General features: G+C 44.1%; 7 protein-coding genes, 1 long non-coding RNA gene, 1 other non-coding gene and 4 pseudogenes across 21 annotated transcripts; 5 read left to right on the top strand and 8 right to left on the bottom strand.

The window, feature by feature from the left end:
* Positions 1-7748: 7748 nt before the first annotated feature.
* On the bottom strand, positions 7749-8713 carry LOC135557283 (hydroxycarboxylic acid receptor 2-like; annotated as a pseudogene).
* Positions 8714-10573: 1860 nt separating this feature from the next.
* Positions 10574-11400, bottom strand: LOC135557282 (12-(S)-hydroxy-5,8,10,14-eicosatetraenoic acid receptor-like; annotated as a pseudogene).
* A 13280-nt stretch (positions 11401-24680) lies between these two features.
* LOC135557194 (uncharacterized) lies at positions 24681-25756 on the top strand. Its single transcript, XR_010458190.1, has 4 exons — positions 24681-24741; positions 24822-24907; positions 25018-25122; positions 25684-25756. It is a non-coding gene; the product is annotated as an uncharacterized LOC135557194 (long non-coding RNA).
* A 5547-nt stretch (positions 25757-31303) lies between these two features.
* Positions 31304-33145, bottom strand: ttll2 (tubulin tyrosine ligase-like family, member 2). Its single transcript, XM_064990469.1, has one exon. The coding sequence runs from the start codon at positions 33143-33145 to the stop codon at positions 31304-31306; it is 1842 nt and encodes a 613-aa protein (XP_064846541.1).
* A 1243-nt stretch (positions 33146-34388) lies between these two features.
* LOC135557280 (protein unc-93 homolog A-like) lies at positions 34389-35508 on the bottom strand (annotated as a pseudogene).
* Positions 35509-37227: 1719 nt separating this feature from the next.
* LOC135557278 (protein unc-93 homolog A-like) lies at positions 37228-38068 on the bottom strand (annotated as a pseudogene).
* LOC135557192 (protein unc-93 homolog A-like) lies at positions 37555-48459 on the bottom strand. The gene is made up of 8 exons (XM_064990397.1): positions 48335-48459; positions 47865-48046; positions 39874-40103; positions 39528-39653; positions 39202-39413; positions 38987-39122; positions 38755-38886; positions 37555-38639 (listed from the first exon to the last, which is right to left on the bottom strand). The coding sequence occupies exons 1-8, from the start codon at positions 48407-48409 to the stop codon at positions 38344-38346; spliced, it is 1389 nt and encodes a 462-aa protein (XP_064846469.1). The 5' UTR covers positions 48410-48459; the 3' UTR covers positions 37555-38343.
* A 453-nt stretch (positions 48460-48912) lies between these two features.
* On the bottom strand, positions 48913-56015 carry LOC135557577 (protein unc-93 homolog A-like). The gene is made up of 8 exons (XM_064990988.1): positions 55809-56015; positions 55512-55693; positions 51089-51318; positions 50759-50881; positions 50452-50663; positions 50188-50323; positions 49870-50001; positions 48913-49777 (listed from the first exon to the last, which is right to left on the bottom strand). Exons 1-8 carry the CDS (start codon positions 55896-55898, stop codon positions 49500-49502), a joined length of 1383 nt encoding a protein of 460 aa, XP_064847060.1. The 5' UTR covers positions 55899-56015; the 3' UTR covers positions 48913-49499.
* A 26933-nt stretch (positions 56016-82948) lies between these two features.
* On the top strand, positions 82949-210512 carry LOC135557576 (afadin-like). Of its 13 annotated transcripts, none has more exons than XM_064990975.1 (34): positions 82949-83282; positions 143737-143932; positions 144511-144620; positions 145953-146107; positions 146295-146455; positions 149379-149536; positions 150399-150486; positions 150723-150881; positions 152918-152962; positions 153734-153828; positions 153953-154206; positions 158451-158520; positions 161866-161957; positions 163112-163173; positions 164880-165085; positions 167432-167452; positions 170210-170355; positions 171765-171859; positions 172191-172456; positions 174217-174360; positions 174780-174978; positions 175294-175397; positions 178260-178340; positions 191214-191279; positions 191426-191499; positions 192659-192777; positions 193393-193593; positions 196813-196904; positions 197482-197670; positions 197833-198990; positions 201925-202059; positions 203892-204417; positions 208407-208491; positions 208679-210512. In XM_064990975.1, exons 1-34 carry the CDS (start codon positions 83181-83183, stop codon positions 208833-208835), a joined length of 5811 nt encoding a protein of 1936 aa, XP_064847047.1. In that variant the 5' UTR covers positions 82949-83180; the 3' UTR covers positions 208836-210512. The 13 variants fall into 13 exon arrangements, with proteins under 13 accessions (XP_064847047.1, XP_064847053.1, XP_064847051.1 ...); XM_064990981.1 differs by having other exon boundaries at positions 144508-144620; positions 203892-203988; XM_064990979.1 differs by having other exon boundaries at positions 144508-144620; positions 203892-204192.
* A 1098-nt stretch (positions 210513-211610) lies between these two features.
* Positions 211611-221956, bottom strand: tdrd15 (tudor domain containing 15). Its single transcript, XM_064990468.1, has 5 exons — positions 220984-221956; positions 220692-220755; positions 216964-218582; positions 212168-212373; positions 211611-211670 (listed from the first exon to the last, which is right to left on the bottom strand). Exons 1-5 carry the CDS (start codon positions 221954-221956, stop codon positions 211611-211613), a joined length of 2922 nt encoding a protein of 973 aa, XP_064846540.1.
* On the top strand, positions 215043-215125 carry trnal-cag (transfer RNA leucine (anticodon CAG)). The gene has a single exon. It is a non-coding gene; the product is annotated as a tRNA-Leu (tRNA).
* A 19989-nt stretch (positions 221957-241945) lies between the features above and the next one.
* Positions 241946-248274, top strand: rfx6 (regulatory factor X, 6). Its single transcript, XM_064990396.1, has 19 exons — positions 241946-242144; positions 242595-242748; positions 242901-243024; positions 243174-243235; positions 243334-243411; positions 243500-243527; positions 243706-243813; positions 243941-244018; positions 244098-244211; positions 244312-244361; positions 244513-244672; positions 245060-245201; positions 245292-245401; positions 245485-245602; positions 246229-246351; positions 246524-246733; positions 246925-247443; positions 247673-247885; positions 248052-248274. The coding sequence occupies exons 1-19, from the start codon at positions 241946-241948 to the stop codon at positions 248222-248224; spliced, it is 2763 nt and encodes a 920-aa protein (XP_064846468.1). The 3' UTR covers positions 248225-248274.
* Positions 248275-274693: 26419 nt separating this feature from the next.
* On the top strand, positions 274694-278951 carry vgll2a (vestigial-like family member 2a). The gene is made up of 4 exons (XM_064990395.1): positions 274694-274837; positions 276566-276861; positions 277556-278034; positions 278652-278951. The coding sequence occupies exons 1-4, from the start codon at positions 274751-274753 to the stop codon at positions 278690-278692; spliced, it is 903 nt and encodes a 300-aa protein (XP_064846467.1). The 5' UTR covers positions 274694-274750; the 3' UTR covers positions 278693-278951.
* Positions 278952-286746: the final 7795 nt, after the last annotated feature.

The following is a 286746-nucleotide window of genomic DNA, read 5'->3' as shown; positions in this document are numbered from 1 at the left end:
ATACTATTAGTTGTCGGTATTGTATTTCACATTCGGCCTACTCTCCCTCTCTCTCTCTGGCAAACCTGTTCTTCCTCGATGAGGCTTCATTTTGGGTACACGTCACCTCGGCGGGAAGTGGGAACGACGTTACATGGCTGGATGACAGATAGATACATCAATATTTTTGACTGCATCTGCATGTTTAAAAAAAACTATTGTTGTTGGCCAATAGCCAATGTCAGATAGCCTACCTTATTTGGCCATCTTAGAAGAATTAATATCAGAAAAAAACTTCTGAAACTTTTACCGCCGAAAGTGCCATTGTTTGGCGCCATACTACACGATTCAATTCAACCGCTACTCATTAAATGTGCTATACAGTTCTTGACTATATGCATCTAGAGACAATATATGCCTAGCCCTCCATAGCCATTAGCCTACATTTCTCACTCTACATTACTATTGTATGCGACCTTTTCAACGAATGAGTAATTTGTTCATTTAATGGTAGGCTAAACAAAACAACTCATATTTTCTCTCCTTGGAGGTTGATGTTTACAGTAACAGTAACCACTGGCGACAGATAAAACATGAATGTTGCTTACTCTTGGGAGAGACACGCTAAAGCGAAGGGAACTATGTCTTTTTATTTGATTTAAAGAAAAAGGTACGTTTTTACCCTACTATAATAAAAATGAATTGCTGTTTCATGGAATGTATACTTTTCTACTAATAATCTCTTCAAGACAACTCAACATTTTTTTTTAAGTTAGAAACGTACTTTGCTTTTTTGTTGTTGATAAAGATCTATCTATAATGCACATATAATGTCGGATATTGTGCAAAACCTCACATGTGAGCTATTCAAGTAAAACATTTCGGGTAATGTGGGGTAAATATCCCCCCTGGATTCACCTGGTCAGTCTGGGTCATGGAAAGAGCAGGTGTTCCTAATATTTAGTTCACTCCGTGTATAAAATGTTTGTAGCTGTAACTTAATTCGATTTATATCACATTTTCTAAATGAAAAAAAAACATTAGCTCAACTTAAATCAATATCCATTTGTTAGAATGACTTAAAAAATGTAGAGTAAGTTATCCCATATTACCCTATTACAACCTTCCCTACATTTCTCTTTCCAACTTGCAGAGACCAGACATTACTCAAAAACATGCCATTGTTAACAGCAGGTGATAATCAAGAGTATTTCATGAAGCATCTCTGAATGTAATAATGTCAGCTGAAATCCCCATGGACAACAATAGCCTGAGAACATGGTCATCAGGTGGATCGTTTGAGCCAGAGGCAGACCTGGGCCAGGTACAACGACAGGAGCCACATAACACTGGAACACATGACATGGATAACCAGAGGACCCACCTGAACCCTCATGCAGCTGAGCTCGGCTCTAGTCCCCTGTCTCCATCCCATTCACTGAGCCATGATGCTGTTCTTATAGAAAACCCACAGGAGGATGCCTCATCATTACAAACTACACGGCAACTAATGCTACAGAGAGCTCTCCAACAGGTCAGTAGTGTATTTATACCATACAGCGTAGCCTACTATTGTAGACATATTTGTTTCAAGTTTCAGTCTGAATTGCTTTTACTCACTGATTTGATGCATGCACTCTTGCTTACCAGTAGGTGGCAGTAACATACCAATTTGCAGTTGTGTTCAAAACTACTTGAATTGAGGGTATTTTACCCACTTAAACCCATTTTACTTGCTGCACTCTAGTTGAAGCAGCATTATTGATCAATGTGTACATGTAGCACAGCAACCTTCATTCACATTGGCACTCTCATGTGAACTGCTTCCCTGCGCTGTTGGCTATCATTTTAATATAGCACTAATCATACAAATAATCACACACATGCACTGTCAATGCTGCTGTACTATTCAACTGTTCAACCAAGATCACTATTTACTTTATTAACCTACTTATAAATAACAGTCATATTTGACAGCACATTAATTTATATTTTAGTCATTTAGCAGACGCTCTTATACAGAGCGACTTACAGGAGCAATTAAGGTTAAGTGCCTTGCTCAAGTGCACAAGTGCACATCAACAGAGTTTTCACCTCTTCGGCTCAGGGATTCGAACCAGCAACTTTTCAGTTACTGGTCCAACCCTCTTAAACGCTAGGCTACCTGCCACCCTCATCATTTATACTGTATATCCTATGTGTACATATTCTACCACAACCAGTTGTATTACTATTTATAAACTGGGTGGTTCGAGCCCTGAATGCTGATTGGCTGACAGCCGTGGTATATCAGACTGTATAACACGGGTATCACAAAACATTTATTTTTACTGCTCTAATTACGTTGGTAACCAGTTTATAACAGCAATAAGGCACCTTGGAGGTTTGTGGTAGGCTTCCTGCCACCCTCATCATTTATACTGTATATCCTATGTGTACATATTCTACCACAACCAGTTGTATTACTATTTATAAACTGGGTGGTTCGAGCCCTGAATGCTGATTGGCTGACAGCCGTGGTATATCAGACATATACCACGGGTATTTTTACTGCTCTAATTACATTGGTAATGAGTTTTTAATAGCAATAAGGCACCTCGTGCTGTATCCTGTGCATGTGATGATTAAACGTTAATTTATGTTGTGGTATAACATAGTGATGGTGAAGCTGTCAACAGACCCTGCTGTGTGTTGAGTGTTGTCTATGTCTGCATCGGTGCAGGGCCCAGGGCAACAGGAGCAGCTAATTCAACAGCAGGTGGAGCAGCTACACAGAATTGTACAGGAGCAGAGCAGACTCCTCTCCCTCATGGGGCCAGGTGGGTACTGACTGACTGAGCTCAACGTAAAACAACCACCATCAAATAGCAAATGCAAATTCATTCAGTGGAAAGGCATGAAATATGTTAACAAAGTAGTATTTTGTTAGAAAGTGCAAAGTTAATTTAGTCCATTTAACTGTATTTGATGATCTTGAAAATAGATTTAGTCCAAAGGGACTTTCCAAAGTGTCGATAGTTTAGAGATTAACATTTGTTTTTGAGGTTACTAGGAAGATCATGTCAGCTCCAAGGCAGTGATTGCTTAAGATTTGTCCAGTACACAGAGGCAATAACACAATGCTCTGTTGGGTAATTTAAGAAACTACATGGAATTTCATCTTGTAGCAGCACTAATCTGTTCAGGCTAAACAGGTTTTTCTGAACTAATGAACAGCCACAGGTGTGTATAAGGACCATCACATAAACTCCAGTGATAAATCAGAGACATGTATAAAGCACATAAAGCTGCTATCCATTCATGTCCACTTACATTTACTTTCTTCAAAAAGCTCTTTACACAAAAGACACAATGAGGTTAAAGTGCAATGTACCATGACATTTAGCTGCGTTTTCACTTTACCTTTGTTTTCACCCTGAAAAAGCCAGTGGGAAATGACTTATAAGCCTAGTGCAGTCAAAAACAGGATTTTCCTGTGTTTTATATATATTTCCACACTATGAGGTTGGAATAGTACTGTGAAATTGTGCAAATTATGATATAATGCCCTTTTAGTGTAAGAGCTGTTTGAAAATCATTTCAGCCTGTTTTGGTGTGATGGAGTGTTAGCCTGCCTGGTGACAAACCTCTCTACCAATAACAGCTAGTTTTCAATTTTCCACTCCCCACTCTATATGCTTCAATATGAGGTCCTAAACCTAGCATGAAAGTGCATCCTTGTAGCTGTGTGGGCTAATATTGTCAGAATGTTTGTCTTGGGGTAAGTTGGGTGTGTTTTTATCCCAGGCGTAATGTAAGGCATTATTACTGGGATATGAGGTAACAACAGGGCCTGGCCTATGTTAATAGTGTCAATAAAGGTACAAAGTGTTGAGGGCATAGATTTAGTTGTTAAGCCTGTGTTAAAACATTCTTAAAATATTTAAAATACAAAAAAAGCGATTGTGATTGTGTTAAATTGTGTTTGGGGAAATAAAGATAGACATGGTTTTAAAACGGTAGTGGTAACATTTCATTCAGTACAGAAGTTTGAAGGTGGCTTAACTTATTCCAAAATACCACTTTTTTTTGGACAAGCAATGTTTTCAAAACTAATGATTACATGAATTCTGATTATTTTCAGGGATACACAACATCCTGAAATATACAGTGGGGCAAAAAAGTATTTAGTTAGCCACCAATTGTGCAAGTTCTCCCACTTAAAAAGATGAGAGAGGCCTGTAATTTTCATCATAGGTACATTTCAACCATGACAGACAAAATGTGGGGGAAAAATCCAGAAAATCACACTGTAGGATTTTTAAAGAATTTATTTGCAAATGATGGTGGAAAATAAGTATTTTGGTCAATAACAAAAGTTTATCTCAATACTTTGTTATATACCCTTTGTTGGCAATGACAGAGGTCAAACGTTTTCTGTAAGTCTTCACAAGGTTATCACACACTGTTGCTGGTATTTTGGCCCATTCCTCCATGCAGATCTCCTCTAGAGCAGTGATGTTTTGGGGCTGTTGCTGGGCAACACGGACTTTCAACTCCCTGCAAAGATTTTTTATGGGTTGAGATCTGGAGACTGGCTAGGCCACTCCAGGACCTTGAAATGCTTCTTACGAAGCCACTCCTTCGTTGCCCGGGCGGTGTGTTTGGGACCATTGTCATGCTGAAAGACCCAGCCACGTTTCATCTTCAATGCTCTTGCTGATGGAAGGAGGTTTTCACTCAAAATCTCACGATACATGGCCCCATTTATTCTTTCCTTTACACGGATCAGTCGTCCTGGTCTCTTTGCAGAAAAACAGCCCCAAAGCATGATGTTTCCACCCCCATGCTTCACAGTAGGTATTCTTTGGATGCAACTCAGAATTTTTTGTCCTCCAAACACGACAAGTTGAGTTTTTACCAAAAAGTTATATTTCATCTGACCATATCACATTCTCCCAATTTTCTTCTGGATCATCCAAATGCTCTCTAGCAAACTTCAGACGGGCCTGGACATGTACTGGCTTAAGCAGGGGGACACGTCTGGCACTGCAGGATTTGAGTCCCTGGCGGCGTAGTGTGTTACTGATGGTAGGCTTTGTTACTTTGGTCCCAGCTCTCTGCAGGTCATTCACTAGGTTCCCCCGTGTGGTTCTGGGATTTTTGCTCACCGTTCTTGTGATGATTTTGACCCCACGGGTTGAGATCTTGCGTGGAGCCCCAGATCGAGGGAGATTATCAGTGGTCTTGTACGTCTTCCATTTCCTAATAATTGCTCCCACAGTTGATTTCTTCAAACCAAGCTGCTTACCTATTGCAGATTCAGTCTTCCCAGCCTGGTGCAGGTCTACAATTTTGTTTCTGGTGTCCTTGGTCTTGGCCATAGTGGAGTTTGGAGTGTGACTGTTTGAGGTTGTGGACAGGTGTCTTTTATACAAGTTCAAACAGGTGCCCATAATACAGGTAACGAGTGGAGGACAGAGGAGCCCCTTAAAGAAGAAGTTACAGGTCTGTGAGAGCCAGTGACTCTATCACCAAAGTTACAATCCAAAAACATACTGTTACATATTGCACAGAAAGCTACCATTAGTCCACTGCTATCACACATTTTCCAACTCTAGGGACATAGACCTTCTAAAAAATCATTATTAAACATCATCATCAGCCCAAGTAAGTCCGACTGACCAGGAATACGACTTTCCCGAAGTGGGTCCTTTGTCTGAACCACCGAGGGCATTTGAACTGATTCCAGAGGCTGACCCAAAACAACGCCACCGGAGAAGAGGAAGACGGAGTGGTCTTCTGGTCAGACTTCGGAGGCACGCACACCAACCACCGCTGCTATAACTTCCGCGAGGCATACAAGGCCCTCCTTTCGGCAAATCTGACCACGGCTCCATTTTGCTCCTCCCTTCCTTTAGGCAGAGTCTCAAAGACGATGTACCCATGCTAAGGGCTATTCAACGCTGGTCGGACCAATCGGAATCCACGCTTCAGGATTGTTTTGATCACGCGGACTGGGACATGTTCCTGGTAGCCTCAGAGGGTAATATCGACGTATACGCTGATTCTGTGAGTGAGTTTATAAGGAAGTGTAAGACAAACTAAACACCTTTGCCCGCTTTGAGGATAATACAGTGCCACCAACGCAGCCCGCTACCAAGGACTGTGGGCTCTCCTTCTCCATGGCCGACGTGAGTAAGACATTTAAATGTTAAAAAACTCGGCAAGGCTGCCCGTCCAGACGGCATCCCTAGCCGCATCCTCAGAGCATGCTCAGACCAGCTGGCTGGTGTGTTTACGGACATATTCAATCTCTCCCATATCCCAGTCTGCTGTTCCCACATGCTTCAAGATGGTCACCATTGTTTCTGTACCCAATAAGGCATAGGTATCTGAACTAAATGACTATCGCCCCGTAGCACTCACTTCTGTCATCGTTAAGTGCTTTGAGAGACTAGTCAAGGATCATATCCCCTCCACCTTACCTGTCACCCTAGACCCACTTCAATTTGCTTACTGCCCCAATAGGTCCACAGACAATGCAATCGCCCTCACACTGCACACTGCCCAATCCCATCTGGACAAAAGGAATACCTATGTAAGAATGCTGTTCCCACAAGGGTGTGCTCAGCCCCCTCCTGTACTCCCTGTACACCCATGTCTGTGTGGCCATGCACGCCTCCATCTCATTCATCAAGTTTGCAGAAGATACAACAGTAGTGGGTTGATTACCAACAACAACGAGACAGCCTACAGGGAGGAGGTGAGGGTGTCAGGAAAACAACCTCTCACTCAACGTCAAAAAAAAGAAGAGATGATTGTGGACTTCAGGAAACAGCAGGGTAGCACCCCCCTACTGACGGGACAGCAGTGGAGAAGGTGGAAAGTTTTAAGTTCCTCGGCATACACATCACGGACAAACTGAAATGGTCCACCCACACAGACAGTGTAGTGTTGCGCCTTTTCAACCTCACGAGGCTGAAGACATTTGGCTTGTCACCTAAAACCCTCACAGACTTTTACAGATGCGAGAGCATCCTGTCGAGCTGTATCACCGCCTTGTACGGCAACTGCTCTGCCCACAAAGGCTCTCCAGAGGGTGGTGCGGTCTGCACAACACATCACAGAGGGAAAAGTTTTTGCCCTCCAAGACACCTACAGCACCTGATGTCACAGGAAAGCAAAAAAAATCATCAAGGACAACAACCGCCCAAGCCACTGCCTGTTCACCCCGCTACCATCCAGAAGGCGAGGTCAGTACAGGTGCATCAAAGCTGGGACCTCGAGACTGAAAAACAGCTTATATCTCAAGGACATCAGACTGTTAAATAGCCATCACTAACACAGAGAGGTTGCTGCCTACTTACAGACTTGAAATCATTGGCCACTTTAATAAATGGATCACTAGTCACTTTAATAATGCCACTTTAATAATGTTTACATATCTTGCTTCACTCATCTCATATGTATATACTGCATTTTATACCATCTTGCCTATGTCGCTCATCTATATATTAATATATTCTTATTCCATTCCTTTACTTAGATTTGTGTGTATAAGGTAGTGGTTGTGGAATTGTTACAAGATTACTTGTTAGATATTACTGCACTGTCGGAACGTGAAGCACAAGCAATAACATCTGTCAACCATGTGTATGTGACCATTACAATTTTATTGATTTTATTTAAGAGAAACGGTTCAAAATTAACGTTAAGCATACCTGTCTGTACAGATTTTTTGCAATCATGTGTAATTGACTATACAGTACTGTAGATCTGGAATAAAATCACAGTTTGTCCCGCAGTGGGGGAGAGGTCAACTTTTGTTCATCTGTGACTGTGGAACCATTGGATCTTCTATAGCTCAATAGGTAGGGACAGCTATTTGTCATGTACACATCTGTAAACCCTGAGTAGCAGAAACAGTACACCAGTTGGTCCAGCAAACAGTCAATGTAGGATAAAACCATGAGACCGTCATAGATCTGAACCGCAATGGTCTCAGCATTGTGTTGATCCTTGATTCTGACAATCAATAGCTCTATCCGAGCTATGATACAAGGCAGGAAACACACAGAGAAGACCAGCACAACTGAGGTGACCAGAAACACTGCTCGATGCAGCTTGGCCTTATTCCCCAACGTCTTCTTTTTGAGTGTGTTGACATTGTGGGCCGTGCAATAGACCAACACAAAGAAAGGGATGAGAATCTGGGTGAAAAACACAACCTCTCTCAAAGTGTCAGTGACGTCCTCGACCGATGTCATTTTACGCCCATAATTGTTACAGCACTCAAAGGTCTTCAGCATGGTTGGGATATTCAGCGGGAGCAGCAGTAGCCAGACGATGACAGAGATATGAGGAGACTTTTTAAAGTCTTGGCAAAGTTATTTTTCCCAGGATGAACCACATTGAAGTAACAATCAATGGAGAGCACAGTCAACAAGGCGATGCTGGCCCTTCGGTTCAAAATCTACATGAAGAACATGGCTTTACAAACCAGCTTGTTCTCACTTAGGCTTAGTCCATGCTGGAAGTGATAGGCTTTGGCTGGCAAGCATATCACCAGCAGAAGATCTGCCACCACAATATTAAAGAGGAAGATGTAGAGGACTGACAGGTTGAGAGGTAAGGCCAGAGTGAATTCCACCATCATCACTTTGGAGAAGACTTTGTATATCATCCGATTCCCCACGTTGCAGTGATCCACCTCAGTGTTTGAGGATGTGTTCTGAAGATGGACGGCATCCATTGTACTTCAGCCAGAATTACAGAACTCTGCAAAGACCAGCCTATTATTCTCCTTTTGAATAAAGATACATAATGTTTCTCTTTCTGTGTCCGCCACAAGAGCATGAATAAAAATGTAAGGAATCTATGTGCAAACTCTTGGTTTTGTCTCATATTCACAGGAACAGAAAAGCAGGCGGTGAGGCTTGAGGGCTTATCTATACGAACAGAAGTGTGCATGAATCTTTATCTTGGGTTGATCTAAAAACAATGTTGACATGGCAAGCCTCATAACGACCATAGACATTGTGACAGGCTGGCCGATACCTTGTCATCTAAAAGGCATAAAAGAGGAACTGAGAAAAAAAGTTTTTTAAAAACTGCAGACTAACAAATGAAACACACATGGCTGGTGGCTAAGACAAATGTCTCTTCCACACAGTCAGGAAACACACCTTGTTAAGAAAATACAGGAGCTGATTACACGTTGAAGGCCGCTGTGCTGATAAGCCCCTCCCACCAATTAGGCAATACAATGAGCAATGCACTACAACAGGACATGTTTGGAGATGATAGAAGCGCAGGTTATGGATTAAATAAATCAATGCAGAAAAAAAACACTGCATCACAATAATTTATAGTTTATAATGGCAATAAATACTTTGAATCCATATATTTAACAATAGTCATTTAGTCCATAGTGAAGGTTCTCATTCACACATAGTTTCTAAGGAAACGTGATTATCCGATGAAATGACCAATGTAGATATTAAATAAAAATAGCAGATGTCAATGCCCTGCCTTAAACTGTCAAGGAACGTAACCTAAAGATTTAATTTAAGTGCATTTACTTAGAGTTAAAGGCACCGGGCCAAGTTACTCAAAATACAATTTTGTGAGATGTTGTGAGTTACCTATTCCACAGTCAAAAGCAATACAAGCAAGAATCTATTTTTATTCATAATTGTTTATTAAATTATCTTTATTTACATTATTGAAGAATTGTTTTGTAACATGCAATGTTTTCCAGTTATATTTAGTGAAAGGCCTTGACAATGAATGTTTTTTAATTATATTTTACATAAAGAAAAATTGCTGTGTTGACTAGAGGAGCTCTTGGGCGAGGCTTCCTTGTAACAACAAGACCTAGTATTTTCCTCGGTCTCTTAGGAATTTAACCTTTTAAATCCTCCACCTAAAGTCCCTCTCTGTTTCTCATCGGCAGGACTGCTGTTATCCCCCTCTCTCTCTGCCCAGTGGCTGGGCCTGATGCCTGCTCTGCCTGCTGGAGTGGATACCTCTGGTCTCTCTGCCAATCCACAGAGGTCCAATCCGAGATCAAATGTTTACGCTTCACCTCCCTCAGGAGATGGATGGCTGCCTAAGATGGGTCCTGTTCTGACACATTCCCTCCATGGTAAGAAGTATGGATGACCACGTCGTGGTCTGTTTTTGTTGTAACTACTGCAGTATATGGTATGATAACAGAAGCTCATAAAATATTTTGATCAACTTCCAATAATAAAATCATAAAGGAGTGAAGAAATAATACTCTCACACTATATAAAAAAGTATAAGCATTGGCCTCATCAAGAGTAGTAGTAGTATTGTAGTAACAAATAAATAAACATAACTTACAAGGAATATTTATTTGATTCAGACAATTAGCAACAACAGAGTCATTATGAGTGGTTTAACTTGATGACATTACTGGTTAAAGAAACCAGATGACGACATATGACGATAACAGAAGCAAGTAGTGAATCATAGTCTGGTTTAGCAAACTAACATGAATGTTTCATGATGAGAACAAACAGTCTTAATGCAGTCATAAAACAGTAATTCATTTCCTATTTTTTATATTTTATAAGTATTTAACCTACTATGCTGCGTTACATTGTTGCTGCGTTTTTGGATTTGAGTTGTTTCCTGCCGAGTATGTGCTTTCACCTATTTTTAGACAGGGGCAATAAGTTGTCAGGTCAAGGCTTTTGAACTTAGTGCTGCTTAAGCAGTACACAATTGGGTCCACTAGACAATCCATGTAGGATCAAACCACGAGACCGTCAAAGACGGCTATATCTTCTGCTCTGGGTAAATTCTCAACTCTCACAATCAACAGAACCATTGTAGCTATGGTACAAGGCAGGAAATAGAAAGAGAAGACCAAGACAACTGAGGTGACCAAAAACACTGCTCGACACAGCTTGGTTCTATCCCCTGCTTCTTTTTGAGTGTGTTGACATTGTGGACCGTGCAGTAGACCAACACAAAGAAAGGGAGGAGAATCTGGGCGAAAAAAACACAACCTCTCTCAAAGTGTCAGTAACGTCCTCAACCGATGTTATTTTACGCCCATAACTGTTACAGGACTCAAAGGTCTTCAACATGGCTGGGATATTCAGCGGGAGCAGCAGTAGCCAGATGATGACAGAGATATGAGGAGACTTTTTAAAGACCTTAAGGAAGTTATTTTTCCCAGGATGAACTACATTGAAGTAAGGATCAACTGAAATCCCAGTCAGGAAGGCAATACTGGCACCTCAGTTCAGAAACAGCATGAACCACATGGCTTTGCAAGTTCCACCCTCTGTACTCCGCCAGTCCCCTTTATGTTGTTGCTGTTAGATTTCCAGAACTTCATTTTGAGTATAAAAGATAAAGCACTGAGAGGTTGAGCGGTAGAGCCAGGAAGAATTCCACAATCATCACAGAGGGGTAGAAATAACACAGTGGTAGATTCTCTATTGTGCAGTTCTTACTCGGCTGATCGTCATCAGCCGTACATTTTACTTTTATTTAAATGACACCGAAAAAAGAAAAAGAAATACAAAAACAAACTTTAAAGCTACATACAGTGCAAAAAGCAACTATACATTGACAAGATCTCACAAACTAAAGGTGGAAAAAAGGCTGCCTAAGTATGATCCCCAATCAGAGACAACAATAGACAGCTGCCTCTGATTGGGAACCATACCCGGCCAACAAAGAAATAGAAAAACTAGAATGCCCACCCAAATCACACCCCTACCTAACCAAATAGAGAAATAAAAAGGCTCTAAGGTCAGGGCGTGACAGTACTCCCCCCAAAGGTGCGGACACCAGCCGCAAAACTTGACTCGATGGGGGAGGGTCCGGGTGGGCATCTAGCCTCGGTGGCGGCTCCGGTTCGGGACACAGACCCCGCTCCGCTCGCTGATTCCTCCGCTTCCGTGGAACCAGACCGTGGATCGTCGCCGGAAGCTCCGAACCATGGATTGTTGCCGGAGGAACCGGACCGTAGATCGTCGCCGAGGACTCTGGACCGTAGATTGTCGCCGGAGGAACCAGACCGTGGATCGTTGCCGGATGCACCGGACGTGGATCATTGCGGGATGCTCCGGACGTGGATCGTCGCCGGAGGCTCCGGACCGTGGATCGTCCCCGGGGACTGCGGACCGTAGATCATTGCCGGGGACTCCTGACCGTAGATCGTCGTCATGGACTCCGGACCGTAGATCGTCGCCGGAGTCTCCGGACCGTAGATTGTCACCAGAGGCTCCGGACTGGGAACCCTCGCAGGAGGCTCTGGGCTGGGAATCCCCGCTGGAGGCTCTAGGTTGCAGACTGTCGCTAAAGGCTCTGAACCGCAGACCGTTGCTGGAGGCTCTGAACTGCAGACCGTCGCTGGAGACTCTGGACTGCAGACCGTCGCTGGAGACTCTGGACCGCAGACCGTCGCTGGAGGTTCCGGATGGGGATCGTCGCCGGAGGCTCTGGACCGTGGATTGTCGCAGGGGACTGCGGACCGTAGATTGTCGCTGGGGACTCCGGACCGTAGATTGTCGCCGGAGACTCCGGACCGTAGATCGTCACCAAAGGTTCTGGACTGGGAACCCTCGCAGGATGCTCTGGGCTGGGAACCCCCGCTGTAGACTCAGGACTGCAGACCATCACTGGAGGCTCTGGACCGCCAACCGTCATTGGAGGCTCTGGACTGCAGACCGTCGCTGGAGACTCTGGACTGCAGACCTTCTCTGGAGGTTCCGATCGGGGACCGTCGCTGGAGACTCTGGACCTCAGACTGTCGCTGGAGGCTCCGGACTACAGACCGTCACTGGAGACTCAGGACTGCAGACCGTCACTGGAGGCTCTGGACTGCAGACCGTCGCTGTAGACTCTAGACCGTAGACCGTCGCTGGAGGCTCTGGACCGCCGACCGTCATTGGAGGCTCTGGACTGCAGACCGCCCCTGGAGACTCTGGACTGCAGACTGCCGCTGGAGACTCAGGACTGCAGACCGTCGCTGGAGGCTCTGGACCGCAGACCGTCACTGGAGGCTCTGGACCGCAGACCGTCGCTGGAGGCTCTGGACCGCCGACCGTCATTGGAGGCTCTGGACCGCCGACCGTCGCTGGAGACTCTGGACCACAGACCGTCGCTGGAGGCTCCGGACTGCCGACCATCGCTAGAGGCTCCGGACTGCCGACCATAGCTGGAGACTCAGGACTGCAGACCGTCGCTGGAGACTCAGGACTGCAGACCGTCGCTCGAGACTTCGGGCCATGGATCGTCACTGAAGGCTCCGGGCCATGGATCATCACTGGAGGCTCCGTCCATGGATCATCACTGGAGGCTCCGGCCATGGATCATCACTGGAGGCTTCGGGCCATGGATCATCACTGGAGGCTTCGTGCGTGGAGCAGGCACAGGACGTACCAGGCTGGAGACACATAACTGGATACCGGGTGCATGGAGCTGGCACAGGATATACTGGACCGTGGAGGCACACTGGAGGTAGAGCGTAGAGATGGCACAACCCGTCCTGGCTGGATGCTCACTTTAGCCCGGCAAGTGAAGGGCGCTGGCACAGGACGCACTGGGCTGTGAAGACGCACTGGAGACACGGTGCGTAGAACCGGCACACATTGTACTGGAACGGTGACACACACCTCAGGGCGAGTGTGTGGAGGAGACACAGGACGTACCGGACTGGGGAGCCGCACTAGAGGCCAGATGCGTAAAAATGGTGCATATGACACAGGACTGGTGTCACGCTCCTCAGCATGCCCGCTCTGCAGCGCTCTCAATGCCAACACCTCTCTCCGGAATCTTTCGTTGAGTTCCCCACTCGACTCCCTGACTGGCTCTGGTTCACCCCTCGATCCCGCCGACCACTCCGTGTGCCATCCACCCCAAAATATGTTTGGGGCTGCCTCTCGGGCTTCTGCCGTGGTTGCGAACCCCGGAGGCGTCGTTGATGCTCCTTCGCTGCCTCCGCCTGCTTCCATGGCAGGGTCTTGTCCCCTGCCATAACCTCCTCCCATGTCCATGATGTCCTCCACTCCCTTTTCTCCCGGGCCCAGGATCCCTGCTCCTCCTGGCCACGCTGCTTGGTCCTTTGGTGGTGGGATCTTCTGTCACGATCGTTTAGAGATGGATTGGACCAAGGTGCAGCGAGGTAGGCGAACATCTTACTTTTATTAAAAATTAACACCGAAAAACAACAAAATACAAAACGAACGAAAAGTTCTGCGGGCTACATAGCAACTATACAAAATCAAGATCCCACAAACTAAGGTGGGACAAAGGCTGCCTAAGTATGATCCCCAATCAGAGACAATGATAGACAGCTGCATCTGATTGGGAACCATACCAGGCCAACATAGAAAATACAACATAGATTGCCCACCCTAGTCACACCCCGACCTAACCAAATAGAGAATAAAAAGGCTCTCTATGGTCAGGGCGTGACACCTCCAAAGTACTCAACTCCAAAGATTTCTTTACTTTACATGAAAAGCAGGTCTGTTTGACGGTAGCCAAGCAAGCTCCTAATTATTGTGTAGACTTGGATGAAACTGAAGGACTGTACTTCAGTCTGGAAGTAATTCATCCCAACACACACGCAGCAGAGCATGTGTATAAATAGATGAATAGATAAGCAGCTGTTCCCACGAGAGATTGAGGACATATTGCAAAACATTGCATAAACTCACAAATTTAAAAAACTAACATACTGTTGAAGTCGGAAGTTAACATACACTTAGGTTGGATTCATTAAAACTTGTTTTTCAACCACTCTATAACGGCCGTTGTTGGTGGAAGAAGGTGAGGACCAAGGTGCAGCGTGGGATGTGTCCATATTTATTAAATTAACATGGAAATAACAAAAATAACAAAGAGAACGACTGAAAACAGTTTTGGCTGAACAGAAACAGAAAACAGAAAATAATCACCCACGAAACACAATAGAAAACAGGTTCTCTAAATATGGTTCTCAATCAGGGACAACAATTGACAGCTGCCTCTGATTGAGAACCATACCAGGCCAAACACAGAAATAGCAAATCATATGAAAACTAACATAGACAACCCACCCAACTCACGCCCTGACCATACTAAAACAAAGACATAACAAAAGAACTAAGGTCAGAACGTGACACACTCCACAAATTTCTTGTCGGTTAGGACATCTGCTTTGTGCATGACTCAACAATTGTTTACAGGCAGATTATTCCACTTATAATTCACTGTATCACAATTCCATGGTGTCAGAAGTTTACATACACTAAATTGACTGTGCCTTCAAACAGCTTGGAAAATTACAGAAAATGATGTCATGGCTTTAGAAGCTTCTGATAGGCTAATTGACATAATTTGAGTCAATTGGAGGTGTACCTGTGGATGTATTTCAAGGCCTACCTTCAAACTCAGTGCCTCTTTACTTGACATCATGGGAAAATCAAACGAAATCAGCCAAGACCTCAGAAAAAATATTGTAGACCTCCACAAGTTTGGTTCATCCTTGGGAGCAATTTCCAAACGCCTGAAGGTACCACATTCATCTGTACAAACGAGTCCTATATCGACATAACCTGAAAGGCCTCTCAGCAAGGAAGAAGCCACTGCTCCAAAACCACCATAAAAAAAGCCAGACTACGGTTTACAACTGCACATGGGGACAAGGATTGTACTTTTTGGAGAAATGTCCTCTGGTCTGATGAAACAAAAATATAACTATTTGGCCATAATGACCATTGTTTGTTTGGAGGAAAAAGGGGGAGGCTTGCAAGCTGAAGAACACCATCCCAACTGTGAAGCACAGGGGTGGTAGCATCATGTTGTGGGGGTGCTTTGCTGCAGGAGGGACTGGTGCACTTCACAAAATAGATGGCATCATGAAGAGGAAAATTATGTGGGTATATTGATGGGTCTTCCAGTGGACAATGACCCCAAGCAGACTTCCAAAGTTGTGGAAAAATGGCTTAAGGATAGCAAAGTCAAGGTATTGGAGTGGCCATCACAAAGCCCTGACCTCAATCCTATATAAAATGTGTTGGCAGAACTGAAAAAGCGTGTGCGAGCAAGGCAGCCTACAAACCTGACTAAGTTCCACCAGCTCTGTCAGGAGAAATGGGCCAAAATTCACCCAACGTATTGTGAGAAGCTTGTGGAAGGCTACCCAAAACTTTTGACCCAAGTTAAACAATTTAACGGCAATGCTACCAAATACTAATTGATGTATGTAAGCGTCTGACCCACTGGGAATGTGATGAAAGAAATAAAGCTGAAATAAATTATCCTCTGTCACGACTTCCGCCGAAGTCGTCTCCTCTCCTTGTTCGGGCGGCGTTCGGCGGTCGACGTCACCAGCTTTCTTGCCATCGCCGCTCCTTTTTTCATGTATCCATTTGTTTTGTCTTGTTCCCTTCACACCTGGTTTTCATTCCCCATTCAATCCATATGTATTTATTCCTCTGTTCCCCATCATGTCTTTGTGTAAGATTGTTTGTGTTTTGGAATTGTGGATATTGTTCCGCGCATTACTTTTTGTCTATGTTCCGTGTTTGGGCACATTTTATGTTACTTTGTGCTGCCATTTTGGACAGGAAAAAAAGTGTGCCTGTTCAATACACTCTGCTCTCCTGCACCTGACTTCGCCTCCAATACACACTCCTAACATTCTCTCTACTATTATTCTGACATTTCACATTGTTAAAATAAAGTGGTGATCCTAATTGACATAAGACAGGGAAATTTTACTAGGATTAAATGTCAGGAATTGTGAAAAACTGAGTTTAAATGTATTTAGCTAAGGTGTATGTAAACTTCAGACTTTAACTGTATCTGTGTATGAGAAGTGGCCTTTTTTCTATGCTACATACATATCCTTCTAACTCCCTGTGGAATTCCTATATGGAGTAAGTACATTAAGTGCAGGGACATGCTTCTAGTTGCACAACACCTCCAATGTAGTTGAGGTTGTCATAAATAACATGTTTGATTGATTAAACACACAGAGAGCTGAAATGTAAAGCTACAGGCAAATTTTAGCTGGAAGTCATAGAATATCTCAGAGAAGCTGGGAATGATAAAAATGCTACAAAAGAGCTGTGATATTTTCAAGAAGCAGATTGTATTCTAGGGAGTTGGATATATTTACTAGCAGAAAAAACAGTGCATTTTGTTTTTACCACATTTCCCCTATAAAAATATACACTACCGTTCAAAGTTTGAGATCACTTAGAAATGTCCTTGTTTTTGAAAGAAAATCACATTTTCTGTCCATTAAAATAACATCAAATGGATCAGAAATACAGTGTCGACATTGTTAATGTTGTAAATGACTATTGTAGCTGGAAATGGCAGATATTTTATGGATTATCTACATAGGCGTACAGAGGCCCATTATCAGCAACCATCAATCCTGTGTTCCAATGGCACGTTAGAAAACCCTTTTGCAATTATGTTAGCACAGCTGAAAAATGTTGTTCTGATTAAGAAAGCAATAAAACTGGCCTTCTTTAGACGAGTTGAGTATCTAGAGCATCAGCATTTGTGGGTTTGATAACAGGCTCAAAATGGCCAGAAACAAATAAATTTCTTCAGACACAAAGAACTTTCTTCTAAAACTCGTCAGTCTATCCTTATTCTGGGCGGCAGGGTAGCCTAGTGGTTAGAGCATTGGACTAGTAACCAGAAGGTTGCAAGTTCAAATCCCCGAGCTGACACGGTACAAATCTGTCGTTCTGCCCCTGAACAGGCAGGTAACCCACTGTTCCTAGGCCGTCATTGAAAATAAGAATTTGTTGCCTAGTTAACTGACTTGCCAGGTTAAAAAAGAAAATCTGCGAAATGAAGTCTATTCCATGTGAGAAATTGCCAAGAAACTGAAGATCTCATACAACGCTGTGTACTACTCCCTTCACAGAACAGCGCAAATGGGCTCTAACCAGAATAGAAAGAGGAGTGGGAGGCCCCGGTGCACAACTGAGCAAGAGTACAAGCACATTAGAGTGTCTAGTTTGAGAAACAGACGCCTCAACTGGCAGCTTCATTAAATAGTACCCGCAAAACACCAATGTCAATAGTGAAGAGGCGACTCTGGGATGCTGGCCTTCTATGCAGAGATCCTCTGTCCAGTGTTCATTTACCCATCTTAATAATTTATTTTTATTGGCAAGTCTGAGATATGTATTTTTCTTTGCAACTCTGCCTAGGAGGCCAGCATCCCGGAGGCGCCTCTTCACTGTTGATGTTGAGACTGGGGTTTTGCGGGTACTATTTAATGATGCTGCCAGTTGAGAACTTGTAAGGCGTATGTATTAATTTAATGGACAAAAAATGTGCTTTTCTTTCAAAAACAAGGACATTTCTAACTGACCCCAAACATTTGAGTTGTGAGCTGGAGTTTGGCATACTATTTTTGGCGTGTTATTTTTTTGGTGTGCAACCCACAAACCTTAAACTCATTCTGCAGTGTAGTATTAGGTTCTAATTACCAGAGTAAGAACTTAACAGACACTATGAAAGCTTAAACCAAGTATAGTCTTCCCAAAGGATCGAACATCTGAATTGACAAAAACATATTCACACAAGCACTGATATTTAACCCTTTCTCCTATGCTGAGTCTCCTCCTACACACCTGAACAGCCATTACATCTCTGTTGCTAGACAGAACCTTAGTGATATCTGTTCTTCCTCACTTCATCTGACCTGACCTCTACCCCAAAGTGCTCACTAGTCCCCAAATCACGGCTGTCAGGGTGACTGGTACCAGACTGTGTCTGTCCTCCTCCCATAGGATCCCTGATGGCTAATGATAACATATCCTGACAGAATGTAAATGTTATACATTCCCCTCTCTCCCTCAGTGGGATGAATAAGTACATTTCAAGAAATCAGAACCCAACAGTATCCAGTTCAGATAAGTCTGAGATGACAGACTGATTTTCCAGGGTATTTTCTTTCAAAGCCAAATGAAGGACATTACATATTTCAACCTAAGTGTTTCCGATCATATTGCAAATACATTATCAGTTGCTTTTCGATAGATCGTCATGATTATAGAAAAACAGGAGTAAATGATTAACTTATTTAAAGGAGGGTTTTGTCAAAACTGGATCCAGAGCTGGTTAACAGCAACTAGTCACAGAACTCCAGTATAATTATCACAACCCTTTAAAGTACGGAGGCATTTAGAATTGTTGCTTGGTTCTGTTTCTCTTCATTTTACGCTGTAAAATGTATTCTGTTGAAGACATGAATCCTCATTTACATAACAATTTTATCCAGAAGTCAGTGCTGAACTTTGTCCATCTTTTCTTTTTTATTAATACAGAATTTAAATTGTGTTGTTATGTGATTAATCTTATCATGTGAATTATAGAGAGCATTCTTCCAAATAAAGATGGAAGAGAGCAGAGGAACCTCTCTCCTATCAAAGAGGAAGCTGCAGAGCAGGGGGAAGACAAAGAAGTCTGTACAGTCAGCCCATTTGGGACACGTAGACAGCCACCCAGAAGCCCAGAGGACAGGTACTGTAATGATATTTCTATTCTATTCAACATGTATCACCTTTCAAATCAAATCAACAATCACATTTTATTGGTCACATACACATATTTTACTGTCAGCTAATGATAGTGAAGAATCCACAAGTGAGTTGTGGTCATTTGCTATTCCATACCATTTTTTATATACGTTAACTGACCTGTCACACTATTGAAGACCCATTAGGCCTGCTGTCAAAGAGAGAGAGAAAACATTTCAGGAATTTGTGGAGGAACAGCTGAAAGTTGAAGAATATGCACAGCAAAACAACAAGCAGGTATGGAGTGCATAGAGGATTTGCATATGGCCTACTTTCAGAGTAGTTCATTTCAGAGTATTCATTACACTTTGTAATCATGTCATATAAAATAAGTTATCTACTGTATCTAAGCAGCTGGTCCCTTTTCAGGACAGCAGGGAGGCCAGGAGAGTCACAGAGAGAAGATACTTCCTGAAGAAAGGGAAGGGCGTGTCCAGAATAGAGAGGGGTAAGGACAGTGTGCAGCAGAAGACCTGGCGTAGGGCCTCCCTCTCACTCAGCCAGCAGCCCAGGAAGGTGAGTTGTGGCAGCCAGCAGAGACGCTCATCAGCCCCCTCCCTGCAGCTCAGTGACAGGACCAGACTCAGGGTCAAGCCTTTACTGATCTCCCAGAGGAGCTGCCCTGCTCTTTCTGAGTCCTGGGAAAAGACAACAGGACCTGCCACACGAGAGAGAGACAACAGAGTTAATCAAACGGCCAGACAGGAGAGGACACCAAAGCCCACAGAAAATACTCAAAGCAAGGCCACTGAAAACACTGCATCTAGTGTTGATACTAGAGACAGGAGAGATTTGTTGGGCGTTACAACATCCCATAAACGGCTTGTGAGGTCGCCGAGTTTGACCTCCGTGGAGCTAAGTGATGAGGTGGTGTCACAGAATCATGTGTATGCTGATTTAAGGGACCTTGTCCATAAACAACTTGAGGTGAAGGAGCCACATTTGGCATTGCAGCCTTTTGATAGTACTGCACAACCAAACAACATGGGCCAACCTAAGGTCAAAGCTCAGGCAGTAAATGTTGGCTTCAAGACAGTCAACGACCACATAGTTAGAGTCACTGACAATGGGCCGGTCTCATCAGAGACTGCGGACTGGAAAAATGTCACACACTCCAATTTCACCAATATTTCAAAATCTCAAAGCGGGTCTACAGCAGTGATGTCTCTCCTATCTCTGAGTAGTTCTAACAGTGACGAGGACAACCCTAACTCTCAGTGCCACCAGCAGCCCACCCTCCCGTCTCCCCCACGGCTCGGACACAAGGACCAGAACCTGGACCTGTCCGATGGGGACTACGCCAGCGATGCCCCCAGCGAGGCTGGGGATAGCCTGCCCTCCAGACCTTTTCCCACCCACGGACCCACTCTCCACCACCACCACCCATCTAGCTCCTGCTCCAGCAGTGACAGTGAAACAGAGCTCCGGGACATAAACTGGCAGAAGACAGAACCACGTCCATTATACCCACAGTCTGCAAGGAAAACAAGCACAGAGAGAGCCCTGCCACTGGGGAGCAGCAGCAGCAGGGGGACAGACATAAAGTCAAAACGTCCCTCCTCTGCAGAGCTCAAACCCAGCATGGTCCCTAAAGTAACATCTAGAACTAAAGAGACCGTAAAGAGCAGACATCTCCAGGGGTTCAAGCTGGGTGAGTGTACTGTTTATTTTGGCTAGACTCACCTATGTAATTGAACTGCTATAATGAAGAACACAGACATGAATCATGTAATAATGTGTACCAGTTTACATGCTACATGACATGTTATTCTTTGAAGAGGTCTTCTCTCTACTAACAGTCACTTTAACCTCCTTCAAGCAAATCAGACCGTGTCAAAGCCACACAGCGGAATAAAAGCAGAAGAGAATCATGATTTGTTGGACAAGATGAAAACGGAACAAGAGAGAGCAATGGAACTCCTCAGGTAAAATGTACAGGGACAGTTTGGTTAGTTTTCATAATGTGATGCCCCGGAAAATGTGTCTGTGCCGTATCTGATTGTGATGACGTGCTAGAGACATGAAACACAAACTATGTAAAAAAAACCACTGATGATATATGATCCACGAGATTATAAAGAATTTGAGCACTTCTGGAATTGCAATATCAGACACCTATCATGTTCTTCATCAGAAATGTTGTTTTTTCTTTCATTTCCACTGAAATGTGGGTTTTACACAGAAAGAGAATGGACCAAATAGAGTGCTGTGACAGAGATGGCCACCACAGCAGTTATGGATCCCCATTCACCCATACAGAAGGCCAGGTGTTGAAGAATCAACCGTTTTCTGCTAAACTAGACGTTGGTGATGGTCAGGTAAAGTCATTATGTGACTGATCTTAATAGACCTTAGTAAAACAAATTTGTTCATCAGAATCTCATAAAGCCTTGAGGCCTAAAACAGCCTACTGTATGTGGTATCGATATAACGTCATTTGTGAGGGAGCAATGAATGTCCGTGAGGTGCACATAAGTCGTAGAGCGTCATAGGAGTCAGGTGCATTCTGTCTCAGCGTCTATCAGTTTCCTACTGACCAACATTAACATGGAACAGAGCGATGCATTTCCTGTCTCATAAGGTGTGAATAAGTCAGTGTTACCATTTTATGACAGAATTAAACGCATCCCCTTTGCTTGTCCTGACCTGATGATACCGTTGAAGGATCTTAATTTGATCACTCTTTCGTTGCTGCGAATTTTCCTGCACCGCAGGAAATGCAGATGAGCTTCGTGATTTCCATAAATTCACTGAAAACCCGCTCCAACTCACTGTTATATTGACAGTATTGCACTTTCATGTAGCCTACTTTTGTCCAGCTAATAGCCTAACTACCGATCAAGCAACATTATGGACTAAACATACAAAAAAAATCTAGGATTATTTTTGCAACAACAATACTGGTCAAATTAAGATCCCACTTCTGTAACAGTTTATAACGTACAGCTTTAAACAAACACCCAACAAACACCCAACATCCAAACTGTGAACATGAGTCCTATATCCACCACATTGGTTGGTTTGTCTCACTCTCATCCAGGGTGTGTGTATGTTCATGCGTGGGTGTCTTCATGTCTGTGTGTGTCCGTGTGTGCGTGCATGTGTGTGAACTCAGGATCTCAGGCAGCAGATTCTAGCTCTTCAGGAGCAGTTCTCTAGTCGGGAGTCCCACTGGTCCCAGGCTCATCATCTGCTGCAGAACCAGGTGGAAGCCCTGACCAGAGAGAATGTGGAGCTGCGTGACAAGCTCAGTGCTCCTGAACAAAGCCACCAAGTGGCAGGGAGTAGTCCTGACACAGCCACTGCATCTCACATAGGGGCAGAGAGCGCTGTAAGAAGATATACTGTACCTAAGTAATAACCCATGAGTAACCCATGAACCCTGAGTAATAACCCATTACTAAACCATTCATTTACATTTACATTTAAGTCATTTAGCAGACGCTCTTATCCATACTTTAAGTCAGTTTATACATTAACTTGTAACACTTCTCTTATCTACTAATGACGTCAATACTTTCTGACCTCATCAGTGTTCTGTGTCCAAAAAGGATCAGTCATCAGTGGTATCAAGGTGTCAGTAGAGCATTATCTATCAGTATATAATCCATATGTCCAGGTGTCTGTGGATATTCATAGAGCTACTAGTCAGAGGATAAGGGAGAAGAGATCTTCAAGTTGTTCCAGTCACAGTGGAAACCCAGCCAGAAGGTCAACAGTTGGCAGTTTTCCAGCTGCAAAGTCCAAGGTGCAGGTACTGTATACAGTATAGCTACAGACCATATGAAAGCCATGAGGCTCGGTTTTATCCTAACAGGAAATAGCTTTGGGGCTGTATTTCTAAGAGCTCTAACTGTATATTTGGGCAGAAATCATTTGAGTTTACAGAAACCAACCGACAGCTCCCCTCTGTGCTCATCATATTCCATTGATCAAACAGAGCTGGTTTACTTCCTGCTCAACTGATCTAAGATCAGCCCTTTCTACCTCACTCAGATCTAACTAGAATTGCAAAATTTTGGGAACTTTCAATAAATGGCCTAGTTTTCCAGAAATCCTAGTTGGATGATTCCTGATTTCATCCAACCGGGATTTCAGGGAAAACCAAGGAATTTATTGAAAGTTCACAGAATTTTGCAACACTAGTTGCAACACTAGTCAATTATGAAAGAACAGTATTCCCTGAAGTAACTACACAAATACAGTAGATAGAGGGGCATCATCCAGAATAGTGGATGTTATAATATGTCTATAATATGGATATTTGTTCCTCAGATTCCTGATCAAAGAAAATTGTCACATATGGTTTCTGAACCAGCTCCTTCAGTCGTCCACAGCAGAAGTGCGACTCCTGCATTCAACAAACCACCTGTCCAGAAGAGTGCAGCTTACAGTAAAATGGACACAGTCAGTATGAATCTTATAATCAGTCTGGCAAACAATCAAGTAATGTATTCTGTTTAAAACAAACATAGAAACCTGAAGTTTTTTTTTTTACTATATATTCCATGTGATTCAGATCAACTTGACATTGTATTTTCAGCTCATTTACCATTTTAGAGGTATATGTTGTATTTTATCGCAAGTTTTGTCAGAGATAGACATCTCTGTCTGACTGCAGTCAACTTGTTAGGCTAAATGTAATAAGTATCAAGTATAAAATGTGTTCTGAAGTGGTCTTTAAGCACCCCACTAATAATTTATAGCGATTTACAATGGGCCGTGTCAGATTAGTGACTCTGCCCATTATTAATTATTTATACTGTGTAATGAATATACTCATTGCCAATTCTAAGAAACTTAAGTGTTAAAACCTGATTTTACTTTTCAATAGTTTTTCCTTCTTCATAATGTATGAACACTTTTGAACCAAGGTTCAATAATAGATGGAACAAGCACAGTTAAAATGCAATTTAATCCAAACTGGACAAAAGGTTGTCTTTAAAACTGCATGTGACACGTTCAGGGGTCATCAAGGCCAGCTAAACATATTGCAAATGAAAATGTACAGTAGCCTAATGTCCCTTATTAACAATTTAGACTAACGGATGTTCTTTGTATCTTCCTCATAAGAAGCATGAAATGAGAAGGTTTAGTGTTTATAATTATCATGTGACTTGATTCTTTCTTTAGCCTTATCACAACTATCCTACCAATACTCAAAGCACAAGGGATTGGGGACCTGCCTCCTTAAGTAAGTACTCTAGTCTGTTCTGTGTTTACTATACATTCAATCAATTGATTTGGCAATGATGTTAATTTCATTCACAACAGGCCTTTCATCAAATTCAGTCAGTTTTGAGGACACCCATCACACAAATGACTGTCTCTTAAAGCAGCGTGAGAGCAACAGAGATCAGGTACATATGTCTGTAACATGGTACTCAGACAGCATCAGTCGATTGTAACACACTGCTACATGTAACAAACAACCACTATGAAATAGCCCACTAATTCTCGCTGTCCTCAGGGTTTGGGTCGGTCAGTGGAAAAGGAGACGGAGGCGAAAGGTCGACAGAGCAGGAGCGCCACACCATCGGTCAGCAAATACTCCAGCTCAGAGTCAGAACACAGGGTAATGAAGCCTAGCAGAGGTTCTGATGTGTATAGTAATCAACTAAAGTTCCTGAAATAACCAGTTCTACATAGGTAGATTGTTATTTTGCTCACTTCAAACATTTTAGTAATTTAGCAGACACTTTTATCCAGAGCGACTTAGGGGTTAAGCGCCTTGCTCAAGGGCACTCTTACTACATTTGCACACACTGTACAGTACATAGATTTTTCTGCTGTGTTATTGACTGTACGTTTGTTTATCCCATGTGTAACTCTGTGTTGTAGTTTTTGTCGCACTGCTTTGCTTAATCTTGGCCAGGTAGCAGTTGTACATGAGAACTTGTTCTCAACTGGCCTACCTGGTTAAATAAAAATGACATAAAAAATATAAAAATCGTAAGATTTTTCACCTATTGTAGCCGGCTCAGGATTCGAACCAGCAACCTTCCGGTTACTATCCCAAAACTCTTAACTGCTAAGCTACCTTTTTGGATGGCTGTGTATCTGAGATACTATAGTTCCTTGCCAAGGTCTTGGACCATCTTGGACAGCTTTAACAATCCCTCATTTGTTATTACAGGAACCACGTTTGAATCCAGGAGCGATGAGTGGTAACTCCACCCACACAACACACACGGGTATAAACAATGACGTGTGTGAAGAAATACACTATCCAGATGGTAAGGTAGGAAAATTCCCCTATGTTGTTATTTCTTTGAACAAGTACTTGTATGAAGTATATCATTTTCTGCCCTTTCATTGAAGTTTCATTTCAGCAATTCCAAAGTATCCCACTAACAGAGTTACCACTCATAGTGAAACAATAATAATGCGCCCTACATGCCATGATATTGCTCTGATACACAGATAGAACAACTTCTCACCAATGGCTGGCGTGTATTTACATTCCGCAATGGAACTAGAAAAGAGATCACTGCTGACCAGAAGACCATAACTGTCACATTCTTCAACGGAGATGTCAAACACATACTGGCAGATGGGAAAGTGGTGAGTAATATGTCGTACTGGGGACTATGCCAGTATTTAAACTGTAACTACTGCCTTAAAGCTGGAATCCTTAATTGGTGAAACTGCCATGTGCATTTGGGATATTACAACAAAAAGAAATGACTGCAAACAACAACAAAATCCCCTGGGACATCGCTGCACACGTAATAGAACAGCAGAATATGTCATGCATTGTTTTTTACTGCTTTGCCGGACACTCGTCTTCTTCATTTCAGTAACACAATTTTTAAAATAACAACGGGGGATTTTTATTTTTTATAACTCCATTGTTTCTCTTTGATAGGTGTACTACTATGCTGATGCACAGACAACTCACACCACATACCCAACTGGTTTGGAGGTCCTGCAATTTCCAAACAAGCAGATGGGTAATATTGTTATCAAAGCTCTAATCTGATATACACTACATGGCCAAAGGTATGTGGACAACGCTTCAAATTAGTGTATTCGGCTACTTCAGCCACACCCGTTGCTAACAGGTGTATAAAATCGACCACGCAACCATGCAATCTCCATAGACAAACATTGACAGTAGAATGGCCCCTACTGAAGACCTCATTGATTTTCAATGTGGCACCATCATAGGATGCCACCTTTCCAGCAAGTCAGTTCGTCAAATTTCTGCCCTGCTAGAGCTGCCCAATTAGCTCAGTGGTGAAGCTGTAGGTCACACAAGCTCACAGTCTAGAACACATATGTCAGAGTCAAGGCCCGCGGGCCACATCCGGCCCGCGAGAAGGTTTTTTACGGCCCCTGGGATGATCTTGATTTATTATTAGAACCGGCCCGCAGACCGCAGCAAGCCGGCAGCCCGCAGATCTTTTACACGCACCAATACTACATTTCCCACAATGCAACGGTGACGCACCGAGCAGTAGGCTGCTTCATTTCAATATTTATTGGCACAGCAGTCGTCAGCGTCACAGTAAAATTAACTTTCAGATACCCATCAAAAATGGCAAAACGGAAGGTGGACACTGAGAACCGGGGGTTTCAAACAAGGTGGGAGTCGGAGTATATGTTCACGGAGGTAGCTGGAAAACCTGTGTGTCTTCTGTGTGGAGAAAGTGTGGCGGTACTGAAAGAGTATAATCTGAGACGACATTATGAAACGAAACACGCGGACAAAAACAAGAATATGGACATGGAACAAAGGCTACAAAAGGCAGAGGAATTATATTTTTATATAAAGGAAATTTGTCTTTTGTGTCTGTTGAAAATTAAAGAAAATTAAAGATTACTGACAGAGCCATAAGAAAATATTGCTTTATTTATCTGATCATATTGGAATATATTTGTTAGGTTTTCAGTAGGTTCAATTAGGTTCACTAGACTATATGCGTCATTTAAAAATTTTTCAATGAACATTCGAACAGTCCGGCCCTCGGCTTGTAGCTAAATTTTTTATTTGGCCCTCCGTCCATTTGACTTTGACACCCCTGGTCTAGAAGAAAAAGAAATGCACACCTATTTAGACGAGGTGCTGGCTAGCGGAGTAGAAGACTTGAAAATAAAAGAGAGCCGCACACAGAACAGGACCGCCAAATGTTGAGGCAAGTAGCGCGCAAAAATCATCTGCCTCAGAGCAACATCAGCACGAGAACTGTTCATTGGGAGCTTCGTGAAATGGGTTTCCATGGCCAAGCAGCCGCACACAAGCCTAAGACAGCCATGCGCAATGCCAAGTGTGGGCTGGAATGGTGTAAAGCTGGCCGCCATTGGACTCTGGAGGAATGGAAACACTTTCTCTGGAGTGATGATTTACGCTTAACCATCGGGCAGTCCGACGGACGAATCTGGGTTTGGCGGATGCTAGGAGAACATTACCAGCCAGAATGCATAGTGCCAACTGTAAAGTTTGGTGGAGGAGGAATAATAGTGGGGCTGTAGGAAAATCTTAACGCTACATCATACAATGACATTCTAGACCAGGTATTCCCGAACCAGGGGTACGCGCAATGCCGTCGGGGCTACGCCACATAAAAATGTGATTCACATATTATTTATTTTAATGTTTTTATAATTTTTTTTCTTCTTTTTTTTCTTCAGATTTTCAAACAGTTCATTTATATTTTCCAACGGTGCTATACATTTGGGTGAGTTTTTCCTCTCGTCTGAGTAGTCTCGTTTCACTGCCAAAACTAAAATGAAACCATCTAGTGTTCAGCGAAATAACAACACAATGTCAAATACAGGTAGCCTAGTCAAATAATTAACATCCAATCACATTAATCGTTACTCTCTCGTGGGAATTTCACTAACGGTCCGTAGGTAGCCAAATGTAGCTGCTGCTCATGTTGGTATCTGTACTGATGGCGCAAAAGCCATGACAGGGAGACATTGTGGAGTGGTAACGATGTGCAAGCAGTTGCTCCCTACGCCACTTGGGTTCACTGCAGCTTCAACCGAGAGGGTCTTGCTGCAAAGGGAATGCCTGACAGCTTGAAAGACGTTTTGGACACTACAGTGAAAATTGTTAACTTTGTTAAAGCAAGGCCCCTGAACTCCGGTGTATTTTCTGCACTATGTAATGATATGGGCGGCGACCATGTAACGCTTTTACAACATACAGAAGTGCGCTGGTTATCAAGGGGCAAAGTATTAACACGTTTTTTAAAATTGAGAGACGACCTTAAAGTTTTCTTTACTGCCTGGATTGGGCTGCGCTCAAAGTATCCTGCCTTGGCAAATCGCGCTGTTAAGACACTGATGCCCTTTGCAACCACATACCTATGTGAGAGTGGATTCTCGGCCCTAGCTAGCATGAAAACTAAATACAGGCACAGTCTGTGTGTAGAAAAGTATTTAAGACTGAGACTCTCTAATACAACCCAAAATTGCAGAGTTATGTGCAAGCACACCCTTCTCATTAACCTGTAGTGAGTTATTCACAATCTTCGAAGAACAAATAAGGTTTTATATGTAAGATGGTTAAATAAAGAGCCATATTGATTGGTTATCATTATATTATTATTTGTACCCTGGTCCTATAAGAGCTCTTTGTCACTTCCCACGAGCCGAGTTGTGACAAAACCTCACACTCATTCTTATGTTTAATAAATGTATTGTATAGTGTGTGTGTGTGGCAGGCTTACAATGATAGCAAAAAAACAACATTTGAGAGTGCGCTGACCCCTGGTGCTAGAGGGGGTACGCAGCTGGAGGTTGAATGTTTAAAGAGGTATGGGACTATAAAAAGTTTGGGAACCACTTTTCTAGACGATTCTGTGCTTCCAACTTTGTGGCAACCGTTTGAGGAAGGCCCTTTCCTGTTTCAGCATGACATTGCCCCCGTGCACAAAATGAGGTCCATACAGAAATGGTTTGCCGAGATCAGTGTGGAAGAACTTGACTGGCCTGCACAGAGCCCTGACCTCAACCCCGTCGAACACATTTGAGATTAATTGGAACACCGACTGCCAGCCAGGCCTAATAGCCCAACATCAGTGTCAGACCTCACTAATGCTTGTGTGGCTGAATGGAAGCAAGTCCCTGCAACAATTTTTTTATATTTAAAAAATATATATATATTTAACCTTTATTTAACCAGGTAGGAAAGTTGAGAACAAGTTCTCATTTACAATTGCGACCTGGCCAAGATAAAGCAAAGCAGTTCAACACATACAACGACACAGAGTTACACATGGAGTAAAACAAACATACAGTCAATAATACAGTAGAAACAAGTCTATATACGATGTGAGCAAATGAGGTGAGATAAGGGAGGTAAAGGCAAAAAAAAGGCCATGGTGGCGAAGTAAATACAATATAGCAAGTAAAACACTGGAATGGTAGATTTGAGGTGGAAGAATGTGCAAAGTAGAAATAAAAAATAATGGGGTGCAGAGGAGCAAAATAAATAAAATAAATACAGTAGGGAAAGAGGTAGTTGGTTTGGGCTAAATTATAGGTGGGCTATGTACAGGTGCAGTAATCTGTGAGCTGCTCCAACATCTAGTGGAAAGCCTTCCCAGAAGAGTGGAGGCTGTTATAGGAGCAAAGGGGGGACCAACTCCATATTAATGCCCATGATTTTGGAATGAGATGTTCAACAAGCAGGTGTCCACATACATTTGACCATGTAGTGTATATTTTCAGAGTGACCAGGCATAGACACAAATAACAAAAAATGTATTCATGTTGTCTGTAGAGAAACACCACCCTGATGGAAGGAGGGAGATCGTTTTCCCGGATCAGACGATAAAGTACCTCTATCCTGACGGCAGAGAGGAGAGCATCTTCCCAGATGGAACAGTGGTCAAGCTTTCAGAGTAAGATACACATACAGTACTTAGCTCTATTTTATGTCGGGTAAAAGTCTTAACAACTGCTGCATTCTTATATTTTGTGTGTGTGTGTGTGTGTGTGTGTGTGTGTGTGTGTTCTGAAACTGTAGAAGTGGGGAGAAAACAGTGGAGTTCAACAATGGCCAAAGAGAGATCCATACGTCCCAGTACAAGAGGAGAGAATACCCTGATGGAACATTGAAGACGGTGTATTCTAATGGAAGGCAAGAGACCAAGTTCCCCTCGGGCAGAGTACGCATTAAAGACAAGGATGGCATTATCATAATAGACAAGAAATGAAGAACATATGTTTTGTGTTTTTCAAGCCTTCATACCAAGTTAGCAAAGCTCCATTGTGTTTGACTGTAGCTATTTTCCTGTGGCATATTTGATCATTTTCTAAGTGCTTGAGTGTAAACAGACATTTTTAAATTGTGTATGTTTATTATTCATAAATCATTGTACACTAAATAAGTAATACTAATCAATACAATTTGTGTTGAAACTATTTTGTAGAGATCTTTGAATGTCTATACTGCTCTCTTGAAGGAATATATTTCTTATTTTTGTTGGGAAAACTCATTCTGATTGGCGACTGGCTCTTCAGTGGGTGGAACCCCTGCCCAGGCATGTGAAATCCATAGATTAGGGCCTAATGAATGTATTTAAACTGACTGATTTCCTTATATGTATGTAACTCAGTAAAATCTTTGAAATTGTTGCATGTTGCTTTTCTATTTTTGTTCAGTATAAATACAAAATAGGTTATTTTGAAATTGTGGACAAATGAGTTGCTTTTCCATATAATGTGTGTTTGTACTGTATACTTTAGTGTTTTTACACATTTATGTTTAGGCTGTGCTAATAATAAATTATTCCAAAAGCTTAATTCCAAAAATGTTCAGTTGCTCGTTGCTTGTTTGACAAGTGGCACTCACTAAGTAGAGGAGGGTTAGTAGGTCCCCAAAACAAAGTCCCAAAATCCTTTTTCTCTTTGCATCTATCCAACTCATCTTCCGTCCCTCTCTTCTGTTTGTGGCTACATCCTGATGCTAGCTGGCTGATGAGCTTGTGAACCTCATGGACTGCAGTCTTAACGTTGAGCTTGTCCCACGACGCCTTCAGTGTGACCTCATTAAAAGGAAACGTCAGTATGAAGTCTCCCACACGGAGTGGTGGGGTGCTCTTATCTTGGCTTTTAGGGTCCCATGGGAATTTAGGAGTCTTGTACTTTTGAATGTGAATGGCAGGTAGCTTACAGAAGCCCCCGGCTGGTTGCCTTGAGGCCTGCCACGGGCTAACACGTGTGGACAGGTTTCTGTCATCAAACTCTGACTCTATGTCTGAAACCTCAGACCACTGGATGGCCTCTGTCATCTGTGAGAGCACTGGATGTGTCTTTCTGTTTCCAGTTACAGCTGCAGTCTTTGAATGTGGGATGAGTATTGGATTCAGAGCCGAGCGCTTGGTGTTGCTTATGGAATTCCTTGCAGTGCGGATCTGGTTCATCTCAACTGATGGAAAGTATCTCATACTGTCAGAAAACGTAGAATGTATGCTGTGACTTTTCTTGTTTCCTGGGTGGTGCTCACACATAGACTTGGGGAGCACTGGGGACCGCAGAGACTGGCTGCCTAGATAGCAGGGGCGTTTGTACTTCTGTTTGAGATATCCTCTCTGTCTAACGCTGTCCATGGACTTGTAGTTCATCAGATCAACCAGATCATTGAGAAGTACTTTCTTGACTGTCACGTCTACTTGGCAGTCGATGGTGAGAGCAGGGCTGTAGTTAACCTCTAGTAGCCATGGCTTATATTTGGCATCAATTAGGATGTCAAACCCAAAGAGCTCAACACTGTTGGGACTGGAAGGTACAGAAGGGGCTATGGTGAGCAAAGTTAGTGTGACAATGTTGTTGATCTTTTGCCAGAGGAATAGTTCATTGATACCTTGGCTATGAAGAAAGCAGCGGAATTTACTCATAGTCCACTTACATCCTTGTCCCACTCTCTCTTTGTCTGTTGTGTAGAAGGGGCTAAACTTATTAATGCTCGTGTTGGTCAGGTGAGAATAAAGGTTGTCCAAAGATGTCAAATTGTATTTCTCAGTGGCAAAGCGTACCATTCCCTCCTGATGCATGTAGATGATGAGGGGCTGAAAACTTTTCACACAAACATAGATCCGAAGGTCAAATTTGTACCCTGAGATGAGGAGAGGATTGCTGATGTATCTCTGAACGATCACTGAGGAGTCATACACCAAGTCTCTGATGTCCTCAAAGATAAAGATGCCCCTGCCTCTTGATAGATCCACTGGCTTGCAGATCCAATACCCCGACCTGCCTCCATTCTTCAAACGATGCTTGGTGTACTCTGCCAGAAACCTGGTGTAATCATTGGGGAGGATGAAAGTTGTCGGACTGAAGTTGTAAAGACCCGAGCCGAACGTCCCTCTCATTCTCTTCAGGTTTCTGGCCAGGCAATCCTTGCGGGTGATGCCCACAGTCTTGGGGTGATGGTTGAGTCTCTGCCATGGCAGTATGTTCTCATAGTCTGAGTTGTGGAAGGCTGAGGTGCGCCAGTAGAGGTTCCAGCCTCCCTCCTCCTGCCCCTGCTCATCATACTCCTCCCAGCCTCTCTCCAGCAGCACCTCTCTCACCAGCTCTGGGGCCCCCTTGTGTAGCCGGAACACCAGGGGTGTGGGGCCACACACACCTGCGGCGGCCATACCAGGAAAACAACCTTCAATAAAAAACAACAGTACCATTATACTGATGAGGGTACAAAATGAGTCACAGTTTATTCCTCACTTGGAAGGTAAACTGTTGTTATCAGACCACTCCCTTACAGTCCGAGCAAAGTTATTTATTAGAAATTGCTCTTTGCTTATAACATTTTAATTGAAAACAATCATTGCAATTCAAAATCATTTTGTTCCTATGCAACCAAACCTAGGCTGTAGGCTTCTAGTCTGGGGGCCAGTGTCTGTAACATCCAACTCTTTGTAATCTGTGCTAAATACCAGCCTCTGTAACATTACACTCCTTGTACTCCGTGCTGGGTACCAGTCTCTGTAACATTACACTCCTTGTACTCCGTGCTGGGTACCAGTCTCTGTAACATTACACTCCTTGTACTCCGTGCTGGGTACCAGTCTCTGTAACATTACACTCCTTGTACTCCGTGCTGGGTACCAGTCTATGGAACATTACACTCCTTGTACTCCGTGCTGGGTACCAGTCTCTGTAACATTACACTCCTTGTACTCCGTGCTGGGTACCAGTCTCTATAACATTCCACTCCTACTCCGTGTCATGCGCCAATAGGCGACAATAGCTAAACAGAGTCTGTCAGGGGCAAGCTAGCAGGCTTCACACATGGGCTTTAGAATTCAACATATGATTAATGAACCTCGAGTACCGTCACACATCTCACTGAAATTGTCCAACATCGTATTTACATTCTACCTACCTTGATGAGAGTGCTCTTCTTTTTAAACACAGGCACCTCTCGCCCGGTCCCGAGCTTTCTTCAGTTCTGCGACTGTTATTAAGACCTACACACGGCTGCCGGTCATCCGTGTTGCTAGGAGAACCCACTGCCGCGCGAAAGATAGTGTAGCCTTGTCATGTGGTTCGAGCAGGACAGGTGGAGGTCAGTTTATTTTTAATTTTTAAACCATGTAAAAAGAACCATGTTGACCCCGCTAGCAACATAAGGGACCGCTATACATATAACCTATACTTGACATACTAAAAATGGCATGTTTATTTCTCATAATATTCACAGCGTACATATCTATTTACATGAGAGTTGTATTTCACATGGTCTATTTAATACAGTTAAGATTTGTAGACTTCTACTACAATCTTGTAGTTTCTGTGGTCAGGTCAATGTTATATCCCTCTACGGTTTGGATTTAATTTTCCCCCTCTGTGTAGAATTTTTTCCTCTGTTTGAATTCCACCCCATCATAGAGTACAACTGCAAGTAGAACTCCAGACAGGATGAAGAGCTTGATTTCCAGAGATTACGTTTCTGAGCGCGTACAACACTACAAATCCAACTGACTCCCATAGTCGATAGTTAGCAAATGCTACCTCCTTCTGGTCATAAAAAAGAACTCAATAGAATGCTGAAAAATGGAAAGAAATCTTACATTTTTTGTTCCATCTGAACAGCCGGTAAAGGTTATAACATCGGTAAAGGTTATAACATCGGTAAAGGTTATAACATCGGTGGCTCAGTGAACTATTGACAGGTCAGTAACCTTGTCTGAAAACGGTTAGCTTTCAGAATAAATGCACAGCACAGTTTTTTGTGTGTTTTTTTTTTAGCTCTGAGGGCTAACAGTCTTGAGGCATGTGGGTGACCTGGATTCAATACCTAGTTGGTCACACACTAAAGGTCAGGCAATCATGACGACAGGAAAAGGGTAACTCACCCTTGATTTGTGTCTGCCATACAGCATCTGCATTGCCCCAGAGAGCAGGAAACACAAATAACACAGGCAGCTGGTCTGGGTGAGGCCTCCAGAACAACAGACCCAGGATAAGGGCTGAAGCTGGAAGAGAGTTACACAAATACCATAAGTAGAAGTGGATCATCAAAGTGATTGTTGATATGTTCAAATGTATCATCTGGTGTTTACATTGTCCCCCCTTACCAAATGAAATAATGCTTCTCTTCCAATGTATTGTGACAGCTTCCCAAAAAGTATAGAGAATAGGGAAGTTGTGGCACCAAAGCAAATCATTACATAGCCAACAAAACGTATCCCCAAAGCACATGAGGCATAACTCTAAAATAATTTTTTAAAAGGTACATAATGTGGTCAGATACAGGGTTTTTCTGAACAAAACAAATGTCTTAGTTTTAGTGATTTTAAAATATGTTTTAATTACTATTGTCAGCGTTAAGGAATGTGTTTCAGAAATGTGCGTAGTAACTTACAGTGGTGTAGTCCCCAGTAAGGAAACCCACCTACAGATCAATGTATGAGGTCAAAAGGAGGAGAAGAACTTGTCTCTTATCTTGAAGTTGTTTGAATGTGTCAAGAAAAACAGTACATAAGGGCGCTTTGTTGCCCATAGAGTCCAGTTTATGTTTGCTGTTTATGTTTATCCAGGAATGCAGCCACCAGAATAGCTGCCAGAGGATTAACACCAGCAGAATATACAGTAGATATTTCTGCTGTGATGTTTATATAGCGCGAGAGGAGGGGCTTGTTTCAGTGATTGACATATGATTGATACGGTTACAATGGGGTGAACATAAGGTACAGTTTACGGTTTACATATTTACAGGGCAGCTCACATAGGCAGCAGCCTGACAGAGTGTTCACAGACTTGTCATCAGGTCTGGTGGAGTTTACAATTACTGCACTAGAGCTTCCCAGTACTGGACAGTCCACAGAGCTGAGCTTCACCTTGAGTTACATTCACTGTAAGGAGAGAGAGACAGGTCACGTGTCTGTGAGACACAATAAGAAAGGATATGAAGCTGAATCTCTGTTACGTTCCTTGGTTTCTGTGTTGTTGTGAGTTTGTATGTATGTGTATGTATTTCAGGAAATGGCTTCCTGGATTCCCCCAAGCAGTTGATTGGTCGGCCCCAATCCAGATTGGAACTGACCCTGACCTCTCCTCGGGGGATACAGCTGTCTGCAATTACAGACTCCTTAAATCCAGCTGTATAAAAGCCAGTGTTCCTTTACTCAGAAAATGAGCTTCTGGGTATGCCCCACTATTGTTTGTTGCTTGCTCAGAGATAGCTTATTGGCATGTTCTGTGTTGGTTGTTGCTCAGAGATAGCTTATTGGCATGTTCTGTGTTTGTTGCTTGCTCAGAGATAGCTTATTGGCATGTTCTGTGTTGGTTGTTGCTCAGAGATAGCTTATTGGCATGTTCTGTGTTTGTTGCTTGCTCAGAGATAGCTTATTGGCATGTTCTGTGTTGGTTGTTGCTCAGAGATAGCTTATTGGCATGTTCTGTGTTGGTTGTTGCTCAGAGATAGCTTATTGGCATGTTCTGTGTTGGTTGTTGCTCAGAGATAGCTTATTGGCATGTTCTGTGTTGGTTGTTGCTCAGAGATAGCTTATTGGCATGTTCTGTGTTGGTTGTTGCTCAGAGATAGCTTATTGGCATGTTCTGTGTTGGTTGTTGCTCAGAGATAGCTTATTGGCATGTTCTGTGTTGGTTGTTGCTCAGAGATAGCTTATTGGCATGTTCTGTGTTGGTTGTTGCTCAGAGATAGCTTATTGGCATGTTCTGTGTTGGTTGTTGCTCAGACAGGTTTTGTTAAGTAATTTGTAGCCGCTGCTTCTGAGGTATGTGTGTGTCAATAGGACGTAGTCTTTCTGATTATTGGAATTGTCTACTTATGTTTGTATTATTCTGTTTCACTTGTTTCCAGGGGGGAAGGGGATGGCACCTTGGGAGTGCTTAGGCAAGAGGCATGCGGGCATACATATACCTATAGTATGTACTCTCTCTTTGCACACTAGGTAAGACCTGGGTGGACCATCCCCCTGTATTTTGGTAACTGCGCCAGCTGGTGCTAGTTAGGTAAGTTGTGGGTAAGGTAGAAGGGGCTCTTTAACTTTTTTTTTCTTTGGTTCCGTCCAGGCCCTTTTTCCCAACATTACAGTGTGAAGGAATAAATTCCCTGTTAATGGTAAAATTCTGTCTGTCATCCTTACCCGCACCTACTGTCACATACCTCTTTCACTCCACGGAGAGTTAAGCGTAACAGGATGTTGCGTTCCCCCCTCCAAGAGGCGTGCGTAACAATCTCGTCATGGGAAGTTGATCACTTATCTATTTGTCTGCCGTTTTTATGGTAAGCCATAACATTTATGAACACTGCACAGGTAGTTAAAATGTTTAGATATCTGATATCTTGCCCAAATATATGGGATGACATCAGATTTCCCCATACAGAAGACAACTGGTACAAGAGGAAAAATATCCCAAAGTAGTGATTGACTACATCCTGACTTTGTGTTTTGTCTTCTGCCTACAGGTTGCCTGTAGTGGTGAGATGTTCTGGCAGCAGACCACTGTGGAGATCCTCCCAAACAAATGATCACAGACTGAGATCGGGCTCGCCCTGAAAGAACCTCTCAGTAAGCAGCTGCTCTTTGCAAAACAAAGCTCTTTATTAGATTGAATTGACATACTGTACGCCTGGGCTCACTGAGGGCAAGGTCATCATACCATTCTAGAAAGAAGCTTCCAACTGTGTAGATCACATAGCTGCAACAATAGTCCATTTGCAGCCCAGGGATCGTATAAGGCTTGGTGTGAGAAACCCAGAGGACAGGATAGTGCATGAATAGGCTATGCTGACTGATGCAACTCCCATCCCCTCCTTAGAGTTCAAACTATTCTGAAAAATATAACATTTGGGATTTACTAACAACAGAATATATGTACTTTAAATGCAATCCTATGAATAAAAAAAACAACCTATTTAGTATAGGTTTGTCTCAGTAGTTCCAGATGTACTACTGACTGACCACCTTCAAAGACTCTGACATATGATATAATTGATTATGGGATATTTACCTGCAGGCTCTAGAGACATCCAGTTGTTGTGAACATCAGCAGTAATCCACAAGAAGCACATTTTTCATATTTCTTCCCATTTTCCCCAAACGGTGGATCAGTTAATGATAAAAACACTAGGAATCTATGAAATCCTCTATATCCATACACATTTGAAGATTGATCATTTGGACTGGAACAGACATATACTTAAATATCTGCTCAGTAATAAATAATGGATTTAATGAGTTACCTCAGTACAGTAAGTTCCTTATAAAACTTCATGGATGTTATGAATGGTGTTTCGTGTCATTTGTATTGTAAAAAGAATCTCACACATGCTGATAGCCATGGTGTGGCTAAGTACATTTGACAATGTTTACAACACTTTATCACATTCTGTATCATTATCCTCATTGAGTTCTGTGTTCTTTATCTCCAGTTTCGTATCGATAGTGTTGTCCTCACTTGGTGTAGGGCTAATGTATTCACCATATTCCACTGAAAAACAAAGTGTCACTGAGAGCAGAAGAACTCCCATAAGGATGTATAACTTGGTATTCACACAGAGAAAACGGCTACAAGCAAACGCTATTACATATCCCACAGCCTCCCATAGGCGATAGTTGGCAAATGCTGCCTCCTTCTGGCCATGGAAGAGAACACCATAGAGTGCTGAAAAATATGTAAAGAGAATTTAATCACGCTCAAATAATTCATTGTGCTTTGCTTGTAATGTATTATGTTTCTATGGAAGGATCTGAATGCAAAAATATAGTAGCTAACTCACCATTGGTTTGTGTCTGCCACACAGCGTCTGCCAGGCCCCAGAGGGCAGGAAACACAAAGAACACTGGCAGCTGGTCTGGGTGAGGCCTCCAGAACAACAGACCCAGGATACAGGAAAACTGGGTGGTTGTGGCTGCCAGAGGAAAATTACAGTATGTATATGGCCAGTGATGAGTCTTATAGTATTGATATTGTTCGAGAGCTCTCACTAAAATATATAGCTTGAGTCTTACCCAAAGCGAAAAGAGCTACCCGTCCAGAATATTGTGACAGACGCCCAAACGCGTAGGAAAACAGGGAACTTGTGGCACCAAAGCAAATCATCACATATCCAACAAAATGTAGTCCCAAAGCGCAGGTCACATATTCCTACGAGAAGTCAACAGAATCACTTAGGTACCCTACAGTATCTGTAAGGAATATCGGACTGTTATTAGACGTACTGTACCTTGGTGTACTCCCCATTGAGAAAACCCAACTCCAGACCAATGTAGGCAGTGACTGGGATCAAAAACACCTGACGCCGATCGTTTAGCTGTTTAAACGTGGCCAAGAAAGTGCTGCAGAATGGCTCCTTGTTGCTTCTAAACTCCAGTGTCATATCTCGGTCAATGTTATCCAGAAACACAGCCACTAAGAGCATGGCCAGCACACCTACACCTGCAAAAACCAAGACACAACTTGATTAAAACTGCATTATGAAACACTGTATGTTGGCTTGGCTATCGTAAGTTGTTTAGCTGATGTACTGCTGTCATTGGGAAGTAGGCTCACCAACATAGCAGCCCATCAGAGTGTGCACTAATCTCTCCGGTGGTCTGGTGGAGTTGCTTGGGGCCTCGCTGATGTTGCCACAGCCACCCACTCCACAGAACTGTAGATCACTCTCACTGATGTTGACTGGAGAGAAATACAGTAGTAAACACAATGAAACACAATTTGTAGTGAGAAAAGGCACAACTCACTGACACAGCATTCCAATGCAACATAGAATGTGTGAGTCAATAGTGTAATAGTGTGTCAATATTGTGAATTACACACAAGATGTAGCTTTGTCGATAAGGTATGCCATGCCACGTTTTGCCTCTTTACAGTGGAAATCCATTATTGTCACACTGACCTGAGGTTGAGTCTTGCCCAAAGACAATGGAGGACATTAAATTTCCCCAGACTGCTGAAGACTGGTACAGCAGAAACAAGATCCCGAAGTACTGGTTTATCACATCTTGGATCTTCTTTTTGTCCTTCTCCGCTTGTTTTCTACCATTTATGGTAAGATAGGTGCTTGTAGCTGACCATAAAGGAGATTCCCCAAATCCAAGGATTATTGAAGTAGGGAGCAGGGTTTCCCTAAGAGAGACAAGGCAGCGCAGTATAATACAATACAGTGAGCAATCAGTAGACTAGATAGAGGGGTTGTGTGTCCTATTGGGGTGCATGGGAATTTCAGTTTAGGGTCACGCAATGGACACTAAGGCATTTCAGATGAACCTTTACATAATTTACTATGTTAGTGATGTTTATTTGTAAATAAAAATGTGTTCAAAGTCTGGACACAGTCAAGGGTTTTTCTTTATTTTTACTATTTTCTACATTGTAGAATAATAGTGAAGACATCAAAACTATGAAATAATACACATGGAATCATGTAGTAACCAAAAAATCAAAATGTATTTTAGATTCTTCAAAGTAGCCACCCTTTGCCTTGATGACAGCTTTGCACACTGTTGACATTCTCTCAACCACTTTCATGAGGTAGTCACCTGGAATGCATTTCAATTAACAAGTGTGCCTTGTTAATTTGTGAAATTTCTTTCCTTAATGTGTTTGAGTCAATCAGTAGTGTTGTAACAAGGTAGGGGTGGTATACAGAAGATAGACCTATTTGGTAAGTCCATATTATGGCAAAAACAGCTCAAATAAGCAAAGAGAAAAAACAGTTCATCATTACTTTAGGACATGAAGGCCAGTCAATCCAGAAAATGTCAAGAAGTTTGAAAGTTTCTTCAAGTGCAGATGCAAAAACCATCAAGCGCTATGATGAAACTGGCTCTCATGAGGACCTCCACATGAAAGGAAGACCCAGAGTTACCTCTGCTGCAGAGGATAAGTTCATTAGAGTTACCAGCCTCAGAAATTGCAGCCCAAATAAATGCTTCACAGAGTTCAAGTAACTGACACATCTCAACATCAACTGTTCAGAGAAGACTGTGAATCAGGCTTTTATGGTCGAATTGTTGCAAAGAAACCACTACTAAAGGACCCTAATAATAAGAGACTTGCTTGGGCCAAGAAACAAAAGCAATGGACATTAGACTGGTGGAAATCTGTTGTTTGGTCTGATGAGTCCAAATTTGAGATTTTTGGTTCCCACCTTGAAGCATGGAGGAGAAGGTGTAATGATGTGGGGGTGCTCTCCTGGTGATACTGTGATTATTACTTCCGGCGCCGACAGAGATGGCCGCCTCGCTTCGCGTTACTAGGAAACTATGCAGTTTTTTGTTTTTTTTACGTGTTATTTCTTACATTAGTACCCCAGATCATCTTAGGTTTCATTACATACAGTCAAGAAGAACTACTGAATATAAGAGCAGCGTCAACTCACCATCAGTACGACCAAGAATATGACTTTCGCGAAGCGGATCCTGTGTTCTGCCTTTCACCCAGGACAACGGAATGGATCCCAGCCGGCGACCCAAAAAAACAACTTCGTAAAAGAGGGAAACGAGGCGGTCTTCTGGTCAGACTCCGGAGACGGGCACATCGTGCACCACTCCCTAGCATTATTCTCGCCAATGTCCAGTCTCTTGACAACAAGGTTGATGAAATCCGAGCAAGGGTAGCATTCCAGAGGGACATCAGAGACTGTAACGTTCTTTGCTTCACGGAAACATGGCTCACTGGAGAGATGCTATCGGAGTCGGTGCAGCCAGCTGGTTTCTCCACGCATCGCGCCGACAGAAACAAACATCTTTCTGGTAAGAAGAGGGGCGGGGGCGAATGCCTTATGGCTAATGAGACGTGGTGTGATCACAGAAACATACAGGAACTCAAATCCTTCTGTTCACCTGATTTAGAATTCCTCATGATCAAATGTCGACCGCATTATCTACCAAGAGAATTCTCTTCGATTATAATCACAGCCGTATATATTCCCCCCCAAGCAGACAAACTTTATTTGACTCTTTGCAAACTGGAATCCATACATCCTGAGGCTGCATTCATTGTGGGGATTTTAACAACAAGGCTAATCTGAAAACAAGACTTCATAAATTGTATCAGCATATCGATTGCGCAACCAGGGCTGGCAAAACCTTGGATCATTGTTATTCTAACTTCCGCGACGCATATAAGGCCCTGCCCCGCCCTCCTTTCGGAAAAGCTGACCACGACTCCATTTTGTTGATCCCTGCCTACAGACAGAAACTAAAACAAGAAGCTCCCACGCTGAGGTCTGACCAACACTGGTCCGACCAATCTGATTCCACACTCCAAGACTACTTCCATCACGTGGACTGGGATATGCGTATTGCGTCAGACAACAACATTGACGAATATGCTGATTCGGTGTGCGAGTTCATTAGAAAGTGCGTTGAAGATGTCGTTCCCATAGCAACGATTAAAACATTCCCAAACCAGAAACCGTGGATTGATGGCAGCATTCACGTGAAACTGAAAGCGCGAACCACTGCTTTTAATCAGGGCAAGGTGACTGGAAACATGACCGAATACAAACAGTGCAGCTATTCCCTCCGCAAGGCAATCAAACAAGCTAAGCGTCAGTATAGAGCGGGGCGGCAGGGTAGCCTAGTGGTTAGAGTGTTGGACTAGCAACCGGAAGGTTGCAAGCTCAAACCCCCAAGCTGACAAGGTACAAATCTGTTGTTCTGCCCCTGAACAGGCAGTTAACCCACTGTTCCCAGGCCATCATTGAAAATAAGAATTTGTTCTTAACTGACTTGCCTGGTTAAATAAAGGTAAAATAAAAAAATAAAAAAATAGAGACAAAGTAGAATCTCAATTCAACAGCTCAAACACAAGAGGTATGTGGCAGGTCTACAGTCAACACGGATTACAAAAAGAAAACCAGCCCAGTCACGGACCAGGATGTCTTGCTCCCAGGCAAACTAAATAGCTTTTTTGCCCGCATTGAGGACAATACAGTGCCACTGACACGGCCTGCAACGAAAACATGCGGACTCTCCTTCACTGCAGCCGAGGTGAGTAAAACATTTAAACGTGTTAACCCTCGCAAGGCTGCAGGCCCAGACGGCATCCCCAGCCGCGCCCTCAGAGCATGCGCAGACCAGCTGGCTGGTGTGTTTACGGACATATTCAATCAATCCCTATCTCAGTCTGCTCTTCCCACATGCTTCAATTGGGCCACCATTGTTCCTGTTCCCAAGAAAGCTAAGGTAACTGAGCTAAAAGACTACCGCCCCGTAGCACTCACTTCCGTCATCATGAAGTGCTTTGAGAGACTAGTCAAGGACCATATCACCTCCACCCTACCTGACACCCTAGACCCACTCCAATTTGCTTACCGCCCAAATAGGTCCACAGACGATGCAATCTCAACCACACTGCACACTGCCCTAACCCATCTGGACAAGAGGAATACCTATGTGAGAATGCTGCTCATCGACTACAGCTCGGCATTTAACACCATAGTACCCTCCAAGCTCGTCATCAAGCTCGAGACCCTGGGTCTCAACCCCGCCTTGTGCAACTGGGTACTGGACTTCCTGACGGGCCGCTCCCATGTGGTGAGGGTAGGCAACAACATCTCCACCCCGCTGATCCTCAACACTGGGGCCCCACAAGGGTGCATTCTGAGCCCTCTCCTGTACTCCCTGTTCACCCACGACTGCGTGGCCACGCACGCCTCCAACTCAATCATCAAGTTTGCGGACGACACAACAGTGGTAGGCTTGATTACCAACAACGACGAGACGGCCTACAGGGAGGAGGTGAGGGCCCTCGGAGTGTGGTGTCAGAAAAATAACTTCACACTCAACGTCAACAAAACTAAGGAGATGATTGTGGACTTCAGGAAACAGCAGAGGGAACACCCCCCTATCCACATCGATGGAACAGTAGTGGAGAGGGTAGTAAGTTTTAAGTTCATCGGCATACACATCACAGACAAACTGAATTGGTCCACCCACACAGACAGCATCGTGAAGAAGGCGCAGCGGCGCCTCTTCAACCTCGGGAGGCTGAAGAAATTCGGATTGTCACCAAAAGCACTCACAAACTTCTACAGATGCACAATCAGATTAGGGTGGCCGCGGCCACGCGGTGTGGAGCGTTTGTATGGTCTGTGCTGAGAGGAGAGAACAGGGATAGATAGACACATAGTTGACAGGCTACAGAAGAGGCTACGCTAATGCAAAGGAGATTGGAATGACAAGTGGACTACACGTCTCGAATGTTCAGAAAGTTAAGCTTACGTAGCAAGAATCTTATTGACTAAAATGATTGAAATGATACAGTACTGCTGGAGTAGGCTAGCTGGCAGTGGCTGCGTTGTTGACTTTGTAGGCTAGCTGGCAGTGGCTGCGTTGTTGATACTACACTAATCAAGTCGTTCCGTCGAGTGTAATAGTTTCTACAGTGCTGCTATTCGGGGGCTAGCTGGCTAGCTAGCAGTGTTGATTACGTAACGTTACGTTAAAAGAACGACAATAGCTGGCTAGCTAACCTAGAAAATCGCTCTAGACTACACAATTGTCTTAGATACAAAGACGGCTATGTAGCTAGCTAGCTAGCTACGATCAAACAAATCAAACCGTTGTACTGTAATGAAGTGAAATGAAAATGTGATACTACCTGTGGAGCGAAGCGGAATGTTGACCGGGTTGTTGAAGTTCAATTCGGTAGATGTTAGCTAGCTGTTGGCTAGCTAGCTAGCAGTATCTCCTACGTTAAGGACGACAAATAGCTGGCTAGCTAACCTCGGTAAATTAAGATAATCACTCTAAGTCTACACACTCTAAACTACACAATTATCTTGGATACGAAGACAGCAAAGACAACTATGTAGCTAGCTAACACTACACTAATCGAGTCGTTCAGTTGAGTGTAATAGTTTCTACAGTGCTAGTGGACGTTAGCTAGCTGCTGGGCAGATAGCAGTGTAGACTACGTTAGGACGACGAAATACGATAATTACGCAATTATCTTTGATACAAAGACGGCTATGTAGCTAGCTAAGAAGAAATTGCTAAGATTAGACAAATCAAACCGTTGTACTATAATGAAATGTAATGAAAATGTAATGAAAAGTTATACTACCTGCGGACCGAAGTGTAGATGCGACCGCTCGCTCCAACCCGGAACCGGAAGTTACACCCAAACAAGGGCACTGCGTTCATCCACCTCTGGCCTGCTCGCCTCCCTACCACTGAGGAAGTACAGTTCCCGCTCAGCCCAGTCAAAACTGTTCGCTGCTCTGGCCCCCCAATGGTGGAACAAACTCCCTCACGATGCCAGGACAGCAGAGTCAATCACCACCTTTCGGAGACACCTGAAACCCCACCTCTTCAAGGAATACCTAGGATAGGATAAAGTAATCCTTCTCACCCCCCCCCTTAAATGATTTAGATGCACTATTGTAAAGTGGCTGTTCCACTGATGTCAGAAGGTGAATTCACCAATTTGTAAGTCGCTCTGGTTAAGAGCGTCTGCTAAATGACTTAAATGTAAATGTAAATGAGAGCATCCTGGCGGGCTGTATCACCGCCTGGTACGGCAACTGCTCCGCCCACAACCGTAAGGCTCTCCAGAGGGTAGTGAGGTCTGCACAACGCATCACCGGGGGCAAACTACCTGCCCTCCAGGACACCTACACCACCCGATGTTACAGGAAGGCCATAAAGATCATCAAGGACAACAACCAGCCGAGCCACTGCCTGTTCACCCCGCTACCATCCAGAAGGCGAGGTCAGTACAGGTGCATCAAAGCTGGGACCGAGAGACTGAAAAACAGCTTCTATCTCAAGGCCATCAGACTGTTAAACAGCAACCACTAACATTGAGTGGCTGCTGCCAACACACTGACTCAACTCCAGCCACTTTAATAATGGGAATTGATGGGAAATGATGTAAAATATATCACTAGCCACTTTAAACAATGCTACCTAATATAATGTTTACATACCCTACATTATTAATCTCATATGTATGCGTATATACTGTACTCTATATCATCTACTGCATCTTTATGTAATACATGTATCACTAGCCACTTTAACTATGCCACTTTGTTTACATACTCATCTCATATGTATATACTGTACTCGATACCATCTACTGTATCTTGCCTATGCTGCTCTGTACCATCACTCATTCATATATCTTTATGTACATATTCTTTATCCCCTTACACTTGTGTGTATAAGACAGTAGTTTTGGAATTGTTAGTTAGATTACTTGTTGGTTATTACTGCATTGTCGGAACTAGAAGCACAAGCATTTCGCTACACCTCGCATTAACATCTGCTAACCATGTGTGTATGTGACAAATAAAATTTGATTTGATTTATTTAGAATTCAAGGCACACTGAACCAGCATGGCTACAACAGCATTCTGCAGCGATACACCATCCCATCTGGTTTGCGCTTAGTGGGACTATAATTTGTTTTTCAACAGGACAATGACCCAACACACCTCCAGGCTGTGGAAGGGCTATTTGACCAAGAAGGAGAGTGATGGAGTGCTGCATCAGATGACTGGCCTCCACATTCACCTGACCTCAACCCAATTGAGATGGTTAGGGATGAGTTGGACCGCAAAGTGAAGGAAAAGCACCAAACAAGTGCTCAGCATAGGTGGCAACTCCTTCAAGACTGTTGGAAAAGCATTCCAGGTGAAGCTGGTTGAGAGAATGCCAAGAGTGTGCAAAGCTGTCAACCACGCAAAGGGTGGCTACTTTGAAGAATCTCAAATATATTTTGATTTGTTTAACACTTTTTTCTTACTAAATGATTCCATATGTGTTTTATGTTTTTGATGTATTCACTTTTATTCTACAATGTAGAAAATAGTAAAAATAAAGAGAAACCTTTGAATGAGTAGGTGTTCTAAAACTTTTGACAATGTACTATATGTTTTGTCTGTCACGGCCTTCGAATGAAGTAGACCAAAACGCAGCGTGGTGAGCGTACATATTCCTCTTTATTAGGATGACGCCGTCAAAAACAATAAACCATACAAAAACAACCATGAAGCTTAAGGGCTAAGTGCCACAATCAAAGTTAACTTCCCACACAGAAAGGAGGGAAAAGGGCCGCCCAGGTGGCACAGTGGTCCAAGGCACTGCACCGCAGTGCATCACAGAGTCTCTGGTGGCACAGCCAGCACCGCGATGCAGTGCCCCAGACCACCGTGCCTCCAGAGACCCTGGGCTTGCGCCCAGGCTCTGTCACAGTCAGCCGCGACTGGGAGGTCCGTGGGGCGACGCACAATTGGCCTAGCGTCATCCGGGTTAGGGAGGGCTTGGCCAGTAGGGATACCCTTGCCTCATTGTGCACTGGCGACCCCTGTGGCGGGCCAGCAAGCTAGCGACTCCCGTGGCAGGCCAGCACCTCCAGGTTAGATGCGCTCTGTGTTAAGAAGCAGTGCGGCTTGGTTGGGTTGTGTTTCGGAGGACGCATGGCTTTTGACCTTCATCTCTCCCTAGCCCGTACGGGAGTTGAAGCGATGAGACAAGATAGCAACTACTAACAACTGGGGAGAAAAGGGGGTAAAATTTTAAAAATATTTATAAAAATGTAAAAACATTTTAAAAAGGAGGGAACGGTTCGGGTATGGTTCTCAATCAGGGACAGCACACCCTGACCAAACCTTATAGAGGGTTAGGGCGTGACATTGTCAGTAACCATTTCTCTGTTCAATAAATCCCAGCACTGTCTTTCTAAAGATGACTGCTGAGCTCAGTTGTGTTGTCATGTAACTCTAGTAACGTATCTTGTTATCAGGTTTTATTATAAGCCAAGAGCCTATAATTTTGTAACAAGCTAGGAATGTGTAGGTGTGGACATTTTGTCACAAAGCAAAGCCACGTCATACATAACATAGTATTACATATCTTTCAGTAATAGCTTTACCATCCTGGATAGAAGTTGCCAACTGTGTACACAACATTGCATCCCATCGCAGCAACAATGGTCCACTTGCAGCCCAGGTATTTTATAACCAAGGGGGCAACAAACATGGAGGACAGAATGATGGAGGCAAACTGCACACTTGCTGAGGCCACACCTACTCCTTCTTCAGTGTTCAAACTGCTCTGTAACGTAGTAGTAAAAGACGAGGAACAAAGTCTATTCAGACAGCTTTTATGAACAACAGTCCTGGAAACCCCAGTAATAGTTATGACATTGACTGGGATAGACCTATTTGTTTAAACGTGTAAAGCTTTTACGATGCATTTGAAGACCTTGTCTACATAAGTGAATGTCATAAGCAACAACAAATTAGAGATTCCAACCATTACTAATAAAATAACAGATGTTGCTCAAATAATGATCTGGTTTAGCGTATATGCATGCCTCAGTGTAATTCTACCAATACTTACCTGTAGATTCAGAAGGCTTCCAGTCGCAGTAAACAACAGCAAGAATCCAAAGGACACAACCAGGACATTTTTCATACTTCGGCCCACTTTCTCCGTGGTTATGCTTGTCGATATTCAACAGTGGTTGTGAGTCAGGGGGCAATACAGCAGTTCATGGTGTGCAATCTAATATAAGCTCAGAGTAGCTACACTTTGGCCCCGAAGTACGTCAATTAGTAATTTATGAACTTTAATTGTTCTGTAATGCGCAACTAATTGAATCGTGTAGTTGATGCAATGTTTTAATTGGGTGGTTTTGTAAAACTACTTTTAAATCCGCTCTATGCCCTAATAAAGCAATGTGGTAAGTCAGGCATACGATTAAAATGAGTGTCTTGTCACAGTTTGATGTTCCAAGTGGGGCTTTTCATTGGAGTTGTATTAAAAAAATACCCCTACAATGAATACAGTGATAAATACAGGAGCAGGTATCACTGTAAAAATAGCAGTAGTGAGAGATTCGAGAAGTAATTGTACATTCATTCCCTTTTTGTATTTCCAGACACCAACATAAGCAAAGCACACCATAAGTCTTTCACTGAAAGGTAAATACGTTGTTTTTATTGAACATTTGCTTGTGGTTGAAGAAGCACAGAGCCACCCTGAGTACACACAGAGCCAAAAACAATTATGTAAGGGGAAGTTTCATTATTAGTGATGACCCTGCTGTGCTCCACCACTCGTATTGTTGGCAAAAAGACTTGGGACTACAGAACAATTCGTTATTAAATAGTTTTAACTCCATGGTAGATTCAAGTTTGTTATCTGCTTTATTAGTGACTCAGTACTGTATTCCACTCTCAGTTACAGTTTAGCATAACACAATGTATTTGAATTCAACATAGCAGCCATGACATAAAAAATAACATTACAATGAAGTTTAAATCTGAATTGTACAGGAATTCTGCATAAAAAGTGCAACCAGAGAAAATGAATACACATAATTCAGGGTCAAGATGGTGTGAGAATAATACATTTTATCGAGATCCACAAAACCTCTCATTTTGTCACACTAGAAAAGTCTCCCACTGGGGTTGGCAATGACAGTGGCAGAATGGTGATCTCCAGATCTCTCTCACTGGGTGTCATTCCCTCACATACTGTACATAACAAATCCACGTCTTGTCTACAAGCTGGTCTGATTGAGGATGTGATTTTCCTTTGAGAAGTCTGTGTCGTATACTCCCTCCTCCACTGGAAGAGTAGGATTCTTGCGTTCTTGGTACTCCACCCACAAATAGGTTACCATGGAGAGGATCAGAACTCCCAGGAGGATGTAGAGCTTGATGTCCAAACAGATGAAGGTACTGTAGGCGAAGGCTATAACGAATCCCAGTGATTCCCACATACGGTAGTTAGCGAATGCTGCCTCTTTTTGTCTGGGGAAGAGAACCCCGTACAGTGCTGCAAACAAGAACAAAACCCTTGTTACCTCAGTCCTGGACAAAATGTTTGATGTACCTAACATGTAATACATAAATGATTGCTCAACTCACAGTTGGTTTGTGTCTGCCACACAGCATCTGCTAGGCCCCAGAGGGCAGGAAACACAAAGAACACTGGCAGCTGGTCTGGGTGAGGCCTCCAGAACAACAGAGCCAGGATACAGGAAAAGTTGGTCACCGCAGCTGCAAGAGAGGTGAGTAGTGAGTGAATCTGACTTGACATATGTGTTCTGCGGATGTAGGATCGAAATTATAATCCACATGTCCTGTTGCTGCAGGATTATGTTCCTGCTGTAGCAAACTGGCAGACTAATTAAGATCCACATCTGTATACCAATGAAAATGTCTTTATTGGAAAGCTCTTCTTACCCAAGCAAAACAATGGGGCTCTTCCAGTGTATTCTGCCAACCTCCCAAACATAAAGGAACATAACGAATTTGCGGCTCCAAAACATATCATCGCATAGCCAACAAAATGGATTCCTAATGCACAGGTCACATAGTTCTGCAATGGAAACACACCAAAGGAAAGTCACACGCATTACTCTTAGCCACTCTTACGTTGATTAAGAATTCTTCCATGTTGGATTCCTAGCGGCAGAGTATGAACCATATGTCTTGTCGTCACCTCACCTTTGTGTATTCACCAGAGAGGAAACTCTGTTCAAAGCCACTGTACATGGTCAAAGGGATGAGAATGACGAGTCTCTTGTCCTTCAGGAGTGTAAACGTGGCCAAGAAGGTGCTCCAGAATGGTTCCCTCTTTTCCCTGAACTCCCGGGCCTGATCTCTGTCTATGTTATCCAGAAATACTGCCACTATGATCATGGCCAGCACACCCACCCCTGAAACACAACAGTTACACACACTGAACATAGTCGCAGCAGAACATTTCACTAACATCAACCTACAACACTGAGAAACAATAATACATTCTTACCAATATAGCAGCCGACTAGCGTCCAAACCAATTGTTGTGCTGGTTTTTTGGTCGTGGAGTTTGAATTGATATCAGCACACACACCTGCACCACAATATTGTAGATCTTCCATGGTGATGTTAGCTAGGAGGACATAAAGATATTATGACAGATGGTACCATAGAGGATGGTCGGGCAAGAACAAGTGTCATAAATGTAGACTACACATGATTGACTTTAGCTTACAGTTTGCCTTTAACTTATAAATGTTACTGCTTTCACAAACAAGTAACATTTGTTCTGGGTGCGCATGTATACGTAAGTGTGTGTATGTGTGCACTTCCTTCTTACTTCCATTTGTATCTGAACCGAATATCAACGACGACATGAGGTTTCCCCATACAGCCGAAGACTGGAATATCAGGAAGAATATGCCAAAGTACTTATTGATAACATCCGCTGCCGCCTTGTTTTCGTTAGGGGCCTGCAGGTTGCCGCTGATGGTGAGAAGGGTACACTTGGCAGACCAGAGTGGAGACCCTCCCATACCCAGGATCACAGAGGTGGGGATCAGAGTATACCTGGACGAGGACAGATTGATATGGTTAACATCAGACTGTTTGTAAGCTTAAGTCTCTACTGACAGGCCAGGCCAGGAAGCATAGCAGACCAGGGTAGGATTCATACAATGTGTGTAAACAACTTTGCCAATGGACACCACTCTCATATGATTTGTTTTATGAACTCGCATTAGAGTAATAATCCCAACTGTACTTGGTAATAACAAGTTAATACACAGTCACATTCGCCCTTACTCACACACTCATTACTGATGCCACACGCTTATACCCACATGCACACACCCCCTCACTCCCACGCTGCTTCTAAAATCGATATATTACGACCATTATGCTGTTCATTGATTATTCATTGTCATTACTCATTACCATTAGTATATATCTATTTATCTTGCTACTGGTCACTATTACTCCCGTTTACATGTATATATTACCATTAGTATACTACCATAAGTATATAAATACTGAACAAAAATATAAACACAACATGTAAAGTGTTAGTCCTATGTTTAATGAGTTGAAATAAAAGATTCCATGTGAAATTCATAGATTAGGGCCTAATTTATTTATTTCAATGGACTGATTTGCTTATATGAACTGTAACTCAGTAAAAATCATTGGAAATTTGCTTTTAAGTTTTTGCTCAGTACTAAGAGAAAATTGAAAAACGGCTTCTATCTTAAGGCCATCAGACTGTTAAATAGCTATCACTAACCGGCCTCCACCCATTACCCTGCCCATAACATAGTCAATGTCACTAGCCAGCTACCACCCATTACCCTGCCCATAACATAGTCAATGTCACTAACCAGCTACCACCCAGTTACTCATCCTGCATCTTAGAGGCTGCTGCCCTATGTACATACAGTTGAAGTCGGAAGTTTACATACACTTAGGTTGGAGTCATTAAAAATTGTTTTTAAACCACTCCACAAATTTCTTGTTAGCAAACTATAGTTCTGGCAAGTCGGTTAGGACATGACACAAGTCATTTTTCCAACTATTGTTTACAGACAGATTATTTCTCCACAAGTCTGGTTCATCCTTGGGAGCAATTTCCAAATGCCTGAAGGTACCACGTTCATCTGTACAAATAATAGTACGCAAGAATGAACACCATGGGACTACGCAGCCGGCATACCTCTCAGGAGGGAGACGCGTTCTGTCTCCTAGAGAGGAACGTACTTTGGTGTAAAAGGTGCAAATCAATCCCAGAACAACAGCAAGGGACCTTGTGAAGATGCTGGAGGAAACCGGTACAAAGTATCTATATCCACAGTAAAACGAGGCCGAAATCGACATAACCTGAAAGGCCGCTCAGCAAGGAAGAAGCCACTGCCCCAAAACCGCCATAAAAAAAGCCAGACTACGTTTTGCAACTGCACATGGGGACAAAGATCGCACTTTTTGGAGAAATGTCCTCTGGTCTGATGAAAATAGTTATGTTTGGCCATAATGACCATTGTTTTGTTTGGAGGAAAAAGGTGGAGGCTTGCAAGCCGAAGAACACCATCCCAACAATGAAGCACGGGGGTGGCAGCATCATGTTGTGGGGGTGCTTTGCTGCAGGAGGGACTGGTGCACTTCACAAAATAGATGGCATCATGAGGATGGAAAATTATGTGGATATATATATATTGAACTAACATCTCAAGACATCAGTCAGGAAGTTAAAGCTTGGTCGCAAATTGGTCTTCCAAAGGGACAATGACCCCAAGCATACTTCCATTAAAAATCCTACAATGTGATTTTCTGGATTATTTTTTTTCATTTCGTCTGTCATAGTTGAAGTGTACCTATGATGAAAATTACAGGCCTCTCTCATCTTTTTAAGTGGGAGAACTTGCACAATTGGTGGCTGACTAAATACTTTTTTGCCCCACTGTATATACTGTATTCTAGTCAAGGCCATCCTATTTAACTGTTGCTGTACATATACTATTATATCCACCTATTCTTCAGTTATACTACATATTCTATCCACATATTGTCAATGTCTATACAAACCATCACGTATATATGTATATACATATACAGTATATCACAAAGGTGAGTACACCCCTCACATTTTTGTAAATATTTTGGGCCCAATTTGGACATTTTCACTTAGGGGTATACTCACTTTTGTTGCCCGCGGTTTAGACATTAATGGCTGTGTGTTGAGTTATTTTGAGGGACAGCAAATTTACACTGTTATACAAGCTGTACACTAACACTGCACTTTACATTGTAGCAAAGTGTTATTTCTTCAGTGTTGTCACATGAAAAGATATACTCAAAAATGGGTGTACTCACTTTTGTGATATACTGTATATTGATACTCTGAACTAGTACTAATATTTCCATATTTCTTCATTTCATTCTTTTACTTTTAGATTTGTGTGTGTTGTCTATTGTTAGATATTACTGCACTGTTGGAGCTAGGAACACCATCATTTCACTACACCCACAATAACATCGGCTAAGCATGTGTATGCGACGAATAACACTTGATTTGATATTCCTGCAACCAGTCACTTTTCAGCTCTGTTTACATGTACACTGAGTGTATAAAACATAAGGAACACTTTCCTAATATTGAGTTACACCCCCTTTTGCCCTCAGAAAAGCCTCAAATCGTCAGGGCATGGACTCTACAAGGTATTGAAAGCGTTCCACAGGGATGCCTGCCCATGATGACTCCAATGCTTCCCACAGTTGTGTCAAGTTGGCTGGATGTCCTTCGGGTGGTGGACCATTCTTGATATACACAGGAAACTGTTGAGCATGAAAAACCCAGCAGCGTTGCAGTTCTTGACACACTCAAACCGGTGCAACTGGCACCTACTACCATATCCTGTTCAAAGGTACTTAAATCTTTTGTCTTGCCCATTCACCCTCTGAATGGCACACACACAATCCATGTCTCAATTGTCTCAAGGCTGGTTAAATAAGGATTTTTAAGTCTCCTCTCCTTCATCTACCCCAGGTATTCCCAAACTGGGGTACAGGGTAACATCCAATCACATTAACTGTTACTATCTTGTGGGAATTCCACTAACGGTCCGTAGGTAGCCAAACGTAGCTGCTGCTCATGTTGGTATCTGTACTGATGGCGCAAAAGCCATGACAGGGAGACATAGTGGAGTGGTAACGATGTGCAAGCAGTTGCTCCCGACGCCACTTGGGTTCACTGCCAGATTTCTGGATTGGGCTGCGCTCAAAAGTATCCTGCCTTGGCAAATCACGCTATTAAGACACTGTTACTCTTTGCAACCACGTACCTATGTGAGAGTGGATTCTCGGCGCTCACTAGCATGAAAACTAAATAGAGGCGTGTGTGTGGAGAATTTTTTAAAGATTGAGACTCTCCAAAAAAACTCAACATTGCAGAGTTATGTGCAAGCACACCCTTCTCATTAACCTGTAGTGAGTTATTCACAATCTTCGAAGAACAAATAAGGTTTTATATGTAAGATGGTTAAATAAAGAGCAAAATAAATGATTTATTATTATATTATTATTTGTGCCCTGGTCCTATAAGAGCTCTTTGTCACTTCCCACGAGCCGAGTTGTGACGACAACCTCACACTCATTCTTATGTTTAATAAATGTATCGTATAGTTTGTGTGTGGCAGGCTTACAATGATAGCCAAAAAAACAACATTTGAGAGTGCGCTGACCCTGGTGCTAGAGGGGGTACGCAGCTGGAGGTTGAATGTTTTAAGGGGTATGGGACTATAGTAAGATTGGGAACCACTGAAGTGGATTTAACAAGTGACATCAATAAGGAATCATAGCTTTCACCTGGATTCACCTGGTAAGTCCTAATTTTTTGTACACTCAGTGTATATCTTACTACCAGTCACTTTTTCTGTATAAACGTACCCCTGCATATTGAATAAGGTACTGGCACAGTACTTGCATTCTCATTCTTCTTCAAATTATATTGTACTTCTTGTGTGTTTTTAATTGTATTTTCTATTATCTCTTATTATTATTATTATTATTATAAGCGTATTGTTGGGAAAGAGCTCTCAAGTAAGAATTTCACTATACTGTTTTACACCTGCTGTACCCTGTGCATGTGGCGAATAAACTTTTAAACGTGAAACCAACTTTACTCATTGGGGTACTAGGGAGGTACATGCTTCAATCATGAAGAAGAAAGCTGTAACAGTAAAGGTCTGAAGAGGATTTAGACAGTTTTGCGTTACCATCCTGGATAGAAGTTTCCAATTGAATAGGTCACATAGCAGCCCATGCCGGCAAAAATAGTCCATTTGCAGCCCAGGTTTTTGATGAGAATGGGTGGCAGGAACATGGAGGACAGGATGATGGAGGCATAGATAACACTGAGAGATGTCACCCCCATCCCGTCCTCTGCATTCAGGCTGCTCTGTAACACAGGAAAGAGATCAATTTTCCAGAGCCAGAAATTCAAGTGTTGAATTTCATTGAAGCAATTCGATAGGACCAATCATCCAAGATCTATAGTATGTTGAGTTTCCTACCTGTAAACTCTGAAGTCCTCCGTATGCTGTGAACAGAGATAAAAATCCAATGGATACAACCAGAACATTTTTCATATTTCGGTCTATCATGTCTGAAACTTGGAAAACCTTAGGGTTTAGGCTCTAAATATACTCCAGATTACTGCTTCACCAGATGGTTGTCAGGGATTGTCAAGGCAAGGTGTCATGCTAACCACTGTGGCTGATATAGTTAAGCCGGCTGAGTAAAGGACAAAGTTCATCCCAGTCTATAAAATGTTCGATATGTGGAGTGCTTTGATGACGAGCTCTTATCAATAGGCATTCTTATCAATCATTAAAGGACAATATGGGACGTTTCCTTAGCTCCTCTCTATTTTCACTATTTCCTACACCACTTTATCAGTATCAGTAGTTTAGACCTGTTGGATCAGATATGGCAGACATTAGTAAAGCTTATGACCACTGACTCTTTGTCCTAGCATATTAGCAACTGTGTTTTACTGGTAACAGGTTTGGGGTCAGTTGAAAATTGAACTTCAATGTTTCAATTTAAATCCCAATGTTTGTGATTGAGCCCAACTCCTGGATTTAGGGAGCCCATAATATCTTAATTATTAATTTGTCAACATGTTTTGTTTACTTTGTTCTGTTTCACTCTCAAGCACCCAGTTTAGTTCAGCTGTGTGTGAGGAATGCATTCCACTCAGAAGAGATACTAGGGTGCAAAGGTTTACTGCCTGTTATGCGAAAGGCCTTTTATGGTAAATGACACAGACATTGACTCCTCTTCCTTATAGTTTTTATAACACTGTAGCACGGAATCAAAAGTGTTCTACTTGGAACCACAAAGGGTTCTTCAACGGGTTCTCCTATGGGGACAGTTATCCTATGGGATAACCCTTTTAGGTTCTAGATAGCACGTTTTTTTTCTAAGAGTGGAGATTCAGCTGCGGGCCGTTTATTAATTGAGCTGATGGTCAGGTGGCCAGGACATAATTACAAATCATTTGTAGACAGGAAATTGACAGCAAGAAGCCCAAACAGATATAATATTGAATAAAGCATAATCATTTCAAACCTTGATTACATTTGTATACAATCATGTCTCTCTATTATGCGTGGGAATACTTGGGTACAGATTTCCAAAATTAAAATCACTTGGAGCTGATTTCCTGGTGTTTTTACAGTTTTTTTTAGGTCTAGTCTTTTATGAGGTGGTGCAACTCAATATTAGGAAGGTGTTTCTAATGTTTGTAATACACAGGTGATTACATCTCATTCTCGGACAATTGACTTTTTCTGTTTCATCTCCCCAAAGAAAATGTGTTTTCCCTATCAAATTCGATTGCAGGGTGTTACCTTTTCCCAATGTTAGTGATAAAGTTATCTGTTTGGAGAAAAAACTAAATGATAAAATGTATGGCCACGTTATTTATCAGGATTTCAATCTGATCAGACATTGTGAGGTTTTCACTGTGTGAAAGTACTGTCTTTTGAACACGTATACTTACTATTGTGATATTGTGTCATTCACATGATCGGACTTCTGCACAATAATATTCAGCCTGAGGCTTGGGCATATCATCATGGATCCATCTTCTGTGAAATCAGCTTATCACTTTGATGATATAATCAGATAAGGTTTATGGATTTATACTGAGGAAAAACATTAGTTGGCCGCTCCACCCTACAATAAAGAGACCATTGACCTTTTCTCAGCAACAAAAGAGTGATCTAATTAAGATCCTACATCTGTACCCCTCCCATAACCCAGAGATAGCGAAATAATTCACTGGAAAGTCCTTTAAGACTCATGCCCACTGAGAGAGTTCATTTTAGCCCAGTCTCCTTCCAGGTTGGGGCAGTCCGACACCATAACAGGCTGTGTTGAATCTAGGTGCTTTTTGAAATACTGTAGCGAAACTTGCTATACAAACCATGTTACAATTCCCACCAAATGGGTTAACCCTATTGGCGCGATGCGTAGGGTGTTTGCCTTTCACACTAACTACCTGGGTTCGCTTCACTGCCCTGCCGTTCGCTACAATAGAAAATGACCACTACATTAATTAAAGTACTATTACTGTATGTATACAAGCTGGTAAAGATGACCAACAGAGGGCACTAGACATCACATTAGGCATCCCTTGAAGTCAGTTTTATATCTGAAAAAATCTGTCATATAAAGATGAATGAGAATGATATTGAAAGTTATGTTTAAAATCTAGTCTAGTTATTGCTGTATCACAATATGATCAAAAAGACGAATGACCATTTGCATGCCAGAATTCATAGAATGCGATTATCTTTTCAAATGGATGTTTCTTACAATACCTACAATCAAAATAATAATATAATGTTATTCGTCACATGCTCTTAATACAACTGATGTAGACTTTACTGTAGAATGCTTTCTTACGAGACCTTCCCAATGATGCAGAATTCACAAGAATGGATCTACAGTGCCTTGTGAAAGTATTCAGAACCTTTGACTTTTTCCACATTTTTTAAATATATTTTTTTCCCTCTGCAATCTACACACAATACCCCATAATGACAAAGCAAAAACAGGTTTTTAGAAATGTTGGCAAATTTATACAAAATTAAAAACAAATACCTTACTTACGCATGTATTCAGTCTCTTTGCTATGAGACTTGAAATTGAGCTCCGGTGTATCCTGTTTCCATTGGTCATCCTTGAGATGTTTCTACAACTTGACTGGAGTCCACCTGTGGTAAATTCAATTGATTTGACATGATTTTGAAAGACACACACCTGTCTATATAAGGTCCAAGAGTTGGCAGTGCGTGTCAGAGCAAAAACCAAGCCATGAGGTTGAAGGAATTGTCCGTAGAGCTCCGAGACAGGATTATGTCGAAGCACAGATCTGGGGAAGGGTATCAAAACATTTCTGCAACATTGAAGGTCCCTCTTGGTCAGGGAGGTAACCAAGAACCCGATGGTCACTCTGACAGAGCTCTGGATTTCCTCTGTGGAGATGGGAGAACCTCCCAGAAGGACAACCATCTCTGCAGCACTCCACCAATCAGACTGTTATGGTAGAGTAGCCAGACGGAACCCACTCCTCAGTAAAAGGCACATGACAGCCCACTTGGAGTTTGCCAAAAGGCACCTAAAGACTCAGACTATGAGAAACAAGATTCTCTGGTCTGATGAAACCCTGATTGAACTCTTTGGGCTGAATGCCAAGCATCACGTCTGGAGGAAACCTGGTACCATCCCTACGGTGAAGCATGGTGGTGGCAGCATCATGCTGTCGTGGTGTTTTTCAGCGGGAGGGACTGGGCGACTAGTCGGGATAGAGGCAAAGATGAACAGAGCAAAGTACAGAGAGATCCTTGATGAAACCTGCTCCAGAGCGCTCAGGACCTCAGACTGAGGCAAAGGTTCACCTTCCAATAGGACAATGACCCTAAGCACACAGCCAAGACAACGCATTAGTGGCTTCGGGACAAGTCTCTGAAAGTCCATAAGTGGCCCAGCTAGAGCCCGGACTTGTAACCGATCAAACATCTCTGGAGAGATCTGAAAATAGCTGTCCAACAACAATCCCCATCTAACCTGACAGAGCTTGAGAGGATCTGCAGAGTATTGGGAGAAACTCCCCAAATACAGGTGTGCCAAGCTTGCAGCGTCATACCCAAGAAGACTCAAGGCTGTAATCGCTGCCAAAGGTGCTTCAACAAAGTACTGAGTAAAGGGTCTGAATATTGTATAAATTAGATTTTTTTTTTTTTAATACATTTGCAAACATTTCTAAAAACCTGTTTTTACTTAGTCATTATGGGGTATTGTGTGTAGATTGATGAGGGGAAAACATTTTTTAAATCTATTTTAGAATGAGGCTATAACGTAACAGAGTGTGGAAAAAGTCAAGGGGTCTGAACTTTCCGAAGCCACTGTGTACAGGGAGAACCAGTGTCAGATAAATGTGAAGTGTGCTGTATGCCAGTCTAGAATAATGTCTGATGACAATCACAATGGCCAAGATATTGTAGTTTATTGACTCCTCTCGGGATACTTTCCAGAGTCATCCATTGTCAGTGGTTGTTGGTATCTGATTGGCTATAGAGTTCATTGCTGCATCTTGTCAAAAGCTATTCTGTCAGCAGCCACATGAACTATCCGCCTGACATTGGAATGCCAGGAGGATTTAGTTAATGTGCCTCTCTCTCATACACAGTGTAGTATATCTCCCAGACCAGAAGTGCTGTTAAATTCTGCATTCTCAGAATCCCCAAAAGGCTTTGGTGGAATCATAAATATCTCGCTCTCGCTTTCACTCTCATATGCCTATCCAGCAGGTACAGAACTGAAATCACATTAAGAAGTCTATTCAGACTGAGTTTAGTCTATAGCTCCAGATGCCACCTTAAGCATGGATCTACCACAGACTTCTGTCATGATACTAGAATGAAGTCTGTCCTGTTTGAGTCAAAAGTAGAGATGAGAAGAGGGGAGAGGAGATGAGAAGGGAGGAGAAGAGAGCAGAGGAGATGAGAAAAGAGGAGCCCGACAGGTCTGCTTTAGAAGTATACCTGACCCAGGCCTCTCCCAAGAGTTGCAGCATGGATCGTGGAGCTCAGGCTCTGACTCAGTCTGCTCTGCTGCTCTCTGGCCAGATGTTTTCTGCTCTGCAGTGCAGCCAGCATCCTCTGTCTCCTCTCTTCTCCTCCGTCCTCAGTGGGGGACACATTCTGCAGCACACGCCAGGGGACCCAGGCTCTCCCAGCACAGCCGGGCCTTCCAGCCCAAACAGCCCAGCTAACGTAGCCTCAACCCAAGCAAAGGACCCCCTGACGTAGAGTTACACAGAGGTCATCGCCTCTTAGCACTGTTGTTTCGCCCCCCTCAGAGAGACAGACAGTCTGGAAGGCCGTGTTTATCCACTTCACCACGTGTTTATTGGCTGTCTGAGTGTACCCTGGGGCCTGTCTGTCTTTTCACTGGGTGTTTCATTAAAGTGGCCTAAAACGAATCTGCTACGGAGCTTCCAGCTCATTCCAGTGGAACTCCAGACCAGCCACATACATACCTGTCTGCAATGTAAATGCATTACCTCAGGGGCAGGACATGTGCTACTCATGGCCACCACCAGGGGGCTCGTTTGGGCGGTAAAACTTGAGCCAGCAGTGGCCTGATATACACCATATGATAAAGTGTTAAGGCTATGCCAACTCCTTAGGGAGTTTTCCAAACTCTGTCCTCAGGACCCCAAGGGGTGCACTGCAGGATAAGCCTCAGCTTTACCTCCTGGTTTACAGTAGGTGGTCATAGCAGCCTACAGGCTACAGGCTGGAGACACATGGGATGGATAAGGAACACTGTTTCAGTGAAGCTAGCTTATCTTCAAGCAACTACCTGTCTGTGGGTTATTCTCACTAGCAGAGTCAGGCAAGCTGAGCCTTTGTGGGAAACAGACCCAGTTTACCCCTCTCTCCTACATCTTGTACTCTCCCCAAATCCCCTATGGAATCCCAGACATGCACACACTGGACTGGAGTTCTAATCTCCCTTGGGAAGCTGCAACACTTTTGCCAAACTCAGCAATCTTAGTGACTAGTGTACTCTAAGATCAATACTTCTCACTGGTGGCTCATTGTTATGAAATTGGAGTTTTTAGTAGTCTATGACTGAACGGAACACCCCCTCTTACTGTGACCTCATGTCTCAGGGCTTTGTATTTTCATTCAAACACTTCAGACCTGGTATGAGTCAGTCTATCAATGCACTACTTATTGACTCTCTGTCTGAGTGTTACAAATGCTTGAGCCAAAATAGAAATGTTCGCCTACTGGGATTTCTCTGAATTTTGCTTCACTTATTGAGGTTTTGTAACATCTTATGAGTTATTGGCGATTTCCCCTGGATTACATGGTTAATATGTAATTTCATAAGGATGAGAAGCAGCTAACAATGACAATTGTAGTCACTGTCCTTGTTGTGGTTATGGCATGGTTACTTATGAGTCATTCTAGTATTGTCTTGACATGTTTATATACTGTGGGCCTATATCACTAGGATGTAGGTCACAACCTATCTGACTAAGACTGATGTACTATTGGGGTCTTTCCTGAAGCTCAGCACTATGAATGGAGTAGACTAAGATCACCTATTTTACTCTGACTTAAGGGACATGTCTGAGCTACCAGCGAGTATCAGAGAGGGTGGTCATCCCTGCAGTGCAGTGTGACATGCAACCGGTTGATATACTAACAGACGTTAGTGGATTTAAAAACCTGCATGCTTAGCCTAGCTCCCCCAGCCACCACATGGCCCTACGTTAGGTGTGTGTGTGTGTGTGTGTGTGTGTGAGTGTGAGTGTGAGTGTGTGTGTGTGTGTGTGTGTGTGTGTGTGTGTGTGTGTGTGTGTGTGTGTGTGTGTGTGTGTGTGTGTGTGTGTGTGTGTGTGCGCGTTCGTGCGTGTTTTGCCTGCTGTTGACTGTGACAGGCGTGAGTCACTCTCAGACTTCCATTGTCAACTGTTTGCTGATCTATGGGGCATTTTATGTTGCTGTCCCAGCACAAGGCAGAATGGCAGATAGATGCTGACACCGCCTCAAAATGGCTTTATTTAGCAAAAGCGACATAGAGCCCCTGACGTGTGTGTGCCACACGACAACAGAAATGAGGGAAATCGATAATAAAAGAGAGGGAGGGAGCACACAACATGTAAACAAATAGTCTGTCGAATAGTCTAACATCACTGGCTTTCAGTTAGTTTGTATGTTTCTATATTTGACCCTGGTACCCCTGATGCAGGTCTCCGTAGACTGTGTTTATACTGACCTGCAGCCTACTGATCATTTTTCCACTTTGGACCAATCACATCAGATCTTTTCACATCAGATATTTTTTCAGAGCTGATCTGATTGGTCAAAGACCAAATGATGAAAAACAGAGCATAATTGGGCTGCCTGTTTAAACGCAGACATGGAGACATACCTCTACATGTATTTCCACTATCTTGGGACATCACTAAAGGCTTGGGCTATGATAGATCTGCAACACTCTAACACATGCAAATGGGGTTGTGCTATCGCATCAGAGAATACCCTGCTCACCCTTGAGTGTATAAAACGGTTTTGGCCACCCAACCACTGCCTTTTCCCCCGCTCAGTCAAACTGTGCCAAGAGAGATACAGTGCCATCTTGCAAATCTGTAGACCACCACCACCCCAAGCAAACAGATGAGACACCAACAACGAGGTCTGGTGGAAACTCTCTTAAGCTTTGGCCAATGGACAATCTCGGTCTGAATGCTTGCGGATTCTTGTGCAATGCAGCACTTGAACCCCCCCGGGTGGAACTGTTCATCACTGGTTGTAGTAGAGATGAGGAGAGGCTAGAGACAGCAGTTTGAAGAGAGGGGGAGCATGAGAGGAATGAGGGGGGAAATATGAGCGCCCAAGTAGGGGGTGTCAATGATAGGATTGCCTGGCTAATGCCGGGAAGAATAAGGGACGTCAAGGTTGGCCGTAAAGAGAGAGAGCGAGAGTTCCCTTCTGCAAAACTACCATGAATTATTCAGCTTCTCTTTTGTCTCCTACTCCTCTCCTCAGCGCTCTACTGGAGCGGCCCTGACAAGTTTATTCCAGCTCTGCCTCAGTCTGAGGACTGGGTTGCGTTGCCTGCCCGCCTTCCCAGCTAACAATTGTTGGGAAAGAAAATGTTTTTGTAATGTTACCTGTAATGTTCGAGTGTCCAATTTTCCGTTAGTTAAGGAAACATTCTATCTATGTTAGCAGAAATATTCTGAGGACCTTTTTTAGCATGTTTTGGTGTTAAAGTGAGGAGAGCATTCCCTTAACTAATCTAGAACGTGGTTACAATGTCCTCAGATTATGCAACATTATGTTCTAGATGTGTTTTATGGGACATTGCAAGAACATTGATGTGTAGTCTTTAGGAGACTATTTCCATCAACCAAACATAGACACCATGTTCTCAGAATAGAAGATATTAATGTTCTAGACACATTCCATGAGAACACTCCCGCGTCAAGGTTACTGAGGGTTAGATCTTTTTGTCTGTTGGCAAGGTTAGGGATACTCACCGCACAATGTTTTCAACTTACATATTTGACATACATAATTACATTGTGCATGTTCATTTATACAGTAATTATTATTTGAAATGTCCATACCTGGGATATGAACTCGCAACCTCTCGGTTCAATGCAATCAGATCTTCCTGCTTTGCCACCATGTCTGTGTCAGTTATCAGTTAATGTGACTATTCTCTCATCACTGATTTGATTTGTGGGCTTTCTGTATGCCCTGAAGATATCCTTTATTGGGACGGTGGTTAGGGTGTTTGTCAATGGTGTAGGTGGCCGGGGTTCTAGACCTGCAAGGGGAGGCCCCCTACTCTCATATTCTTAGCAATATAGTACAGTGCCTTGCGAAAGTATTCGGCCCCCTTGAACTTTGCGACCTTTTGCCACATTTCAGGCTTCAAACATAAAGATATAAAACTGTATTTTTTTGTGAAGAATCAACAACAAGTGGGACACAATCATGAAGTGGAACAACATTTATTGGATATTTCAATATATATTAATGTCAACAGTTACAGCACACTTATCTGATCTAATTCAAGTGTGTTTCTCATTGAAAGATGAGAATTGGTAGAATTCTAGATACCTGAGCATCTCAAAGAGTATTTCTGAAATCCACAACACATATTCCATGTAGAACAAAGATGTGCCTGTGATAAGGAATCACATCAGCTCTAGTCATTGCATTTCTATCTGTAACATTCCTAATTTGTTGTCGAAACGTGGCCCAGGTGGTAGTGTTGCTTCTGATAGAAACATACCCAGAACATGGTTGCCATATTCTTAGAATATCTGAAATGTGTATATTTGCAGTAGTATCTGTACTTTATCACAATTGCCATTCAAGCAATGATGATGCCAGTTATTCCAAAACAGTACACAACACAGATTTCCATCTCCAAGTTTTTATGTGGAAAATAGACAAATTGCAAAGGAATCACTTGGGATCAATGTTATTACTTACAGCAATATAGTATAGTAATAAATTCCATTTATGAGTAATGAAGTAATATAACGAGTTATTGTCTTTAAATATTGTAATATTATTATAGTTACTTTTTCAAGTAACTTGCATTACTTTCAGGAGCAAATCTCTACGGGCCTGTTATATAAATGTATATTATTTTTTAAGTCTTGTCTCGGGAAGTTATGCCGTAGGCTAACCCGTTTTCCAATAGGCTATCGTAAAGCCTAAAATCGAAGCAAGATGGCAGCTGTGTTACCCCTCTTAACCTTTTCCTTGGGGAAAAGCTCGAACCCAGACCACCAGCACCAATAATAACCACTGTCTCAATAAGGGATATCTCTAGGGCATGTGCTTATTAGGCCAGTATAGTTAGGCCCCATCCGGAAGAAACCCTAAACCCTCCTCCCATAGACAACCACGTTCTGTCTATGTTTGGTGGGACATTGATAGAATATTCTCCTAACTCACAGAAAACTGGTCACATTAATGTTCTTGCAACGTTCCCATGAAATGTGTCTAGACTATTAACTTCTGCGAACATGATAACCACATTCTGGGTAAGTTCTATTTGATGTTAAGGGAATGGTGCAAAGAATGCTTCTGAGAGACATCACAGGAGCGTTATTATGAACATGTTAGTTCATGACCTAATGAGACTCTTAATGGAATGTTCTCTAAAGTTGTGAGAACATTTGTTGTTAGCTGGGTTCACACCACTTCACACTGCTCAAAATGGCCAGTTACTTAGATTGGCAAATTACAAACCCTGACGCTTCCTTGCAGCAGACGGTGGGAATTGCATGTTCTTCAAAATCTCTTTTATTCCAACGACCTGGAGAAGAAGCACTGTAGCAGCTTCGGAGACTGAGGTATTGTTGTTAAATGGCCCAATGCAGTAAATATCCTATTGTACAACAACTGATGAAACAAATTTAATCAGTGTTATTTCCTGATAATTGATGGTTGAAAATACAATCTACACAGGACCTTCTAAATCAGCAGGTTTACATGGGTAGGAGTTTCGGCTTTCCATGGTGACATCATCATGCGGTAAATTGGCTAACAGACCAATAAAGAGACTTCAAAACCTATCTGCCAATAACAGCTCGTTTTCAGTTTTCTCCTCCCCACTCAGACCACTCCTAGATAGTCCTAACAAAATTCTTTCTTGAGAAATAGTTGTTTGCTAAAAAGCTATTTTTGCCTATTTGAATGAAAATCTATTACAGTAAGGTACAGTTACCCAGAAATTATATATATATATAAAATATAAAAGTGGCTGCATTTGGCTTTTAAGATGCATCCCTTGAAAAGGGGGCCTTGGATATGATTAGGGGCATTAATTATTTTCTGGCCATGTGACCTGACCAGGATCAACACTGGGCTATAGTTATATCCTATGAGAGACGACTCCCAAATATCTACCAATACAACTGTGACTCAGCCCAAAGTCAATATTTTGCCCATGCCAAATGTTACCTGAACGACAGGTCTTACCTGTATCAGGATCACAAAGTCAATAAGGACAGATTTAAGGTGTGTGCATTTCCTATCCACATGAGGTCATTCAGTTGTTGCATTGTGCAAATAATCATTCTCAACATTCTATCATCACCACAAAGGAATGTGCAAGTATCAATGTAAGAATAGGGTTGTGATGAATCAATGAATGAATGAATTGGATTAATCTGCTTCCTCTGTCATTTCTATAGGAGGATGAGACACATTGTCTAGCCTTCTAATTTCTTTCTGCGTTGCAAATTAATTTGTAGCTTGGCATTGCAATGAGACAGCAGATAATGAATTACGCCCACACAACCCTCAGGCCTGTTTGTCAGACAGTATCAGACTGATCTCTTGTCTCTCTCTGTATAGGTAAACATCTGAAATCTGCCGCTCGCTGCAGAGTGCAAGGGGGGATCTAAAAGGCTGGGATGGTTCATTCCTTGGCTGCCGGACAATCCCAGAGAGGAATGCCAGCATTCCCCCTGTACCTAAGGCCTAGATGGGCAGCGCTTTGTGAAGCATGGCATGGTAGGCCGCTGTGTGGGAATCCATCACCAGGCAGTCTACAGCTGTCATTATGAGACTATAAAGCTGTATACCTCTATAATATTTACCTCTGATGTTTAGCTTTCCTCTCTTCACAGTTTGTCTCCTGCATCCTGAAATAAAGGTATTACTGTATGTACAGTGGCTTGCGAAGGTATTCACCCTCCTTGGCATTTTTCCTATTTTGTTGCCTTACAACCTGGAATTAAAATATTTGTTTTGGGGGGGAGGGGTTGTATCATTTGATTTACACAACATGCCAATCACTTGGAAGATGAAAAAAAAGTGAAACAAACAAGAAATAAGAAGGGAAAAAAACAGAAAACTTGAGCGTGTATAACTCTTGGGGTATGTATCTACAAGCTTGGTACATCTAGCCACTGGGATTTTTGCCCATTCTTCAAGGCAAAACTGCTCCAGCTCCTTCAAGTTGGATGAGTTTCGCTGGTGTACAGCAATCTTTAAGTCATACCACAGATACTAGCACCATCCATCATTCCTTCAATTCTGACCAGTTTCCCAGTCCCTGTCAATGGAACACATCCCCACAGCATGATGCTGCCACCACCATGCATGAATGGTGTTCTCTGGGCGATGAGAGGTGTTGGGTTTGCCCCAGACATAGCGTTTTCCTTGATGGCCAAAAAGCTCAATTTTAGTCTCATCTGACCAGAGTACCTTCTTCCATATGTTTGGGGAGTCTCCCATATGCCTTTTGGCGAACACCAAACATGTTTGCTTATTTTTTTATTTAAGCAATGGCTTTTTTCATTTTTTTTTATAAAAAAATGTAAACAAGCATTTTTTTTCATTTCACTTCACCAATTTATTTTGTGTTTGTCCATTACATGAAATTGTAACGTTTGTCGTCGGAAGGAGACCAATGTTCCACCAAGAAATAAACAATACAATGAACGAAAAGCTTCGTCGTGCAAACTACATGCACTCAAACAAAGATCCCACACTGAAGGAAGGCAAAAGGGCTGCCTAAGCATGATCCTCAATCAGAGACAATGAAAGACAGCTGCCTCTGATTGGGAACCACACACAGCCAAACACAAAGAAATAGAGAACATAGAATGCCCACCCCAAATCACACCTTGACCTAACCAAATAGAGAAATAAAACGGCTCTATAAGGTCAGGGCATGACAGAAATCCAAATCAAATTCATTTAAATTACAGGTTGTAATGCAACAAAATAGGAAAAACGCCAAGGGGGATGAATACTTTTGCAAGACACTGTATATGGAAATATCTCTCTGCCCTCCTCCTGCCTCCTCTGCTCTGCCAACCAACCCTGAGCAATCAGACATACTGTTGCTCCCAGCAAAATATGTATTTTTTGTTTGAAACATGAGACACAACTGCTGATACACTGTCAGAGAACTGGGAAAGCTGGGATACAGCACCTGAACAACTGGGAAAGCTGGGATACAGCAACTGAAGAACTGAGAAAGCTGGGATACAGCAACTGAAGAACTGAGAAAGCTGGGATATAGCAACTGAAGAACTGAGAAAGCTGGGATACAGCAACTGAAGAACTGGGAAAGCTGGGAGACAGCAAACCCAATGGTACAGTTACAGTGCCTTCGGTAATTATTCAGACCCCTTGACTTTTTTCACATTTTGCTAGGTTACAGCCTTATTCTAAAATTGATCTACACACAATACCCCATAACGACAAAGCAAAAACAGGTTTTTAGAAATGTTAGCTAATTTATAATAAGTAGACTGAAATATTACATTTACATCGGTATTCAGACCCTTTACTCAGCACTTTGTTGAACCACCTTTGGCGGCAATTACAGCCTCGAGTCTTCTTGGGTATGACTCTACAAGCTTGGCACACCTGTATTTGTGGAGTTCCTCCCATTATCCTCTGCAGATCCTCTCAAGCTCTGTCAGGTTGGATGGGGATTGTTGCTGCACAGCTATTTTCAGGTCTCTCCAGCGATGTTCGATCAGGTTTAAGTCTGGGCTCTGGCTTTAAGTCATTCCGCTACCCAAGAATAGTAAAGCCCCCTTTACTGGGTTTACTGTTACCAACCCTTAGTAAACTTCTGAAAAAAATAGTGTTTGACCAGATACAATGCTACTTTACAGTAAATAAATTGACAACAGAATTTCAGCATGCTTATAGGGAAGGACACTCAACAAGCACCGCACTTACACAGATGACTGATGAATGGCTGAGAGAAATTGATGATAAAATGATTGTGGGTGCTGTCTTGTTAGACTTCAGTGCAGCTTTTGACATTATTGATCATAGTCTGCTGCTAGAAAAACTTGTGTGTGATGGCTTTACATCCCCTGTTATAATGTGGATAAAGAGTTACTTATCTAACAGAACACAGAGGGTGTTATTTAATGGAAGCCTCTCAGATATAATCCAGTTAGAGTCAGGAATTCCCCAGGGTAGCTGTTTAGGCCCCTTGCTTTTTTCAATTTTTTACTAAAGACATGCCACTGACTTTGAGTAAAGCCAGAGTGTCTATGTATGCAGATGACTCAACACTATACACGTCAGCTACAACAGCGACTGAAATGACTGCAACACGCAACAAAAAGCTGCAGTTAGTTTCAGAGTGGGTGGCAAGGAATAAGTTAGCCCTAAATATTTCTCAAACTAAAAGCGTTGTATTTGGAACAAAACACTCACTAAACCCTACACCTCAACTAAATCATGTAATAAATAATGTGGAAATTGAGCAATTTGAGATGACTAAACTGCTTGGAGTAACCCTAGTCTGTAAACTGTCATGGTCAAAACATATTGATGCAGTAGTAGCTATGATGGGGAGAAGTCTGTCTATAATAAAGCGATGCTCTGCCTTCTTAACAACACTATCAACAAGGCAGGTCCTACAGGCCATAGTTTTGTCGCACCTTGACTACTGTTCAGTTGTGTGGTCAGGTGCCACGAAAAAATGACTTTTGCAAAAGGAAAATTGCAATTGGCTCAGAACAGGGCAGCACGGCTAGCCCTTGGATGTACACAGAGAGCTAAAATTAATAATATGCATGTTAATCACTCTTGGGTGAAAGTGGAGGAGAGATTGACTTCATCACTACTTGAATTTATGAGCGGTATTGACATGTTTAATACACCGAACTGTCTATCTAAACTACTGGCACACAGCTCGGACAGCCATGCATAACCCACAAGACATGTCACAAGAGGTCTCTTCACAGTCCCCAAGTCCAGAACAGACTATGGGAGGCACACAGTACTACATAGAGCCATGACGACATGGAACTCTATTCCACATCAAGTAACTGACGCAAGCAGTAAAATGAGATTTTAAAGACAGATTAAAAAAAACACCTTATGGTACAGTGGGGACTGTGAAGCAACACAAACATTGGCACAGACACGTGCATATACACACGCACACACACAATAATAATAATACATACACATAGATTTAGTACTGTAGATATGTGGTAGTGGTGGAGTAGGGGCCTGAGGGCACACAGTGTGTTGTGAAATCTGTGAATGTATTGTAATGTTTTAAAAATTGTATAAACTGTCTTAATTTTGCTGGACCCCAGGAAGATGGGGATCCATAATAAAAAAAAAAAAACACGTTTCATATATGCCTTACATAAGATTTTACACTGAGAATAAGGAGTGTCCCTATAAATCACAGTGCTTAGTGTGATAATAGCTTTTGTTCTGATCATGTCAGTGGGCTATGGTTGCTATTTGATTATCTCTGGGGCCGAATGAGGTGCAGCTTCCTCCATTTGAAGCCAGTACCACGGAAACAGCGTTTTGTGGCAGTGACGCTTCTCAGGGAGGAGAGGCAGGTGGGCACTGGCTACCCATAGCCCACCACTTCTGTCTCCATTTAATCAGCATGGAGAAAGGAGGTCTTAAAAGAATACACTTCCCCCTGAAGTCGTCCTGTGGGTCAGTGAGAGAGCCGCCTGACGCATTGCCTGCCTGTAAAACCACACTAATATCAAGCCCAGCTGTGAGGGAGGAGGGTTATGAGGAGCCAAGCGTCTGCAATTTGTCGAGGTTAGGAGAGCACTGCTCCCCTTCAGAGCCCATTTGCTTGCTAGCTTAAGGGAGGATGCATAGTTTTACTGCTGTAGTGTGTTCAATCATTGAGTGAGTGGGAAAGGTATTCAAATTAAGTCTTACTGCCCAATAGAAATGGGCTAGGACCTTATGGGAGAAATGGTGTGAGAAGAAAGTCTCACAAGCTGTGCTTTATTTGGATAATAAACCATGTTGTACACCAAAGAGGTGGGGGGTTACTAATTGTCTCTTTAGTGGGGCAGTGAACAACATTAAGCAATATGAGAGCCTATAATAACAAATGAACCAAGCAGAAATGCGAAGGTGAAGACATATTAAACATCTATTTGTCCTTATTATAACCCTCCACTATTTCATGAAGAATTCATCACTCCCACTCTGTACTAGTGGTTGAGACTTGCACTTACCTACCGTTCAACGCCTTGTCTGCTACAGCCAGGCCTCTTAGAAAAATGGAATGATTTATCACATTAGTGTTTGAGGCTGTGACTGTGACTCTCCCCACATTTCACCTCTGCATCCTGACTGAGTCACTGGTTTAAGAAACCAGGCAGCTGTTCTGTTTGGAGATCCTGCCAGGTCTGTTTTACATAATAACAGCATACGCTCTCTCAGGTCCGTCAGTGGAAAAGAACCAACTGGAGATATTTAACCTTTTATTGTGGTGTGTTAAATCAGGATCATAGAGTGATTCTTGGTAAGTCTTAAACAAATCTACGTTGAAACAAAAGTATACACCTCATACACATGGTTAAGGGTTTAAAAAAAATAAGACACCTGTACCGTGTCAGATACAGAGTTGAAATGTATTCAATTTTTAGTTTGCATCCCAATATTACACTTTATATACAGTACCAGTCAAAAGTTTGGACACACTTTCTCATTCAAAAGTTTTCCTTTCTTTTTTACAATTTCTACATTGTAGAATAATAGTGGAGACATCAAAACTATAAAATAACACATATGGCATCATGTAAAAAGCAAAAAAGTGTTAAACAAATAAAAAATAGATTTGAGATTCTTCAACGGAGCCACCCTTTGCCTTGATGACAGCTTTGCACACTCTTGGTATTCTCTCAACCAGCTTCATGAGGTAGTCACCTGTAATGCATTTCAATTAACAGGTGTGCCTTGTTAAAAGTTAATTTGTGGAATTTCTTTCCTTCTTAATGCGTTTGAGCCAATCAGTTGTGTTGTGACAAGGAAAGGGTGATATACAGAAGATAGTCCTATTTGGTAAAATACCAAGTCCATATTATGGAAAAAACAGCTAAAATAAGTAAAGAAGAACGACAGTCCATCATTACATTAAGACATGCAGATCAGTCAATACAAAAACTTTGAAAGTTTCTCCAAGTGCAGTCGCAAAAACCATCAAGCGCTTTGATGAAACTGGCTCTCATGAGGATCGCCACAGGAAAGGAAGACCCAGAGTTATCTCTGCTGCAGAGGACATGTTCATTAGAGTTACCAGCCTCAGATATTGTTGGCCAAATAAACGCATCCCAGACACATCTCAACATCAACTGTTCAGAGGAGACTGCATGAATCAGGCCTTCATGGTCAAATTGCTGCAAAGAAACCACTACTTAAGGACACCAATAACAAGAAGAGACTTGTTTGGGTCAAGAAACACGAGCAATGGACATTAGACTGGTGGAATTCTGTTGTTTGGTCTGTTGAGTCCAAATTTGCGATTTTTGGTTCCAACCGGCGTGTCTTTGTGAAATTCAGAGTAGGTGAATGGATGATCTCCGCATGTGTCGTTCCCACCGTGAAGCATGGAGGAGGAGGTGTGATGGTGTGCGGGTGCTTTTCTGGTGACATTGTCTGTGATTTATTTAGAATTCAAGGCACCGTTAACCAGCGTGGCTACCACAGCATTCTGCAGCGATACGCCATCCTATCTGGTTTGGCTTAGTGGGACTATCATTTGTTTTTCAACAGGACAACACTTTTTTTGGTTACTACATGATTCCAAATGTGTTATTTCATAGTTGTAATGTCTTCACTGTAATTCTACAATGTAGAAAATATTAAAAATAAAGAAAAACATTTGAATGAGTAGGTGTGTCCAAACCTTTGACTGGTACTGTACATCACAGAAGACGGAAATTTAAAACTGTTTGACATAGTAACACCGGATTTTTGTCTGCTTTAAAAAATAATCTTTATTAATGACAAAATTATGAAAAGTATTAATACAGGAAAGGGCTACAAGACAAAGTCTTACCAACTTTAGAACAGCCAATCCCTGAAAGTCCTTTCAGTCCACATGAGAAATATTACAGTTTACTACAGAATACTACAGTACTATAGAATTCTGTAGTAAACTGTAGTATACTGTAGAATACCATACTACACACTGTAGTATTCCTCAATCATGTGTATTACTTACTATAAATTGCTGTAGTATACCGTAGAATACTATAATAAATATTACAGTATTATCCACACAAAACACTACAGTCTGCAAAAACACCATATATTTTGTTATTGAAGAGAGCAAAAACGTATAACTATGTGTTCAGACGCTAGTACTATCTACAGGTTATGGAAAACTTGCTCTTTTAGTATTTCCCCAGTAGGTTTCCTGAAGGAGAAAGCCTCCGCTTCTAAGTGAAAGAAAATAAAACTAAACTCTAGAGTAAATACTACAGTCATGTATGCAAAAACACGACAGTAAGTATTGCAGTATACTACAGCCTGCAAAAACACTACAGTAAATCCTTCAGTATTGTACAGTCCGCAAAAACACTACATTAAATACTACAGTATACTAAAATCCACAAAAACACTACATTAATTACTATAGTATATACTACAATTTTTTACTACAGTATTTATACTATAGTTAACTGTAAATGCTACTGTATATTACATTATACTACAGTGAATACTACAGTAAAGTCAGCAAAAACACTACAGTGAATAATATAGTATATTATAATTATACCATAGTATTTTTTTATGTGGGAGTGGTCTGACATTGACTTTTATATCCTGCTTGATATCATTTAGGGATAATTATTTGTACATTTTCTCATACTGTAATAATAGGTAATTGCCTTCTTTGCCTTGTCCAGTTGTTATTGTTTCCCATCACATGTTTTAAATTGATTTCATAGAGCTAAACAGCTCACATTCTGCTAATGATCATTGGGAGCACTAATCCCCTCCATTTGCAATTTGTGGGGAGTATAAGAAGTTAAAGTCAGATAAGGCTTTACTATACTGAACAAAAACAATTACACAACATGCAACAATTTCTTACATTTTACTAAGTTAAAGTTCATATGAGGAAACTGGTAAATTGAAATAAATTAATTAGGCCCTTATCTATGGATTTCACATAACTGGGAGTACAGATATGCATCTGTTGGTCATAGATACTTTAAAAAGGGTAGGGGCGTGGATCAGTATCTGGTGTGACCACCATTTGCCCCATGCAGTGTGACAAATCTCCTTCACATAGAGTGGATCAGGCTGTTGATTGTGGCCTGTGGAATGTTGTCCCACTCCTCTTAAATGGCTGTGCGAAGTTACCGGTTATTGGCGGGAACTGGAACATGCTGTCGTACACATCTATCCAGAGCATCCCAAACATGCTCAATGGGTGACATGTCTGCTGAGTATGCAGGCCATGGAAGAACTGGGATATTTTCAGCTTCCAGGAATTGTGTATAGATCCTTCCAACATGAGGCCGTGCATTATCATGTTGAAACATGAGGTGATGGCAGCGGATGAATGGCACGACAATGGGCCCCAGGACTTCATCACGGTATCTCTGTGCATTCAAATGGCCATCTATAAAATGCAATTGTATTTGTTGTCCGTAGCTAATGCTTGCACATGCCATAATTCCACTGCCATCATGGGCAGCACTCATTTCACAACATTGACATCAGCTAACCACTCACCCACATGACGCCATACACGTGGTCTGCAGTTGTGAGGCCAGTTAGACATACTGCCAAATTCTCAATAACGACATTAGAGGAGGTTTATGGTAGAGAAATTAACATTAAAGTCTCTGGCAACAGCTCAGGTGGACATTCCTCCGTTCAGCATGGCAATTGCACTCACTCTCAAAACATGAGACATTTATTGCATTGTGTTCTGTGACAAAACTGCACATTTTAAAGTGGCCTTTTATTGTCCCAAGCACAAGGTGCACCTGTGTAATGATCATGATGTTTCACATCTTGGTGCACCCATCCCATTAGCGGGATCATTTTCGTCAACATTGCAGAGCGCCAAATTCAAATTAAATTACTAAAAATATTTCATTTTCATTAAATCACAAGTGCAATATAGAAAAACACAGCTTAGCTTGTTGTTAATTCCCCTGGCGTGTCAGATTTCAAAAAAGATTTACAGCAAAAGCTATCCAAGCGTTTATGTTAGGACATCTCTCTCAGCAGACAAAACATTACAAACAGCTAATAGCAAGTTAGATTGGTCACGAAAGTCAGAAAAGCAATAAAATGAATCGCTTACCTTTGATGATGATCTTTGGATGTTTGCACTCCCAGTTACACAATAAATGTTCCTTTTGTTCGATAAAGATTATTTTTATATCCAAAATACCTCCATTTGGTTGGCGCGTTTTGTTCAGAAATCCACAGGCTCGAGCAGTCACGACGGGGCAGACGAAAATCACATATAGTATCCGTAAAGTTCATAGAAACATGTCAAAGTTTTTTTACAATCAATCCTCAGGTTGTTTTTACAATGAATAATCAATAATATTTCAACCAGACCGTGGCTTTTTCAATAGGAGAGAGAGAGAGAAAATGTCTGCTCCAAGTATGCAAAACTCTGCTGGCACCCAGCCATCCACTGACTCGATGTGATCGTTCTCGCTCATTTTTCAAAATAAAAGCCTGAAACTATGTCTAAAGACTGTTCACACCATGTGGAAGCCATATAGAAAGGAATCTGGTTGATATCCCTTTAAATGGAGGGAAGGCATGCAATGGAAGAGAGGTTTCAGGAAAAACAGCACTTCCTGGTTGGATTTTCCTCAGGTTTTCATATGCAATATCAGTTCTGTTATACTCACAGACAATATTTTGACCGTTTTGGAAACTTTAGAGTGTTTTCTATCCTAATCTGACAATTATATGCATATTCTAGATTCTGGGCCTGAGAAATAGGCAGTGTCATTTGGGTACTTTTTTCATCCAAACATCAAAATACTGCCCCCTACACTCAAGAGGTTAATCAGCTTTTTGATATGCCACACCTGTCAGGTGGATGGATTATCTTGGCAAAGGAGATATGCTCACTAACAGGGAAACAAATTTGTGCTCGAAAGTTTCTGGGATCTTTTATTTCAGTTTATGAAACATGGGACCAACACTTTACGTTTATTGCATTTATATTTTTGTTCAGGATACATGAAGTGACAAAGTCCCATTCCTCACATCTCTGGTCTTAACTGTACTGTACCTCCTATCTAATATCGGGCATACTGGATAGTAATGTCGCTTCCAGATGACTGCCCTCCCTTACTCTACAAATGGAACAGGATGCGTTAAACCACATGTGATACTCAGTCCCTCTGCTCCTCCTCTTGTAAAGAATGTGAAATGTGTGGGTAGCACTGGCAGACACTGAGGTGAAAACAGCTCACTGCTAATGAGTCTCTTTGGGTTTCTGTACTATCGCTTACAGATGGTAAGGGTAGCTCAGCAAGACAAAACAAAGATGTTTCACTTAGTTTCTTGTTTTGTTTCCCATTTTAGAGTTATTGTGTGTGTGTGTGTGTGTGTGTGTGTGTGTGTGTGTGTGTGTGTGTGTGTGTGTGTGTGTGTGTGTGTGTGTGTGTGTGTGTGTGTGTGTGTGTGTGTGTGTGTGTGTGTGTGTAGACTCCATGTTCCCTATGACCTCTCCTTGTGAGTTATGGGATCACATAGCTGTTTCAATGTCATTTTATGCAATGTAATGAATTCCATTCTTCCTCTCCCATGTAAGAGTGATGTTTAGTACACTGAACAGGAACAGAGACATTGTTCTCAGCCTTTATCAGATAGTTAGCTACTTCAAAACAAACAGTACATATGTCATATTGACCAAAAACAGAGGACCCAAAATGTAATTTATCATTCAGAAGTATGAATGTGTCTTTCTAAAATGTTCTAAGATTTTATCTTACTTGTTCTGGCAAATTTGATGTAAAGAAGTGACATTTTATTTTAATTATGTGAATGTGTCTAAATACCATATAAAATACCATTGAATTTTAGGTAAGGGGTTAATTGTAACAAATGTTACAGTTGACCCCCAATTCAAATCTGAGTCAAATCTGTATAATCTGAGTAATCTGAGTCTAATTGGACTCTAATCTGAGTAATCTAAATCTAATCTGAGTCTAATCATTAATCTGAGTCTTATGAAGAAATACAACAATAATTATTGTCATCAACTATACCGGTCAAAGGACCTCTTCGTGCTGATAAACATGATATACAGTATACTGAACAAAAATATAATCGCAACATGCAACCATTTCAAATATTTTACTCAGGGTCTCGTCACGGTATCTCTAGTACATGGGGAATGTTCTGCAGGTCAATAATAAAAATAAAAAACAGAATATTTATTTGGCCTGAACAAAACAAAAGTGTAAATAAAACCCAAAATAATGACTGGATTCAAGATCAACTTTCTTGGCATGTAAATACATTAACTAAGCATTAACACATTGAACACGTTTCTAAGTTATTTCTAATTTGAGTTATTTAGTTGTTACTTTGGGCCCGTATTACTTTCTTCCAATTGTCCCTTAGTCACTACTCTAGGTTTATGTTTCTGCTCACAAAAACACTAACTACTGCGGAGGACAACATTTCCATTAATGAATTCTCTGTGGAAGCTAATTTGTAAAGCTCTCATAACAAATTGCTGGGGGGTTATGGTCATATGACGTCACCATGGAAATACAGATGAAAGAGTGTAGCCTCAATCTGCTATTCTAAAGGCCATATGCAAAAGCTGGCTGTGGGAATTACTGTCCTGAGGACCTTGAAGGAGATTTTATCTCAATATTATAAAGCTCAGTTATTGTACCAGCAGTAATGTCACTGAGATGTTCTGGTTGTGTCAGAGGGAGGCTGCAAAACACCCCCGCTGACATAGAAAATTAATAACCAAATAATCCGTTTTACCAATCACTTTACCATTTTAGATTCTGATTGAATCTGTCATATTCAAATGATTTAATCTGAAACAATAGTACTGTGTGATGCTGTGTATCTATCTACACAATGGAGCAGGAACCAAACTGTATAGCAAGATTGCCTCTCATTGGTTGCCTTCCCTACTGGACCAATAGGAGTAATGAAGCCTGTGACGGCTTCATCAATATGTACCGTCTTATCTATCTTTATTAGCAGTTTGACTTCAGCATGGATTCATTCATTGTGGTCCTTGATTGATATCAAATTGTCCAGTGTGGTGCCAAGGAGACAATCTTTATGTGGCAGTTGTGGAGACAGATCTTCCTTTCTCTGGGCTCAAAGCTTCCTTTAAGGGCAAGGCTAGCTTCCTGCAACATGAACCTGGCTTTAAATGTGGTGAGTCTTTCAGAGCACAAGCCTCATCTCTTAAACATTATAAATTATTTTAGGTTTCACTTTTGAAATATCAATTCTTGGGCATGTCATTTAGTAAAAGTATGAACCAAAACGCAGGCTATAATCAACAGCTGTTGATGATAAACCTACAGTAAATTCAGAAGGACTGAATACTGTATGTGCGGAAGTATATGCTAAACTGAATCAGTTTTGTCTGACACAGAACAGGAGTTAAAACCACAGCAGGAAACCATATTACCAGATAACTCATTCTCTTCCTGTCTGGGTTGATACTATTTCTACCTCAGTGGCCACAGAATACAGCACAGCGTGTTAATGCTACTGTATAGTGTTTCAACATCATTTAAAAGATGACAGTGGGAATAGGTACACCTAGAACATAAGTATTTTGATGTTTTAAAGAGCTTCTATGTTGTTGTACCTTGAAATAGTGGTATAAAGAGTTGCTTCAACGCAAGTTTTTTTCTCCAAACTCCTCTCCTCGCTCCGTGTTTCTCACCAGTTTTTAAAACTTATTTCAATGATTTGTATTTCTCAAGGACCATGACATAATTACCTGACTCCTCCGCACAACACTTGCACCATGGCAACCATAACAAACTCCAATTGCATACCCACACTTACAGCAGGTTTATGAGGAAGTGTGGTTGACTGGAATACTCTGTATAATTACACTGGAGTTATTTTTTCATTGCTTAGTTGTGTACTTTATACATTTTCTTCTGCAAAACGACAACTCATAGGCATATATTGACCCGACTGACCTGTACCTTGCTCGAATGTTAGGCATACATATGTTTTTATGTACTTACATGTACAGTGACAGCATTTCGCTACACTCGCATTAACATCTGCTAACCATGTGTATGTGACAAATAAAATTTGATTTGATTTGAAATACCACTCTGTTCCTGAGACCTATAGGGCATCAGTTGCCCTGGTGACACAGAGGTAAGTACAGAGGCAGAGATTTATAGAGCCTTGTCAACAGTCACCATTTGAATCATCAAACTCCAAACTCCAAACCAAACTCTGCCAGAGCAAATGTTTATACAGCTTTGTCTGGCTGGACACTTTGCCTGGAGCCAATCCAACTGAGCCTCTTTGGTGTATAACAGGATTGATGGCACAGGGTTGAGTGAGAGTTCCCAAAGGACACTGACACTGTAAATGCCGTTATATTGATGGTTCTGCAGCTGATGAATATATTGGCCACTCCAAGGTGGGCTCCCGAGTGGCGCAAAGGTCAAAACCACTGCATAAGGGGCGTCAGGTAGCCTAGTGGTTAAAGCGTTGGGCTAGTAACCGAAAGGTTGCTGGATTGAATCCCCGAGCTAACAAGGCAAAAATCTCTCCTACCCCTGAACAGAACAGTTAACTCACTGTCCCCCGTCATTGTAAATAAGATTTTTTTCTTAACTGACTTGCCTAGTTAAGTAAAAGTTCAATTGAAATGTAACAAAAAAACAATCTCGGTACTAGAGTTGTCACTACAGACCCTGGTTTGATTCCAGGCTGTATCACAACAGCCATGATTGGGAGTCCCATAGGGTGGTGCACAATTGGCCCAGCATCGTCCAGGTTAGGGTTTGGCCGGGGTAGGCCATCATTGTGAATAAGAATTTGTTCTTAACTGACTTTCCTAGTTAAATAAAGGTTACATTAAAATACAGTAAAAAAAAAGGTCACACCTTGATTGTCACCTTCCTCTTGACTCTGACTCTCAGTGTACATTTGTCTTCTAGTCATCGTATGTACAGTTGAACTCGAATAAAGTCAAGACAGCCTCGCTTGAACCTTGAGTGTGTTTGTTTGCTAGGCTGTTCTCAAATGTGAAATTCAGCATGACTGTGAGAGTTTCCTTCTCCGGAGATGCAATTCATTTTACACTGTGCTTTCAAATAACAAAAATCTTGCCACTGTTACATTTTTCCAAGACATCTGCACTACCTTTGGGAACATGGAGGAGTCACAACTCAATCAGCAAAATATGTCTCTTGTCGTGATGACACCTAATTTAGCCACTGTTCAGTACCATGGTGACATAGATAAACATGTTCTTTGCCTTTGTCAATTTCAGGTTAGCTATTCGTTTGAAGATATTTTGCAGACATAACATGTCCTTTTCATCTACCGTAATAGCGGCAGTATAATTTTCCAAGTTTCCCACCACAAATGTATCCCTCTGTTGGCCAGTCCAAGAGTTACATTTCCCTTTCCTTCTAAACAGGAAACATCTGCAGTGGTGTGAAATGTGGACGTTAGGGATAAGTCGGATTCAACTCCATTATGATATGAACTGTCTCCCCTGATACAGAAATAAAAAGGTGGGAGGTGAAATCATACCTCTGCAAACAGAGCAATGCTAACAAAAGCAATCGTCATCCTAGTCAAATGGCACGAAGCAAAAACAGGTAAAAACAGAAATGGATAGAGATGGACCAAACCAAAATCATCTTCATTCACAATACATGTTCAACAAAATGTTGCTGAGTGATCTTGTCTTTATTTACTATGTTGTGTCTGATGGAATGATTGGTGCAAAGACTGCAATCAGATTTTCTCTGAGTAACAATAACAAACTATCTTAGTAGACAGAAAATATCCAGTTATCCTGATTTCTACACTATCCCCTGGCCCTGGTATAAGAATCCTTTGTCTTTATGCTCTGTAGGAGCATAAAGAATCTACTCAGCCATATAGTGCCCAGTCCCGTATGCCCATATAGCACGCAGGCAGCAACGTAGTGACGTAATGTAGTGACGCAATTGGGCTTATATTGCGCCAGTGGCCACAGTAGCCCTGCCTGCCTCATTGACTTGACTGCTGCACAGGACTGCACAGCTGCGCTCGTCAGGTCTAACGTGATGCTGTCAGACTGTGCGTGGCCCTTCCATCTTTGCATGAGCACAGGAGACGAAAGCTACGCAAAATAGGCCACACAGACACAGCCATATGAGCCAATGCTCTGTTCAGCCCTGTTTTTATGATCCCATACAACACAACATTCTTCTGTCTGACTGACAATTACAGCACACACTATTGCAAGAGGTTGTTGTTTTATATGCTGACAATTCCAAAGCATTTAGTCTTGAGTCAGAATCCAAATCTGTCGGTAGCAGTAAAATTAGTATAAATAATGAGGCGATCACCGTTTGGCCCTTCAGTTAGTGGCATGCCTATATCATGTCACAGTGAGTTTTTCTGAGATCCAAAACAAACCTATGTCTCATTGGGTGTGGTTACAGGATGATGACATTGCCATGGCAGTATGACAATCAACATTTACATTTAGCAGACGCTCTTATCAAGAGCAACTTACAGTAGTGAGTGCATAAAATGTCATTTGTACTGGTCCCCCATGGGAATTTAACCCACAACCCTAGTGCCATGCCCTACCAACTGAGCCACACAGGACTAATCAACACCTGCTGACTCAGATCTGTTTTGGGGACAAGGAGAGAAACAGATAACATGCATAGGCCTACTGTCATGAAATATTAGATAACATACAGGTAACTGACAAACTAAATGAAACACTTGAGTAAATATGGGATACAAAGTATGTTGAAAGCAGGTGTTTCCACACAGGTGTGGTTCTTGAGTTAATTAAGCAATTAACATCCCATCATTGCTTAGGGTCATGTATCAAAATGCCCAGAAGCCCATTATTTTGGCTACCGTGACTAGTAGAAAACATCTCAGTGATTTTGAAAGAGGGGTCTTAAAAGAGCATATGGGGTTTAAAGTGTGTGTGTGTCACCAGATCTCAACCCAATTGAACACTAAAGGGAGATTCTGGACTGGCGCCTGAGACAGCGTTTTCCACCAGCATCAACAAAACACCAAATGATGGAATTTCTCATGGAAGAACAGTGTCACATCCCACCAATAGAGTTCCAGAAACGTATACAATCTATGCCAAGGTGCATTGAAGCTGTTCTGGTGGCTCAATGCCCTATTAAGACAGTTACCTGTGGCATTATAATTAGATGACAATTGATATGAATATGTAATAGCTTAATTATTATTTATTGAACTGTGGTTTATTTATTTAACCTTTATTTAACTAGACAAGTCAGTTAAGAACATTAAGAACAAGTTCTTATTTACAATAACGGCCTAGGAACAGTGGGTTAACTGCCTTTTTCTGGGGCAGAACGACATATTTTTACCTTGTCAGCTCAGGGATTCAATCTAGCAACCTTTCAATTATTGGCCCAACGCTCTAACCACGAGGCTACCTGCCGTCCATTGACAACGTTTTTATTTTTTTGTATCTATGTCTTGTAGTAACTGGAAACTCAAATGGAAGCTGGACTGGAGTCGAAATAGTTAAGCGGGGACAGGAACAAATCACTATTGTGCTCGTGCACGGCGAATTGTAAGGATGTGAACGCGCACCAAGGTAGTCCCATTTGGTTCCCGGGGAGAGAGAACGGAGTGTGATAAACGAGAGAGAGGGACGCGGAAAGAGCAGGAGCGGTCCAGCGATCGGTGACAGCTTTTCACTCGAACCGTATAGAGACCAAATAATTGCTGCATTTGTCTTTTTTTGGTGAAGTTGTCGGATCAGAGGCTTTTTGTAGGGACAAGGGGATCTTTCTTCTGTATAGAGAGTATCATTCGGGATTCAGAATGTCGGGGAGCAGGGAGGAGGAGCGGCGGAAACTAGCTGACATCATTAACCACTGGAACGCCAACCGGCTCGACCTGTTCGAGATCAGCCAACCCACAGAGGTGAGTTCGTGGACCTTCCCCGAGTACAGGCCGCACCAGTCGGAAAAGAGACGATAATTCCCCAGTGCAGTGGGAACTAGCTGAGGGAAACGCGTCTGATGAATTATTAAACTGGCAACCAAACACGTTTGTTAACAAATACCTGTAGAGTACTGTTGAAATACAAAAATGAGTCTCAACAAAGTACCAAACCCACACCTTAGTTAATCGCAAACCAAACTCGAGAGCTAACCAACCTGTCAACCAGATAGCTAGCTTAATGTTTGAACGTTAGCTAGCTAGAAAGACGTCTCGAACCGGGTTTTCTTGCGTCAGTGGGTGGTGCACTAAAAGCAGCACGCTCGAGTTGTGGCGAGTGCATGCAATGCACGACGAGCTGCAACACAATTTGTCCAACAGATCGCGTAAACTTGCTACAATCATGTCAGCCACACTTAACTGTACTATTAGATCGCTAACGTTACCTAGCTAGCTAACAGTAGCATCTAAACAGACGCAATCCGACCGGCGTTAGTTAGCTAGCTGGAAAACACAGACTCCGTAGCTAGTTACAGACAATTCAGTTTTGTATTTGTGCAGTTATTTTGCTTGTTTTAGCTACATTCATTCAAATTATAGTTATACCTACACGTGAAACACGCACATAGATACCAACCCCGTCATATCGCTATATTTCCGTCTAAGCCTTCCTTATTTCACCACCGTGATGAGGGCTATCGGTAGCCGGCATCAAACTAAAACCACAGAAACCTAGAAAGATAAAACAACGGCGATTTGCTGGCTAGCTAGCTTAGATATCAGCTAACGTTATCAATGGTTGAGATGACGACCAAGCCATTTTGTATGCCACCAGGTCGTTTGGTAGGTCCAATAAACACTTTTCTACTATATACGAAATATGTGTTTACTAAGATAATGTCTAGTGTTTAGGCAATACTATTACTGTAGTGGGCAAAGTAAAATAGTGATTATGGCTTATCCTACTACTACATCTCTCGATATCACCAGATGGTTAGGCTAAATCCGTTTTAAAATGGTCTAAATACAGACCATCGATGATGGTTTGCTACCAATCTCTGTTCTAATCAAACTACTAAAATTAAACTTGGGTCTCATGCAGATATTTCTGCATCCAACTTGCACGTGGTTTTTGTCTGATGGGGTATTAGGTCTAGCTAAGATTTGGTGGACTGTGTGTGTGTGCTGTTTGCCACCCGTAGTCAAGTGTTTTTACGCGCGCAGGTATAAGCCAGCCACCCTCACCTCTGAGTTGCAAGTCAAAAGCATTGGGGGTAACCGGGGACCCCTCTCATCCGATGAATTAGCTTTGGACAGCAGGACCGCTTCAGGCCTATGGCTGACGTAACTAACTTGCTGCGGTGTTCTGGGAATCCTGCAGTCCTGAGTCAGTATGCCCCCTCTTATTTCTAGGTGCATTATTTTTGCATTTGCTTGAGCAAAATGTATTTAGTGTTGGTTTCATTATCATGTCTCACATGTAACATACACACTCCTCCCCCTTTAGTCATTGCTCCCCACACCCACAAGTTCAACCATAATGCATGACAATTTTCTGACAATTTAGAATTTTGTTTATTGCTTATGAGCTTGCCAACAAAATGTCAGGGATGTTGTCAGTTTTCGTTACCATAATGGAGGCCTTCTGAAAATGTTGTCATTTTTAGCCATGTGTGACAAGAGCTCCTTAAATCAAGATTTTTTTTGTTGTTGTATTGTTAATGACATCGTTTTATAGCATGACCCCGTGGCTGGTTATTTTAAAGCAGGCTGGCCAGTGTTTCTCTTCTTCCTCCCTCTGACTATGTCCTGTGGAATTCACTTCCTCTCATGACATTACCACACAATCATATATAGAAATTGGCAAATTGGGTTTGTTTGTAGTTTAAATGAAACTGCTGCTTTTCGGGCATACTGGTGGCTTGTGGATAGCAGGGGGAAAAACAATGGTTGTTGTCCTTACTCTTGATAAATGCTATAAGATATTCAACTGGTTGTAACTGCTGACCAAGTCGGTCTCCTTTGGAGTATGGACAAAATACCAGCAGTCTTAAGGGCTTGAATGTTAAAACAATCCAAGCAGCATTTTTCTTCTCCAATTCAGTATTGATCCTCATTAGTTGCAGGGCTTGAGAGAGGGTGGATGGAAACTTTTGACAGGCCCAAATCAACGCCCTGTGCATCACTGCGTCGTGTCAGAAGGTTGAGTCTGTCCGTGAGTAACCAGCTTTATTGCCGTCAGTGTTTCCGTTCTTCCCTGTGGAAGCCAGTGATTTGATTGTTGGCGTCAGTAGAACGGGTGCACTGTTTAGGCCCTATCACATCCCTCCTCGGACTTGCAATGTGTGACCACTGTGATCCTGCGAAGTGTGATTGTTTTAAACGGGGCCATCTGGGTTAAAGCTAGGTATGTCATCACTCTGGGTGGAATTAACCAGAAATGAAGCGCTATCCTCTTTTGGGTGGCACTGCTGCCAACTGAAATAAAGCACAGCTTGTTTTTTTGTTATATTTTGAATGGAAAGAGGACTGAGTCAGTGATCAGAGCAACATTACGTATAACCTAACTGACCGTCTGATCCTTTGATGTTTAGTCCTAGTTTGTTTTTAACCATGCTGCTGTGAAATCCCATGTTACCATATCTACTTTCGTCATCCCCCAGCAAAAGGCTGTGACGTCATGTGGCCGTGTTTGTTATTGTTCCGGGTCATCATGTATGACGGTGGAGAGCTTCTGGTCCTGCAGGTCTCCTCTCCAGCATGTGACTTGCCACTTGACTCACTATTGCCATGGCAACACCATACTAGTGATGAGCACAACACAGGACTTCTTGCTTTGTGCCCTATCAGCAAAGTGGACAAAGTCGATACCAACGGCGCATTATACATTCATCTCTACTGTGTCAATTCACTACAAGCTTTCATATTAACTGATACATCGGAGGTCGCGTGAAGGATTGTTTCATACAAAGCCCTATGATATGCTTCACTTTTGAGTGTATTGGATATCGTTATTCTCAGGGTTGTTTGTAATTGGAAAAGGAGAATGTGTCAACAAGATAAATACACACGGTCCACACACACTCCCCAGCTGGCATATGCTGCAGTTTGAATAGAAAATAGTTTGTCCACAAAATGTTGTCTTCACGCCATGCAGAGTAAAGTAGGCTACATAAAAAATGTAGCACAGAGGAAATGGACCTCTTTGTTACATCTGCCATTAGTGTGTTTGCATTACTGAGTGGCTCCCAGTACTTTAGTAGACCATCCATTCCACATGGGCTGACTGGTATGTGGTTTTATCACCCTAGATAAAAGAGCACAACTTCAGCAGATGGAGCCTGTCTTGCTTCATAGTCTTGAGATTAAATTGATCAAAGACGACGTGTTATTAGATTTGTCACACACCCATTTTCTTTACACTGTGTCATTTCAGGTTTACAATCTCCATGGAGATTCTTTCCCTGCATTTAAATATGTGCACACACAAGCTTTCTTGTGTGGGCGTTCGCTGTGTACTGTAATTACACCGTACACAGAATAGACCAGGTGATTTACAGTTCCCAACAGCTGTAATTTGTGATTTTATAATCCAGACAGTGGTAATCTGTGGGGACCTTGGAGTGGGCTTCCTGGGATTAACACATCCTGACTGTGCATTTGGCTCAGTCGTTCCCTCTGTGACTTTGTTTGTTGCTGCTCATACTGGCCAACACTTGGCTCCTCTTCATTGGGCCAAATTTATTATCCACTTAAAGTTGGAGACATGCATTGTAATATTTGATTACCACTGCGGGTGTTGTTGAACAGTTCACAAGATGACTAGACTGGTATTTGCTGAGCTATTGGAGCTATTGGCTTTTGATTTGAGGGGATGCTGAGGTTTGGACTAACACGTATCGTTCATCCTACAGTGTGTGTGTGTACTACTGTGTCTTGTCTCCTCCTCCATGAACAAATCTGTTCAACTCTCTGCTACTGGGAGAATGGAGCTGTAAGTGTGTTCCATGTCATGGCTCAAGGATGTGTGTGTGTGTGTGTGTGTAGCTGAGAAAGCTCTGTCAGAGTAATTGCTCCCACCCAGTTCATTAAGAATTGGGCCAAAGATCACAACCACATCTTGTCACTTACTGGCTTCAAATGGAATTATGGCCTTTATGTCTCATCTCCACACTGGCTATTACACATCCTAATCTATCAACTACACTGCCTGCTGCTGTATTATGTTGGGTGATCTAAATCAGCTGAATAACCAAAATGAGAACACATTTTCATGGATATAATTCTCAAATGGTGCTCTTTGGCTAATGGGTCACAGGATGTGGGGATGGTGACTCCCCCTTCCAGGGCACATTGAAAACACCTGGTATCATATGTGGATCTCTCTCTCATACGTACACAAGTGCCCTGATTAGTAGGCTCAGCAGAGAGGTGGTGGTGGTCTCTGCTGTAGGAGAGGCCTGGCCTTGGCTTGTCAGTCCCATTAATCCTCAGAGGCCTGACGGTCGTTCCAGTCCGCCTCTACCCTTTCCTCACTCGACCACACAGCCCATCTAGCCCCCTGATATGGTTGTTCCTTCAGTCACTCAGAGCCAGACTCAGGCCTGTAGGCCTTTGTGACCTCACACGATCAGATCATTTTGGGCTGATGACTTGTCTGTTTTGGTATTTACAATCAATAGAGATCTGCCCCACAACCTGGTATTTTCTTCCACTCTCTCTTCTGACTGGAGGAAATTTACATTTGCAGGCCCGGTGTCTGATATCAGGCTTATTGTTGCAGGACTTTTCTCATGTGAAAAAACATCATCATCTGATCGTGTTGCGTTGAGTCTGCTTAGCTAGGGGTAATTGAAACCTACCTCAGCCGCCCCTTGTCCTTTAGTTACAGGGAATGTCTCCTTCCATTTGAACAAAATGTCTTCATGTTTCTGTCTGCCAAATAGTTTGTGGTCGTCTTTCATATTCCCGGAATGGTGTCTTTTTGTTTAGTACAGCCTGTCAGTGGCCGGGGTGGTGGGTGGAATGTCTCTCATGCATGTTTATGAGCAACAGACCGATGCTAGAGTAGCATGGGAACTGCTGCCGCTGCCAAGGAAGCTTTTAGAATGACCCTGGCATGAACTTAGACCTCCTACAGTAGGTGACTCCTGCCGAGCTGCTCCCTTCAATGGTGTCTGGTGATCATTGCCTAGTTGAGTGAAAACATGCATATCCCTTGTACAGGACTCTCCTAAATACTTCTGGAGAATATTGTAACATAAACAGATTAGCACAATCTTCGGGGATAGGTGTAGCCTAATACTCCGGTCCAGTCCACACATTATCCAGATGATTACGTGGCTGCCCTCCCGTTTAGTTTGAGTGATGGTCACATTAGGGACCAACCTTCTAGCTTTGAAAGCACACACAAATCCCTAGAACTGTGAAAGGTGAAGACACATTAAACCTCCATTTTCTCCTATGATGAGGAACAGAAGGCAGGAGGAGAGAGCGATTTTAGAGACGGCAGGACTTCCTCTCCTCATTTTCAACCTGCTGGGAGAGCGCCTTCCTGGCAGAGCCAGCCTAATGCACGTGCTGTTCACTTCCTAATGTCCAAGTGGTGCTTCACTGATAAATTAGATATCCCAGTTGAATGGCCATGGTACTGTGCACAATGTAGCCTATACATTAACCTTGTTGTGGTACTTGTACGCATACATACATTTATTTAATTTCTTTCTCAGTATGACGAGCAATGAGTGAATGTTCAGCTGGTTGTCTTTTGTCTTCCTGATTGGCTTTGAGTTTCCTCCTGAATAATGATCTATTCTCAGGTTGTTTCCCTTTGATTAGGAATGCTGCATGCCTGTGTATCTCAGAGCTTCCTGGAACTATGACATCATCAAACCCCTTTTTGTATGCCTTATGGTACTGTATGTCCTGCTCAGACTCTTTGATGCTGCCTTTGGCAGTGCCGGCGACTCATCTCTGACCTACTCTGATCAAGCCAACTCTCGTCAAAGGCATCTATTCAAGTATGTTAATGATGGTGGGTGGCATCATATCCCAGTAGAGTTAAAACAATTTTTTTATAGCAAGATATTGTAGTTTTGATCAGTCAACAAAAGCATGTTACATTCTGGAAGCGGCAGAAACTCCAGCCGTCTAGTGGAGCCCGGCTCAGAAGATGAAGGGGGGAGTAGGCGTTTGCATGTGCAGTGTCATCACATATTATACTTACACAAGTGCTTAGCCAAGCGCTGTGCTCTTTGTCATGTCTGTCTGGCCGACCCAGGTTAGTGAGCATCTCTATTTGTGTATGTGGGAAAAACCTGAGCATGGCCTCTGTTGCAACTAGCCTTGGCCTAATCGCTGACACAGGAAAGTCTTCACTCTAGCACACTGTTGGAGGGGGGGGTTGAGCTGAGAGGGGGGTCTGCTAAGTTGGCCCTCTGTTTGCTGCGGACAGGGAAGAAAAGCACAGCCATCCTGTGGGAGGGGGAGGGGTTAAGGGGGTGGTCAGAGAGGGGAACGGTGGGGGAGGTTGTGTTTGTGCCTTGAGCGGACAGCGAGCTGGGTTGGAGATAAAGCTGGAATAAGGCCCCCCCCCCATATCTCCTCTCTCCCTTGTGGCCCCTGGGTGACCAAACTAGCCCTCCTGTCCCCCTGGCTGGTAAAGGCCTGTTAGATCACAGACTGAGGTTAGGGAGAAATGAGGGGGAGGTTGGGATGAATAGCACTGTAGCATCCTGCAGACAAGTCACACAGGATTGTTTTGTAAACATTTGGTGAACCCTAATCTAAGTCTAAATATCTTTCAGTGAGAAGTAGTTTGGATATAATAACTTACAGGCTTTTAAATGTCCATTTCACAATGTTTGGCCGGTTGATAATTGGGTGTGGGAATATTCTGCCTGAAGCAGCCTCGCCCTGAATCTCCAAAAATGTAGACTGGGAACATCTGCTGCTTCTCATATGGGTCCCTGGCGTACCTTCTCCTCTCCTTTTTAATAATTTCAGCGCTCGGCTCGACCTGACCCCACCTTGCTGCTGCCTGTGTGGTGGGGCTGGGCTGGACAAGGAGGATGATTTGGCAGGCTGAGGGGGGCCTCTCTTGGAGTCTACTACCAGAGCACTTTCACCTTGTCCCACCTCTCCGACCCACACCCCTGTAGGCCTCAAGCAGGGGAACACCACAGACTGACCGGGCCTGGTCGACTGTAATAATAATAATACTGTTGCCAAGCAGACAATGGCTGCCTGAAGGATGACCGCTGTGGCCGAGGCTTCCCTAAACACAGCTCCACCCTCATGTTTGTTGACTTAACTGTCAGAAAAATGCCTTCAAGAGAGACTTCCTCCTTTGCACACACGTTTTCTTTCCCCCTTGTTTGAATTGCCGGGCCAATTCTGAACATTGGAACTGGAACAGCCCTAGTTAGCAGTAGTCTGGGGCTGTGTTGTGTGCCAGGATTGGAACATGGAGGCCAGGACAAGAGGGGAGGAGAGGCCTGGTGGCGTTGAGTGACTGACCTCTCTGCCACTCCCTGACGCGGGTTGGGCCCAGATGTGTGATCTAGCTGGCCACTGTGGTGTGTGGTTATGAGGGTCTGGGGTCCAGTCTGTGTAAGGATGTGGTCAGCTCCCAGACGTCTCCCATCAGGCCCACGTGTTTGGTGGTGGGTGGCTGTGGAGACTCCCGACACACACACACACACACACACACACATAGTCATCTGACAGAAAATGTGTTCCAAATGAGACAGGCGGTCTGGCTCGCGCTTTGAGGGAGTTGATAGTATTTGGTAGGGCTGAGAATTGGGTGGACTGGGCATGCCTTCATGGTTACACTACACCTGGCTGTGGTTGCTATGGACACAGAAGCCTGCATAGGTGTCCTAAATTGGCCTGACTCTCTAAGGACTGACTGGCCTCTGACTTCATAGTGCGAGGTTCAGGTGAATTTTGTAGAGAATTGCTTTCTCCCACTCTGATAATTGGATAATGTTCGTCAGCACATTCTTACATTTTTTTTCCATTGTACCAAAGTCACCTCTCCAAGTGGATGGTGCTCTGTTGCATAATTCAGTGTATGCCCCTGTAAAACAACACATTTCACTGCACCTATCTGGTGTATGTGACATAAAACATCTTGTTTTTCATTGTGTGTGTCACATTTCTCGTCTCCACACACAGGAGGACCTTTAGAACACGCACACTAACGTCACACACACACATTGTGCGGAAAGCACTCTGACATGCAACCTGCGTGTGAGAGAATCTATACATTGTAATCATACAGTGCTGTGTTGCACAACCACCCAATATTTCACAGGGAGGGTTTACATAAAGCCATTATCCAGCTTTAAACATCTATTGATTTCCAACGGAACATTTTATTTATTTATTTATTTTTGGCCAGAGACGGTAGTACAGAAATGCAGGTATTGTTAAAATTACAGGGCTGTGTGTCGTCAACCCCATCCCATGTGATGGGACCTCAGAAGCACACAACAGCCCCTGTTACTTACGCAGCCAGACCAATACCGGCTCTACTCCCTCTGTCATATGATCATTCTTGAAATACTAGTGGGGGGGGGCAACAGTAAGACATTGAGTTACACAAGTGGAAGCCTCCATCTATAATGAACCATGGGACTGCAGTGCAGAACTGCAGTTTTATTAAAATAAAAATGAAGCACCTTGTTTCACTCTGGTCAAAAGGGAGTTTGTGTGCGCTAGCCCGTCAGTGTGCGAGCCGTCGAAGAAGACTGAATAACGCGCCTATGAGGAACAACCTTGAGTCCTGTCCTGGAACTCGCCTGCTCTTCTCACTGGGCTCCGTTAGGAGAGTCAGGAACTTCTTTTGGCAGATACAACACTATTTATCAAGGGAGGAGAAACAAAAAAAATAAGCCTCACCCTTTTTTATTTTCTTCAACCCTTCAATAATGGTTCATCTGCAGGGCCTGTTTTGAGCTCTCAGGGATAGTATAACCCACATTCCCGCTCAGCCACAACAGCCAACCATGTGACCTGCCAGGCTCAGAACCCTGTCCCCATTCATCCAAACCTAATCAATGGCTTTTTCGCAAGCACTCAGTGTGTGGGTGTCCCTTTCACCGTTCTTACGTCTGGGGTTTGCACCCATCCAACTCTGCTTAGTCAGTGGTGCCTTCAGAGAGGAGCCCTGTTTCTGTGTACCACAGAGGGAATGCCGTTCTGCTGTCTCCTCAGCCAGGACGGGGCCATTTTAAGAGGCAGTATCCCTCCCTAAACGGTCTGTGTTATTGAAGCGGCAGACGGGCCCATCTCCCCCTGCGATTTACTGCCGTCTCTGTACACAGTGGACACTTTACACAAGGCCACTGGGCCTGATGATAAGACCTCACAACCAGGAAGTAAATTACCCAGCCCCCTTGGGGGACAGTAAATACTGGACCCCCCCCCCATAACAATGCGTCCACAGTTGGGCTCTCGCATAACCTTGATCTGGCTGTTTATCAATGCTGTTAAGTGTTTTCCACGATTGATTTGCAGTGTTGCCTGGCGTCAGGGGATTTATGTCATGCCCCAGGTCCTCACTCCATCCCCCTCCCACAATGCTCCAAACGGAACAGACTGGGCACACCTGGGACACAGGAGATGCACTCATCTGGAGAGTCAGAGATTTGCTATAGAGCAGTGTTCTTCAGTCTGTTTCCTGGGGACTTATGTTCCTGTCCAGCACTAACAAGGATACTGCTGCTTAATAGTAATGTGGGGATAACTCTACAGTTACATGTCGCAATATTATTTTTGGTTGATATTACAGGGTTGCGTTAATACAGAATTGTGCGTTATTCACCTTCCATGACCCCGGCCAAAGCGATGTTTGGTAGGCTACTTGCCTACATGAGATTTCAGAACTTTTAAAACCATGACCAGAGAGACTGTCAAAGAATACAGCAAATAGCATCATTTTGAATGGTCATCCAAATCTGAATTCCTGACCTGAAGATCACTCTGATCACTTCATTGTTTTTCTCCAGAGTTCCTAGTTGCCTTGAAAGCACCATGACCATCAGATGCAGGTACTATCAGTCCACTAAAATAAAAAAATTATTTCAATTTTTTTTTGTTGATATTTGCTCAGCTGTGCCTTGCAAGTGCTACACCAACTGATCTATTTTGTTCTCAAAATTGGCGTTTTGAAATACAATATCGTCGGAGAAGACCAATATTGTCTAGACGGGCAAAATGAATTAGATCTACTGCACTAACCTCATTCCTTCAGAACTGTTTTTATTAGGTTCAAAACAAACTCTGAGCGCAAGATCTCTGCTTGCTTTTTGACTGCGAAAGTGACCTTGACTCCGAGGTTGGTGATCACTGCACTAATGTATTGTGTGAAGGAAAGCTACAGTTGCAACGCTCCTGATCGCTCTATTGAAGCCGAACACACTGACTTTCAATATAAAACACAAGTCAAATGTTTTATATTTTCTTGTTCTGTGTCTTGAAAATGCAGATTTCTGAACGCTAACCTGACCCCTGTATTACCTCGACATTTGACTCCTATGTATGGATTTGTAGCGCTAGTCAGCTGTACCTGCGCCAAATCTCTGTTTCCTTCCTTTAGCTTCTTCTCTATCTTCTTAAATAGTGAGCCGACCTGTTTTCAGCACTTGTTTCAAAACTAATTTTCTCATGCTCTCTCGTCACTCTGCAGCAGGCGGTGAGCAATATGTTTAGAACATCAAATCGCAATACATATCGTATCAGCACTAATGCTGTATGTATAAAGGAGGGGCATAGATACTCTCCATAGCGGGGAAGGAGAGCAGCAGTTTACAACACACCACATCCATAAGAGATGAGAAATTGGAAATGAAGACCATTGCCTTATGTTAAGTGGGTGTGTAGGAGGGGATTCGTTCCAGTGTAATGAAGGCTATTAAAGCTCTATGATTTAAGTGTGTATTAATAGACTGGTAGGTGTTGTCTGGGTGTGGCATTAGTTTCGACAGAGGAGAATGTGAAGAAGCCCACAAACATAAACTTCAAGTAGTGTGATGTCCTTTTCCCCTCCAGTTCCTCTGAAATCCCCCTTCAGGTCTTAAGTCGAAAAATATTTACTTAGAAAGGGGAATCCTAATTTGCCCGCTTCTGGCTGAGCTGTTCCAATAAGGTGGTAATGCCTCACAGCGTGTTTAATAAGGCAGGTCAGATGAATAACCCAGAGTCCTGGGGAGATGACCGAATGCTGCTGGAATCCATATTGAACAGGCACCTGTGAAAGGCCCTCTTATCAGATGGGCTGTCATCAGCCACAAAGCACTATTTAAAATGCCTCCAGCTCCAAGTCTCCTATCTTAATGAACCTTTCCCTCTGACGACTGAAGGGGTGACTGACATTGGTGGCACCTGCCAAGTTTGGTTGATGGGGCCAGCAGACCTCCAGACCCAGGTCTCCTTTGAGTCTTGACCCAGGACAGAGCTTCGCTCCTGGGACTCCCTTGTGGTGGAGGTCTGAGACTTGACGCCTTACCTGCCAGAGAGCCATATCCTCAAGCTGCTGCAAAGCTCTGGTTTTTACTGACATCTTCAAAAGCTGCAGTGTTGTCTAATGCCCAACGGAGTCCTCTCAAAACCTCAAGAGAACATGTGCTTTTTAGCTGTAGAATTCATACAGCAGAGCTTTCAACAACATTGACTTTGAGGTGAAAGCATTAAAGTTAATCTCACATTTAGTCTTTCCTCCATATTAAATTCAAATAAAACAAAAGGCCTGGTTTTGTGAGTTTAGGCTTCATACTTGTCTCCATGCTTTATGATGGGAATACTGTAGTAGTTTGAATTCCTCTTGATAGTAAAAGTATTGGTATTTTTGCTGTTGGAACATGTCAGTCAGTCTAGCTCAGTGGGCCTCTAACTGTATAGCTAAGGGGGTATAGTCAGTGCAGGTGTGCATATCTCAGCTGGCCCCACCTGGTACACATGGACACTGTATTCTTAGAAATAGGCCATGGAGCTCATTTTAAAATGCATACCAGGTTTTTTTTATTTTTTATCAGCCAAGCTTGATTTGTATCTGGATGTTTACTCAATATGGCACCACACCCCAATCTAGAGATGGAATCTGTAATAAAGGCTGTTCTCGCAGTAACTTTCTTCATTCACTCTCTCTCTGGAGAGGAGGATGTGGCTGTGTTCTGGCCTCTTGCCCTGCCGTGTGTTTTCTCCACGGCCCTTCAGGGGCGGTGGTCCAGCGCAGGCTGCAGCTGGGAATCTGTCTTTTATTACCGGAGAGGGAGAGATTCTTTGTTTAACTAAGCACTGCAGAGGGCCTAATGGCATTTCAGCCCGTCTTTTGAGTGATGTGCTATTCTCGCCTTAATGGTGACGACCTGCTCTTAACTCCGGCGGAAGTAGGTCCCCTTCAGACTTCACGGTGTTAAAGGAAAGTGGGAGTGAAGGTCGAAGTTTAAGGAGGCATAGAGTGTAACGTGGAGTCTTAATATGGACTGGGAGGGGGACTGACTGGCTGGGTGGTGTTACTTGTGGCTTTCAGCTCTCCCCTCTTGCCTTTCACAACCACCACCGCAGCTGCTGTGGTTACGACCAGTCCTAGTGTCTAACCACCACGAGCCTCCCAGAGGAGTTATTTAGTAAGACACTCCTGTATGGCTGCGTCTGAGGCTGTAAATCCACTAGGCACGTCCAAAACGAGACCCTATTGGCTGTGGGAACAAGGCAGAGAGGACCTTTTCGAGAAGACCTGACAGGCCTATCAGTCCTCCATTACATCTTATCTTTGCCTGGTCCCTGTGTGAGTTGGAGGGGGAAGGTATTCAGGACACCTGGTTTGTGTTCCTAACTGGTTGTCTATAGAGCTGATAGTGGAGGGGGATGTACGGTCAGTCTAGGGAAGGTGTTGCAGGGTCTGCTGTTCTCAGACTGATAAGAGCTACTCTGAGGTCATGACCCCTGTGTTGGTACATTATCTCCATTGAGGGTTGGTTGTAGCCTACTTTTCCCCCCCAGACCTGGACTGATAGCAGTGTGTTTTTGTCCCCAGTGTGTCTGTGTCCCCTGCCTGGAAGCTTTAATAGATCAGTTTCTGTTTATTAGATTGTAATGTTCCAAATGGACTTGAAGATTAGATTGCTAAAAAGGCATTTCATCTCCTGATTGTGGTTCTGTCAAACGGAGGCCATGGAACGGTTTCACTGTCACCGTTTTGCTTCGGGTTTTTGGCAGCACCTCAGAATTGTGCAAGCTGGGCTATGTGACAGAATCCGTCGAGTGACATTACCGCAACCTTTTGTCAGACTTCGTAGTGGGTTGTGCGACGCTGTTCTCTGACGCACGGTGACATGTTGTCGTATGGTGTCTAGTGTGTTATCTCCTTTCGTTCGACTTTCCCTGACTGACCCTGCAGTTATTGAGTTATTGTTAGCTAGCATTGGGGTGCTAGTTAGCATTAAACGTATCTTATAAAAACAATCTTAACATAATCACTAGTTAAACTAGTAATATCAACCATGTGTAGTTATCTAGCTTGTCCTGCGTTGAATATAATCAATGAGCTGACAATTTATCATTGAATCATAGCCTACTTCGCCAAACGGGTGATTTAACAAGCGCATTCGCGAATAAAGCACTGTCGTTGCACCAATGTGTACCTAACCATAAACATCAACACCTTTCTTAAAATCAATACACAAGTATATATTTTTAAACCTGCATATTTAGTTAATATTGCCTGCTAACATGAATTTCTTTTAACGAGGATAATTGTGTCACTTATCTTGCTTTCTGTGCAACAGAGGACGGGTATATGCAGCAGTTTGGGCCGCCTGGCTCGTTGCGAACTGTGTGAAGACGATTTCTTCCTGACAAAGACTGCGAACTTCGCCAAACAGGATGATTTAACAAAAGAGCATTTGCAAATAAAGCACAATCGTAACACGAATGTACCTAACCATAAACATCAATGCCTTTCTTAAAATCAATACACAGAAGTATATCTTTTTAAACCTGCATATTTAGTTAAAATAAATACATGTTAGCAAGCAATATTTTTGCACTTCTCTTGCTTTCATTGCTCGCAGAGTCCGGGTATATGCAACAGTTTGGGCCGCCTGGCTCAATGCGAACTAATTTGCCAGAATTTTACGTAATTATGACAACATTGAAGGTTGTGCATGTAACAGCAATATTTAGACTTAGGGATGCCACCCGTTAGATAAAATACAGAACGGTTCCGTATTTCACTGAAAGAATAAACATCTTGTTTTCGAGATGATAGTTTCCGGAATCAACCATATTTATGACCTAAGGCTCATATTTCTGTGTGCTAATATTATTATTATTTATTATTATTATTAAGTCTGATTTGATAGCGCAGTCTGACTGAGCGGTGGTAGGCAGCAGCAGGCTCGGCTCGTAAGCATTCATTAAAACAGCACTTTCGTGCGTTTTGCCAGCAGCTCTTCACTGTGCTTCAAGCATTGCGCTGTTTCAAGCCTATCAACTCCCGAGATTAGGCTGGCAATACTAAAGTACCCATTAGGACATCCAAAAGTCAAAGGAAAACTTAAATACAAATGGTATAGAGAGAAATAGTCCTATAATAACTACAACCTAAAACTTCTTACCTGGGAATATTGAAGACTCATGTTTAAAGGAACCACCAGCTTTCATATGTTCTCATGTTCTGAGCAAGGAACTTAAACGTTAGTTTTTTTACACGGCACATATTGCACTTTCTTCTCCAACACTTTTATTTTTGCATTATTTAAACCAAATTGAACATGTTTCATTATTTATTTGAGACTAAATTGATTTTATCGATGTATTATGTTAAAATAAAATGGTTCATTGTTTATTCAGTATTGTAATTGTCATTATTACAAATAAATATATATATATATATATATATATAAAATCGGCCGATTTTAATCGGTGTTGAAAAATCATAAACGCTCGACTTCTATTCAGGACTGTGTCTGTCAGACCAACTGCCTGATAGTGCCCATGTACTGGCAAACTCCAAGCGGGCTGTCATGTACCTTTTTACTGAGGAGTGGATTCTGTCTGGCCAATCTACCATAAAGGTCTGAATGGTGGAGTGCAACAGAATAGTGTTGTTAGTTCCAAACTTCTTCCATTTAAGAATGATGACCACAGTGTTATCGAGGACCTTCAATGCTACAGAAATTTGTTGGCCCCAGATCTGTTCCTCGACACAATCCTGTCTCGGAGCTCTACGGACAATTCCTTCGACCTCATGGCTTGGTTTTTGCACTGCCTTACACTGTCAACTGTGGGGCCTTTATATAGACAGGTTTGTGTGCCTTTCCAAGTCATGCCCAATCAGTTGAATTTACCACAGGTGGACTCCAAGTTGTAGAAACATCTCAAGGATGATCAATGAAAACAGGATGCACCTAAGCTCAATTTCGAGTCTCATAGCAAAGGGTCTGAATACTAATGTATTCAATAAATAAAAAAAAAACCTTTTTTGCTTTGTCATTATTGGGTATTGTGTGTAGTTGGAGAATGGGGGGTTTAAAAAAATATATTCTAGAATAAGGCTGTAAAGTAACAATGGAAAAAGTAAAGGGGTCTGACTAGTTTCCGAATGCACTGTATTACACCCCTCTCTGTCTGGAGAATGTGGCTGCCAACTCGCTGGGTAGTTAAAAGCCCTGCTTTAGCTCAGCAATAATTACTGTTCTCAGATCAGTCTGACGTGGGAGGAGGGCTCTTCAAATACCAGAATAGCAGGGTTGGCCTGCCTTCTTGGATTTAAAGATGTGTGTAAAATGAGCTTTATCACTTACCTTGGTGTAAATGCACTGGATTAAAAAGACAAGCTAGTTCTATGTGCTGAACTTTGGAAATGACAACAAAAAGTTATTTTGGACCCATTAATTTTATATTTGGTCTATTATGCCCAACTTCTGTATTTAAGTCTTCTGTTGTTAAAGTCAAAATAAGCCTCCTGAGACTCGCTAAGTGCATGATTTTATTTAAATTTTTATACAGGAACACTGTCATAATCCTGAGTCAGTTTCAGAGTTCAGCCCCCCCCCTCTCCCAATCCCCATTGTACTGTACTGCAGAGAGAGAGAGAGAGATCAGTGCACCTCAAACCAACTGGGCTGACTTTATAAGGTACTGCCCCAAGAGAGCGAGAGCAGCCTCACCAGGGGTAGCGCATCAGGGTGAAAGGGGGACCAGAGAAAAGTAGCGAAGGAGAGTAGAGCGCAAGAGTAGGAGAGACTGAAAGAGTAGGAGATGGCTCCCAACCATCCAAGCTTGTCGGCTGTCTTGAACTCAATCATTAACCTCTCTTTCACCTCCCCCCTATGCCCTCTAACCTGTTTAGTCATCCATGGCTCTAACCATAGGGTTTAGTCATCCATCCCTCCCCCCTCTCTAACCATAGGGTTTAGTCATCCATTCCCCCTCTAACCATAGGGTTTAGTCATCCATTCCTCCCCCTCTCTAACCATAGGGTTTAGTCATCCATTCCCCCCCTCTCTAACTAACCATAACCATAGGGTTTAGTCATCCATCCAACCATAGGGTTTAGTCATCCATTCCCCCCTCTAACCATAGGGTTTAGTCATCCATTCCCCTAACCATAGGGTTTAGTCATCCATTCTAACCATAGGGTTTAGTCATCCATTCCTCCCCCTCTCTAACCATAGGGTTTAGTCATCCATTCCCCCCCTCTCTAACCATAGGGTTTAGTCATCCATTTCCCCCTTTAGGGTTTAGTCATCCATTTCCCCCTCTCTAACCATAGGGTTTAACCATAGGGTTTAGTCATCCATTTCCCTCCCATCCATCCCCATAGGGTTTAGTCATCCATTTCCCCCTCTCTAACCATAGGGTTTAGTCATCCATTCCTAACCATAGGGTTTAGTCCCATTCCCCCTCTCTAACCATAGGGTTTAGTCATCCATTCCCCCCTCTCTAACCATAGGGTTTAGTCATCCATTCCCCCCCCTCTCTAACCATAGGGTTTAGTCATCCATCCCCCATAGGGTTTAGTCATCCATCTCTAACCATAGGGTTTAGTCATCCATTCCTCCCCCTCTCTAACCATAGGGTTTAGTCATCCATTCCCCCCCTCTCTAACCATAGGGTTTAGTCATCCATCCCTCCCCCCCTCTCTAACCATAGGGTTTAGTCATCCATTCCTCTGTTTCCTGGATTAAGACCGTGACTGCAAGGATATAATGAGGTATGATGTCAGAGACCCTGTCGATCCATCTCTCCCTCCTAGCATGGTTCTGATCTCTTTTGAGGCGATTGGAGAGTTAGCCACTTGAAGTCCTCTTGAATTAAGTTTATCCTAGATGCAGATCGTTCTGCAGCCCCCCCCCCCCGCATATGGTTAGAGGCGGTCAAGTCATAACGATTAGAAGCTTTGCTTTGACATACTTACTGTGAGGCAGCTTCGGGACTAAAATAACACGGCAACAAAACGAGATGAATGACCGTAAATCACCTGACCTGCTACTTTTCAGATCCCTTTGTAACAACCCTTAAGATGGCTCCATGTTTGAATGGACTACAACCATAAGTTCGTTTTGGCAGCTCTTATCATCGTAGTGTAAATAGTTAAAGACTTCGTAGAGTGGGGATTAATTCAAACACTGACTAACATTGTTGTAGGAGTGTAACTGGGTCAAAGTCAGTCACAGCCACACAGCTTTGTGAAGTGTTGCAGAGTGAGAGGGACATGTCAGTCAACAGGGCATGGCCGGGACTTTTATGGTGCTGACTGGCTGTGAATTGGGGAGGTGGGCGACTGTTTGCTGATTGTCTTTAGCCTAACCTTGGTCCCAGAGTGAGTGAGCGCTCTTATCACTGGGCCCTTCCTGGGGTAGATAGTGTGTGGGGAGATGTTGACTGGACTGACTGGATGCCCTCTGAGCTGCCTTGTTGTTCTGGCTTGGGGAATGCTGTGGAGATGCTGGGCCACATTCGGTAAGTCAACGCTATGAAACACTACGGTTAGAAATGGAACTGACGTGGGCGGAGTTCTACATCAAATATTTGTCTGATCGGTGCACAACATTGTGCCCTGCTGAACACCAGGCCATTCTGGCCTCAGTTTGACTCTAGCAGACAGGTGCTAATGGAAAGGCTCATTGGGTTGATTGGGGTCATACTGGGAGCCTGCTGTGCCACCCTGCTGGAACTCTGTTATGGTAATCACACAGCAGCAGCTTCTAATGAACCAAGACACACTCTCACTCTGTGCTGATTGGTCACATATAGTTATTTACTCCCTTGATGTTTCCCCTTGTCAAAATGTGGTCGGCATACCTCGTTGTTTTGAAGGAAAAGGCACACAGATGGTTGTATGTCCGGTCATGGTTCTTGGTACTGCATGGTTTGAGTTCTGACTGTGACCCAGCAAGCTCCTCAGGCTTATGTCTTACATGTTGCTGCTGTCGTCAGTTACAAACCTTCTGAAAGACCATAGTCCAAACCCCATGGTTCTGAAGTTAGACGATTAACTCTGAGAATTGAGCATGTTTAGTGTGACTGGAATGTCGTCACGGGCATGATCAAAAAGTGGTCACTGCTCAATATAACCCTGGCGCTGAGAACGGTGCTAACTTCCAACGTCAACTGACAAGCTAACAAGTGGCTGCAAGTTTGTGAGTGAAAACATGGGCTTTTTCTAAGTGAAATCCGCTGAATAGAAAACACAATACTGACATGTATACTCATTTATTTTAGTATTTGATTTATTTTGTACTTTTTACCCCATTTGATCCCAGTTTCATGATATCCAATTGGTAGACTTGTCCCTTCGCTGCACCTCCCGTACGGAGCCAGGAGAGGCGAAGGTCGAGAGCCATGCGTCCTCCGAAACACGACCCTGCCAAACCCTCCCGTAACCCGGACGACTCTGGACTAATTGTGAGCTGCTTCATGGGTCTCCCGGTCACGGCCGGCTGTGAAACTACAGACCCGGGACCGAACCAGTGTCTGTAGTCACGCCTCAAGCCTTAGACTGCTGCGCCACTCACGAGGCTTGACTAAACATCTTTATTTACAAAGCTAACAGACTGATTTTCAATATCCATCCTCCGTGAAGACAATCTGTTCCTGTTTTTGTGTTTCTGAGTCTTTCCCTTTAAATCTCCATAGAAACGTCCCCTCAACGTAGCTTGAACACCAATATAGCCAATGAAAGCCAAAAATCTGATAATGAAAATGACTAAGGTATCAAGTTGATTTTGATTGGTCCACAAGTAAAAAGAGCTGACAGGTAACGTCTTAAAAATAACTTTGGGAAGTGATATTGAGTACCACCTCCCGACGCCGAATATGAGTGTGCGGTCTAAACGAGCAACGGTCGGAAAATGTATGAATTCAGTGCATTGTTCGTTTTTTGTGTTATCGCCTAGGCTTATATGTTCGGGTCTATTTTCAAAGTAAGAGAACATTCAACTTTACATTTAAACTGTCTTCTCTTGAGATTGAAGTATTTTACTGCAACATATTAATTGCCATAATTATGTTTGCTCCTCAAATTATAATTTAAAAAAATTAAAACCGAAAAATGAAGTAAATAGCCCAAATGATCTTTTACAACTGACCAAATTATTTATTCTTAAAGAATCAGTCTGCTGATTTCCACAGGCTTCAAGCTTCTGTTTAAGAGGCATTTTCTCAGCTATCTGCAATCCAGGTATGATTGAAGAACGTAGCAGGTGTTAATCATGGGCTTTGCTACATTGCGAGCAGCAGTCGACTACTCCGTTGTCAACACTTTGATCAAATCAGCAGACCTGTTATTTTCAAATATATTGATCTAGATGTATCGTTAGCTTTCAAAACAATCCAATCCGCTTTCTTTTATCATATCTTGGACCAGAGTGAGGCTCTCTGTCCACTAGCCTGCCTGTTGTTCCTGCAGTGAGGAGGATTCACCATCTTCATCGAATGTGTTCATAATTTATCTGCAGAGAATCGCCAACAAGCCCACTCTCTCTAACTGATGCGATTTGGTAGGCTGCTTTAATGTCACTGTCTGGCAAGTCCTGATGGACTAAATATGGAAAATGCAAACAAGATTTTTTTAGTGTACTTGTCCCAATGTGATACCGTGGATATATAACTAAGTTGTATGATTTATGAATGGGACGGATATATGAGATAGACTTTATTCAGTCAGTTCAACACCATTTATAAACGAGTCAAGCTTGCTGTTTGTTTATCAATCAAATCTCACTAAGTCTACGCGCCAGCATTTCGTGGCTGCATATGAAACACGCAAAAGAAAATAACTGAATTAAATGGGAAGGGAAAATCTATTCGCGTAGACTATGAAGGACCATCATTAAATGTGACTGCAACCACAGCGTACACAGCACACACACACACACACACACACACACCCAGGTACCGAGAGGCTGGACAGACGGCAGACAGTCAAACCAACAGTGTTTCCCTGCCATTGCTCACTTTATGACTCGCAGGCGCCTTTGCGATCAATAGATTGCTAGAAGATGCGCATCGTTCATCCTAGCGTGAGAGGGCTCGACCGACTTTTTGTACAGTGGTTCCTCTCAGGGTGGTGGCAGAGAGGGTGTGTGGGGGTAACTCCTCTTATTTAAAGCGTTACTGCCGCGATGATGTTAGCACTGACGGGCAACGTTATAGTCATCCTGCAGCCCACTCGGGGAGAAGGCATTACTGTCTGCCTGCCTTAGTGAATGTAATTCCTTTAGATTTGTTTTAATGTTTTAACTACTTCTGTGAGTAGTTTTGAGATCTAAGAGCCAAATCCTAACTTGAGATGAACAGAATCTACCTACAAATCTTCCAATGACATCAATGCATGATTTAGGTGTCTGGCTTATGCATTGCATATGTGAAGTGATGATTCTCCCCAGACTGTGCTGCTAGCTAGCTGACTGGTGTACGACATCCTTAGGGGCAGAGGCCAAGCCTTTGTCTGAGAGGTTGTCACTTTCAGTCCCACACTGCAGACAGCCTGTCAAGTCCCAACCCGTCCCTGTCTCTTACCCTGAGTGACCCAGTGTGTGTTGTAAATTCCATTGGTTCCGTCTGTGCGATTTAGTCACAGAGGTCACCCTTCCTCTCTCTACCGGCCACTCTCTCCCCCAGCTGCCCCCTGGGAAAGGGAAACCGACTTCCTTTGGGCGATCAAAGGGCCGACATACCCAGCAGTATGTAGAAGTTACCCCCTAACCACAAATCTATGATCTGATTACCATAACCATTTAGGGTTCTGAAAAATATCTGAACTTACATCTGTGGTTAGGGCAGGGGTTGCAAACTTTTTTGGGGGGCCCACGACCCCAGACGAGCTTTAACGCCATACAACTCTCCTTTCGTGACCTCCAACTGCTCTTAAATACAAGTAAAACTAAATGCATGCTCTTCAACTGATCGCTACCTGCCCGCCCGTCCAGCATCACTACTCTGGGCGGTTCTAACTTAGAATATGCGGACAACTACAAATACCTCTGTGTCTGGTTAGACTGGAAACTCTCATTCCAGACTCGCATAAAACATCTCCAATCCAAAGTTAAATCTAGAATTGGCGTCCTTTTTCGCAGCAAGGCATCCTTCACTCATGCTGCCAAACATACCCTTGTAAAACTGACCATCTTAACCGATCCTCGACTTCGGTGATGTCATTTACAAAATAGCCTCCAATATCCTACTCAATAAATTGGATGCAGTCTATCACAGTGCCATCCGTTTTGTCACCAAAGCCCCATATACTACCCACCACTGCGACCTGTACGCTCTCGTTGGCTGGCCCTCGCTTCATACTCATCGCCAAACCCACTGGCTCCAGGTCATCCACAAGACCCTGCTAGGTAATGTCCTGCCTTATCTCTGCTCGCTGGTCACCATAGCAGCACCCACCCGTAGCACGCGTTCCAGCAGGTATATCTCACTTGTCACCCCCAAAGCCAATTCCTCCTTTGGCTGCCTCTCTTTCCAGTTTTCTGCTGCCAATGACTGGAACGAACTACAAAAATCTCTGAAACTGGAAACACTTATCTCCCTCACTAGCTTTAAGCACCAGCTGTCAGAGCAGCTCACAGATCACTGCACCTGTACATAGCCCATTTATAAATAGCTCAAACAACTCCCTCTTCCCCTACTGTATTTATTTATTTATTTATTTATTTTGCTCCTTTGCACCCCAGTATTTTGCATACTCATCTACTGTCAAATCTACCATTCCAGTGTTTTAATTGCTATATTGTATTTACTTTGCCACCATGGCCTAGTTATTGCCTTTACCTCCCTTATCTCACCTCATTTGCTCACATTGTATATAGACTTACTTTTCTACTGTATTATTGACTGCATGTTTGTTTTACTCCATGTGTAACTGTGTTGTTATGTGTTGAACTGCTTTGCTTTATGTTGGCCAGGTCGAAGTTGTAAATGAACTTGTTCTCAACTTGCCTACCTGGTAAAAAAAAAAAAAAATTCTCACGACCCCAACCATGTGAAAAAAAAGGTCATGTTTACTTTTTAATGTGGGGCTATGACAGTCGATTACAAATGAGTCTGACATGATGTATCTTCTCTCACTACCACTAAGGAGATGGGTGTGCTTGATACATGTCGCGTCGGAGCTTCTCAAATTCGGGGGACGTGGTCAACAAAGCACACCTGCTCTCTGCTGTCACATACAACCCGTATGGATATTTGGTTTTAGTGCAGACGAGAGCACTGAATCCAGCTGGAGAAGGGTACCATGAGGAATATGGTGCTTTCAAGACGACTGGGAACTCGGAAAAATACATAGTCAAATCATGATGTCCGTTATCTTTAGTTCGGAAAGTCAAAGTCCTAGAAAGAATTCTGAGTTGGCTGACCGTTCAGAAGATTTTTCCCCGGTCTTGTCTTGAATGCACTGAAGTTGGAAGTCAGATTTCCGAGTTCCGAGTCCCCTGTTGTTTTTTTAATGTGGTATTAATGCTCAGAGGGACACGGCAGGGTATTCCTTTTTGAGTCAGGAACCAAAACTCCTCCTTAGTGACCCCTGAATGCATTGTCACATTACAGCTCATTCAGCTGTTCAATTTCACTTACCATGCCTGCCGTTCCTGCCATAGATGGAGCCCCATCTGTACAGAAGTCCACCATTCGATCCCGTGGAATCAGCTTTTCATCAATATAGCCACGCAGGCACACTGCACATCCCCTGTGACGATTCATGCTCGGGCATCGTGAGAAAGAATAATATGTTCTCGTGAATAACATCTCCCGATATTTAGAGCGAGCAAAAATCAATGCATGGGCATCTCGGCCCTCACAGCTAACGTCCATTTGGAGACCATAAGATGTAGTTTTTGAGACATTCATTCAGTTTTTCCTCTTGATTGTCAGCAATAGCATAAATTCTTTATTCATCAGTGTTATCTGACAAAGATATTGATGTGAGTTTCTGTGCCTCTGCCTCCCAACACATTGTTTTCACCATATCAATTGCGGGTGGTAATATCAACGTTTCTGCAATAGTGTGTGGTTTCATAGCGTAGCTGGCTTAGCCATTCACCATGGGAATGATTCAAGTACAGGGGTCAATCACTGCCTTTTCCCATGATCTAAGGGATGAATTTAAGCTTTTAGATTTGAATAATTTTAGATTTTGAAGGTTAGCCACATTACAATGATTTTGAGATACAAAGATGATATATATTTTTTTTCTCTCCTGCTTTTCTGTTTTTGGATTTGTAAATTCTACCGCGACCCTATTATCATATCCGTGTGGGAAGCACTGGGTTAGGGGCTTCCAGGTAACGTGGAGGACGATGGCGGTCAGCATTGTAGCTTATCCAATGAGTCTCCTCTCTATCCAGTCCTCTCAGCAACAGTCATGTGAACTGATGATTTGTCCATATGTGGTCATAATTCTTCCTTTGAGCAATTATCATATTTTTCCCCTCTGCTAATCCTCAGAAATGCTGGACTGTCAAACTGGGGAGATGAAAGCACTGCTGGTGTAGAAGGGAATCTGGGGTGCTTTTAAAGCAGCGCTGTTTTGACATCTCCTCTGTCGGCAGATTTTGAGAAGGAAAGGAGAACTCTCTGATGCCAAAGATACTGTTCTCCCCCTCTCCCGATCTTTCTCTGCTTGTGCTGCTACACGCTACGCATCACAAAAGCCCTCTTCAAAGGAGCATGGGCGTAGTGAGTGTTATTATTAACAAGAGGAACGAGCAATGTCTGGTCTCTCAGAACATTGGTACAGATCACCAAAATGAGGCGAGATTGTGCTCCGGCAGGGCACACACACACACACACACACACACACACACACACACGACCTCCCAGTCACACCCCAACTCCCCTGCAGAAATACCATGAGAGGGAGAGGCCAAGCCCACACACTGAATTTGTTTTCCACTCGATCAAAGCCCATGTCCCAGCAGCCATTGTTTTTGTCTAACTGAGCCTCCCCCTCATGTAGAGATTCCATTGGGTTTGGACGGCTGGTTCCTTTTCATTAGGGAAAGGGTTACCGCGTAAGTTGCGAAATTGAATGCATTCAACCGAAATGTCTTCCGCATTTAACCCAACCCATCTGATTCAGAGAGGTACAGGGGCTGCATTAATCCACGTCCACATCATTGACGCCGGGGAGCAGTTGTTGTAGAGGGGTGGGGGTATCTGCTCCTCCAGCCCTGTAGTTGTAGTTCTGTTTGATGAAGATGTAAGATCTCTCTCGCTATAGTAATTAGGGTTAAGGGTTCATCAGGTCTTCAGTGGGCTGGCCTGTACATTCCTCCGGTGTTCCACTGCTGTCTCGGCCTGGAGCAGAGGGATTAACTCAGCCTTTGACACACACACACACACACACCTACCTCTCTGAAGGAAGAAAATCATTTCACTACCCTCCAGTCAGCCTTAGGCTCCGCTCAGAGAAGGATGTATATCTACCACTACGCTCTTCACTCAGCCGATCCTCTGCCAAACTGAGCCACTGGGAATCAGCACACGAGCATTGTCACTTAATCCTAGTGTTTATCCAGCAACATTGTATACGCCCAATAATCTCAATACCCGTCAACAATGACTAATCCAGATAAGTGTTACCACGGGTGAGAAATGGTTGGCTGACAGTTGACTGAAACCCTTTCCATTGGGTCCCCCCCGAGCGGCATGCCAGCAACTGATCCTCTGGTGTGGTACGACTCAGCTCTTCGCTCAGCCTGCTGCTGCTGTGGAGAGAGACTGGCTTTACTCCGAGAGAAATCATCTCCACCAGCACTCTATTCTAAGGCTGCAGTCATCTAGTTAGTTACTTTGCCCGGATGTCATTACAGCCTGCCTGAGCTAAGAGCTTAACTCATTGAAACCACTGGTAGAAAAACCGTAACTGTGTTTCTGCCAACTCCTTTGGCTACCAGGGTAACATGTTCCTGCAGACCTGTGAATGTGGCCTATCTACATCTAGTGTGGATCACCTCATCTTGAGTAACCATGGCTCTCATGGTTGCTGCCGCTTGTATCAAAAGGGTGCAGTAGATGGATAGAGCTAGGGCCGCTCAGGGCCACAGCTGAGGGTCACCAGCTCTCGCTCTCTGGTTCACCGTGCTGCTGACTGTACGGAGTTTATGGGAAAACCATTGTTCTCCTCTACCTATTGATTCTGCTGCAGCTGGGGTCTGGTCTCTCTCTTTGTCACTCTCCTGCAGTGACAGGTCAAAAGTGGGGTTTCCACTAGCTGATTTGGCAAAAAAGTACAAAATTAGCTTAGGGTTAAAGACGTCTGCGTTGGTTGTGCAGCATTTACGTTGATCTGGCCTCTCCAGAATTCAGGCTGTTCAGTTATACGGAGCCTTGCGCATTGTTACAAAATTTGAGAGGCTCACAGGGATGAGGTACGGATCTCAATTTGTCCTCTGAGTGCCTCCAGAGGCTCCGCAATTGCGTCACACCATCCATACGACAACCCAGACCACTTTGTCAGATCAAGGCTAAATTGGCACTTAGGCGTGGAGTTAGCAGTGTGGTTAGGCTTAAAATCTGATTTTAAGAAGATAAATAGTAGAAATATGCAAGGTTTATGACTTTGTTGCTGTGCCAGCTAGTGACGACTCAAAGGCAGAGCCCATAATGGAGCAGAGAGAGGGCGGAGGAGCTTCCTGCTGCAGGCAGACCTATAGCATTGCATTACACTCTGATTCAGCTGCTCGGTTGTCTGAATGCTGTGTCAAATAAAGATGCTTTACCCAGCCACAGTCACTGAATACAATCTTGACTTGTACAAAAGTGGCTTTTGGTCTCGAGTGCACTGCCCCAGTGTATTTATTCACTTACAACAACTCTCCACAATTTGTTCGGGAAGAGTTTATAACCAACGCAAGCTTGCCGTGGACAGCCTCTTCTGGTCTGTGGTGGGGAGGCTGCCAGGGATTTCCAGTGACAACCGTTGTTAGTCGTTAGATATTGTGAAGGCATTGCCACATTCCTGTCATGCCATCGGTGAAGAGCTAGCGGTGGTGTCAGAGTCCATAGTGTGATGTAAGCTGACAGAGCTAACGGTCATCTGTTCACTGTCCCTAACACACTGAAACAGGGAAAGGGGGTTTGTCTGTACTGTGTGTGTGTGTATCAAGTTAGCGCATAACCGGTTTTAATCACGCCTGACTGCTTTATTTCCTCATTAATTATTGTGATTGAGGGAAGCCAAATGATGTTATGCTTTGATGGGCTCGCTGATTACCTGAACCCTGATATGACTGGAGTCATGTGCTTAGTGCATACCCTCACAATCTGTGCTCGCTCTATCCCTGCCTCTCTTCGCTCCCAATCTCCCCCTCTCCTCTTCCAGTCTCCCCCTGTCTCTAATCTTCCTCCTCCTCCCCCCCTTCTCCTCTCTACAGCAGCCTGATTGAAAGTGGTGTCAGTTTTACCCAAGGGGCCAGGGTTCGGGTCTAGAAGCACGGTTTCGACTGCTCCTGCAGGGTTTCTTCGATACTGCAAGAGGCCCAGCCCAGAAAGACATTTTCCATACAGGGCCACATAGAGAAGTCGGATTAGAAAATTCCTGACACTTTAGTCGTCACCTTTATGCACAAAACGTCTGAATTATTCCTATAATTGTTGCTGAGGCAGATTAAACCGGATGCAACCCGGATATAGACGTTCCATGAATCGGCATATGCTAATGTGAGTAGATTACCTTGAAGACAACGGTCAGACATCTAAAATTGTTATACCTCATACCTCGCTACTTATTTCCCCCCGTCTTTATTCGACAGGAACAATCCGGCCCATTATCCCTGGTAATATTGAGCTTATCCCAGATGACTTAATGCTTGGCTTGCTCTCCGGAGGTTTCTGGATGGGTCAGGTGTTTTGGGGGATTGGAAGCAGGAAAGGAAATGATTTTGTCATCCTAGCGTAGCCGCCACTGCTAGCTGTTTGAAGCGAATTGTTTCCAGGTGCTGGCTAGCGGTGGAGGATGCTGGTTAATGGTGTAGAATGGCCTGTTAGCATGGCCTGGGGGGGGAAGGAGTCTGCTTGGGTATCGTGCTCTCCCCTCCCTGTGTCAGTACAGGGGCCAAACGGTCACTGTGGGTTTGGGACCGAAAGTATCATTCTAATCCTTCTGAGTGAATGTTTGCTTGATGCTCTGCAGTAGATTGAAGGTGAAAGGCAGGTTTACGTGTCTGGTGTTTTCAAAGTAAAAAAAAAAAAACGATTTTATTCCCAAGAGAACCTCATATCGCTCTGTGAAACTAGTGAGTTGTGCGTGTGACTGGCTCTGCGTATCTCTGTGTGCGCGTGTCAGAGAGTGAATGAAAGAGTTCCTCGCTTTTGATTCTGTGGTTCATAACACAACGCACACCATGGCTTCTTCTCCAGGCCCAGTAGTTCATGTAATGGAATACTGATGTTCCGTGCAGGACAGCTTCTAACGTTGCTGCTGCTGAATAGCAGCACTCAGGCCTTCAGTCCAGCGCTCTCTTTCTCTCTTGATCTCTCCCTTTCTGTCTCTTTTTCTCTCTCACTCCTTGATCAATGAGCTAGCCTGCAGCTGACTGACAGCCATCACCCATCCATCCATGCAACATGATAGATACACACCGTGTCTCGACCCATCTCCTCCTATTGGCTTTCGGGGTGGATGAGGAACGCTCAACGCCGTTCTCTTATATTGATGCAGAGTTGAGTTAGCAATTTGCTAGCAACAACATTGATTCTTGTAAAAATGTAAATTTGGGAAAAACTTGTCCTGTACAACAGTGCTCCTTCAGTGGGGTGTTGAAATTCATATACAACAGACCAACTGCTTACTATGTAAGCTCCTTGGGATGTCCCTACCCCCATTGAAGTAGACATTTTAAAGGGTTGGTGTTAAAGTTAGGGCTGTTCGAGGGATCCCGGATAGCACTGACCGATTTTCAATTGGCACATTTGAGCTGAGTTTCCAACACAAATTAGTAAAAAGTATTTTTGAAATAAAAAGTATCAATTTCAGCACAACGCAGAAGGACCATAGTTGTACAGGATAACCAGAGGTACAGGTAAGCGTTTTCAGAGTTGACATTTTTCAAGAATCGACTGACGGTGACTCAATGTTGTTGCCAACAAATCCTGCATCCACATCAAAACTCAACTCCGCCTCGATATAAGAGAACGAGCGTTCCTGAGCTACCTTTTCGGGGACTCTGCGGTTGCAGTGGTGCTGTTGCTATACTAACCGGGCCTATATTTGGCTCCCGTTTGGAACTGTAGATGGGAATAAGACCGACAGAGGCACGGAGATGGCTACAGACTTGTTTTTCCAATGTGAGAAAGTGGTTGTTGAGTTGTGCTGGTCCCTAGAGGTAGATGAATAATTAAATGGTCTGGCTGGTCTACTCATTTTATCAGGGGACAGTATCTCTCCACGGTAAGGTAAGAAACTTAAAAATGAGTTATAGGCTTGGTGGGATCTGTGACAATGTAATACAACTAATTTGCTTATAGCAGGGCACTCTGAGCCCCTTGCCCCATCTCAGAGTTAGATTCCTCCATGCCTGTGCTGGAAGGATGCTCCTCTCTCCTCTGCGGAAGTATTGATTTCCTATTGTCGTTGACTGGGCAGCTCTGATGTAAAGGCCTGTCGACTCGTTTAGCTTAACGATCCTCCCTGTGTTACACCTTTTTGACAGACCAACTATTTACTTGCGCAGTGGTTGAGTGGTCTGTTCGTCTGCCTTTTTGCTTTGCAAGGAAATTGCATTGGATATATTTACCATATCATATGGAGACAAACATAAACCTTTTAACTTTTCATAAGTAGACGTAATTGCAAATTATTAAATCCTTCCAATAGAAAAAAAAAATATATATTGTTACGAATTAATTAAATGAGTTGACTCTTCACATGGGATGATTTAACTGAACAACAAAAGGGAATATTGAATGATCCCCAATGATCCATCGCATCTCTCAAAAACCTTTTCAAAATACATGTGTAAAATGATAGTCCAGAAACTAAAGCTTTGGTTGTCTTCCTCTCAGGCTTCCATGTCTTCTCCCTGGACCTCCTCAATGTCCGCCTCTTAAACATCAGACTCTGAAGCCTCATCTTCACTGTCACTTTCCAACCTTGTTGAGGATGGTTTGTTGTCAGGCTCAAAAAGCCTAAAATTTGCCCAGGTGGCCACTGTTTTTTTCAACCCTTGTATTGGTCAGCCTGTTGCATGCTTTGACGTGTGTATGTTCCCAAACAAGGACCAGTTGCGCTCTGAGGCGGCTGATGTTGGTGGGATTTGAAGGATGGAGGCAACAGGGGAAAGAGCCTCAGATCCACAGTCCCTTGCACCAGGTGACTGATGAGATATGTTGGCACGACTGCCATAGTGCATCTCCATCCCAAAGCCCTTGCTTGGAAGTGTACTCTGCCAGGCTGCCAATAACCTTTCTCTCATCCAGGACAAGGTGGCAAAACACGGTAGTGATGACACCATAAGCCTTGTTGATCTCTGCATCAGACGGGATGCTCTTGCCAGCATATTTGGGGTCCAACATGTACGCTGCGGCGTGTATGGGCTTCAGGCAGAAGTCTTTGTTTTTTGATGTATTTCAGAACTGCATTCTCCTCTGCTTGGTGCAACAGTGAAGTTGGCAGGGCAGTACGGATTTATTTTCTTTCATCTGCAAGCAGTCTGAACATGAGACATCAGACTCCTACCCCTCCAGGTGACTGTCAAACATGACGACACCACCCCACCAGGTGTTGCTGGGCAGCTTCAATGTGGTGCTCTTATTCTTCTCACTTTGCTTGGTGAAGTAGATTGCTGTTGTAACTTGATGCCCCTTCACATACCTAACTATTTCCTTGGCTCTCTTGAAGAGTGTATCCATTGTTTTCAGTGCCATGATGTCCTTGAGGAGCAGATTCCCTGTGTGAGCAGCACAGCCAATGGGTGTGATGTGAGGGTAGGACTCCTCCACTTTAGACAAAGCAGCCTTCATGTTCGCAGCATTGTCTGTCACCTGTGCAAACACCTTCTGTGGTCCAAGTCATTGACTGCCTTCAGCTCATCTGCAATGTAGAGACCGGTGTGTCTGTTGTCCCTTGTACCTGTGCTCTTTTAGAATACTGGTTGAGGTGTGGAGATGATGTAGTTAATTATTCCTTGCCCATGAACATTCAACCACCCATCAGAAATGATTGCAATACAGTCTGCTTCCTCTGTGATTTGCTTGACCTTTACTTAAGCTCTGAACTCTGCATCCAGCAAATGAGTAGATAAAGCATGTCTGGTTGGAGGGGTGTATGTTGGGCAAAGAAGATTCAGAAACCTCTTCCAATACACATTGCCTGTGAGCAACAGAGGTGAACCAGTTGCATACACACCTCGAGCAAGACATTCATCAGCGTTTCTCTGACTACGTTCCTCCATTGAGTCAAAAAAACTTCTGATCCCAGGAGGACCATGAGCTGTTGCTATCAATAACGTGTCTGATTCATCATTTTCACCTCGAATAGAAGTAGAGGGACTTTTGTCAGAGGTTGCTTGTTGTGAGATTGGCCAGATGATTCTGCATCTGTTGCATCCTTCACATATGATTTGGCACATTATTTGCAAATGTACACCGCTTTTCTTTTCACATTCGCTGCAGTGAAATGTCTCCACACATCAGATAGTGCCCATGGCATTTTCCTGTAAAGATTAGGAAACATTATGTAAGAAAACAACATACAATTCCACATACAGATAAATAGTTAAGCAGTTAGATTAAAAAACTCCTTTTTGTAAGATAAATGTTTTAAAATGAAACATGAATGGAAACAGGTGAATTGACACTCCTCAATTAGCAGGCTCAAGCTAAAACCCACATGGCAGCAGAAATGGTTTACTCATTAGAAATGTTTTAAACACTTTTCTGTAGGCTACTACTTATGAGTTAACAAACATCATGTCATATAAAATATATTCACCCCACCCAGTATTGTAATCAAAACTTACCAGAATGCATTTAGTCCTTGGCTCAGACAGTTTAGTAGTGTGGGCTCAATAGCATCTCATTAGTGTGGAAGATCTTGAGAATCAGCTGTATATGTGATGGAAGACTGCACTGTGCATGCAGAGGGTTGCAATTCCATTGAATTGGGGAAAGTTTAACCAAAATATACCACAAGACCTAGAATTGTATTGTGTATCCCACAAAAAAAGGTTCCCTAATTTAAACTAAAAAATTCATTTTAAGCAAAAATCCCCAAATTCCCATGGAAAAATTCAGGATTTACCGGACAGTTTCGTACCATTTGCAACCCAATCAGAAACTTGTCCACAGGAAGAAGAACCCCTTTTTTAGAGAAATATTACCTTTCCCTACAAAACAGTGCCGAGACAGCTGTGTTTATCTAACTTTCTGTGTTGCTCCCTCTTCTCCATCTCTCATCTGTTTCCTAGTTTGACTCCACATACTTTACTCCTGGTGCAACCTGTTGCTTAGTCAATAGCAGGAATACAGCTCACACACCACCCAGAACCAGCCAAACCAGAATGACACTTAACTCAAAGCACAGGTCTCGCTCTCGCTCTCTCAAACTTGGCCTTGTTTCCCTAGCCATTTGCGCTCTCTCTGACACCAGGGGGCTATGGGCTGGAGATGATGTCAGTGCTGTAGAACTATGGATGAGCTGAGTACCATGTGTGTTTTCGTATTACATGTCTGCTCTTCCCTCGCAATTCAACGGCTCAGACACGAGGGATGTGGCAGGGTCTACAGTCAATCACAGATTATAAAAAGAAAACCAGCCCCGTTGTGGACCAGGACGTCTTGCTCCCAGACAGACTAAACAACTTCTTTGCTCGCTTTGAAGACAATACAATGCTACTGACATGGCCCGCTACCAAAACCTGCAGACTCTCCTTCACTACAGCCGACATGAGTAAAACATTTAAACTTGTTAACACTCGCAAGGCTGTAGGCCCAGACGGCATCCCCAACCGCGTCCTCAGAGCATGCGCAGACCAGCTGGCTGGTGTGTTTACGGACATATTCATTCAATCAATCCTTATCCCAGCCTGCTGTTCCCACATGCTTCAAGAGGGCCACCATTGTTCCTGTTCCCAAGAAAGCTAAGGTAACTGAGCTAAACGACTACTGCCCAGTAGCACTCACGTCATGAAGTGCTTTGAGAGACTAGTCAAGGACCATATCACCTCCACCCTACCTAACACCCTAGACCCACTTCAATTTGCAGTATTTAACACCATAGTATCCTCCAAACTCGTCATCAAGATCGAGACCCGCCCGGACAAACTGAATTGTTCCACCCACACAGACAGCATCGTGAAGAAGGCGCCTCTTCAACCTCAGGAGGCTGAAGAAATTCGGCTTGTCAACAAAAGCACTCACAAACTTTTACTTATGCACAATTGAGCGCATCCTGTTGGGCTGTATCACCACCTGGTACGGCAACTGCTCCACCCACAACCGTAAGGCTCTCCAGAGGTTAGTGAGGTCTGCACAACGCATCACCGGGGGCAAACTACCTGCCCTCCAGGACACCTACAACACCCGATGTCATAGGAAGATCATCAAGGACAACAACCACCAGAGCCACTGCTTGTTCACCCCGCTATCATCCAGAAGGTGAGGTCAGTACAGGTGCATCAAAGCGGGGATGAGAGACTGAAAAACAGCTTCTATCTCAAGGCCATCAGACTGTTAAACAGCCACCACTAACATTGAGTGGCTGCTGCCGACATACTGACTCAACTCCAGCCACTTTAATAATGGACATGTTGATGTAAAAAATGTATCACTAGCCACTTTAAACAATGCTACTTAATATGATGTTTACATACCCTACATTACTCTTCTCATATGTATATATTGTACTCTATAACATCTATTGCATCTTTCCTATGCCGTTCTGTACCATCACTCGTTCATATATTTTTTTATGTACATATTCTTCATCCCTTTACACTTGTGTGTAAGGTAGTTGTTGTGAAATTGTTAGATTACGCGTTGGTTATTACTGCATTGTCGGAACTAGAAGCACAAGCATTTCGCTACACTCGCATTAACATCTGCTAACCAGGTGTATGTGGCAAATATAATTTGATTTGTGTGTGCTCGATGCACTCCATGAGTCCTGGTGTCTGTAGGGTCAGGAGGAAATGCACACTGCAGCTGCAAGAGGAGAGGGGCTGCGGTCAAGAGCTGCAGCTCAGGTTACTGTAGAGTTGATTCCCACTCTGAACTCACTACCTCTTTGTTTAGTTCCAGAGCCATTTTTTTGTTGTCTACGTTGGCTTGTGACTGTGAAGCCTAACCCATATCAACACTTGCCAATAGCAGTTGTGTGTCAGCGTGCTAAAGCAAGACGTGGTCCCTCTCAGATTTGTCATTTTAATCATTGCATTAGGGCCATTCCATGTGGATGTTTTCAAGTGAATGTATGTAAGTGCTAGCTTGGATGTGATATTACATCATCTGTGAAGCAGGGTTAACATTTCTACCCAGTGAGGTTGACTGACGGCTTCATAATGAAACGGCACAGCCGCATTCCCCATGGAAGTGTTACCCCTACTTCTCACTAGGTGGGAAAATACCACAGGCCTGGCTGACTGACAACTCTGGGCCACTGAAGAGTCCCAGGCCTGGCCAGCCAGCAGCTAAATAACAATCACAATGTGCCTCCATGTTCCTTCCTGCAGTACACATGGACACCGAAACAACACCCACGACACATTGCAACCCACCATGCCGGGATCCTGTTCCAATCTGTTGTTTATGCAGTGTTCGTTTTTGACCGATGAAGGCTGGGCTGTACTTCAGGAGTTTTGTTTGGCTGACAGGGGTGGAAACGGAACCTGACGGTGTTCCTGGCTAACCTACAGTAGCTCACGTTGCACAACGGGGTATTTGTGTTGGAAATGAGATGGTGGTATTTTAAGGGGCTGGTTTCCCTCAGGTTAGGTCTGTATCTGTGGTCAGGGTCTTGATGGGCCTGTGTTTGTATTAGCTTTGGCTGTGTGAGGTTCTAAGTGTGGGGCTGTAGCCAGACTCCTCCGAGGTGGTGAGTTAGGTCAAGGTATTCTCAACCTCGGGAAGGTTGGCTCTCAGGGAGCCCTTGGGGTTAGGAAGGGGGGACGCTATGAGTCTGATGTGGGTGGTTTCTCTTTCCCACTACTCCCATTTTTAGCGAGCTGCAGAGGAAGTAGTAGTTTCCCGTCCGGTAATCATTTAGGTCAAGAAACCTTCGCTCCTGGACCTTCTACAGACCTCGATGTCGCCATCCCTTCCTCTGTACCATACCTGTACTACTACACAACACCCTGAGGCCAGATGAAGCCCTGTGAGATGCTGGAGCATCCTACTAATAAAGCTTAGCGTCCGTTACTCCAGTCCGTACAGGACCTATTGAAACGGCTGGCAGTTGGTCATGTCATGTGGAAAATGTGTTAGTGGCTAGACTTCACGTTAAGCGGTAGGCTCTGTATGTGCTGAGGCAAGTTGTGTGTCATCCATGTAGGCTTATGTTCTGAGCTCCTGCTCCTAGGGCAGTGTGCTTCCAGGGCCCTCATCCACTGTAAATTCCCCTCGAGTGATGCTACTGAAGTACGACGGGCCCCTGGGGCAGAGAGGGGCTTAGCAGGCCCTAAAGATGTCCTGTAAGAATGCTGACGCCAATAATACATCGCACGCAACCCTGAATGATGGAGAGACCCCGGGAGAGATGGCCTCACTTTTTCCTCCCTTCCGCTGTTCTTCTTATGATGGATGGGGGGGTGGAGGAGAGGAAAGACCAATCGAATAGCAGCAGGCCAACTGACAGTCTGGCGGATGAGGCTCGGTAGAAGCAGCTGACCCAGCGGTCTGATCTCTGTGTCAGGGGGTTCGGGTGAGGTTGTTTGATGATTAGGGGGCAGGAGACGGGACAAGTTGCCCCCCCTCATAAAACATGTCAGACTGAGGACAGGGTTGTCACGGTGACCAGGGAGCCCTCTAGAAAAGGGCATCATGGGATGGGTTGCAAGAGGGCACCCATCTATCAAGATGTCAGCTCGGTAGGATTGGACTGGGACAGGGTTGTCACGGTGACCAGGGAGCTAGCTGCTGGCTACACTGCTGCTGGTCAGACTGACACTGTGACCAGGGAGCTGTCTGGCTATCTGATCTCTCATAAAACGTGTCAGACTGAGGACAGGGTTGTGACGGTGACCAGGGAGCTAGCTGCTGGCTACACTGATCTGGTCTCTCATAAAACGTGTCAGACTGAGGACAGGGTTGTGACCAGGGAGCTAGCTGCTGGCTACACTGATCTGGTCTCTCATAAAACGTGTCAGACTGAGGACAGGACAGGGTAGCTGCTGGCTACACTGATCTGGTCTCTCATAAAACATGTCAGACTGAGGACAGGGTTGTCAGCCAGGGAGCTGCTGGCTACACTGATCTGGTCTCTCATAAAACGTGTCAGACTGAGGACAGGGTTGTGACCAGGACTGAGCTGGGAGCTGCTGGCTACACTGATCTGGTCTCTCATAAAACATGTCAGACTGAGGACAGGGTTGTGGTGACCAGGGAGCTAGCTGCTGGCTACACTGATCTGGTCTCTCATAAAACATGTCAGACTGGCTACACTGATCTGGTCTCTCATAAAACATGTCAGACTGAGGACAGGGTTGTGACTGACCAGGGAGCTCTGGATCTGGTCTCATAAAACGTGTCAGACTGAGGACAGGGCTAGCTGCTGGCTGACGGTGACCAGGGTTGTCACGGTGACCAGGGAGCTAGCTGCTGGCTACACTGATCTGGTCTCTCATAAAACGTGTCAGACTGAGGACAGGGTTGTGACGGTGACCAGGGAGCTAGCTGCTGGCTACACTGATCTGGTCTCTCATAAAACGTGTCAGACTGAGGACAGGGTTGTGACGGTGACCAGGGAGCTAGCTGCTGGCTACACTGATCTGGTCTGAGGACAGGGTCATAAAACGTGTCAGACTGAGGAGGACAGGGTTGTCACGGTGACCAGGAGGAGCCAGGGAGCTAGCTGCTGGCTACACTGATCTGGTCTCTCATAAAACGTGTCAGACTGAGGACAGGGTTGTGACGGTGACCAGGGAGCTAGCTGCTGGCTACACTGATCTGGTCTCTCATAAAACGTGTCAGACTGAGGACAGGGTTGTGACCAGGGAGCTAGCTGCTGACCAGGGTCTCTCAGCTAGCTGCTGGCTACACTGATCTGGTCTCTCATAAAACGTGTCAGACTGAGGACAGGGTTGTGACGGTGACCAGGGAGCTAGCTGCTGGCTACACTGATCTGGTCTCTCATAAAACGTGTCAGACTGAGGACAGGGTTGTCACGGTGACCAGGGAGCTAGCTGCTGGCTACACTGATCTGGTCTCTCATAAAACGTGTCAGACTGAGGACAGGGTTGTGACCAGGGAGCTAGCTGCTGGCTACACTGATCTGGTCTCTCATAAAACGTGTCAGACTGAGATTTTATTCGGTCATTGTGTTGTGGTTTTGCTGCCTCTCCAGCTGTGCATTGTATGTAGGGTCCTGGGCAGGTCTCCCATTGTTTAGGTGGTGTTGAATGAGGGGAAGTGGGAGTACTACAGGAAGTGACTGTGGTCAGTGTTAACTACTTCTCTGTGTTATCTCTGCTTACTGTAGAGGACTGGAATCAGTTTAGTCATGGATTTCACTGTTCTGCTTTTCAGCTTCAAGTATGAGCGAGAGGGAGTTGCAGTTGAAAAAAGAGATGGTTTTACGTTCTCAAACCTGCAGACCATCCAATATTCTAAATAAAGCTCTCTTGCCCTTTCTCCGCTAGTGAACAGTAGTGTTGTCACGATAGCAGGTTTTCCTTGGCAAAAAAAGAAACCACGAAGCAGACTGAACTGTCTGGTCTTTTTAAAAACCTAATTTTGGAAGATATTGTGTGCTATAGCTTGGAAAATAAATACACGTGACTTTGGGTGACAACATCAGGCTATTTTCCTCAAGAAATTCAGTCCGCTTTGTGATTGGGTTTCCTTTCCTTCATTCCTTAGTATCGCGATACTGGTATCGTGACAACTCTAGTGAATAGTTCAGGAGCGGGAACTGGGAGGCAGGCTTTATCTGAAGAAGCTCTTCTCTTTGTGTGGGAAACGCTGCTATTAGCATATTTTATCACCGGCATATGAAGCTGTAGTCTCTCTCTCTGTGTTAACCCTGGCCATGAATGAAAGGGAGACTTTGGCTTCTGCTTTAGGGGATTATAGCAGCAGTATGGAGACTGGAGAATGTAGCACTGGGGGAGAGGGGGGACAACGTGCTCTCACTCCCTGTCAGCCTGTCTCTTTGTTGCTTTTCCAAATGGATATATTACAAGAAACGCATCATAAGTCATGGAATGGACAGGAAATGGAAGAGCGCTGAGGAGGAAATGAGATCTCGGAGGAAGTGATGTCCAGTCTGCAGTGCTTACCAAGGCCCAGGTGTGTGTGTGTGTGTGTGTCCAGGAGAACAGGGTGGAGAGAACAGCCCCTCCAACCAGGAAACAGAGGTGGTGAGCTGTCATCTCCATTAACCTCCATGCCCCCTCTGTCACGTATGAGGAATGAGCTGCTACACAATCACTCCTCACTCACACACGGTTCAGTCCTGTTTTCCCTGCAGGACTGGTTTGATTTGATAAAGGTCTACAGGGTGAATTCAACACCATACTGCTGTCTTTGTCATGTCCCATCCGTGTTGGTTTGGACTTTTTGTTTGGCCATAGCTGTGCTTGTCTCCTAGGAGACGGTTGCTGCAGCGATCAGACAGATCTGACTGCTCTATGACAGCCCTTAGTGACAGCCCTTAGTGACCCACATTCCAGCAGTAAATCAGCCTGCAGTGCTGTAAATCCTCCCTTCCTACCGCTATAGTGTGAAACTTGCTGCTAATAACCACTGTGCAGACTGTGTATTCAGTAGGTCCTGTTTGTTCTCCCATTCACCACCCATGTCCCCAGAGAGAACTGTTCGAAACTGCTCAACATCTCATGAGTCGGGGGGGAGGGGGGCGGCGGCGGCGGCAAGTATTCAGTGAAAAGGGGCTTTGTTCTCTCCCCCCTCCCCAGGTCAGATCCAGTCAGCTCAGTAGACCAGCAGGGACGTCTCTATTCACAGCCACAAACTGATCCCCAGTCAGTCTGCAGGGTTCGCTCAAGGTGCTTAAAGTACTTGAAATTTGGCACTCTGAAATTCAAGTACGGGAATATCTTGAAAATCAGACATTTTCTCAAGTTGGTACATGAAAATGACATTAATTAAAGTGAGGGAAGAGCAGAAAATCATGTGTTAAAATGAAAAAAGTATTGGTTTTGCAAATTAATTTCCAGGCATACTACAGAGTTATTTCTTTGTTTTGTGCTCTGGTTGCCTGACGAGCTCGCTCATTCCACTCACGCTGCCACTCATCCAGGCAGGTACAAAACTGACTACTTCGGTGCCGCCTAACGTTACACAGATAGCTAAAATGCCCAGCAAATGTAGATTCAATCCTGCCTGGCAGGATATTGATGTTTATGAATGGGTTTTGCCAGACCAAACCAGGGATGTAGTGGAGGATACACGCAGGTAAACACACCTTTTTATTTGTGAAATAGCATTTACTCACCTTTTTAAGATTTTGTTGTTTATTATTATTTTGTTGATCAGCTCTCCGAAGGCTTCTTGATCCGAGTTCTAATTGCGCCTACCTCTGTAAACAAGTGCAATTGTGAATGATTTGTGTATGCTCGTTATGTTCACCTGCTCCCATGGATTTGGCTTGTGAGCAGTGCATTCACTGACCACTCTGTCCAACGGGTACCTCCGCCCACGACGTAGGCGACACGAACTGACTCAGCCCAGACCTACAGTGGCAAGAGACGCCGCTGACAGTGGGAAATATTTTAACATCCCTCGACTCCTGCCGTGTCAACAGACCCCCCCCCCCCCCGACTCTCAGAATGAGTGTACAACTGGTAAATAGTCACTGATATTTTTAGTTAGCTCTCTGGCTATTTGCCAGGTAGCTAGCATCTAACAGCCTTCTAGCCAGCTAGTTATAGCTCACGTTGAACAGAGCCTGACCTCAGCTTGAGCAGTTGACTGAAATTAAGCTAGCAATTATCAAAAGATGGGCTACTCTTAAGTTCTCATAACAAAATACCCTTTCTTTAGTGAGACAGTGGTGAGTCGTGCTGCAAAGGAGATGCATTGAAGCAAGCAGGGAGAGCGGTGAGTAGTACAGTGGTTCCAAACCCAAAAATATAAACGCAACATGCAACAATTTCAAAGATTTGTTACAGTTCATATAAGGTCAACATCATCAGTACTGACTTACCGCTCATGTATGTAGTGAAACACGTATTATTGAGTAGAACTTAGGTAATGATGAATAAATAGTAAGTTAGTTAATTTTGAGGTTGTGGCGATATACTGCCACCTGGTGGCGACTAGAAACAATTGCGTAATAGGAACTATTACAAACTGATAGCCCTTGATAATAAATATTAGCGCTTGAGAATGTACTTGAAAGTTCTTGAATTTGACTTGCCACTGTTTGTTTTGTACGAACCCCGAGTCTGATAAACACCGCTGATAATAACGGGCCTGTGGGAAGTAGCCAGGGCTGTGAGAGATACGGGTGGGCTGTACAGTGTGGTTGGGTGTATAACCCTATGGAATTGTGGCCACTGACTTGTTTTATGTCTCTGGTAGCGATGTCATGCTTTGGGATGACTGAGCATGTCTTTGTGGTTTCGACTATAACAAAGCATGTTGTTTTCCCAGTTAGCGAGCCTGTTAGGATATGTGATGTGTTGCTCCATGGAGTCTGGTAGCTCTCATAACTTCTGCTCCTTAGGGGGACTCCTGTCTGATGGCTCCATGAATTAGGCAGAGCCTATTAAAAACCATTTAGACTAGTGTCATGCTCTGGGAGGAAGTGATAACATAAGGCGATCTAGAATCCTTGACTCCTGAATTCCTTGACTCAATATGTGGATTTATAAAATTCAAACCTATGTAGACTGTGGAGTGTTGTGTTTTAAGGAAAATAAAGGGTGTGTGAGGCACAGGAAGTCCAGCCATCCGGCCTGCTGTATCTTTCCATCCTGTCTGCTCCAGAGCATGTCCACACCCAGCGTCGCTAATGCCACACTGTTCTCTGGGCCCCAGCACTGTGTTAGCTGTTTGTGTGTGTTAGCTGTTTGTGTGTGTTAGCTGTTTGTGTGTGTTAGCTGTTTGTGTGTGTTAGCTGTTTGTGTGTGTTAGCTGTTTGTGTGTGTTAGCTGTTTGTGTGTGTGTTCGTGGTTACCAAGCCTCGCCTGTTGAGAAGACTGGGCCTCTCTCTCTCTGGTGCCTGTCTCTCCTTAGCCCCTCAACACAGACTTTAATGGCAGGGTGATGACAACCACAGTCCACTACAGCCTTGTCATATGGAGGGGGCTGCTGTGCTGTGTCTCTCCTATTCTCCCCTTTTCTGCCAGTGTCTTTCTATGTCGCCACCACTTCACCTCTACCGTCTCTTTTCCAACTTCATGTGTGTGTGTGTTAGTTCTCCAGGCGTTGTTAATGACGCCTGGGGTCAGGGCCAAGGCTCCTGTTGTGTATGTTCTGTGCTCCTGTAGTTTTAGTGCTGTGCAAGCGCTGCTCTTGTATCCAACATGAGGGCACAGGGCCATTATTGGATTCCTGTCCTCCCACCTCCCTCCCCCACCCCCTCCAAGAATCGACTCCTCAAAGTCCATAAAGCCACCGATTGAAGATGCTGTCCTGGGGGCTTCTCTCGCTCCCGCTCGCTCTCTCTCTCGCTCGCTCTCTCTGTGTTCTTTTATTTTATCTATTTCTCTCACTTTATTTTTCACGTTCTCTTGCTGTCTCTCTCCCTCTCTGACTCCTGACTGTAAAAGGCCACCTTTGCTATTTTGGGGGTGCAGTGTGCAGAGATGAGGGTGTGTGAGGGGAAAGTTGTGTCCTAACAAGCACTGAGCAGCACAGTGGAGAGAATGTACTTACTGAACACAACTCCTCGTCTGGCACCTTCCCTGAGAGAGATGGAGAAAGAGACGAGAGTGAGATGAAGGGAGAGCGAGACGTGGAAAATGAAAAACAGGGAGTGAGGTGGATGCTCTCTTTCACCCGCTCGTGTGGTGAGCCAATAGTAACTTCGAACACCGAAGAGACACAGGCCAGCCTGACTCTAGGAACTCTAATCTGTGTGGGTACACAAACAGAACAGGCCTGCTAATTAGATTGTGATTTCCACTAGCCAGTGCCCTGCCCTCTACAGGTCACACGAGTAGGACAAGTCGGCTCAAAGCTGCCTTGATTCCCAACTTCACAGTCCTAATACTAGCTAGTTTCTCCTCAAGAGCTTGACCCTTCATTTAAGTGGTGCTTCTGGATTGGTCCCCCTGTCTGTGGTTGTATTTGATTAGCTGCTCCCTCTGATTTAGTGACAGGGGCCAAGCTGCATGTGAGAACTGTGGTTTTGACAGCTGGGGACCCCAGATGTGGTAGCCGTGGTAACACATTTTTACAGCTGTACACGCCTCATCTGCCCAGAGAAAATGGGGACACAGACTACGGAGAAACACACACTCCGAGCCACATTTGGATGGATCATAGGACACCTGCTAGTGTCATATCAGGACGAGGGGTTTCAATGGATGAGTTGCCATTGAAGGGATGATTTGATAGTTAAGAGGCTCTGAGATTAAGTCAAATGAGTTAGGCCATACACAAGGCTGGAGATAACAACCCTGCTTATTACATAGTGTTTGAGCTGTGGCCAGCCTGGGGTATTGAACTACAGAGAGGGAGAGCTCCCTCCCTCCGTCTCCTGCGAACTTCAGCTCAGACAGAAGGATAAGCCTTCACACATCTCCTCATTCCCGTCCCAGTGTGGCTCTGCTGCTAGGCTGGTCCTCTCATCAGTCCCGTCCCAGTGTGGCTCTGATGCTAGGCTAGTCCTCTCCTCATTCCCGTCCCAGTGTGGCTCTGCTGCTAGGCTAGCCCTCTCTTCAGTCCCGTCCCAGTGTGGCTCTGCTGCTAGGCTAGCCCTCTCTTCAGTCCCGTCCCAGTGTGGCTCTGCTGCTAGGCTAGCCCTCTCTTCAGTCCCGTCCCAGTGTGGCTCTGCTGCTAGGCTAGCCCTCTCTTCAGTCCCGTCCCAGTGTGGCTCTGCTGCTAGGCTAGTCCTCTCTTCAGTCCCGTCCCAGTGTGGCTCTGCTGCTAGGCTAGTCCTCTCTTCAGTCCCGTCCCAGTGTGGCTCTGCTGCTAGGCTAGTCCTTTCTTCAGTCCCGTCCCAGTGTGGCTCTGCTGCTAGGCTAGTCCTCTCTTCAGTCCCGTCCCAGTGTGGCTCTGCTGCTAGGCTAGCCCTCTCTTCAGTCCCGTCCCAGTGTGGCTCTGCTGCTAGGCTAGCCCTCTCTTCAGTCCCGTCCCAGTGTGGCTCTGCTGCTAGGCTAGTCCTCTCATCAGTCCCGTCCCAGTGTGGCTCTGCTGCTAGGCTAGTCCTCTCTTCAGTCCCGTCCGTCCCAGTGTGGCTCTGCTGCTAGGCTAGTCCTCTCTTCAATCCCGTCCCAGTGTGGCTCTGATGCTAGGCTAGTCCTCTCATCAGTCCCGTCCCAGTGTGGCTCTGCTGCTAGGCTAGCCCTCTCTTCAGTCCCGTCCCAGTGTGGCTCTGCTGCTAGGCTAGCCCTCTCTTCAGTCCCGTCCCAGTGTGGCTCTGCTGCTAGGCTAGTCCTCTCTTCAGTCCCGTCCCAGTGTGGCTCTGCTGCTAGGCTAGCCCTCTCTTCAGTCCCGTCCCAGTGTGGCTGCTGCTAGGCTAGCCCTCTCTTCAGTCCCGTCCCAGTGTGGCTCTGCTGCTAGGCTAGCCCTCTCTTCAGTCCCGTCCCAGTGTGGCTCTGCTGCTAGGCTAGCCCTCTCTTCAGTCCCGTCCCAGTGTGGCTCTGCTGCTAGGCTAGTCCTCTCATCATTCCCGTCCCAGTGTGGCTCTGATGCTAGGCGAGTCCTCTCTTCAGTCCCGTCCCAGTGTGGCTCTGCTGCTAGGCTAGTCCTCTCTTCAGTCCCATCCCAGGTGGACTCTGATGCCAGGCAGACATATCTCCCTCCCGTGTGACTCATCAGCTACCTCTGCTCTGGCCTATTTACCACTACCACTGGCAAAAGGGGAAACACAGACACATCACAGGGGATATATATCTTACACTCACCACCAAGGACAGAACATTACATAAAATGGCTAAGCCTGAAAAAGATTACTTGACCCCTTTTCTCACCAGCTAGTGCCCTCCGTGTCAAAGTGCAGTGTTTGGAGACTAGGCTGAGCCCAGGGATGTGCTACCAAGCCATGTGTGTGAGGCAGACTGACTTTGTAGAGGTCTCAACCCTGTGCTAACAGCTGCTGACAGGCCATGGCTACAGATGCTGGGCTCGGCTGCCATGCTATTCTGGTCTGTCTGTCAGAGGGAGACGGTCTATTCTGAATGCCTGGCTGTCACCACACCAGTCCATCATCCAGAGTGTCAGGGCTGTTTGATGTATATTTACACCCTTAGTTGTCCTATGCTCTGCCACATACTTTTTATCCACGCCAAACTTGGTGCAAAACCACGACCGCGAGTAACCGAGCAACAGTTAAAAGGCGAGCTGATTACGTCGTCACGGACATTCCCTGTGACGAAGAAAATGTGCCAAAGAGGGTTCGTGCCTGCGGCGTTCGCTCGTGCCTGCCATGCCACGAACCGCGGGAGATGCGCAGTTTTGCGGGCTCGTTTGAAATGAGCTAAACGAAAGGCAAGCAGCAAGTGACTGTAGATGGCTAACATTATTACATATTTGTCAGTAATAGTGAATCAATGGAGCTAGCTTTTCCCATTTCAGCTAGAGCTAGCTATGCAGCGTCTAGTTTAGTTGCCAACGGGCACAAATGTCATGTAGCATAGATGACCACACTAAGCTAATGCTATATGATGCACGCTACTTCCGCTCGATCAGCGGTGTAAGCTAGCGATAACGCTTGATAGAATTTATATCCAGTGGTGTAAAGTACCTAATTAAAAGATACTTTAAAGTAGTACTTAAGTAGTTTTTTTTTTGCGGTGTCTGTACTTTACTTGACTATATTTTGGACTACTTTTACTTCACTACATTCCTAATGAAAATGATGTACTTTTTACTCCATACATTTTCCCTGACACCCAAAAGTGCTAGTTACAATTTGAATGCTTAGCAGTACTGGAAAAAGGTGAATACAGTTATCAAGACAACGTCCCTGGTCATCCCTACTGCCCTTTGATCTGGTGGACTCACGAAACCCACATGCTTCCTTTGTAAATGATGTCTTAGTGTTGGAGTGTCCCCCTGGCTGTCTGTAAATGATGTTGGAGTGTCCCCCTGGCTCTCTGTAAATGATGTTGGAGTGTCCCCCTGGCTCTCTGTAAATGATGTTGGAGTGTCCCCCTGGCTCTCTGTAAATGATGTTGGAGTGTCCCCCTGGCTGTCTGTAAATGATGTTGGAGTGTCCCCCTGGCTGTCTGTAAATGATGTTGGAGTGTCCCCCTGGCTGTCTGTAAATGATGTTGGAGTGTCCCCCTGGCTGTCTGTAAATGATGTTGGAGTGTCCCCCTGGCTGTCTGTAAATGATGTTGGAGTGTCTGTCTGTAAATGATGTTGGAGTGTCCCCCTGGCTGTCTGTAAATGATGTTGGAGTGTCCCCTGTAAATGATGTTGGAGTGTCCCCCTGGCTGTCTGTAAATGATGTTGGAGTGTCCCCCTGGCTGTCTGTAAATGATGTTGGAGTGTCCCCCTGGCTGTCTGTAAATGATGTTGGAGTGTCCCCCTGTCTGTAAATGATGTTGGAGTGTCCCCCTGGCTGTCTGTAAATGATGTTGGAGTGTCCCCCTGGCTGTCTGTAAATGATGTTGGAGTGTCCCCCTGGCTGTCTGTAAATGATGTTGGAGTGTCCCCCTGGCTGTCTGTAAATGATGTTGGAGTGTCCCCCTGGCTGTCTGTAAATGATGTTGGAGTGTCCCCCTGGCTGTCTGTAAATGATGTTGGAGTGTCCCCCTGGCTGTCTGTAAATGATGTTGGAGTGTCCCCCTGGCTGTCTGTAAATGATGTTGGAGTGTCCCCTGTCTGTAAATGTGTTGGAGTGTCTGTAAATGATGTTGGAGTGTCCCCCTGGCTGTCTGTAAATGATGTTGGAGTGTCCCCCTGGCTGTCTGTAAATGATGTTGGAGTGTCCCCCTGGCTGTCTGTAAATGATGTTGGAGTGTCCCCCTGGCTGTCTGTAAATGATGTTGGAGTGTCCCCCTGGCTGTCTGTAAATGATGTTGGAGTGTCCCCCTGGCTGTCTGTAAATGATGTTGGAGTGTCCCCCTGGCTGTCTGTAAATGATGTTGGAGTGTCCCCCTGGCTGTCTGTAAATGATGTTGGAGTGTCCCCCTGGCTGTCTGTAAATGATGTTGGAGTGTCCCCCTGGCTGTCTGTAAATGATGTTGGAGTGTCCCCCTGGCTGTCTGTAAATGATGTTGGAGTGTCCCCCTGGCTGTCTGTAAATGATGTTGGAGTGTCCCCCTGGCTGTCTGTAAATGATGTTGGAGTGTCCCCCTGGCTGTCTGTAAATGATGTTGGAGTGTCCCCCTGGCTGTCTGTAAATGATGTTGGAGTGTCCCCCTGGCTGTCTGTAAATGATGTTGGAGTGTCCCCCTGGCTGTCTGTAAATGATGTTGGAGTGTCCCCCTGGCTGTCTGTAAATGATGTTGGAGTGTCCCCCTGTCTGTAAATGATGTTGGAGTGTCCCCCTGGCTGTCTGTAAATGATGTTGGAGTGTCCCCCTGGCTGTCTGTAAATGATGTTGGAGTGTCCCCCTGGCTGTCTGTAAATGATGTTGGAGTGTCCCCCTGGCTGTCTGTAAATGATGTTGGAGTGTCCCCCTGGCTGTCTGTAAATGATGTTGGAGTGTCCCCCTGGCTGTCTGTAAATGATGTCCCCCTGGCTGTCTGTAAATGATGTTGGAGTGTCCCCCTGGCTGTCTGTAAATGATGTTGGAGTGTCCCCCTGGCTGTCTGTAAATGATGTTGGAGTGTCCCCCTGGCTGTCTGTAAATGATGTTGGAGTGTCCCCCTGGCTCTCTGTAAATGATGTTGGAGTGTCCCCCTGGCTCTCTGTAAATGATGTTGGAGTGTCCCCCTGGCTGTCTGTAAATGATGTTGGAGTGTCCCCCTGGCTGTCTGTAAATGATGTTGGAGTGTCCCCCTGGCTGTCTGTAAATGATGTTGGAGTGTCCCCCTGGCTGTCTGTAAAGGATGTTGGAGTGTCCCCCTGGCTGTCTGTAAATGATGTTGGAGTGTGCCCCTGGCTGTCAAAAAAAAGAGGAAATTATGCCGTCTGGTTTGCTAAATATAAGGAATTTGATGTATGGCTTTTACTTTATACTTTTACTCAAGTATGACAATTGAGTACCTTTTCCACCATTTAAAATCGGGTACTTTTAGACTTGAGTCGCATTTTACTGGGTTACTTTTACTTGAGTAATTTTATATTAAGGTATCTTTTACTCAAGTATGACGATTTGTACGATTTGTACTCTGTTTCCAGCTTACTTACCTCCAAAAACAATGCAACTATCTAGGATGTCAATGCTATCTGTCTGGTTGGTCAGGCTGGCTGCAATCACTCACCAAAAAGCTACATAGCTTAATGCAACTTCATATCCTAATTCGGGAAAATGCAAGTTATGGATGGCAATGTTTTGTTTTGGTGAGGATTCCGTCTCTGGCATTTGTTCTTTCTTAAAACGCAGGGATCAGCTGACCAATCAGTGCAGGTTTGAATGTTGCTAGGTTTCTTGTGGTTTGGCTAGGCCAATAAAAGATGCTGCCCTGCCTCCTCAAATGTGATGATTAGTTTGTTTCTCACTGCTGTTAATATGCTGGATGAACAATACTGTAGTTCAATTCAGTCAAAATGACAGTTGGTGTTGAAGTGGGATCCGGTGGGGTCTTAACAGCTGCTGGGTCTGGATACAGCAGCAACTGTGTAGGGTGTTAAATCACCGGTCCTATAGCTCATCTTCTGGTCAAGGGGACTGACTGTCCATCCATGCCTGACCCAGTAGCCCCATGTCCACAGTCCCTCAGAGGCCTCGTCATCCTCGATCACTATCCCCTAGCCCTTCTCCCCCTCGTGGGCATGGGACTGTCTGAGTGTCACACTGTGAATTCTGCTCTGAGTGAAGTGTTACTACTGCCCCAAGCATAATGTGCTGCTCCCATCGGTCCCAGAGGACACATGAGGGAAGAAGTGCTTTCATAACCAGATTAAACTAGCTCGTAGTTATATGGATCCCAATTGAATGAAACTTTAGTGATTATCTGGCCTCTTATTAAATTACATGAGTTACATGGAACATGCTGTGATGGCTTCTGAGCGAGACTGTTTTTTTAAGGCATTGGAATAGGTGACGTTAGATTGTAAGTTCACTCCAACAGTGTGATGTCAGTATTCAACGAGCACATCTGGAGCAGTTTGAACAACTGACTGCTATTTTACGTCGGTGGTGGGAGTTGGAGCAGAGAATAGCCTCCACTCCTGGTGAATCGTGTTCAACCAGAGTCCCAATGGCTCAGTAACCGTGCAGAATGTGTGGGAGGTGGATTGACGGCATGCTAGCCAAGCGGTTCATACAGGGAGAGGTTCTGACTGCTGATGGACTGACGGGAGAGGCCTGTGTGTTTCTGAGGTGTGTATGTGTGTGTCCACTCCACCACACTGTCCTTCTGCAGCCTCAGCCTGTCCATTTACTGTATGGCTGTAATAAACACAAGCTCACTCTCGTGTGAGTGCGTCCAGGCTGCTCCCTCCATCACACACACTTCCGTCTCCACAGCTAAAAAAGGGTTGACTATTTATTTGAGGACCAGATGCTTTGCTCCTGCTGCAGCTGTGCTCTTCCTTCTCTCTGCACCTCTGAACAAGACAACGCTGTCTATACTTGATCCACTACGGGATTATGGACAGGTACACTAGACATACAAAAGTATGTGGACACCCCTTAAAGTTGTGGATTTGGCTGTTTCAGCCAACCACTGTTGCTGACAGGTGTATAAAATTGAGCACACAGCCATAGACAAGCATTGGCAGTAGAATGACCTTACTGAAGAGCTCACTCTTCACCACCTGGCAGTCCGACAGACGAATCTGGGTTTGCCGGATACCATGAGAATGCTACCTGCCCCAATGCGGCGTGCCAACTGTAAAGTTTGGTGGAGGAGGAATAATGGTCGGGGCAGGCTAGGCCCCTTAGTTCCAGTGAAGGGAAATCTTAACGCTACACCATACAATGGCATTCTAGACAATTCTGTGCTTCCAGCTTAGTAGAAACAGTTTGGGGAAGGCGCTTTCCTGTTACAGCATGACAATACCCTGTGCACAAAGTGAGGTCCATACAGGGAATGGTTTATCCAGATTGCTGTGTAAGAACTTGACTGGTCTGCACATAGCCCTGACCTCACCCCCATCCAACACCTTTGACATAAATTAGAACACCAACTGCAAGCCAGGCCTAATCGCCCAACCTCACTAATGCTCTTGTGGCTGAATGGAAGCAAGTCCCCTCAGCAATGTTCCAACATCTAGTGGAAAGCCTTCCTAGAAGAGTGGAGGCTGTTATAGCAGCAAAGGGGGGACCAACTCCACATTAATGCCCATGATTTTGGAATGAGATGTTCAACGAGCATGTGTCCACATACTTTTGGTCATGTCATGTTTTAGCCTCGTTTTTCCCCTTTAGGTTTTTAAAAAGCACACGTTTTAACACCAAGGGCAAGGCCAGTGGTTCAACATTAGAGACAAATATAGATTTCTCTCTGCTTCCTCTGCCCTTTTACTATATTGAAGGGAATTGAAAATTGTTGTATGACATTACCAAGCTTTTATGACTTTCCCCCCTAGGCCCCAGGCCTGTTTTTTTAAATATTTTTTTAATAAGGAATTCATTCATGATGACTACATCGTTGTTCGTTCTCTCACCTCATGAGATCATGTGTTTTGCATGTCCCTCCCATGGCCTCATCTGTGTTTCCCTGTTATGACTGGCAACTATTATGACAGATGGCCCGTATCTCTGTATAGAGACGGGAGGAGGAGCTGCATGGCTCGTAGCTAGATAACTCTTCCTTGGTGTGGAGAGGCCTGGCATATTGCAACGTTGCAAAAACGCACTCGAGAGTGTAAAGGTTGCTAAGATCTATACACATAATTGCACATCCTATAGGTATGTTTCTGACTGGGTCACTGCCCTGTCTCTCTCCAGCCGGTGTACTGGCTTTAAGAGCTGTGTTTATACAGAGCATTTCTCTGGCACCTCTGCTATGTAAACTCTGCCCTAAATTCCATTTCACAGGGACTTCTCTACCCTCTCTCCTCCGTCACTATCTGATGGAGAACACCTGGGAAATGCCTAATCTGGCCTCGCTGCAGAGATGACAGAGGTATCTTCCTTCTCCTCTCCTTTAAACCTCAGCCAGCTCACTGACTGACTGAGCATCGGCCCTTTCATGTGCTGGACTCCGTTAAGACCCAATCTAGCCTCTCATTGCCAGAGTGAAATATGCTGCGACATATCGCTCTCATTCTCAACCAAGTCACAGCAGGACTATTAGCGTTTAGAAGCAGCACTGTCTGTGTTGAATGTACAGTAGTATATTTCTCCATGTGGGTCCCTGGCCCTACAGTAGCTGTGACCATGTGTATATCCTCCAGTCTGTCCAATTAGAGCCTTGGGGAGCTTGATGAAATGCTTTCCGTGTCATGCAAAGCAGAGAGATTGATGTAATGCTTGATTTTCCCAGCCAATCCCCTGCCTGCTCTCCTCCCAGCTAGCTAATCCCCTCCCTGCTCTCCTCCCAGCTAGCCAATCCCCTGCCTGCTCTCCTCGCAGCCAGCCACTTGGCAGAAATCGTCATGTCTCTCACGAGAAAGGGAGAGGAGTGGAGGAGAGAGAAAGGAGGCTAGAGGAAGAGTGACAGCCTCCATCTAGAGTTACCAGTGGTCATGATATGTGTGCAGGGAGCTGGGTGGGGCTTGCTGGATGGATGTGGCTGTGGTGATGGTGGATGATGTGTCTATGTGATGATTACAGCAGTAGATGGATCAGGTTGCCTCAGCTGATTCTAGGTCTGCGGTAACGTGGCTTTCTCGAACCCCTCCATTACTCTGCTGACAAGGTCAGGCTGTTCTGTGTGTATGTTCGAGGTTTGGCTCTTGCTGACACCCACACAGCCTGTGCTGTTAATCCTAGACACTGACCTGACTGCTAGAGGAGAGACTTTGATTTCTCCTGGCATGCTTCAGGCTGAGGAAGAGGATGGAGGAAGAAAGGTGCTGCTGAGAATTGATGACTGTGTATGTCTGTCTCCAGGGCCTGAATCTTGGTCTTGACAAAGGTCAACCTGACCGCAGTTACTATGCCAAATACAGGTTTAGCAGGTGTGTTGGTTTAACCATATTACCATGGCAACCACTCCCTCCCCCTGTCTGTTTCTCTCTTTCTCTCCACTTTCTCCCCTGTGGCCCTCTGTGGTCTGGTCATGTGACCAGGGTCAGTGCTTCGCTTGGCAGTGGTTAGTGATAGCCTAGGCAGGCAGAGTGTGGTTTCGTTTGCCCATCAGTTAGCCAGTTAGGCATGCTGTTTGCCAATCAGTTAGCCTACTATGGCGCCTTCCTCCATCACTCTCCCCACTGGCCCAGTGCAGTTCTGACTGGAGCCAGTCAGATTAGAATACTAATGCTGACACAGGCAGGATGCTGTCGGGCCCCTCTGTGTGTCAGACATGTCAGTCCCATGCTGTAGTCCAGCGCGCACGCACACACGCTGACTCTCTCACAACCCTCTCCTTGTCCCCTGCTTCTCTCCCCATCGCTGGGGAAAAGTGGAATGAAGATGTATATTAAATGGGGTTAATCCATATAGGTCCGTATTACCTGTCTATTTGCTGAAGGTTTCTCATGTCAGATGAATCGGGTCAATGCAAATCGTGTTAACCTAGCATTACTTTAGATAGTAAAGCTACACTGGGCTTTATAGGGCGGTGGGTTTATCGTCTGACTAGGATTGCAATCATTCAGATCATGTAGGATTTAAAAAAGGCCACATCTGGCATCGAACAGATTCTATTGTGGTCATATACACTGAGTGTACAAAACATTAGGAACACCTGCTCTTTCCATGACAGACTGACCAGGTTGAGTCGAAGTGAAAGCTACGATCCCTTATTGATCCACTTCAATTGGTGGAGATGAAGGGTAGAAGACTGGTTAAAGGATTTCTAAACCTTGATAATTGAGACATTGATTGTGTATGTGTGCCATTCAGAGGGTGAATTGGCAAGACAAAATATTTAGGTGCCTTTTTGAAGAGGGTATGGCAGTAAGTGCCAGATGCACCGGTTTGAGTGTGTGAAGAACTGCAACGCTGCTGGGTTTTTCAAGCTCAACAGTTTTCTGTGGGTGTTTCGACTCTGTCAATCACCATATTCTTATCGGCAGACTCAGTAGCCTCGGTTTTTCTGATGACTGCCTTGCCTGGTTCACCAACTACTTTGCAGACAGAGTTCAGTGTGCCAAATCGGAGGGCATGCTGTCCGGTCCTCTGGCAGTCTCTATGGGGGTGCCACAGGGTTCAATTCTCGGGCCGACTCTTTTCTCTGTATATATCAATGATGTTGCTCTTGCTGCGGGCGATTCCTTGATCCACCTCTACGCAGACGACACCATTCTATATACTTCCGGCCCGTCCTTGGACACTGTGCTATCTAACCTCCAAACAAGCTTCAATGCCATAAAACACTCCTTCCGTGGCCTCCAACTGCTCTTAAACGCTAGTAAAACCAAATGCATGCTTTTCAACCGTTCGCTGCCTGCACCCGCACGCCCGACTAGTATCACCACCCTGGATGGTTCCGACCTTGAATATGTGGACATCTATAAGTACCTAGGTGTCTGGGAAGACTGCAAACTCTCCTTCCAGACTCATATCAAACATCTCCAGTCGAAAACCAAATCTAGAGTCGACTTTCTATTCCACAACAAAGCCTCCTTCACTCACGCCGCCAAACTTACCCTAGTAAAACTGACTATCCTACCGATCCTCGACTTCGGCGACGTCATCTACAAAATAGCTTCCAACACTCTCCCCTGCAAACTGGATGCAGTTTATCACAGTGCCATCCGTTTTGTCACTAAAGCACCTTATACCACCCACCACTGCGACCTGTATGCTCGAGTCGGCTGGCCCTCGCTACATATTCGTCGCCAGACCCACTGGTTCCAGGTCATCTACAAGTCCATGCTAGGTAAAGCTCCGCCTTATCTCAGTTCACTGGTCACGATGGCAACACCCACCCGTAGCACGCGCTCCAGCAGGTGTATCTCACTGATCATCCCTAAAGCCAACACCTCATTTGGCCGCCTTTCGTTCCAGTTCTCTGCTGACTGTGACTGGAACGAATTGCAAAAATCGCTGATGTTGGATACTTTTATCTCCCTCACCAACTTCAAACATCTGCTATCTGAGCAGCTAACCGATCGCTGCAGCTGTACATAGTCTTATCGGTAAATAGCCCACCCAATTTTACCTACCTCATCCCCATACTGTTTATTTATTTACTTTTCTGCCCTTTTGCACACCAATATCTCTACCTGCACATGACCAACTGAATATTTATCACTCCAGTGTTAATCTGCAAAATTGTAATTATTTGCCTACCTCCTCATGCCTTTAGCACACAATGTATATAGACTCTCTTTTTTTCCCTACTGTGTTATTGACTTGTTTATTGTTTACTCCATGTGTAACTCTGTGTTGTCTGTTCACACTGCTATGCTTTATCTTGGCCAGGTCGCAGTTGCAAATAAGAACTTGTTCTCAACTAGCCTACCTGGTTAAATAAAGGTAAAATGAAAAAAAAGAATGGTCCCCCACCCAAAGGCCATCCAGCCGACGGCAGGCCATCCAGCCGACGGCAGGCCATCCAGCCGACGGCAGGCCATCCAGCCGACGGCAGGCCATCCAGCCGACGGCAGGCCATCCAGCCGACGGCAGGCCAGTGGTAGAAAACAGGTCATTGATGAAAGAGGACAAAGGAGGCTGACACATTGTGCAGAGCCACAGACGGGCTCCAGTTAAACTGACCGTCCAGTACAACATTGCTGCCCAAAGACCCATAAAAGAATGCACAACTCATCGTACCTTGACACGTGGTGTATGGTAGTCATCGATGACCTTGTGCCACAAAAATCAAGCAACTTCGGTTGCAGTGAGCAAAGGAACGAAAACACTGGACTCTGGGGAATTGGAAAAACATTGCCTTGTCCGATGAATCCCGGTTCCTGATTAAAAAAATATATATATTCTTCCTTTATTCAACCATGTAGGTCAGTTGAGAATAAGTTCTCATTTACAACTGCCATATGGCCAAGATAAAGCAAAGCAGTGTGACCAAAAACAAGTTACACATAAACAAACGTACAGTCAATAACACAATAGAAGAAAAAAATTGTACAATGTGCAAATGTAGAAGATTAGTGAGGTAAGGCAATAAATAGGCCTTAGGGGGGAAATAATTACAATTTAGCGTCAACACTGGAGTGATAGATGTGCAGATGATGATGTGCAAGTAGAGATACTGGGGTGCAATATAGCAAGGAGACAATTAACAATATGGAATTGAGGTAGTTGGGTGTGCTATTTACCGATGGGCTGTGTACAGCTGCAGCAATCGGTATGCTGCTCTGACAGCTGATGCTTAAAGTTAGAGAAGGAGATATAAAAGGAAGTGTTGGCTTTGGGGATGACCAGTGAAATATACCTGCTGAAGCGTGTGCTACGGGTGGGTGTTGCCAACGAGAGCATACAGGTCGCAGTGGTGGTTAGTATATGGGGCTTTGGTGACAAAATGAATGCCGCTGTGATTGACTACATGCAGTTTGCTGAGTAGAGTGTTGGGGGCTATTTTGAAAATGACATTGCCAAAGTCCAGGATCGGTAGGATGGTCACTTTTACGAGGGTATGTTTGGCAGCATGAGTGAAGGAGACTTTGTCGCGAAATAGGACGCCGATTTAATATTGGATTGGAGATGCTTAATGTGAGTCTGGAAGGAGAGTTTACAGTCTAGCCAGACACCTAGAATAGGTGGACAACTACAAATACCTAAGTCAGAACCGTCCAGAGTAGTGATGCTAGTCGGGCGGGCGTGTGCTGGTAGCAATCAGTTGAAGAGCATACATTTAGTTTTACTAGCATTTAAAAGCAGTTGGAGGCCATGGAAGGAGAGTTGTATGTTTCATGCGAATGGGAGGCATGCAGGCTGGTCAACATTGCAGGCTGGTGGTGGTGTGGGGTGTTTTATTCATGGCACACATTGGGTCCCTTGATAAAAGTGCAGCAACGTTTGAACGCCACAGGATATCTGAACATCGCCAATCAGGTTAGTCCCTTCATGGCTGCAGTGTATCCATCTGCAAATGGATCCATCTTTTTTTCCCAGCAAGATAAAGTCCCATGCCACAAGGCTAGGATTGTCCAGGAATGGTTCCACAAACACGACAGGAATTCAGCATACGGGAGCTACTTGCTTTACTGTCCAGTCACCAGATCTCAATCCAGTTGAGATGGAACAACCTATTCAGAGTAGAGATCTACTACCAGCCAACTTGACACAACTGTGGAACGCATTGTAGTCAACATGGGCCAGCATCCCTGTGGAACACTTTCAACACCTTGTAGAGTCCATACCCTGACGAATTGAGACTGTTCTGAGGGCAAAAGGTGGTGCAACTCAATATTAGGAAGGGTTTCCTAATGTTTTGTACACTGTATTTAAAACGGGTCTCTGTCTACATTGTTTGTAACTTGAGATGGACGGGAGGGAGAGATGGGATTTGACCTTTTTTATTTTTTATTATATATATAATCCCTCCCGTGTGTGTGTGTATGTGTGTGTGTGTGTGTGTGTGTGTGTGTGTGTATATATATTTACCTCTGACATATTCCTGTGCTGATGAAAGTGCCTTTACTCCTCTGCTCTCGTCTTCTGGGGAGCTGAACTGTACAGGTATATTGAGTCAGGGTGGGCTGAATTCCCCATGGGATTGTTAACATCCAGACCTCATCATGCAGTGGCTAACAAGCCTTTGTTGATTACAGTCCTGCTTTGTTACTGTTCAAATGACCTGCCAGTGTACATTGACTTGGCAGTGCCACCTGTTGGGCTGATGGGGAACTGCAGGCTGTATATTTAAATGGGAAAGATGACAACAGTGATGTGGTGAAAAGCAATCTAGTATTACCGAATTAGTTATGTAACTCCTTTTGCTTGTTGCAATTCCCATTCTTCATTTCAAAAGACTTGAAATGATTTCTTCAGAGATGCTTTACTGTGGTGTCTACGAATGGAGCTTTTCTTTCAAGCTCTAGCATATTGTTGTCTGCATTGATGTCAGTTGATTGATGTGTGTCACACTGTATGTGCACTATACTGGCCGTCATCATAACTTCAGCACGGTCTCTCAAACCCATCAGTCTGCTCTGCAGTCCTGGACCCAAGACAAGTCTCTCTTGTTATATTCAATCACCAGCCAGGTCCAGAGAGCCTCCCTGGCCTGATCAGCTATAGTTTAAGTTCCCTTCTAATATCCCCCATCCCACTCTTTAATATCTCTCCTCCACATGGCTTTCCAGAAGGCCGGGTGAGGATGAAAGCAGCCATATTTTTGCCCAGGGACAGAGGAGGAGTGTGGGGGCCATAAATCAGCAGATTAACGCTGCGCATGAGGAGGCAGGGAGATTTTGGGAATGTGAAGCGAGTCGAGGGATGAAAGGAGCTATAATGGAGTGAAGCTGATTTATCACCTCTGCTATGAGGCTCGGGTCAGGCCTCTGTCAGAGAGAGACTAGTCAGTCTGGGCCCCTCGGAGCAAAGAGTAGACTGTCGGTCTGTCTCCGTCTGTCAGTGGAGGCAGGCCTGAGGTGGGTGAGTTAGCTGGTTAAGTCCATGACTAAATGCAGTCAGCATGCAGAGGGCCACACCACAGCTCTCTCGCCTTTCTGCCTTTTTGTCAAGTCCACTCCTTTAACTTCAAGGACATTGCTGCCTGTGTATGTCTTGATTTTGCATGGTCAGTGAGTGCGGATGAGACTCATCATGACTCAGGGCTGTGTTTCTTGTAATAGGAGGGTGTGTGTGAGCTGAGCTCTCCCAGGTGCATTCTGGGTCTGTAAATAAACCAATAGATGAACACCTAGTCACAGGTTAGGAATGAGGTCATATAGATATCTTTGTGCGACTCTTTCTGTATATTACCCTCACTCACACAACGCTCACCCGTTTTCTCACACACACACACACACCATATTGAGCAGGGGGTTTTAGGAAGTTTTCTCAGAGGTGAGGAAACACACGGTGACTCTCCTGACATCCATTGTTCTGGTTGGCCTGACATCACTCATTCCTCCTGCTCTCATTGGCCAAGAATGAGTGTCTGTGGCCCATGAGCCCATGGGGTGAGGCTGATGTGATGTCACATGCTGAGGGATTGGACACAGCTGACACGGAAAAACCAGATCATGCTTGGTCAGTGCACTGCCCAGTGGAAGACCAGATCATACTGGACCAGTGCACTGCCCAGTGGAAGACCAGATCATACTGGACCAGTGGACTGCCCAGTGGAAGACCAGATCATACTGGACCAGTGGACTGCCCAGTGGAAGATGATCACCTGGCTTTTTATTGTTTGGGTATAAACATCATGCGACCTGTGAGTGCTGTGTATGTTGTCCCTGGCTTCACCTGTGTGGAGTGCAGTTGTCACGACAAGGTCCTATGTGATCATGTAGGGCTATTTCTGTTCTTAGCTGAACAGACTCTGAGAGGAGCGCTGGAGTGTAGTCTGCCTGGGAGAGGAGCAGGTAGGCTGAGCTGGCTGTTTCTCACACACCCACACACAGACTGCTACCTGCACACCTCCCTTCCTTTTAGGTCATATGATGAGCATTAGTAGGCCTGTCTGTCCTCCTGCCCCCGACTCTCTCCTAAGGCCCTTTTTTTATAATGATCACACTTGTTACCACCATTCTACATCCTGTCTAAACTGTCCACAAAAGGCCGGTTTAGCTAGAAATGACAGGCGCCTATAGATGTTGATCGTTGCCACTTGACCAAGGGCGATCTCCAAGCTTGACGTGGTCAGGGGTCTAGGGGTGGTGGGAAATGAGCTCTGTATGCTATTATAGTGGAAGTGTGCTCTGCTATTAGACGCAACACTTATAGCGAAGTCTAATTTTCTTGCTCCCATACACAAGCGAAATGCTTGTGTTCCTAGCCCCAACAGTCAAATCAAATCAAATTTATTTCTTTAGCCCTTCGCACATCAGCTGATATCTCAAAGTGCTGTACAGAAACCCAGCCTAAAACCCCAAACAGCAAGCAATGCAGGTGTAGAAGCACGGTGGCTAGGAAAAACTCCCCAAAAAGGCCAAAACCTAGGAAGAAACCTAGAGAGGAACCAGGCTATGTGGGGTGGCCAGTCCTCTTCTGGCTGTGCCGGGTGGAGATTATAACAGAACATGGCCAAGATGTTCAAATTTTCATAAATGACCAGCATGGTCCAATAATAATAAGGCAGAACAGTTTAAACTGGAGCAGCAGCACGGCCAGGTGGACTGGGGACAGCAAGGAGTCATCATGTCAGCTAGTCACTGGGCATGGTCCTTGGGCTCAGGTCCTCTGAGAGAGCGAAAAGAGAGAATTAGAGAGAGCACACTTAAATTCACACAGGACACCGAATAGGACAGGAGAAGTACTCCAGATATAACAAACTGACCATAGCCCCCCGACACAAAACTACTGCAGCATAAATACTGGAGGCTGAGACAGGAGGGGTCAGGAGACACTGTGGCCCCATCCGAGGACACCCCCGGACAGGGCCAAACCGGAAGGATATAACCCCACCCACTTTGCCAAAGCACAGCCCCCACACCACTAGATGGATATCTTCAACCACCAACTTACCATCCTGAGACAAGGCTAAGTATAGCCCACAAAGATCTCTGCCATGGCACAACCCAAGGGGGGGCGCCAACCCAGACAGGATGACCACATCAGTGAATCAACCCACTCAGGTGACGCACCCCTTCCAGGGACGGCATGAGAGAGCCCCAGTAAGCCAGTGACTCAGCCCCTGTAATAGGGTTAGAGGCAGAGAATCCCAGTGGAAAGAGGGGACCCGGCCAGGCAGAGACAGCAAGGGCGGTTCGTTGCTCCAGAGCCTTCCCGTTCACCTTTCCACTCCTGGGCCAGACTACACTCAATCATATGAGTAAAGACTTAAAGGTTGAGACCGAGTTTGCGTCTCTTACATGGGTAGGCAGACCATTCCATAAAAATTGAGCTCTATAGGAGAAAGCCCTGCCTCCAGCTGTTTGCTTAGAAATTCTAGGGACAATTAGGAGGCCTGCGTCTTGTGACCGTAGCGTACGTGTAGGTATGTACGACAGGACCAAATCAGAGAGAAAGGTAGGAGCAAGCCCATGTAATGCTTTGTAGGTTAGCAGTAAAACCTTGAAATCAGCCCTTGCTTTGACAGGAAGCCAGTGTAGGGAGGCTAGCACTGGAGTAATATGATCACATTTTTTGGTTCTAGTCAGGATTCTAGCAGCCGTATTTAGCACTAACTGAAGTTTATTTAGTGCTTTACCAGGTAGCCGGAAGGTAGAGCATTGCAGTAGTCTAACCTAGAAGTGACAAAAGCATGGATACATTTTTCTGCATCATTTTTGGACAGAAAGTTTCAGATTTTTGCAATGTTACGTAGATGGAAAAAAAGCTGTCCTTGAAATGGTCTTGATATGTTCTTCAAAGGAGAGATCAGGGTCCAGAGTAACGCCAGGGTCCTAAAGTTTTATTTGAGACGACTACAACCATTAAGATTAATTGTCAGATTCAACAGAAGATCTCTTTGTTTCTTGGGACCTAGAAAAAGCATCTATGTTTTGTCTGAATTTAAAAGTAGAAAGTTTGCAGCCATCCGCTTCCTTATGTCTGAAACACAGGCTTCCAGCAAGGGCAATTTTGGGGCTTCATCATGTTTCATTGAAAAGTACAGCTGTGTGTCATCCGCATAGCAGTGAAAGTAAGCAGTGAGGTAGTACCTAACAATTCACAACAATACACACATCTAAAAATAAAAGAACGTAATTAAGAAATATAGAAATATTAGGATGAGCAATGTCAGAGTCCGGAGTATAAATATATATGTATATACTGTGCGTGTGTGATTTTTATAGACATTGTGGACAGTATGTGGATAGAATATTTGTTGTATATCTGACGAATACGTGGATATAGTAAATGTACAGAAATAGTTAAATAGGATGGCCTTGACTTGTGGATTCCATGTCTGTGTACATTTCCTGGCTATTGCTGAGTCACTGTAGCTACGGAGCGCCTGCTTCTCTATTGTCCAGACAAACAAGGAGAGCAGGTTCCTCCAGAGTCTTCCCTCTCTCTTCCCTCCATCTCCTTCTATCCTTCTCTCTCCGTGGTGAGTTAGAAACAGGAGCAGCTATCCCCCCCGACTACCGTCCTCTCCTCTTCCCTTTACTTCTTATCTTGTCCAAGAAATATCGCTCAAATTTCAGCTGCAGGTTGGTTATGAGGTTACTGGTGTCAAAATAAGGCTGCGTTCAACAAAATCTATGTTTTTACTCCGGTGAAAAATTTGATTTTTCAAGACGCTCAGTGTTGGTGTAGCATGAAATGTTTCTTATGAAAGTGTGAGAAAGGAAGGATGAAGCCAAACTTGGCCCTTCAGGTCTTCAGCTGTGAATTGAAACGAATGACCCCTCACCCCTCTCTCTTCTCATCTTCCCTCTCTTTCAGGACTTGGAGTTCCACGGCGTGATGCGTTTCTACTTCCAGGACCGCGTGGCGGGGAACTTTGCCACCAAGTGCATCCGCGTGTCCTCCACGGCCACCACTCAGGACGTCATCGAGACGCTGGCCGAGAAGTTCCGGCCCGACATGAGAATGCTCTCCTCGCCAAAATACTCCCTCTACGAGGTCCACGTCAGCGGGGGTGAGTGGAAGGATGGGTGTGTGTGTTTCGGTGGGTTGTTTTGTAAGTAGACCAAGGTTATTAAACAGGTATTATGGTTGACCACACCCAGCATTAGACTGCTAACATTCAACATCAGGTTGCTTATTTGTTTGGATATGTGGTTTGAGTGAGCCTCTCTGTTTGGGTCACGAGACAAAGACTGTTAGCCTGCACTACAGAGAAGCCAGGAGAGCAGGGTCCAGCTCCCATGGTGCCTAATGGGGCCTTGAGATCAGCAGCCCTCAGTCCAGGCTTTGGTATCTCTTCATATTGAGGGAGGAGTAGCGTGTACTGTACGTGTGTGTGCCTGCATAGTACAGTTGTGCTTTTATATAGTCATATTTTAAATCTCCACAGTCCTACTACATTTGTCTGTCAATCATTAATGCCATATCCTAAGCGCATCCTAATACTTTATCCTAAGCTTATTCTGTTTATTTATGGTAAATGAGAGTATACAGCCCAGAGCGAGCTAAGCTGGCTGTATAGTGTGGGCTAGCAGGGTGTCAAGCAGTGTGTTAAGTGGTTGACCCCCCCCTCTCTCTCTCTGGCAGAAGAACGGAAGCTGGACCTGGATGAGAAGCCACTGGTGGTGCAGCTCAACTGGAACAAAGACGACCGCGAGGGACGCTTCGTCCTCAAGAACGAGAACGACATCATCCCCAAGGTGAGTGACGACAGCAGCAACAAGGAGCAGAGCGGTCTCAAGCAAGCCTGGCTTCCAGTATGCTTCTGCTAGACATAAAGCAAGTACTGGACTATATGGTGTGGGGATTTGGGGATTCCTGTGACTGTGCGTTGCATCATTGGAAAAGAGTAATGGACCCAGTCTATTCTTAGATTTGGCATCAGTGAAATGACTCAAAACTGCTGCACTGCAGGACCCTCGTGATGACAACACAATCAGATTGCTCTGCCTCTGTAGAACTGTAACTAAATACCCAACTGTCAAGTCCACTGCTATGATCTTGTTAGTTCCTATGATCCTCTGATACAATGAAGTGCCTCCTGCTCTGAAACTTCTTTAGTGCTCTTTAGCACCCTAGAGAGATGCAACTGTTTTTATTTTGTACTGTGCCACTTGACCTGGAGTAGCTCGGCTCCCCGAACCGGTTTCCATTTCCTCAGCCAAATATGTTCTCCCCCCTGGCCCAGGATATAAAAGCAGTAGTGTGTGTGTGTGTGGGGGGGGGGGTGTTTGTGTGAGATGTGAATGAGTTATGTGTGTTTCATCTCTTGGGATGAGTGGCTACACTCTGACCAGTGTGAGGATAATCAACCACCTCTGCCCAGGGGAGCAGTAAAAGAGCTATAAAACACACACACAATTCTCCTACCCAGTCATCACTCCAGTCATCACAGGGGAAGCAGATCTTAAACTACACTTATCTCCTCATAATGGCAGCACCTCTCCTCGCCTCCTAAAAGCATCTGCTACTAGAGGTACATAGAGGGCTCCCCAAAAGGCTTTTAGGCTGAAATGTGTGTGTGAATGAGTGATAGGAGATCAGGAGTGCTTTTGGGGAGTGGAAAGAGATCGAGTCTTCTCAGAAGAGTCCTCTGCTCAGCCATTTGACAGGGCATTTCTGGAAGGCTTTAACACATCTAATGCTTTATGGGGATTTAGACTCTAACTGATCCCCTCTGAAAAGGCTCTCGCTCTCTCTGCTTTCTTTGGCCAAGTAAGTTCACATTTTGGCTTTTGATTGAACTCTCACCCTGTTCTGTCTGTCAGCTGATGGTTTTATTCGGCTGGCTGGTAGAGTGGTGCCCAGACCCCTAGGCCTCAGGCTCTAGGTGTTAAGTTGGCCCCGTTCCAACTCTGTGTGGAGGCCTTGGGTCACTAAGACCCTCAGCCCAGCCAGTCCCCCTCTCGGGCCCCCTAATACCACTGATCGCCTTAATAAAACACTTAGTAACAAACCTCACACCCTCTCACCTATCGTAACCTTTCCCCTTGTCTGTCTCTCTCGCTTCCTCTTGTTTTCTCTCACAACAGAAGATACAGAGCAACGGCCCGGAGAGGGAGAAGGAGGGAGTAATCCAGAACTTCAAACGGACACTGTCCAAGAAAGAGAAGAAGAAGGAGAAGAAGAGAGAGAAGGAGGCTCACATTCCGGATGGAGATGAGCAAGCACTGAACAGAGAAGATGGGTAAGGAGTGCAATGTCACTTGTAGGTGTGTGTGTGTGTGTATATACACATGGATGTGTGTGTGTATATAGATAGATAGATATAGATAGTGTATAAAGAAGTAACCTGCATGGTAAAGTAAATATATTTCTGTGAGTAGGTTTGCAGTGGAGTACTTCTGAGTGTTGTGTTTCTCCTGCTCCTCCAGAGAGAACTCCAGACTGGCGGCGGAGGTGTACAAGGACATGCCGGAGAACAGCTTCACCAGGACCATCTCTAACCCTGAGGTGGTGATGAAGAGGAGGAGGCAGCAGAAACTGGAGAAGAGGATGCAGGAGTTCCGCAGCAGCGACGGCAGGCCCGACTCTGGTAGGGTCCCTGGACTCCTGGATCTACCAATTTAAAATGTGTTACTTTGATTTGAATAGGACACTGTGATAGCTGAGCCATTGTTAGTGTGTGAGAGAGAGCGAGATATGCCTATAGGCCAGTCCAAATCCATTGTCTCTTGTCCCGGTCCTATCTGTTGCCAGGAGAGAACACCCTGTCTCCATACTGTAATTACATAAGGCCTGGGCCAGACAGAGCAGGGGGCCACTCTAATCTGCTTTAGCCCATGTCCTCAGTGAACACCACACACTGGCTGGCACTGCCAGGTCTCACATCTTGTTCCCAATGGCTTACAGCCTCTGCCAACCATGGGAGAGACACCAAAAATGTCCGCGGGAGTTTTTTTATTTTGCAGGCCGAACTCTATCCCAAATCTGTTTTGGTCAAGTGGTGACACTGACATAACTGTTTTAAAAATGTGTTGATCTCAAGTGTTGTTTAGAAGAAGTACAAATATTTGTTTTTAATCTAGTTTAATCTGATCCTAGATCTGAGGTTAGGGGCAACTTTCTACCTCTGGCCACGTCTTTACTTAGACACATGAGGGGAGGGCTTCTTTGATTTATCGTTATTCCACGAGGTGCTCTTTGATCATGGGGTAAAATACTATGGAACAAACAGAAGTTGATACTGGATAGTAAACTGCTGTTGTGCAAACAAACTTCCAGAAGTAGTCAAGGAGCTCTCATGTAGTGAAACCATGTAAAAAGCCTTTAATGCATTACGGCTAGGTAGGGCAAAAATAAATGAACGACTCGTCGGAGCGACAACAGCCTTCATCAGGGTGACAAAGAATAGTGGTGGACAAAACACGTTTATATGGCAACTCTCACAGGACGTGACTCAATTCATTGTAATTGATAAAGAGGAAAAAACACCTTCAAGATGCAAAGAGGAACAGAATAAACATGGGATAAGGAGAATGCAACACCACCAAATGAAATGCAATATCATAAAAGGAAAAAACAAACTGTACACGAGCTCATGTTAGCAAACTTCTGAATAGAGAACAACAAAATGAAGAACAAAAACATTTGACACGTCTTACAGGAAGGGAGAATACTTAATTTCCTCATATACACCTGGCAATGCAGTGGCCCTTATTCTAAAGATCCAGTCTAAAGATCCCCTGTCCTCCTGTGTAAAAACACCCACACGGGAACTCCAACCACTCCACACACATGTGGTGTTGCACTCGACAGACTCTCGGTCCCTGAACGGATTTGTTTTTACAATGTGATTTGCAGATGCCACATGGGAAGTTGCTTGGGGAGCCAACTTGGCTTAGTTAAGGGGGTGTGGTCGCTGCGCACCAACGTATCCTTGAAGGTAGGGGACCTTCTGTAAGGAAATGCTGCTGGTTCAGAGAACACATCAACTTATGATCACTTTCGATGATACTCCAATTGTGTTTAATGATATCCTGAACCCTGGCTGCCTCCTTGCTGTGGTGGTTCGGAGAGTAGATTGGTTTGGTGGGTTTGAAGCCTGTGGGTGTCTGTTTGAGAAGTCTTTCTCGTTCCGGAGGTTTAGCTTTGGTGAGAGACTTGTTTTAACGCTCGGTTTGCATCCCTGTTGTTAACTGACTTGCCTAGAGGTTCCAGTAAAAAAAATACAAAATAAAATAAATGGAAAAGTGTTAATTGAAGGAGAAAGTCAGCAGAGGGCGTACTTGCCTCTGGCCTCAGTTGGAGATAATGCTTAAAAGCATCCAGACTGTCATTCTGTACAATATTGTTGTGAAGAGATTCAACATCCATTGTTAGCAGATACGAAGGTCCATCTTTGAGCTCAGTGTGAGTGGCGTCTTGAAGGAAAGAGATGAGTTTGGACACTAGGCTTAATGTAGAAATGAACATGCATGGAGGCATGCTCTGATATATAGTATCATTGTTGCTTGTGATTGGCCTTCCAGGAGGGTTATGAGGATTCTTGTGGGTTTCTTGGTAACATGGAGCAAGCAAACTTAGGATGGGCAGGGAGAAGGTAATATTAGGGTCACGTAAATTGCCTCCAGTGTGTCAGTGCGCTCTGGGTCGTTCATAAAATCAGAGCGTTGTCAGATTGTCTCTTCATAAGTTCAGAGTTTTCACACACTGGACGCTCTGGCTGAGGAGTAGGGTTGATCTGGGAGTTCTGACCTCTCAACGGCAGTCGAGCACCCCAAGCCAACCGGCTAACGTTGTCTAGCTTGCTATCTCCTTCCAGACACAAATGAGAGAACCTCACTGACCATTTTACTCACCCTGGCAGAGCTGGTGAGGCTGTTTTCATGTAATCTGGAGCGTTAAGGGCTAACTGGTGCTGCGGTTACTGGCACGGTCATATCCAACATTAAAGACCTTTACATTTCTTCACTACACGGGTGCCTTGATTACTTCTGGAAGTATGTTTGAACAAAGGCTGTTTCTGCATTTACTTTTTATTTATTTTTAACTTCCAGACTTTCTCCTATTGAGGGATATCCAGACCTCAGATGTTATGTAATCTGGAGGCCTGAACCATAAGCCCTCTGGCCTGGTCTGCTGGTTCACTCCCAGCTAAAATGCCATCTATCTGACACGGACATAAACCCCCTTCCCAGTTCCTCCTCAGTCTCTCGCTCTCTCTCGCTCTCTCTCGCTCTCTCTCGCTCTCTCTCTCTCTCTCTAGTCCCAATCCAGAGGAGTAAATCCCTGTGTGAAATGGGCAAGCGTCCTAGACCTACATCCCTGTCTGTTAACTCCGAGCCAGTCTGTAGTCTGATAGAGAGAGAAAAGAATGTGTGTGTGTGTGACAGTGTGCTGATGGTGAGGTATGCTGCTATGTGGAATATTCCTGCCAAAGGATAACAAAATATATTGAGTACAGATGTGGCATGATAAAATGTGTGTGACTCCCAACTCCTGCTTCTGTCTCTTAGGGGGAACGTTGAGGATCTATGCAGACAGTCTGAAGCCCAACATTCCTTATAAGACCATCCTGCTGTCCACGACAGACATGGCAGACTTTGCTGTGGTGGAGGCCCTGGAGAAGTACGGCCTGGAGAAGGAGAACCCCCGGGAGTACTGCATCGCCAGGGTAAGAGTCCGCACCCCCATCCCTTACCAAGAACAACTAGACCTTACTCTCCCCCCCGTTGGAAGCCAAATGTGGTCCTGGAGAGCTTTCATTCCGACCCAGCGCCAACCCTCCTGTTTCAACTCTGAGTCTCATCTAGCCATCCACACTCTTCCTAGTCGTCTGTCAGATTAAAGCGGGAAAGGGACTGTTGGCACAGTCATCTGTTTGGTTGTAATTTAATTGCATTTCTTCAAAGTGCCAGGCCAGCAGGTGTGTGTGTAGGGAGTCCCGGGCAGGGATGACAGAGTAGCAGCAGAATGGCTGGCCTAATCTCTCCTGTCACCATGTGACCGACATCTCCACGCTAAAGTGCTGACCTTCGCCGCCACACACCTCCTATCCCTGCCGCCTGACAGCTCCAGTCACAGCCAATCCCATTCAGTTCCCCCTCTCTCCAGCCGTCCATCTGCCGTTAATATATACAACATCAAACTGCTGTGACCAGACATGGACAGCGCATGTTTCTCACCAGCGTGTTGGACAGTCAGTCATTACTACAGCAGAGATGTGAGGGAGAGACCATTTATTAGGGAGTGGAGGAGGGAGGAAGGGTTGGACGGGAATAGAGGGAGAGGTCATGTCTGGTGCGTGCAGGAGACATGGAGGGAAGACCTACCAAGGGAAAGGGAGAGCAGCCACTTATTGGCTTATGTTCTAATGGGCAATAATCAAATGGTTTGGAACACATCCTATGTACACCCTGTACACGCGACACTATATTTAAGCCATGGTTGTATGGTCACAAGTCGATGCGTGTTGATATGTCACTCTTCCAGTTGAACGTGTGGTGGTTTTACGGTTGTGTTTTGTGGTCCTGCAGCACACAGATGACAAGTCTGGGAAGGAGATCGTCCTGGACGATACGGAGTGTCCTCTTCAGATCTTCAGAGACTGGCCCAACGACCGAGGTAGTGTTGACGCAGAAGTCTCAATGAAACGTGCCGCTCTAAAGGGAGTTGACCTTACAAGAACAACCAAAAGCTAGTTTTAACCGACTTGGTTGTTGAGGTTTTTGTTCATACATTTTTTTTTCCCCGAACTAGTTCATTGTCTTTATGTGTTGTGTTTTTATACGACGTCCCCCGTCTGTACTGCCCTCTCCTGGTAGCTCTGGGTCATAACGCAGCTCCTTGTGTTGTTTCAGGAGCCCTCGTGTTCCAGCTGAAGAAGAGACCTCCAGACTACGTGCCTAAGAAGGGCCGGAAACCAGAGGACAAGGGCCTCAGAGGGAAGGGCATGGACGGGCCCCTGTACGGCTCTCTACCCCCAGAGAAACTGCCTTACCTGGTGGAGCTCAGCCCAGGTGCATCTCACACACACACACATCGATACAGGTAGACACACACTTGAAGATACACACATTCCCAGCTGACACCGAACACGAGAGCACAGACATTCTGTAAGGAAGGCCCAGTTCTACTCACATAGCCAACAGAACCGTGTAATGGCTGTGTGCTTGTGCACTGACATTCACACACATGTAGCGGCAGTGTAGGCAATATACTGAATGGATCAGACATGCTGATGCCCTGAACTCTCTGTAGTCTCTTCTAACAAGGTGAGTGAGTGGGCCTTAGAAGCATCTCCTGCCCAGTTTATTGTACCACTCCACCAAGAGAATACATCAAGTCTAAGTTAGCTAGTGCTCAGATGTTGTCCAGTAACTTGGCCAGTCCTCACTGCTGGGCTGGCCCTAACAGCTGCTTGTTACCCTCCATGCTGTCCTTACCAACCTATCACCCATACAGTTAACTAACCCTGTCTCTCAGAACCAACTTAACCTCGTCAGAGATTTATTTAGTAGTTACAAGTTATTCAGGTATCTTAAGAGATTCGGTTTGAAGGTTTGAGATCCGTTTGAGTGCATTGCAACAAAAGAGCATGTCTCCCAGGTTAGGGTTTTCTTCTTTCCGCATGAGGGATTCAGGGTGTGTGTTGAGTGTTTGGGGGAAAGCTGTGTGTCTGTGTGTGGAAGTCTGAATTGGGTGTGTGTTTGGACTATTTCACTGCATGGTCACACAAGTATGTGTGTGGACTCTGGGGCCTGTGTGTGTGTGGACTCTGGGGCCTGTGTGTGTGTGGACTCTGGGGCCTGTGTGTGTGTGTGGACTCTGGGGCCTGTGTGTGTGTGTGGACTCTGGGGCCTGTGTGTGTGTGTGGACTCTGGGGCCTGTGTGTGTGTGGACTCTGGGGCCTGTGTGTGTGTAGACTCTGGGGCCTGTGTGTATGAGTGGACTCTGGGGCCTGTGTGTATGAGTGGACTCTGGGGCCTGTGTGTATGAGTGGACTCTGGGGCCTGTGTGTATGAGTGGACTCTGGGGCCTGTGTGTATGAGTGGACTCTGGGGCCTGTGTGTATGAGTGGACTCTGGGGCCTGTGTGTATGAGTGGACTCTGGGGCCTGTGTGTATGAGTGGACTCTGGGGCCTGTGTGTATGAGTGGACTCTGGGGCCTGTGTGTATGAGTGGACTCTGGGGCCTGTGTGTATGAGTGGACTCTGGGGCCTGTGTGTATGAGTGGACTCTGGGGCCTGTGTGTGTGTGTGGACTCTGGGGCCTCTGTGTGTGTGTGGGACTCTGGGGCCTCTGTGTGTGTGTGGACTCTGGGGCCTCTGTGTGTGTGGACTCTGGGGCCTCTGTGTGTGTGTGGACTCTGGGGCCTGTGTGTGTGGGACTCTGGGGCCTGTGTGTGTGTGGACTCTGGGGCCTGTGTGTGTGTGGACTCTGGGGCCTGTGTGTGTGTGGACTCTGGGGCCTGTGTGTGTGTGTGTGGACTCTGGGGCCTGTGTGTGTGTGTGTGGACTCTGGGGCCTGTGTGTGTGTGTGTGGACTCTGGGGCCTGTGTGTGTGTGTGTGACTCTGGGGCCTGTGTGTGTGTGTGTGGACTCTGGGGCCTGTGTGTGTGTGTGGGTGGACTCTGGGGCCTGTGTGTGTGTGTGGGTGGACTCTGGGGCCTGTGTGTGTGTGTGGGTGGACTCTGGGGCCTGTGTGTGTGTGTGTGGGTGGACTCTGGGGCCTGTGTGTGTGTGTGGGTGGACTCTGGGGCCTGTGTGTGTGTGTGGATTCTGGGGCCTGTGTGTGTGGACTCTGGGGCCTGTGTGTGTGTGTGTGGACTCTGGGGCCTGTGTGTGTGTGTGTGTGGACTCTGGGGCCTGTGTGTGTGGACTCTGGGGCCTGTGTGTGAGGCGAAGAATGGCGCTGCATTTTCTCCTTGCTGCAACATTTTCACCCTCTGCTCTGTGTGTGTGTGTGTGTGTCCTCTCTCCTGGCCTCCTCTGGCATGGTGTTTGTTCTGTCTGTCCCTACTGCGGCCTCCTCCTCTGCATGTCTGCTCACCTAGGGAGGGGAAATCACTATGGCTACTACACGTATCAGCACCTGGAAGGTAAACCTGCCTACCCACCACACATGCCTCTCCTCCACTCATCACCAGACCCATCTACTGCTGTGTTTCTCTAGAAACAAGCTGGCTTGTGGTAGAAGTTGCCCATAACTACAGATCTAGGATCAGATTACCCTGAAGATTGAGTATTCTATTTTTGACCGTTATAGTGATGGAAAACGATCTGATCGCATCCGTGGTTAGGTTCAACTTCTACCCACTCTCAAAAGTTGCCCTTTGACACAGATCTCTGATCAGCTTCTCCACCCCCAAAATGCTGACCATAACTATTAAGGGGAAACGGCACAACAGACCTGAGATCAGTGTCTATGGGCAACTAAATGCTACTTTCCTGAATGTCTTTTTGTGCCATGATTCAGCCAGTCAGAGGATGGCCTCACTGTCTAGGGCGAGGTTGTGTGAAGGCTTGCCGCGCGAATGCAGCTCCTTTGCATGAGGCCACGTTTAAGGCCCATGACCAATATTGTTTGGCTTAACATGTTAACTAAGTTCCTGCTTGCTTTTACTAAAATATGTGGTTTACTAATCAAAATGCACAACTGATCTGATCTACTGGTGGTTGTTAGGAATACATGGTCTTGTATGTCTCTTTCCCCTCGTGTGTATGTATTGTGTGTGAGGTGTACAACTCAAATCCCCACACTGTAGTGTGTGTCTCCTGCTGTGCTTCGTAGTGCGCGTTTGTCTCTGTGTCGTGAGTGTGTGTGTCTCTCCATATTGTGTGTACTGACTATCTCCTGGTCTCCACCATAGACGGCTCCGACTCCAGGGACAAACCAAAGCTCTACCGTCTGCAGCACAGTGTCACTGAGTTGGGCTCAGACACGACAGACGATGGCTCCATCCAGGTAAGGACCTTTTTTGTGTGTGGTCACGTGCTACATTGACCTAGCTGTAAGTTACAAGCCTAGACTGGACTATAAGTTAGCTGAGGTCAAGGATGTTGTGATACCAAGTGTATTTTGTCTCCAGCTGTTTGGTCCAGGTATCCTGCCCCACCACTGCAAACTGATGCACACAGAGGGTCTGGTGACAGTGACGCCACACAGTCTGGAGGCTGAGACCTACGTGGACGGCCAGCGTGTCACCGAGACCACTGTGCTGCGAAGCGGAGCCACACTTCAGTTCGGCGCCTCCCACGTCTTCAAGTTTGTGGACCCTAGCTACGACCACAGCATGGGCAAGGGAGGTCCCGGACCGATGATGAGAGGAAGGCACAAGTCAGGGTAGGTGGAGACACGGCTGTTGACACAGGTGGGCCCACACACACACACACACACACTCACTTGGTGGCTAGGTCTCTCATCCCAGTGGTGATAGCAGGAATGGCTTTGAATGAATAGGCCCAGGGACAGGAAGCAGTGACCTGCTGAAACCAGTGTCATCAGACTCAGGATCTGTCCCTCAGCTTGGTGACAGAGGAACACGAAGGTGGCTCTCATCTCAGTCCTCTGAACACACCAGCACAGCTTCCTATTTACACGTGCCAGCCACCAGAGATGACATCAGGTGCAGCCTAAACGGAAGCCTGTTCCCTATATAGTGCTTAGCATTGCAAAAGCATCACAGATCATTGTATTTGGTTCAAAGCGTTCTCTTCGACCTCAACCTGGAGTTGTGCGTTAAAGGTGTGACCGTTGAAGAAGTTGAACTCCCAGGAGTAACATTGGAAGTCAGTTATCCAAGTGATATTGACCATGTTGTTGTGAAGATTGGGAGGGGTGTGTCTGTTATTAAAAAAATCTGTTCTGCATTTTTGACACAGATCAACTGTACTAGTTGTTCAGGCGCTGGTCTCCTCTTGATTACTGTCAGGTAATATCGTCAGGTGCAGCAAAGAACGACCTAGCAAAGCTGCAGCTGGCTCAAAGCAAAGCTGCAGCTGGCTCAAAGCAAAGCTGCAGCTGGCTCAAAGCAAAGCTGCAGCTGGCTCAAAGCAAAGCTGCAAAGCTGCAGCTGGCTCAAAGCAAAGCTGCAAAGCTGCAGCTGGCTCAAAGCAAAGCTGCAAAGCTGCAGCTGGCTCAAAGCAAAGCTGCACGCACAGAAATAACATCAAAGACGCGCGTGATCGTCTTTCCTGATTGAGGAGAAATGTGCTGTTCTTCTCTCCGAGTCTCTTTAAGAAACCTGCGTGTTGAAAATGCCTCACCACTTGCATCATCTGTTTGCGTACACTTCAAACAGAGTGACATGCATATAACCCACCAGACACGGGGTTTCTTCACGGGACCCAAACCAACAACAGATTGAATGCTTCGCTCAGTTACGTGTAGAGCCATGTCATGGTGGAAGGCTCTGCCACCAGAGGTTACTCAGACAGAGAACTAGTTAAAACACATTATCACAGCGCCGCTCCTTTTTCTAAAGATCTAATTTAACTGGCTATATTAATGTGGATATGAGTGGTAGTGCGTAAGTTGTTGTCTTTCGTTGTCTTTCCTATATCTCTTTTTGTTAGTGTCGAAGGTTCGACGTTCGTCGAAAGTGCCATTTGGAATGCAGACATCTTGTAACCTTGTCACCCAGCCCATGGCCTTCCTACTTCCTACTGGTGATTCAGGTCCAGAACTCAGTACACCTCGGTGCATGGGATTTCCTCTGATAGTTGAAGCTTTGATCAGAGCCTATATCCTGTCAGGTGTCCTCGCCACCGCTGTATAACTTCTCTCAAGCTGTGGTTTTACTGCTGTCTCTGTCTGCATCAGAGAAGTCAGTGCTGCTGAATTCTATTTCCAGGGTTCTGACCCTTCTCGAGGTTGTGTGTGTGTGTGTGAGAGAGAGTGTCTGGCGGTGGGATGTGACTTGAGGCCTGGAGTTGACCACACCGCTGCCTTGGAAACAGATTCCACATGGGCATGAGGGGGAGGAGCCATCTGAGCGCAGCAACTCTAGTTGTAATTTAACTCTGCAGAGAGAAGAGGAAAGAGAGGGAGCTGAAGAGAGAGGAGGAGGCAGGGAGAGTGTATTCAAGGAAGGGAAGGGAGAAGAGGGAGAGAGAGTCCCAAGAAGGAGAAAAGGGTAACGGGTGGAGTTATTGCAGGCGAGGGACTGGTACATCGGGGCTGTTGTAGGGACTCAAATCTGGCTGACTGGCTGGGGTGTGGCCTGAAGTGCCTTGTCATTGAAGAGGGAGGGATGACCAGGAGCCTGACACACATGCGCTCACACACATATATACACCGATCACTGATGCAGCCTCCGTGCTCACTATGCACCCTACTCCACCCAGAGAGCGAGACCAGCACAGAGGGTACAGGAAGGGGGCCGCTCCGGTGGGTTCTTCACTTGCCAGGTGAGTGAGAGTCCAGGCTTTTATGGTTAAAAATGGAAGTTAAGGGCCTGGGATCTCGGCTCCGTCCCACAGAGGAGGAGAATGTGTCAATTTAAGTGGACTTCAGCTGCGCCGGTCTCCAGCACAGAGGCTTGTACACTGTAGAAGACGACGGGAGAAGGACTTTCTAGCCCCTCATTGACAGTAGTTGTATGAGGACTCGTCAAAAATATTGACCACATTAGCATGTTGTTATCAGTCGTTAGGCTTCTAGAGTGCATTTGGCGGTTGGAGACCGGCTGTGGCGTTGAATTAGATGTGGTTTTAGCTGTACAGTAATTCGAGGGTCATTAAGTCGGTGTATATCTGGGCTTTTAGTCGAATGATAGAATCCCCATGATGTTAATTTAACCAGCCACGTTGACTTGATGTGTGACATTTGGACTGAACGGCAGGCTGGCTGGTGAATGAATTTACGGTTGTGGATGTAGCCTTAATCCGCTGTTAATGCTGTGGCCTGATGCTGGAGAGGATTACGTCTGGGTGGGAGAGGAGAACGGGAACGAGGGAGTGGGAGGAATTGTGGCAACGAGAATTGAAGGGCTTCAGCTTTTGTGACAGTTCTGATGGTTCTGGTGGATTTCTTGCTTGTTGTACATTGGGCCACGTGTGTTTGCAATGGGACCTCATGCTTGCATCCAATAATTCCATTGCTTTGAACACTAATGGAAATCAAATGACACCAAGGTAGTTCAAACACAGACTGTGGTTTGCATGATGTATGAACGTTTTGTGATTTAAAAGGCTTTTGACTGAATAAGTGGGTACACAGTTATCCTGTATCAGTGCCCTATGGTCAATTACACAGCTTTCAGTGAGGGCTACTGTCACGTTTCCCTCAGGGCAGACAATATGGCTGCTTCATCATGGGGCAGCATGGGAAATTCTAAGGCCTTTTCTTAAGAACAGACAGCTCTCTCACACAGCCACACTGTGTAGCTCCCGGCCTGTCATTGCATGTCACCACTAATGTGGTTAGCTGGATTTAATTCAAGTGTAGTGCAAGGGTATATTTAGATAAACGTGTTCTAGTCATTCATTTGCAGTGATAAGGCCAATGAAAGGGAATTTCTGGCTTTCTGTTGATTGTCCCAGTCCTGGGATGGCAGTGTGTGTACGTACAGCATGTGACTGTGTGTGTGTGCATGTTTATATCAATTCAGGTCATTTCTTCTCAGTAATGGAAGTTCCCACCGCCTTCTGGGAGTTCTGTTCCTGATCTTATTGATGCTCTCTGTCCCTCTCTCCCGTTCTCCCCCCCCCGTCAGTCCCACTGGTCTCTGTCCCCGTCCCGTCCCGTCAGCCCCACTGGTCTCTGTCCTTCTCCCCCCCCGTCAGTCCCACTGGTCTCTGTCCTTCTCCCCCCACGTCTGTCCCACTGGTCTCTGTCCTTCTCCCCCACGTCAGTCCCACTGGTCTCTGTCCTTCTCCCCCCACGTCTGTCCCACTGGTCTCTGTCCTTCTCCCCCCACGTCAGTCCCACTGGTCTCTGTCCCTCTCCCGTCCGCCAGTCTCTGTCCCTCTCCCGTCCGCCAGTCTCTGTCCCTCTCCCGTCCGCCAGTCTCTGTCCCTCTCCCGTCCGCCAGTCTCTGTCCCTCTCCCGTCCGCCAGTCTCTGTCCCTCTCCCGTCCGCCAGTCTCTGTCCCTCTCCCGTCCGCCAGTCTCTGTCCCTCTCCCGTCCGCCAGTCTCTGTCCCTCTCCCGTCCGCCCGTCAGACTCTGTCCGTCCGTCAGTCTGTCCCCCGTCCGTCTCTGTCGTCAGTCTCTGTCGTCCGTCCGTCAGTCTCTGTCGTCCGTCCGTCAGTCTCTGTCGTCCGTCAGTCTCTGTCGTCCGTCTCTGTCGTCCGTCTCTGTCCCCCGTCCGTCCGTCCCTCCTCCGTCTCCCCCCCCCTTCCGTCCGTCTCGTCACCCCCCGTCTGCCCCCCTCCCGTCCGTCTCCTTCATCTGTCTCCCGTCCGTCTCTCCCCCCTGTCCCGTCTCTCCCCCTGTCTGTCCGTCTCTCCCCCTGTCTGTCCGTCTCTCCCCCTGTCTGTCCGTCTCTCCCCCCTGTCCGTCCGTCTCTCCCCCCTGTCCGTCCTTCCGTCCCTAGCTCCCATTCTGTCACTTTCTCATTCTCTCTCTCTGTCCACCTTTCACGCAGGAGTGTTTCTGAAACGACCTTTGACCTGCAAGGGGACATTCACAGTGGGACGGCCCTCCCCGCCAGCAAGGTACGTTAACTACCCTGGTCCTCTGTATCAATGTGTCCATACAGTTGAAGTCGGACGTTTACATGCACCTTAGCCAAATACATTTAAACTCAGTTTTTCACAATTCTTGACATTGAATCCTAGTAAAATTTCCCTGTCTTCGGTCAGTTAGGATCACCACCTTATTTTAATAATGTGAAATGTCAGAATATTAGTGATTTTTTCTTCTCCCCCCCAGCTTTTATTTCTTTCATCATATTCCCAGTGGGTCAGAAGTTTACATACTAATTGAGCATATTTGGTAGCATTACCTTTAAATTGTTTAACATGGGTCAAACGTTTCGGGTAGCCTTCCACAAGCTTCCCACAATAAGTTGTGGGAATTTTGGCCCATTCCTCCTGACAGAGCTGGTGTAACTTGAGTATAGGCCTCCTTTCTCACACACGCTTTCAATAGGATTGAGGTCAGGGCTTTGTGATGGCCACTCCAATACCTTGACTTTGTTGTCCTTAAGCCATTTTGCTACAACTTTGGAAGTATGCTTGGGGTCATTGTCCATTTGGAAGACCCATTTGCTACCAAGCTTTAACTTCCTGACTGATGTCTTGAGATGTTGCTTCAATATATCCACATAATTTTCCTACCTCATGATGCCATCTATGTTGTGATGTGCACCAGTCCCTCCTGCAGCAAAGCACCCCCAAAACATGATGCTGCCACCCCCGTGCTTCACGGTTGGGATGGTGTTCTTCGGCTTGCAAGCCTCCCCCTTTTTCCTCCAAACATAACGATGGTTATTATGGACAAACAGTTCTATTGTTGTTTCATCAGACCAGAGGACATTTTTCCAAAAAGTATGATCTTTGTACCCATGTGCAGTTTCAAACCGTAGTCTGGCTTTTTTATGGCGGTTTTGGAGCAGTGGCTTCTTCCTTGCTGAGAGGCCTTTCAGGTTATGTCGATATAGGACTCGTTTTACTGTGGATATAGATACCTTTGTACCTGTTTCCTCCAGCATCTTCACAAGGTGCTTTGCTGTTGTTCTGGGATTGATTTGCACTTTTTGCACCAAAGTACATTCATCTCTATGAGACAGAACGCGTCTCCCTCCTGAGCAGTATGACGGCTGTGTGGTCCCATGGTGTTTATACTTGCGCACTATTGTTTGTACAGATGAACGTGGTACTTTCAGGTGTTTGGTTCATCCTTGGGAGGATTTTCCAGATTTGTGGAGGTCTACAATTTTTTTCTGAGGTCTTGGCTTCTTTTGATTTTCCCATGATGTCAAGTAAAGAGGCACTGAGTTTGAATGTAGGACTTGAAATACAGTGGGGCAAAAAAGTATTTAGTCAGCCACCAATTGTGGAAGCTCTCCCACTTAAAAAGATGAGAGCCCTGTAATTTTCATCATAGGTACACTTCAACTATGACAGACAAAATTAGAAAAAAAATCCAGAAAATCACATTGTAGCATTTTTTATGAATTTATTTGCAAATTATGGTGGAAAATAAATATTTGGTCACCTACAAACAAGCAAGATTTCTGGCTCTCACAGACCTGTAACTTCTTTTTTAAGAGGCTCCTCTGCCCTCCACTCGTTACCTGTGTTAATGGCACCTGTTTGAATAAAAGACACCTGCCCACAACCTCAAACAGTCACACTCCAAACTCCACTATGGCCAAGACCAAAGAGCTGTCAAAGGACACCAGAAACAAAATTGTATACCTGCACCAGGCTGGCAAGACTGAATCTGCAATAGGTAAGCAGCTTGGTTTGAAGAAATCAACTGTGGGAGTAATTATTAGGAAATGGAAGACATACAAGACCACTGATAATCTCCCTCGATCTGGGGCTCCATGCAAGATCTCACGCCGTGGGGTCAAAATTATCACAAGAACGGTGAGCAAAAATCCCAGAACCACACGGGGGGACCTAGTGAATGACCTGCAGAGAGCTGGGACCAAAGTAACAAAGCCTACCATCAGCAACACACTACGCCGCCAGGGACTCAAATCCTGCAGTGCCAGACGTGTCCCCCTGCTTAAGCCAGTACATGTCCAGGCCCGTCTGAAGTTTGCTAGAGAGCATTTGGATGATCCAGAAGAAGATTGGGAGAAAGTCATATGGTCAGATGAGACCAAAATATAACTTTTTGGTAAAAACTCAACTCGTTGTGTTTGGAGGACAAAGAATGCTGAGTTGCATCCAAAGAACACCATACCTACTGTGAAGCATGGGGGTGGAAACATCATGCTTCGGGGCTGTTTTTCTGCAAAGGGACCAGGACGACTGATCCGTGTAAAGGAAAGAAGGAATGGGGCCATGTATTGTGAGATTTTGAATGAAGAAAACCTCCTTCCATCAGCAAGGGCATTGAAGATGAAACGTGGCTCTGGGTCTTTCAGCATGACAATGATCCCAAACACACCGCCCGGGCAATGAAGGAGGGGCTTTGTAAGAAGCACTTCAAGGTCCTGGATTGGCCTAGCCAGTCTCCAGATCTCAACCCCATAGAAAATCTTTGGAAGGAGTTGAAAGTCCGTGTTGCACAGCAACAGCCCCAAAACATCACTGCTCTAGAGGAGATCTGCATGGAGGAATGGGCCAAAATACCAGCAACAGTGTGTGAAAACCTTGTGAAGACTTACAGAAAACGTTTGACCTCTGTCATTGCCAATAAAGGGAGAAACTTTTGTTATTGACCAAATACTTATTTTCACCATAATTTGCAAATAAATTCATTAAAGATCCTACAATGTGATTTTCTGGATTTTTTCCCCTCATTTTGTCTGTCATGGTTGAAGTGTACCTATGATGAAAATTACAGGCCTCATCTTTTTAAGTGGGAGAACTAGCACAATTGGTGGCTGACTAAATACTTTTTTGCCCCACTGTACATCCACAGGTACACCTCCAATTGACTCAAATGATGTCAATTTGCCTATCGGAAGCTTCTAAAGCCATGACATAATCTGTTTAAAGGCACAGTCAACTTAGTGTATGTAAACTTCTGACCCATTGGAATTGTGATACAGTGAATTATATGTGAAATAATCTGTCTGTAAACAATTGCTGGAAAAATCACTTGTGTCATGCACAAAACTATAGTTTGTTAACAAGAAATTTGTGGAGTGGTTGAAAAACGAGTTTCAATGACTCCAACCTAAGTGTATGTAAACTTCTGACTTCAACTGTATACCCCAGGTCGGGGTCGCCATTCCACTTTAGTCTGTACGTCTCATGTCTTTAAAAAAAAAGTGATTTGGGGTGGGTGTGTGCGTGTTAGAGGGATGATAGTGCCATCAGCATCATTGTTGGGCTGCAGAACATTCCATCATACTGTGTATTGCTGTGTCATTGCAGAGCTCAGGTAAGCTGGATATGGAGCGTTCAGCCAACTGCAGCGAGAGGGGCATGGTCAAACCCATGATCCGCGGGGAGCAGCAGGACGGCAGGTGAGACACACAAATCTGGAATCTCCGTTGTCGTCAATTAAATCCTAATAGTTCGGTCAACTGCTACTAGAGCCATCTATGTGTTTGTTGTGGTGCTGCCTAGAGAGCATCACATCATAACTCTGTCACGCTCTGCCTGTCAGACACCTTATCTGCGCCTTGTGAGCCAGCCACAGCTCAATTCTCCTCACTGAGATGTACTGGGTCCCTTCATCAATAATACAGACAGACCACTGAGCTGTACTGGGTCCCCTCATCAATAATACAGACAGACCACTGAGCTGTACTGGGTCCCCTCATCAATAATACAGACCACTGAGATGTACTGGGTCCCCTCATCAATAATACAGACAGGCCACTGAGCTGTACTGGGTCCCCTCATCAATAATACAGACAGACCACTGAGCTGTACTGGGTCCCCTCATCAATAATACAGACAGACCACTGAGCTGTACTGGGTCCCCTTATCAATAATACAGACAGACCACTGAGCTGTACTGGGTCCCCTCATCAATAATACAGACAGACCACTGAGCTGTACTGGGTCCTCTCATCAATAATACAGACAGACCACTGAGCTGTACTGGGTCCTCTCATCAATAATACAGACAGACCACTGAGCTGTACTGGGTCCCCTCATCAATAATACAGACAGACCACTGAGATGTACTGGGTCCCCTCATCAATAATACAGACAGACCACTGAGCTGTACTGGGTCCCCTCATCAATAATACAGACAGACCACTGAGCTGTACTGGGTCCCCTCATCAATAATACAGACAGACCACTGAGCTGTACTGGGTCCCCTCATCAATAATACAGACAGACCACTGAGCTGTACTGGGTCCCCTCATCAATAATACAGACAGACCACTGAGCTGTACTGGGTCCCCTCATCAATAATACAGACAGACCACTGAGATGTACTGGGTCCCCTCATCAATAATACAGACAGACCACTGAGCTGTACTGGGTCCCCTCATCAATAATACAGACCACTGAGCTGTACAGACCACAGAGCCTGGTACACACTCACACACCGATATCTACGGACGCCCACCTCTATTTTGGAGAGGTGGGCGTCGGTGGACAGCGGGGTGAACGGGCCCGACTTGTGCTGGTTCACTGAGAACCACCTCTGTCCTCCCCTCAGGTCCCAGGACATCCTGAGCCCAGAACTGACGCTGCCGGCCAGCATCGAGTTCAGGGACAACTGTGAGTACTGCAACCACCTTTTGTTGTGGCTTTCTCTCGCTTTGTGCCCTTCTTCCCCTTCCTCTCTTTCTGATACTTGGTGTGGAGCAAAAGTCATGATAACATAACTCTATGGGCCCATCTACACTCCATCTGAGCGATGCTTTCAGTGTCTATTTTAAACTGGAGGTCGTACCATAACTGCACTTAGCTAGTGTCTGAAAGATCAATGGGTGGAAAGTATTGATTCATCGTCTGCTGCTGCTGCTAACTGACTTTTACTGTTTTATTGAACACGGTCATGTTAACATTGGGTCTCTCCTCCATCTCCCCCATCTCTCTCCTCCATCTCCCCCATCTATCTCCCCCATCTATCTCCCCCATCTATCTCCCCCATCTCTTTCCTCTATCTCCCCCATCTCTTTCCTCCATCTCCCCCGTCTCTCTCCCCCGTCTCTCTCCCCCGTCTCTCTCCCCCGTCTCTCTCCCCCGTCTCTCTCCCCCGTCTCTCTCCCCCGTCTCTCTCCCCCGTCTCTCTCCCCCCCGTCTCTCTCCCCCGTCTCTCTCCCCCGTCTCTCTCCCCGTCTCTCTCCCTCTCCTCCATCTCCCCCGTTTCTCTCCTCCATCTCCCCCGTTTCTCTCCTCCATCTCCCCCGTCTCTCTCCTCCATCTCCCCCGTCTCTCTCCTCCATCTCCCCCGTCTCTCTCCTCCATCTCCCCCGTCTCTCTCCCTCCATCTCCCCCGTCTCTCTCCCCCGTCTCTCTCTCCTCCATCTCCCCCGTCTCTCTCCCCCGTCTCTCTCCCCCGTCTCTCTCCCCCCCCCGTCTCTCTCCCCCGTCTCTCTCCCCCGTCTCTCTCCCCCGTCTCTCTCCCCCGTCTCTCTCCTCCATCTCCCCCGTCTCTCTCCTCCATCTCCCCCGTCTCTCTCCTCCATCTCCCCCGTCTCTCTCCCCCGTCTCTCTCCCCCGTCTCTCTCCCCCGTCTCTCTCCCCCATCTCTCTCCTCCATCTCTCTCCTCCATCTCTCTCTTCCATCTCTCTCTTCCATCTCTCTCCTCCATCTCTCTCCCCCATCTCTCTCCCCCATCTCTCTCCCCCATCTCTCTCCCCCATCTCTCTCCCCCATCTCTCTCCTCTCTCCTCCCCTTCTAATCAATAGGGAGTGTAACCCAAGTTTGCTCTGTGAATGACATGTAATGATTCTCCCATGTGATACAACTTCATGTCAGATGGGCTTTCTCTCCAGCCTTCGGCATATCTTTATTAATTTAAGCCATTTTAACTGCCTTTCAAGCTCTTTCATATGCCGAACATTGTTTGTGGACTCCGCAGTCATGGGCCCAGCTCAGCCAGTCGTTGTATATTTGGAGTTTTATGAGCTCATGTGTTTGGCTAGAGAGCAGAGAGAGCGGAGGCCTTTGATTTCCAATAGAGGGGGTTTGCTCTCTCACATCTGTCACAATGCACTACGAACAACCCTTGCTAAGGAACCGGGAAGACGGGGTTTGGGGACAATGTTATCACAAAGCCCATCTGAGTCCCTACTGTAACAAGCTCACACACTGAGACTCCTGGGTGAACCTGTAGCTAGTTAGTTTCTTTAAAGCCAGACTGATATCACCAGTGTGACCTATGTCATGTAAACTCACACCTTATCCCCTCCTGTCTGCCTGCCTGTCTGCCTGTCTGTCTGCCCGTGTGGATGCCACCTGTCTTGCCCCCTCCAGCCGAAGATGCCTTTCTGTCGGCTATCATCAACTACACCAACAGCTCCACGGTGCATTTCAAGCTGTCCCCCACCTACGTACTGTATATGACCTGTCGCTACGTCATGTCCAGCCACTACCGGCCCGACGTCAGTCCCTCGGAACGCACTCACAAGGTCATAGCCATCGTTAACAAGATGGTGAGCATGATGGAAGGAGTCATCCAGGTGAGTCCACCCTGCCGCCTCGCTCTCTCGTTCTCTTCTCCTGTTTTTAAATCAGCAGGACCTTCATGGGTTGAAGCCAGGGCTTGGAGCATATATGCTTGATTCCACTACCCTCTAAATACAGAGTACCAGGACCAAAACAAAACCCCAAAGAAAAACGCAGTATAGCTGACTAGGTAGTACTGGTAGTAGTAGTCGTGGTACTGGTAGTAGTAGTCGTGGTACTGGTAGTAGTAGTCGTGGTACTGGTAGTAGTAGTCGTGGTACTGGTAGTAGTAGTCGTGGTACTGGTAGTAGTAGTCGTGGTACTGGTAGTAGTAGTCGTGGTACTGGTAGTAGTAGTCGTGGTACTGGTAGTAGTAGTCGTGGTACTGGTAGTAGTAGTCGTGGTACTGGTACTAGTAGTCGTGGTACTGGTAGTAGTAGTCGTGGTACTGGTAGTAGTAGTAGTCGTCGTCGTACTGGTAGTAAGTACCTGTAGTAGTAGTCGTAGTACTGGTAGTAGTAGTCGTAGTAGTACTGGTAGTCGTAGTAGTACTGGTAGTAGTAGTCGTAGTAGTACTGGTAGTAGTAGTCGTAGTAGTACTGGTAGTAGTAGTCGTAGTAGTACTGGTAGTAGTAGTCGTAGTAGTACTGGTGGTAGTAGTCGTCGTAGTAGTACTGGTGGTAGTAGTCGTCGTAGTAGTACTGGTGGTGGTAGTAGTCGTCGTAGTAGTACTGGTGGTGGTAGTAGTCGTCGTAGTAGTACTGGTGGTGGTAGTAGTCGTCGTAGTAGTACTGGTGGTAGTACTGGTGGTAGTACTGGTGGTAGTACTGGTCGTAGTACTGGTCGTAGTACTGGTAGTCGTAGTACTGGTAGTCGTAGTACTGGTAGTCGTAGTACTGGTAGTCGTAGTACTGGTAGTCGTAGTACTGGTGGTAGTCGTAGTACTGGTAGTAGTAGTAGTACTGGTAGTAGTAGTCGTAGTACTGGTAGTAGTAGTCGTAGTACTGGTAGTAGTAGTACTGGTAGTAGTACTGGTAGTAGTTGTAGTAGTTGTAGTACTGGTAGTAGTCGTCGTACTGGTAGTAAGTACCGGTAGTACTGGTAGTGGTCGTAGTACTGGTAGTGGTGGTCGTAGTAGTAGTAGTGGTGGTCGTAGTAGTGGTGGTCGTAGTCGTAGTACAGGTAGTAATCGTAGTAGTAGTGTTTGTAGTACTGGTAGTAGTAGTGTTTGTAGTACTGGTAGTAGTAGTGTTTGTAGTACTGGTAGTAGTAGTGTTTGTAGTACTGGTAGTAGTAGTGTTTGTAGTACTGGTAGTAGTAGTGTTTGTAGTACTGGTAGTAGTTGTAGTACTGGTAGTAGTAGTAGTAGTAGTTGTAGTACTGGTAGTAGTGGTCGTGGTATTCGTAGTACTGGTAGTAGTAGAGTTTGCAAATCCCACGTTGTGTTTGTCTGTCTGTCCAGCGTCTCTGTGTCCCCCTCCATAATGATTTAAACAAGGCATGGCCCTTTAAATGAATTCACTGGAACACACTGAAATACAGTGTCCTTGTGGTTTTCCAAAAGCCCTCTCAGCCAACACATAAAACCCACATGCGTAGCAGGAACACCCATACTCTGGGACACCAACCCTGGAGTTTTGTGAAAAACCCAAATGGCCAAAATAGTCCAAAACAATAAAACCCAGTAGGTTTTGACTGACTCCACATAACGCCATCCATCTCGGAGGAAGCGAAGATGTGTGGTTAGTCTGGTCAGTCCTTATGGGATGCCTCATCCTATCTCGATATGCAACCCTGAATACACAGTCTCAACTTCCATGTAGAGTGTAGTCTGTTTTTATTAATCGATGATTATCTGTCTACACACGAACAGTGTCTGAGACGCACGAACACACCAGGAGCTTTAGGGAAATCTCCCCATGTCTGCTCTGCGTGAGTCCTACACGAATCAGGATTACAGTCGTTAAATCCTGTTTTAAAGGTGGTTTTCATCCAGATGATTTTGGAAGTCCAAGTCTTAAACCTCCGTAAGGGACATTGGATATTTAGGCTGTGTTCCTTTAAATAATCACATCTGCACACAAGCCTCTGCCTCCTACAGGAATACATCATTTTGGATACATGCAAAAGTATATGCTGGCAGTTTTTAGCAGCAAACGCTCATAACTTAATCTCAGGAGTTAATTTAATCAAAAGAGCTCATCACTTTTTGTTAACGGAACATCCTAAGTTATAGAGTTTTATTGTTGTGTGTGTTTTGTTGACATGCCTGTGTCAATCTCTGTCCTTGGCTGTTGTTGACAGTCTCTCTCTGTCCTGTGGGATGTGTCTGTCTGTTTCCCCTCCCCTCTCTGTGACAGGAGATTCCTGAAGGGGCCCAGGTAGGACACCTAACGCGTTGCTCGGGGGAGAAGTCTCTCTTACCTCTCTCACGCCGTCTCTCCCTCTATCGGCTCAGTCCGGCTTTGCTCAGTCCTCCATGCTTCTTTTCTCCATAGCAGAAACCCCCCCCCCAAAACCCTCAACCAACCCAAACTGCCAAATAATCCCTCCTCCGACAGCTGGACTCTAAAACGCCAACATAATAACCCTCATTCAGCAACCTGGAACATGTTGTACTAAAAACAAACCCAACAAATCTTTCTGATTGTGGCAACATTTTAATGAATTAATGTCATGTGACCTCCTGCTTTACTGCACTTCAGTGTGGATGAGCGACAAAAACCCCGCTGTTCTTTTGCTGAATTTTTCCCTTTACATTTTGTTTTAATTTTACGTCTGTTTAACATTGTTCTTTTGGATGCGTTCTGTTCTGTGGCCGTTCTGAAAGGGTGTTGTTGTCGTTTCGTTGCGGGGATAGACAAGTGTGGAATACACAGGGGCCAGTGCCGGCCGAGACACGTTGGGCGGACCTTGTGTATCCCTTTTTTCTTTGTGTCAAGGGGACATGGACATTAACTCATCACACAGACCAGACACTGGGCTCTGAAGCTTACCTGCCGCCTCATAGTTTTCTCTTGATCATCTCTGCTAAATGTTAGAGATGTTCAAGAACAGCTTTACAGGGTAAAATACAGTGCCTTCAGAAAGTATTCATATTGCTTGACTTAGTCACCATTTTGTTCTTACAGCCTGAATTCAAAATGGATTAAAGTGGTGTTTCTCACCCGTCTACACACACTACCCCATAATGACAAAATGAAAACATGTTTTTAGAAATCTTTACAAATGTATTACAAATTAAATAGTAAAATATCTTATGTAAATATTAACACCCCTGAGTCAATACAAATTTACATCACCTTTGGTAGCGATTACAGCTGCGAGTCTTTCTGTGAAAGTCGGAGCTTTGCAAACCTGGATTGTCCAATATTTGGACAATTTTTTTTTTTCATAATTCTTTAACTTCTTCCATGTTGATTGTTGATCATTGCTCGACAGACATTTTCAAGTCTTGCTTTTTGATTTTTAGTCGATTATAAGTAAAAAACCGAACTATGCTACTCAGGAACAGTCGATGTCGTGTTGGTAAGCAACATCACTGTATATTTGGCCTTGTGTTTTAGGTTATTGTCTTGCTGAAAGGTGAATGTGTCTGTTGAAAAGCAGGCCGAACCAGGTTTTCCTCTAGGATTTTACCTGTGCTTAGCTCTATTCTGTTTCTTTTATCCTAAACTCTCTAGGCCTTGACGATGATGAGCATACCCATAACATGATGCAGCAACCACCATGCTTGAAAATATGAAGTGGTACTCAGTAATGTGTTGTTGGATTTGCCCCCAAACACTTTGTATTCAGGACATAGTTCATTTCTTTGCCACATTTTTCTGCAGTTTTACTTTAGTGCCCTTTTGCAAACAGGATGCATGTTTTGGAATATTTTTATTTCTCACAGGCTTCTTTCTTTTCACTTCTTTTGTGGAGTAACTACAATGCTGTTGAGCCATCCTCAGTTTTCTCCTATCACAGCCATTAAGCTCGAACTGTTTTAAAGTCACCATTGGCCTCATGGTGAAATCCCTGAGTGGTTTCCTTCCTCTGAAGTATAATAAGCAACATTATGCTCCAATTTCTGCTTTTCAACACAAAAAATATCTACTAATAGGTGCCATTCTTTGCCAGGCATTGGAAAACCTCCCTGGTGTTTGTGGTTGAATCTGTTTTGAAATGTACTGCTCGACAGAGGGACCTTATTATCTCTATGTGTAGGGTACAAAGATGAGGCAGTCATTTAAAAATAACATTAAATACTATTATTGCATGCTGAGTGAGTCCATACGACTTGTTAAACCCATTTTTTACTCCTGAACTTATTTAGGCCATAACAAAGGGGTTGAATACTTATTGACTCAAGACATTTCAGCATGTAATTTTTAATTTGTTTGTAAAATAAAAAAATAAAAACATCATTAAACTTTGACATTAAGGGGTATTGTGTGTAGGCCAGTGACACAATCTTAATTTTAATACATTTTAAATTGAGGCAGTAACACCACAAAATGTGGAAAATGTAAAGGGGTGTGAATACTTTCTGAAGGCACTGTCCATGAGGACTGAGCTGAATGTCCATGCCAACAAAATATTGTTTGTATACTGGTTGATGTAGAATATTTGGGCCCGTGCAGAGATGGATGCTGCTAGAGTGAAGTAGAGGCTATTCGTATCAGAGGACTGGCAAAGAACTGCTAGAAAAGACCAGTTGAATGAAATTTCCCCCTAAACGATATTCTAAGGTCAGTTTACCCCAAATGGTTCCGGTTAGGATTTGGGAGGGTAAACTGAACATAGATCTGTGCTTATTCCATGCCACTTGTACCTGGAGTGGTACAGAAACTGCCACTGTAATATGCCAAAGAGCCTGTTAATCCAGTAGCCAACTCTGCAAAGGGCCTTTCCTCCAAAACTGACCTTGAAGTCAGGGACCTGTTCCCCTCTGGGAGAGGCTGTAGCTTGGGGCCAGTGTCTGGTTCTGTGGGTCTCGGGTGGGGTGTCTGGCACAAGTCTATCCCTGGAGTGCTGCTACTGCTCATGCCTGTGAGTCTGAGAGAGTGATCCCTCTCTGTGTTCTACCCTGCCTCTGACCCCTGCTCTCGCTCTTTCTCTCTGTCCTGTCCTGCTCTGTGATTGGTGTATTCCAGAAGCAGAAGAACATTGCGGGGGCCCTGGCCTTCTGGATGGCCAATGCCTCAGAGCTGCTCAACTTCATCAAACAGGACAAGGACCTGTCGCGCATCACACTGGACGCCCAGGACGTGCTGGCACACCTCGTCCAGATGGCCTTCAAGTGAGTGACCAGACTTCCTCCCTATGCTCTGGCCCCTGTCTCCTTCCTAACCTAAGGGCCTCTAGTTTAGTTTGGTGCTCCTGTCGAGCCTTATACTACCTCTGCCTTGTCTCTGCTCCTGCCCCATTATGTAGTCCTTACCCTGTTAATGTCTTGCCTCTTTTCCTGTCCTAGTCCAAGCTGACCTGTCCTTATAACCTCCCTTCTTACCACTCCCTATAGCGCTATGATTTCCTCCTTGTTCCTGCCCCTCCTCCGATCCTTTCCTTGTCCTCATTATCCTGTCCGTGACCTAAACACAAGGCTTTAGGTTATCCTGCTCTTAGCTGTGTCTGTGTGCTGACCAAGTGGCGCAGCAGTCCCACACCGTGCTGTGTACGCCATCAGGGCTAACGCAAACCACATGTGAGCCGCAGGAAACCTTTCCATTCATGGTAATGCGATAATTGGGAAATGATTAAGCAAATTATAGATCCAAATGTGACCTTCCCTGCCACTGCTGTCATTGACTCTCATACGAGAGAAATCAAAATCGAGGCGCCTGCTGCCTGTGTTGTAGATAGCGCATAGCTGTCTGTGCCAACTTCTGCCTGACCTCAACCGTGAGCTGTTGATCTAGCGTTTTATTCATGTTGCCATGTTTTATATTGCTTCATCTCAGACCATGTGAGGATCTGGAGATATTGTGTGGATGCAGGAAGTGGAGCGGTGAATTTGTGGAATGTCCCAGGCCTGGCTTTTATTGGCCAGGCTGAGGCAAGGCTGGATGTGCCTGGGGAGAGGTCCCAGTAAAAACACAGTAGTTTTAGACTCTCCACGGCCCTCTGTCCTCCGTTTCCCCTGCTCGCCACTCCCTGGAATAGTCAGCTGAAAACTGCTGCTTGATGTCCCAAGAGTAGATCAGAGCGATGGCTGAGCTGGCCAGACTGCAGGTTTATGGTGGAATTCCAGGAGAAGTCCCCTTAAGGCTGCAGAGCAGGGGAAGTCCCCTTAAGGCTGCAGAGCAGGGGAAGTCCCCTTAAGGCTGCAGAGCAGGGGAAGTCCCCTTAAGGCTGCAGAGCAGGGGAAGTCCCCTTAAGGCTGCAGAGCAGGGGAAGTCCCCTTAAGGCTGCAGAGCAGGGGAAGTCCCCTTAAGGCTGCAGAGCAGGGGAAGTCCCCTTAAGGCTGCAGAGCAGGGGAAGTCCCCTTAAGGCTGCAGAGCAGGGGAAGTCCCATTAAGGCTGCAGAGTAGGGGAAGTTTGTTTCTGCATTCGTGTCTGTCTTTTGTGTTTGTGTGTCTCTCTGTGCAAGTGAACATGTGCAAAGTTTGGTTCGCGTAGTTGGCCGTATATGCATTGTGTGCGTCTTTGTTTGTCCATATCCGTGTGGACTATTCAGAACCAATGTACTGTGTGTTGTTGACGTCTCAGGTACCTGGTCCAGTGTCTGCAGTCTGACCTGAATAATTACATGCCTGCGTTTTTGGATGACCCAGAGGAACAGAACCCTCAGAGGCCCAAAATAGGTGACTCACTTCTGTTCATACACTGATACTCTTACTGTGTACGTCAACTACTGTCAGCCAGGCCACAGTGGGGGGCGAGGGGGGTGGGGTTCTGTTACCAGTGCATTTACAGCCACACAGAATGTCACTCAGTTTAGTTTTGAAGACTGAGCCCTCTAGTGGAGATGTACTGTATAATGTGTTAATACTGAAACTGAAAAGTTGATAGAATTTCCTCTACTTCTTCATGTTCCCTATGGACTTTAATGGTATTAGACCCAAGGGTCAATGCTGACTTCACTAGTCCTGATGACCCCCCCCCCCCCCCCCATTCCTTATCCTCCTCTCACAGAGGACGTTTTGCACACCCTGACGGGCGCCATGTCGCTGCTGCGCCGTTGCCGTGTCAACGCGGCGCTGACCATCCAGCTGTTCTCGCAGCTCTTCCACTTCATCAACATGTGGCTGTTCAACAAGCTGGCGATGGAGGCCGACTCTGGGCTGTGTTCACACTACTGGGGCGCCATCCTCCGCCAGCAGCTCAGCCATATCGAGGCCTGGGCAGAGAAACAGGGCCTGGAGCTGGCCGCCGACTGCCACCTCAGTCGCATCGTACAGGTAGGATCCATCCTACCGTTGTCCAGGAAGGCACATCCTGATAGGGCTGTTACAGTGCCTTGCGAAAGTATTCGGCCCCCTTGAACTTTGCGACCTTTTGCCACATTTCAGGCTTCAAACATAAAGATATAAAACTGTATTTTTTTGTGAAGAATCAACAACAAGTGGGACACAATCATGAAGTGGAACGGCATTTTTTGGATATTTCAAACTTTTTTAACAAATCAAAAACTGAAAAATTGGGAGTGCAAAATTATTCAGCCCTCTTAAGTTAATATTTTGTAGCGCCACCTTTTGCTGCGATTACAGCTGTAAGTCGCTTGGGGTATGTCTCTATCAGTTTTGCACATCGAGAGACTGAAACTTTTTCCCATTCCTCCTTGCAAAACAGCTCGAGCTCAGTGAGGTTGGATGGAGAGCATTTGTGAACAGCAGTTTTCAGTTCTTTCCACAGATTCTCGATTGGATTCAGGTCTGGACTTTGACTTGGCCATTCTAACACCTGGATATGTTTATTTTTGAACCATTCCATTGTAGATTTTGCTTTATGTTTTGGATCATTGTCTTGTTGGAAGACAAATCTCCGTCCCAGTCTCAGGTCTTTTGCAAACTCCATCAGGTTCTCTTCCAGAATGGTCCTGTATTTGGCTCCATCCATCTTCCCATCAATTTTAACCATCTTCCCTGTCCCTGCTGAAGAAAAGCAGGCCCAAACCATGATGCTGCCACCACCATGTTTGACAGTGGGCATGGTGTGTTCAGGGTGATGAGCTGTGTTGCTTTTACGCCAAACATAATGTTTTGCATTGTTGCCAAAAAGTTCAATTTTGGTTTCATCTGACCAGAGCACCTTCTTCCACATTTTTGGTGTGTCTCCCAGGTGGCTTGTGGCAAACTTTAAACAACACTTTTTATGGATATCTTTAAGAAATGGCTTTCTTCTTGCCACTCTTCCATAAAGGCCAGATTTGTGCAATATACGACTGATTGTTGTCCTATGGACAGAGTCTCCCACCTCAGCTGTAGATCTCTGCAGTTCATCCAGAGTGATCATGGGCCTTTTGGCTGCATCTCTGATCAGTCTTCTCCTTGTATGAGCTGAAAGTTTAGAGAGACGGCCAGGTCTTGGTAGATTTGCAGTGGTCTGATACTCCTTCCATTTCAATATTATCGCTTGCACAGTGCTCCTTGGGATGTTTAAAGCTTGGGAAATCTTTTTTGTATCCAGATTGTATTTATCATCATTAGTCATTTAGGTCAACATTGGATCATTCAGAGATCCTCACTGAACTTCTGGAGAGAGTTTGCTGCACTGAAAGTAAAGGGGCTGAATAATTTTGCACGCCCAATTTTTCAGTTTTTGATTTGTTAAAAAAGTTTGAAATATCCAATAAATGTCGTTCCACTTCATGATTGTGTCCCACTTGTTGTTGATTCTTCACAAAAAAATAGTTTTATATCTTTGTTTGAAGCCTGAAATGTGGAAAAAGATCGCAAAGTTCAAGGGGGCCGAATACTTTCGCAAGGCACTGTAGATACCCACTGTTTTTCCATACCACAACTTACTGTATGCCCTTTCACCGACAAAGATTACTTGTCAAGTGGTTTCTGTTGAAAAGCACTTGTCAGCAGCTCTGTATGATGCTTAAGGAGTCTTCGGGACCCTGCCTAAGGAAAGTTGTAGGGGAAACCATTCAGTGTGGACCACAGGTCACTAAATCAAGTCATTAATAGCACTCTGTCCTGCTGTTCCTCCCCAGGCTACGACTCTCCTCACCATGGACAAGTACTCCATGCAGGACGTGCAGAACATCCACAACACCTGCTTCAAGCTGAACTCCCTGCAGCTCAACGCCCTCATGACCAACTACCACTGTGCTCCCGACGAGCCTTACATCCCCCCTGTAAGACATGACGACACTCATCTCCATTCTCTCACACACACACACACACACACACACTGCTCTATTCACACACTACAGTTACAGTAAGTGACTATGAATGAATGTCTCCAAAGATGAGAAATAGGGGGTTGCGATTTGAAGCATTGCTTTACACACATCTCCTCCCGTCGTTGTAATGCGTTTGAGTTTGTCCTGTACATTTTGGGGGAACATTAGCTAAGCTCTCCACTTGACTGCTCTTCATAGCCCCCCCCCCCCAGGTGAGGTTGCTGATTCTACACAGAGGGTTTTTGAGGAATCATTCAGAGGACTATTAGACACTTAACCGTCATTGGTCTCGTGTCTCTAACTAGACCCTCCGTGGTCCGTCTGGTGTCTCTAACCAGACCCTCATTGGTCTATCTGGTGTCTCCCAATAGGAGCTGATAGACCACGTGGTTGCCGTGGCGGAGAACACAGCAGATGAGCTGGCCCGTAGCGACGGCCGAGAGGTCCAGCTGGAGGAGGACCCCGACCTGCAGCTGCCCTTCCTGCTGCCCGAGGACGGCTACTCCTGCGACGTCGTGAGGAACATTCCCAACGGATTCCAGGAGTTCCTGGACCCCCTTTGTCAGAGAGGTACTTGTGTCGAGGAGAGAGAAAAAAAACACGATTGAGTTCCATTCCCGGAATGTCACAGGGGTTGTGTTCTGTCGTTGGGAGCCAATCAGAGGCTGAGCTGGCCCGTGTTTGTTCTGTTGGCAGTGGAATGTAGTATGTAAGAAGAGTCTAGAAGACTGGAGAGCTGTTTGCGCCTGTCCTTTTCATTGTGTTTGCTTATGAGAGAGAGGGATGTGTATTCCTAGAGCAGTTTGTGCAACCGTGTTGCTGTAGTCTCAGATGTGTCGTAAGTAGTAGAAGAAGATGACAGTGATTTGCTCTTGTCCTCTGCAGGATTCTGTCGGCTAACCCCTCACCCCCGCTCCCCTGGGACCTGGACCATCCACTTTGAAGGAGCCGACTGCGACAGCCACTTCTTTGCAGACAACTCCGACCTGGTAGGTGTCCCACAGGACGTTACAACTGTAGAACTATGCAAGGCAAAGACCATTTTCTTGCTGTATGGTCATGCGGAGTAGTGGCTAGTCGTCATGACCATGCGGAGTAGTGGCTAGTCGTCATGACCATGCGGAGTAGTGGCTAGTCGTCATGACCATGCGGAGTAGTGGCTAGTCGTCGTGACCATGCGGAGTAGTGGCTAGTCGTCGTGACCATGCGGAGTAGTGGCTAGTCGTCATGACCATGCGGAGTAGTGGCTAGTCGTCATGACCATGCGGAGTAGTGGCTAGTCGTCGTGACCATGCGGAGTAGTGGCTAGTCGTCGTGACCATGCGGAGTAGTGGCTAGTCGTCGTGACCATGCGGAGTAGTGGCTAGTCGTCGTGACCATGCGGAGTAGTGGCTAGTCGTCGTGACCATGCGGAGTAGTGGCTAGTCGTCGTGACCATGCGGAGCTGTGGCTAGTCGTCGTGACCATGCGGAGCTGTGGCTAGTCGTCGTGACCATGCGGAGTAGTGGCTAGTCGTCGTGACCATGCGGAGCTGTGGCTAGTCGTCGTGACCATGCGGAGCTGTGGCTAGTCGTCGTGACCATGCGGAGCTGTGGCTAGTCGTCGTGACCATGCGGAGTAGTGGCTAGTCGTCGTGACCATGCGGAGTAGTGGCTAGTCGTCGTGACCATGCGGAGGAGTGGCTAGTCGTCGTGACCATGCGGAGTAGTGGCTAGTCGTCGTGACCATGCGGAGTAGTGGCTAGTCGTCGTGACCATGCGGAGTAGTGGCTAGTCGTCGTGACCATGCGGAGTAGTGGCTAGTCGTCGTGACCATGCGGAGCTGTGGCTAGTCGTCGTGACCATGCGGAGCTGTGGCTAGTCGTCGTGACCATGCGGAGTAGTGGCTGGTCGTCGTGACCATGCGGAGTAGTGGCTGGTCGTCGTGACCATGCGGAGTAGTGGCTGGTCGTCGTGACCATGCGGAGTAGTGGCTGGTCGTCGTGACCATGCGGAGTAGTGGCTGGTCGTCGTGGCCATGCGGAGTAGTGGCTGGTCGTCGTGGCCATGCGGAGTAGTGGCTAGTCGTCGTGGCCATGCGGAGTAGTGGCTAGTCGTCGTGGCCATGCGGAGTAGTGGCTAGTCGTCGTGGCCATGCGGAGTAGTGGCTGGTCGTCGTGGCAGGTTGTCATAGTGCTAAGTCACTAAGTGCAGAGGGAATAGGCTGCTGCTTTGAACTGTTTTATGATACTGAAACATGTTTGTTACTCACCATGTATGTTTGTGACGGCTCCTGCTTTATGGAACGACCCTATGGACAGCCTTAATGTCCCATACTGCAGTCATGTAATCACTGCTCTACTCTAACACTCACTCACTCCTGCTCGATTTCAGTCAACACCAATTACACCACAGAGGCCAATTAGTGACCAGGGGGCTGTGGAACAGCAGCAAATGATACCCTTCTCCTCACACTAATCACACAAAACCCCCTAAAATCCACCGCTTCCTACATAATTGCCCTGTTTTTCCCCCCGCTCTCCTTTTTCATGCTTTAAACCCCAGGTCAGCTCAGGGGGGGCGTCAGCCCCCACAGTAGTGACAGGATCGGGGAGAGGGAGGCCGTCCAAACCGTTTAAACACCGCTGAGGTTCTGATTAATGGCTTCTTGGTTGTGTGCCAGGAACCCCCGCCTCATGTTACCACCGCCTTGCTCCAGAATCACTACTGTAGTGTTCCATGATGTTCTCCTATTAACAGCCATTACAGGGTTAATCAGACACACCAGAGACACACAGGGGATCCCTGATGAGAAGAACAATCGGGTGTATTCATTTGTTGGATTCCGTTGCAAAAAAAAACAACGTTTTGTCGGTTCCAAAACGTTTTGCTGCAGAAACGGTTTATTCCAAAATGTTTTACAACAGACAATGTTTTTCAATGGAATTCAACTATGAATACACCCCAGGTGTGTGTAGGTTTCCCTGATCACTCGTCCAGACAGGAGGTGGAACTGTTGCTAGCCTAGTGCAGTCAGACTTTTAGAAGAGCGGCTGTGGTCCTAAAACCCAGGAAGCTCGCTCGCTCTCTCTGAACTACTCCCTTTGGCAGGTGTTTATGAGTTAGTCTCTTAACTGCAAAATTGCTATTTCCTGAATGAATGCATTGTTTCCTCATTGTAGCCAGCTGACCCCTGCATCACCATTGCCCTGCCTCTCTAGCACTTGGTGAATCACTCCAATGGCATTCAGAAAGACTTGTTCTGCACCACATCACACGATGAGAAATGCAACCACAGCCCTGTTACTTAATGTGGCTTTGTGTCCACTCTCCCTTTCTCGTTGTCTCTGAACTATGTGGCAGTATAGCATAGCTCTTCAGCTGAGAGAAGAGTTGTTTGTGTCTTTGGGGCTGTTGAGTGTCAATGTGTTCAGTGCCAAAGGGAGGAGAGGCTGTCTGTCTGTGTGCCTCTTTGTGTGGGAAGCACTGCTCTCTCGCTTTCACTCTCTCTCCCTCCCTCTCCCGCCCTGCTTCCAGGCAGCCCTCCTTTTTAAATGAGCCCATTGAGAGCCTCTGGAGCCAAGCGCATATGGCTTTCATTCTTGACTCCTCTCCAGCACCCGCCGTTTCTCGCTGCGGTCACCCCAACCCGGCGCTCTCTCTGTATGACGACCCTGCTCTGCTCCCTATCCCCCTGCTTCCTCCTCCAGAGCCTCATTCCACCAGAGGAGCGTCCCAGAGAGACAGCTCAGAGTCCTTTTAGAAGCCTGACTGACCAGCTGACCGGATCCCACCGCTGACTCCAACTGCACTCCAGCTACCCCAGGTGATAGATTATTCCTGAGCTAAAATTGCTCTCTCTTCTCGTTGCAGCAAATGCGGAAGGAACCGGAAGTTGTGACGGTCACCCTGAAGAAGCACAATGGCATGGGCCTCAGCATTGTGGCTGCCAAGGTAAGACATCTCTTAATCGTGTCCTTTAGTATTTAGGCTAAACGTTTTTTTGTCGGTACACACTAGTGCTCCTGGAATAGGTTTGTGACTTCCTGAATGGAAGGGAAGTGCTATCTGAGCGATGTGAAAACAGACTCTACAGAAACAAGCCAGAAACATTGAATTACATTTGTTGCGTCCATGCTTGAGCAGACTTACTGCCTAGTGAACACATAAATAATCCAAATTAAGCCCTTATCTCAGCCGTTGTCAAGAGGCCTGCCTGCCTGCTGTTGCCTCGAGGTTTTTTGAGTGTGTCCTCAATTTCGGGTCCACAACAATGCCAGTGGAACATGCTGTTTCTAGCCGTGTGGATGGATGTAAGAGCCTTACATTTTCCTGCTTTAACTCTGGATAATGATGGGATGACAGAAGAGGGATCGGCAGAGCAGGCAGCCTTTTGTTGATAGTGTGTGTGTGACTAAGCGACTGTCATGGTTCCTCTACCTGCAGAGTTAGCTCACTGTTCTCTCTGATCTCAGCACTTTGAGGGATGTTTTTTACTGAAACAGATCGCTCTTTGTTTCTGTCCACCTGTATGGCAAACATTCAAATTGGAAGTCAAAACAGCAGTAAGCAAATTTGTCTTCCGACTGACAGTTTCAGCCATCCCTGGTCCTAACCATCATGTCCTAGTGTTGGAGGAAGCGGAGCAGGCGGGGGGGACATAGTGGTTTTCCTCACATTTTGGTCCGACTGTGCTAACGACTAACCGTAATAGGTTCTTCAACTTTAGCGTCGTCATTTGCAGTGGGGAATTAGTTAACATTTTACCCAGGTGGTGTTGGCCTGGGTACTGACCTGCAGCTGGCCCAGCTTTAGCCCAGTTCTGACCCGGTTTGGTCTGTGTGGGTAATGTGAGTGTCTTACTGGGCGTATGAGAGGAGGGGGAGATTGTGAATAAAGGAGGAAAAGAGGGGACCTTCATGAACTGTTTATTTTCAAAGCAAAGTTCTGGAGTTTGAGGTGGCCACATCCCCTGTGTTTTTACTGCTATTTTCAACCTGAGGTGGTGTGTAAGACAAGGACGGATGGGGGGAGCGGCAGGAGGAAAGGAGAGAAATGGGAGGGGTAGAAGGAAGGCACAAGGCAGACTGGGGAAGCATGGGAATTAGAAAGAAAGACAGAGTAATGATAGATTTGCCTGGTGCAGAACACACAGCTGGGAAGTTTACCCAAACTGTTGCAGAGTAGCGGGGGCTAGCGCTGGTGGACTGCTTACGTAACCGTCTGGATATGGTATTTCCTACTCCGGCAAGCTGCTGATATTTGCCATATGGGTCTAACAGTAAGATGTGGAGTAGAGATATCGTTCACTCGCTGCTCCACACCTAGTCTCTCCTTCGTTAGCTGTTTAGTTTTGTTCTCTGCGAGTACGTCTGGGCTGTGATCTGCCCCTCGTTGCCCGAGCTCCAGCCGGCGCTAGCCGAGTGGGAACTATCTTCACCATGTGGTTCTCTGTGGTTGGGAGGAAGGACCAGTCCAAGTTGGTAAGTCTCGATGCTGACTTCTCTTGGAAACAAGGGTTTAAGCATGCCTTGTATGGTGTGAATGTGTAGAGGTGTGGGCAGGACCGCAGCAGGAGACGAGGAGGTTGAGGGTGTGAAGACACAGGAAATAGAAGGGACTCCAGTATATGCTCCTGTTCTACTCGCTGTAACCTTCCATGTCTGACACCTTGGCGTTCTTTTTCTCAAGTTTACTTCTTAGTGGGAGTTCAATCTTTCACAGTTGCTCGTTTCAAATGTGTGATACTGTAAATAAACGTCCAGCGCGGACCGGTTCTTCACGTTGATATGACCCACTATGTAAGGGACCTAAGACCGCTCGTCTCTACGAGTTGTTTCCCCGGTTAGGGGTGCTGCAATGCGCACACACACAGGCCAGAACTTCAACACGAGGACAAGAGCTTGATTTTTAGTCTTTGTTTGTTTTGTAGATGCTGGTGCAATAGTGATGGAACCGTAGAAGCTGCTTTACAATGGCTAGCTGGTTGAATACAAACCCTGTGGTTTCCCTACTGTACAGCAGGTTTCCCAAACACGGTCCTGGGGACTCCCCCTGGGTGAATGTTTTGGTTTTAGCCTCCTTCCCGCTGCTTTGTGAACGACTGTTTTCTAATGACTTAATTAGAACAGTGCAGTGTGTGTGTGTCCTGCAACTTAAACGCATCCTTTCTGACAGACAAAGAGAGGTGCATGTTATTAAATGACAAAATGAAAGACTTGAATAGCATCGAAGGAATGAGCGAGAGATGGATTGTACAAAATACCCCCTTCTGACCCAGAACCATGTCTGTCAAGACCATGTTTAATAGAAAAGCACACGAAGCACCTAGCGGCCTATAACCATCACCACCACACACCCCCAGACAGAGGGGCGAAGACACGGCTCTGTGTGGTCTCCACGAACCCAAGCAAGCAGGGCAGAGCCCCCCACCCACCCCCTTTCACCGCACAGACACAGGCGTCTGACTCAACAGTGAGGGAAGCACACTGGAGTCATTTAGACCACAGCCACATGTCAAGACATTCCCCTCTGCTATTCGTTGATTATCAGATTAGTGTGGTGCCGAACTGTGTACTGTGAAGTGTTTTTTTTTAATATGGGGTCACACAGTGTCTGTCACAGAGGTGGCCCAGTGTGCTGAGAGCTCATTCTGATGATGGAACTGTCTGGCCCACTTGACCTCAGATCCAAGGAAACATTCTCTTTGCTCAATTCAATGTCATCACAGACGGGCCGTTCTTCTCCTCAGTCGTGTGAGATTGTGCTGCTACTTGTTCCATGCTTCTCCTGTCTCCAGTCAGATTGCGTCGCCTTTAAGAATGAAGTGTATTGATGGCGCTATTTCCCCAACGGTATGGAGGTCAGATTGACCACCTCGGAGCTGTGGACAAATTGACTTGAGACAGAGATTTGTGTGTGTATATTATAAACTCCCTCAGGACTCCAGTCCAACTATTGTCTCCTCTGGTAAACCCCTGTGGCAGGAAACTGCAGACCATAGTATGGCTTTGAGATATATGCAGGAATGTACACACAAACACCAGGGTATCCGTTAGCCGGCAATTGATGTAAATAACACTGTTTGTCGGTCAAAATAGCTGAGGGGGATAAAATCCCATTTTAGTTATAAAAAAAAAAAATCATTGATGGAAATACATTTGCCGTCATCCTTATCGGTCTATAGGTTAATAAGCATAATTGAGTGGAATTAAATTGTCCGTTGTGTATTTTCGTTACTCATAATGCATTTTATTTATCCAACCCAGCTATCACATGCACACAGCATACAGAGCCTATTTTCAGCGGGGTTTCTCCCTGCAGCTCGTCAGCTGGTTTCTGTGCTCTTGTCAGCCCATTCGTTGCGCAACAATTCTATATGCTTTCGCGTGTTTAACTGTTTTGGTGCGCAACATTATCTGGAGAATAATGTTGCGAGAAACCAGGAACATGCTCATTGCTCACATTAAGCACTCCAAACAAAAGACAATGGGGGGGAAAATGGACAACTCTCTTATGGTTATGAAATTAACTAAAAGTTGTTTCTCACAAGTGTAGCAGGTTGTGATCTCCATAAACTACGTCTCCACTCCGAGAATGAGAACTGTAAATGACTAATACATGCATTAATGTTTTTTGCTTTGTCCTAATGGGGTATTGTGTGTAGATTGATGAGGAACATTTTTAATGGAATCCCTTTTAGAATAAGGCTGTAATGTTACAAAATATGGAAAAAGTCAAGCGGTCTGAATACTTTCCGAAGGCACTGTATGAAATGGGCAATTGGTATATATTTTTAATAGAAAAGGGCAAACAATTCACACAATTAAACAATGAATGTGCAAGAATTTGTGGAAGACTGTTGAGCCATTCTGGATAGAGGCTCTCCTACAGTGCAACTTTGCCACACACTTCTTGTCTCAATTGTTTTGAAGTTATACTCAAGACCTAGGCCTGCTTCCACGCGTGCTGCCCAAATGGACATAGGCGTACGAGTTTATGATTTGAAACAATTCAGTAATTTTCTTTTAATAGCTAATGATCCTTGATTCCTCTTTGACTAAGTCATGCTTTCTGGTGAAGTATTTTATTTTTTGTGTCGACAGGAGTAATTATATCCATTTACTTCCCTATTGGACCCGCTGCTATTGGCATTGTCCGGCACCACATTTTCCTAACGGAAACTCTGACATATCCACAAACACAGTATGATTGCCGGTTCAGTGCAAAGGACAGTTGTGTGGCAGAGTCTGATGCCTTGGCTCCAAATTCCTATAGAACAGAACTGGGTTACAGTGCACTCATGGCAGGGTGGGACGGGAGAGCTGTTTGTGACTTACAGCCAACACATTCATCTGACTGGAGTAAAGTTTATTCACTAGTGTACAAGGGTGTGTGTGTGTGTGTGTGTGTGTGTGTGTGTGTGTGTGTTAAGAAGTGATATGTCTCTAGATTGTACTAGGACTGTGTCCTTACTAGACCCTACCACCACAGTGGAAATGTGCTCATCCTCAGATCATAACACCTGGTGAACTGAGCAGCTATTACTTCGTAAGGGGGTCATTTCCCTGCCCCACCCTGTTTACCATATGGTCGGCTGTTAGTGGTGCAAGTCAACACACTTAGGACAACATTTTCTGTCTGTAAAATAGCTCTTGCAGTGTGCGAAATTGTTGAGATCTTTCCAAGCTCAACCATAACATTGAAATAGATGGACAGTATTTAAGGCTCTTTGGAATACTGCAGCTTGCTAGTCATCTTCTTGCATCGTTTCTATTATGCATTTCAATTGTAAAGAGCTTGGATCTCTCCTCTGAACATGCCGTCTCCAGTCTCTGAGATCGTAGCGAGCTACACACGTGCTCACCATAATGCTACAGTGCGTCAGCTTCCTCTCCTTTACTAAAATCAATGTTAGGGTCTTTTAGGTGTTTTAGGTAAGGAGGAAGGAGGTTTTAGTGAGAGCGGTGGGATACATGTTGGATGAATGGGTATTATGCCACCTTTTAAGCAGGTATAAATACTACCCAGTATTCTACTACACTAGCCAGCCCTCGTACTTAAAAACGGTAGCAATTAGAGCTCTCGTTAAAGCACTGCGGAGTTTTATTCATGGACTTTATAGACCTCTGTTACATGTGTTTTGCCAGGCTGAGCCTATGAACTTGTGTCGGGCTGATTGGCCACGGTGGGGTAGTGGAGCCCTGATGCTTCTTGCTCGCTCTCTCGCTCAATTCAATTTGCTTTATTGGCATGATATAACAATATATATTATATACAATACATATTGCCAAAGCTTACTTTGGAGATTTACAATATTAACATAATAATATTATGGACATGTGCAGGTTGGTTGTAGTGGTCTGCCAACCCCACAGCTCTCTGCGCCTATACTCATCAGAGAGGTCTATGAAACACTGGAATTGTTTTAGATTTTTGACATTTTGCAGCTCTGTCTTGGGTTCAGCTGGGGTGCAGTGGTTGCAGAGCCTTTCCTCTACAGGGAGCCAAGTTTTCCTGTGTCTAACCTTCTCAATGGCAAGGCTGTGCTCACTGAGCCTGTACTTTGTCAAGGTTTAGTAACCATGGTCAAATAGTTTGCCATGCTACGGTATACGGGCCAGATAGCAATGCATTTTGTTTGTGCTTGTTTTTCTCAATAAGTCATGTAGTTTCTTTTTGACTGTGTTGTAATTTGGTTTATTCTGATTGATTGGATGTTCTGGTCCTTGCATGCTGACCACACCGCTCGCGTCGTGTGCAAAATATATTTCGACATCTGTTATTCAATTATTGCACCCACATTGCTCGTGCACGTCAATGAGCGTCTGTGTTGCCACGGGCTAAAATAGAACTCCTTTGTATATCTGACGCAGATCGTGCTGCAGGTCCTGCCTCTCCCATCTCCTCATTGGTTATACCCATGTGGGTGATTGAAAGACAACTGTTTCCGGTTGTCGTGGTAATACTATGTAAGCTTAGATGCCAATCACCATATAAGTTCAGAGTTGAAAAAGCCTGGAAGGTGGAGAGATGACTAGAAATTATTTGGTTGACCGTTTTATGTGTGGATTAATTGTCGGAGTAGAGGACCTTGTGCATTTCAGGTAAAATAACGACTCAATGTTTATATCCCAGGACAAATTAGCTAAGAAGTGCAAGCTAACTAGCTAAGTTGCCATAAATGTTTAATGCGTTTCGACCTGTCCCCAAATAAATGTAATCAGTTCAGAGTTTGTTTTGATATTTTAACCTGCGTGTCGTGATCGCGTTTGGTGTAGGGGGACAAAATAAATGCATGCACGATGGCACACGCGCGCAGCCGGTTTGGGTTCCATGTAAAATAGAAATGGGTTCTATTTGTGACGCTCAACGTGCTGCAAGTCCTGCCTCTCCCATCTCCTCATTGGTGTTTAGGAGCATATACCCACGTGGGTGATTGAAAGATTAACTGTCATATAAAGTCCAAAGAAGAAAAAGAAGCCTGAAGGAAGGAGGAGAGCTGATAAAACAAATTCCTTTCTCATTTGTGGATGAATTGTCGGACTAGAGGACCTTGTGCATTTCAGGTAAAATAATACCCAATGTTTATATCCCAGGACAAATTAGCTAGCAACAGCAAGCTAGCTAAATTGCCATAAATGTTTCATGCTTGTTGACCTGTCCCCAAATTAATATAATTGGTTCAGAGTTTGTTTTGATAACTCAACCTGCGTGTTCAGATTGCTTCTGGTGTGAGTGAACAAAATCAACGTGCACACGCGTGTCTGGTTTGGTCAGCATTTTAGGCTTCAGTGTGTTAGTAAAATAGGTTTGTGAACTCGGGACCAGCTGGATGAGGGAACTCTTTTCTTTGCTCAGCTCTTGGCATTGCAGGGCTTGATAATGATATGAGTGGGGGTCACAGTATTTTAGATGTTTCCAAAACTTAATTGCTCTTTTTTAAAATTATTATTAGTGGTTATTGGCCTAATTCTGCCCTGCATGCATTGTTTGTAGTTTTCCTCTGGACATGGAGGAGAATCTTACAGAACTCTGCATGCAGGGTTTCAATGGGGTGTTTATCCCATTGGGTGAAACCTTGTTTTGCATGTGGACCTGTCATAAAGTGCAATTGGTTCAATGACACATTTTAATTAACTTTGAATACTTGTTTTTAATGGCATAGGTTGCCCTGCGTGAACTCTTACATTTATAATGCTACAGAAAACCTTCCCCGGGTTACTGTTCACACACATGCCTCTGTAATTGTTAGGGTCAAATGTATCTCCGTTCTTAAAGATTGGGGCTATAAGTCCTTGATTCCAGATGTCAGGGAAATAACCTACACTCAGGATCAAATTAAACCGTTTGAATATAGCCATTTGAAATCTCTCTGTCTCTCTCTGTCAGTTAGAACTCCCATTTCCCTCACATCACTCCTTTATGTAAAGGCCTTAATTGAGAACAGAGGTGGGATCCAATCAAATTTTATTTGTCACATATACATGGTGAGCAGATGTTAATGCGAGTGTAGCGAAATGCTTGTGCTTCTAGTTCCGACAATGCAGTAATAACCAACGAGTAGTCTAACCTAACAATTTCACAACAATTACCTTATACACACAAGTGTGAAGGAATGAATAAGAATATGTACATAAAAAAAATACATGAATGAGTGATGGTACAGAACGGCACAGGCAAGATGCAGTGGATGGTATAGAGTATAGAATATACATATGAGATGAGTAATGTAGGGCATGTAAACATATAAAATTGGCATTGTCTCATGGGGAAATGCAGTGGGGTCAAAAGTATTCAGACACACGCGTACACACATTCCCAGGTTTGTTTGTCCCCTGTGGCAGTAACTTCTGACTGGCACCCTGGTTCTCGCACTAAACCCAGTCTCCTGTCCCCATCCAAATGTGAGCTGTCGTAAGATTTTCCTCTTGTAGGACAATAAACATGAAATCTGTATCAGCCTGGCAGAGGGCCAGTAGTCCTGACCTGTGTAAGGGGACCCCCTCTTTGTGTTTGAGTGGGACCATTGGGTCCCCCGGGAGGACGGGTGGCCCTCTGGAATGTCCCCCTCCGGGCTCAGGTGACATCCCTCTAGGAGGAGTCCATGCCACAGCTCCAGTGTCTGCACTGTTCATAATCAAACACACATACCTACGCCAGATTAGCGACTTCCACCACAGTGCCAGACTGAACTGAAGACTGAACAGATTGATGTATTTACTCTATCTGAAGGTATCTCTTTTATTGCAAGGGTGTCGAACTCATTCCATGGAGGTCCTAGTTTCTGCTGGTTTTTGTTTTTTCCCTTTCAATTAAGACCAAGACAACAGTTGGCGTAATGGGTAGTGGAGGGCTGGTGGGCGGGTGCTTCTGATGGTCTATTGTGGTGTAAATAGCCAGGCTTTCTCAGGCGGATTCTGTTTCTGCGTTTCCTCGCCGCTACTGTGGCTGAATACTGTGCTCGGCTTCCTTAACCACAGATCTCGCTCCCTCTTTTTCTCTCTCTCTGCTCTTCAGATCCTCTGTCTTTACATTATTTGCGTTAGCATCCAAATAAGGCATCAATTTAAGGAGTGTGACAGTCGAATCCTCTCTGGTTTACATTTCAGTGGTTGTTTTGGCAGCTCTTCACAATGCCCATCAAACGCTTTGAGGAGTAAACCGATGTTCAGACAGCAGGCGACTGTCCAAACCTCTCCCCCAGCTTCAGTGTCGACCGCCAGCCTTTCTCAGCTGACCACCACACATTAGACTTAAAACAACAGCGTGTCGCATCCACAGCAGCCTTCGTGTGAGACGGCCAATGGGCCCACACATGGGCGGCTTTTACTGGTGACACCCTCCAATCACGGTTCTCGTGTTTGACATGTGTATTGTTAGCACCTCCAGCTGAAGGCCATCTCTGCCCACAATCCCATGCTATTCTCTCTGATAGGAGGTCACTAGGGCCCACCACACATCCTTTATGTTGACCAGCGTCGAGGTGTTACTGCGCAGACACTAATGTCGAGGGTCTTGTTTGTGAGTCACTACACTTGAATAGGGGAGGAAGTAATAAGGTAGTGTGGAACTGGTGCTGTGGAAGAGTAGGACCCCCTGGCAGGCTGTGCTTTGTGGCTATCTGCTGCAGCTAGAGGAATGTGTTGTTGACCATGGAGGAGAGCAGCGCTGTGATCGCCCTCCCTGGTCTGGCTGTTGTCTCTCTGGTACTGGTTCCCTTGAATTGAATGAAGGAGTTAATGTTTTACTTCAGAGACTAACATTGTTCTCAACAACACACACTCCCAAGTTCTCTCAGTCAAGCTCATTTGATATGTTGCGTAGGTTCCTTCAGACAAGCGTGTTGTTGAATTGTGTTACACAAAGTTCGTAAGGCGCAATTGTTTTCGGAGGGGTTCTCGGGTTAGAGCACCGCCTGTATCTATTATCTAGCCTGCTGTGTTTGTACAGGTGAAAGCTCTTTCTTTACAATTGTCTGGTATTATTGGGCCGTAGATCCATGTGAACAGGGCTCTCGTGTTATTTTGAGATATTACATTGAACAAGACCGTACTGTTCCAGGCAGCTCACTGTGATCTCCACTGGATATACCCCCAATATTACAGCTGGCTCTGGCCCAGGATTTCCTTTAGGAAAATTTGATGCCAGACATTTGACCGACAACATTTTAATTTACTGGACATTTGAAACCTTTACCAGACCCATAAGCATTGGGCCTGATTAGGGCGTCCACCCACCGTGCTCAGAACGACAGGAATCACATTTAGAATGTGGTAATTCATATTAACAGAACATGCATTTCGCGGATGCAACAATGTGCGGTCCTTTTACCAAATTCTGATGTGCACTTTGAACATGCGCTTAAATATGTTATAACTGTCCAGATGTACTTTTCCTCAGCCAACAAGACGAGTAACAAAGAGCAAAATCACTAGCTTATGTCAATCTACTATAGTAGAAAAGTTTAGGCAACCGATTCTATTGGTGAGCTTTCGAGAACGAAATAGCCTATTCCAAACAGACTCTGGGACAGTTGTGGGACGATAGATCCCAAATTTATCCAGCCAAAAGGCCTGATGCAACCGATCACAACGTTTAGCTTCAAATGTTGATAAACTATTATTTCTTCACATTATATGCACAGCGATGCGCACAAGGCAGTAAGTAGGCTATGCACAAATGTTCATTCCATAAAGCAATTAGCGGGAAAACAGTTAACAAAATTCATACTGCCTCCAACTCATTGCAGCGTGGTGTGTGATGCGCTGATGAAGCCTGCCTTAATTTTGCAATTGCCGCGTTCAAAACAACTGGGAACTCGGAAATCTCAGACTTCAGTGCGTTCAAGTCAACGAAGTACTGGGGGGGGGGGGGGGGGGGAAACTAGCTTCAACTGGAAAAAAAATCATATTTTGAATGGTCATCCAACTTGGAACTCTAACTCGGACCTCTTTCTAGAGCTCCGACCTGAAGATCACTGACGTCATGATTTGACCTTTCCGAGTTCCTAATTGTCTTGAAAGCGCCACAAGATGCTGCAGCAGCTCTTGCACGGTCTGGCAGATTTTCAATTCAAAGGCTCTGTATCTGTATGCTGTACGCGTGATAAATGAGATGCATAACGAATATACTGTCGATGCGCCAATTTAATTCCATAAAATTATGCAAATTAACCTATAGGCCAATAAGCTTGAACAGTCAAATGTATTTACATGGACTGGTATTTCTATCAAGGAATAGGCTAAAAAGCATTATTACGCAATGGGAGTGTTTGTTATTTACTGGACAATTGGCCGATGGCAATTTTATTTATCAGCTTTAAAAAATAAAACAATTATGGACAAAATCTGGCTATTACCGGCTAACTGAAATCTTGCCCGTCTGGGCATGCCATATTGGGTAGTTACCTTTTTGAGAGCTCAGCCATGGGAAAATACCTTTTGCATCATGGTAGATAGATTTTTAGTCCACTCTCATAAAACACTGACTCTCAGGAGTTCTTCCACACTACAGTCGTGGCCAAAAGTGTTGAGAATGACACAAATGTACATTTTCACAAAGTCTGCTGCCTCAGTTTGTATGATGGCAATTTGCACATACTCCAGAATGTTATGAAGATTGATCAGATGAGTTGCAATTAATTGCAAAGTCCCTCTTTGCCAAATTAACGGAATCCCCCAAAAACATTTCCACCGCATTTTAGCCCTGCCACAAAAGGACCAGCTGACATGGCTGGAGATCACACTGTCATGCTGATTGAGTTCGAATAACAGACTGGAAGCTTCAAGAGGAGGGTGGTGCTTCGAGTCATTGTTCTTCCTCTGTCAACCATGGTTAAGACTTTTGGAGGATGGCCTGGTGTCAAGAAGGGCAGCAAAGAAGCCACTTCTCTCCAGGAAAAACATTCAGGGACAGACTGATATTCTGCAAAAGGTACAGGGATTGGACTGCTGAGGACTGGGGTAAAGTAATTTTCTCTGATGAATCCCCTTTCCGATTGCCTGAGTACTGGCGTAAAGTAATTTTCTCTGAATCCCCTTTCTGATTGTTTGGGGCATCCGGAAAAAAGCTTGTCCGGAGAAGACAAGGTGAGCGCTACCATCAGTCCTGTGTCATGCCAACAGTAAAGCATCCTGAGACCATTCATGTGTGGGGTTGCTTCTCAGCCAAGGGAGTGGGTTCACTCACAATTTTGCCTAAGAACACAGCCATGAATAAAAAATGGTACCAACACATCCTCCGAGAGCAACTTCTCCCAACCATCCAGGAACATTTTGGTGACTAACAACGCCCTTTCCATCATGATGGAGCACCTCGCCATAAGGCAGAAGTGATAACTAAGTGGCTCGGGGAACAAAACATCAATATTTTGGGTCCATGGCCAGGAAACCCCACAGACCTTAATCCCATTGAGAACGTGTAGTCAATTATCAAGAGCCGGTGGACAAACAAAAACCCACAAATTCTGACAAACTCCAAGCATTGATTATGCAAGATTGGGCTGCCATCAGTCAGGATGTGGTCCAGAAGTTAATTGACAGCATGCCAGGGTGGATTGCAGAGGTCTTGAAAATGAAGGGTCAACACTGAAAATATTGACTGTTTGCATCAACTTCATGTAATTGTCAATATAAGCATTTGACACTTATGAAATGCTTGTAATTATACTTCAGTATTCCATAGTAACATCTGACAAAAATATCTAAAGACACTGAAGCAGCAAACTTTGGAAGTTAATATTTGTGTCATTCTCAACTTTTGGCCACAACTGTATTCTAGGATTATTTTTCAATTGGATGCTAGTGAAATGATTTAGGTTAACCGGTTGTAACTGGTATGAAGTGATTTATTTTAGTTTTGGGCAGAGGTATTCATGGGATCCCCTTGTAGTTTTCCTGTGTTTTAAATGTGGCAACGCTTAAAGGGAACCTGAACTGGTTGAAGGGGCTAGTCAGAACAGCAGATGGTATGGATCATGTCAAGCCACCTTTTGGCCTCGTCTCATGTAGCCTCATTATTAGTACCATGTTTGTTTTTGTCGATTTTAATATAAATTGTCCTGCTCAGGGTCTCCAGATGAATAGTTTAATTTAGTTGGCAGTTCACTGCAGACAGATGCCTCCACATAGTGCTACAGTAGCTGTGATTCATTGAGGAATTGTGCTGCTACGTTAACACTAAATGGTCTCTGTTTAAACAATGTTCTACCAGGTCAGCTGATCAGCATCCGCTCCACAGTAACGTTCGTTACAACAGAACACTATGGGCCACGTGTTCAGACTGTCTGGCTTGTAAAGTGATGTGTTCCCTTCTGTCTTTCTCAAGGGTGCTGGACAGGACAAGCTCGGGATCTACATCAAGTCTGTTGTGAAGGGAGGTGCAGCTGAAGTGGTGAGGGTTTTAGATCATGCCGACTCCATACACAATGACCTCATCTAGATTGACTCACAATGTTGCTATAATATGACTTCTCTCTCCTTCCCTCTCCCTCTGTGTGTGTGTCTGTGTGCATGTTACATTTGTTTTTGTGTGTTTAGGACGGTCGTCTGGCTGCAGGGGACCAGCTGCTAAGTGTGGACGGCCGCAGCCTGGTGGGCCTCTCCCAGGAGAGGTAATGCCTCAAACTTCCCTGGCCCGCCTCGCCCCGGGTCACTCCCCAACACAACACCAGTTGGACCTTGTGTACAGAACAACCTGGGTTTAGGAGTGAAACGGGACACGTAATGTCCTGCTGTTATCCATATAAAGCGCTGAAGAGTGGAGAAACCAAGATGAAACCGATAGGGTACAACAAGGCCAATTTGATACAAAGAGCTCTTTCAGTAGCAGCAGTCACACCATAGAAGGAAATTAGCTCAATCGCGTAGAACAAGCAGAGACTATCTACAGTGCACTGACTTACAATGACCTCCAATATGTTTATGTTGAGTCTAGTCGTAATGAATAGCTTATCCTTGGTTCACACCTCTCTCAGATTAGTTAGAGCGTTAACTGAAAGGTCGCTAGTTCGAATCACCGAGCCGACAAGGGGAAAACTCTGTCTGTGCCCTTGAGCAAGGCACTTGAACCCTAATAGCTTGGTAAAGGCTGACCCTGACCGGTACCCCACTCTGACGGTGTCTCGGGGAGAGTTCGGATATGAAAAAAAATATCTAAATTCTATTTCACACATGAGTGTGACACATACGTGTACATAGGATAAATATAAGCACCCACCATAGAAATGATACCCTTTCAGACAAACACACACAAACCTTTTGGACATTTTCTTTTGGTTTCCAAATGCCAAAACAGTTGAGGCTCAGTGCTCAATCTATAACATTGTTGTCTATTCTCGTAGGGGGGGAAAATGGGACTTTTTAAAATCGAATTGCCACGTTGATTTAAAAGCACACGGCTCATTGCACTTTTATATCTGCTTGTAAACTGACGACAGAATCTGGTCCAAGTCTTGGATTTATTGATTGCTTTAAGAAGTTTGTTTGTGTGTGTCTGCCAATGATTAACCACAAGGCTTGAGCACCAAACAGACAGTCGAAAACTGTTGGGAAATGAACTTCTTCTAAATAACTATTGCGTATGGAGAATGCATTCCTGATACAGTACTGTTAACTCCTGGTCTGCCAATGGACAATGGAAGTCTCATAAACATCAGTCCTTGGTACTGCCATGATGAAAAATTAGAACTTTGGCATATTTGCTTTGTTCTGTTGCATTCAATCATCTTCCCAGTCCAATGAATTCTGAATCCCATTATTATCTCTTCTCAGGGCTGCAGAGTTGATGACGAGGACAGGCTCTGTGGTGACACTGGAAGTGGCCAAACAGGGTGCTATTTACCACGGCCTGGCCACACTCCTCAACCAGCCTTCTCCTATGATGCCCAGAGGTAAGGGTCTGCAAGGACAACGGGGGCACTGCTGTTAACTATGGTCCATAGGGCGCAGGTAAAAAAAAAAGTAATTCACTATATAGGGAATAGGCAGCCATTTCGGATGCAGACAATGAGACAATGTCCCTCCTTGTTGTCCCCAGTAACGGTCTAGAGTCAGAGGAAAGCCGAGGTTTGACTAAGTAGATAATGAGGGTTTGTGGTCTCCAGATTCCATGAAATGTCAGAAGCAAAAGTCTACTTTGTTTTGTTTTCAACATTCAGCCTCTAGACTTCTGTGGTATTGGAGCGAGACGGTTGTAGTTTATGGGGCGTTGGCTGGCTGGTAGTGTTTGTACTGAGACTGTGACTGATAGTTAACAATGTCCATTGTAAATGTACTGTCTGCTATGGTTGGCTCATTAAGGGGTGGCGGGTAGACAAATTTGGCCAGTAACCGAAAGGTTGCTGGAATCTAGTTCGAATCCCGATCTGACAAGGTAAAAATCTGTCGTTCTGCCTCTGAACAAGGCAGTTAACCCACTGTTCCTAGGCTGTCATTGTTAATAAGAATATGTTCTTAACTGTCTTGCCTAGTTAAATAAAAAATGATTTTCCTCCTTTTCCTCTCAGCGTTACAAGGAGGGCGTGATAAGAATGGTAAACTGAGACCAAAGAGTGAAGGCTTTGAACTGTACAACAACTCAGTCCAGAACGGCTCTCCAGAGAGCCCCCAGGGTGACTGGCAGGCCTACCCAGAACCAAAGAAGTTGAGCGGGGAGGAGAGACTACTGAAGAACCGGGCCGACCACCGCTCCAGCCCCAACGTGGCCAGTGAGTAGATGGGCGATTCCAGCGTTATGGACATTAGATTTACATGCAAAATTAAGGGGTCCATTCTGTCTCACAAAATAGAATTGTAACTTTTGCTGTGTGAGTATAGCACCCATTAGAGGGAGTGCATACCCCAAAAACTGGACTTGTTAATATTGACCTGTTGTATGTTTTTCTTTGTTATTTATATTTTGTGGTTTGGAGAGAAAAAAAAAATATATATATATATAATCACGTGTTGGAGAAATTAAGCAAATAAGAAGTATTATGGATGTTACTTGAAATGGCATTTTGGGGAGACTGAACATATTAGCATAAGTCTGAGTTTGTTTTAGGTCAAATCATGGATTACCATTTCGAAGGAAAGGCTTGGCTGAACACAAAAACAATAATGAATATTGTCATTTCTGTTATTACTTTAGAGAGGAAAAGCAACCCTTATAGATGTTACACCCTTCGTTGTGGACATTAACAGTCTGAAATAGACATTCAAATCTACAAGATTTCTTGATCCGACTCTATCATAACGTGTTGTCATTTGGAACGTTTTTAAAATGTCAGCAGAAGGCATAGTACAGGGGTGTCCAACTCTTCTTTTTTTCCCCTGGGCGCAACGAGGTCCGGAGGGCCGCACTGAAAATCGGTTGTATTTCCTTGTCGTCAATATTTGCAATGCATAGTCCTCTGTCAATCATTTCTGGATGCTCCCTGGCTGTTTTGTGATTATTAGCGAGCTGGACAGTCAAACTGTATGTATATGTAGGTCCATTATCAATCCTAAAGAGTTTCCATTTGGTTTAGTCATTTTAAAGTATATTGAGTTTGTTTCAGTTAAATGTTTTTTACATTTTTACTCAAACCACCCGCGGGCTGGATTAGACTCCCTAGCGGGCCGGATCCGTATGTTTGACACCCCTGGCATAGTACTTTAGGATTGCGTAATTACAGGGTAGCCTTATACTAGGCCAGACACCACACCATATCAGGTAATTTTCTATCTTTATATACAGTACCAGTCAAACGTTTGGACACCTACTCATTCAAGGTTTTTCTTTATTTTACTTTTTCTACATTGTAGAATAATAGTGAAGACATTACAACTAGGAAATAACACATGGAATCAGGTAGTAACCCAAAAAGTGGTAAACAAATCAAAATATATTTTAGATTCTTCAAAGTAGCCACCCTCTGCCTTTGACAGCTTTGTGCACTCTTAGCATTCTCTCAACCAGATTAACCTGGAATGCTTTTTCAACAGTCTTGAATGAGTTCCCACATATGCTGAGCACTTGTTGGCTGCTTTTCCTTCAGTCTGCGGTCCAACTCATCCCAAACAATCTCAATTGGGTTGAGGTCGGGTGATTGTGAAGGCCAGGTCATCTAATGCAGCACTCCAACACTCTCCTTCTTGGTCAAATAGCCCTTACACAGCCTGGAGGTGTGTTGGGTCATTGTCCTGTTGAAAAGGAAATGATAGTCCCGCTAAGCGCAAACCAGATTGGATGGTGTATCGCTGTAGAATGCTGTGGTAGGCATGCTGGTTAAGTGTGCCTTGAATTCAAAATAAATCAGACTATCACCAGCAAAGCACCATCACACCACCACCTCCATCCTTCGTGGTGGGAACTACACATGCGTTCACCTACTCTGCGTCTCACAAAGATAAGGCGGTTGGTACCAAAAATCTCAAACTTAGACACTTCAGACCATTGGAGAGATTTCCACTGGTCTAATGTTCATTGCTCATGTTTCTTGGCCCATTCAAGTCTCTTTAATTGTATTTATTTTTACCAAATAGGGCCATCTTCTGTATACTACCCTGTCACAACACAACTGGTTGTCTCAAACGCATTAAGGACAGAAATTACACAAATTCACTTTTAACAAGGCACACCTGTTAATAGAAATGCATTCCAGGTGACTACCACATGAAGCTGGTTGAGAGAATGCCAAGTGTGCAAAGCTGTCATTAAGGCAAAGTGGCTACTTTGAAGAATCTAAAATATATTTGTATTACACTTTTTTTGGTTACTACATGATTCCATATGTGTTGTTTAATAGTTTTGATGTCTTCACTTCTATTCTACAATGTAGAAAATAGTCAAATTAAAGAAAAACCCTGGAATGAGTAGGTGTGACCCAACTTTTGACTGGTACTGTATATTGACTTTTCTGGACACTGGATTAAGTTAAGGTATTTTTGGGGGTTTCATTGGAAGAAGACACTATACTGCCATGTGTGAGAAATGCATTTCAGCATACATTTTCCAAAATAATCTTAGCTAGAACACATTTTCAAGATATCACCAATTCCTTCAGTAGACGTCTGATGAATTACGTCCCAGAACGAGCACACGACGTGGTGAATGCACAAGCTTCTGGAGCTTAAGATATGATACGTCGATGTTCATCACATCCATATCTGTTATGGATGTTACGGATATCATAACACTGGAAAAGGATACTGATAATGAAAAGCGAAGCCAATTATAAACCATATAAAACCTTGATGAAAGTTAGCTTTACAGAGAATGTTTCAAAAGGATCTTTTTGGATGTTACATTGCCTGTCCCAGTCAGCCACTATCTTTACAGGACTGTAGAACACGCAAATAAAACTCAAGGCACTTAAATTTGTCTGTCTTGCTTCATTAATATCTTGTCATAGCTAACACTGGGGGACAGCTGTGAGTGGAAAAACAAGCTCTGTGAGCCCTTTCTAAAAGCCATGAAATATGATTAACTGGAAAGTATTAATTGAAACTTGGCCACCTTCTCTGTAATCATAAAAATGCATGCAATTTCCTACTTATACTTTTCAAATAAACTCCAACACATGGACCTTTTGTGCTGGGTTGGAACAAAAACCTCCAAACCCCATAGCGCCCCAGGTGCAAGAGATAGAGAATGGCAGGTTGGCATTTATTGTCATGAATCTTTCCCTGGAGGCAGCTCTGCAGAGTGGTCACTAGCTAGCACAGCCACAAAGTCATAATCTCATTTTTAAACCTAACCTTAATAACCCTAATGCCTAACCTTATATTAAGACCAAAAAGCAAATGGCCCATCTAGCGGAAATCACTAAGTTCTGCCTCCACGGCAAGATTCATGACAATAAATGTCAACTGTAAGACGGGTGATCACTGGAGTATTGTGTGCGTGTGTGTGACCAATGAGTTCGTGTCTGCTCAGCTCTGACTACCTGGTGTTTTTCCTCCAGACCAGAGTCAGAGTCCAGGAGGAAATACCGTCTACCCAGGAGGACCTGGGACAAAGATCACCTCCGTCTCCACGGGCAACCTGTGTGCTGATGTGAGTAACCACAGCAACACCACCAGTCAGAGGAATGTCGCCGTAACATATCTCCCTGAGGAAGGTCTACTCGGTCTCAGTTATGAGACCAGACCACACCAAGACATTACCAGTCACACAACTGGACATGTCACACGAGTAGGACAGGGCTGTGGTCCAGCACAAGACGATACATTATTGCAGCTTTCCCTGTGTTCGATCTGTTCTTCTCAGCTTTCACAATCAAAACAATAACCAAGATTACTAAGAGTCATTATCGGTGGTAAAATCACAACGTTCCAGCGTAACTGAAAATAGCTTTATCTATTGTTCCCCCTGTAATAAATCCTCATCAGCTCTCCAACCACTATCACTGATGAGCTACCCAGCTGTGGTGTTCGTGTGCTGCCTCTCCAACATTCTTATCCTGTCAACAAACAATGGTCTCCCTGAGCACAGGACCCCACCGCCATCTGCTACCGTTAATAACACTGATGCCGGAAATCTGCACCGTGGCCACGAGCGTTTGGTCTAGTTTATCCGACGTCTCTTAGCCAACCGTAGTGCGTGTTCTAATCGTAGTCCCCTTTTTCTATAGGACGAGCCCTCTCCACCTCGTCCCGAGGCCTACCCAATCCCCACTCAGACCTACCCCAGGGAATACTTCACCATCCCAGCCTCCAAGTCTACAGACAGGATGGGCCCGGCCGCGGGGCAGTTATACACTGACGACAGGGGCCCTCCTGGCTCCATGGAAGACCACCACAACAGCAGCATCGCCATACAGGTGGGCACACAGGCAAAGGAATCATCATCATAATATGACATACTATACCTGCATGTCGCTAATTTATACATGTACTAGGTGTATACAGTGGTGTACAAGTGCTGTGCTGCTCTTGCACTGTGTTAATGTTTGTGTATGTGATTGCTGTGTCTGTCCTCTCAGCGGATGGGCCACTCTCAGGAGGAGCTGTGTGACCTCCCAGGGGGCTACCCTCCAGCCCCCCTGCGTCCTGAGGACCTGGTCCACCTGCAGCAGCAGCAGAGAGAGGCTGACTACCAGCGGGGCAGTGGGGAACACTGGGTCAACCACCACCAGGTCTCCTCCTCCGTGGAGTCCTCCACTTCCAGCCAGGAGCACCTCAACTACTCCTCCAACAAGACCCAGAGCAACCACAAGAGTGGCCCAGGACGCTGGAAGACCCCTGGCCCCATCGCCCCGCACCCAGGCCCCGTGGCTCAGGCCACACGCACAGACCTCCCACCCCCTCCACCGCCCCCTGTACACTACCAGGACTTTGATTCCCAGCCCGACCTGCCCCTACCCCCCCCTCCCTCGGCCTCCCAGCAGCAGGCAGCAGCCGCCGACCGCAAGAAGCGCGAGGAGCAGCAGCGCTGGTATGAGAAAGAGAAGGCCCGGTTAGAGGAGGAGAGGGAGAGGAAGAGGAGGGAACAGGAGAGGAAGCTGGGACAGGTCCGTAACCCATCCATGCCTGTAGCCCACAACAACAACCAACATGGGGGCACACTCCCCCCTCCCACACAGCACTATCAGATGCCCCCTCCCCAGTCCCCCATGCCAATGCAGCAGGTGCCCTTGCCCTACTTCCCCCCCCAGGGCCAACAACAGGCCCAGCAGCAGCAGCCCCCCAGGCCTGAGAAACTGTCCACTCTGCCCAGAGCGACGACCCTGCCCCCTCAGGGAAACCCAATGGACACAGTGATCAGAGAGCTGCTCCCCCAGCAGCAGCCCCGCACCATCGAGCGCCGGGACCTGCAGTATATCACCATCAGCAAGGCGGCGCTGTCCTCCAGCGACAGCCTGTCCCCAGACCCCTGGAAGAGGGACGCCCGGGAGAAGCTGGAGAAGCAGCAGCAGCTGCACATCGTAGACCTGCTGGACAGGGAGATCCAGGACCTGCAGGCCAAGCCGGAGCGTACGGCCGAGGAGAGCGACCGGCTCAGGAAGTTGATGCTGGAGTGGCAGTTCCAGAAGAGACTGCAGGAGTCCAAGCAGAGTGATGAGGAAGATGAGGAGGATGACGACGAGGACGTGGACTCCATGATGATCATGCAGCGGCTGGAGGCGGAGAAGAGAGCAAGGGTGAGCTGCCCTGGAGAGCAGGGGTCTAGTGTAGCACACTGGAGAACATGGAGAAGGTACGCTGTGCTATAGAGAATCATACAGCACATCAGGGTGGTAAGGTGTATGGAGGAAGACTCGTGGCCCAAGATGTTCAGTGCTGAGATCATTAGATTCACAGACTCATTACAGTAGACCCATTTATAAATTACTTGAGCTCTATGAACATTTTGAGCCACTTGACTCACAGGGCATGACATTTCTCATGCCAAGGAAGGGCCAGCCATGGGCCAAGCAGGGCAGTGGGAAGATAGGAAATGGAACTGGTCTTAAAGGGATACTTCAGAATTTTGACAAAAAGTCCTTTATCTACTTCTCCAGAGTCAGATGAACTTGTGGTCTCTGTGTGCAGTTTGAAGGGAGTTGCTAACAAGTGTTAGCTCAATGGATAACAATTTCTAACTGGCGTTAGTGAAATTGCTTACTGGCGTTAGCGCAATGACTGGAAGTCTATGGTTACTGTCAGCATGCTAGTAGATACCATAGACATCCAGTTATTGTGCTAATGCTAGTTAGCAGATCACAAAAACAGTATGCATGAGTTCATCTGGCAGAGAAAGGGCTTCATTTCCATTATCCTAAAGTATCCCTTCAATGGGTACAGAGTAGGATGTGGAATTCCCCTGAGGAACTCCCATTAAGTAGCTAGCTACAATGAATGTTTTGCAGTGTGCACCTGCAACATGCTTATGCTCATTGCTTTGCCACATGCTAAGCTGAGCTGCTGTTCTCAACTGGCTGCAAGAGAGGGAGGGGCAGGATGCCAGACACACAACAAACCTACATGGAAAAGTAGAAATTGTTTTTTTTTTTTTTTTTTCAATATTATGGCCATTTGGAAATGATTCATCTCCTGGTCTAACAGGATGGCCGCAAGAAAACAGTCTGACTTGAATCGAGTAAAACGTCATCTAACGAGGGTTAATGTCCCTGGTCTCCTCAGACAACAGCACAGATGAACATAAACCAGCGAGGCCCCTCTAGTATATTACTCCTCATTAGTAACTGTTACAGCAGTACTGTCTCTGTCTAGTGAGACTCCAGGAAGTTTCCTTAAGTAGTGAGCAACATTCTTCTGAGTCCCTGCCATCCAGGCTCTGGTATCTCGGAGGGGGGGGGGGGGCTCCATGCAAGGAATCGGACGGCGCGAAGTGGAGCGTTATCGGTCTGAGGGGAAGTGGGCCGTACATTCACCGCTGGCTGTAATCAGCCCCATACTGGGGAGGAATGTTCCTGGCACCACATCACTGCTGCCTCTAAAACCCCTAGCAATGTTTTCACCTTCTTCCTCCTCTTTTTTAGAATCTCTATTTACTCACTCTCTTTATCCCACGTTCCTATCCTCCTGTTTTCTCTCTTTGATTTCCTCTTCTTCCGCAGCAGACTGCTGTCCCAGCAATCTCTGTTCTAGACTTGGTACGTTCTGTCTTTACACATTCTCCCTACTTTCTCCTTTCTTACTTGTCTTGGGCTCCACCTGTGTTTCCTCTCCTTCATTCTCTGCCCTCCCTCATCAGGCCTGTGGGCCGGCTGCTGTGCTCGTGGGGCGGGTTCGGAAGTTGGAGGTGCCACTCTTGGCTCTAGAGTAGCCACGGGGAAGTCATCCTGCGATTCTCATTGGCTGTTGGGGACCCTGTCGATCTGTGGAACAGTGGTCTAACTTGGTCTCTGTGAGAGCCCAAGGCCACACAGCCACACAAATTATTTTGGTCAGGGCTCATTTAAAGACGATATCAAATAATAATGCCTCGTAAGATAAATCATCATCATTGATTAAAACAATTCCCAGAAAGAAAAAGAAAATCAGTAGGACATACTAATCTCACCTATACATGTTTTTATCTAAAACTAACTGGGGCATGGTTAAATAAAGTATTTGTTCCAGGGAGGCTCAGTACCATGCAGCTGTTGTTTCAGAGCAGGGAGCTGCCTGGCCTGCTGCAGTGGGGGTCTGTCTGTGCATGGTGGAAGACCCTCCCCAGCAGCGGTCACCTGCATGTGGGGCGTAACCATCATTGCACCGTGTGGGTGTCAGTCCACTTCATTCCAGTCATCCAGCTCTGTGTGTGAACAACGCTCGTGCTCAGCCTGAATGCTGTAGCATCTCTCCTCCTCCTCTCTCATTGGGGAAGTTGCACAGTGTTTTCTTCTGTCCATCTGTAGTCATGTTTCATCTGGTGATTGACTTCCAGTCTGTTGTTTGATCATCATGACATCAGTGAAAACAAAGTGGACACTCCTCTGCTCCACTCTGCCCAGCCATGCCGTTGTTGTTTGTTGTTGCTGCACGTTGTTGTCATTCATTCTGCATGTCCAGCTGTCGCCATGTGCCTGTCTGCAGTGCACACTGCTTCTCTCAACACAGACGACCTATCCTGTGGCAGAGGGGAAATGCCCCCCACTAGACGTTTAGCTAAGCATACAGAGCATTCCCCCACAATATCTAGACCTAGACGTTTTCAACACAACGGGCCCTTGTCTGGAAACCCGATGCCCCTGACGGGGCCAATCTGCTGAATGAGCCTGTGTATAGACGTGTGTAGGTGCAGACCTTAGGGCTTTACCGTTGAGCTGTGACGGACTGAAGAAACACGGGCTGACTGGATTAACGGTAGGACAGTGTGACGAGCGCATCGGTAGGTTTGCTTCAGTTGGAGATCTGAGGATAGTTTTTGTTACTTAGTTGTACTTCCACCTTTTCACCTTAGAGAGCAGGGCCTCGAATAACACTTATGTATAACACATTTGGGTCTACTATTTGAAACGGTTCGATTTAACAAAATATATTCCACTCTACAACAGATGAATCTCCAAGCACACCTTTTAGGAGATCATAGACTGTAGGATGACTCCCCGGGCCGTGTGCATGGTGCTGAATGGTGTGTGTGTGTGTAGTTGCAGGATGAGGAGCGGCGGCGGAAGCAGCAGCTGGAGGAGATCCGTAAGCGCGAGGCGGAGGACCGGGCCAAGCAGGAGGAGGAGAGACGCTGGAGAGAGGAGGAGAGGGCCAGACGAGAGGTCGATGAGAAGGTACACCTCCCTGACGGGACCCATTGGACCGTGTACACGACACAGTCCTCTCAGCAGTTTGCTAACACACAGCTGGTTTGACGGGTTCTGACAAAATATGATACATTTCTATGAAAGTGATTTCTGTTCAGTCAGACTGTAATAAGATTATTGTTTAATATTGTATATGAATCTGATAGATCTCAATGGAATCCCGATGCAGCTGTGTTTCATTGTTTTTTGTAAAAACAATTTTGAGGCTAGTTAAGTTTTTGCAAATGATTGATGTCATTGCCAGCAGAGCAATGCAGAAAGCCACAGCCAAATCGGAAGCAGAGGACATCAGAGTAACGGAGTGTAAACCCAGAGAGAGACTTAAGAGACTAAGCTGCACTGTAATTAAAGTATTACCCCGTGGGGATCTGCCCAGCTAATTGTAGTTTACCTCATGAAAAAGGAGTCGTGCCTAAACAGAACAGCCCACCAGCATAAGAGAACAATTATACAGTGGAAAGTAAAGACCGATCTGTGGGGACCACTTCCCTTCAGGGGGTGTAGAGGGGCAACTGAGGCGGTGGCCATTTTTTCTAATCTGCTAACATTACCAGCTTTTTCAAGGTTTCTACTGTTCCTGGTCACTCTCTCCACGGAGCTGTAAGTGATCCTGTATGAAGAATTGTGAACACGCCCCTCTACAATGAACCAATCAGAGAACTGTGGAGGGGACTGTCTGGCTGGGTTTTTAGGACTCCGGTCGAGTAGTGATGGAGGTAGTATTCAGTGTTCTGTGTACAGGAGAAGTAGTATTGGGTCAGAGAGCCCACAGCCAGACAGAATGCTCACTTATCTTAATGATGCCTGGTGGTGTTTGGTCTGTCAGGGACCAAGTGTGGTTTTGGAGCACTGAGTGTTTCCTGTCCTCAGTCCCAGTCAGTTATGGGGACGTTGAATCACCAGTGGTCTGAGAGCATCAGCATCCAGTCATCTGACCTTGTGTGACAATGTTACAACATCCCAGCGCCATTTTGTTTTCACTGTGTGACCATTGATTTAGTTGTTTTCCTGTGAGTCATCCTCAGACCACTGGTAATCTAAAGCTCTGTAATCATGACACTGATGTCCTAACGGCATGTTCTCAAGATGGTCCCCTTCCTCTGTGTTATGTAATGTTATGAATGGATGCATGTAACCCTCCTACCCCCCAAAAGCATGGGAGTCACTTGTTGTTGTCTATGTCCGGTTGTTTATGGAATCCTACGTTTGTTGGAAGCCATTTGTCATTTCATCAGGCACTGCTTTGGAACTGCTGTTGGAATGCCCCACCCTCGCTGTGGCCAAACCAGAGTACAACACATCACCATCCTCTCATCGACGTCATATACCTACCCACCATACCACACACTAACCCAGGGGATCCATGTACAGAAACCAGAGCCAACCAATCTCTGTTACTAGCTGGTCCCTTTTCCAGAGCTAAAACCATAGAACCCTTCTAAAAGTCCTTGAGTTCAAGCCTATCGAATCACTTGACTGTAGTCTAACCCAAACCGCTTCAAACTGCCCCAAGCTGTCAGAAAAGTACCTGTTATCTCACCGATGGCGGTTCTCAACACAGCGTGTAGAGATGAAAAACAGCACATGAAGTACCCAGAACACAACACACAGAGTAGCCTCCCCCGCACATTACACACACACACACACACACACACACAGACACATAGTGAACAGATAAGGAAGTGGCGGACTTCTATGGCTGTCTTGTGGCCATGGGATCCTCCCTCCAGCAGAATGCGTCAGTCCAAGACAGTCAGCCATGCCTTGGCCACACTAACAGGCTCTTCCCATTCCCTTAGAGGAGGCAGGAGGAGGAGTACTACACACGTCTGGAGGAAGGGCGGCGCCGGCAGCACGAGGAGGCCGAGCGCAAGCTGCTGACGCCTGACGAGCCTGGTCTGTACAGACCTCCCCTCCCCAGGGACTACCAGCCTCAGCCCCCCCCTCCCACTGCATCCCCCGCAACCACTGCCACTAACGCTCCACCACCCCCGCCTCAGAGAAACGCATCCTACCTCAAAACCCAGGTCGTCTCCCCTGACGCCTTGTACACTGCCAAGTTTGTCTCGTATAATGACGAGGAGGAGGAGGACGCTGCAGGTCAGGTTAAGCTCTCCGCCACCAGAAAGTCCTATGGTGACCTCCCGCCCGCGCACAAGCCGCAGCCGCCTGCGCGCAAGCCCCGCCCTCTGTCTGATGGGATCTTTCTGTCCAGCTCATTCCAGCTGCCGGCTGTCAATGCCAACAGTACTGCAGGGCAGCCCCCTCCCCCTCCCCCTCCCATCAAACCCAGCCTCAGCTTCATCCCGACAGGCAACTCTAAAGGTAGACAGGAGAGGAGAGAGGACACGCCCTCCCATACGCCTCCCTCTCCAAATCTCTCATTCATTCATGTTGTTTAAAAAATATATTTTTGTGTTCCTGTTTTTTTCAGTAGAGTCATTCTGGCTTCCTTTTCCCTTCTCCCTTCCTCTCTGTCTCTCGACAATCCAGTAGATCTGTATTGTAGTTGCCAATCAACTTGTAATTTGTTATTTCTCCAGCCATCTCCCATCAGTTTGTTATAGGTTGTTGGAAATTCCACTCCTCCTAGCAAATCAGATTCCGTTTTGTTTGTTTTTCCCGATCCTTCTGTCAAATGTCCTGTCCTCACCCGTTCCTCTACCTCCAATCATCCTTCTAGCAAGTAAAAGCAATCGATAAACCAACCCGTGATTCGCCGTGATAGCACTCCAGATATCCAATCATAGTACTGTTGGTGTTGCCGCCCCTCGCCCACCCATGTGTTTGGTTTTGCTATGGTGGTGACCTGCCGCCCGCCTGCCTGCCCAGCCCTGTCGCGGGCCCCACAGCTGCTTGGGGGTGGGATTGGCATTAAGGAACACTGAGCCACTGGCTTCTTATCTATCACATTGTCTCTGTGATGGGACCTGAGAGGAGCTTCTCTCCTCAGGTTCACTTGGCAAAGGGGAAAAGATCTGTTGAGTGAGCCATTGCATTTGTCTGTGGCTGTTTAAAGGTCTGTCAGGGCTCCAAACCAATCAATCACTCATTAGATTACTGAGCGGTAGTACTACTTCACCAAAATCTAGTTCTATGGTTTAAATCTGTGTCACAATGTATTCTGTTTTAAAGCCTTTAGTGACCCCTACTGGCAGAAGTGTCAACTTTCAGTTATTGTCTTCTATTGCTGGAACCTGGCAAAAGTTCTTTTAAGATAAACTTTGCTTGACATTTTAGGGATAGTCTGTGCATTTTTGGTCAACAAACCACAATAATTTAAATCTCTTGGTGAGAAGGGCATTCAAAAGTCTATTAGTATTATCATACTCTAAATAGAATACATTTTTAGTGTTTCATTGTGAGCCATAACATAGTCTACTGTAGTTTGAGGAACTAATAAGATATGTCTTAAGTAGAAATGCTGTTAGTAACTAATGATATCCACCATTGACAATCACAGGATTATGCCTTTCTATTTTAGAGACCATGTTTATAAGTGTTCTTAAAGAAAATGTGAACGCAAGCCCTCCGATGTGAACACTTTAAACAGCCATGGACAAAATATGGCAGTAATGCAACACAGTCTTAGTCAAAAGGCTCAGTGAATGTCACCCTGCATGTCACCTGCACACAGCACCAGTGCCCCTGCCCTTCCCAGTACGGATGATGTGTGGTGGGCCTGTTGTTAATGTGTTGCATTCCTCACTCAAATTGAGGGACCAATCACTAACCTTGCTATAATCTCACATCAACAAAACCTGCAACCCGCCCCCGCTGAATCCTAGCTTCATTCCAATCGGCCTGATGAGATCCATTGCTATTTACTGCCTCTGCTGCTTTGCTCTCTTCCTTTCAACACTCATGTATTCTGTTCACTCCTCTTTTTGGCCTGCTATGACTGTTCCTGATTCTGCCCTGTCTCGGTCTCTCTTTGTCTGTCTGCCATGTCTCTGTCTGCCATGTCTCTGCCTGTCTGTCTGCCATGTCTGTCTCTTGTCTGTCTGCCATGTCTGTCTCTTGTCTGTCTGCCATGTCGGTCTCTGTCTGTCTGCCGTGTCTGTCTCTGTCTGCCGTGTGTCTGTCTGTCACTCTGTCTGTCACTGTCTGTCTCTGTCTGCCCTGTCTCTGTCTGCCGTGTCTCTGTCTGCCCTGTCTCTGTCTGCCCTGTCTCTGTCTGCCGTGTGTCTGTCTCTGTCTGCCGTGCCTGTCTGTCTCTGTCTGCCGTGCCTGTCTGTCTCTGTCTGCCGTGCCTGTCTGTCTCTGTCTGCCGTGCCTGTCTGTCTCTGTCTGCCGTGCCTGTCTGTCTCTGTCTGCCGTGCCTGTCTGTCTCTGTCTGCCGTGCCTGTCTGTCTCTGTCTGCCGTGCCTCTGTCTGTCTCTGTCTGCCGTGCCTGTCTGTCTCTGTCTGCCGTGCCTCTGTCTGTCTCTGTCTGCCGTGCCTCTGTCTGTCTCTGTCTGCCGTGCCTCTGTCTGTCTCTGTCTGCCGTGCCTCTGTCTGTCTCTGTCTGCCGTGCCTCTGTCTGTCTCTCTGTGCCGTGCCTCTGGCTGTCTGTCTCTGTGCCGTGCCTCTGGCTGTCTGTCTCTGTGCCGTGCCTCTGTCTGTCTCTCTGTGCCGTGCCTCTGTCTCTCTCTGTGCCGTGCCTCTGGCTGCCTGTCTCTGTGCCGTGCCTCTGGCTGCCTGTCTCTGTGCCGTGCCTCTGGCTGCCTGTCTCTGTGCCGTGCCTCTGGCTGCCTGCCTGCCGGTCGTGTCTCTGTCTGTCTGCCGTCTGTTTGCCGTGTCTGTCTGTCTGCCGTCTGTTTGCCGTGTCTCTGTCTGTCCCGTCAGTGACATTGTCTAATGCTGCTGCTTCCCTCCGAGGCCATGCCGTGGTTCAGGTAACCGGTCTCCACTTGAACCACTGGCTCCCTCTGTTTACCACAATCCACTGGCAGCATCAAGGTGAAGGGCAACCCAGCTCTCTGATAGATAAGATATCTAAATGTTTTGAGACTGCTCAGATTCCACCTCCTGCTCCACTTTATCGTAAAAGAATATCAGCAAAATCTAACTGAATTGTTGGAGTTCGGGGTATTTGTGCTCGCCTTTTTTGAATGAAAGGAACACATTATCCATGGCTCTAGAATATAGAACGACCTTTAGTTGACTTACATTACATCTGATGCCAAAGTACTGTTCTGTATAAGCTTACATTTGGCTTACTAAAAGAATGAAATTCACAAACCATCAGAGGCCCTTTCTTTAGTGCTTTGTTATTGGAGGGTTCATAAGGTGTTGTTTTAGCTCAGGGGACAGACCTTGGATAAGTACCAACTTATCAACTAGTCTGTAGACCGAGAGCCGGTTCTGCACCAGAAGAACTTGACCATGCCAGTGGAGTCCTGCCTCGGTTCACACAAGTCAATGTGTTTGTGTCTGCCCTGTTATCCTCAGTTTCATTCCATTTAAAACAAAAGAAAACAAAATCAACATGCATTTGGATTCTGGTTGTGCTTCCACACACACACACACACACCATTTGTTGGAACACAACCAGTCAGATTCTATTGGTGGGAGTTCTGGGTTAGTGTGAGACGCCAGCCCCAGCCCTGACAGACACACGGACACATGGCCCTGACAGACACACGGACACGTGAGCCTACTGATTAATGCCTACAGTGGGTCAGAGGTAGAGGTCACCTGTGGGTCAGTGATGTTCGGTTAGAAGTAAGAAATCCAGTTAGGACATCAAATCGGTCCTCATTCAGGCCCCTGTGGCTTTGATGAGCTCCTACCTTATCATCCAGTGGTTTTTAAGTCGTTTTTGGCATAACAGGCTTGATGACCGTTTACCTCGGGTGCTACATGCCTTACTGGTTGACCTCCACCTTTGATCCCACACACTTGTTTCACAGACCCTGCTGCTTCAGGCGTGCCTTGGAATGCACTAACGCTATTCAGTCAGCTAATCTAGTCCCAACGGCTTGTTTTGGTCTGTGGAAAAAGCTTGGTTTGTTGTAGAATTTGAAGTTGACTGAGAAGTTGCTGGGTACAGATAAAATCAAGTTATAGCCTGGATTGTGACTTGGCAACGATTTACAGTTGACACAGTGTTACGTCACAATAACTTTACATTGCCGTGCAGTACTCTTCGTGTACTGACGCAGGTAAATGAATCCCAGTGAATAAATTGTTCATAGAAAGCGGTTCTATACACATTTTTGTACCCGGCATCTTTTTAAAACACGTTTTGGGTTAACCAGCCAACATGGTACTAAATCTAAATGAAGTATTAACTAATGTGCTCTATTTCCCCAATGAATGAATTCATACAGGATTTCATTCATACACTGGAAACACAACCGGGGTTGTAGGATCAGAAGAAGGTTACAAGGACCTGCGAGAGAAGTGGACAAAAGGGTGAGGCCTGCCATGCATCTCTCTCTCTTCATAAACAGAACATTCAACTGGGTCAGCCTCCTAAAAAGGAAACGCCTGAATGAAGGACCATCAGAAACTTGAGACATTGTCGTGTAGGAATTCTGAGAACTCACAACGTGGTACAGTATATGTTGTAGTCATATTGTGGTTATTTTTCTCGTTGCAGTGGTCAAGAACAGGAGAACACTTTAACTGGAGAAGCGCCAGAGAGTATGACCTTCAAGGAGCGCCAGCGGCTCTTTTCTCAAGGGAAGGAGGTGTCCAACAAAGTCAAGGCCTCACGGAAACTCATGGAGCTGGAAAATGAACTCAATACAAAGTAGTAGACTGGAGCCTTAGCAAGACAGACCACCAAGCCCCAACTCGGCAACGAGAGGGCCAGGTTTCGTTTCCCAGTGACTCTCCTTTTTTGTTTTTTTGTTTAATAACTGGACCATTATGTACAATTTAAATGTATCATTGCAATAGGAGAGACATTTATTTGCATAATTTTCCTCTTAAACTGTCGAAGATATATTAAAATAAACCACTGTAAAAACGTTTTTAATTATACTAGTAAGACACATTTGAAATCACGTGAAGGGGGGGATATATTAAAATTATCCACTGTAAAAACGTTTTTAATTATACTAGTAAGACACATTTGAAATCACGAAGGGGGGGATATATTTTTGTGTGTAAAAGGATTCTTGGGTTAGGGATGAAAAGTTTTGCTTATTTAAAAAAAAAAATGTAATAGCTTACTGTGATGTGGAATATTTTATGGTATTTTATGCTCCTTCTGCATTACATATTTTCACACTTAATTTCTCCTTGTTTAAATAAATGCCCAGGCTTTCCATACCAGACTAATCATTTTAGTTAAACTTCTTATACGCAGTGGAGGCTGCTGAGGGGAGGACGGCTCATAAATGGCTGGAACTGAGTAAATGGAATGGCATCAAACACATGGGAAACTTGTTTGATATATCGATACTATTCCGCTAATTCCGCTCCAGCCATTATCATGATCCCGTCCTCCCCAATTAAGGTGCCACCAACCTCCTGTGACTCAGTGATTCAAATGGAGTAATGTTGTCCATTCTGGTTTGTGATACACTGTTCTTCATTCCTTAGAATGTGGGTTTAGTTTTGCTCCAGCTATTACTGGAAGATGCTATGTCTTCATTATGACTTCCACATATATAAACTGGTTTACTGGGTCCTACTGGGGGTCCACTTGAGTGCACACACACACACACTGTAAATATCTCTCTCGTTCCAAACAGAACTTATACTTCGTAATAGTAGCAAGTCTCTCATTTGGTGTTCATCTTCAGAAATGGACAGTTCAGACTTTATAGAAGTGTGACGTAGGAAATTTAAACAATTAACTCCTATCTTTTGGTTCTCGCTGTCAATGGGGGTGTTAACAGTTTAATGTTTTCTATTCCCCCCACTTTTTAGTATTGATTTTCTTTGAATTGAATAGTCATTTGCAGAGTTGTGAAATTTGACAAGTTGTATACATCACCAGTATGAGGGAAATTACTTCACTGTCAGTTCAAATGATAATAAAAATCTAAAGTAGGAACATTGTTTGAACCTTATGTAATGTACTTGCACAGATTTTGTTTATTTAAAATGTTTGAGCCTTCTGTTAAATCTATAAAACATGGAATACATTTGGATCTAAGGCTACTGTAGGAAACTATTATTTGAAGGATTTGGGCAGTATGCTATTTACATGAAGTAAATCTCTCCGGTCTTAAACCCCCTACATCTCTTCATTCACAGCTTTTTGATCCATCTTGTGTAAATATTCTTTTCAGGAGAACATGTGCCAGATTTCACTGTTAACTTTAATTGTGCATAAAGTAACGGTGGCAATATCCTGTTTCAGCTTCGAAGACTGTATTCAACTTTGTTTCTCATTTTAGGTTACATTTTAATAATTTAAATTGTTTTGCTTGAGCCTTTTGTAAATCATGAATAAATACAGATTTTACAAAATGCTGGAACTTCGTTCAAATTTGTATAGAAATATTTAAAATGTGACAGAAATAAATGCAAAAATGTCAAGATTTTACTGAGTTACAGAAATTAAATGTGTTATGTGAAATCCATAGATTAGGGCCTGACTGGGAAGACAGATGCACATCTGTTGGTCACAGATACCTTAAAAAAAGGAAGGCCTGTGGGTCAAAGAACCACCATTTACCTCGTGCAGTGCGATACATCTTCACATAGACATGATCAGGCTGTTGAATGTGGCCTGTGGAATGTTTTCAAACTCTTCAATGGCTGTGCAAAATTGCTGGATATTGGTGGAAACTGGAACACGCTGTAGTACACATCGATCCAGAGCATCCCAAACATGCTCACGTGGGTGACATGTCTGAGTATGCAGGCAATGGAAGAACTGGGATAATTTCAGCTTCCAGGAATTGTGTACAGACCCTTGCAACATGGGGCTGTGCATTTTCATGCTGAAACGAAGTGATGGTGAGGGGGGTGAATTGCACGACAATGGGCTTTAGGATCTCGTCACACTACCTCTGTGTTCTATTTGCCATTGATAAAATGAAATGGTTTGTTCTCCGTAGCTTATGCCTGCCCATACCATAACCCCAGTAGTGTAGTTTTTACTATTTATTTTTGACTACATTCCTAAAGAAAATGTACTTTTTACTCCATACATTTTCACTGACACCCAGAAGTACTTGTTGCATTTTGAATGACAGGAAAATGGTTGAATTCACGCACATCTAAGGTAACATCCCTGGTCATCCCTAGAGCCTCTGGCAGACTCACTAAACACAATGTGTTGTTGTGTGCCATCTGTAAATAAATAAAAATGTGCTGTCTGGTATGTTTAATATAAAGAATGTGAAATTACATAGTATCACTTTTTTGATACTAAGTATATTTTCGCAATTACATTTACTTTTGATACTTATGTATACTTTTAACTTTCACTCAAGTAGTATTTTGCTGTATGACATTCACTTGAGTCATTTAAAATTAAGGTATCTTTACTTTTACTCAAGTATGGCAATTGGGTACTTTTTCCACCACTGCATAACCCCACCACCACGGGGTACCCTGTTCACGATGACCTAAGCATACTGGTAGCCATCGGTGAGCATTTGCCCACAGAAGTCGGCTACGATGCTGAACTGCAGTCAGGTCAAGACCCGAGTGAGGACGACAAGTACACCCAAGACAGTTTGACATTTTGTGCAAACCCACAGTTTCACCAGCTGTCTGGGTGGCTGGTCTCAGATGATCTTGCAGGAGGAGCCAGATGTGGAAGTCCTGGACTGGTGTGGTTACGCATGGTTGTGAAGCCAGTTGAACTTACTGCCAAATTCTCTAAAAAGAAATTGGAGGTGGCGTATGGTAGAGAAATTAATATTAAATTATTTGGCAACAGCTCTGTTGGACATTCTTGCTGTCAGCATACCAATTGCACGCTCCCTCAGCCTGACATATGTGGCATTGTGTCCAATTGATAGTCTTGTCCCATTTCTGCAACTCCCCTACGGACTCGGGAGAGGCGAAGGTCAAGAGCCATGCATCCTTCAAAACATGACCCTGGCAAGATGGACTGCTCATTGACAACACTGCTCGCTTAACCCAGAAGCCAGCTGCACCAATGTGTCGGAGGAAACACCGTCCAACTGGTGACAAAGGTCAGCTTGCAGGTGCCGGGCCCGCCACAAGAAGTCGCTGAAGTACGATGGGGCAAGGAAAACCCGGCCGAGGCTAGGCCAATTGTGCACGTCCTCATGGGTCTCCCGGTCACAGCCTGCTCTGACACAGCTTGGTATCGAACCCGGGGCTGTAGTGACGCGGTGTCACTCAGGAGGCCCTCATCAGCTAAATTTTGAGATGGTACGATCGGCTAAGACACTAGAGGGCGGTCACGAATTTGTGAGGCAGAGGTCCCTAATTCACACCAGGTATGAGGCAAATTGGGAGGCAGTGGTACTTACCAAGCAAGCAGAATTATTTTCTTTAAACTAGCAACTACTAATGAGCCTCATGGCGTTTGTTATGCTATCTTGAAAGCTTGTACTCTTCAGAAATGTTCATATTAATTAGCTAGCTAAGCTATCTGATAACAGCTTCCCAGTAATCTATATGCATAGGAAGTGTAGTGTACTGTTTTTAAAATTATACTAGGGTAGCCTAGTGGTTAGAGCGTTGGACTCTTAACTGAAAGTTCAGATCCCTGAGCTGACAAGGTACAAATCGTTTGTTCTTCCCCTGAACAGGCAGTGAACCCACTGTTCCTAGGCCGTCATTGAAAATAAGAATTTGTTCTTAACTGACTTGCCTAGTTAAATAAAATATGTGAATTACAAATCAGCCTTCAACGAGTTAAATCCTGTTTCTAGTCTATTAGTTACAATGTGTAACCATTGATGTCCCAGGACCAAGATTGGTAAACACTGTTGAAGTGTATAATTGTAATACATACATGCAGACACAGCATCATTCAAATACTGGAATTTGATACTCCTGGTATTGAATATGACTGAAAAATAATGTCAGACATTCATACCTGAACTGCACCTTTATTTGCCAAGGTAGAGTACATGATCACTGAATATGTTAAATGTACAGGCTACAATGTGAGGATCTCATGCATGGTAATAACTACATGTATATACGACTTGCATCCATGGCACAAAGCTATTATATTCTACTAATTCAGCCTGTTTTTAAATTGATACAACTGGCTATGATAGCTGAGGTTCATAGCTAGGTTCTGGACTAATTTGTATACCAAACGTTTGGATCCATACACAGATCGGCTAGATAGCTAGCTACACATCCATAGGCATACAGGTAATTTTATCCTCCACTGCACAATAAGCAAGAACATAGCTAGCTAGCTACGTTATTTCATCTATCTGCATGGCAAATATCAGCAAGACAAGCTTACAAATGTGTACATTCAATTAGCGGTAAATGCTTTAACTAGCTAGATTCTTTACATCCACTGTTTCACAAGACGGCAGCCTAGTTTGCTAGTTATTTCAGGAGTCCCTAAAACATTAAATAACCAGAATTACAATTTAATACATGTCACAACACGCATAAAGCTAGTCAGCTAACGTTATTAGGCTAATGTTAGCTAGTCAGCTAGCTTGCTAAATCGCGATTTTCATAAATTAACTGATTTAAAAAATGCATAATTTGTCTCTACAGTAACTAATATATTCCTGTCAACTGTCATTTTTGTTGCATGATTCGTTATGACTGTATAATCCCTTACATTTGCTTCCGTCATAGTATTTTTGTCAGCCATCTTTGCTGAAGAAAGTCCAACCCTTATGATATTTCATCAAACATCGATACAGATAGTTGACAAGGGTAGTAAAAATGTTACAACCTATTATTACTACCTGCACTGCAGATTTCCATCACACATTCGTATTCAGATGGGACAGGTATATTAAGATATACAAGACTTTCCCTTATGAATGTAGCACAACCACCACCCTGTCCAGTTGAACTGGCTAATGTTACTTCACCTCTTTCTTTACAGCATTGGTTAATAGAATATGGTGTAGATGAGACCATGTGGTCGCATCCAACACCATTCCACTCTGACACATCATTACTTTTCTTATTCAATACCTTCGCCCTTTTCACTAGAAGTCCCACTGCAATCAGTAGCGCTTATAGCAGGGCCATTATTTTTCCTTTTGCAACAGGCCATCCAGGTCCTTGACTATCAACATTTTTTTTTAAATTAAAAACGTTTTACCTTTATTTACCTAGGCCCAATGACAGCATACCCCAGCCAAACCCTAATGACGCTGGGCCTATTGTGCGCTGCCCTATCGGACTCCCGATCACGGCCAGTTGTGATACAGCACATGATCAAACCAGGGTTTATAGTGACGCCTCTAGCAGAGCTGCAGTGCCTTAGACAGCTGTGCCATTCGGAAGCCCAACAAACCCACCATCCATTTGGACCGCAGTCCGCCAACTATAATACAAAACTATTGATTTTGTTTCGGTTCTCCACAAACACTCAAACTCCGAGAAGCTCCCTCTACAATAGCGAGCATGAATGGGTATAACTTGATATCAAGAAACGCCCATTTACAAAACGCCCGAATTGCGGGCTGCAATTACACCCTTCCCGGGCTAGCAGCAGTAGAGAAACAATGTAGCAGTCGAATACTTAGACGGCGCTAGCACCAGCAAACAGAATATATGCCTTGCACGAGATGCTACGTTGCACCCACATAATGATCAATCTATGAACTGGCCACCAAATGCGCAGTTAAAAAAATGGGCAAACTGCGCTGAAATTAGCCACATCCAGATAACACGAATTGCTGATGTCAATGTCTGCTAATGTAATGCTAACAAGGAAGTCTGCACGAGAACATCTTACGATAGCACGTATTTTTTAGACAGCAATTTAGCCTCTCATAAAAATGAAAAACAGCATACAAATGTCAACAAGCTATAGTGTGTATATTGTTGTTACAATATTAGTGGTCTCAAGTCAATATTTGTTACATGTCAGGATGGCCGAGCGGTCTAAGGCGCTGCGTTCAGGTCGCAGTCTCCCCTGGAGGCGTGGGTTCGAATCCCACTTCTGACAGCATATTTTTATGTGTTCAAGTGTAGTGTCCTGAAAACATTCACATGACGGCTTTTAAATGTGCAAAGCATTTGTTTAATGAACGATTGTTATACGTGTGGATTGTTTATTGAATTATTCACAACCAACTTTGTCATCTCTAACAAATAACTAAAATAAGATTAAATGGTATCAATTATTTAAATGAGTAAGGTTCTTTCTCAAAGACAAACATGTTACTTGCAACAATTATTTAAATTTGTAAGGTTCTTCCGTCAAAGGCATACATGTTATTTGCCACAGAAATAACATTGATTACAGTACAAACAATACTGTAAAGACAGATGTGGCATCAAAACCAAAGAAAAAAAAAGTAGGCCTATCAAATCACAAACTTGATAGTCATAACATTTTAGAAGATTGTTGCCTACATTTTATAATGTATAACTGCTGGAAAATGCTTGAAAAAGGTATGCAACTCAACCTTTAAAAACATTGTCAACAACTATGCAAATATCCAAACCATATTGTTTCATAAGCAAAAGACAAAATATCATTCAAAAGGCCTTCCACTTCAGTTTTTTATTATCCACAAATATCAAGACTAAGGGCAAGATTCTATCAGAAGTGTCAGAGGTGGAACTGCGGAAGAGCTGTCAAATCCACAAGCAGCTCCCGCCATTATACCTAAAGCGGACATTGCCATTGGCTACACAGTCATTATGAGAAATCCCATGCAGCCTTGTTCACAACTTCCAACACTGGGATGTGAGGTGTAATCTACACCTCAATGAGGCTGATAGAAATCCTCATTTTGTTTAATGATTTTCAAATTTGAGTGATTATTTCTATATAGTCTACACTTTCTCATGTTGAACTTTAAAGCGAGTGGAACGGGTGTAGCTTCATGACAAAGATTACAAGAGCAGATTAACATTTAATCTGGTTGAATCTAGGTCTAAACTGTACCAGTCCAAAAGCATATCTGTTACAACACATTTGATTTTCTTTCAGATATACTGCAAAAAGGAGATGTCATACTGAAATCTTAATTTAGATAACTTAAGCCATCCTTAAAAATGTGAACCACTGATATAAATACAACCATGTGTAGAAAAATAGAATATAAAGGATTATAACTGCTGCATTAATCTTGACCCAAGAGAAAGTTCCAATTATCAGAAGCATGATGGCTTGTCGTACATTTAGTCTTTCTGAACGAAAATGTCTGGAATAGTGTTGTAGTCCTTTGCTCCTCGTCACACGCTTGTCACACAACCTTTGAGATAAAAATAGTACTATGGAATGTCAATGTTGGTATGGACCTAAACAGTCAAATATGTTTTTTTAAATTTAACCTACCCCCGTAAAACCCTAACCCGGACAACGCTTTGCCAATTGTGCGCCGCCCTATGGGACTCCCAATCATGGCCGGTCGTGATACAGCCTGGAAATGAACCAGGGTCTTTATGACACCTCTAGCACTGAGATGCAGTGCCTAGACCGCTGCACCACTCTGGAAATTAGTAGAGCTAATCAAGCAAATACACCAGCTTAATAGATGTTTTTGGTTAAGACCAGTCATAAAATATATCTTATTTATAGTGTGATTACCTGATATGGAGTAGCGTCTCACTGGTAGTCACAACTAACCAGTAGTCACATCAGGGCACCTGTGAAATGTAGAATGGAGGTGGGGGGGGGATTAATTATAATATTTAAATGTATTCCCTTGCATTTAATATTAAAACATTAGAGGGTTCAAATATACAATTGTAATTAGGCCTACACCAAGTTACATTTAAAATGTCTTTACCCAACATGCAGAACAAACAAAATTAGCAGGTGAAAGTACTTACAATGTCTTGTTCCAGTCATTGTGCTACAGTGTGTCATCATCTCTGCTCCTTGGCCATCAGGGTACTCAGTAGCACTGGCTGTCTTCTCGCTTGCTTTTTCAAATCCTTGCCCATGGAAGGCAGCCTCACTTGAAGTGTGTCCATCGAGTTCTCGTTCTTCATTCAGTCTTCTCAGGAATTTGTTCGTCCTAGGTGGTGTCATTTCCAGTTCCACTTTGGATGTTCTCTCTGCGCGACTCATGCCTAGTTTCTGTTCAGGGGCTCTGATGGGGCGTTGTTCTTGAAATCTCAGTCCAAGCATGATGTCGATGTATTCTGCATGGCCAGCATCAACCAGGTCTTTAGCCACGTGAACACCATCTGCTACAATGTCCACCTCCCAGTGTGCTTCAGAAATGTACTGCCTGAAGTATATTTGAAGGTTTTTCTTACAGATGCACTCTTGAAAGAAAACAACTGCTTCATCTGTCCATTGCCCCTCGACTGATTTTACTCCTCTCAAAGTGCATGGATACGTGACCTTTGGTAGCCTGGTCAACTGGTCAGGAAGTCTTCTCAGCTCAGACCAATCTTTGTACGGCATGTCCACACAATGGCCATAGTCAACCAAATTGATCACAACCACTGTGCTATCGGAATGGACGATTTCAGCTCGGCACCATTTGTTCTTACGATCAGACCTCACAAGGCAGCATGACCCTGGAATTAGGTGTTCTTCATGCAATGGCAACAGCTCCTTTGGAAGATCCTCAAGAATCGTAGACACATTGTTCATGATGAGAAGCAAATCTTCCAGAACAATGTAGAATTCACTTGGTGTGGTGACTGCAGCTGCAAAGCCGGAGTATCCCAGATCCATGTTCACTGGGGAAAGGAAGAACCTCTGGGGACTGTTGTCCAAGTTGGAGTTTTTCTCTTTTGGGGTTACAGTTTGAGTCTTTGTGGGGATTGGTCTTTCTTCAGTAAATTCAGAAGTTGCAGTCTTCATTTGCTGAACAAGGAACAGTCCATTTATCATGATTTCGACCATCCACAAGTTATCAGCTTCAGAGTAGGACACAAACATCAGTTTTACATCCTTGCCTACCATTTGTTTCAGAGTTTTCTTCAATATCTCATAAGCGTCGCTGATAGGGAGGCCAGGGCTATTCCACTTGCACAAGACTGCTTGCACAGGAGTTTGCTTGATGTCATTACAGAGGTCTTTGATGCAGCCCATTGGAACGTCCTCTGCAGTGCCATGATCCACAAGGAACACAACGCATTTTCCTTGGTCAATAGATGCATGCCGTACAACTGCTCTGTGCCACTGGTCATCTTTGGTTGATTTTGCCAAGCATTGAAGTCCTTCTTTGACATTCTTCTCAGACATGACTTTGCACTTAGACAAATGTTCAACTATGAGATTCTCAAGTACAGTAAACTGTTCTGTGGTGCTGTGGAGTCTTAGATATAGATCTCCATTCTCCAAGACGGACAACAATGTCCCACTCTCTGTCTGTCCGGCTCTTATATCCTGTGATGGAATGGCCATATCCTTCACGGCCTCCATAGATGGTCCAAACGTTGTTGATTGGAGTTGATTGGAGTCCTGGTGTTCGCAAATGTCATGTTTGTGCCTAGATGGCGAGGGCCTTGGAGACACATTCTGCAAGACCTTTTCACCTTGAGCAGTGAACATAACCCTATCAGAATGTGTATTGGACTGGCTATTGTCCTTGATGGTTACTCTTGTTTGCTTTTTAACGGTGTCAACTAGGCTTGCACACAAAGCTTGGACCTGTTCATTTTCAGTCACATCATTGTCAAGTGTTGGGTTGTCCTGTTGGATCTCAACATTAACCTCCCACTGTGTCCCAAAACGACTGACAATTTCAACCATGAGAGGTTTTCCCATTACTGCATCAGTGAAAGAGGCATCACTTTTATAAGAGCCACTGTTTAGCAATGAACAGGGTATGCTTAGTCTATGTTGCGACAAAAAAACACTTGTCAGAGTGTACATTTTGTCCTTAGTCACAGTGGCTGTATTTCCATAGTCAACAAACTCCACCTTGAAATGGTCATTAGACGCATTATCTGTCACAACTGCACGGTAAAGAGCACCATCCTCTTCATATTCAGCAGCAACAAGGTTATTCCTTCTGAAGTCCAATGTGCTGTTCCCCATGGTTTCTTTAAACAGCTCAGTGTTGAGGTCTTCTCTCATTTTCAGAATGGATTGTTCATCATCTTGCATTTGGATAAAAAAGCTGTCGAAGGTATTGATATGGGAAACAAACCCCAGACCTCGGAATCCAGACTTTATTTTGGGATTGGAGGGTAGTTGTGAAAGTTTTGGCAATTGGACGGAGCAAACTGTTCCTGTGAGTTTGGAGGAACGGTCTACATGTTGATCCGTTTTTCCTTCTGTGCTTTCCTCAGATTTGAACTGAGCGATTCTTTCACTTTGCCCTTTCCAATCTTGCTGGGCATCAGGACGCTTTGGTGCGTTTGCTTTTTGAGCATTTGAAGACTTCTTATTTTGATGTTGGTGATGTTGGCTGCCCTTGCATGTGGGTTTCAGATGCTGTCCCGCTTGAGTTTTTCCAATTTTGTTCTTTGTTTGTTCTTTGTGTCCTTCATGACCAGTCACAGGTCTACTGCTTTTCTTCTCCTTTGGTTTTTGACTTGCAATGAGCTCCTTGACTTTCTCATTGATGTTTATGCCTCCATCAAACAGATCAAAAAAGACTGCCCCATCCTCATTCTTTCCTGCAACGACAGCTCTAAGTGGCTTGTTGAGAATGGATTTCTCTAGCCATTTGTTGACATCTGCAAAGTTGTCCTCTTTCGGGATTTGAGAGAGACTGCATCTTAATGCCTGCATGGGAGTGAACAGTAAATCTGCTGAATGTCTGGGAATAGATACAGCATTGTTTTTTTCAACAATATGCATGTTTCCATAGTCCACAAAAAACACATTTAGAAGCAGCGTAGTAGATTGAACAGGGCAAGCCACACCCCTGTACCATTGGCCATCAGCATAATATTTTGCCAGGCAAAGTTTTCCGATATCAGGCCCAGAGTTGGCACGCAGTATTTCTTTACTTTCTGTGGCGACTTTCTCCATCAAGTTGTTGATCATTTCAGTATTTCTGTCCAACTGGCAATACATCTCCCATGGACTGCACACATGAGTGACACAGACTTGCTCTTCACTTCCACATCTCAAGTTGAAGGAAGAATGGACAAAAGAGTCTGGGCAAACTGATGGCATAAGCTGCATAGGGGTTTGCACTTCTCTTGCAAGACCTTTTTCCACAAGCTTCTTTGTTGCATTTTGTTGAGTGTTGTGGAGGTCGACAACATTGCACAGGCCCTTGTTTTTCACATGCAGTTGAGCGTGTATATAGCATGTCAACTTCACTGACTGGCCTTGAGCGAAGTACTTCAGTAAATCGCATGCCTCTCTGCCCCAATCACTATCAATGCCCTTTGCAGGTTCAATCAAGTTGTAAAGGCTACATCTAAATGCTTGCCCCTCAAGATCAAGGAATTCTGGCACTATTGCTTGAAGATTGTGCACGCTCTCTTTTGACATAATCCCGTAGTCCACAAATATGATTTCAACTTCATCTCTCTGTGCTCCTATAATGCAGGCCCTATACCATCTGCCGTCATCTTTAGATTTGGTAACACAACAGGAATCATTTAACTGCACAGGAAGTGTGTGTGCTTGGTAATACCGCTGAATCGCTTCCATCATGTCCTCCAAGTTGGGGATCTTGCTTTCCAGCTGGCACCAAAAATCTGAGGGTGTGTTGACGTGAGAGCATCGCACAACTAGCTCACTTCCGGGCTTGAATGTCTGTGCTTTGAATTTCACCGCTGGTGCCTTGTCTTTTCGGGTGCTTGATTTCGGGCTTTCAGGTTTCTTTTCACAGCCAACCAATTCAGAAAATTCCCATGTATCTTTGGGAGGTTTCCTTGTAATTCCACTTGTGCTTGATCCATTTGTATGAACTTGTCCTCTTTTACCGGTCTTCGGTTTCATCATTTTCTTCTCCATCTCGCTCTTAGGTATCACAGGCGCCGAAGGAGTGTATTTCCAAAATTCTGCATGATTTGTTGTGGTCAAGAGCTCTGTGATGCTCTTTGATGCTCTTTGTGATGAGTTGTTTTCACGCTCATACAAATCAACCACATATAGATCTTTCCTTATGTGGACAACATGCACAAGGAGAGTTTTGCTGGAGACTGCTCGTCGGAAGTAGTCGGTTGCAGAGATCGTCCATACATCGTCGAAAGGCATGACATTCACCAGAGAACAATTCAGGGCAAATGCTGGTTCAATAGCAAACTTGTCCGGGATCTGCTTGATGCACATGCGTGGTACCTTTTCTGTATTTCCAAAATCAATGAAAAATACTTCAGCTCCATTGTCAAGAGTGTCTGTCACCATTGCTCTGTAGTAATGCATATCCAGCTCATACATTGCACAGCAAAGTGCACCAGGCTCTGGATTCTCCAGAATTTCTTCATCCAATTGGACTTGGCTGAAGTGCTTGGCCATGTTCTCCATCATCTCTTCAAAGTCTTTGTTGCGTTTCTGTGTTCTCAACCAGAACGCACCTGGATTCAGGACATGCTCCACGTATCCTTCAAACACAGAGTCCTCTTGCATTTCCTCAACAATGACTGAATTATCCATTGCTTGAATTATTGCGGTCTCATAATACAGGTAGCCATTTAGAGGGAAAGCAGGCTCACTTTCAAGAACAAAGTCGCACTCCCTTTGTCCAGGGACATCTTGAATTGGCCCGGCCTCAACAGCTGCATAGTCTTCAGCACTGAGCACTGTGACCGAATAGAGATTCTGCTCTTTGTCAAAGCCATTGATTTCAACATCTAATACTCCACCCAGCAATCCTTTCTTGAAGCAAGTCAGCTGCTGGATCTTCACTGCCTTATCTTGTCCATTCAGGCAGGAAAGAGCGCACGGGAATGCCATGATTGGTGTTGAGAGAAAATCTAGTGGAAGCTGGAGGACATTCTCAATTTTCACAGACTCACAGAATCCGTAATCAACAAACAATACTCTTACTTTAGAGTTTACAGGGAGAAACTGCACAAAGCCTCTATGCCACTTCTCATCTTTTCCTTTGACTGAGCAAAGCAAGCCCATATTTTCTGCTGGCTGTAGACTGGGGTCTTTGCTCTTGGACTCACAGGACAATGCCAATTTGTCTGACATCCGTTTCAGATCTTTTGCCATACTTGTCATTTGACAGTAGAATGTAACAGGGTTCACTGCTGCGGTTACCCTAACCCTCACCTTTTTGCCAGTGGTCAACTTAGGGCCTGAAAATGACAGAATATCCTCAAAACCCTTCAAGCTGGAGGATTTGAATGAGAATTCTTGTCCACCTTGCTTTTCAATCAGTAGATCTGGGACAGGTTCAATGCTCTGCTTGAGTGGTACCTCTGTCAACAATTCCACCAAGAGAAGGAATGTGTCTGTGTCCATGTGTTTCCCTAAGCTCAGCCTAAAGAGATCCTTGTTGATATCTGGGGCTTCTAGTATGAGGACTTTGTGAGGAAGAAAGGCTTGGATGTATCCTTTGACATGACTTCCAATCAAGGAAGCAAAATACGTCTCTGAAAAAGAATCCCAATTTTCTCTCAATGGTAACACATTTGCAAAGAAACCACAGATGATTTTGGGAGGAAGCATGAAGAGCTCATCCAAAGCTGTGGCCAAATGGCTGGCATCAACACTCAGAACATTCCCATGGTCTATGAGGAACACGTCAAACAATTCTTTCTGTTTGTTCTGAACCCTTCCTCTGTACCACCGGGTAGATAGGACATCCTCTACCAAACAGAACTCCCCCACTTCCACCACCATCTGTTTTTTCCGTGCATTCTGTATTTCCACTTGCAGTATGTTATAGTCCAGTTCACATATTGTGAGATATTGGCCCTGGAAGTGCACCAGTGTATCCCCTGGGTTGCAGCTCACATGCGTTAACTGTAAGTCCACAGGCCACAGAGCACATGGTGCAGGAAGACTTGAATCATCCCGAGGTCTGGAACAAAAATAGCCTTTATTACTTACGTGTTTGGAATATTTATTGATGCTTAGGCCTAATTGTGATTTTTTTTGTAAGTGGTCTTGATTCTAGTATTTTATGTAAGACCTACATCAAAACATAACCAACAGCACATACATTTTGAGTATTATAGTTCAGCTGTAAATATGTGAATTATGGTTGTAGGTAAAACTGGTGGTGAGATGAAAGGGGATCCCGGAGGAGTTAACTATAATAAATCATAACAATTCTGTGGACATCTTACTTTTTGGGTTGTTGATGTTTGAGCTATTCATAATGAAACGAGTTAACATGAGGTAAAATATTACAATGGATTTACTAATGTATACCATGGCTTTGATGAATACTCTACTATGATGACAATGTGTGTGCAGGGCCGTTCAATGAGACACTTTGAACAATTATTACATTCTAAACCATGATTATTACATTTATTCCAGTCATAAGAAATTAGGGTTGTGCTTACAAATACACTTTATTGGATAGTGTTATAATCCAACTCGCTAATCCTTAAACACTCAAAATGCATCCCTACACCATTTACTCGACATTGTGCCTATTTACAACTCTTTGAATCTTTTTCATGTCACATCAGAGGTGTCACCAATCACCACAATAAGTTGTGGAAGACAATCTTTACACAAATGCTTCAAAATCGCAAGTTCAGGACATGTAGCCCATCTGTAATTGAGAGGGTCAGAGTCAAGACTGCATATGCTTGAATTGAAAAGACGAATGCACTTTCACGACCCTCTTTATACTTCAAAAAGCTTGTGACCTAAAACCCATGCGTGTGTGTGTGTGCGCGCTTGCCCTAATGATATAAATTCAGTGCTTGGTTATATTATGTCATACCACGGTGGTTGGCATCATTAACTATATCTCAGCATTTGCATCTACATCATAATGTAGGCTAATATGGGTATTGTTCAATCACTTTCTACATACTTTCTATTTTCTGAAGTCATTCTCAACAACATTGCGACAGAGAGCGGAACCTTCCTAAAAGAAAACAAACAAAAACATTCAATTATTATACATAATATCAAATCAAGGAAGAGGCTAAAATGTGGCTGTCAGCCTTCTTTGAGGAAAAATAGCATATTGAATATGCCATTCCAGAATTTCTACTAATACAACTAGGCATGCACTTCAACTCATCAAACATAGATATACAACTCCTGAAATTATGCTACCATTTAGTTAACCAGGTTCTCAATAAAAATAGTAATCTTACCTTTAAGTCTTCAGCTATTCACTTGATCACAGAGGGGGTTCATCATGAAGCGGAGCGTTATCCCGAGTGACTAGGAGGAAAAACTTTATTTAGAAAATGCATAACACTTCTGTTTGGTTAATTAGTCTAGGATGATGTAGCTAACAAGTCTACAAAATGTGTGTAGCTACTAAGGGGGTGCATTGTGCTTAGAATGAACCAGTCAGACCCGAAGATGCATGCATTTACAGCAAATGATTTAGCCACTTTGATAGCTGCCATTATCTAGCTAGTTAGATACACAGTGCAATCGGAGAGTATTCAGACCCCTCAATTTTTTCTGCGTGTTATGTTACAGCCTTATTCTAAAATGGATACAATTATGTTTTCCCCTCATCAAGCCACACACACACACACACAATACCCCATAATGACCATGCAAAAACAGTTTTTCAGAAAAGCTGGCAAATTTAAAAAATGAAATATCACAAGTATTCAGACCCTTTACTCAGTACTTTGTTGAAGCACCTTTGGCAGCGATTAGCCTCGAGTCTTCTTGGGTATGATGCTACATGCTTGGCACACCTGTATTTGGGGAGTTTCTCCCATTCTCCAGAGACGGTCGATCGGTTTCAAGTCCGGGCTCTGGCTAGGCCACTCAAGGACATTTGGAGACTTGTCCCGAAGCCTCCTGCATTGTCTTGGCTGTGTGCTTAGGGTCGTTGTCCTGTTGGAAGGTGAACCTTCGTCAGTCCGAGGTCCTGAGCGCTCTGGAGTAGGTTTTCATCTAGGATCTCTCTGGGTCTCAACCCCACCCTGTGCAATTGGGTTCTGGCCTTCCTTTCAGGCCACCCCCAGGTGGTGAAGGTAGGAAACAACATCTCCACGTCGCTGATCCTCAACACTGGGGCCCCACAATGGTGCGTGCTCAGGCCCCTCCTGTACTCCCTGTTCACCCATGACTGCATGGCCATGCACACCTCCAACTCAATCACCAAGTATGTAAACGACAGTAGTAGGCTTGATTACCCACAATAACGAGACAGAATAACAGGGAGGAGGTGAGGGCTCTTGGAGTGTGGCGTCAGGAAAATTACATCTCAACGTCAACAAAACAAAGGAGATGATCGTGGCCTTCAGGAAACAGCTGAGGGAGCACCCCCCCTATCCACAAACGGGACAACAGTGGAGAAGGTGGAAAGTTCAGTTCCTCAGGGTACACATCACTGACAAACTGAAATGGTCCACCCACACAGACAGTGGGGTGAAGACGCAACAACATTTGGCTTGTCACCTAAAACCCTAAAACTTTTACAGACGCACAATTGAGAGCCTTCATGGGTCGGGCTGTATCACCGCCTGCTACGGCAACTGCACCGCCCACAACCGCAGGGTTCTCCAGAGGTTGTGCAGACACCACCACCATCACCTGGGGTGTCCTGCCCTCCAGGACACCTACGGCACCTTGGTAAAAGTTCATTTGTGGAATTTCTTTCCTTCTTAACCTGTTACATCTATGGGGGCGCTATTTCATTATTGGATAAAAAAAACGTGCCCGTTTTAAGCGCAATATTTTGTCACAAAAAGATGCTCGACTATGCATATAATTGACAGGTTTGGAAAGAGAACACTGACGTTTCCAAAACTGTAAAGATATTGTCTGTGAGTGCCCCAGAACTGATGCTACAGGCGAAACCAAGATGAAACTTCAAACAGGAAATGAGCAGGATTTGAGGCTCTGTTTTTCATTGTCTCCTTATATGACTGTGAATGCGCAAGAAATGAGCCTGCCCGATCTATCGTTTCCCCAAGGTGTCTGCAGCATTGTGACGTATTTGTAGGCATATCATTGGAAGATTGACCATAAGAGACTACATTTGCCAGGTGTCCGCTCGGTGTCCTCCGTCAAAATTGGTGCGTCATCTTCAACTGCACATCTTTTTCCAAGCGATTCACAGGAGAAAGTAGACATCCACGAACGATATATCAATGAAGAGATATGTGAAAAACACCTTGAGGATTGATTCTAAACAGCGTTTGCCGTGTTTCAGTCGAAATTATGGAGTTAATTTGGAAAACAGTTCGCCGTTTTGATGACTGAATTTGTTTTTTTTTGTACCCAAACGTGATGTACAAAATGGAGCGATTTCTCCTACACAAAGAATCTTTCAGGAAAAACTGAACCGTTGCTATGTAACTGAGAGTCTCCTCATTGAAAACATCCGAAGTTCTTCAAAGGTAAATGATTTTATTTGAATCCTTTTCTGGTTTTTGTACAAATGTTGCCCGCTAAATGCTACGCTAAATGCTACACTAGCTATCAATACTCTTACACAAATGCTTGTTTTGCTATGGTTCAAAAGCATATTTTGAAAATCTGAGATGACAGTGTTGTTAACAAAAGTCTAAGCTTGAGAGCAAATATATTTATTTCATTTCATTTGCGATTTTCATGAATAGTTAACGTTGCGTTATGCTAATGAGCTTGAGGCTATAAATAGGATCCCGGATCCGGGATTGCTCGACGCAAGAAGTTAATGCGTTTGAGCCAATCAGTTGTGTTGTGACATGGTAGGGGTGGTATACAGAAGATAGCCCTATTTGGTAAAAGAACAAGTCCAAATTATGGCAAGAACAGCTCAAATAAGCAAAGAGAAACAGTCCATCATTACTTTAAGACATGAAGGTCAGTCAATCCGGAACATTTCAAGAACTTTAAAAGTTTCTTCAAGTGTAGTCGCAAAAACCATCAAGCGCTATGATGAAACTGGCTCTCATGAGGACCGCCACAGGAAAAGAAGACCCAGAGGTACCGCTGCTGCAAAGGATAAGCTCATTAGAGTTAACTGCACCTCAGATTGCAGCCCAAATAAATGCTACACAGAGTTCAAGTAACAGACATCTCAACGTCAACTGTTCAGAGGAGACTGCATGAAATCAGGCCTTCATGGTCAAATTGCTGAAAAGAAACCACATCTAAAAATACACCAATAAGAAGAGACTTGCTTGGGCCAAAAACACGAGCAATGGACAATAGACTGGTGGAAATCTGTCCTTTGTCTGATGATTCCAAATATGAGATTTTTGGTTCCAACCGGCGTGTCTTTATGAGATGCAGAGTAGGTGAATGGATGATCTCTGCATATGTGGTTCCCAACGTGAAGCATAGAGGAGGAGGTGTGATGGTGCTTTGCTGGTGACACTGATTTATTTAGAATTCAAGGCACGGGGGGGATCACGTAACCCTTGAACGAGATGGCCACATGAACTAAGAGCTCCGCACAAGTAGTTTCCAATTCCTAATCTTACCTCCACTCCAAGTTCAAACTCATTTAGCTTTAGTAAGAAAAAGTCATGGCGGCTACAAAAGGCGACACTACAGGTGACATTTTAACCCGGACTCGAGTATTAGCGACGGAAAAAGCCTCCAAGAAGAAGCTAGCTTCAGAAAAAACTACCGCCATTAGCCAGGAGCAAGAGAACCCGCTCCCCCCCTAGGCACAACGAATGCCAACCTCGCACTCTGTCGAAGACATCCTTTCTGGGTTGAGATCCCAAAGTACAGAACTAAAACACCAAATTAGATGCCATTAACTCTCAGCTCAGTGCGATAGGGGGCAAGGTGACAATCCTGGAAAACGCTTTGCCTGACATCAACAACCATAAATGCGGGGCGCCTGGACGAGGCAGAGGGTCGAATCCTATCCATGGAAAACTTATTGACAGATGCCATGGAAACAATAGCATATGCTAAAAAGAAAATCGAGCATCTGGAAGAGAAAACAGAGGACCTGGAAAACAGGGGGCGAAGGAATAATTGTGTTCTATTCAATCTGGGCGAAAAAGAAGAGGGAAACATGCCACTGATCCGCTACCTGCAAGACAAACTTCCCGAGGGGCTCCACCTGTCCACTGACAGGCCCATAGAACGAGAGAGCTCACCGAGCACTGAGGCCCCCACCAGCAGCCAGACAAACACCGCGCCCAATCACCATACGTTTCCTGAGATTCACTGACAAGGAACGAGTCCTACAGGCGGCGAAAAACAACACCATCACAGTGGGAAATGCCAAACTCGCTTTACACCAGGACCTGTCAGCTGGAATATGCCGAAAGCGCAGAGAGTTTGACGAAGTGAAGAAATACTCAACTGACCGAGGCATCTTCAGGGGATTCAAATACCCAAATGAGCTCAGGATTCTTCACCAAGGAGCCTTGCGACACTTCAAAACTCCCGAAGAGGCCAAACGTTTTTTGAAAGACATTCCTGGTCAATGAGAAACAGACCATTAATGCCATTACTAAAGGAGGTAAGACAACATATAGCCAATATCCAGAGAGCCACCCCCTAAATGTCATTATAGCCATCCAATTTATATTTATTTTCCTTTAACTGAGAGGGATGGGCTGTATAGCCTAACCTAGGCCTACTAATGTTTCAGCGTACTTTTATTTCCCTGGTTTTTTGTTGCTTTTATTACTTGGGGTTCCCTATGTCCCTTGGGGAGGTATATGTAGGCTGGGCTATTGATTTTATTTTTCTCCCCTCTTTTACTGTGGTCTGGACGAGGGCAACTGTGTCATTTACTCAATGCGGGGTGGAGAGGATGAGGCATTTCTTGGGTGGGGAGAGGGAGACGTTGTGTGTTGCTAACTGTTCCCGGGTTTTTGTTTTATTCGGAACACAGAATTGAGACTGAGCGGGGGAGTAATAGATCCAAAGGGATGTGTCGAGTTGTTTGGGAACTCGGCTGGGGTGTTCAGAGATTATTATTTTATGTACACCATTTATTTTCCTTTTATGTGAACACAGCTGTAACTACTATCCACTTTTACCCAGCGATGACTTGCACGAAAGTTCGATTACTGTTCGATGACTAGTACCTTAAATCTATTGACATGGAACTGCCATGGTCTAGGGCATGCAATAAAACGGAAAAAGTCACTATGTGCTCTAAAAAAGGAAAAAGCAGACATCGCGCTATTACAAGAGACACACCTCTGTGATGCTGAACATGCCAAACTCCGCAGAGCTTGGGTGGGACAGGTGTATTTCTCATCTTTCAAATCAAACAGTAGAGGCACAGCCATACTTATCCATAAAAATGTTCCATTCATAATTGACAAAAACATATCTGATCCGGAGGGGAGATTTATTTTGATAACTGGGTCACTATATGGTCAACCAATGACTATATTAGACATATACACCCCAAACACAGATACTCCTGCCTTCATGTCAAAAAATGATAACCCTGTTCAATGAGCATTGTGTCTCCTTTGGCGTGGTGGCCGGAGATTTTAATTGTACCCTTGACCCAACCCTAGACAAATCATCTCAAGTCCCCACCACAAATCCTAGATCTGCAAAGATGTTGAACTCTCTTACTAAAGAGATGGGACTGATAGATATCTGGAGAGAGACTAATAGCTCATCTATGGACTATACATACTACTCTAATGTCCATAACACCTACTCCCGTATAGATTACATTTTTATACCAAAGAGTTTCATAAATTCAGCCACATGTACAATCGGACCCATAGCACTTTCAGATCACGCCTTTGTCCACCTCCGGTTTGACCTCTGCAAAAACATCCCGAGGTCAAAGAGCTGGAAATTCAACACCTCCATGCTATCAAACGAAGCGTTCCATACATTGGTAACTACATGGATAGACAACTACACTCAAGACAACAAAGAGTCTCCTGTTTCTCCGGCCACAATGTGGGACGCTGCTAAAGCCACACTAAGAGGCCATCTAAACGCATATGCTTCCTCTAAGAAAAAAGCAATGGAAGCACACAGGCTAGATCTTCAGAGGGAGATGGAATGCTGTGAAAGAATACATAAACAATCCCCAGACAGCACCTCCTGGAGTCATCTTAAAGCAGCCAAAGACAAACTGAATTTGGACTACACTCGGGAGATAAAAAAAAAGGTTTTCTTTACTAAACAGAAATACCATGAGTATAGCAATAGGCCCAGTAGATTGCTTGCTTACCAATTAAAAAAGGAGCAGTCAGAGCGTACAATCATGGCTATCCGAACAGGCGGATAGGACGAGGTCACATACAACCCAAAAAAATATCAAATGTAACTTTTCATGATTTTTACCGCAAACTATACACATCTGAGAGAAAACACACGGAGGCAGAACTCCACTCTTTCCTAGAGGGAATCTCACTACCTAAACCATCTCAACTCCCCCTTCACTCCTGAGGAGATCCTGGAGGCAATTACCTCCATGCCACCTAATAAGTCCCCAGGCCCAGATGGATTCCCCAGAGAGCTCTACAAAGCTTTTTGGCCCCAGCTCCGCCCTATCTTCATGCCAATGCTGGAGGATTTTTGCAAAAACTGAGTTCTCCCAGACTCAATGCACACAGCCCACATTACAGTGTTGCTAAAAAAGGACAAGGACCCCCTATCCTGCTCGTCCTTCCGGCCCATAAGCTTGTTGGATTTCGACTATAAAATAATTACCAAATTGCTCGCCAAAAGACTAAACACTCTTCTTCCCAAAATAATAAAAGCGGACCAAACTGGATTTATTAGAGACAGACACTCTTCTGATAACATTCGCCATCTTTTTGATATTATTGATCAAGTAAACGCACAGAAGACCCCTGTCCTGCTGGCTTCACTGGATGCTGAGAAGGCGTTTGACAGGATGGAGTGGAGCTTTCTGTTTTCAGTCTTAGAAAAGTTCAATATGGGCCCAAATTTTATTAAATGGATCAAATCACTATACTCTCATCCAAATGCCATGGTGACTACTAATGGACTGAACTCTGACAGATTCCCTCTGGAACGGGGCACAAGACAGGGGTGCTCGCTGTCCCCCCTGCTCTACTTGTTGGGGGCGGAGCCTCTGGCAGAGCTGATAAGGAGCCATCCAGGTATTATGGGTGTTTCTGCAGGCGGCCTGCAGCACAAGATTTCGCTTTAAGCGGATTATGTTTTGCTCTACATATCCAACCCTGAGAAATCCCTCCCTCTCATTTTAGACACAATTGCTCAGTATGGCAATTTCAGGTTATAAGATCAGTTTTAACAAATCCACTGTCTGCCCTCTCAATATTACACTCACCAGCTCTATGAAGACACTATGTCCTTTCCAATGGAAAACACAGGGGGTTCAATACCTCGGGATCTTCATAACACCAGATCTGAATAGCCTTAAGGAAAATTATCTTCCACTCCTGGATCGAATCAAGAACGATCTCCAAACCTGGATCTCCCTCCCAATTAGCTTCGTAGGAAGAATTAATGTCATCCGTATGAACGTCCTCCCTAGACTGAACTACTTATTTCAGATGCTCCCATGCTATCTCCCAGTTTCCTTCTTCAAACCAACTAACCAAAGCATCACCAAATTTATATGGGGCAATAAAAAACCTAGGATCAAGTTTTCCACTCTATCGAAACCTGAATCTAAGGGTGGTCTTGCCCTTCCCTCCCTTCATTTGTACTACTGGTTTGCCCAAATCCGCAACATGCTAACATGGATCACAAACAAACAAGAGACCACATGGCTTCAGATAGAAGCCCAATCCTGTGGTTCAATGCCCTTAAACTAAATTATATTCATTAATAACTTTAGTGAAGTGGGCAACATAGCCAAAACCTTTGTGATTTACAGCACCCTACAAGCATGGAGGGACTGTAAGAAATACCTGGGCATTTCCTCCCAAATATGTTCTCACTCGCAACCCAGACTTAGGCAACCCAGACTTGCCAAAAGCCCTGAGGGATGCCAACTTTAATCTTTGGCATACTCTAGGAATCAGGACCTTTTCAGACCTATTTCATCAGAAAACCACTACACTGAAATCCTTTCAAGAGCTCTGCAGTGAATTCGATGTGCCAAGATCCATTTTTTTATATATATATATATCTTCAAATTAGACATGTAATTTACATTTACATTTAAGTCATTTAGCAGACGCTCTTATCCAGAGCGACTTACAAATTTCCTCAATTACCTCCAAGAGGAGGTTTAGAATGAAGTTGAAACCCTTCTTGTCACAGCACAATCCATTAACCTCTTACATCTATGGGGGCGCTATTTCATTTTTGGATGAAAAACATTCCCGTTTTAAACAAGATATTTTGTCACAAAAAGATGCTCGACTATGCATATAATTGATAGCATTCGAAAGAAAACACTCTGACGTGTCCAGAAATACCAAGATATTCTCTGTGCGTGCCCTAGAACATGAGCTTCAGGCAAAACCAAGATGAGATGGCATCCAGGAAATGACAAGGATTTTTGAGGCTCTGTTTTCCATTGTCTCCTTATATGGCTGTGAATGCGAGAGGAATGAGCCTGCCCTTTCTGTCGTTTCCCCAAGGTGTCTGCAGCATTGTGACGTATTTGTAGGCAGATCATTGGAAGATTGACCATAAGAGACCACATTTACCAGGTGTCCGCCCGGTGTCCTGCGCAGAAACCTTGGTGCGCAAAAGTCACCTGCCAGTATTTTTCCATGCGATACAGAGAGGAAAGCAAGCTTCCACGAACTGCATATCAATGAAGATATGTGAAAAAACACCTTGAGGATTGATTCCAAACAACGTTTGCCATGTTTCGAGAAGATATTATGTAGTTAATCCGGAAAAAGTTTTACGTTGTAGGTGACTGAATTTTCGGTTCGTTTCGGTACAGACGCAATGTAGAAAACGGAACGATTTCTCCTACACACAGACGCTTTCAGGAAAAACTGCGCATTTGGTATGTAACTGAGAGTCTCCTCATTGAAAACATCAGAAGCTCTTCAAAGGTAAATGATTTTATTTATTTGGTTATCTGGTTTTTGTGAAAATGTTGGTGCAACTACTCAAAATGCTATGCTAGATTTGCATACTCTTACACAAATTAGTCAATTTCTATGGTTCAAAAGCATATTTTGAAAATCTGAGATGACAGTGTTGTTAAGAAAAGGCTAAGCTTGAGAGCAGACGCATTATTTTCATTTTATTTGCGATTTTCAGAAATCGTTAACGTTGCGTTATGCTAATGAGCCTGAGGCTTTAGTCACAAACCCGGATCCGCTACACTGAAATCCTTTCAAGAGCTCTGCAGTGAATTCGATGTGCCAAGATCCATTTTTTTATATATATATATATATATATCTTCAAATTAGACATGTAATTTACATTTACATTTAAGTCATTTAGCAGACGCTCTTATCCAGAGCGACTTACAAATTTCCTCAATTACCTCCAAGAGGAGGTTTAGAATGAAGTTGAAACCCTTCTTGTCACAGCACAATCCATTAAAGGCAAAATATCTGAGAAAGGAGGCTCCTCCTTTACTCCTTTGAAAATAATCTGGGAAAAGGACCTTGGTTTGACTATCAGTGATGAGTTATGGGTGGAGGTTTGCGACAGGGTATACTGCTCCTCTACCAATGTAAAAATGAAAGAATCTAATTACAATTTTATTATACTCCTTTGAGACTCCATAGAATCAAAACAGATATGTCTCCTAACTGTAAAAGATGTACCTCTGAAAGTGGAACCTATATGCATGTATTTTGGAGCTGTAGAGAGATTGCCAGAATCTGGCAATCTATACATACTGCTGCACAGAAAATACTAGAGGTACAGTTTGATATGACCCCGTGTCATCTTCTTAATGCCCAGCAGGACTTTGTTCTTGATCCTGACAGAGAAAATTTGCTTATGACTATTACATACTTTGCTAAGAAATGTATTCTTCTATTGTGGGCCTCTAATACCCCTCCTACATTTAAAATGTGGATTGACCAGATTGTTGACTTTCTCCCTCTTGAAAAGCTCACTTATGACCTCCACAAGAGACAGCCCAAGTTTGATAGACTCTGGTCTCCACTACTCAACTATATTTCAAACTGGACAGAGTGAACGGGGTGACAAGGGAAATGCGCAGATACATGTTGTGTAAGGTTGTGTAAAACCTAAAAACTAATTATTGGCCCGTCGTCTCAGCGAATGCTAGAAATAGCAGATAAGAACCTTGATAGTGCTGCAAGTGTTATATGTGTTTGTTTTTTAAATTTTGTTTTTGAGTATGTGTGCGTGTGTATATATATCAAGGAAAATAAATAGATAGTCAAATAAAATCACTTCTTTTTCTTAATCTTTCATTTTAATTGTATTTTTATTTTTTCAAATGTACTATTATATTTTTGACTTTTTATTTTTTTAAGCCTGTCACATCTGTGAATGTGGAATGTGTTTTGTTGGTTGATTGAAAAACAAGAAAACTTAATAAAACTTGAAATTGAAAAAGAAAAAAAAGAATTCAAGGCACACAACCAGCATGGCTACCACAGCATTCTGCAGCGATACACCATCCCATCTGGTTTGCGCTTAGTGGGACTATCATTTGTTTTTCAACAGGACAATGACCTAACACACCTCCAGGCTGTGTAAGGGCGATTTGACCAAGGAGGAGAGTGATGGAGTGCTGAATCAGATGATCTGGCCTCCACAATCACCCGATCTCAACCCAATTGAGATGGATTGGGAAGAGTTGGACCGCTGAGTGAAGGAAAAGCATCCAAAGGGTGCTCAGCATGTGGGAACTCCTTCAAGACCGTTGGAAAAGCATTCCAGGTTAAGCTGGTTGAGAGGATATAAATTGTGTGCAAAAACCCTTGAATGAGTAGGTGTGTCCAAACTTGACTGGTACTGTACTATATATTTTTTGCTTTGTCATTATGGGGTATTGTGTGTAGATTGAGGAATTTTTTGTATTTAATCCATTTTAGAATACGGCTGTAACGTAACAAAATGTGGAAAATACTTTGAGTGCACTGTATACAAATGTATGTGGACACCTCTTCAAATGAGTGGATTTGGCTATTTCAGCCACACCCATTGCTGACAGGTGTAAACAATCAAGAACACAGCCATGCAATCTCCATAGACACACGCTGGAAGTAGAATGGTCTTACTGAAGAGCTCAGTGACTTTCAATGTGGCACCATCATAGGATGCCACATTTCCAATTAGTCAGTTCATCAAATTTCTGCCCTGCTAGAGCTTGCCCGGTCAACTGTAAGTGCTGTTATTGTAAAGTGGAAATGTGAAGTGGAAATGTCTAATAGCAAAAATGGCTCAGCCGCGAAGTGGCAGGCCACACAAGCTCACTGAATGGGACCGAGTGCGTTGCATGTAAAAATCGTCTGTCCTCGGTTGCAACACTCACTATCGAGTTCGAAACTGCTTCTGGAAACGACGTCAGCACTGTTCGTCGGGAGCTTCATGAAATGAGTTTCCATGGCCGAGCAGCCGCACACAAGCCTAAGATCACCATAAGCAATGCCAACCATCAGTTGGAGTGGTGTAAAGCTCGCCGCCATTGGACTGAAGCAGTGGAAATGCGTTCTTTTGGAGTGATGAATCACACTTCATCTGGCAGTCCGACAGACAATTCTGGGTTTGGCGGATGCCAGGAGACACTACCTGCCCCAATGCATAGTGCCAACTATAAAGTTTGGTGGAGGAGGAATAATGGTCTGGGGCTGTTTGTCATGGTTCGGGTTAGACCCTTAGTTCCAGTGAAGGGAAATCTTAACGCTACAGCATACAATGACATTCTAGACAATTCTGTGCTTCCAACTTTGTGGCAACAGTTTGGGGAAGGCCCTTTACTGTTTCCGCATGACAATGCCCCCGTGCACAAAGCGAGATTCATGCAGAAATGGATTGTCGAGATCGGTGTGGAAGAACTTGTTCTGGTCTGCACAGAGCCCTGATCTCAACTACATCAAACACCTTTGGGATGAATTGGAACGCCGACTGCGAGCCAGGCCTAATCGCCCAACATCAGTTCCCAACCTCACTGATACTCGTGGCTGAATCGAAGCAAGTCTCTGCAGCAAGGCTCCTCAAAGGAGCAGGACCCATCCTCAGTGAATTTCATAACTGTAAATAATTTTAAAAGTTATCCTATTTAGGTAAAGCTATACTAAATATATTCACATCACCAAATAATTTAAAATTAAAGTCTACAGTACTGTCGTGTCTTTGGCTATGCAGGATTAAGTGATATGACATGCTATTCTATAAAATAATTTCTCCATAATTAATATTACCTGATTGAGCTAATCATGTAAATGTAATTAACTAGAGAGTCGGGCACCACAAAATAATATTTATAGAGCTGTTATCTTCCGAATAAACTCTCAAAGACCTAGTAATATTTTACATCAATAGCAATCAATGTTAATCAGCATCTTAATTCAGTCTCAACCAGGAATTTACAACTTTCAGATATCTGCACGAACCCTGGCTAACAAGTTGAATCAGCAATACAACAAAATTGGGTTTCATTATTTATTTACTAAATACTTAACTAATCACACAGAATTACACATACTTAAATCATAACTTGACTCAAAATTACGTCATAAAGGAAAACGTCCCTAGCGGGCGGAACAGATATGACAGCTGGTTACACAAAAAAAAGGGTCTGGGTTTGAGTGAAAGAGCTGGAAGGCTGAGGTACAAAGGGTGAAGCTGTGCTATCATAAATACAGTATCTTATGCATTCTAAATTACTGCCCATTTGGAAAAGGAAAATGCAATAAATATTTACTCAGCTGCGCTTCGGTAAGTTGGTGGTAGATGGAAGGCCGTGTTGCCCAACCGAGTCCTTAATCATTTTCGAAGAATGTCTCTGCTGGTAAATTGAATACGTTGTAGTAACGTCGTTGTGTGGTAGACGGGATACTCTGTCTGTTCCTTCCTAACCCTCGTTTGCAGTGGCTGTTGCTAACTCAATAGCTAGGAGGTATCACTTCTGTAGTGAATAAGAGTTCAAAGTTCATACCATTTACAACCAAAGCTCACGCAGATGTTGGCTTCGTTCTGTAGTTATTATCTGAACCATTCTGACATCAGACCGGTGTCGTCACATCCTCGGAACAGGAGGTTATATTGTCGTCAAGGCTTTATATAGGAAGGGAGAGGAGGGTGTGTTTGAAAAGTTTTATAGCCCACGTCCCTTCACAGGGGCAGGCCACTGATTGAGCAGAGCCCCATCTTATGAAAACCCACATTTTAGAAGCTAAAATCACATTTCATCCCATCACGAATAATTTCATATTCAAACATTAAAATTGAACAACAATTCCATGTGAATCCGATAACTCTGATGTGTAGACTTTCCACTGTAGAGTTTGTCATCTTATCATTGATGAGAATGTCTCAGATGACTACCGAACTGACATCATATTCATTAAGTACCACCGCATATGTTCAATTGGTCGGATTACCAGATTTCCCCCCACCTTCTGATGTTCCCAGAATACCATGGGTTTTGCAAATGTAACATCAGTAGGGTAGAGAGAGGAAAAAGGGGAAAAGAGGTATTTATGACTGTCATAAACCTAGCCCCAAGACCAACGTCATGACAGTAGCCTCAACAGTACTCTGTAGGGTAACACGATGGTGTAGCCGGGGGACAGCTAGCTTCCATCTTCCTCTGGGTACATTGGCTTCAATACAAAACCTAGGAGGCTCAAGGTTCTCACCCCCTTCCATACTTATACAATAATTATGACAACTTCCGGAGAACGTCCTCCAACCTATCAGAGCTCTTGCAGTATGAACTGACATGTTGTCCACCCAATCAAAGGATCAGAGAATAAATCTAGTACTAAAGCATAAGCTACAGAAAGCTAGCATTGCAGTGCATAAAATGTGGTGAGTAGTTGTCTCAAAGAGAGAAAGACAATAGTTTAACAGTTTTCAACAAATGTATTTACTCAAAAATGGAGAAGCAAGAGATTTAATTTTGTTTCACTTTCAGTTGAATTTACTTACCAGCAGCTAGCAAATGCAGCTAGCTAGTTTAGCCTGCTCAAACAGCCTGCTCAAACAGAGGGATGCTATGTTAGCTATTGATGATGTGGATAAAGTGTACATTTTATGATTTATTTGTCATAAAGAGAGAAAACATTGACAAAAGGGGGCTATGACTATCCAACACAACAGTGCAACTCTTCCAAGGTAAGCCTTTGGCTTTACTATTTTTTTTGCCATCGGGGCCTGCCGGTGTAACTGTTAAAGTGCCTACTGACTATACACTAACGTTACTGCATGATTGCAGCGGGTTTACTAACACATTAGTTCTATTAGCTATGTTGACTATGACATTACTTTAGCTAAAATGGTGACAACTATGTAGGGCACCTATGTGTGTAGGGGTTATGATATGGTTTGGAAAGTTTTTTTTTCCGCCTGGTCACATACAGCTGATGTGTTGTGCATTGAGGTCCACAAACAAAGAAAAAAATATGAGAGGAGGAGAGTGCATAGACATGAGAAGGAATACAACGTGTCAGCTATGAAAGTGAACTGTGTTAACGAGTGATCGGGGGTGTATTCATTCTGCCGATTCTGTTAAAAAATGTTTCTTAAACGGAAGCAAACAGAACGAAACGGGGATAAACATATCTGAATTTGTACAATAGTAACTCTCGTTTGCAACTGTTGGACTAATGATTACACTCAAGATCACCTAGATTCAGGCAAGAGTGTGCAAGGCGGTATTGAATGTGTCACCTCAATGTCTTTTCTCGACCTGTGCGTACCTATGTTGCCTTCTTGCCCACTCCAATTTCGCTCCAGTAGAATTCACTTCAAGAGCTTAGGGAGTGCCCAACCCCAGGATGCATTTGTAGTCTACTTGTGTGCTGCTACAGCCCCTTGCTTTTGCTACTGTAATGGAGTTCGCTAAATATTTTTATTAAGAAACTGATAAAACACACAGGTGCAAAATCAAGGTAACTTACAATGATGAGGCCAAAGAGCAAGAGATGGAGTGCCGTTATGTAGTGTCCACAACTAAAGAATCATTGTGGAATCTGAAAAGACAAGGATCCCAAAAGTATGATTGTGTACTTACTACTTGCACATGCTAAAAGAAAGGAATGAGATGGGTAGATAACTAAGTGTGTCATTGTAGCGAAGTATTTATAAACTAAAAATCAGATCTCAAACATTCTTCATTTTCGATCTATTACCTATACAATTGTCCATAATTGATGTTGGTCCAATAGATCTGGCATGTTCTTTGAATGTGGGAACTTTCCATTTTGATTAGGTAATTTTGCCTAAAAACCTTTAGGCCTACCAACAGCAAAAAAACTCTGCCCAGCCTGGCTAGAGTGGACAAAAAGGTGTTTAGCATTCCCAGAGGCTCTGTAAGTGTGGAGAGGACATTCTCTGCTGCTGGCTGGTTCTCCAGGCACTGTCATGAGCCTGAAGCCACAGACTGGCCAAACTCGTGTTTCTAAAAATGAATTCAAAAGGCACTAATAAGTCATTTTTATTTCATTCTAAGTCACAGCCTATATGCGCAATTTAAGTCACAGCCTATACGCACAAACAACCTATATGCGCAATATATAAACTAGAATGATTTAATAAAACGTTTAAACGCTGTGGCTTTATGTCTTGACCTGTTTAAATAATATAGCCTAAATAATAAATGTTTCTACTTAGGAGCCAGACAGGGAGCCTGACCTATTTAGAATGTTTGTATGTTTGACATGTAGCCTATTTGAAATTATGTTCACTTCTTACATTTTCATGTTTATTCAAAATACTCGTCATTCAAATCCATATGGTTTGGTTTCAATACGTAAAACAATTGTTAGGTCCAGGTAGTCACAACAAATAGGTGGATGTTGGTTAAATTGTGATTTGAATGAATGGATCGAATTTGGAGCGGGAGTTCTTGTCTCTAAGTGTGGAGCAGTTTTTAGCGGAGCTGTAGGAAAGGACATGGGGCACCAGAGCAGTGCGCACCATGGAGAGGGGATTTTAATCAACTCCGCTCATGTGCTCTGCTAGGTTATAGGAACCTCAATATGAGTAGAGAAAATTAGAGCATCATGTAGTACCCTACACCTATCGATGTTACATTGAACTGGTGAATGGAATATGAATGACAGGCATCCAATGTACTATAATAGAAAAAAAATGAAAATAGTCTACTGTGTCCAACATTATTTATTTAACTAGGCAAGTCAGTTAAGAACAAATTCTTATTTTCAATGACGGCCTAGGAACAGTGGGTTAACTGCCTGTTCAGGGGCAGAACGACAGATTTGTACCTTGTCAGCTTCCGGTTACTCGTCCAACGCTCTAACCACTAGGCTACCCTGCCGCCCCACAAGAGTGGAGGCTGTTATAGCAGCAAACGGGGGACAAACTCCATATTCCAATGATTTCGGAATGAGATGTTCGACGAGCAGGTGTCCACATACTTTTGGTCATGTAGTGTAAACGTTAGCTGGTGCTACACATCGACCTCATATGCGTGTCATGATGAGCAGTAGAACTAACCAACTAACACATCGAGTGTAATTCCCAAAGTCAAACATTACTTTAGATATGGCTACGAATTTAGCTACTATTAAAAAGCTTAGACTATAGTTACTGTAAAGCATTTCTGTCTGTGCTTGAGACACCTTCCCATTTCATTCACTAGCTAGCTAGCGAGCAAACGTTAGCCATTCTCCGCATGGAAATTAGCGAGCTAGCTAAATTACACAACTACTACACATGGAAGGTGACAGGTAGCTAAATAAACAATATAATTCAGTGACAAATAACACGTTGGCTGCCACGTTTTTGTTGTTAGAAATTACTGTACCTTCGTTTCAATGAAGACACATCCAACTTCGGAGCAACAGCCAACAGCCGTGACCGTAAAAAGGATGGAGAAAAATCTAACTTCCTGCCACCTGCTGCATCGGGCAATTTAGAAGTTTATCCCCTTAGAGAAATGAGGTGAGATTTTGCCCTGAAAATAGTAGATACAATTCTATGGTATTTCATGACATTTCAGATTAGAAACATATTTCTTGTCTTCAGATATAATTAAAGCGCAAAAGGAAAAACGAATGGCTTGTCTACACTAGAGGGGGACATTTCTGCGTAGCAATTGCCATAATCACCCTGCCTTGGGCAACTAAACCTAATTTATGTGTTTAGGGCGGCCTGCTTGTTGCTCCGAAACTGTTGCATTTAGATATTTCGCATATGCCTATGGGAAATCATAATTATGTGTAGACAAATACACTGCTGTACGTTCTATCATTTTTTCAATGAGGCCTACTAGTTATAGAAAACATATATGTTTATGCCATGACGCCCTGGCAGGCTGGGCTGGCTGAGTGCAAACCTAGGCTACAGCAGACCAAGGAGAGATTATGTTTTTTTAGTTAATCATTGATCGTCTGAATCAGCCCCCCGTCCTCTGCAAATATGATAAATGAATACCTAGGCAATCACCAGTGTGACGTCGGTGTTAAACCACAGCACAGGTTTAATTGACTCTGGAAGGTAGTATCAGAGTAAGAGAGAGACTACAGAACTGCACTTTACCTTTTCTATTACAAGAAAATATTTTTTATTATCTTATTCCAAGAGAAAATGGCAAAAGAAAACGTTTGACCTTGCAGTGTGGGCAGTTTCCTTGTCCTATTATGAGAGGATCAAATAGGGGAAAAGTAATTTATTTGGGGGATTTTATTTGTGAGGATAGGATAGTTCCCCTCCTGAAGATAATGTGTACATTTTCTAGCACATGCATTTAAATGTTTAATTTAAACAATTTTTCATTTGTTTTCTTTTACTTTCACTTTTTATTTTGCATTTAACATGCCTATGAAACGGAATACAGGAAGCCCGATCCAGGATGGACAATTTCTTCATGTTCATTCACCATCAACCAATAATTGCTGCAGTGCATCCGAGGAGCTCATGCACACCACCTTATCTAACGAAAAATTACGCAGTGCTTTCCATGGACATTCAATCTCAAAGTTTGACGAGGAAGGTGATTTGGGAATTAAATCAGGTGAGGAATCAAGTCAGATTAATAGGCCTACACATAGACTGAGAGGTTCCCTCTTCACCCAAGAGTCATACAAGAATAACATCCAAAACAAGAGCCATATTTGTTGATGTCAACTAATACAGTTTGTGCTGCATTAAATTGTAGGATTTTTTTTTTAGATATACCTGCACTAAAATATACTTCTTTCATTTTTTTATTGGTAGGCTAGAATAAAATAATGTATTATTTACCACATAAAAACAATCTACTCAATCTGACCCAGTTGAACAAAAATACACATTTCTCTGCTATGTTAATTTTGAAGAGTCTTGAAAATCCTGTATAGGGAGTACTTATTTCTAATTGTATGGTTCATTTAGCCACGTACCAATCTGGAAAGATGTCATGGCCCCGAACTACTCAAATATATATTTCACCTCATGACAGTTTTCTCCCCCACAACCCTGTCAGAAGCAGATGACAGCAATGAGACCCCATCTTCTGAGGAGGACCAGGACCTCCTGGAGTATTCTAAAGATTTGGCTTTCAACCAGACGACCCAGAGGAAAAGCATCACTCAGATCATCAAGGACAAGAAGAAACAGACTCATTTGACCCTTCAATGGTAGTGTTCCAAAGTCACAACCTATGGAAATCTATAATATAGCTTGTGATGTGATGCACTTCTATAATAACAATCCTTCTTACAAATGTTAATGTTTCTTTTCTTGTTGGTGATTGATTTTACATGGATTTCTGTGACTGCTTGTTCCCTAGGCTGGATGAAAACTACACTGTTTGTGAAGGGGTTTGTCTGCCACGTTGCATCCTGTATGCTCACTACCTAGACTTCTGTAGGAAGGAGAAACTGGATCCAGCCTGTGCTGCTACATTTGGCAAGGTGAGATGAGTAATGTGTTGTAGTTGAGGTGGTGGGCTGGATAGGTCGTAGTTTGTGGTAGATGTTATAGATACTGTAAGTACAACATAGTAATAATTGTGGTGGAAAAAGCTATTATGTTTTTTTGTATCGTTCTCTGTGCATATTAGACAATTAGGCAGAAATTTCCACTTCTTACAACAAGAAGACTTGGGACCCGAGGTCATTCAAAGTAAGATATAGTGGAAAATATTATTTTCAAAAGATTTCTTGTTGTAGGGATCTGATCGGTCTCAATATAAAATGCTTAATTTTGTTGATATTTAACAGATATCATTATTATGGGATTGGCATCAAAGAGAGCAGTGCCTATTATAACTTGGTGTACTCAGGAAAAGGCTTGACGAGGTAAGATCATTCTAGAATAAGTCAAATGGTTTGAATTGTTGTAATAGTATGGGATTTAATGTCAGTCTGATTTCATATCTGATTGTAGATTTTCAGGGAGCAAACTCAACAATGAGGTAAGATTGACATATATATTTAAAATATATATATATTTTTAAATGCATTTTTATGTGAGATATTATAGACATGAGTCATGTTATCTAATTCATTCAAACTTTTGTCATGAGACTACATGACTAGTCATGACTACAAGGTCAAAATATTGATACAGTTTGTTATTCCTCTATTTAATAGGGAGGGTTCACTCGGAAATACTCCCTCAGTTCCAAAACAGGAACTTTGCTTCCAGAATTCCCAAGTCCACAGCATCTAGTGCTTCAAAGTTCCATCTCTAAAGAGAAGGTTTGTTGTATTATTTTCATCAGTACTTCAACTTTCTTTGCCATCAAGATTTGCTGATTACATACAGTACAGTATCTTCTCCAAAAACACCTGTAACCATTATGGATTATCTTCACATGTCCAATAGGTGGACACGCTCATCGTGATGTACAAAACACATTGTCAGTGCATCCTGGACAATGCCATCAATGTCAACTTCAAAGAGGTATTCTACCAAAATAAGACATAAGATGTTGTAGCCACGTCTGACGAATTGTCTCCTGATTCTATTTACAATGTTTCAGATACAGAATTTCCTGATGCATTTCTGGCAAGGAATGCCCGACCACCTCTTACCCCTGCTGGAGAACACCATTATCGTGGACATCTTCTGTGTGTGTGACTCTATACTATATAAGGTGGGTGTTTTTCCAGAATCATAGAGCAGCATCCTCATTAGTTGTTGAAGGACTCCTACCTCAACTGGACAGGTTGTACTATCCATTTGGTGTTTTTCAGGTTCTGACAGATGTCCTGATCCCTGCTACGATGCAGGAGATGCCTGAAAGGTAGAGTATTTTCATCTTTCATCATTCGTATTTTGCTCATCTAAACACCAGATTTGCTATAAGGTTTATGGTGTATGAATTTAACGGAAATAAGATGCTGCCGTCTCTTCGGGTGATGTATTGTTGTGTATAAAGATTGTCCTGTTTGCAGTCTCCTGGCAGACATCCGTAACTTTGCCAAGCACTGGGAACACTGGATGGTGTCTTCTCTGGAAAACCTCCCAGAATGCCTCTCAGAGAAGAAGCTCCAGATCGCACGCAGATTTGTGTCCTCTCTAAAACGTCAGACCTCCTTCTTACACCTTGCCCAGGTAAAGCATTGTATTACAGCACGGGAGGAATATAAATATCATTGTGTTAACTTTACAAAGACATTTAAAAGTGTCTAAAATGTATCTATATTGCATATCTTATTATGACTCTAAGAAATTGAAATTGTATATATAAACTGGATGTCCTAGAGCTTGATACAGTCTGTAGCACTGAATGTCGGCGTTACGGCGTGATAGAAATTTAAAGGCAATGTTGCAATGTTTCCGCGTTTGCGGAGACTGCAATTACGGTAAACGCTGCATATGTCGGCTCAATTTGAAATTACCTTTACATTTCAAGCGCACTGTACCGCTGAACTTCGACGAAACAGATTGAATCCAGATGCTAATTTTGGTTATTTTGGTCATTTTCTTTTCTTACAACAGATTGCAAGACCAGCTCTTTTTGACCAGAATGTGGTGAACTCAATGGTGGTGGATATAGATAAAGTGGATTTGAACAGCATAGGGTCACAAGCCCTTCTCACCATCTCAAGTGGAGACCAAGACTCTGACCTCTACTCTGAATGTGAGTAGAACATTTGCATTGTACATGGAAAATCCTGCCAGGTTCATTCCTGTAAACAATGTTAATTTGCTTTCTCGTCATGTTTGCTAGATGACTCAATAACAGTGTTCCAAGAGCTGAAAGACCTACTGAAGAAGAATGCCACTGTGGAATCCTTTATCGAGTGGCTGGACACTGTTGTGGAGCAGAAAGTCATAAAGGTACGTTGTCCCCATTTCAGATCTAAGATTGGGGTTGTCCGATTGGATGTTGACATCCAATCTGTTTGTTCCTTTCTCTCCAGCCTGGGAAGCAGAACGGACGGTTCATAAAGAAGCGAGCTCAGGACTTCCTCCTCAAGTGGAGTTTCTTTGGAGCACGTGTTATGCACAACCTCACATTGAACAACGCCACCAGTTTTGGTGAGAAATTACTACGTCCCTCTAACAGTTCCCCGGGTAACCTGTATATCCATGTAACAACTACAACATGTAGGAAATGCTGTCAAACTTCTCTATTTGTATTTTAAATTCAGACTCTCCCATTACTACTGAGTCTAAATGATACACGGTCCGTCACTACGTCAGACGCAAACACATGTATCTTTTCGGCCGGCTCTGAACAGAATGCTACAATGAGCCATAAATTATAATGGCCTGGCCCCAAGTAAAGAAAGCATTATCAAATGGTTGCGTGCACTGTGTTTGAAGACAGACCTCTCCCATGCACCTTCCTCACCGCCATTTGGCGGCTCTATCACCAAACACAAGTCAAACAGACTGGGGGAGAATCACATGACCCTACAAGTCAAACAGCATGCCTGGTGAGATGAAAGCCTACGGGAAAGCAGATCTCTGGAGCTGGCCAGGTCAAACCCTCAACACCTGCAAATTGGTGCACAGATTAGCCTTTGGAGCCTTGTCACAGTTTGTAAGGTGAAGGCTGTTAGCGATTGGCTGAGTATCAAGTCATGATATTGACATCGAAACCCGATTAGATTTCTGCTGGGGAACTAGGACAGTAAGAGATGTGTTTGTTATTATCCCAGGTTCGTTCCATCTCATCCGCATGCTGCTGGATGAGTATATCCTACTGGCTATTGAGACACAATTCAACAACAACAAAGAACAAGACCTTCAGAATCTCCTAGATAAGTACATGGGAAATGCAGGTAAGCAATTACATAACATACATAGACTATCTAATTATATGTATAACTCTGATTGTTCTTTTTCATTAGTAAGTTGTTATTGCGTTTCATATTAATACTATCAGTTTTTATGGAGCAGTACGGAGAAATAATGGAGGAAGTCGGATCATTGCGTTGTTATGATTATTTTCAGATGCCAGCAAGGCGGCATTCACTGCCTCCCCCAGCTCCTGTTTCCTGGCCAACCGTAACAAGCCCAGTGCGGTGTCCAGTGATCTGTCTGTGAAGAACGAGTCCCTCTTAGAACACGCATACATGACCCTGTCAGCCAATCATCAGCAGGCTCCGGGAGCAAACATGGTCATCTACCAGGGCTCTGAAACCGATGGATTCTGCCTATCAGGTGCAAATATGTTTTTAAGGGTGACATGACTCATTTTGTCACTTGTTTCTGAATTTAATTTATCCCCGTTGTATGTTAGCTTTGTTCATACTTTCATTGGTTTAACATAAAATGTAAACTTGTGTGACAACTGCTCATTTGTAGTAAAGGTTCCTATTGTGTTGTCTAAAATCTTTCCTCTGTGCCCCCAGGACAAATGGACTTTTCCCAGAACAGTGGCCCTCTGATGACCCCTCCCATCTCCCCAGCCATGGTGAACAGGGACAGTGTCATCAACCAGGGCACCATGGCCCTCAGACCCCAGAGCGCCTGCACCACCATCCAGCCCCACATCTCCTGCCAAGCCTTCCCAGACACCATGTACCAGAGCCTCCCTCCCAGCAGCCCCAGCTACTACCCCACCACCTCCAACTACCAGGCTGTGTTCAGGCCCCAGACACACGCCCAGGCCCCTGCCTACCTCACCCGCTCTGACAGCAGCCACTACCCGTCCTTCAGTGAACAGCACCTGGCCAAAGACTACTTCAATAGCAGCTGTGCAGTGTCCCCCTACAGCTCCAGACACACCTCCAATTACAGCACAGTCCCTGATCCTGGGATGGAGACCCAGGGGGTTGAGCTACTGGACTCTGTAGGATACAACTTTGATGGGAGTGGGTTAAACAGTCGTGGCTGTCAGGAGTCTGCCTACTCAGCAGCAGGACACAATGGTATGAATGACTACACCTAAGTCTTCTCCATTGAATTATCAGAAAATGGGCCCTGAGTTTTTCTAGACTTCGTGGCCTCACTAGTCAGTTCATCAAGGTTAGATCACATGGTCACGTCACCTGGTCAGAAATAATTAAGGGTCCTAACAATAAGAATTATCGTAAATAAAAAAACAAGTTGAACCATAAATGTGTATTCTACTCATAGAGGAACCTCTCTGTTTTTCAGGGTACTACGGAAACAGTAGCTACCTGGATAGCCAGAGGCTGGGTTCCATGATAGACCAGCATGTGTCAGTTATCAGCAGTGTGAGCAGTATCCGCTCAGTCCCAGTGTACGGTGAAGTACACGACCCCCTCAACATCCTGGATGACACGGGCAGGAAGACGGCTGGGCCTTACTACACCGAGTCTGACTCACTGGGCTCCCACACACCTGGAGGTCAGTGACAAATTATGGATTGATAGGGAACTCCAATGTTCCACTACCAATCTGTAGCAATGGATGAAACAATGAATGCAAGACAAGAATGATTGTAGTAAATGACAGAAAATGTTTCGTTTTTTTAAAGATACTATTTTGTTTACTTGTTTTCTCTCTTCTGTAGCTCCTACCCTCCCCTCCTCGGTCTCTGCACCATGCATGTACGGAGGTCCTTCCCAGTTCCACTCCCAGGATGCACTGCTTCCTCACCGGGCACCATCTGAGGTACGGGACATGATGTCATCGCTGCCCCCCATCAACACTGTGTTCATGGGGTCTAGTGGAGGAGGAACATGAGCCGTGACTGTCCCTCCCACCACCAACACTCCTCAAGCTCCTCCCACACCACTCAGTCACTGTAAACAGTGACGCAGATCACAGACAGAAATATGCTCAGTGTATCTCTCTTGTGTAGCCTTAGCGTTGGGGAAACTACTCTGAAAATGTAGTTTACCAAGTTACCAATTACTTCATACTGGAAGAAGTGAAGATACACTAAAGCTACCCTTAAGAAAATGTTACTTTCAAAAAGTAGTTCACTACATCCAAACTACTTTGTGATCAATAGTTATATCTAATTCTGAAATATCATAGACTATAAATTGCTCGACATATCACTCTGTAGTCAGATTTTAACAGAATGTTTATTTTAGCCTATTAAACACAAAAACTGTTTCAAGTGAGAATTAGGAAGGTCTGATGGCAAAAAACTTCACCCATATGATGGCCTACTTCACCCATATGATGGCCTACTTCACCCATATGATGGTCTACTTCACCCATATGATGGCCTACTTCACCCATATGATGGCCTACTTCACCCATATGATGGTCTACCTCACCCATATGATGGCCTACTTCACCCATATGATGGTCTACTTCACCCATATGATGGCCTACTATCACCCATATGATGATGGCCTACTTCACCCATATGATGGCCTACTTCACCCATATGATGATGGCCTACTTCACCCATATGATGGCCTACTTCACCCCTTCATATGATGGCCTACTTCACCCATATGATGGCCTACTTCACCCATATGATGGCCTACTTCCCCCATATGATGGCCTACTTCACCCATATGATGGCCTACTTCACCCATATGATGGCCTACTTCACCCATATGATGGCCTACTTCACCCATATGATGGCCTACTTCACCCATATGATGGCCTACTTCACCCATATGAACTACGAAAAACACCACGATTAGAATTTAGTTCAACTACCACCAAGCTACTGCAAAATGTAGTTACATTACTCGTTGAACTACATATAGTTCACTACTCCCCCCACACTGTGTAGCCAATATATATTTTGTAAATTGATGAAGGCATCAGCTGTTCAATGTTCAGTGAAATATTTTATTGAACTGAATTAATTAATAATTTGCAATTCAACCATTTTAATATAATTCAATCTGTTCCTGTTCATCTTAATGTGGCCAGAGGAGACTTTGTAAGTTAACATGTAAATAAATACCCGTAGAATAAAGTGAGTAATGTCAAATTTGAAATTGTTGGAGGCATAATCAGTCAAACCTGCAAGACAGGTTTGATTGATTATGACAAGTTTTAAAAAAATACCATGTTATTTATTTGAGTTGCCTTTATAGCCTATTACGGTGTAATAATAATGTCTGAAATATAAACTTGTACTTATCTGTATATGGCCGAATGAGAGATAGGAACTTAGAAATGACTGTTGTTTTCAATTCAAATGTATTAAATAACATGAACTTATTGCTTAACTAACACATCAACATGTCGAGAGAGAGGCAGAAAGAGACACTTTGTTAGGTCGCTTTCATGTGCTCCTTCAGACAGTTTGGCTGGTCGTCAATACATCCAACAGAACAGTCTCTCTTATCTCACAATTCAAAGCCCCCTGTGTCAAAACTCTGAATAAACAGTCCTTTTAATTGGTAAACTGGGCGAGGAAAGAAAGATTACAGTCCGGAAACACAATTGTAGAAAGCAGCGGATCAAAATTGAGCTTTATCTGTGATTATGTGATTATGTGATTTCACCATTGTACAATGGAGGGAGATATGGTTGGATAAAGGTGTTGACCAGAAACTAGAACCAATAGACATGTATGACCCACAGCAGGATCAAGCTGTTTATACATAGTGACCCTTCAGAGAAACAGAGATTGTTTTATTCACCCGCAGGTTGTCCAAATTCAGCTTTGTTAGTCTTGGAGCAGATGGAAGCTAATAAAACCATAATCAGTAACATTAGATTGACCAGGGCATTTGTGTGGCGAAATGACATCATTTCAAAGCGATACACTTTATTTAAATGTATGGAGTTGATATGTACACTCGCAGGCTATGGATTAATGTAGACTATTCAGCATTTGTTTCCACAACATGAATAAACAAAGCAAAATGACAGCCTTATCCTTTAGCTACTCAGGGGGAAAATCCATTTCAGCCCATGAACAGGAACAGATGGCTTGAAATGTAATGATTACAAAATTCCCAACGTTAACACAGTTTAATTACAAAGTCAATAATGCCTCCCAACAGTTGCGGGGCCTTTAGTGTAAAAACAACAGAAGGTTGAACGCAAACTTTGGGACAATGTTTAACCAGAACTTTGCATTAGGCGGTGAGTCTCCATATGTAGCCCAGGTGAGCCAAAGACTGAGAGACCCAGTGATGTGTAAGGCACACCAGGCATCACTCTGTCTGGTGGATTTACTGTTGTACGTCAGAGCGTCACGTCGTCACACTCCTCTAACATGACATCATAGTGCTGCTTGCAGGCCCCATAGTCCCCCAAGTCACCTCAGATATAATTTTGTATGCAATGTGTTTTTGTGACTTTATACCTCTACAGGTTATTCATACTGTCGAATCAAATGTCTGTTTTGCTAACTTCATCCAGACAGTTGGTATTCTATCATGGTACAACAAAAGCAAGCTTATTTCTACGGGAGAAAAGGGGTCTGACTAGGATGTATTCCAAACATAATCTCCGTCCTCGTACTGTTCACCTCTACATTCTGCCTTCAATGCAGAAGAGGGATTATTATGTACTTTAATGAGCTTTTTACTCATATCTTCCCAGACACACAAGTTCAGTAAAGTGATTGTTGGAGATAAGGATATCAGTAGTAAAGGATAAACAACAGCCAAACAGGAAGCTGCCTTTTTATCACAATATCAACTTTACAGGTAGCATTAATACGTTTTAGCCACTTGAGATGTCAGTGTTGGGAAGAACAGTGAGCGGACACCTTTAGCAACATTGTAATGTAGGAGGTTAGATTGGAAAGCGCTTTGGGACACTGACTGGCATCTTGTCTTTGTGTTGTGCCTTAATGAGTGTGTCTGTAGCGAGTGCAAAGCACACAACCGCCGACTGGAGCCTCTGTTAGAACAATATTCAGAGGTGTCCTGTACTGCCAATGATTAAGCTTTTGTTGAATGGGATCATTCACCAATCTGTATTTGCAGCTAAACACAAAACATTAATTTCTTACATTTTTACCTGCTACTATTTTGTTTTTACTAATAGCAAAAAAATGAATATTTCATTCAACAAGATCTCTGCCACTGTCTTATTTCCCTGTCTGTGAAAATGATGATGTGGTGTTTGTCTTGAATGATGAATCTCCTTGAGTATTTATGTGTAGTATCAGAAGTGTCCATAGGATGGCAGTAAAGTGTCAAAAATACCCCTATCACATCCATTTCTGTTTTCATTGTCCCCACTAAATCTGTTATTACTAAACTGTGCTGTATCTGGATAAACAGAGGTTAAATAGGCATGCCAACCAACAGCTTTGTTAACATGTTACTAAATAACGGGTGGGAAAATATCTGCTGTACTTTATGGATTTCCTGTAAACAAACGAGTTAGCTGTTGAAAATGATCACATTTCAGATATTGATTTCCAAATATCTTATCAATATTTTTACTATCACTATAACCAAATAAATCAAATACATCACACTTACTATAAATCCAAAACAGTTATATGTTGTTCTATCTTGATGTGATTGTTTGATTATACACACCAGCTCTTTCCATGACAGACTGACCAGGTGAAAGCAGTGACTGATGTCACCTGTTAAATCCACTTCAATCAGTGTAGATGTGGAGACAGGTTAAAGCAAGATTTTAAAGCCTTGAGACAATTGAGACAGGGATTGTGTATGTGTGTCATTCAGAGGGTGAATGGGCAAGACAAAATAAGTGCCTTTAAACGGGGTATGGTAGTAGATGCCAGGCGCACCAGTTTGAGTGTCTCAAGAACTGCAATGCTGCTGGGTTTTTCATGCTCAACAGTTTCCCATGTGTGTCAAGTATGGTCCTCCACCCAAAGGACATCCAGCCAACTTGACACGACTGTGGGAAGCATTGGAGTCAACATAGACCAGCATTCCCTTTGGTACGCTTTCGACACCTTTAGAGTCCCTGTCCCGATGAACTGAGGCTGTTCTGAAGGCAAAAGGAGTGCACCTCAATATTAGGATGTTTGGTACACTCAGTGTGTAATTACACTGAATGATGAACAAAGACACCATCAGTGATGATGATCCTCAGGGAGAGAAACTGAACTTCAAAGTCGTCAGTTAAAAACCTGACCGATGTAGAGATAATCCTGGGATTTGATGTCTAAACCTCCTGTCACACTCTTAGAGCCTTCCTCCCAAAGTCCCGGCCTGCTGTTAGTTTAAGTCATTATGGAGAACAACATTACACATTTTGCCATGCGGCATAGAGAAAATGTTGCCGTTTTGAAGCACGTTTTCTCCAGTATTACACATTTTGCCATGTGGCATAGAGAAAATGTTGCAGTTTTGAAATACGTTTTCTCCAGTATTACACATTTTGCCATGTGGCATAGAGAAAATGTTGCAGTTTTGAAATACGTTTTCTCCAGTATTACACATTTTCACATTTTGTCATGTGGCATAGAGAAAATGTTGCAGTTTTGAAACACGTTTTCTCCAGTATTACACATTTTGCCATGTGGCATAGAGAAAATGTTGCCCTTTTGAAGCACGTTTTCTCCAGTATTACACATTTTGCCATGGGGTGGAGAGAAAATGTGGCAATTTTATAACAAATGTCATGCAGTTTTACTCATTTTGCCAGTTTTCAAGGGATTTTCCTGCATTCTATCAATTATTCCAAGGCTTATACCATGTTAATACTATCTGAGTGAGAGGGACTAACAAAATCAATGGGGGCCCCCTGTAGGTCAGCGCCCCTTAGGAAGTGCCCTGCGTGCCTGGTCGGTATTCCGCCATGATTACGGCAAGTTTAGATAACTGGCTAGACGAACTTACCAATCTAAAAATTGTTAGCTGACATTGAGTGACTTTCAGTGACAGACAAAACAGAAAAACTGCTGATGCACAAAATAAATTCGAACTTGCACCTTGTGTATTCTACCATTCTAACTCTCAACAGTAAGGAGACCCTGACTGAGTTCCTAAAAGTAGAAATACAGTTTTGGGGGGGTTGGAGCCCCCTACCGGCCCTATGCGACCGCTTATGTCGCTTATGCCTGGAGCCGGTCCTGCTTACTCTATATATTAACCATACACTGGTCTCCCAGGTCCCTGCTGGAATTTAACCTCTGGAAACGACGAGATTACAGAGCAATAACCCTAGAACCTTAGATTGGTAGTGACGGAAATGGGAGAAGCAATTGTTTGTTTGTTTCACCCCAACCCCTTGTGGCATTCGTACCTTTTCTGGAAACTTTGGTTGATGCATGGTTTTGTGCCATGTGTTGTCACGAATGAGCTCCTATTCTACCATGTGTGTATACTGTATTTACCTATTTAATTTCCTATCCAGCCATCAGTATTTTGTCATGTTTTTAAGAACCTAATGATTTGTACGAAAAGGAATCCCTTTGATTTGAAAGTGCATCATAGTGAATGTGAATGGATACCGGTGTCATTTTCTCTGTTCGCTGTTGCCCACAGTCCTGTGAGATGTTGTCGATCAGTTTATGGGTTGTGACTAACGCGAGGTCCAAGAATTCCACAACTGTGTGCGTCTTAACCCTGAGCGAGCAGCAGGTCAGTGTGGCTGTATCTGGAGAGCAGCATCAGATATTGTAGGAATTTCTCTCATTGGTGGTAAATATCTGGGGGAATCTCACTGCATATTCTGGCACAGGAACTCTGAATCACTGCAGCTCATCTCCGAAGCAATAGTGAGAGTTTCCAACAACAAGAGGACAAACATTGAAGGCCTTTGAAAGCCGCGGCTGTTGACTCAGTGTGTGCCAATTTGGCTCAATAGTGACATGATTGCAAATTATGATCATTTTTTTATTACATGGATTGATAGATGAAGTATATGATGAAGTTTGGCAACCAAAAACAGATATGGTTATGTATACAGTACAGTGTTTGAGTTTGGCAGCTATGTGACTGGCAAAATGCCTAACCACAACATTTTAATTGACTGTATATGAGCGAGATGGAGAGCTCCTTTCCTATAACTAACCCAGACAATCTTAAAGGAAGCACAATCCCTCTTTGTCACTGACAGACACACACACACACACACACACACACACACACACACACACACACACACACACACACACACACACACACACACACACACACACACACACACACACACACACACACACACACACACACACACACACACACACACACAGGGTTCGTCTGCCTATATTCAGTCAGTCACATGAAAGGAAAGACCATTAAATACACCAGACTTCTATCCCTCATAGAAAATCCAACATAAAAGACCCTGGAGTGACGTTGCTATTGTTAGCCTGTGACTATAATTTATGCTTTCCTTGCCAAGTGCAATATAATGAACTGAGCTTTAACAGTCCATTATGATTATATGAAATAGGGCCTGATTGTCGTTGTTATGTATGTGAGAATACAAAGCAGTGAAGAAGATAACAAGTGTATAATGACTGTGGGTTTCCATATGCCCCTTGGCATATTGTTATTGTCAGTATTTTGTTGTCATGATGGAGGCTAGCCTTTTCATGTATTTTTCTGTGCTCATCTGCCATTAACAGCTATCATTCAAGCATGCCTTTACACCTCTCTGTCACCCAGACACAATTCAAATGTTAATCAACGTTGTATGAATTATTAAGCTGTGAAATACTAAGAGTAAGCTGGTGTTCAGTTCTACCTAATTTCTATCAACATGTTAAATGTGCAACCAGAGGGAAAAGAAATCGAGATCACCTGTACTCCACACACAGAGACTCGTACAAAGCTCTCCCTCTTCCTCCATTTGGTAAATCCAACCACAACTCTATCCTCCTGATTCCTGCTTACAAGCAAAAATTAAAGCAGGAAGCACCAGTGATGCTAAACTATAGGACTGTTTTGCTATCACAGACTGGAACATGTTCCGGGATTCTTCCGATGGCATTGAGGAGTTACACCACATCAGTCACTGGCTTTATCAATAAGTGCATTGAGGACGTCGTCCCCACAGTGACTGTACATACATACCCCAACCAGAAGCCATGGATTACAGGCAACATTGGCACTGAGCTAAAGGGTAGAGTTGCCGCTTTCAAGGTGCGGGACTCTAACCCGGAAGCTTATAAGAAATCAGATCCACAGATAATGCCATCTCTATTGCACTCCACACTTCAATCTCTATTGCACTCTGCCCTTTCCCAAATGGACAAAAGGAACACCTATGTGAGAATGCTATTCATTGACTACAGCTCAGCGTTCAACACCACAGTGCCCTCAAAGCTCATCACTAAGCTAAGGATCCTGGGACTAAACTTCTCCCTCTGCAACTGGATCCTGGACTTCATGACGGGCCACCCCCAGGTGATGAGGGTAGGTAGCAACACATCTGCCACGCTGATCCTCAACACTGGAGCCCACCAGGGGTGCGTGCTCAGTCCCCTCCCGTACTCCCTGTTCATCCACGACTGCATGGCCAGGTACAACTCCAACACCATCATTAATGACACAACAGCCTGATCACCGACAACGACGAGACAGCCTATAGGGAGGAAGTCAGAGACCTGGCCGGGTGGTGCCAGAATAACAACCTATCCCTCAACGTATCCAAGACTAAGGAGATGGTTGTGGACTACAGGAAAAGGATGACCGAGCACGCCCCATTCTCATCAACGGGGCTGTAGTGGAGCAGGTTGAGAGCTTCAAGTTCCTTGGTGTCCACAACACCAACAAACTAGAATGGTCCAAACACACCAAGACAGTCTTGAAGAGGGCACGACAAAGCCTAATCCCCCTCAGGAAATGAAAAGGTTTTGGCATGGTGTCCTCAGATCCTCAAAAGGTTCTACAGCTGCAACATCGAGAGCATCCTGACTGGTTGTATCACTGCCTGGTATGGCAATTGCTCGGCCTCCAACCGCAAGGCACTAAGGACGGCCCAGTACATCACTGGGGCTAAGCTGCCTGCCATCCAGGACCTCTACACTAGGCGGTGTCAGAGGAAGGCCCTAAATATTGTCAAAGACCCCAGCCACCCCAATCATAGACTGTTCTCTCTACTACCGCATGGCAAGCGGTACCGGAGTGCCAAGTCTAGGACAAAAAGGCTTCTCAACAGTATTTACCCCCAAGCCATAAGACTCCTGAACAGGTAATCAAATGGCTACCCGGACTATTTGCATTGTGTACCCCCCCAACCCCTCTTGTAGCTGCTGCTACTCTCTGGTTATCATATCTGCATAGTCACTTTAACCATATCTACATGTACATACTACCTCTATTATCCCGACTAACCGGTGCCTGTATATAGCCTCACTACTGTATATAGCCTCACTACTGTATATAGCTTCACTACTGTATATAGCCTCACTACTGTATATAGCCTCACTACTGTATATAGCCTCACTACTGTTATAGCCTCACTACTGTTATAGCCTCACTACTGTATATAGCCTCACTACTGTTATAGCTTCACTACTGTTATAGCCTCACTACTGTTATAGCCTCACTACTGTTAAAGCCTCACTACTGTTACAGCCTCACTACTGTATATAGCCTCACTACTGTACATAGCCTCGCTACTGTTATAGCCTCGCTACTGTATATAGCCTCACTACTGTATATAGCCTCACTACTGTTATAGCCTCACTACTGTATATAGCCTCACTACTGTTATAGCCTCACTACTGTATATAGCCTCACTACTGTTATAGCCTCACTACTGTACATAGCCTCACTACTGTACATAGCCTCACTACTGTATATAGCCTCACTACTGTATATAGCCTCACTACTGTTACAGCCTCACTACTGTTATAGTCTCACTACTGTATATAGCCTCACTACTGTATATAGTCTCACTACTGTATATAGCCTCACTACTGTATATGGCCTCACTACTGTATATGGCCTCACTACTGTATATAGCCTCACTACTGTATATAGCCTCACTACTGTATATAGCCTCATTACTGTATATAGCCTCGCTACTGTTATAGCCTCGCTACTGTATATAGCCTCACTACTGTTATAGCCTCACTACTGTATATAGCCTCACTACTGTATATAGCCTCACTACTGTATGTAGCCTCACTACTGTATGTAGCCTCACTACTGTATGTAGCCTCACTACTGTATATAGCCTCACTACTGGATTTGAACTTGCAACCTTTTCGGTTACTTGTCCAATGCTCTAACCACTAGGCTACACTGCCGCCCCTGTTGTATAGCCTACGATACAAACATTTTGTTGACACACTTTGCTCCCTCTTTTTGAATAGTGTCTTTATTCAGTCATGCTCTTGTATGTTTCAAGTAGAGGGTGCTGGAATACCATCAGGGGAAAATAAGTCTCAGTCTGAACTGAATAGCGTAGGGCCTTGTCAGTCAGTCGCTCATTCTGTTCTTTTTCAAAGGCAGGGGCCAAAATGTACTGTAAACGTACACTTTAATTATAGCTTTTTGTATGGACGCTTTCGACATTGCACGCTTACATGTAGCAGAATTTCAAGGTAAATTGTCTATTAGAAACTCAAACACAGTTGTTGGTTCTTTAAACCCTTCCTCTTTACTTCTTTGCCTGACCGAGTCATATGCTCTGCTGCGCTATTGTATTGTACAACTGATCCAATTTATTCTTTCTAAGTTATTTGTTGTAACCAACATTAGTTACATTTTAGGATAGATAAACGTCTGGAGTCGTGCCATGTTATGTCTTGCGCTGGCTTGCATACACCTGATTTGGCCGCTGCAAATGGTACTGGACCTGTGTGTGTGTGTGTGTGTGTGTGCGTGTGTGTGTGTGTGTGCGTGTGTGTGTGTGTGAGCTTTCCTGTCTGATCAGTAAATGATCACTAGCTTGTTGGGTATTAGGAAAGTATTAGGCTCTGACTGAAGGGACATGAACACTGCTCTCCTACTCTTCAGTTGCATGGTATACAAACATACATCAATCTTTGATTTCCATTTCTACCGGCTGAGCTTGTACCGTTCTGTAGATGTGTTGTAACACAGTATTGCTAAATACCTTTTACCTCTTCAGTGTAAAATGTGTATTATTACTATGGTGGCAAGCGTTTTTTAAGGTCTTTCTATTTTCTAAGTGTAGAATAACGTGAAACACACAGCTCAGATGTGTGGGCCATGGGTTACAGGTTGGTGTCTACACATTGCATACTGTACATTACACATTCAGAACCATAGAAATAAATCATTATATTTCTACGCTCAAAGCCCCATGGGTCAAGTGAAGGGTTTGTGAAGTACAGTGCAAAGTATTCCGTCTCAGAGAGAGAGTGTTCTAAAGAAGTTGCTGGTCAAGTAGAAGTCAAAACAGGGTTGGGTGGATTACAATGGTTCTATTCCAGATGACAAAGGTGGCTTTAAAATCTTCTCACTGCGTTCTGTACTGTACATCACGGCCTTGATTATTCCCCAAAGTTATTATTCCCCATTCACTCTTCTCTTACTCTTCACTTTAAACTTTAACAATAAGGATTATAGGGTGGAGTGAATTAAGACACAATTTTTCTCTTATTGTGAACGACCCGTGTTTGACCCATTTCAAACTTTTTCTGGCAGCGATTTAACAGAGGAGGCTTTCAATTATTGTGAGCTGCTATGCACTTTCTGTACGAAAGTGTTCTCCCGTTGATGCACTGAATTTCCAGAGGACACCTACAAACATTTTCATTTCATGCATTTCCTCCATTGTTGTTGTTGGAAGCCCACTGTTTGATGGTATTTAAATCTTACAGATTGTGGCTCTTAAGGAATTACTGGGCCGATTTAAAACGGAAATATGAGTTCAATTGAGTGTATATAAACCCCTTTCTTACGTGCCAGCTTGTCATGGCATGTGTTAATTTCCCTCGTGAACCTGAAAAGCAGAGGCTTCATGTTCATGTTGTACATGAAGTCTACGTGTGTTTGTCTATTATCAGCTGTGAGTTGTGAAAGAGACTTATTGAGACACTACATCTAATTAGACTGCAAGCTGACTTATTTATTAACGACCACCATATAAAAGCTATTTAGATCAGGGGTTTTTGACCGTTTTCTTTCCTGCTAAATTTCAACCTTGAAAGACGTTTTAGGGACAAATTATAATTGTTAATATTGTTAATATAGCACATTTATTGTCAGCTGTTTTCCTATAAACGGTTACTCACTGGAAATGATTACAAACAAAAGTATGACATTAATAGAGCTGCCTCCCTTTGATATTAGTAAACGATTATGATGTATCCCTTCCGACCTGTGTTTTATGGTCAGTGTCTGTCTGTATCCTTTTCATCCGTGTCTGTCCGAGACGACATTGAAGTCAAATTAATAATTTGCTTCCTTTATGCTCCTCTTCCCTCACACAGGCCTAAAGCATGACTGGTCCATTTCAATGTGATGCTTTTGTGAGGACACCCCCCCCCCCCCCCAGTCTCTATGGCAGCCCAGATGAGGTTCAGTGGCTTTAGGACATGTGTGTCTGGAGAAATGGCCAGGTGTGGACTGGCTTTGTTGAGGGGATGAGGGAGGAGACCTGCTGTACTCACTGGGCTAATTTATTCATACTTGTATCTCCACTAGAGCAGACACTCAATGGAACACTGACATCAAGGCTCATACGGAACTTAACGATGAAATTGGAGAATTCAATTTGTAATTTATTTGTTTAAAAAATTTGGGAGGGGGGTTGTCCTTGAGCAAACAATAAACATTTCTATACAACATCCAAAAAGAAGAAGAACCCTGTGCTTCTCTTACAGAAACACAGCCTTGTTGTTCTACCAAGAACCTCCTTTAGGCAGCCCCCTTCAAATGGGTAAAGAAGTTATATGACACACTCAGGGCCAGCCTGGAGGCTAGAGGTAAGGCATGCAGCACAATAACTATCTCTGCAGTCTTACCCTGAAGAATTATGGTTCTACTACTTCTGTGGGACAAAATACTATAAAATCACATAGCATAACAATGTCATTGTACATTTCATTCCTACTATATTGAATGGGTTTGTAATATGCTGAATCTATTCTTTGTCTTTTGGTTTGTACATACACACATTCAACATGGCATGAATTGAATTCAATCTAAATGTAATTATGCTCAATGTTGATGAAATTGGGATTTCTATACCCTCGGCACACTGAGGGAATTATTCTTGTCCTCACATCTACCTATTTCCTGTGTTTGTGTTTGATTGTATTTAGAGATGTTACTTTATTGACTTCTCCCTCCACCTTTCTTGGTCTGACCTTCTATTATAAGTTGCTTAGAGACTGCCAGGAGAAAAGAAGGTGCTCCATCCAACCTTTTGTGTCCCCTTGTTGTATTTCTAAGGTCTCTCTTTTGTCCACCTCCCTTTACACATACATCGGGACCTAGTCAGTGTTTCCTTCCTGCATTATATTTAATAATCCCATACGCTCTTGTCTGTCAGCGTTACCCTCCCCTGATTTTCTAAGGTTCACATTGTTTGGCACCTCACCTCTCCTCCCTCATTCCCAGAAAATGAGCCAATGGCCTTGGGGACTGAGGAGTACATCGTTTTCTCCATCCATAGTGAACATTCTCCTCCCAGCTACAGGGTATTTTATTTTCTCCACCAATTGACAATTGAACATGGCAGAAGTCCATTGAGTGCCTAGTCTGTGTACAAACAGCCGAGGGATTTGATTGTTTTCTATTTGCACCTGTCTGTGTTTCTATGTGAATAAGAGGAATATGTAACATGCTGATCTTTCTCCTCTTTAACGAGCCAATTTATGAAATGTCTCCTAGGACCTGTGTGGATCTTTTCATCACTAAGCATGCCCTCCCTCCCCGGGTCCTTGTGTCACCTCAAGGCGCTAGCATTATATGAGCATTCAATTAAGTCTTTGGTGATGGTGGAAAAAATGTAGCGCTGCAAAAGAAAATAGGAAAAGAGACCTTTTCTTTCCACCTGGACACTGAAAGAGGCTGAATGATTCTTAATTAGCAGATATGAGAGTATGTTTAATTAAGGAGATGCTGGGGCAACGATACTGAGACGCTGGCTAATAACAAAAAAACTCCAGTATTTAAAAAGGAGCAAAGCTAAAATGTGAACAATGTGTTTCAATCGCTGTATTTTGGCCTGCATAATGACATGTTTTATAGCGCCAGGATGAATGACCTGTGTGACTTCTAATAGATGAATACTTCAGACTGCCCCCAGAGCAACTGTAATATATTCTTCAACAAGTCCTTTCTGTCTTTCCCCAGGCAACTGGAATGTATTGGCCCATCTCTCTTTCTCTTTTTATCTGAGGTAACCATCCTGCTAATCAAGGACAGTTTGGGTCACTGTAAATGGAATGTTGACGGTCCTTGATCATCTAAAAAAAAAGCTGTATGTAATTATGAGTGTATTAAGGGTTGTTCTCATTATTTTATGTAAATATTTGCAATGATATTGCTCCAGAATCCCAGTAACCTATATTCTGGGCCACAGCAAATTAACTTGGTATGTTTTAATAGGGTTCTATTGGGGGGGAATGAGTCTTTAATTTTCAATTACATGTCTGGAAAAGCACAATCTTGCAAGCACTACAGAATAAGCAGTCATCAAAAAGTAATTTTTCGCTCATGAGGACAGGCTACTCATTTGGTCCCAAAAGGTCAGCACATCCCTCGTTCTTATTTCACAATCTCCATGCGCCCCTTCAAGCTCTTTTCTGACCTCGACCTCCAAATAACCGTCCACCCACCAACACCCCCCTCCTCAAAACACATACACTGTGTCCCCCTTCAGCCTTCAGTCTGTTTCTTCATGCTCTTTGTCAGCTGTCCTAATAGGGTTACAGGGCTGTTTCTAACTTGGTAACTGTCCAGGACCGCTGAGAGGAGGCCACATGACCGTTGATTCATGGGGCTGCCCCATAGAGCTGTCACTTTTAAGGCAGGTGTCGAGAAATTGGCAGACCGCCTGCACAAAGAAAAAGACTGACCTCATCCTAAAATACTGCAAGATGATGGCCCTGCTGGTCACAGGACCCAAGGTACTGGCATAAAAGGGATTTTCTAAATATTGAAACGAAACCCGATCAAGTCCAAGGAGGAATCACATCAAGAGTTACGACTTGTCATTGTGACATATAGGGGGGATAGTTTGTTGCCACATTTCTCTCTGATTTCCAGTCGCTTTAGCACTTAAAGGTGATGGATGATAAGCCCTAGTGGTTTGGTGATTTGTTTTCCATAAGTATGGATGTGGCTTATTTATTTACTAAGTACTGTATGAAATGAAGTGGTAACACGAGGATTCTCCAGTTGGTTTCCATAAACTGACATGCCTGATAATTATAGAAGTAGCAGCATAGATCCAATCACTCTTTAAAGAACAAGGTTATCTAGATCCATTCCTTAACGCAACTGAAATACATCGTCAATTTTCCCTGTCGTCCCTGAATTAAAACACACTACTTAAATTCCTTGTTTTACAAGCTGTGTCCACCACAGGAGGAATGTGTGTAATTTCAGAACATCATCCTGCAAATGCAGCACTGTTTAATACTCAAGGCATAACTACTGCTAACATTTCCTAGAGGGGAGCCGTACCGGACCATTATTCTTAAGCATTTCCCACAGTAAAACACAGATTTGACAATCATTACCATTTTGCTAACCCATTCCTCCAACCCATCATTGAAGGGAATCTTAAGCCACCCGTCCACCCTTCAGGACCCATATGAGAAGTGTTAAGTGGAACAGGGAGATGGGGGAGATGTGCCCCTCTACAGGGGGAGAGAGACCACACACAAGCAGCTACTGTACTGATAGAGTCAAATTCTAATTGTGAGAGTGGACTGCTAGGCTGATCTGATCCCCGTAACCCCGTAGGTCCTGCTGAAGGCTGGGAGGCATGGTGGTTTAAGCTTAAGATTCTCAAAATTCCCCAGAACATAGCAGCGATGCTTTAGAGAGTTTCTGCAGCTTGTTATGAGAGATGCCTGGGATGCTTCCTGTAGTGTATATTTTCATTTCGTCTGAATGCCTGGCACACTCTCATCGTAAACAGAGACCTAGGTAGACATAGATGACATGCTTGGTTTGCACTTAATGTGATGAAAGAAACCATACATTAACATATCTAATTTACATAGCTGGGAGACGAGCTTATGAATGGTGGGTATATCTCCTTAGTCTTAGAGTATAGCCTAATGCAAACAGAATGTCAGAATATTCTCAACATTAGGTCAGTGCAATATTTCTCTGATAGTATATTAAAATATGCATTTAATCGGAAATGTACATACAAAAGTATTATACATATAGATCAGATTTTCCATAATATATGAGTTCATGGTGAAAGTAAAACCTTGATTATTTAAATCCTTGGACAGTGTCCTCACTATTCATATGAAATTCATAATTCAAGTAAAGAATTAATTATCAAATGAATTGAGCAAACGTTTCAGTGAACATGCAGGCCTACTAAAAGTAGGCAATAACATGTACAGTTTGATGAATGAGACACTACATAATTACCCTTCACATTCAAATGTATAATAGTTGAATATTTGAACAAAGTTGACTTATTTTTGCTCCGTGTAGATTGTGGGCTTAGATGGTGCCATGCTGTACAAGGGGAGTAGCTGTTATGCACATGTTGTTGTGAACCCAAGTTGTGTATTCCATTCTCCCCATGTCTTTCTTGCACCTCGTTTCCAAGTATGGTCACTATGAGGGAGCTGTCACTGGGGGCCTTTGTGGGAAATGAATGACCGACAGAGAAGGGCAAGAAAGACGCGCCAGCTGCTTCTGTCACCACCCAGACCAGGGCGGCTGTGAAAAGGGCCCACTGTGCAACGCTCCGGTGTAACGTCCCTTAACACTTGCTTTTTTGTTCATCTGATTTCGCTGTCAGCAGCTGTCTTTCATATTTTCCCATTTTTTTCCCCCTGGCTGTGTTCATTATCATCCCTGTCTGTCCCATGCAGGTCTGGGGTTTGATCTGAACCCAGTTCGGGTCAAGGCTGGAAAACAGAGTGTTATAATATAATACAGTATGTTCCATGTTTTACTTACTGAATATCCTTGTATCTTCACATAACAGTGAACTAATGTATATGGCTCTTCAGTCCTTCAGCTCTCTAGAGGGATCAGTCAGAAGTGGGCTTGCCTCATCAGTCTACGATGGCCCCTATAAATAAGTCACAAGTGTGACCGAACTGATGGAGCCCAGCCCACATTCCAGTACATGGATGACCAATGGCCTTCTTCAATTCTATGGGCATTAAGACACCCATTTATAAATCTATTGTCAGACCATACAGTCCCATATCATATGAACATCTACAGAATCACAACAAAGGTCAAACAACTACTCTAATTCTGAAACGTTTTTTGGGGGGATCAGTTGAATAACCTTTTATTTTTTTACCATGCAAGTAAGCTCATACCAATTTGTTATGAAATGAACCACTTTTGTAGGATTTGCAGCATTATTTGAAAACCTGTCTATTTCCCAGACCCATCATCATAATAATATTGTGTCCGAGGACTTTCCCTTAAACTGGTAAATAATAGTTTTATAAATGGGTTTCAACTTAAGTTAGATTCCACTTAAAGGCCCAGTACAGTCAAAAACATGATTTCCTGTGTTTTATATATACATTCCACACTATGAGAGATTGGAATAATACCGTGAAATTGTGAAAAATATGATAATGCCCTTTTAACGTAAAAGCTGTCTGAAAAGACTGCCTGAAATTTGAGCCTGTTTTGGTGGGAGGGGGTTTTGGCCTTCCATGCTGACATCACCATGCTATAAATTACTTAATATAACAACAGCAATAACAGCTAATTTTCAGTTTTCCCCTCCCCACTCAAACCACTCACAGACAGCTCTAGCAAAATGTTTGCTTGAGAAATTGCTCTTTTTTTGTTTCTTTTTGACCATTTTAATTCAGAACAATCACAGTAGGATACTTAATTGTTACCCAGAAATGATTTGATATTGAAATAAAAACAGCTGCATTGGCATTTTAATAATAAGTGCTTTTTAAAAGTTATCCCTGAATGCTAACCTAGGGACACATTGAAGAGAGAGCGATTCTCTTCTTCTTCCATCTAGGTATGCTGTCTTCTGCTCCTAATGGCCCAGGATAAAAGAGGTGTTGAAATGAGGGCCACAATGGAGGGTTCAGAGTGCAAGGACAAGCCTGCCCATTTGGTACGCACAACCAATCAAATCAGTCCTGTTGTATTGTGTTTAATTGTTAGTATTTCCTCTCTGAAGCCACAGAGGAAAGATCTCTCCATCTATCCTTGTCCATGCAGATATTTTCCTCACAAAAAGATGAACATTTGCTGGTACAGGTGTAGGATGCTAATTTGACCTATATTGTCACAAAAGAATCCTGCAGCAACAGGATTTGAACATTTAGTCCACAATGGTGCTTGATTGGTGGTTAGGCTATTAGCTGGCCGAAGGTACCCTGTAAAAAAATCATGTTGTTTTTCCAATGGCAGCCAGAGACCTAAGAAAAAAGGATCAATTCAAAATAAATGTACTGTTAAACCACACGTAACTGGCTGCCAGTAAGTTGCTGTAAAAACAACAGGATTTGTTATTACAGTGTAGGCTAAATGAAAAGTGCAATACTGTTAATATAACCATGTTTAGTGCAACAAAATAGTGATCAAATTAAAATCCTACAACTGTATCTGTATTGTGCTTATGAAGGCATGAACGGCAGCCAAAATTCCTAATGATTTTGCAATGAAATCTGTCATAGGAAAGGCAAAGCATGTAACGATTGACACACAGATAACTGTATCCACTCTGAGACACTGACACTAGCAGTCATGATGTAATCAGTCAGTGATGTGGGGTCCACTGGTATACCGTGCCATTTGGGCCAAGTCATATCTGATTGGCCATGGCTGTGTTTCAGAGTCCAGAGAGGCCAGAGGGCCATAGCCAGACGCCTACAAAGTACCCAATGTTATCCAATTGACTCAGCAAACCACTACAAAGAGCTCCCCGACCACAAGTACTACACACAGAAACACCCTGCTGCATCCTGCACGCACCCACACTCACTACACCACGCTACTCCCCACACCCACACTCACTACACCCCACTACTCCTCACACCCACACTCACTACACCCCGCTACTCCTCACACCCACACTCACTACACCCCGCTACCCCTCACACCCACACTCACTACACCGTGCTACCCCTCACACCCACACTCACTACACCACGCTACTCCCCACACCCACACTCACTACACCCCACTACTCCTCACACCCACACTCACTACACCCCGCTACTCCTCACACCCACACTCACTACACCCCGCTACCCCTCACACCCACACTCACTACACCGTGCTACCCCTCAAACCCACACTCACTACACCCCGCTACTCCTCACACCCACACTCACTACACCCCACTACTCCTCACACCCACACTCACTACACCCCGCTACTCCTCACACCCACACTCACTACACCCCGCTACTCCTCACACCCACACTCACTACACGCCGCTACTCCTCACACCCACACTCACTACACGCCGCTACTCCTCACACCCACACTCACTACACCCCGCTACTCCTCACACTCACACTCACTACACCCCGCTACTCCTCACACCCACACTCACTACACGCCGCTACTCCTCACACCCACACTCACTACACGCCGCTACTCCTCACACCCACACTCACTACACCCCGCTACTCCTCACACCCACACTCACTACACCCCGCTACTCCTCACACCCACACTCACTACACCCCGCTACCCCTCACACCCACACTTACTACACCGTGCTACCACTCACACCCACACTCACTACACCCCGCTACTCCTCACACCCACACTCACTACACCCCGCTACCCCTCACACCCACACTCACTACACCCCGCTACTCATTGTGGACTCACTACACCCCGCTACCCCTCACACCCACACTCACTACACCCTGCTACCCCTCACACCCACTACTCCCTGCTACCCCTCACATGCATGCTCACTACACCCCACTACCCCTCACACCCACACTCACTACACCCCGCTACCCCACACCCACACTCACTACCCCTCACACCCACACTCACTACCCCTCACACCCACTACACCCCGCTACCCCTCACACCCTCACACACTACACCCCGCAACCCCTCTACCCACACTCACTACACCCCGCAACCCCCTCAGACCCACGCTCACTACACCCCGCTACCCCTCACACCCACACCCACTACACCCGCAACCCCTCTACCCACACTCACTACACCCCGCAACCCCCTCAGACCCACGCTCACTACACCCCGCTACCCCTCACACCCACACCCACTACACCCCGCTACCCCTCACACCCACACTCACTACACCCTGCTACCCCTCACACCCACACTCACTACACCCCGCTACCCCTCACACCCACACTCACTACACCCCGCTAACCCTCACACCCACACTCACTACACCCTGCTACCCCTCACACCCACACTCACTATACCCCGCTACCCCTCACACCCACACTCACTACACCCCGCTACCCCTCACCCCCACACCCACTACTCCCTGCTACCCCTCACATGCACACTCACTACACCCCACTACCCCTCACACCCACACTCACTACTCCCCGATACCCCAAACTCAAACACTCACTACCCCCCTCTACCCCGCGCACCCATATACACACACGCACACCCTCCACCTCACACTCCCTCTGCCGCTCACATCCCCAGCCCGGTGCCTCCAGCTGTCTCTTGAATCACAGGACTCAGTACTGATGGATGGCACATGACCATGACACTCGGCCCCAGCACTCCTCCATCTCAGCCACGTCTTTGTTAGAGGTGAGTGTGTGTTGTTACAACCAGGCCGTCCTAATTTTAACTGCTAATGGGCTCGCCCCTCTCTGTATCCAGGTCCCTGCCAGAAATAGGAGGTGCAGTGACTGCCAGGGTTATGACAAGTGGCAGGGCCCGGAGCCAAAACACATTTGAGGCGAGGGGAATTTCTTGCCCTTGTGAAAATGTGGCTCTAATATCTTTCTCCTCGATTTCTTCCAGACTACTCCCCAAATGCCCCCTGGTCACCCGCACACCACCTCTTTCAACCTCATCCTCACCCTGGGTTATAAATGTACCTCACCCATAAAACTGGCAGGAAAATATACCACTTCAATATGCAACAGGAGCCGGGTGATGTGACGTGATATGTGGTTGTTGTTAGGCGAGTTTCTGTGGAAGGGGCAATTTTACACATTTGCCACGCCCCTCCCCTCCCTTCCCCGCCACTAGGCTGAACCCTCGCCAACTTGGCATGGCACCACTTGGATAGCCAGGAAATATTTTGATCCTATTTACCTTTCGAGTGGCAAACAAGTTCAAGTGGCGAACTTGCAGAGGGGGCTTCCGTGAGCCATCAGACACACACACATACTGTACAGAGGGTTAAAGGAATATTTCACTCAAAATACAAAATTACATATTGGTTTCCTTACCCTGTTTGTATCCCAGAGACATATATTTTTCAAATGCTTTAGCAATTGTAGCACAAATTCAATGCAAGTCATGGTACCTATATTAGCAATTTGTCATGCATCATGTCTTCCTAAATTATCTAAAATTGATTGTGTGGCTCAACAAAGTAGATTTTTTTTGTTGTAATTTGGGGGAACTATCCCTTTAATAGTAATATGCCCTTTAGCTTTACCGTATGAAACAGTTATGGAACAAATTGTATTCTCTAAAATTGAGAATCAGTCGTATCATATGAATCTCGGATAAAATTATTTCTCTATTGCATTTTTCAATCAGTGTCTACGGTGGCGTATTGTCATCATGCCTCACATAAGAGACCCATTTTAACACTAAACCAGTAAGTAAATAGTCCCTGTATTGTCAAGGTTTTCTGCTAGATAGTCATGGACAGGGTCCTTTCAGAACCAATCACTGCCCAGAACAGTTATTCAAATATTAATTGAAATGGCTGACCTTGCTTTCCCTGGTTTGATAATAATTTCTATTGAATTCTAAATGGAGTTTTTGGGAGTTTGAATAACACTGAAAGTACCTTTTGGCTTCAAGAAATGAAGTACAGGGGTTTTCTTGTTTGGACATTTTTACATAATGACCAATGTGGAAATTATAATTTCTCTATGATTAGTTGATTGTAAAAATAATAATTAGCAATCTAAGGCTTGATTCAATCAGATAGAGCATTAAACCGCGTTGGCTGACATCCACATAGCAGATGTTTTGGCAGTGTTGGAGGTGTGACTGAGGTATGAGCTGACAAATCAGTGAGCGGCTCCTGTCGTGTGTCACAAACCACTCCCCTCCTCATTATCCCTACTGCATTCAAAATGGTGATCGAATGTGTAGGTCCTGTCAATGATAGAAATAGACTGATGACTCTCAAATGTAAAACCATTAACCTAAACAAAATATAGACCATCATAGCCAGCTGGTCCTTATTTCTGCTGTTGAAAAGCATAAATGAGGAAACATTTTCAGAATTGCCTACTTCTAATGCGGTTACATGGGATTTGTAGGATTATTAAAGCAAGTGGTCCAATGGAATAATGTCCGCGATAAGGTAATGCAAGGAGCCACTTGTGGATTTGACAGCTCGAACTCAGTTCCACCTCAGACACAACACCACCAAAACAAATGCAATGCTAAAGCAGATCTGATTTAATCGAGTCCCAGGTGAAAGTCTAATGAAAAGCTGATCATGAAATAACAATTATTATTTAATAAATATTTATAAATTTGGACTTTCTATTTACAGTTCCTTTAACAAAACATATATATATTATTTTTTTTACATGCAACCCACTGGGCACACATTGGTTGAATCAACATTGTTTCCATACCATTTCCTGTCATAGCTTGCATTGGCTTGGCTCAGTCACCCCTGGTAGTTTTTCAATAAATTCTATTAGACTCATGTCAGGCGTGTCCAAAGGAATGAATGGGGTGGATGAATGGAGTCAGTGTGAATGTAAGCTCCACAGCTGATGCTCCCTGCTCCCGCCATTAAAAAGTGTTTGGATATCCACATTTCCTCCCAAGGCCGAACCACGACTTCATCGCAGTAATACTAGCAACAGGTGTCTCTGCCACGAGAAGGGGCTGCTGGGGCTCTACTGTGCGTATCACGCTTATCTTATACCATGTCGTGCAACATAGTCACAGCCCTGCCAAATCAATCAGACACACTGCAGGCCCACTGCTCCCTAATTGTCATAATATTGCCAGCCCTGATGTAGCAGGCCTCATGTTAAGAAGATGAAGTGCTGTAATTAGAAACGGCAGTGGGTTTTCTTTTCTTCTTGATCATTACATTTTAAATGATCATTAGCTCAAACAAAAGAGCCACGGTATACCACCTAGGATTTGACCTATGACCCCTGAACCTTGTGTAATTTTCGAAGCACCCCCATAATGAGCGCAGGACCTATTTTCTTTCTGGTTTTAGTGACCTCCTGGAGGAATCTGTGCCTATTCTATGCTCATGCGCTGCTGGGCCTTGTGTGGCTGTGTGGCTGGGGACAGGTGTCACAATATCTCTCCTGAAACAGACACTCTCTGTTTCACATTTCACACTGGAACTCCCACCTCTAAAACAGTTGCTGTAGTCACATGGTGTGCAGGGGTTCACACCGAACAGAAGACCACAAACTCAATGATGATCAATGATCCTTCCTCATAGACAACATGGAAGTCATGTCATGACAGCGGTTTGTTACCAATGACCTTCCTCTTCATTCGGTTTAAGGAGTCAGTTGTCAAATATGAAAATAGCTATATTAGCAGTTTGAGGAGGAGTTAACATGTTTATTGATTTGTAAGTATGCAAATGTTTTTGTGGAGCTCCTGAAATAGCTAGGTAGTGACAATAATACTTTAAAAATTCATAATGAATGTTTAATTGCTGGGACTAAAACATTGGACACACTGGACATTAGGTTAACACTGTAAACACCTGAAAAAGCCTATCCTTCCAATATATTCAGTCATCATTTTGCAGAATGCCTCCTACCCCACCCTCATTCAGCCACTACGTTAAGCACGTTTGCATTCCTCCATCACTTCAGGCTTGCTCTGGTAATGCCTTTGTGTGCCACCCCTTTCATCCCCTCACCCACACCCCTCCTGGCAGTAGTCTTGGCAGGACCCAGGCAGATTACCTCTAGCCTAAATGGAAGGCCAGGGCCAAGGATCCCTCTCCATCAGGGGACCAAATAATGATTTTAGGCTTGAGTCTTGGTCTAGGCAGCTCCCGTGTTGAACACAACAAGAAATAAAAGCAGTCTGTGAAGTGCACTCCACCTCCCCTCCTTTCCACCCCTTCTCTACCACCATTAGATGTGTTGAATGTGCTGTTGTCTTGGCGAGTTAGCTCCTATTAGCCTGGTGTTTACACTCACCTTCCGTTTCTTGTCTAAAAAACGATTTGTGTTGAAATACAAACCATGTCAAGTTACACTAAATAAAACCACCTCGTTGTTTCTGAGCTGTTACATCCGAAATGGAGAGTTATTGCAAATGGTAATGTTATCTGACTGACAGGTGTGGTTGCGCTGAGCTCTGAGTGAGTATAATGCGCAGGAAAGGAGATACTTTTATCATGGTCGAAGAACTTTATGTTCCCCTTTCACCTAAATTTACCCTTTACAATATGCCTGTTTGTCTTTACTGACCATTTCACTACCGCCAGTGAATTCTCAAGTCAATTATTTAGCTCACTAAAAATCACATTATTAAGTGGGTGGTTCGAGCCCTGAATTCTGACTGGCTGACAGCCGTGGTATATCAGACCATATACCACGGGTATGACAAAACATGTATTTTTACTGCTCTAATTACGTTGGTAATTAGTTTATAATAGCAACAAGGCACCTCAGGGGTCTGTGGTCGGCCTTTGTCATTATACCACGGCTAAGGGCTGTATCCAGGCACTCTGTGTTGCGTCGTGCATTATTGCTTAATTATAGGCCCTCTCACAAAATCCAGCGAGGACATTTGAATGTAATAAAATTGGTGAACTGTTAAAGATTTGAAATATTGATGAAGATGATGACGACTATGATACCAACAAATATGATGAGCGTATGAATAAGTTAAATAAGTGCTGGAATAATCAGCCCTTCTAAAAATGCAGAGTACTTTGTTTGTAGACCTGAGACAATGCTACCAATGCTAAGTCATAGAGACAGTATCATTGCATCAACGCTGAGTAATACATTCTGCAATCAAACTTGTTTCATGATGTAATCCCAAAAAATGTGTGGATATGTACACAACAAAAGTTCAACATTCACCTTTTGCTACTATTTCGGACAAGTCTATGCATACCATTTTATGCATTGGATAAATCGAAGTTATGCACCACACAGAACGCACTGCTGCAAGGCAAACACAGAATTCCATTGGAAATCAATGTATTTCTGGTTTACCAAAATGCAATGACGCTGCGGGTCTGAACGAAGCGTAAAGTCAGCACGTGTTGCATGCATTCATTCCACTGCTGTGACCAGAGTGTTACTTCCAACCATGCAGTGATGCTGGGAGACAGATTTCATCTGAAATCAGAGCTGAGCTGTTAATTGTGTGTTAAAGAGGGCTGATGTGTAAGGGGCCTGGTTCTCCCTGTCACAGCATAGGGCTGAGTTTCCCCCATGGTCATATTTCTGCCACAGCCAACAAGGATAATTGGGTGCAAAGACGCTCTCTTATCCAACTAGCCATCAAAGGGCTAGAATCATCTTTACCTTGTATTTCCTTTATGGGATTTGTCCAGCATCAGACAATTTTGTAGGAATTTTTAAATAGGTTTGTGTCCCTTCAATTGTTGAAAAGGTTAAATAAATAATTAGGGTGGGAAAACATTTGTCCACGCCCACAATGACCATGAAAGCAGAGAGAGTATTTCCATATGAATTGTCATTACCTACCTGTCTCACAATAGACTAGAGCAGCATTTCTATAATGTTAGCGCCTTCAATCCAGTGCCATTATTGTTTGTTGTGAAATGATCTAAATGTGTGACCTCCTCCATCTCTCTAGCCAGAGCTGGTTGAAGGAACCTGAATCCACCAAGCGTTTTCAGAGGACAGGAATACCAAACATTCCAGGCAGATTCCTAATAAAATCAAGGATGTGTCTGGCAATAACTGTCATTGGAAATGGATAGAGATCATTTGTACTTTAAGTTATAAAAAAATGTCTACCTCACAATATTTGATGAGAAACAGGTGGTTGTTGATTCTTATCATTCAAACTATGTTATGCACTCCGACCCCGACACAAATTGTGACCAAACTGTTTGACCTCTGGCCTTGGAATCTGGCAGGCCACCTAGGGATTGTGGCAGTGTGGGGTTGGAGTCCTACATTCCTCTCCTTAATGTATTTCATCTGTTTACATAATTGATTAACACTACAAAACATCATTATGTTACATTCCTTATATTGACATTTCAGAGTCTTATGGGACTCGGGGGTGGAATTTGGGTGAATCAATTTACTGTCCCAATTGACTACAGTATACAGATGTTGTATAGGATGCATGCCCTGATATACACTGAGGGATTATCTTTAAAGTCTCCATTTGCAAAGGACATAAAATGGTGTTATTAACAGATCTATACGGCATACCACAGACCCATGAAGCTTGATGCTTCAAGGTTTCCTATCCAGGGCCCATCAAACTGTAAAAGTATTCGAAAATGTACTTTTCAAAAGGTTTAGGTTTCGAAATGATTGACATCAAGTGCGTGTTATTTACCAAAATTTGGACAATGTACTTGGACAACAAATTAAACATAACATGTATGAAATGAACATATTGGTCTGTAATAAAGATTATATACAGGTAACATGCAGGTGCATATCAAAGGAATGAATTACAGGTTGATATCAGGATGACATGAGACTACAGTCAACATTTTGGGTGTTGCTAAACTCTCCAGTAAGTGACCTATCTGGCAGGGCTCCACATTGTTCTTAATTTAGCAGCACGCAACTCATGGCGGTAATGAAAGGTTTATTGCAGACTTTGGATAAAATACACCTGGTTGTGAAGTGCTTTTGTTCCCTCATTGGTCGGATGCAGGCTCGTCCAGAGACACGTCAAAACGGCTGGCTGTGTAATGTCTTTACTTTTGCCGCCACGCGTTCCTGTCGCACTGACGGTGCGTAAAGACCGAAGGCAGGACGTGCAGCGCAAATGGGATAGAAACGCCGCTCTCCAACGTTCCAAGTTACTTTAACCTCTCCCCGTCTACAATCTCCAATGAAGATTTTGCTTATTCCGTCAAATTACTATCCGTGAGAATTCGCTTTTTTTAGCCATGAGCTGCTTGGATGTTATGTATCAAGTGTATGGTCCACCACCTCAGCCTTATTTTGCCGCAGCGTATAGCCCATATCATCACCAGGTACGTTATTGATGTGTTGTTTAAACTACTGGCAGATTTGGTTCAGGGAAAGTTTTGTCAGACTTTGATGAAAAACTTGAACTGCGCATTATTATAAATCATTTGATTTATCCAGGCCTGCTGTATTTTGGCATTGTCCACTCTCACAATGATTCTCCATGACAGCCTTCAGTCGATTGTGGAAACAATAGCCCTCCTTACCTACAGTTACACCTATTTAAGATGAATTTATGAGCCTTACTTTTGATTGATGTTTCCTTAATGATAGCCATTCCTCCTTGCATTGTTATTCAGAAGCCTACCTAATTTGCGTGATAATATTTTTTAGTTGATAACAAATATATTTTTGTTTTGTTTTAGTTGCTTAGGCTATCGCTCTCCCTCGGTCTTGTCCTGCAAAATCGAATCACTCCGGCAATTGCATACTTTTCCGTTTAGGCTACTGAATTTGATTGCGTCTTTTATTGCTTTTTCAATTAGGATATTTTGCAATCTGTAGGTTATGGGTTAGATGGCCTTTTCAATCTACATATTTGAATAAGCCTAAGCCTAACTTTATTAACCAGTCAATACAAAATACTTATGGGTCATTAATAGAGTTTAGGCTTAGGCTATGTTCGCAACTTTTATTAATCGTTCGTCAAGCACAATTATTATTATTTTATTGTTTTAATCTGTAGGCTGTAATTTATGACTTTTTACATTAATAATAATTATTTTGTCTGGACGCGTCCACTTTTCTACATACAATTTAATTAGTGCTCTGGTAACGATTTCGTTGGCCCACGTCCTGTGATACATATCTGTAAATTAAATTAATGCTGCTGGTGCATGCACAAGAACCTGTAAGGCGTTTGGGATATTCGGTTTCCAGACGTGCATTGGTGCTAAGGCCCTCTTAAAGCCGTGCCACTTTCTTAAAACCTCTCACAGTCAATATACAAATTCAGATCTTTGTTTGCACAGAGAGCTGGTTTTCAAATGTCAAATAGTGCGAACGTCTTCTTTAAATGTAGTATGCAGAGAGAAAAGGGAATGCTGGGATTCACTTCGACACCCTCCAAAGCTCACATATGGTGGTGCTACTCTGATTGCCTAAGTCACTTTTACCCCTACCTTCATGTACATATTACCTCAATTACCTCATCTACCGGTGACATACTCATTGTATATAGTCCCGTTATGGTTGTTTTATTGTGTTACTATTTCCTTTAAAAAATACATCTAACTGTTCATACTTTTTAACTCTGCAATGTTGGGAAAGGGCTCGTAAGTAAGCATTTCGCTCTGAAGTCTTAACGTGTTGTATGTGACAAATACAATTTGATTTGAAGGTTCATAATTATGCTCACGGGTTTAAATTGAATAGCTTTGAACTTGAATCCAACCACTGCCTCCTCTTTGAGTAGGCCTATGAATGAGGAGAGGATACTAAACTTATTAAGTACCTGCCATTTTGAATATAGCCTAAAAAGCGCACAGAGACCACAATATAACACGATTGCACAACTGTTGGACAATCCCTGAGCCGACAAATTGAAAAATATGTTGAGGTACTTAACCCTAATTTCTCCAGGGTAGCCTTTGGTAATGCCTGGCCGTGACCCACCAAATGATTATGTGCAGGTGAAATTCAAATTGATAATTGGTAACTGCCTTGATAGGAATTCGTATCAAATGCGTGTCAAGGCTATTCAATTCTGACGTTTTTTTTATCGGATGTTTCAGAAATTGGCATTTTATTCCAAAATGCAAGAAGCGCAAGAGAGCATCAGCGGGGGCAGCTCGTTCTCAAATCTCCCTGGGCCGACGATAAAGGAGGAAGACTGCGCGCGAGAGAAGGATCACCCTCCGGAGGCCGAGTACCTGAACTCGCGATGCGTGCTTTTCACCTACTTCCACGGGGACATCAGCTCCGTGGTGGACGAGCACTTCAGCCGGGCCCTCAGCCAGCCAACCAGCTACGTCCACGGGTCGGCTAGCAACAAGTCTGCACGAGGTAGGTCTACATCCACCTCATGGAGAGGATCACCGAACCACTCCAAACACCTGTCCACGCGGTTTCATTTCATCACAATGACTTGTATGTATGTCTTGCATGCAAGTGAGGTTTTTGTATATTATTGTGTTCACATCTTACTCAAATACACTTAATTTTAAACTGGATTTTTGGAACAAATCAACGAATCCTCAGTTTTGCTCCCATAGTTTCAGTTTCAGTCTGCAGTCATTCACTCTCATTTGTGTTGGATCAAAATCGCAACGGAATCACAAAGTAAAACAACATTGATCGAAAGGCAGTTGAAAATAACAACACGCTGTTCTGTGTAATGTAGGGCTCAGACTTCCTCACTATATTGTAGGGGAATTTGTAGTGAGGGTTTGGTAAGCTAAAATTTGTTCTGTTGCATTTTATTCCCTCAATGAATTATTTTCAAATGTAATTATATGACCAATATTATGTCGCCAACCGTTCCCCAATTTTGATCAACCTTCAGGAATAACTGACAACTACTATTTATCCATATGCATCTTTTTCTCATAATGTTTTCCTTTATTTCATCCTTTCAAATGAATTGATAATTGAATGATCCTAGTCGCTTTTTATGTTGCCATATTCTCAGAACTGGCTTATCGATCCTCACCCACAGATACATTCATTGTCTTTACCACTTCATTGATCTGTGATTGAGCATTTCAATGTGTCTGTGGATTCCCAGATGGATTATTCCCGATGAGCCAGAGGAGTTTCCCCCCATCCTTCTGGAACAGTGCGTACCAGCCCTCGTCCCTGAGCAGTGCCTTAGGATCCTCCTACTCAGACATACCCTTCCCTGGGGACCCCTACTCCTCTGCCTCTCTACACAGCCACCTCCACCAGGCCACCCCAGAGCCCTGGCACCACTCACACCACCACCACCATTCTTACTCACTCGGTGGGGCCATCGGCACCCAGGGCTCCCCCTACCCTCGCCCCAGCATGCACGAAGTCTACGGCACGCACTTTGACCCCCGCTACAGTTCTCTGCTGGTGCCCTCTGTCCGGCCGCACCGGCTCCCTCCATCCACTGTCCCCGGACCCAGAGCCTCACCGTGTGATATTGGGAAGAGCGAGTCAGCCAGCTCGGCCTGGACTGGGACGTTCACAGGGGCAGGGGCAGACATCAGCCAGAGCATCGGCCTCAATGTGGATGCAGGTAACAACAGCAGCGATAACAACAGCACACAACATGCAGTGTTCACTCTTCATAAAGGACTAGCTGTTCCAAGTGCACTTCAGAATAGCCTGCATAATTTCATTTTCCTCAAACATTCATGACTACTATTGTACGCTCTGCAATTAATTGAATGCAAAAGTTCAGAAACGGTGTGACGCCTTACACGGGGGTTATGCTTACATTCATAACATTATGCAGGGTTTTGTTCTCACCGGGGGGGAAACAGTTGTCTTGTCAAGGCCACTCTCCAACACTAAGAAAGACCAACGTATTTATGGGTTTAAAAGGTCGAGTTCTCTGTCTCTTCTTTCTCCTGGGAGGCAATATGCTTTTACACTTTTCTGCTTTAAGGGCTTCCTGCTTCTACATATAAGCCATTTGGTCTCCCTCTTCCTAATCCTTCTCTTGCACTCCCTTTTCTTTTCTCTCTTTTTTTCTCTCTTTCCTCTCAGGTCTGCAGGTCCAGGATAAGAGCAAGGACTTGTACTGGTTTTAAAGCTCTGCTGCCCTCCCAGGCCCGAGCTGGCCTCTGTGTTTCTCTGCACTGTATGATATTGACAGACATTTTCTGTAACAGATTCTAATCTCACTTGCAGCTCGACGCTACACCTTCAGTGGCGGAAACATCCTCAGCTGAAATTACTCGGATACTCTCTGCTGGAAATGCAGTGGACATGGGGGAGAATCCTAAAACTCTCTCCTACTAAAGAGAAAGGAGGGGGAAAACCATGCAGGACTTGCTGGACAGCTTGCCAGAACTGCTCTGTGGTGTGACTGACAAAATGTTATCTGGCCAAGACTGAACACTTTCCTCCAAAGAGGACACTTGTTGAAAAAGAAAAAAAGAGTGAAACTGGAAAGTAAAAAAATAGATTTGACGAGAGCATACTCGAAGACTGGAAAAACACTTTGCTATTGTGTTTTTATATATATATGAAAGGAGAGGAGCAAGAGAGAGGAGCATTCTCTAACATGACTGAAGTGAGCAGCGGCTATTTGAAGCCATTTGACTCTGTCTTGCTCCCAAGCAGCTGTCAACGACAACTGTTTCAGTACTCAACGGACACACACAATTGTAGTGTCACTGCACAGTGTTTGACCAGGGGCTCTGGACTTCATAAATTGAGCATTTTGTCAAATCTGGACCTCGACCCACAGGGAACAACTGGTTTGACTGGTGATTTTGAGGTGCGGGGTGGACAGGAGGTAGCAGAAGTGGACACGCACAACTGTGCTATGTATGTCTGTGTGCCATATCTGGGCAGTGCTACAGTATATGTGATCTTTATGTACTTATTCCCCATTGTTTTTCAGTCATCCCAGGTATAAAGCAAAGTTAAAATCAAACAGTCATTATCCATGGTATATTGTATTGTGAACATATTAATATATTGACCTTTTTAAAGTATTTTTTTCTTGATACAGTTGTAATGTAATGTCAATGTGTTGTATGCCTCAGCCTGTAATTATAAAGCAATGGGACAATGTGATTAAAACTCAAGTTTAGAGATAAAATGCGTAGTCTATAGAATACACAATTTCATAGACAGTTCATTTGAAAACTATCCTGTTTGATGTGAGTTCTGGTTAATTTCGTCAATGATATGTGTACAAAATAGATATCGTTCAGCCATCTGCAAGCACAACTTAAAGGAAACTTTTGTTTTTTGTTTCATTAGTCCGTTGTTGACAAGTGTTTTACTTGTCAGCAATCAAGTTCTTAAGATATGTAACCTTCAAAATGCAGAACTCGTCCCCTATGATGTAACTTGCATCATGTGATGCTGTGTTTTGCATCATATGACAACAATGGACTAATGAAACAAATACCAAAAGATAGTTTTGGGGTGGACTTTTCCTTTAGGTGTTCAATTTTTAACTTCCACTAATGTATTGTCAGTGTACTGGGGTTTGCATGAACCTTAAATCATTCTCTTGTAGATACTGAATGCTGATGCTTCAACTTGTCAATGTAAAGACATATTTCTAAAGAGCATTCAATACCGAACACCAGCAAAAGTCTATGAAGTATTTGTACAGAATAGTATTTGACCTTGTCTGGAAGAATACTATTCAAGAACATTCAACTAAGATGTTCTTGAGAAGAGCTACTTTATTAAGGAAAAATGGACTGTGATTGTGATATGTGGTTGTCCCACCTAGCTATCTTAAGATGAATGCTCCAGCTGTGCGTCACGAAATAAGTGTCCACTAAATGACTCGAATGTTCAAATGTAAGACGCCAGGGATATTTCTTTCACTATATTCAACACCGTCTCTATTTTCTCCAAGGACATACTTTTCTCCTCGAAGACATACAAAAGGCTACATACAAAACAGGCCACAATTAACACAGAACTTAATGATCGGAGGGAGAAAGGGCAATGGAACGGTCATAAGAATCAGGGGGCTGAAAAGGACATTGGGGGGGGGGAAAGAAAAGACCATTCCAACATATTCAAACAAAAATAATGTGTGAGGCTGCCGTCGTGTGTTCCCTTTCTTGGTTGTGTTTCAGTTTAGCACTGGACAGCTGTAGATTAATATCAGCTTCTGGCAAAAGTGATGAATGACAAGAGAGAGGTGGAGGGTCTCTCACTCCCCGGAGAACCTCTAACAAAGGAATATTCTCAGAGACATTTTTGTTTTTTAGCAGTTAATGGGGATGACGTGCAATTGGCAGGTAAAATAGGCCACATGCAGTGTTTGGGTGAATTAATTACTGCATCTAGGCTAAGTGGAAAATTATTGATGCGTTAAATCTATTAGTGTGTGTGTTCTTATAACATAATTGTTATTGGTAGCCTAACATCAAAGTGTGGGCTATTCAGCGACATCATGGGTAAAAACAATTGCTTGTTTAAATGTGATATATAGCCTACTATGAAAAAAGGGCATAGCATAATAGATTGGTGTGTAGGCAATAACAGACCAATGTTTTGTTTGAGTGTGCCACCCAGAACTGTTCATATGGAAAACGCGAGTCTTGTTCCCATGCCGTCGGCACCACATGTCTGACTCGGACCTGTTGCAAAGCGTGCGAGCAAGCTGGTCCTCGGAACATGCGACGGGACACTCGATAGCCTTTCGTGTCTCTATTAGGTATGTTTGTGAGGTTAACGCATAAACTGAAGGCAAGAACTCTGAAATTGATGGTTGCTATAGAGATCGAGCGGAGCTGTCATTAACATTATCCTAAAAACACCGTTTATGGAGTGTGTGATCTGGCTCCAGTTGTCACTGTGCGTGACCTTCAGCCTCTGCGGGACAATGAGCTGCCACGGAGGTACCGCAAGTCAGCACAAAGACAACAGGAGCACTGCCTCCGCTATTCCAGCACCATCTCAACTTAAGCATTTAAACATCAAATCAGCAAAGCCATATATGCTTAGTTTAGTACACTGAAAACAAAGATACCAAAAACAATTTAATCCAATCAATGCTTCTAAATATTATGTACATGGTACTTATTTCTGTCTGTGTATGACTGTGTGCGTGCCCAAGTTTTAAAAAAGAAAAAAGAAAAGTTGAATGCCAATCCCATCCTCCTCTCTTTCATGTTGGAAAACGGTCTATGGCTCTGTCACACAGTATGCTTTTAGTTTTCATAGGCTACCTAGCTAAAATGTTTGCTAGCCTAACTTCCTCGCATAGGTAAAATGAACCAGCTAAGTTAGCTAGCTAGTTAATGTGAGCATACTAGACTACATATTGAACTTCAATCGTCTCAGGCCAGTGACAAAATTTAATTTATGGTTAGATCAGAATTGCCATCATAATCATTGGCCTGTGCAGAGAATTTAGTCAAAACCACCAGTCCAAATCCCCATCTCCACCCATGGCTTAGGAAAAGCGACAATTTAGCAAGCTAGCGACTGCAGGGCATCAACACAAGCAGACCAGAAACAGACACGTTTTTTCTGACAATGAAGATGTTTAGCTTAGGATGTGATTTGATTGGTGTGAAGCCAAATACGAACTGGCCTCCCTTGGGGGGCATTTTGCAGTGCCAGGACAACCCACAGTTGAGCTCAGTTCAAAGCTGATTTGCTAATATATATATTTTTTAATTATCAAGGGAGGCCAACTGCTTACTGGCATCAATCAATCAAATGCTAGTGTGGCAACATGTCACACTCTTTTGTTCCAAACAGAATCAGATACATGATCTACACATACTGAGACAGAACTGCGCAGTTTCCCTCTCTCGGATGATTTCTCCGGTGAGATTCAGCCTCTTGCGAATTGACCGACAATTATGAAAACACAGAGAGATTAAAATTATTTCATATATTTTTTTTTCTAGGTGAAGTATTTGGGGAAGCCTAGCTTCCCTTGGCGTCCATGAAAACTCGCCACTGCCTACCATAAGACATTTGGATCACTGTGCATATTAATTACTTTAGGCTTCTTCAATATGCAAAGAGGTATTTCACTTCTACAGTGATTGATAGACTATCATATGCATACATACTCAAGAGAAAATGTTCCTACGCTGGCCTTCTCACTATGGTCTCATAAAATGTGCACCTACACTGTGGACAGTTTATTTGTGCTTGCCAATATAGAAGGTATACATCAACACATATCAGTTTAGCCTGTGTGCTTAAAATGACATAAACCTGTAGTGGTTTGTCACAACCATGCAAATAAACCATTGTCACTATTTACATTTGTTTGAGAATATCATTACCCTCAGAATTAAAAAGTGCATCTGGGATATTACATCCTCCACAGTTTGAGCGAGGCTTGCCTTGTAATATAACCTCCGAGAGTTGAAATATGATTCTAAACACATGCCAGGCTAAATTGCAGAAGGCATTATGTTTTTTATTTAGTCCATGAATTTGGCATAGTGTGATCTATCGCCAATGCTTGACTTGTACTGAAATTGGTGCATGTACTCATTTTGAGTGCTGCTACTGTTTATATTTAGATGCAGGAGCTCCGCAATACTTTTGAGCGAATATTCCATCAGGGGAACAGGAGCTCAAGCAATGGAGGTGCCGGTACTCAGCTCCGGTGAGCTCCTGCCCAAGTCAAGCACTGTCTATCACACAGCCTCAGCTTCACCATCACACGCACTGCCATGCTCGCATTGCCACAGTCAGTTCTCTCTTTGCAGCGGCAACGTTCCAGACTAATGTTAATCAAGTCACGTTCAGCCTTGGGTAGAGTTTATGGCTCGGTCTCTCCCCAAACTCAAGACAGGATCACTTACATGGACCACCTGAGATACTGGTAATGTGCTACGTTCAGCCATGTGTCGCAGTAATGTTTTATTTTAAACTCGGTTAATCTTGTTTTGCGAGGAGCCCTCATGACCACCGTTATAGCATGTCATCTCTTTAGCCTCTGTTTCTTTCTTTGTCTTTCTTCATGGCTCAGGAAACCATCAAATAAAGGTGAAATAAATAAAACAAATTGATGGACGAGCTGCTGTCAACGGTTCAAATTAATTCATGGAGGCTGTTTATGAAAGAAAGGAAAAATCAATCATGGACCTCTGTAATGCACTGATGGTCAACCATATGAATTAGTGGGCCGTTGAAAAGGTCACAGGCCAAAAGACAACTATTGTCAACATGAGAAACTCGCACAATATATCTCAATAATTAAGGTTAATGATTTCTACAGTATGTCGTCATCTGTGTCTGTGAGCTCCCTTTTGTATTAAAAAATGTTGATGATACAAATCGCTAGGGAAGATTATTTGCTCATGAAATTAATTCATGTCAAGGGCCAGACAAAACCTCCTGGTGGGCCAGTTATTACCCTGGGGCCTCTGTCATAGCATCACTGTTGTAATGCCTGCTACTTGGCCCTCTCAGCACCATTGAACAAAGGAGTCGGATGTTGGAGTTTGTATGATACCGCCTCTCCCTAGTTGTAGAGGAATGCCAACCACACGAATGCTGGAGCTGTAGAGCAGCTCTGTGTGACATTCAGCCCATCCACATGTGCCACATGGCTGGCGATTCTCACACCATGGCCATTGGCATTTTTCTCATTAGTCAACATAAGCGCTACAAATGCAAACTTGGAACCATGTCAACACAGGAGCATCATGCTGAAAAAGGACAAACCCCCTGATGGTGCTATGGAGCAAACTGTTTTTGAAACATGCTTTTAGGTGAATATTTCATTTAGGCTGCTATTGATTTTGAATGCATTTTAAAGCCAGCAATTCAGCATATCCATCTACGTACCACATAGCTAGAGTGGTTGCCAAGACTCTGGATTATCTGTATTGTCTTACGTTTGACCTCAAACTGACATTCCATGTCTCAGGGTGGATAGAGGATGTTTCTGAAATAACAGCGGATAAAAGATCATCCAAACCATTTTAGTCAACTGGTCTGTGGGGGACTACTGGACACAATTCAATGGATATCAATCAACAAAGAGGTAAGAATATGCATGCTATAAGAACATGTTGAAGGCTAGATGTATTTGGGTGCAGATGACTGAACTGCTCACTTTTTTTGTTTGTGTCTGCAGGGAGAGAGACAAGGAGGTACACAAAGGTATTTCAATTAGTGTTGGTATGTTATGCACATGTACCACCCTCCTCCCTTACCTCTTCAATGAAAATCACATAGGCCTCTACATTACGGACGAGGTAGGTGTATAGTTTTAAATACAAATCTGCAAACAGTTTTTTTCATTCACATTCACCACAAAACAAAGGTATGAATACTGTTGTGAGCATGTTAAACATCTGTATAATTTGTTAAACATCTGTATAATTACTATTTTTGTCATTCACACACTTCCACCTCCTTACACCTCTGATGAAAATCATTCTGGCTATGGATACGGAGAACATCAGCACATTAACATCAACATGCCAGAGGATATACCCATTGGACTTGGTGCTCAGCTGGTAGTTTACTTCATATTTCGATTATTAAAAATAAAATAAAAATCATTATGAAAAAATGACAACTAAAATATTGTGTTATTGTTGTTATGCATATTATTAATAATAATAACGGGAAGGTAGGGGGTAGTTAAAAAAATGAACCACAAAAGGTTCTTCGAGGATCCATTATAGGGGAATTACTCCACAGCTTCAATTTTAAGAACCCCTAAAGCAAACTCCAGGAAACGTTTCTTTTCAGAGTGTAGGAGCTGATGCCATTTTGAACTCACATAGATCTGAAGGCATGTTGTTCATCATGTAAAACCTACTAACTCTAGAACATCACAGTGGAATTACATTTCTAAACATTACACATGTTGGACTTTATTATCGAAGACCCAATAAAGATTAGTTTTAGAGTACGTACAGAAGCTTTTGCCCACTCTGTCGTGCCAACACACAATATATATATACATATATTTCATCAATATAGAAGTTACATTTCTAGATGGACTTGAAAAAACAGACTGAAGAACTCAAAATCTGTGGGGGAGAAGTGTTTACTTTTACTTTTCAGCCAGTGAACTTCCCTTCCGTCTCAGCACTGATTTATGAAGTTTGGAGTAAACCTGTGTTAAGTGAGAATATCCTATTTCACTGCAGCACTCACTGTTTGCATGTTAACTGGGCTGGAACACTCCTAACAATGGGAAGGAATCATCATGTCTTGTTCTGGGAATTCTTCGCATATCTAATACGCTTGCGACAGTCCTCTGGGTGGGAGAAACAAAGTCTGTGGTTACAAACGACTGAAAAAGATGTCACTGGAAGGTAAGAGAAGATCTTGTACCGTGAATGAGGCCTCAACGAGAAAGTGTTGACATTGGAAAGAGTATTTTGTTAACACACCTTTGTGTAAGAGTTTTGATGGACACACGAGTCTAAAACAATGGACGGGGGAACAGAGAAAACACACTTTCAAGTCCAACAGCCAATGGCAGAGTAAAAGCTTCAGAGCTGTGAACTTCAGCCACAAAGTTATCGACTTTCCACCTGCCGCCAGAGGACGAAGTCACTGGTTTTGTTCCATAGCTTTTATTTAGCTTTTCCATCGTCGCCTCTCCATAACTTCCCACTTTAGCCAACAACGACTGTCACCGTCCCCTTTGGAGTGTATACCGTAAGAGAAACTAACTAAATGTGAATTTACACATAAACACAAAGAGTTTCTCTGGAACTGGAGCCCCTTGGTGAAATACATGCATCAACAAAGTCATTGACCAACCTACATGAACAAATCACAAAATGTATGATCATGTTGTCACACAATATGTTGTGAAATCTGTTATGAATTTATTGTAATGTATTGTAATGTTTTTAAAATGTATAACTGCCTTCATTTTGCTGTACCTCAGGAGGAGCCAAGGCAGCAGCTAAAGGGCATATCCACAATAAATACAAATCTGCAATTACTGACCAGAAATGTGGGACATTAAAGGGGAGAAGAGAAAGGAGGGAGTGTTGAAAAATATCTGTGGTGATCGCTGGCCAATACTTTACAGCCAAAGCTGTCTGTTGCTGGATAAATCAAATGTTCTTGGAAAACATACAGTCAATTGGTGTTAAAGATGGAGACTCACGATCAACCAGACAAAAACACAGATAATGCATTTTAGAAAAGCAGGTACTAAGAGAAGTGTTTTTCCGTTGTGTTTTGGTGAAGACATTCCTGAATTTACTAGCAATTATAAATATTTGGGTCTCTTTATTGATGAACATGTTACCTTTCTATACGAAACATCTGCCCTGGCCGAATCAGCAAGTAG

The sequence above is a fragment of the Oncorhynchus masou genome, chromosome 16 (assembly GCF_036934945.1).
Source record: "Oncorhynchus masou masou isolate Uvic2021 chromosome 16, UVic_Omas_1.1, whole genome shotgun sequence".
In the NCBI taxonomy this organism is placed as follows: Eukaryota; Metazoa; Chordata; class Actinopteri; order Salmoniformes; family Salmonidae; genus Oncorhynchus; species Oncorhynchus masou.
Note: the sequence above shows the minus strand (reverse complement) of the source record. Positions and strands in the feature narration are given on the sequence as shown.

Bases quoted from the DNA above. Each gene is read 5' to 3' on its own strand.
- ttll2 (XM_064990469.1), bottom strand. From the start codon at position 33,145: ATGGCCGCCGCAGGTGTGTGTGGCCCCACACCCCTGGTGTTCCGGCTA.
- LOC135557192 (XM_064990397.1), bottom strand. From the start codon at position 48,409: ATGAAAAATGTCCTGGTTGTGTCCTTTGGATTCTTGCTGTTGTTTACT. The intron at 48,047-48,334 runs GTAAGTATTGGT...ACTACGTTACAG, and splicing joins GAAGCCTTCTGAATCTACAG to AGCAGTTTGAACACTGAAGA. The intron at 39,654-39,873 runs GTCAGTGTGACA...ATTTCTCTCCAG, and splicing joins TGGGCAAGACTCAACCTCAG to TCAACATCAGTGAGAGTGAT.
- LOC135557577 (XM_064990988.1), bottom strand. From the start codon at position 55,898: ATGATAGACCGAAATATGAAAAATGTTCTGGTTGTATCCATTGGATTT. The intron at 55,694-55,808 runs GTAGGAAACTCA...CCTGTGTTACAG, and splicing joins GAGGACTTCAGAGTTTACAG to AGCAGCCTGAATGCAGAGGA. The intron at 49,778-49,869 runs GTGAGTTGAGCA...TCTTGTTTGCAG, and splicing joins GTGGCAGACACAAACCAACT to CACTGTACGGGGTTCTCTTC.
- LOC135557576 (XM_064990974.1), top strand. From the start codon at position 83,181: ATGTCGGGGAGCAGGGAGGAGGAGCGGCGGAAACTAGCTGACATCATT. The intron at 83,283-143,736 runs GTGAGTTCGTGG...CCTCTCTTTCAG, and splicing joins AGATCAGCCAACCCACAGAG to GACTTGGAGTTCCACGGCGT. The intron at 191,500-192,658 runs GTAATGCCTCAA...ATCTCTTCTCAG, and splicing joins GTGGGCCTCTCCCAGGAGAG to GGCTGCAGAGTTGATGACGA.
- tdrd15 (XM_064990468.1), bottom strand. From the start codon at position 221,956: ATGGCATTCCCGTGCGCTCTTTCCTGCCTGAATGGACAAGATAAGGCA. The intron at 212,374-216,963 runs GTAAGTACTTTC...CTCAAAATTTAG, and splicing joins AATGACTGGAACAAGACATT to CTGATGAGGGCCTCCTGAGT. The intron at 211,671-212,167 runs GTGTTTCCTCCG...ACCTGACTGCAG, and splicing joins CCTTTGTCACCAGTTGGACG to TTCAGCATCGTAGCCGACTT.
- rfx6 (XM_064990396.1), top strand. From the start codon at position 241,946: ATGCCTATGAAACGGAATACAGGAAGCCCGATCCAGGATGGACAATTT. The intron at 243,236-243,333 runs GTAAGATATAGT...GATATTTAACAG, and splicing joins GGGACCCGAGGTCATTCAAA to ATATCATTATTATGGGATTG. The intron at 247,886-248,051 runs GTCAGTGACAAA...TCTCTTCTGTAG, and splicing joins GGGCTCCCACACACCTGGAG to CTCCTACCCTCCCCTCCTCG.
- vgll2a (XM_064990395.1), top strand. From the start codon at position 274,751: ATGAGCTGCTTGGATGTTATGTATCAAGTGTATGGTCCACCACCTCAG. The intron at 274,838-276,565 runs GTACGTTATTGA...CGGATGTTTCAG, and splicing joins ATAGCCCATATCATCACCAG to AAATTGGCATTTTATTCCAA. The intron at 278,035-278,651 runs GTAACAACAGCA...TCTCACTTGCAG, and splicing joins CGGCCTCAATGTGGATGCAG to CTCGACGCTACACCTTCAGT.